The sequence below is a fragment of the Callithrix jacchus genome, chromosome 6, assembly GCF_049354715.1.
Source record: "Callithrix jacchus isolate 240 chromosome 6, calJac240_pri, whole genome shotgun sequence".
NCBI classification, from domain to species: Eukaryota; Metazoa; Chordata; class Mammalia; order Primates; family Cebidae; genus Callithrix; species Callithrix jacchus.
In genome coordinates this window covers 111,617,024-111,830,793 of record NC_133507.1, presented here as the reverse complement: position 1 = coordinate 111,830,793, position 213,770 = coordinate 111,617,024, and the positions used below count along the sequence as shown (strand labels likewise).

Sequence of the window (213,770 nt, the reverse complement as noted above, 5' to 3'; positions counted from 1 at the left end):
TCCTCTAGAGGCTGATCCTTCTTGAACTGCAAGGGTGGGAGTTACTTTCAGCTTTCTGCATTCATTGTTAACCGAGAAGGATGGTAACCAGGGCTGTTGCTTACATAAATAAATCCCATGAGGGAGTCTGCAGTGTGGCCAGCAGGATAAGCAACCAGCCTATAGGGGCTCCACAGTGAGCTCAACCTGCCACTTTAATTTTGTACTTCTCTACAGTGATTTCTTGAAGTCTTCTTAAGTGACTCCCTAAACCCCTAGTCACAGAAGGTATTTCAGCTACCAGTGGCCAAAATACCAACTCGAGCAGCTTTTTGGGAGCAAGGGATTGATTTGCCTCAGTTTCCTAGTTCCCACATCTATTCTGTGTGAGTCTCTTGACTCTGTTTTCTTCTATTCATGCTGGGAACCACCCTCAGGCTAGGAGCGTGTCTATGCCTTGCAATGTCCAGAGGAAGAAAAGCCACTCCATCCATCCATCCATCCATCCACCCACCCACCTACCCATCCACTCACCTATCCATCCATCTACCCACCCATCCACTCACCTTTTCATCCATCCATCCATCCATTCATCCACCCATCCACTCACCTATCCATCCATCCACCCACCCACCCATCAATTCACCTATCTATCCATCCATCCATCCATCCATCCATCCACCCACCCACCCACCCACACATCCACTCACCTATCCATCCATCTGTCTGTTCGTCCATCTGTCCATCCATCCATCCATCCATCCATGCATTCACCCACCACCCATGCATTCAGCCACTCACCCATCCACTCACCTATACATCCATCTACCCACCCACCCACCCACCCATCCACTCACCTATTCATTCATCCATCCATCCATTTAGCCACCCTCCCACCCATCCACTCACCTATCCATCCATCCATCTGTCCATCTGTCCGTCCATCTGTCCATCCGTCCACCCATCCATCTATCCATCCAATGTTTATTGTGTGCCTACTGTGCACCTGAGATGGTTCCAGGTGTCAAGGTTAAGTCAGTGAGCAAAGTAAGTGCAGATGCCTTTCTCATGAAGCCTGGATTGTGGCAGGAGAGGTCAATGAGTCTGTCTATTATGTATAGACAGATTGTGTAGTGAGTCTGTCTATTATGATATACTAGAAAGTGATTAGGTACTGCCAAGAAAAAGAAGGTGCAAGATCCAATGCAGTAATCAAGGTAGGCCTGGTTGGAAAGTCATCTGGAGGATTAGCTCCTAGACAGAGAAAGCAGCAGGGCAGAGACCCAGAGGGAACAGCAAAGGGGTTGTGAGGCTGCCACGAATCTCTCTCTCTCTCTCTCTCTCTCTCTCTCTCTCTCTCTCTCTCTCTCTCTCTCCCTCTGTGTGTGTGTGTGTAGGGGGTATTGTTGGCAGGAGATGCTGGGAGAGGTAATGGTCTAGCCTCAGCTTGCCTGGAACCAAGGCTGGACATCGTCAAGTGAGAAGAGGTCCTCTCAGCTGTGGGGCTCTGTGGCTCCTCCATCCCATGCTTCTCTGTTTTTTTCTCTGTCTGTTTCTTTCTTTGTCTCTGTCTGCATCTCTCTTTTTCTCTCTCTGTCTTCACCTTTCTTGTAGTGTAGGCAAACTTTAACCTCTACCCTTTTAGGATTTTTCAGCTGGGCTTGAGAATTAAACTGGCATAAGAGAGATCCATAGGAGAAAAGCATGCAAATTTCTTCAATACACATTTTACATGGCATAGAAGCCCTCATAAGGAAATGAAGATGTGCAGACACAGTTAGAGGTGTTGGAGTCAGACAGAGAGTGGTAAGTTATGAAAACGTGAGCAGCCGAAGGCTTGGGCTGGGGTAGATCACTGGTGGAGAACTGGCTGGGAGGATGAGGGTTAGTCTAGCAAGCTTTGCTTCTGCAGATTGCCCTCAGCCTCAAATACCTATCCCTGAAGATAAGAATGAAGCTATACTTCTGGTGTGACATTTTCACACAGGAATTTTATCTCTTGCTTTTAAGAAACTGAAAGAAGGCCAGAGTGATGCTCTTGCACCTGCTGTTTTTCAAGTATTTTTGGCACTGGTGAACCGAGTTCTTTCCCCACTTTTTATCCATTACACAGAAAGACCCTCCAGTTGGAAAAGGCAATCAGGCTTTATTCTCTGGTCAGGGCATGGAGAAGGTGTGCACTTGTGCTCAATGCACCTTCTGGAAGGTGTGGGGTTTTTATGGACTGGGTGTGAGGTGGCAGAGGAATGGTAGCATGTGTAGGGTGGGACTCCAGATATGTAGTCGCAATTCGTAAATGTGTATCTTCCTACAACTCATGTATACTCAGTGGTTGAGATACTGTTTTAGGGGAGAACATTTTAGCATACAACTTTACCATAGTGATATGGCAATGATGTGAAGGCAACCAGGGGTCACCGGTTCCAGCGTGCGTGAGTTACAGGGGTTCTTATCTTCCTTCAATACATCTGGCCCAGGTTGAAGAAGCTCTGGGGCCATTCTGGCCATTTGGTTTCTTTAAGTAGCTGTGCCTGTAAATAATGTAAAGAAAACAGTAAGAAAAATGACTTTGCTATTATTTCATCAGGGCTGTCCTGGTATCACCTTTAACTCAAAATCGTCAATATGCTGGGGTGACATATTTTGGGGTGGTGTGTTCTTTTTTTCTTTTTTTGAGACAGGGTCTTTCTCTGTTTCCCAGGCTGGAGTGCAGTGGTGTGATCATGGCTCACTGCAGCCTCAACCTCCTGGGATCAAGCTGTCCTCCTGCCTCAGCCTCCCAAGTAGCTGGGACTGCAGGCACACACCACCACGCCTGGCTAATTTGTGATGGCACGTCCTTAACTCTTTCACTCTCTTTGCTTTTCCATCTCTCTGCTACTGTCTCTCTGCCACTCTGTTCTCTGTCTCTTTGTGTCTCTCTTCTGTCACTTGGTCTCTGTCTCTGTCTCTTAGTCTCTTCCCATCTCTTTCTCTCTTATCCATCTCTCTCAGTCTCTCTCTGTCTCTCAGCCCCTCTGTCTCTGTCTCTCTGTCTCTCAGTCTCTCTGTCTCTCAGTCTCTGTCTCTCTGTCTCTCAGTCTCTGTTTCTCAGTCTCTATCTTGGTCTCTCAGTCTCTCTGTCTCTCAGTCTCTCAGTCTTTCTGTCTCTCAGTCTCTTTCTGTCTCTCAATCTCTTTCTGTCTCTCAGTCTCTCAGTCTCTTTCTGTCTCTCTGTCTCTCTCTGTCTCTCAGTCTCTCAGTCTCTTTCTGTCTCTCAGTCTCTCAGCCTCCCTGTCTCTCAGTCTCTCTCTCTGCATGCATCCCTCCCAACCTCTCTTTTGCTCTCTATCTGTCTCTGGCTTTCTCTGCTCCTCCACACATATGGGGACACATGGCTGCCCAGCCCGGACACAACTCACATCCTAGGATGTGTTTAGCAGAAGTAGAATAGAGCGCTCAAGCTGGGTAGACTGATGTTTGGCAGTGAGAAAAACTTGGGAAATATGTGCTTGGATTTAGACCCCAGTCTAGCACTTACCAGCTGTACAGCCTTGCACATGCTACCTACTAATAACTTCTCTGGCCAAGTGGTGAGAGCAAGAGCACTTACCCTGAAGAGGTTTTGTGATGATTAAAGCAGAACCTGCAGTGGTGAGTACTCTGATAATGTTCACAAATCTCATTCATCACCTTCTTGTCATTGTTGTTGCCATCTCCAAATTCCAATGTCGGTTTCTGAGAGTCAGAGTCTGAGTGGCCCAGGTGATGCTGGGCTGCACGTTTGGTATATTTGCTGGAATTGGCTGAGCAAAAGCCAGCACTGGAGAGCCACCATGGCCCACCAATGAGCATAGGTGTGGAGTGGGGATGCAGGTGGGCCTCTCGAAAGGCAGGGATGGGTTGAGCAGCTACCCAAAGATGTCTCTGAGATCCAGGGTTGCCAATCATGCCAGTTTACCTGGGACCGAGGGGTTTCCCTGGAAATGAGACGTTCAGTGCCAAAATAAAGAAGATCCTGGGAAACTGGGAAGGTTGGTCACTCTATAAATCAACACTGAATTAGATGACTTCCAGATGGGGTCAGTGTGCTTGGCAAAAAGTGTTGGTTAAAGTTCCCTTTTGAAATTCTTGGAGGAGGGTGAAAGGTGGATGAGATCGTTTTGCAAGTCTTCTGCAATATGTCCTAGGTTGCTTCCATCTAGAAAGGTTTGGATCCACCACCTGTCTTCTCTACCACTCCCAAGCCCTGACCTTGCCAGCTGCTGGCATTGGTTAGCTTTTCCAATACACTTGTAACTGGCAAAAGGGTCCAGCTGCTTACCACTTGTAAAAAGGAGCCAATGTAACAAGAGTGAGGTGAGATAAAAAGAGAGTGAGTTTTATTATCCATACTAGCAAGAAGGGAAGCGAGGGAAATTCTTTCCAAAAATGTTCCCTCTTCAGTTTGTGGAGGGAATATGCTGGTTTTAAGGAGAGGTTTGAAATGAGAGGCGGGGCGGGGGAGCTAGGAGGTGCCAGGTAGTGTGATCCACTTCCATGGCTCATCTTCAATTGTTTTATCTGGTGAAGGGGCTGGTATCATCGTGGCTGGAGGTGTCTGGTCCATATCAGGATCTGGCCCCTGAAGCTTCTATGGGAATATACGAGCAGATAAGTGAGTATGGTATATGTTTAACAATCGTCTAGGTAAATAAATGTGCATAAGACAGAGGAGCAGAGAATAGGGAAAAAAGAGGAGTGGAGGTTCACAGCGCATTCCCAGGCTGTATTTCAAGATGAAAGGTAAGGCATATGCAGTTTGTCTCAAAGTTATATCTTGAGACTGGGGGAGAGGTGGAGGAAAGGGAAAAGGAAAAGTTTTAAAACATGGTTTGAGGCTCAGCTGCATAGTTACACTTGCAATGTGTTAGCTGTCTCCCAATGCCAGCGCCATAACGAAGAAGGTCTTTCCCACCTCCTAAAACCTCTCCTTCCACCGACCTGCCACAGCACATGAAACTCAATTATTTTCTTCTTTGGTTTAACGCACTCAAGGCTGAATTAAGATTCAAGTGTTTTATGGAAGGCAGAGTGCATTAAGCTGTTATGGCTCATTAGGGTCTTAGCCTGGATGACTTCATTGAATTAGTCAGTCCCTGAGCAGTACACAGTCTGGGGCACAGAAGACTGACGCTTGGAAGAGAGAGGGGAAAACTGCGGCAAGAGGCTGACCCAGCCAGAAGAGCAGGGCCCTAGTAGTGCCAAGGCAGAGTGGGTGGGGCAGCCCAGTGCAGAGAAGGCAGGGGAGGAGGTAAGTACTGCCTTCCCAAGTCAGCTGTCCAGTCTGTGTTCAACTGGAAGTGCTTGCTTCTTCTCTACCCAGGGGAAACTGGTTGAGAACTTGGACAACTTTTCAAAGAGTTAGGAAGAAAAGGTTGGGGCTGAGAATGGCCTGGATCTGGAAACTGGTGTGGAACTTCCCGAATACATCTCTGAGAAAAACTGGCTTCCAGGAGTTGCTTCTTTTCTGGGCCTTGGTTTTTTTTTTTTTTTTTTCTTTTTGTATCCATATATGGTGGGCAGAGATACTGGGACATGAAGAGGGGATTTATGTGATACATTCGCTCATTCACCCACTCCCTTACTTGGCCACTGATGGAGCTATTTTTAAGCAAGATGACACTTTAAAAATAAGCTTAAAAGACTGACCAGGAAAAAAGGAGAGATGACTCAAATTACTAAAATCAGAAATGAAAGCGGGGATATTAATACCCATTCTACAGAAAAAAAGGATTGTAAGAGAGTACTATAAGCAATTGTATGCCAACAAATTGGATAATCTAGATGAAATGAACAAATTTCTAGAAACATAAAACCTCAAGACTGAATTACAAAGGAATAAAAAATCTGAAAGGACCTATAACTAGTAAGAACATTGAATCAGTAATCAAATATCTCCTGATAAAGAAAAGTTGTGGATCTGATGGCTTCACTATCCAGAATTGAATAATGTCTATCATTCTCAAACTTTCTCAACAAATTGAAGAGGAAGGAACACTGTCTAACTCATTTTGTGAGGCCAGCATTGCCTAGGTACAAAAGTCAGACAAAGCTATAAACATTGATGTAAAAACCCCTAATAAAATACTAGAAAACTGAATTCAGCAGCATATTAAAAAGATTATACATTATGACCAAATGTGAGTCATACCCAGAATGTAAGGATGGTTCAACCTGTGAAAACTGATCAATGTCAAACACCACGTTAATGCAGTGAAGGAAAAGAAATGACATGATCATCTCAGTCGATGGTGAAGCAGCATTTAACAGAATTAAACACTTACAATAAAAAGAAGCGACACGCTAGGAATAGAAGGAAACCATCTCAACATAAGAAAAGCTGAGTAAGAAAACTGCAGCAAGAGGCAACATGCTCAGTGGTAAAAGATTGAAACTTTTCTTCTAAGATAAGGAACAAGAAAAGAATGCCCACGTTGCCACTTCTTTTTAACATGTTATTGGAAGTGCTAGCTAAGCAATTAGGCAAGACAGAAATAAAAGGCATCCAAATTGGAAAGAAAGAAGTACAGTAGTCTCTGTTCACAGATGATCTGGTCATATATCTAGAAAGCCCTAAAGTTCCACTAAACACTGTGAGAAGTAACAAGTGAATTCAGCAAAGTAGCAGGATACAAAATTAACAAGCAAAAATCAACTGCATTTCTGTATACTCACAATGAACAATCTGAAAAGGAAATTAAGAAAAAAATCTTATATGCAGTATTATCAAAAGCATAAAATACTTAGGAATTAACTTATCCAAGGATGTGAAAGACTTGTACAATGAAAACTATAAAACATTGCTGGAAGAAATTAAAGAAGACAAAAATAAATAGAAAGGCATCCCATGTTTATGGATTGGAAGACTTAATATTGTTAAGATGTTAATACTATTCAAAGTGTTCTACAAATTCAGTGCAATCTCCATAAAAGTGTCAACAAACTTTTTTGCTGAAATAGAAAAATATATTCTGAAATTCATATGGAATCTCAAGAAAAATTAAATATCCAAAACTATCTTGAAAAAGAAGCAGAACATAGGAGGACTCACACTTCTTGATTTCAAAACTTACTAAAAGCTACAGTAACCAAAACTGTAGTACTGAATAAATATAGGGCTAGATCAATGAAACAGAATAGAGAGGTCAGGAATAAATCCTTGCATAAATGGTCAAATTAGTTTTTACAAGGGTGCCAAAACTGTTGAATAGGTAGTAGACAATCTTTTCAACAAATGGTGCTGGGAATACTGGATATCCACATGCAAAAGAATGGAGTTGGACCCTTATCTAACCCCATATACAAAAATTAACTCAAAATAGATCAAAGAGCTAAATGAAAGAGTTATAAATATGAAACTCTCAGGAGAAAGCAGAGCAAAATCTTCATGAAATTGGATTTAGCAATCATTTCTTGGATATAACACTAAATACATAGGCAATAAAAATAGACAAATTAGATCTCATAAAGTTTTGAAAATTTGTGCATCAAAACACACAGGCCACAGACTAAAAAGTCAATAAGTAGAATGATAGAAAATATTTACAAATCATGTATCTAATAAGGGATTAATATTTCAGATATGTAGAAGCCTCCTAAAATGTCACAAGAACCTGAAAAATAAACCCAGTTCAAAATGCACAAAGGATTTTGTTATGAAAGAACTGAATCTTGGCTGACACAGTGGCTCACACCTGTAATGTCAGCACTTTGGGAGGCTGAGGTGGGTAGATCCCTGAGGTCGGGAGTTCAAGACCAGCCTCACCAACATGGAGAAACACCATCTATACTAAAAATACAAAATTAGCTGGGCATGGTGGCACATGCCTGTAATCCCAGCTACTTGGGAAGCTGAGGCAGGAGAATCCTTGAATCCGGGAGGCAGAGGTTGTGGTGAGCCGAGGTCATGCCACTGTACTCCAGTCTGGGCAACAAGATTGAGACTCCATCTAAAAAACAAAAAACAAAAGCAAAAAACAAAAAACTGAATCTTCTGGCACTGTGGTCTTGGACTTCCCAGAATTGTGGGAAATAAATTTTTGTTTTTTTCTCATAAGGCACCCAGTCTATGATATTTTTGTTACAGTAGCCCAGCAACTAAGACATACTTGAACACACATTTTTCCAAGGAAGATATACAAATGGCCAATAAACACATGAAAAGATGCTAAACATCACCGATTATTAGAGAAATGCAAGTTAAAACCTCAAGAAGGTACCTCCTCACACCCAGTATGATGGCTTCTGTCTGTCTGTTTGTCTGTCTATCTATCTATCTAATCTATGTATGTATGTATAGATCTATCTGTCTGTCTATCTAGCTATCTGTCATTTCACACCAGACAATAACAAGTGTTAGAGAAATGTGGAGAAATTGGAACTGTTGTGCATTACAGGTGGAAATATAAATGGGGCAGCTGTCATGGAAAACAGGATGGCAACTCCTCAAAACACTAAAAATAGAGTTACCATATGATCCAGCAATTCTACTTCTGGGCAGATAGCCAAAATAATTGAAAGCAGGGTCTTGAAGAGAAATTGTACGCCCACATTCATAGCAGCGTTATTGACAGTAGCCAAAAGGTGAAAGCAACCACTGAACTGTATATTTAAAAATGACTAAGGTACATTTTGTATTATGTGAATTTTGCCATAATTAAAAATATTAGAAACAAAGAAGAATAACCTGAGATTCGTTATTCAGATTGTTTGAGGATGTGCCTTAGGCATTCTATAACCACAGGTGTGTAAGTCTCAGCTTTCCACACGAGGTAAGACTCAGTGGTGTATCACTTCTTTCTTCCCCTTTTCCTTTCCCTTCCTCCTCTTTGTCCTTCTCTGATCTCTTTTTTCTTAAAAATGCACAGCTAACTATGATTAACCCAGAACTTTATGTAATACAGCCGTGGGTCAGAGAATACTTATTTTCAACCCATGTGTCACGACTTTGGTTTGGGAAACAAGACATGGTGTCTATGGTGAGAAAATGATTACTATCGATTTACAGGCATTACCAGAGCGAAGTTGCCATAAAAAGTTACCTGGGATGCTCCAGACGAGAGAACTGGGGGTGACCGAGCTTTCCAGTTAGTTGAAGGCCTAGTTCTTCTCATTATTAAGATAGACATAAAAAATATAAAAATGTTTTTCAAATAGAAATAAAAGTAATTTATGCTTTTTGGATGCTATTGTAAATGATCTTGTACTTTTAATTTTATTTTCAAATTTACTTGTTGCTCCTGTATAGAAAGAAAATTACATATGTTGATTCAAAAACTTGTACAAAATGTTTATAGTCGTAGCTTTATTCAGAATAACTTCAAACTAGAAACAACTCAAATGTCCATCAACAGGTGACTGGACACTGGGGAATATTCCTGCAATAAAATGGTACTTAGCAATAAAAAGCTACTGGTACCGGCTACAACATGGGTGAATCTCAAAATATGCTGTGTGAAAAAAAGGTCAGACAAAAAACGTACATGCTTTGTGATTCCATTTATATACATCTTTAGAAAACGATACCTCTGTAGTGACAGGCAGACAGTGGTAGTCCAAGGATAGGGGAAGTATGGAAGAGAGGGGCAGGAAGAAATTTCAGAGGTGATGGATATGTTCACAATCTTGACTATAGTTTCCGTTTTTTTTTGTTTGTTTTTCAGAGATGGAGTCTTGCTCTATTGCCCAGGCTAAAGTGCTGTGGCGGGATCTCAGGTCACTGCAACCTCTGCCTCACGGGTTCAAGCAATTCTCCTGCCTCAGCCTCCTGAGTAGCTGGGATTACAGGTGCACACCACCACATCTGGCTGATTTTTGTATTTTTAGTAGAGATGGGGTTTCACCATGTTAGCCAGGCTGGTCTGGAACTCCTGACCTCGTGATCCATCCACCTTGGCCTCCCAAAGTACTAGGATTACAGGCATGAGCCACCACTCGCAGCCCATACGTTTGGTTTTACAGGCATACACACATGTCAAAACTTACTAAGTTGCATAATTTATATGTGTGCAGTTTATTATATGTCAATTATATCCCCCAAAAGCTGTTAAAGAATGAACCATCCAGAAAAAGCAAAGAAAAAAGGGTTTTCTTAGTTGACCTTGTATCCTGCAACTTTGGTAAATTTAGTTATTAGTCCTTATGCTTTTTTATAGGCTTTTGGAGATTTTCTCTGTGCACAGTTATATCTTCTGTGAAAAAGGCAGTTTTCTTTCTTTCCAGTCTTTATGACCTTTACTAATTTGTCCCTGCCTGTTGGGCTGGGAAGTGTCTCCATTACTGTGCAGAAATGAAATGGTAGGTGGACACCCTTGCCTTGCTCTTGATCTGAGGGGAAAGCATTCAGTCTTTCACCAGTAAGTGGCATGTTAACCATATACATTTGTAGGTGCCCTTATAAGACTGAGGAAGTTCATTCCTACTCCAGTTAAAAAAAATCACACATGGTTGTATTTTGTCAAATGCTTTCTCTGGATAATTGATAAAATCGTTTGATTTTCTCATCTTTTGTGTTAATGTGTTGATAAAATTTTGGATGTTGATTGCATTGATGTGGTGATAAGTTTTTGAATGTTAAGCCAAATGTATATTCCTGGGATTAACTCCACTTGGTCATGGTTTTTAAAGTATGTTGGTGGGTTTTGGGGGCTTTTTGAAATGAGTTGGAAAGACTTTCTTTCTCCTCTGTTTGCCGAAATAGTTTGTGTAAGATTTTATAGAATTCATTGGGAAAACCATCCCGGCCTGGAGTTTTGTTTTTGGGAAGGTTTGAAATTATGTCATTAAAAAATAGGCAGATGAAAGACTTTTCAGATTTTCTTTTTCATGTGGTGATTTCTGTCTTTCAGGGACTTTTCCATTTAATCAAAGTTGTAAAAGTCATTGGGATGGAGTTTGTCATAGTATTTCTTTATTATTTTTTCTATTTTCACTGAGCAAACCTCAGTCTTCTTGCCCAGCACAGTAAAGGCCGACAGCCACATCAGGATTTTGCAGGGAGAGAAAGCAGGGTGTTTATTTGCAGAGGGTAGCAAGCAAGAAAAATCGGGCAGCTCACACTTAAGATCTGACCTCCCTGTTAACTTACAAGCAAGGGTCTTTAAAGGAAAACAAAAGTTATAGGCAAAATAGTAAGTCAATATATGGAGGTTTGGCCTAAAAAGGGAGGATATCTGGAAGGCAGGGGGTGGGGGCCTACAGGACATAGCTAGATTAAGGGATTCTTTTATTTTCAATTGGTCAAGGAAGCAAAACTTTGTCTAAAACTTGAAGTCCACAGAAAGGAATATGGAGCTCTGGCCTGTGGACAAGACCCTCTCCAGGCCTCTCAGGAAGAAATTTAAAACAAAGAATGGTGATCAGTGCCCCCTTATGTTAGGTCTAAGTTCCAGCGGATGGCATTTTCCAGTTGGTGGGGGTCTGGGTTTTTGAAAAACAGACCAGGGACACATGTTAAGATATCCTCTTTAGTTTCCATAGGAGCCAAACGGTGACTCCAACTTCCTTGGCTGTTGTTTTAAGCTGTTATCTTGTTGCTCACCAGGTTGCTCCTTGACTTCTCCAGGTCAGGTAGGTGTCTGGAATTTCCCTTGAAGGGATTCAAGATTTTCCTTTTTTTGTATGCTTGGAGAGTGGGAGGGGAGGCCCAGCAGGTCATGAGGAGGGGTCCCTGCTCCACCGCATGATGTCTGTAGCATCTGCAGTGCTGTGGACTCTTCCATCCCTGATGTTGGTACTTTGTGTTTTCTCTGCTCTGTCTTGCTTAGTCTAGCTAGAAGTTTACTGATTTTTTTAACCTTTCCAAAGAACCCACTTTTGGTTTCATTTATTTTCTCTGTTGGCTGTTTATTTTCTGTTTCTATTGATTTCACTTTTATATTTGCAATTTTCTTTTGTCTATTTATTTTGGTTTTATTTGCACTTCTTTTTTACCTTTTTAAGGCAAAATCATAGGTGATTAATTTTAAATCTTTTTTTCTAGGATAACTACAGGTTTAGCTGTATTGTATAAATATTGATATTTTGTATTTTATTAACATTTGATCTATTTATTTAGAGATTTTCCAAAATTACAAAAAGTATTCTAATTAAATTCCTTTTCGGTCAGAGAACATGTTTTGTGTGATTTCAGTCTTTTGGAATCTCTTCTGCCATACTGTCTGTTTTGGTGAAAGTTCTACATACACTTGAAAATGCGGGGGATTGGTTGTAGCGTTCTATAAAGTCAAACAGGCCATCACTTCTCAACCAGGGGTGATCTTCTTTCACAAGGAAACGTTTGGTAACGTCTAGTGACACATCGTACTATGCACGGGACAGCCCCCACAACAAAAAATTTCCCAGCCCCAAGTGCCAGTGGTGCCAAGGTTGATAAACTCTGGGTTAAGTTGGTTAAAGTGTTGTTTATATAGTTTATATGGTTACTGACATTTTGTTGAGTAGCTCAATCAATTATTGAGAATAATGTTAAAATTTATAACTATGGGCCGGGTGTAGTGGCTCATGTCTATAATCCCAGCATTTTGGGAGGCCGAGGTGGGTGGATCACTTGAGGTCAGGAGTTTGATACCAACCTTGCCAACATGGTGAAAACCTCTCTCTACTAAAAATACAAAAATTAGCTGGAAATTGCTTGAACTCGGGAGGCGGAGGTTGCAGTGAGCTGAGATCATGCCACTGCGCTCCAGCATGGGCAACAGAGAGAGATTCTGTCTCAAAAAAAAAAAAAAAAAATTACAACTATGATTGTGGATTTGTCTATTTCTCCACTTATTCCGTCAGTTTTTGTGTCATTTACCTGATGCTCTGTTATTAGGTACAGACACTTTAAAGACTGTTATATTTACTTAATGAATTGACTCTCTTATTATTAGAGATGTCCTATATTAGTCTGCTGGGCAGATGTAACAATGTACTACAGACAGGGTGGCTTAGACAACAGGAATTAATTTTTTCACAGTTCTGGAGGCTGGAAGTCAGAGATCAATATGTCAGCAGTTTGGTTTCTCCGGAGGTCCCTCTCCTGGGCCTGCAGATGGCTGTCTTTTCACTGTGTCCTCAAATGGCCATCCCTCTGTGTGTGTCTGTGCCCTAATCTCCTCTTCTTAAGAGGACACCAGTCATCAGGCATTAGGGCCCAACCACATGACCCCCTCTGAACTTAATTATCTCTGTAAAGACGAGTCTCTAAATGCGGGCACATTCTGAGGTACTGGGATTAGGACTTCAGCATACGGATTTTCAGGGACACAGTTCAGACTATGCCATATCCCTTTTTAATCTCAGATACTGCTCCTTTACTCAGTGGGAAAGATAGTAAAACAAACTACATGACCACGTAAGTATTCGATAAATAAGGTGCTGATGGGCCGTGACAAAATTAAATCCAGGTGAAGAGATGCAAAATCCAGGCTGGAAGACGTTGTTTAAAGGGGAGGTCAGGGAAGGGAGCTCCTGAGCAGACAAAGCCAGGCTAGGTCTGCTTCTAGCCTATCAGGCTGGGCAGAGGTCCCATTGTCTTAATATGCGTGGTTTATGGCATCCTCATGTATGCTAGACAGAGGCCATCCCTTAGCTTTCTCAGGTAACCTGGGCTTGGCTATGTTGTTGCCTTGCTTTTCCATATGAATGTTAGGTTTAGTTTGTCAAAGTCCGTGATTAACTCATTAATTTAACTGAGGGAAAACTTTCTTTTTTTTGTAGACATTCCACATAGATTTTATTTTTTAAAAATTCCATGCAGACAAGAGGAAAGTAGAAATAGTCATCCGCCCTAATAAAAAATTATACATATTTATGTCTTTTAGAAAACAAGGTCGTCCATTTAAATATTATTAACAGGGCAAGAAAACCATTAAGGAAAAAAAGTGATTAGAATTTAATACATTATAGGAGTTAAAAGTTATTTTCATCGGCCGTAGTGATAATTTCTGAAGTTTAGGGATCTTTCAATATTCCTTTGTAACAAATAAGAAGTAAGGATATTTAATGATAGTTTCCTGCACCTGGAGAAAAAGGGGCAAAACTTTCTTCTTATTTTGTTGAGCTTTATTTCTCCAGCATTTTATAAGGGCCTATCATTCTAAGACTGAATGCTAGAACTCTTTTAGCACCAGAGAAAGGAAAGGAAAAAAGGCCAGAAGCTTACAACTTGTACAATGAAAAAGAAGTGGGGAACAGTGTGATAATTAAGTAAGTGACATAATATTTTGCATCCATAATCATTTGGGATTTGGGTTGGAACTGCCATCCAGAACTGATAGACTGATTTGGAGGAGAATTGCCATCTTTATGATACCGAGTCATCTCATACGTGAATGTGTTTTAGTTTTCCATTTATTTAAGTTTTCTTTCTGTTTTTATAAAGTTAATTTTTTAACCTGTAAAGGCCTTGTACATATGTTGTTACCTTTCCTCCCAGTACCTGTTTGTTTTGTTGTCATTGTAAAGTCTGTCTCTTATAGAATTTAATCTTCTGGTTGGCTATTGCTGTTGGATGGGCGTGAGTAGCAACTTGCTGAGCTCACTCATTAGTGCCTCTATTATTTCTGTAGATCTGAAATATCTGCAAAAACATCTGCAAGTAGTGGTTTTTGTTTGTTTGTTTGTTTGTTTTTTTCTTGCTCTTTCGCCAGGCACCAGGCTGGAGTGCAGTTTTGCTCTTGTTGCCCAGGCTGGAATGCAATGGCGCGATCTTGGCTCACTGCAACCTCCGCCTCCTGGGCTCAAGCAATTCTCCTGCCTCAGCCTCCCAAGTAGCTGGGATTACAGGTGTGTGCCACCATGCCTGGCTAATTTTGTATTTTTAGTAGAGACAGAGTTTCACTGTGTTGGTCAGGCCGGTCTCGAGCTGCTGACCTCAGGTGATCCTCTCGCCTCTGCTTCCCAAAGTGCAGGGGATTACAAGCCGGTAACATAGTTGTTTACTATCATTATCAATTATTAGGTATAGCACATAATTATATGTGCTATTCTTTTCTATGACTGGCAGCGCAGCAGGTTTATTTCCACCATTATCACCACAAACACCTGAGTAACACAATTTGCTGTGACTTTACAATGGGTATGCAGTCCACTACGTGACAGGAGTTTTCAGCTCCATTATAATCTTATGGGGCCACTGTTGTATGGGCAGTCTGTTGACTGAAACACGCAGAGTGCACGACTGTGGAGTCTTGCAAATGGAATCATGTTGAGATGAGGTCATACTGGATTAGCACGGGCCCTAACCCAATGGCGGATGTCCTTATAAAAAAACTGAAATTTGGATGTAGAGACAGGAAAGAAGGTCATATCACGTCAGAGGCAGAACTGGAGTGACACATCTGCCTTCTTTTTTTTTTTAAAAGACGGGGTTTCACCATGTTGGTCAGGCAGGTCTTGAACTCACAACCTCGGGTGATCCGCCCACCTTGGTCTGCAAAGTGCTTGGATTACAGGCGTGAGCCACCATGCCTGGCCAGGGAAATGCAAATCAGAACCACAATGTGATACCCACATTCGCAGCTGCCTTTTAAGGAATGCCAAGCGTTGCTGGCAACCATCAGCAGCTGGAAGAGGCAAAAAAGGATCCTTTCCTTGAGGCTTTGGAGAAAGCATGGCCCTGGTGTCACCTTGATTTCAGATTTTTGGCTTCCAAAACCAAACTGTGGAAATACACACACACACACACACACACACACACACACAAAAAGGCAGTATCTTGCTCTGTTACCTACATTGGCCTTGAACTCCTGGCATCAAGCGATCCTCCTGCCTTGGCCTCCCAAAGTGCTGGGATTACAGGCATGAAGCACTGTGCCTGGCCAATGCTGTGCTTTCTTAATTGTCACCTACTATGATTAATTTTATGTCAAATTGGCTGGGCCATGGTGCTCAAACATTTGGTTATTTTTCTAGACGCTTCTGTGAAAGCGTTTTTAAAGATGTGATGAACATGTAAATGGGTGGTCTTTGAGTAATGCAAATTACCTTTCCTAATGTGGGTGGGCCTTATCCAATCAGTTAAAGGACTTACTAGAACAAAGACTGACTTCCAGGAAAGAAATTCTGTCAGCAGATTGCCGTTGGACTCAGCTGCAACTCTTCCTTGAGTATCCAGCCTGCCAGCTCTAGATTTTGTTGAGCAAGTTACCAAGCTTCCACAATAAACCTCTCTCTGCATGGACACATTCTGTTGGAGAACCTTGAGTAATACAATATCATTTTGTAATCTTTCAACAGCCATAGAGCAAGTCAATTCACCTTTTTATTTTGAAAAAAGTGCAGTGGTTTGAGTTCTTCACATTTTTTATTTAGATCTTCATTTTTTTTCAACAATGCTCTGTGGTTTTCTTTCCTTTTTTTTTTTTTTTTTGAGATGGAGTTTCACTCTTGTTACCCAGGCTGGAGTGCAATGGCATGATCTCTGCTCACCGCAACCTTCACCTCCTGGGTTCAGGCAATTCTCCTGCCTCAGCCTCCTGGGTAGCTGGGATTACAGGCACGCACCACCATGCCCAGCTAATTTTTTGTATTTTTAGTAGAGACGGGATTTCACCATGTTGACCAGGATGGTCTCGATTTCTTGACCTCATGATCCACCCGCCTCAGCCTCCCAAACGGGAGTATGAGGAGGGAACGCCGTCCTCACACTCCTCCCCATTATGCTGAGAATACTCCTTTGTAAAGTGCTCCAGCCCCTTCTTCACCACATGCAGGAACGCAGCGTTGCTGAGCTTCAAGCGCTGCCTCGTCGATAGCACCTCCATTTTCTTCTTCTGCGCCTCGGTGGCCCTGCGCTTCTCCTCCAGCTGCATGTGCAGCTGCACTAGCTCGGACGCCAGGAGGCTGGCGGGGTCCCTGCCATGCGGGCCAGGGCTCTGTTCCCTCTTCTGCCTCCACGTAGTCAAAGGGGAGCTGCTGGTGCTAGACTTGGTTTCGCAGCTGTGGAGTCTCTGGAGCTTCCTCTCTGCAAAGCTGGTCATCTTCACGCTCCCACTTGCCACGGAGATGCTGCTCATCTGAGAGGCTGTGCTCAGGCAGGGGCTTGAACAGCCACTGGCGTCATCTTTGTCCTTGTGTTCCTTCACCTTCATGTCCTCCTGCAGTTTGGCCGACTCTTCCTCTCCGATGTATTTGCTGAGAACCACAGGATGGGCCTCACCCATGAAATCGTGCTTTGCCTCCTCTAGGACCACCACATCCGAGTCAGAATCCTGCCTGAGGAGAGTCCACGGCTCTGAATCATGGGAGTTGGGGCCTTTTGAACAACTAACATATAACCTTCCCTCGGAGTCCTCATCGGCCCTGCCTACGTGAAGGAAGAAGCCATCTGTGGATGGTCCCTGGGGGAAGCGATCGAATCTGCTGAGGGCCAGCTGGGATTACAGGCGTGAGTCACCGCGCCTGGCCCGCTTTGTGGTTTTCAATGGTAGAGGTCTTGCACATCTTTCCTCCCTCCTTAAAAACAGCCACTCTCAAGGTCTGTTGTGGTCTTAGGACTCCACAGTGAGCTCCCTGAGAATATAAAGACTAACTTTTTCCCTCTGCATTCCTAGTACCCAACACATGGTTAACCCAGCTAATACTTGGGTAACAAATATTTCTTGCGTTATTTAATACATTTTATTATTCATACAGAGGGTGACTTTTTTCAGTGGTCTGCCAAAAGATTAATAATGCAGCAGTGAATCATCAAACATGTCCTGAACACTCACTGCAGGAAAGGATGCACACTGAACACATCGTCTTATTTTGTTATGTAACTCTTCCCAGCATGGGCACCGGCCCCAGCTGAGAGTGTCTCTGGGTTCCCAGAATTGGGCATTGCGTTCCTGGCATTAGGTTCATCCTCTGATGCAGTTTGCACACAGTAGCTCCCTGTCTCTGCCGCTTCTCCTGTGGCTCAGTGACTCTCCCCAGAGGAGAACTACTTCAGATAGGAGGTGCCCTTCCCAAGCTGTATCTCAGACTTCCTGTGTCTTAGGACCACATGGATTCCAGGTTCCCCGCCAACCCAGGCCTGCCCACCACACCCCATCACTTCCCTCTGGCCTCCCTCTTGTTCTCTCTGCATAAAACAAAATTTGCATCTTGATGGAAATGAATAATTAGAACCTCCAGCGTGAATAATTCTAGGCAAATTAATTTTCATGTCAATCAGGGAAAATTAATTGGCTTCATGATGTTTCATATTTTCCAGGAGGGGCTCCCCAGCTGCTGCCCCCACCTCTTCTCAGTCTTGGGCTCATCTTTGCCAGCACTTTGGAGAAGATTGCTTGTTAATTTTATTGTTTGTTTGTTTTTCAATGGCTTCTGCAGGCAACAATGCTAAATTCCTTGCAGCTAAATGACCTATTTAACAAGCAAGATAAAAACATCAGTTAGAGCCATTTCTGGCTAACTAAGATCCACCTGGTCCTTTATAGCTCAATTGCTTTTTTAACTTTTTTATTTAGTATTGTGGAATATAAGCACATACAGAGAAGTGTATGAAAGATCTAAATACACAACCTAGTGAAACAGAAATGTCTGCTCCTGTTCTGTGGCTTATTCTTTCTCACTCTTAGTGATTTTTTTGATGTAACAGATTCTGAATTTTAATATAGGACAATATATCAGTCTTTTCCTTTATGCCCTGATAAAAAAATATTTAAAAATAAAGTGTTTATCTTGCACTTTGTGATAAAACTGTAGTTCATTCTCATTTTTTTTTCCAAAATAGAAAAGTACACACTCACGCACATACGTACAAGAGTTTAAAAGTGGTTGCAGCTATCATGATAGGTTGCTCTTAATCATTTCATGAGTGATAACAATACCATTGTCACACCTAAGAAAATGAGCAAATGTCTAATATTGTCAAATATCCGGCACTTACTCACATTTCCCTAATTATCCCCAACTTGTATTTGATATATGTAGGAGGATCAGTTTGCCTCTTCTTAAGTTTCATATAAATGGAATTTACTGTATATGTTATTTTGTGTTTGCTTTCACTCATCATTATAACTGAGCAATTTACTCACATTATTATGTGTGTGTAGTTCATTTTTGTTCATTGCTATGTTATTCCATTGTATGAATATACCATAAATTATATATCCCATCTACTGTTTCTTTCTTTCTTTTTTTTTTTGAGATAGAGATTTGCTCTGTTGCCCAGGCTGGAGTGCAGTTGTTTCTGGATCAAACTGAGGGTCGGGCTAGTATTTCTTGAGGCTCAATAACAAGGTGCACATGAATGGGGAGGAAGAGAGTTTTTATTTCTGCAACCAGTTACAGGGAGAAGGCCTGGAAATTACTGCCCGACCAACTCAAAATTACAGCTTTCCAGAGCTTACACACCTTTTAAGCTATATATCTACATGTTAAGTGTGCATTCATCTAAAGATGTAAGTAATTAACCTCTTTTAATCTATAACTAAGGTCTGATTCCTGAAGACCTTCCTCTGGAGCTTCAGTAAGTACACTTAATCTAAATGGGTCCAGGTGCTGGGGTGATTACCCTTACCTTGTCTCCTGCTAAATCACAGAGGTGTGGGGAGCTCCTTCAGACCCTCAATAAACTTGTTTGTGGAGGTCTGGGGAGTTTCTTCAGACCCACAATAAAACTTGTTTAATCCTAGATGGGTTCTGCTAAGAATTTCTTTATTATTTTGTTATCCTTTAAGGCCCAGGAAAGGCCTAGGCAAAACTCTTGATGGGCTTTTGTTTTATAAAGGCACTGGCATTTGATATTTAGCTTAACCACTCAGTCAGTACGGAAACCATTGTGACAGAGGCCTGCATTAGTGAGACCTGGCCTGCCACAATCCCAACTGTCAATTTGTGCATGCTTTCTATCATGCTTGTATATTTATTTAGCATGAGAATTGTAGGGAGATGGGGCATCGTAATCTTTCTGGCTACTTCCTGCCAAGATGGGAGTCATCGTTATGGGGCACTGAAATGCAGCACTGGGGTGGGAGAGGTCTATTTGTTCCTAGTAACATTCTGTTTTGGGAGCTTAGAGGAGGCGCCTGCTGAAACACAATAGTATGCAACAGCAACACATATTAATAGGTTGCTGCTGGTTTTCTTCTGAAGTTTAAGTTGTCTAGTCTTCCGTTCACAGGGCTTTAGGAATGCAGTTTAGGTTTCAGTAATTTTCAATTAGGAAAAATGAGGAAAAGAAGAAGAAAAAGAAAAAAATTGAAAACATTCTTCTGGAGGCTTGTAGGCAGCAAAATCAGAATTTAATCCAAACTGTAGAAAATAATAAAAACTGAAAAACACTAAGCAAGACTAGAATTTAACAACAGGTGTTCTGTGGCTTTTGAAACATAATTGTTCTCTCTCCAGTTTCTCATTTTTATTAAAAGACGAATTATGGTAGGACCAATTTGCTTTATTATGTTTGACCAGATTAGAAAGAGCAGCAAGAATAATTATTTGTTACATAGGCCTTTTAAATTGGCTTTGTTGCAACTTTGTTCCATAGCAGAAATCTGAGATAAGACCTTTTTAAAACCTAGCTCAACTATAGATTTATACCATCAAATATCTATGAGTTGGGTGAATTATTCTCCTCTTGAGGTTTCAAGATAAGTTGGGATGCCTTGGGCTATCAGAAAGTGGTATTCTTTACTTACTACAGATCAGAAATCCTGTATGGGAACTGTGTACACAGAATAGGGGGGCAATTTCCCATGGGCTTTACAAGTCAAGGTTGATTCCTTAAAGGAAAGCATACCATTGCAGTCAAAGCCTTGGTAAAATAACCAGATTTTGTGTCCTGTTACAAAAGAAGACAGATTCTTATTGCACTTATGCAAATAACTATATTGCCATAAAATAAGAACACTCACAAATAGTTTCCAAATTCCAGACAAATCAGGGAGAGAGAAACAAATATGCTACAAATTTTGTTCATGGGGCTATACTAAATTGTTAAAAGCTGTCAATAGCTCAAAGAAATGTTTCCTGGACTCTGAAAAGCAAAACAAAGGATTAGCAATATTTTAAGCAAAATGTTAAAAAGATCACTCCATTTTCCTATTAGGGAGTTCAATTCATGCAGTTAATTTTTGTCCTGCTTGATATTAATGAACATGGACAAAAGTCATAAACAGATTTTTCACCAAGCAGATACACACATGGCAAACAAGCATCTGTAAAGATGTTCAACATGCATTAACAAACACACTGAATGTTTTTCTTCTATTCTGAATGTTTTCCCTCTATTCTGATGTTACAATCCCCAAAGTTATCAGAAGCCTACATTCAAGAGCACACCTGTTAGAGCTATATAGTTGATTATAAAACCACCTTCTAAAGAGGACTAAAACAAGACATACAATTACTTATAGATGATGAAAGTTTTAGGGTAGCCATAGTTAAAGATACAACTGACAAGGATATCTGTTACCTCTGTGGCATGCAATAATTTAATGTAGTAATTATTACTGATAACATATGCTAAGATATATAAGAATTATAGGAGTCTTCCATGATTTTGGAACACATACCAATAACCTATTTATACAAATATAACCCAAAGAAGGCCAAACACCATTTCATATTTGATAATGCTTCCTGTATAATTTTTATACCAAATAAGCCAAATTTCACCTTTACATTAGTAAAGACATATTTACCCAATTTTAATGTTTGATCATAAGGTAAGATTTGTATAGACCTTTTATAACCCTAAACTAGTTTTGTTAAAGAGCAGGTTAGTGCTCTAAGAGAAATCCATTGAGTTTTTATTTTAATAATTTATAGGAAAACTGAATGATACCCCTTTAATTTTAGCCAATATGTTTAAACACAGAATTTACCTTATAATCAACCTTCCACAACTTTCTTAAACTTTCATATTTATTTTATCCAACTTACAACAATCCTTTAACCTTTTAATCTAGGCAAAAATCCACATTCTCATGCCTGCTGATAATCTTTTTGCAGAAAGTATATTTAACTTTCCTTACACACCTTGCATATAAAACTGTTTCTTCAATAGTCTCAAATACATGTTACACCATTAACTATTAGCAATCTTTACTTTTGGTAAAAACCTTTGTAAATTTGGGATTTTAATTATGGACTAGGTGTGGAGCCTAGGACTTAGACAGAAGTGCAGATAAGGTCTGACATATTCCGGCATTTAACTCCATGTGTCCCAGGCCTTACTTAGCTGTAAAGCAGGCAAGTTGTACAGCTAGAGTCATAAAGCATTTAGGGAACCTAATTACCTTTAAATTGTAAAATATTTCTTGCATAAATTCCTTTTTGTAAATTCTTTCATAACTTACACAGACAAGCTATAACATGCCTTAACTTTCTGACTTGTCCTAAACATTCTCTTTTTCAACAACCAGTTATTTTACCTTAGGAAAATAATTTACCATACAAGATCCTTTTTTATATAAAATCTTTTTTTCTTTAATACCTTTTGCATAGCTAGAGGCCTGGCTAACTTCATATGTCCCCAGGCATATGGAATGTCCCCAGGCCTTATCTAGAATTTAACACTCCAAAATAAATGGAACAATTTTTAAGTCAAAGAAGCAGTTTATGACCTACAGTATTTAGTAAACCTATTATTTAACCTGCATAATTTAGACCAAATGTTTACATTTTTGAAGATATTTTTATTTTACCAATAATCTTTATGCTCTCTTTATTTTTGTAACTTTCTTTAGATCTCTCTTATTTCCTGGTTTATTTTAGCTTGTTTTATATATAACCTGTAAATAATCTTTGAATTAGACAAAAATTATTTGCCCTTGAAAAATGACACATTTCTTAGAAAGAATATTTTCCTATAATATATTTTTATTGGAAATTATCCAAATAATGAAATATTTGTTGCTTAATTTAATATAACTTTAGATTCTAAATTATGTTTGTTTTTGAGTATTTATTCCATTACATTTATCTACTAATTTATTAGAACTGTAATAGTCATCATTTAAAGTTATGAAACAACCACTGCAAAATTATAGCTGAGAGAGTGAAAATGATCTGTCCTAACTGATTCTATCTTGCTTCTAACCTCCAATCTGTTCTTGTTCATTAACTTAGTTTATAGTTTAGCTTTGAAACAAAGTTGATAACAGTCCTTTCCCAGAACAAACTTCCTTCATGTCTGTGGACTAGACTGCTTAAGGCCACAAGATTAGAAGTTTGGATATTTTACTAAATAATTCAAGATGTAGCTACCTTCATTAAACCCAATGTTTTGTTTATTAAAAATTACACAAGCAAAGATCATTCTGTTTGGGCTGAGTTATAGTTTTGTAGCCTCTGTGCCAAATTTTGATAACTTAAGTACTTGGCAGAGAGAAGTATGAAATTGGTCAATCAATAAATACAGACAAAATATATGTTGGCAGCTCTTAAGACAGTTCTAATATGACTTCACCAATAATTTTTAAAGCTAGCTTATTTATTAAAGATTTTACTTGTTACATAAACTTGAAAAAGCTTTTGACCAGTTTTTCCTTTTTTCTGTTATTTAAGTGCTTTTATTTTTTTGAGCTAATTAATTAGAACTCTTTTACATATTTTCAGCAGTAAAACATGGTGTACACAAGACATAAATATGCAGACACATCAGGCATACCAACAGAAGTACATTTTATAGACTCTTAAGACCTCCTTTTTCCTATCTTAGACTTGTAAACTCTTAACAACCTGGTTTATTACTCTGGAAGTTGTCAGCTAAATATTCCTAAATCTGCATATGAGGGAAACAACTCTTAGGTGACACAGAGAAAAGGCCAGGGTGGTGCTAGAGGAAGATTAATGATAAACACCAGATCAAACATAAAATTATAGAAATTTATCATAGGACTGTATGAGGAGAATAACTTTATTTTTAATTATTTATTTTTTTGAGATGGAGTTTCTCTCTTGTTGCCCAGGCTGGAGTGCAATGGCACGACCTCAGCTCACCGCAACCTCTGCCTCCTGGGTTCAAGCAATTCTCCTTGCCTCAGCCTCCTGAGTAGCTGGGACTACAGGTGAGTACCACCATGCCCAGCTAATTTTTGTATTTTTAGTAGAGACGGGGCTGCACCATGTTGATCAGGATGGTCTTGATCTCTTGACCTCATGATCCACCCGCCTCAGCCCCCCAAATATTAACTTTATTTAGCTATTGACTACGTATCTTTTAACTGGATCTTTGAGCTCAGAGCAAAGCCCATACTGAATCCTGGGTTTTCAGAAAGGGAGAATTATTATGAGGCTAGACCATGTGATGCATTTACAGGGCACTTAATTTTTTTTTTCCAAACAAAGACATTTCTAAGTGTCTAAATTACATCTTTTCTTAAAACCCCCAGAGTAGCTTCTGTTGTAATAGCTATTAATAAAGAAAATGGAGCTCAGTCAACTGAGACAAAAAAACTTCTGCTTAAAAAGACAAGGTCCTAGGTCGGGCTTGGAGTCCCATGTCTGTAATCCCAGATGTGAGATTCATTATTCATTCATTCACTTTGGGAGGCTGAGGTAAGTGGATCACCTGAGAAGTTCCAGATCAGCCTGGCCAACATGGTGAAACCCCGTCTCTACTAAAAATACAAAAATTAGCTGGGCATGGTGGCAGGTGCCTGTAATCCTGGCTACTTGGGAGGATAAGGCAGGAGAATTGCTTGAACTCAGGAGGCAGAGGTTGAAAAAAGACAAGGTCCTAGGAGAGAAATGAACAAAAACAAAAACAAAACATGAAACATGGAGGCCTTTTAAATACAAACATGACACATGCACACATTCATATACACATCTTAGATGTTACTTTCCATAAAGCTGACTTTTAACCATTGAACTCCTAAAATAAATACTTTTCCTTCCCAGAGATCTGTCAGCAGGAATGAACCCAACACCTCCCATTTTCAAGTTTACACGGTATCAAAAGAAGTAAGACAGATATACAAGTGAAGACAAATTTTGGACAACACAAGGGGAAGTGCAGTCAGGCAAACAGACTGAAAACCAACCCCAAACCTGATCTCAACCAATACGCCAAGCAGGTGTATGAGCAGGCCTTATCACTTCCCTTGGTGGTACCAGACAAACGGCTCAACAAGCCCAGACAGGAGGAAGATCCAGTGAAGTCACCCTTTGAGCATGCCCGCTCCTGATCCCAGTTCTTCTCCAATAGTGAAAAAGACGTGCAGTTTTGTGCAGATGCTGAGATCCTCCTGAAGACTCTCTCGTGGCAAGCCACTGGCTGCTGAATGCAGCACTGTCCCTGTCTCTCCTTGCTGGTGCGCCAAATTTTGTTCCTGCACCAAACTGAAGGACAGGCCGCTATTTCTCATGACCCAATAGCGACATGCAGATGAACTGGGGAGGAAGAGACTTTTATTTCCACAACTGGTTACAGGGAAAAGGCTTGAAAATTATTGCCAGATCAACTCAAAATCACAGATTTCCAGAACGTACATACCTTCTGAGCTCTATGTCTATGTGTTAAGAGTGCTTCATCTGAAGACCTCAGTGATTAACGTCTTTGAATCTACAACTAAGGTCTGAGTTGTTTGTTACGTGGGTGTACATGTGCCTGCTCTGGAGCCTGAGTAAATTTACTTAATCTAAATGGGCCCAGGTGCTGGAGTGATTCCCCTTATCTTGTCTCCTGCTAAATCTCAGAGGTCTGGGGAGTTCCTTCAGACACTCCATAAACTTGTTTGTGGAGGCCTGGGGAGTTTCTTCAAACTTAGAGTAAAACTTGTTTAATCCTAGATGGCTTTTGTTAAGAATTCCTTTATTATTTTGTTATAATTTAAGGTTTAGACAAAACTCTTGATGGGCTTTTGTTACATTCCAGTCTTTGTGGTGGCTCACGCCTGTAATCCCAGCACTTTGGGAAGCTGAGGCAGGTGGATCACGAGGTCAAGAGATTGAGACCATCCTGGTCAACATGGTGAAACCCTGTCTGTACTAAAAATACAAAAAATTAGCTGGGCATGGTGGCGCGTGCCTGTAATCCCAGCTACTCAGGAGGCTGAGGCAGGAGAATTGCCTGAACCCAGGAGGCGAAGGTTGTGGTAAGCCGAGATCGCGCCATTGCACTCCAGCCTGGGTAACAAGAGCAAAACTCCGTCTCAAAAAAAAAAAAAAAAAAAAAAAGAACGCTGTCTTAATTTATTATGCTGTAAGTTCTGGGATACATGTGCAGAATGTGCATGTTTGTTACGTAGGTAAACATGTGCTGTAGTGGTTTGCTGCACCCATCAACCCATCATCTAGGTTTTCAGCCCCGCATGCATTAGGTATTTGTCCTGATGCTCTCCCTCCCCTTCCCCCACTGCCCGACAAGCCCTGGTGTGTCTCCCTGTGTCCATGTGTTCTGATTGTTAAACGCCCACTTATGAGTGAGAACATGTGGTGTTTATCTGTTTCTGGAGCACTGGCTTTTAATACTTAACCACTCAATAGGTACTGAAACAGTTATGGAGGCTTGCGTTAGTGAGACCTGGCCTGCCACACAGTGGCATGATCTTCGCTCACTGCAACCTCTGCCTCCCGGTTCAAGCAATCCTTGCGCCTCAGCCTCCTGAGATTACAGGCATGCACCACCATATCTGGCTAATTTTTTTTTTTTTTTGCATTTTTAGTAGAGATGGGATTTCACCATGTTGGCCAGGCTGGTCTCAAATTCCTGGCTGCAAGTAATCTGCCTACTTGAGGTCCTCCCAAAATACTGGATTACAGGCATGAGCCACCGCACCTGGCCCCATCTGCTGTTGGTGGTATTACTAAACTGAACTTGGGTCCATTTGCCTGGTACAGCAAGCCAAACATTGACACTGAGATTTGCAGAGAGAGAAAGATATTTATTGTAGGGTGCCAAGCAAAGAGAGTTGGGAAGCTAAAGCTTAAGACCTGAGCTTCCAGAAGACTTACATGGAAGGGTTTTTAAAGGCAGGGAGAGGGAGGTTACAGGCAAAGTCATAAGTCAACACATGGAGGCTATACATTGGTTTGGCCCCAAAAGGCAAGCTATCTTGAAGTGAGGGCTTACGGGTCAGAGGTGGATTCAGAGATTCTTTATGCAGTTGGTTAAGGAAGTGAAGCTTTGTCTGAAATTTGAGGTCAGCAGAAAGACATGTTAAAGTTTGGTCTGTGAGAATGATTCTCCCCAGACTTCTCTGGAGGAAATTTAGAACAAAGACTTGTGGTCGTGTTAGAGCCAGCAGATAGCCAGACATGAGCAGGAGAGGAGAACCCCTGAGAAAAGGGAAGCCTGGAACATCTCCCACCCCAGGGACCACCTGAAACAGGAATGATAGTTACAAGCAGAGAGGAGGGGAAATACCTATACAGGAAGGCACATTCATTAAGATGCCCAGTAATCATTCACGCTGCAGTTAATGTGTCAGAATGTAGCTAGGTGCATGCTAAGGGGAAGAAGCAGAGAAGCCAATTCTTAAGAGATGACACAGGTACAGTAAGCATAGATCTGACCACTCTCTAGCCTTCCTGGGGTGGTGGTAATGAGCAATGCAGCCATCAAATAGGATCTGTATCCAACACCGGACCCAAATACGTGCACCAGCTAAGAGTGAGAGGGTCCCGCAAGCCTGGGGTGGGAACTTAGGCAGGGAAAGGAGGAGACTTAAGGCAAAAGTAGGAAAACTAGACAAGGAAAAACAGCAGAGACTTAAGGCAGAGGCAGGAACTTCAGAAAAGTCTGGCAGCATAAAAACCCAGTGCAGAACTCTCAAGCTGCTGCTGGCTCACTCCCCTTAGCGGCCCACTCTGCCTCATCTTTGCAGAGTGTACTTCCCCTTAAATAACTGTCTGCTCTCTCGTTTCCTGCAGTAAATCAGTCACTTGGCAGAGCGCTTTCTCCAAGTAAGACAAAACCGAGGATTCCTGCACTTCCTGGTAACAGTTGGAGTTCAGTCCTTCGTTTCCCCTTATCTGAGAGTGGTTGGCATTTTCCATCTGGTGGGGGTCTGGGTTTCTGAAAAAACAACTCAGAGACATATGTCAAGATGTTATCTTTAGTTTCTATAGGGAACCACACACCTTGTAACTCCAGCTCACTTGAGTAGACACTGTTTAAGCTGTGATTACCTGCTTGCTTCTCAGGTTGTTCATTCACTTCTCAAGCCTAGATAGGTACCTGAAATTTCCCTGGAAGGGATTCAAGAATTTTATTTTATTCCCATGCTTTGGGAGCCTGGAAGGCCTCTAAAAGGGGTTCTTTCTCTGTCCCAGTGGAAAATTGGCTTGTCTCCCATTTATGAATAAAATTTCTATGCAGGATCATTTTTTTTTTTGAGACGGAGTCTCGCAATGTCACCCAGGCTGGAGTGCATGGCCTGATCTTGGCTCACTGCAGACTCTGCCTCCCGAGTTCAAGTGATACTTTTGCCTCAGCTGGGACTACAGTTGGGACTACAGGCACCTACCACCGCACTCACACACCACCATGCTCGGCTAATTTTTGTATTTTTAGTAGAGACGGGTTTCACTGTGTTGGCCAGGCTGGTCTCGAACTCCTGACCTCAGGTGATCCGCCTGCCTCGGCCTCCCAAAATGCTGGGATTATCACCGCGCCTGGCCTGAAGGGTCTTTTACATTACCACTGGTGAACAAACTCTGAAGCGGAATTGCTGGGTCATAAGGTATAAGGGATTATCTTAATTTATATTCCCACCAGCAGTGTATAACAGCTTCAGTGATGCCATGTTTTTGCTAAAATTTGATATTGTCAGTTCCTTTAATTTCACCTTGACTGGGGGTATAGTGGGATGTTGTGATTTACATTTTTCTTAGGAAGAATGATGTTGGCCACATTTTCATGTACTCATTGGCCATCTAGATATCCTTTTTTATAACGCATACATCTTTTGCTATTTTTTTTCCCCATGGATTGACTGTTTTTAAAATTAATCAGGTTGTAGGAGTTCTTTATATATTCTGGGTACAAGTCTCATGCTAGATTTATGTAATGTAAATGTCTTCTATTCTGTGGCTTATCTCTGAAGGAGATAAAAATATGACACTCTGGAATACTGACTATTTTGAATTAAGGGCACTTGAAAGCAGGAGGTGCATGATCACTCTGACCTTCCTTCTGTCTCTGAAGAGCAGGAGATAAAATTCCCATGTGAAAGGCATTCTGCCTATACCAGAAGGACAGCATCAGTCTTATATTTGGGGACAGGACGTTGAGACTGAGGGAAAGCTGCAGAAACAAACCTTGCTAGACTAACCCTCATCTTCCCAGGCAGTTCTCCACCGATTAACTCCCTTTGTTCAAACCTTTGCCTGCTCACATTTTCATAACTTACCACCCTTGGTCTAATTCAATACATAAGCACTCACCTCTAACTGCATTTTGGGTCTCTGTTTCTGGTGAAGGCTCCTGTGCAATGTAAGGTTTGTATTAAGTGACTTTGTATGCTTTATTCTGTTGATCTGTCTTATGTCAATTTAATTATCAGGCCCAGCTGAAAAACTCTAGAAGGGTAGAAGTAAAAGCTTGCCTTTTTTTCTTAACATCTTTGTATTGTTTTAGTGAAGCCGTTGGTAAACAGAAGTTCTCAATTTTAGTAAAGTCTAAATTCATTTTAATTTTTGTGTGTGTGTTCCATTTAAGAAATCTTTGCCTAGCCTAAGTTTATAAAAATATTCTCCTGAATTTTGCTCTAGAAACTATAGTGTTTCACCTTTTATGTTTATGATCTATCACAAATTCATTTTTGTAAGAGAGGGGTCAAGGTTTTATTTTTTCCCATATGAGTATATAGTTTTCCAGCATAATTTCTTGAAAAGATCACTCTTTCCCCCCACACTGAATTGTAGTAGCATGTTTCTCACAAATGAAATGACTGTATATATGTGGGTCTTTTTTATGGGATTAAAAAACATTCTGTTCCACTGGTCTCTGTCTCTATTCTTATATGAGTACTACCCTGATTTTATTACTACGATTTTAGAGCAAGCCCTGAAATCTTACAGTGTATATTTTTCACCCTTTTCTTCTACTTCAAAATTGTTAATTGAAGGTCTTTGCATTTCCAGATGAATTTTTGAATCGCATACCAATTTACACTCATGCACACACACCTAACAGATGGGACTTTGATTGAGATTGGCTTGTGTCTATCAATTGTTTGCAGAGAACTGATCTTTTAACAACATTGAGTCCTCCCCACCCATGGACATGGTGCAGTTGGTCTGTTTGTTAAGGTCATCTTTATTTTTCCTAACAATGCTTTGCGGTGTTTGGTGTTAGAGGACTGGACCTCTTCCACTGTATTTATTCAGTAAGTATGCTGGTAGACCTGCCCTGGGGAGAGAAGCCCCAGACTTTAGCATTTGTTGAGTTCTCTGGTGGAAAAAGACCCAATGTGGTTGATTTCAAGCTAACGATGTGCTCTTCATAAACACGCAGTTGAAGAGAGGTGCAGGACCCCCAACATGGCCCTTGAGCTTTCCTGCTCCCCTGCTGTACACATCCTGTACCTGCCCTGGGCTGTAAAGATGACGAATTTTACTCCTGTGATTAGGCTGACCTGTGGCATAGCTGACCTTAAGATAAGGATATTATCTGAGTGGGCCTCACCAAATCACATGAACCCCTTAAAAGCAGGAAGTCTTCTCTGACTGGTTGCAGAAAGGGAAATAAGAGAGATTCAAAGCACGAGAAGCATTTCACTTCGGGGAGGTTCTCTGCTTCTGCGATGGCAGGGCCGCATGGCGGGGACGGAGTGTGCCCTCTAGGAGGCGACAGCGGTCCCCGACCCACAACTAGCGAGGGCATGGGACCTTGTCCCACAGCAGCAAGTAGGTGACTTGTGCCAGAAACCAGTGAGTGTGGAAGGTGACCCTGAGCTCCAGATAGAACTACAGCCCCAGTGAGACCCAAGCAGAGAATCCAGCCATTCCCTGCCTGGACCTTCACCTGCAGAAACTGTGAGTAGTACATTACTGTTTGAAGCCACCAAGCTTCTGGTAACTGGCATGTAGTGATAGCAAACTAGTACACATTTTGGTACTGAGAGGGTGGGGCTGCTGTAACAAGCACCTAAAGTGTGGGTGTGGGAGGGAGCTCCCGGTTCCAGGAAGGTAGAGTAACCCTGTTTCTCCCTTGTCCTGTCCCTTATAACTAAAAATCCCTGGACATAAAACAAATGGCCACAGAGGTCTCAGAAAGGTGGAAAGAGGAAGGCAGGCCTTGAGACTTCAGGGCACGAGATGGACCCAGCGGGGAGCCCTGGCTTCCCTCCTGCCTCCCACACATCTTTGCAGTGTACTGCCGAGCCACCAACAGGCTCAGACCAACCAGCTGCAGGAAACGCCTCCTGGACAAAGGGCTGGGAAACAGGGGGGCCTGAGAACAGAATCTTTCTTGGCAATACCTTTCCTACTCCAGCCAAACACCAGTGAAAACAGCCCTCCACGTTGCACTGGTGCTGATCGGTGGAACCAGTGATGCTGCAGCTCCCCTGCCAGGGAGGTGTGAAAAGGGCCCTGGGCAAGCTGAGCTCCACCTCCACCCACTGCCAATGGAGCTGATGGGCATCAGAATATGCTACCCAAAAACAAGCCATTTGGGCATTGAGATTCTGTTGAGCTTATGGCAACTGAGAAACACAGAGGCAGGAAAAGCTCTCTACCCTTCACCCGCTCAATTTCTGCCTAAAGGCAGGGCATAAATTTCCCTTTGTGGTGGTATCTCCCTCCCCACTTCCATACCAGGAGGACAAAGCAACCTTATCACTGGACACAGCAGGCGGACATGGGTTGGGTCTGCACATACAAACCGCACTAACACAATCCTTATCTGCCCCAGCTTCCTCCAGGTATTTACCTTCGCTGCCCCTAGAAACCCAAATCCTTTTTCCTTCCTCTTGTCACTTCTCTGAAGATTTATTTCCCTTTGTTAGAATGGTTTTCTAAGCCCCAAATTCTAACCATCTCATTGAGTTACTTAAACTTAGCACCCCAACGTGCATGTGTTGCAAGCATAAATAAACTGTTTTCTTTTTATTCTGTTGATTTTTAAAAATCAGTTTGATTTGCAAGCTCTAGCCACTGAATCCAAGTAAGCAGAGAAAGAGTTTTCTCTTCCCTTCCAAAACTTTACGAGGTAGTGAGAATGTGATTAGTCTCCACCCTCACCTGGCACCAAGGAGGTGGAAAAGTGCGTGGGGAACAGGGCTAGCTGGAGCTCAGCTTTACCGTCTTTTCCCTGGTTTCAGCAGGCTCACCTCAGCTCCAGACTCTACCTTGCAGCGGCAAAGCAGTGTGAGTCCTTCCCCTCTCTTTTCTCTGGTGGCAGTGGGGCCCCACAGGGAGTTGGCTGATCTCACATCAGCCCTCAGAAGCGATGAGCATGTACAAGTTGGTGCCCCAGGGAAGTGTTCATGGATATAGAGGGAGGAGTTAAACTTTCACCTCACTCGCCCACAAGGGTCAGTGTGAGTCACAGCCCCACTTCTGTGGGGCTGCTGTGAGTGAGTTCGGTGTGAAGCTGATGATACGTGCCCGTCCTTGCACTATGCCTCAACAGTAGGACTTAAAAATGGGAAGGCTAGACAGGATCCAGAGTCTCACGATATAATGTCCCTTACGTCCAGATTACAATGGACACAAGAAAACTACAGCAGGAATGAGAAAAAGCAATCAACAGATGACGGTACTGAGAAAGATCAGGTGTTGGAGCCTCTGGCATGGATTTTACAGTGGTCATCATAAAGAGGCTTCAACAAACAACTGTGAATTCTCTGGAAACAAATGAAAAAGTAGAAAATCTCAGCAATGTAAAAGAAGTTATAAAGAGAAGCAAAATGGAAATAATAGAACTAAAAAATATGCTAACTGACATAAAAAACCTTACTGGATAGGCTCAAGAGTAGAGTAAAAAACACAGAAGACAGAATCAGAATACTAGAGGAAATAGAAGATTTGAGCAATAAATACTATAAAACCAACTAGATCTGACAGATATCGATAGAACTGACCTATAGTAGGGACCACATTGCTGTTTTTGTTTTTTTGACAGTCTTGCTCTGTTATCTAGGCTGGAGTGCAGTGGCGTGATCTCAGCTTACTGCAACCTCCACCTGCAGGGTTCAAATGATTCTCCTGCTTCAGCTTCCCAAGTAGCTTGGACTACAGGCATGCACCACCATGCCTGACTGATTTTTGTATTTTTGGTAGAGATAGGGTTTGTTATGTTGGCCAGGCTAGTCTTGAACTCCTGACCTCAGGTAATCTGCCTGCCTCAGTCTCCAAAAGTGCTAGGCATGAGTCATGATAATTGGCCTGTTTTTTTCTCTTTTTGGGATGGAGTCTTGCTCTGTTGCCCTGGCTGGAGTGCAGTGGCATCATGATCTTGGCTCACCACAACCTCTGCCTCCTGAGTTCAAGCGATTCTCCTGCCTCAATGTCCCAAGTAGCTGGGTCTACAGGCCCTTGCCACCATGCTCGGATAACATTAGTATTTTTAGTAGAGACTGGGTTTCACCATGTTGGCCAGGCTGGTCTCTCAAATTCCTGACTTCAAGTGATCTGCCCTCCTTGGCCTCCTAAAGTGTTGGGGTTATAGGAGTGACCCACTGCTCCTGGTCATGTTTTTTTCACACCCATGGAAGATTCATCAATGTAGATCATATCCTGGGCCATAGAACAAACCTCAACGATTTAAAGTAATTGAAATAATGTGGATTATGTTTTTTGACCATAATGGAATCAACCTACAGATGGATAGAAAAAGACAACAGAAAAATCTCTAAACACTTGGAAATCAGAATCATTCCTCTAAATAATACATAAGTCAAAGAATAATTCTCATAGAAATAAAAAATACAAAAAAACTAGATTTAACTGAAAATACAACATATCAAAATATGTGGAACACAGCTGAGAGGAAAATTTATAGCACTAAATGTTTACATAAGAATAGAGGAACAGTCTCAAATCAATAATCCAAATATCTACCTCCTAGAAAAAGAAGAGCAAAATAGGCCGGGCGAGGTGGCTCAAGCTGTAATCCCAGCACTTTTGGAGCCGAGGCGGGTGGATCACGAGGTCAAGAGATTGAGACCATCCTGGTCAACATGATGAAACCCCATCTCTATTAAAAATACAAAAAATTAGCTGGGCATGGTGGCGCGTGCCTGTAGTCCCAGCTACTCAGGAGGCTGAGGCAGGAGAATTGCTTGAACCCAGGAGGTGGAGGGTGCGGTGAGCCGAGATCGCGCCATTGCACTCCAGCCTGGGTAACAAGAGTGAAACTCCGTCTCAAAAAAAAAAAAAAAAAAAGAAAAAGAAGAGCAAAATAAATGTAAAGTATGCAGAAGAAATAATAAAGATAAGGGCAGAAAACCCGCCAGGAAATCAATAGAGAACATCAATGAAACAAAAAGCTGGATCTTTGGGAAAAAGATGTATATTTTTTTAGACAGCCTTGCTCTGTCACCCAGGCTGAAGTGTAGTGGTGTGATCTCAGGTCACTGCAACCTCCACCTCCTGGGCTCAAGTGATTCTCATGCCTTAGCCTCTCGAACAGCTGGGATTACAGGGGCGTGCCACCACGCCTGGCTTTTTTTTTTTTTTTTTTGAGACGGAGTTTCGCTCTTGTTACCCAGGCTAGAGTGCAATAGCGCGATCTTGGCTCACTGCAACCTCTGCCTCCTGGGTCCAGGCAATTCTCCTGCCTCAGCCTCCCGAGTAGCTGGGATTACAGGCACGCACCACCATGCCCAGCTAATTTTTTGTATCTTTAGTAGAGACGGGGTTTCACCATGTTGACCAGGATGGTCTCGATCTCTTGACCTCATGATCCACCCGCCTCGGCCTCCCAAAGTGCTGGGATTACAGGTGTGAGCCACTGCGCCCAACAGAAAAACATTAATAAAACAATAAAGCTTTAGCAAGACTGATGAAGATAAAGAGAGAAGATCACCAATATCAGAAATGAAATGGAATATCACCACAGAGCTTTGGCTCCTGTTCAGTGACCAGCCAGAGAAAACTCTTTGCTTTTAATGAGCTTGTGTGGTAAGGTCAGGTCCACCCAGGTCATCTCCCTATCTAAGGCGAAAGATACTATATTCAGTAACCTAAGCATAGGAGTAAAATTCGTCTTCCTTACAGTCCATGGGTTATGCAAGATATGTGAATAGGGAGAGGTTAATCTTGAGGATTATTTCCAGTCCTGCCCAGCACAGTGCATCCTCTGGCCTCCAAGTATTTACATCTTTCCCAAATGCCAAAATACATTCACTTTCTTCCAAGGTTAACAAGGTTCTCATTCCACTAGAGCATGAATTCAAAGTCCAAAGTTTCATATAAATCCCATCAGGCCAAAAATCCAAAATCTCATCAGGTAAAATATCAAAGTCAGACAGGCTATGATGGCTCATACCTGTAATTCAAGCACTTCGTGTGACTGAAGTAGGAGGATCACTTGAGGCCAGGAGTTTGACACCAGCCTAGGCAACATAGCAAGATCCACACTCTACAACTAATTTAAAAATAAGCTGAGTGTGGTAGCACATGTCTGTAGTTATCACTGCTTGGGAGGCTGAGGCAGGAGGATCACTTGAGGCCAGGAGTTCAAGAGCAGTCTGACTAACACACGGAAACTTCATCTTTACAAAAGAATTAAAATAATTAGTTGGGCGTGGAGGCACCTGCATGTTTGTGGTCCCAGCTACTTAAGAAAGTGATTGCTTGAGCCTAGGAGGTCAAGGCTGCAGTCACATGGTTGGAGCACTGCATTCAGCCTGAATGACAGAGCAAGAACTTGTCTCAAAAAAAAAAAAAAAATCGAAATCAAGTATTGATGTGGCTTATGAGTGTAATTCATATAGAATATCACCACAGAGCTTTGGCCCACAAAGCCAGAGAACACTCTTTGCTTTTAATGAGCTTGTGCAGTAAGGTCAGGTCCACCCAGGTCATCGCCTCGTCTAAGGCAAAAAGTACCATATTCAGTGACCTAACCTTGGGAGTAAAATTCGTCTTCTTTACAGTCCATAGGTTATGCAAGGTATGTATATAGGTGCAACTCCTGGGTACAATTCCGCTCCATCTTGGACCTGTGACACTAGAGACACAATTACTTCCCCCCAAACTCTCATCCTACAATTGTGAAATAGGTATAGGATAATAGTTATAAGCATTCTATCTCAAAAATGGAAGAAATGGAAGGATAAAAAGTGATCACCAGTCCAAAGCGGTTTGGAAATCCAGAAAGGTAAATGGTAGCCAGAGATCCTTGATCAGGTTTCACTGCCTGGGAATTGGCCTGTGTGGCTCTTTGCTCCACCCTTGGAGGCAGCCTTCCTGCTTCATGGAAGGCAGCATGGCTTTGCAGCATGTTCTGTTTCCATTAGCAACAGCCACACTGCCAGATCATTTCCCAGATTATTTCAAGCTATGCCCTTCTCTCTCTTTGACTTCTTCCTCAGTCAGATTTGCTGCAGAGCAAACCTAGGAGGCTGGAAAGCTTCCTAGAAGCCCTCAGCTTTGACTGAGAAACTACTCACACCCTTAAGCCCTGGACTGTTTGTGCCTGAACACTCTGACTTTTTTTTTTTTTTTTTAATCTTTCCAAGCTTTCAGCAGAGTGTTGTCCAGTCACACATGGAGGCTTTTCTCTAAGCAAACTTTCAGCAGCTCTTTATGACATTTAACATCTTTTGCCATCTGGAGAAGATGACGGTTTTCAAAGCCATCCCACCCTGGTTCCTTTTGTTTAGCTGTTCTCCCCTCAATCTCTCTCTCTCTCTTCTTTCATTTAACTACAAGCAGCAAGGAGGAACCAGGGAGTACCTTCAGCACTTTGTTTTGAAATCTCCTTGGCCACGTAAACAAGTTTGTCACAAGTACTGCTTTCCACTGGGGGACACAATTTTGTTAAGATTTCTTTCACCACTTAACAAGGATATATCTTCCTCCAATAACATGCTCCTTACTTACTTTTGAGCTTACTTAATTTTGAGCAGAAATCCCAGATTTCTGTTAGCAGTCTACTCACAGAGATGTAGTTGTTTTCTTTCTTTTTTTGAGATGGAGTTTTGCTCTTGTTTCCCAGGCTGGAGTGCAATGGCATGATCTCGGCTCACTGCAACCTCCACCTCCTGGGTTCAGGCAATTCTCCTGCCTCAGCCTCCTGAGTAGCTGGGATTACAGGCACGCACCACCATGCCCAGCTAATTTTTTTTAGAGACGGGGTTTCACCATGTTGACCAGGATGGTCTCGATCTCTTGACCTCGTGATCCACCTGCCTTGGCCTCCCAAAGTGCTGGAATTATAGGCATGAGCCACCGCACCCAGCCAGAGATGTAGTTATTTTCTAAGGCAGTTTAGGATTTCTCTACTGTGCCCCTTATGTCTTCTGAGCACTTACTATCAGCTTCTTTAATGTCCATATTTCTACCAGTTTGATCAGAGCAATTAAGGGTTTTTTTCCCTATCTTGTCTTTCAGAATTCTGTCAGCTTTTACCAACTGCCCAATTCCAATCCCAATTCAGTATTTCATTTTAAACTTTTTCTTTAGAGATTATTGAAAATTCACATGCAAAAAATATTACAGAGATTCTGTGTGTCTTTATCCAGTTTCCCTCAGTGGTTCTCTCTTACAAAATATCACAGCCCGATATTTACATGATGTAGTCAAGATTATCGGCCAAAGTTTTGATGAAGATTTATTGGAAGCCAAATGTGAGGACTGACCTGGGCAGATACACCAAAAAAATTGAATGTGTTCCAGAGTCTGTTCTAAGTTGGAAGGTTACTATGGGAAACTTTAGGAGAAGGGAGGGGTCTCTTCTTATTAGAGCTGTCCTCTTCACTGAAGAGTACAATACAGAGGTTACAGTCATTGGCTGCAGATGACAAGGCACCAGCTAAAAGGTTCTACATGGAAGACAATTAGCAAACTTTATGATTTATGGTTCTTGTACTCACTTATAAGTGGGAGCTAGACATTGGGTTCACATGGACATAAAAAGGGGAACAATAGACACTGGGAATACCAGAGGGGAGAGGGAGGGAAGGGTTGAAAAAAATCTATCAGCCAGGTGAGGTGGCTCACATCTGTGATCCCAGCACTTTGGGAGGCCAAGGTGGGTGGATCACTTGAGGTCAGGAGTTCGAGAACAGCCTGGTCAACATGGTGAAAGCCCATCTCTACTAAAAATACTAAAAATTAGCCAGGCATGGTGGTGCATGCCTGTAATCCCAGTTACTTGGGTAGCTGAGGCATGAGAATTGCCTGAATCTGGCAGGCAGAGTTTGCAGTGAGCTGAGGTTGCACCACTGCATTACAGCCTGGGCAACAGAAGGAGAGTCTGTCTTAAACAAAATTTAAAAAAAAAGAAAAATAAAAGAAATATATAAAAAACTACCTATTGGGAGATGAGACTTATTTCTACTTCAAACATCAGCATCACACAATATACCAATGTAACAAACCTGCACATCCACCCATAGATTCTAAAATACAAGTTGAAAAAATAGTTTCAGAAACAAATCAGTCTCTTTTTCAATGTCAGAAGGTCACGTATTAATCAGTATATCAACAGTTTGAGGAACTCATGGTAAGGTTTGAGAGACTCAAGATTCTTTACTCAGGGATAGGATGTAAGCTGTGAATCATCAGACTTCTTCAGGTGGTTACTTTGGAAGCTGGGCCAAAACAGCCTGTAGGTTACCAAGATGCATAGCAGTTCCACCAGCAAAACAATCCCATGCTGCCTTTCTAGATCCACATCCAGCTCCCTCTTCCCTGGTCCCTGGCAACTGCTAGTCTGTTCTCAATTTCTATAATTTTGCTCAAGAATATTACAGAAATGGAACCATGCAGTGTGTAGCACTTTGAGATAGGCTCTTTTTCACTTGGCATAATTCCTGAACATTTGTCCAAGCTGTCGAGTGCATCAGTTGTGTAGAGAGCCAGAGTAGCCCACCCCCTCTGGGGGAATCAGCAGCAAGCCTGATTTGAACTTTGAGTGAAGTCCAGAGAAGTGAAACCATAATAGGAGAATGTGTATGTCTTGGAGAAAAGCAGAACCACCTGGAGAAATAAACAGCTTTTGCTGACCTTGCTGCAAGATAGTTGTTAGCTGAAGTATGAGAATTATAACCACAGGCTGTTCTAAGTGACAGCACCCTCTCTCTGCTATGTGCTTTGTGAACATATCAAATAAAGTACTCTGAAACAGGTCGGGGCCAGAGAAACTGACATCCTCACTTTCCTGGACCACCCAGCCCAGCTTTCTCTATGTTTGTGTTCGTGTGTTTCTTTATCCCCCACCATGCCCTCTTAGGCCTTTGAACCCTTGTGCAGCATGTGCCAGAAGTTGTTCAGTCTTTTTCAATGCTGAACAGTGTTCCATGGTATGGAGGCATCTCAGTTTGTTTAATCATTCACCACTTGAAGGACATATGGGTTGTCTCCAGGTTTTGGCTTAGCTGCTATGAATATTCGTGCATAGATTCTGTGTGAATGTAAGTTTTTATTTCTTTGATATAAATAGCCAAGAGTGCAATTGCCGGGTTGAATGGTAGTTACGTTTTTTTCTAAGACACTGCTGAACTGTTTTCTAGGGTGTCTGTCCCCTTTTTCATTTCCATATGCAGTATGTGAGTGATTCAGTTTCTTTGTATCCTCGCCAGCATTTGGTGTTGTGACTACTTTTTATTTTAGCTGTTCTGATAGGTGTGTAGTGGTATCACACTGCAGTTATAATTTGTGTTTGTTACTGCATGTTGAGCATCTTTACAGATGCTTTTTTGCCATGTGTGTATCTGCTTGGTGAAAAATTCATTCATGACCTCTGTCCATTTTCTTTCCTTTTTTTTTTGCAGTATTTAACAGCATTTAGCCACAAATATTCCAATGTGAAGCCTATAAAGTTGAAAAAAAATTACTATACCAGTCATTTTCAAAATAAAACAAGTGTAGAAGATAATACGCTGATTATTTAATGGAAGGCAGCTTCTTTAAATCCACTGGATATGTATTACAAGTATGTACCATGATTAAAATTGATTCGATTTTTTCAGATCACACAAAAACAAAAAATCAAAAATCTAGATGTTGTTTGCATAGATCTCTCTTTAGCTAACTAGATTTTCTTTCTTTTTTTTTTTTTTTAATTGAGTAGAGGTAAGGAACTAGGATGTTGAAAAGTAAAAAAAGGAGAGAAGGAGAGGAAGAAAAAGAGGGAGAGAGAACAGGAATATTGCTTCATTCTAAAAATGGGTATTAATAATGGCCGATCAATATTTTGTGTATTTAAAATAGAGAACTCTATAAATATTTATTGAGTTTACTTATTCCGGATCCGAGTTGAAGTCCTGGATATCCTTATTAATTTTCTGTCTTGCTGAGTCTAAATCTCGTTATGGGTCTTATGTATCTGGGTATTAAGATCTCTTATTGTTGCATTGATCCTTTTACCACTGTATCTTTGTTGCTTTGAAATCTATTTTATCAAATGTGAGAATTGCAACTCCTGCTTTTTGTTTATTTATTTATTTTTGCTCTCCATTTGGTTGGTAAATTTTTCTCTAACCCTTTGTTTTGAGTCTTTGTGTATCTTTGGATATACCATTAGGTTTTGGCTGTATCTTTTGATTGGGGGATTTAGTCGATTTAAATTTAGGGTTACTGCCATTTGATGTTAACTGGCTATTTTATCCATTCATTGATGTAAATTCTTCTTTATGTTGATGCTCTTTACTTTTTGGTATATTTTTAGAAAGGCTCATACTGGTTGTTCCTTTCTATGTATAATTTTCTAAATGGATTGTTAGTTTGCTATTGAGTTTTGAAAATTCTTTATGTATTTTACATACTAGTGCTTTGCCAGATATGTGGTTTGCAAATATTTTCTCCTTTATTTAAATCTAACAGAATCTTTCACAGAGCAAAAGTTTTAAATTTTGGTGACATCCATTTCTCTTTTTTCTCTTTTTGGCATCAGGCATAAGAACCAGAATGCTTATAACTGTTATCCTATAGCTGTTCCACAATTGTATGAAAGAAGCATTTTGGGCAGATAACCATTTCTAACGTCACAGATCCGAGGATGCAGAGAAAGTGTGCCCGAGTCTATACCTAATGGATTGCAATTAGGAAGCTCATCCATACCTGGTTCAGGTATTTTATAGGATGATGTTTATATGAGATCTTGGACTTTGAATTGATGCTTTAATGGGATGAGACCCTTGCCAACATTGGAGTAGGTGAATGTGTTTTTGAATTTGGGAGAGATGTAAATATTTGGGGCCAGAAGATGGACTGTGCTGAGCAAGACTGGGAAATTTTCCCCAAGATTAACTTCTTCCTTGAGAGGTAAACGCCTCTTCAAGGTGTTTACACATCTCGCATAACCCCCAAAACTGTAAAGATGATGAATTTTATGCCCATAATTGTGTTACTGACTATGGTATGTATGGCCTTAGATTGGGAAATGACCTGGGTGATTCTGACCTCATCACATAAGCTCTTTAGGAGCAGAGAGTTTTCTCTGGCTGGTCACTAAACAGGAGGGAAAAGATTAAAAGCACAGATGACACATGCACACGAATATTCATTGCAGCACTGTTTACAATAGCAAAGACCTGGAACCAATCCAAATGCCCATCGATGATAGAGTGGACTGGGAAAATGTGGCACATATACACCATGGAATATTATGCAGCAATCAAAAATGATGAGTTCATGTCCTTTGTAGGGACATGGATGAATCTGGAGAACATCATTCTCAGCAAACTGACACAAGAACAGAAAATGAAATACCACATAGTCTCACTCATAGGCGAGTGATGAACAATGAGAACACATGGACACAGGGAAGGGAGCACTACACACTGGGGTCTATTGGGGGAATAGGGGAGGGACAGTGGTGGGGGAACTGGGAAGGGATAGCATGGGGAGAAATGCAAAGGGGAGGAAGGCAGCAAAACACACTGCCACGTGTGTACCTATGCAACTATCTTGCATGTTCTGCACATGTACCCCAAAACCTAATATGCAATAAAAAAATAAAAAATAAAAGCACAGATGAATTTGATGCACAATAAATTATTTGCTGCCGGAGGGGCCCTGTGATGGGAACTCAGGGACCCTCGAGGAGCTGAGAGTGGCTCCTGAATGTGGCCTGCAAGGAATTGGAGACTTCAGTCCTACCACTGCAAGAAACCGATTTCTGCCAACGATATAATGAGGTTGACAGTGGATTTTCCTCCAAGGCTTCCAGACGCAAACTCAACCAACACCTTGAAGGCAGACTTGTGATACTCTGAGCAGAGAACCCAGCTACATCCTGCTGGCCTTCTGCCCTAGAGAATGTTAGATAAATAGGGGTTGTTTTAAGCCGCAATGTACATGGTGTTACGCTGCAATAGAAAATCAACACAGGTATGATCAGTTGGCTCTCATGAACTGGCGTGAGCTGACTCCAGCGTGGCGTGGATGACTTCCTTTATATTTGATATTTTTTGATTCTGTTATAAATGGTGTTATCTCTTCATGCATTTCAAGTGTCTGTTGCCAGTAAAAATACAATCTATTTTTATATATCGAGTACGTGTCCTGTGTTCCTGCAAAATTCAACTATTAGTTTTTCTTTCCCCATGGTATTGTTAGCACATATGCTCACACCACTTGTAAATAAAGAGTGTTATCTTTCCTTTCCCGACTTTATGCCTTTGACTTCTTTCTTAGCCTGGGTAAGACCTCCAGTATGATGTAGAACAGCAGCAGTGAGAGTGGCCATCTGTGTGTTCTTCCTGACAGCAGGGGCGAAAATGGTCATTTTGTCACCTTTAAGAGCGATATAAACTGTACTCTATCAGATTCAGGAAGTTCCCTTTCATTCTAAGTTTGCTGAGGGTTTTATTATAAACAGGTCTCAAAATGTATTGACATGCGTCTTTTCAGCACCTCTTGAAATACTCACATGGTTTTTCTCCTTCATTCCATTAATGTGAGGAATCCTATCAGTCGATTTTTGCATGTTAAACTAGCCTCAGTGACTAGCGTGGCGTTCCTTTTTTTTTTTTTTTTATATCTCTGGAAGGCTTTATTTCTTCTTCTTTTTTTTTTTGAGGCGGAGTTTCGCTCTTGTTACCCAGGCTGGAGTGCAATGGCGCGATCTTGGCTCACCGCAACCTCCGCCTCCTGGGTTCAGGCAATTCTCCTGCCTCAGCCTCCCAAGTAGCTGGGATTACAGGCACGCGCCACCATGCCCAGCTAATTTTTTGTATTTTTAGTAGAGACGGGGTTTCACCATGTTGACCAGGATGGTCTCGATCTCTTGACCTCGTGATCCACCCGCCTCGGCCTCCCAAAGTGCTGGGATCACAGGCGTGAGCCACCGCACCCAGCCTGCTTTATTTCTTCTTTAAATGTCTGCTACAGATTTCTGGGCCAGCCGTCTTGGCCTGATGCTTTGCTTGTGGGACAGTTTTTGGTTAATGTATAGTTTTAATTTTTAAAATCATTATAAAAATATTCAGATTTTCTATTTTCTTTGTCACTTTTTTTTTCTAGAAATTTGTTCAATTTTTACAGTTCTAAAACAAACTAACTTACATTTCACGGTCCCAAGCCCCTTCCCATCCTGCACGGTCCCACTATTTCCTGGAACTTAGGAGGTGGGAAGATATTGGCTTACGCTGTCCCTCCAACCTGGGCCTCATTCCTCATAGCGTCTAGCCTAGGGATGGGGTTAAAATAAATACTCAATATTTTTGTTCTCCACTCATGCTGGAATTTCTCTTTTTTTTTTTTTTTTTTTCTGTAGATAACCTTATAAATAGTTTGGAGTTTTGTTTTCTCCTAAGGCAAAAGGATGCTACTCGAAGGTCACTCAGCACCCATAAGGGATGTTGATATGAACGATTTCCAAACCTTTTAGCAAGAACTTCCTCGCTATTGAGTAGGCAGTTCATGTCCCTGTGCCAGCACGCTGCATGGGACAGGGTGCTAGTTAGTTTGCCTTCCTATGGCAAAGGATCCACACATGGCAGAAAGCCACTCTCAGCTGCTTCAGGCACTGGCTTGCTGGACTGGCAAGTGTACTCTCTTCAGATGCCTTTGCCACTATTTGATGACTCAGAGGTTCAGCACACAGTAGTGTGTTTAGAAGAGGAGCTATGTAGTGATGGAGACAGGAGGCACTTGGAGGGGACCCAGTTCAGTGCAGAGCTTGGTGGGTTTTGGCGTTAATGAAGAAAGCCCTTCCTTCCAATGAACTACCAGGACTTCAAGGGACCCTAAAGATAGCATAGTAACTCTCTTATTAAACAGATGGAGAGGCGGCTGCTCAGCAAGGTGGCATGATTTATCCTTGTTCATGTGGTGACTGAGGGTGGGCTGAGACCAGTAGCTCTGACTTCCTCAGCCAAGGCCAATGTCTTTCTGTGGGCGGGCACCTCCCTACTTCACTTCCCACCTTAGTTTTCATCTTTCTCGATCTACCCAAATCTCTAGGCTTAGGGAGTGCACTCCTTAATCTTTTCACAGCACACCTCCTTTTTCTGTGCCCTTACTTTTTTATAAACTCCTCCCCAAGGAAAGAGCCTGAGGGATGGGCCAGACATTCTCAATCAAGCCACTGGTAGGGGAAGTAGATTTGGAGGTTTTCTTGGGGCCACATTACCTACTTAACTCTATACATGATGGGGAATATATATGAAGCCACTTTGTCCCCTTGGAAAGGAAGGAGACAGTCTTGGAACAGTGTTATTTAGCAAATGCTTATTGAGACCCTACCTAGGCTAAGTGTAGAGATTCTACAGTGAACATACCAGACAAGGAGGGTCTTGCCCTCAAGGAGCTTACATTTTAGTGGGGAGAAGTGCAGCAAGAGAACAAATAAAGAAACAAGATATTACTGGCGCCGATGAGTCCCTAGAAACAAAGACATAAAGTGACTCAATAGGGAGTACCTGGGTGGGTGTTTGGGGTCTAGCCATGGAAGACTTGTCTAACGGGCTCCAGCTAGTCTGAGCCTACAAGGTGTGGAAGATTAGGGGGAGGACAGTCTTTGTGGGAGGACAGCAAGTCACAAGTACCCAGCATGGCAAGGAATTGGATGTCATGGGCTCTCGAGATTCTACCAGTGCAGCCAGAGAGAACCATGACTAAGGTAGAATGCGGCATAGGGTGGGGCTTAAGCAAGGGCAGGTACCAGATGTTACAGGGCCTCATGGACCACCAGAGGGGAACTGGATTTTATTCCAAGGGAATAGAAAGATTTTAATATTTTTTTCAAAGATTACTTTGGTGAATGGAGACACCACATGTGGCCAAGGCCGCCAGTTACTCCCCCGTATCTGTTTCTCCTTACACAGTGATGGAGTTCATAGTTCATCACACCGCCACCCAGCGGAAGATGACACAGACATTCTGAGTCTCCCCTGTAGTGGGTGTGGCCATGCAACAAAGTTCCAGCCAATGGGATGTGACTTGAAATGACACCTGCACTTTCTGGCCACGCCCATCAAGGGAAGTGCATCTTGTTCTTCCCTTGTCCTGGTGCCTGGCTTGAGGTGGGCCTGATGGTGGGGGCTGTGATTGAGATTCAGCCACATGTTGAGGATGGCAAACCATGGTAGACGGAAGCTGGGCCACTGATGAGGGAAGCTTCCTCATCAGCCCTGACTCCCTGGATGTTTTCATGGGTGAGAAAAAACTTCAATCTTGTTTAGTCTTTATGAAATTGAGTCTTGATTACAGTGAGCACCAGGATCCTAACACACATTCCTGATTACAGTGGGAGGGGGGTCCAGGCTGCTGTAGAGGCCATGGGAGTGGAGACTGCCCCCCTCTCCAGCATCCAAAACTATTGCCATTTCCACCATGGCGGCCACTGCCAGCATTGTTCCCAGCAGCTCATGGCCTGCAACGTGGCAGCATATTTCATGAAAAAATTAATAAATCACCACCATTATTCCTGTTTCTGATGTAACCAGTCTAGTGACTCTCAAATTGGTGGGACATTACTTTAACAAAAGGCCCTATTTCCCCAGTGAGTGCCTTACCTGGGCTCTGAACATCCTCCCCTTCCCATCCCTTGAGAGTATCATGGACAATTTCTGTTACGATGTGATGTGGTCTTTTCTGTTTTGGTGCAAACCCATCTGATTTAAAACCCCACTCTCATGTAAATGAAATATCCTCCCCTCCCTTCTCCCAAGTGTAATCTCAGCCCATGATTTCTTGAAGGGGAGGAGGCATAGTCTTATACCCCTTTCCTCCCCTCTGGAAGTCCTATCCACCCCGACATTGAGAGTGAGGAAGGAGTGGGGTGACACAGGCTTTAAAATTTTTACTTAACCAGCTGCTGTTGCAGTCGCCTCTTGAGTGCCTGTCACTGCATTAATGGGCACAGATGCCCTGTATGGCAGACATCACACCCTGGCTCTCTACAGGATGCACAAGTGTCCCACACTGAGGGACTATGGGCTCTCTGGGGGACCCGGCAGGGCCACCCCACATCTCAGGGCAGGTGTCCAATGGGAGAATGGGATGCAGCCTTTCTTGTTTCAGGACATTGAGGCCATCCCCCTACCGCCTTCCAATATGGCTTTGGGTGAGGAAGCCAGGAAGGAGCAACCTATCACTTACCAGCCCTCTGCTTACACAGACCGGTGGGTGCTCATCCATCAGAGCAGGGCTCAGAGGCCTGTTCTCCCACCCCCTACTGGTCTCTGGGGAGTGCCTGCCCTGAAATACTGGTAACCCTGTTTTGAATAGGGATAACTTAGTGATTCTTTTCTTCAGCTTTGGGTGTCGTTGCCATTTCTGTGAAACAGGGAAAGAATTTTTCAGCTGTGTCACTATCACTGTAGTTAACCTCATAGTCATTGACAATACTGGCCACATCATCATCAAGGTGGCCATTGCCACCATCCCTGCCACCATTCCTGCCACACTTGCTATGACCACGGCCCCGTAATCATTGTGGTCATAGTAAGTGTGGCAGGAATGGGTGGCACAAATATCTCTGCTACAGACCCCATTGCCAGCTCGCACATCATTGTGATCAGTATCTGCAGGAGTTGGGTGGAACTAATCACTCTGACGGAAGGACCACAAAACGTTGAATGACTCAGACACAAGAAAAGTCGATTTCTCACTTATGTAATTGTCTAAAGCAAGTGTTCTTAGTTGCAGGAAACATTCCATCACACACAATTTAGAATTTAGTCCCTACCATCACCTAGGGCCTCCTGTTGTCTGCATCTAGCCAAAGGGAAGGGAAAGAAGCTGTGGGTGGGGACACCTGCTTCTTAAGAGCTGTGGGCTGGCTCACTTTCCGTGGGTTAGAGCACAGCCCTACAGAATTTAATTACCTAAATATCTTTGGTTGCAAGCCTCCATGCATGGGAGTCTGGGCCATGGAGCGGAGCTGTAAAGTGAACCAGGCTCTTGGTCAGGAAGTAGCCATCTCCACCAGGACCCCTTCTCAAGCAAATCAGTACATCTGCTCTGCTCCGAGCCTGTGCTACACCATCTGTGTCATGCAGTGACAAGAGACTCTGCGATTTCTGTGATCAAAGGCCTTGTTAGCCAGGTAAACAGCAGTACAAACCCATATGCTGGGTTTGGTTATTATTTTTATTATTTTGGGTTGTTGTATTGCAGTAGTCCACAGTATGCTGAGGTGGCTGAGGGGAGTCTTTGGAGGATGGGTAGAATTTCTTTGATTGGTGGAAAAGTGAAGTTTGGGGTGGGGAGGGTGCTTATGCAGAGGAACAGCCAGGGCACTGGTCTGAGTGGTGGAGCCTGAGTGGGTGAGCACTGGAGATGCAAGGATAAGCTCTGAGCCACGGGGTGGAGGTGGAACGACAAAGGCCTCCATCTCTACAGCTTTTCAGACCTCTTTAAATTTACTTATCTAAAGTTCATTGGTTGCAAGCAACAGAAACCTACTCTATCCAAATGAAGCAACCAAATGAAAAAATAAAAGTCACTCCCCTCCCACCTTTCCAGGTCCCCACATCTGTTGGAAGGCTGATGGAGTGTTCCACAGGAAGGCAGGAGGGCCAAGTCCTAGGCATCAGTGGCCGGTGCCGGGGTCCATTGCTGCAATGACTCCCAGCTTCCTCATCCGCCCTTTCAAAAGTCCTGATTACAAGAACAGAAAACCAAAAACTGCATGTTCTCATTTATAACTGGGTGTTGAACAATGAGAACACATGGACACAGGGAGGGGAACAGCACACACTGGGGCCTGTTGGAGGGAGTGCGCTAGTGGAGGGATAGCAGGGGGTTGGGGGATTGGGGAGGGATACCATTAGGAGAAATACCTAATGTAGGTGACAGGGGGATGGATGCAGTAAACCACCATGGCATGTGTGTACCTATGTAACAATCCTGCAAGATCTGCACATGTATCCCAGAACTTAAAGTGTAATAAAAAAATAAAAATAAAAATAAAATCCTGTTTAAGTGAGGGAGGCTTGCTTTGTCCTGCTTGCTTCTGGCATCTTCTGGATCAATCGTGGCTGCTGGGGAGCTGCCCATTGCAGGCGGTGCCCCCCACCCTGCCCTCAGAAGTGTGCCCTACAACAGATGTGGCCTAGGCGGCATCAGAGCAGCCACAAGAACACCTGCTTTGAGAGTCCTGTGCTGAAGCCACAGCTGGCTGACAGGGTGGGCGAGGTGCCAGCTTCAGAGCTGCTATTCTTTCGTCTGTAGAACGCCCATCCGAAAACCGTAACCCCCCGAGAGGATGCATGGCAAGAACGTGTGTGGAGGGGCCAGGCTTGGCTCAGCCTGTTCCCCCACCTTGCAGCCCCCTGTGTGTTTCCCCAGCTCAGGCGCTCCCCGTGGCTGCAGAGACTGGGAGGCAGGTGACCTGGGGGAGTGGTGGAGGCTCAGGGCAATCTCAGCTAAGACCCCTCCTCAAACCACCCCTCAAGCCTCCCCCAAGAGACATCCCTGCCTTGGCCTGGCTCAGGCCCTGCAACATGAACTGGGGGGCCGTGGGTGGGGGGTGCTGGCCGAGTGGGGTATGCAGGGCGCGCTGGGGGTGCTGGCCGTGTCTATCTCTGACAACATCGGTGCTGTGAGCTGTGATGGGGCTGGAAATGGAATTTTCAATTAAGAGTCTCCATGCATCCTGGCTCGCATTACACTCGAATTACATTTCAGTCTGATGCGGCACCTACCTGCGTGAATAGGGCAGGGCAGGGCTGGTGGGGGCAACTCCCCCTCTTCTTGATGTGAGGTCTCCTCTTGCCTCCCCTCGAGCAGTCCCGGGTAACCACCCCTTGGCCTCTTTGGGGACCCTCTGCTGGGTGGGCCTAGCTGCTCTCTAAGGGTTATGGGGTGGTATGTAGACACAGGGATGCTGCCCCGGGCCCTTCACTGGAATTGAATTCAAATGCCTTCTGCTGGCAGAGCCCTCATGCTGTGTGGGATGCTCCCTACCAGGCCGTCCAGTCTAACAGAAAAGTTAGCAGAAAGGAAGGCAGAGGTGTGGGTGTGGCCTCCCAGCCTCGGCTGCCCACAGGGAGGTCCTAATCTCTCAGAATTTCAGCTAAAATTGGGCTCTGTGAAACCAGCTAAAAGGGGCCAGGAAGGGCTGGCCACCGTGCCTGGGGAGCCTGCAGAGGAGACACTAATGTTTGCAGTCTTAAAAAAACACGCCTTTCATTGTTTTGCTGCCTAAAAACGCATTAGTGACCAGAGAGAGTAGGCCGCCTTCCATTCCCAGCAGGTGGGGCAGCCTTGGGGTATTAGGCCAGAGCTTGTTCCCTTAGAGTGACTTCAGGAGGCCTGGGGCAGGGCTGACCACAGTGGCCCTGGGCACTTGTGAAGGGACACCTGGGCTCCTGCTCTGGAGGCCCTGCCTCTCCTTCCCTGAAGCTGCTGGCCTGTTGCCGTCAGGGTAGACAGAGCAGAACCGTTTTCTTGAAGGCTGGGGTTTGTTTCCTTCCTTTCTTCCTTCCTTCCTTCCTTCCTTCCTTCCTTCCTTCCTTCCTTCCTTCCTTCCTTCCTTCCTTCCTTCCTTCCTTCCCACCCTCCCTCTCTCCCTCCCTCCCTCCTTCCTTCCTTTTTTCTTTTCTTTTCTTTCTTCTTTTTTTCTTTCTTTCCTTCCTTCTTTCTTTCTTTCCTTCCTTCCTTCTTTCTTTCTTCTTTCTTTTTCTTTCTTCCTTTCTTCCTTCCTTTCTCTCTCTCTCTCTCGCTCTCTCTCTCTCTCTCTTCTTTGTCTTGGGCTCTTTCTTGCTTGTGTAATTTTACTGATCATTCACTAACTAAGGACGTTATGTAAAAGATGTACATGGTTGAACCATTCAATGACGAAAATTTTTCCATATACTTAATCATAGAGGGCAGGATTTAAATCCTGAATCTCGGGCGCCTTTGAAACTCTGCTTGTTGGCCTACTGCTCAATGTGAATGAAACCAAACTGCTTTCCGTAATCTCTTTTCTTGGGCTTTTTCCAATTGCATATCTGACTCAAAAGAACATAACTAACTTTTTTTTAACTCTGTAATTGTTATGTATGTAAAACTGCTCTAAATACATTAAATCTTTAAGGAGTCTTGGGGAAAACTTTTTTTCTATTGTTTTTATGCATGATTTCCTTACATTTTTGACCAAGGCAATTTTGTCTTCATTTGTTCTCCCTACATTTGTTGAAGTTTATAGTATTCAAAGCACTCTTTGTGTCATTGAAAACACTAAGGGTTTGGTCTGGGCCCCATTGCTTGCCAGAGATGAGTATCTTTAGGGAAGGAGGCTTTTTATTTGGGAATACTAGCCGAGAGAACAGGAATTCAGTTTCAAACCCATCTCCTTGACCAACTACTATTGGGATTTTTTAATAGTAGGGAAAGTGGGAATATAGGACTGAGGAGGGTAAGGAAGCAATCATAATGGATGACGGGTGCATGTGATGCTTCAGTCCCTTGCCTGAGGGATGGCTTCCAGGAAGGAAGTCAAATAAGACGTTCTTTTCTTTTTTCTTTTCATTTTTTCTTTTTTTTGAGAAGGAGTCTTGCTCTGTCACGAGGGTGGAGTGCAGTGGTGCGATCTCAGCTCACTGCAACCTCTGCCTCCCAAGTTCACGAAATTCTCCTGCCTCAGCCTCTGGAGTAGCTGGGACTGCAGGTGTGCACCATCATGCCCAGCTAATTTTTGTATTTTTAGTAGAGACAGTATTTTACCATGCTGGCCAAGATGGTCTCGATCTCTTGACCTCGTGATACACCCACCTCAGCCTCCCAAAGTGCTGGGATTCTTATAACTAAGTTTCAAGCTGTAAGACCAAGGAGGGTCAATTTCTATGTTTATTCAAAAAAACCCATACATATCAGGCCCATGGGACCATTGGGCCAGTTTCATTTTCAGCAGGAAGCTGTTTTCTCGAGGAGGCATTCATGGCCATGCACAGCCGGGCTCCCTTCCCCTCCACCCTCCTCCCACTTCAGCAGCAAGTCCTCTTACCTCCTGAGGCCAGGGCTGTGGAGGTTGCAGAGGGCTCCTGCACCCTCCTGCGGTCTGGCTGCCTGGGATCTGGGCTTGGCCCTGCTGTCCAATGTGTTGTGTGATTGTAGACAGGCTCCCTTCCCTCCCAGACTCTTGACCTTTCCACCTCAGAAGGAGGGGTGTTGGGGGTCTGGACAGGTCCTGAGTCTTGAACCACCTTGTGCATGTGAAAGCTATGGACTCTGCCCCCCAAAATCCCCACTGTGCCTCATTTCATTTGGGTTTCAGGGTTCACAGACTCTGAAATCATCCAATTAAACCTGTGACTAGATGGGATGGTCTTCAAGGTGTGTGGCTCTGAGGTTCTGTATGTGTGTGTGTGTGTGTGTGTGTGTGTGTGTGTGTGTGTTTTAGTGTGTTTATGCTGAGACTGGTGCTTGAGCTTCTGAAAACTGAGAGCAGAGAACACACATATCTATTCCTTAGGACTGTGAAGAAACCCGCCCCCTACTTCTCACCTCCAACCCCAGCACTGGGGTGATAGACACTTCCTGTGGACAGGGGATCAGGTCCTTAGGCCCTTTGCTGCTGGGCCTTGTTGGCTGCTGGCCTGATGATGGGTGAGTCGTCAAGGTGTCCTCCTTGTGGCATGAGGTCCAGCCGTTCCCCAGGTGAATCCTCTCTTCCCTGGTGGGGGTTCCCAGGGAGTTGGATGCTGAACCAGCATTCCACATATCACCCCCTTCCTCTCCTGGGTCTGGTCAAGGGTGACTGAACACCAAGACCTGTCAAGTAGAGCAAAGTGTCTGTGTCCCCTGGGACTTTCTGCCAACAGCTGCTCTGGAAGATTGAGACTCTTCCTTCTGGACCTTGGGACCCACCTGGCCCTGTCCTGACCTCCCAGGGAGCACTGGCAGGACCCATGGCTGAAGCTGCCTGCAGGTCGCTGCGGGGCTCTGCCTCTTGGCAAGGGTGACCCATCCAGCAAGGTGAGAATGAGTAGGCGCTTGTTGGGAGAGGCCTTTGTCTCCTTTCCCTAATATCACTTGGAAGCCACTGCAGAGTCCTCACTGCTGTCCTGAGTTGGGGTCAGGGAGAGTGGCTGGGGCACTCTTCGGCTTACAGGGTAACTCGTGCTGGTGCTTATCTGGGAGGGTCAGCTGTGCACCACACAGCCTCCCTTAGGGGAAGAACTGCTTGAGCCTTGCCCAGTAGGGGAAGGAAAAGATGAAAGACAGAGAAACAGTATCAATACTCAGGCTTTCAAGTTGTGACTCTGTAACCTATCAGCGGCTGACTTCAATGGGGCCAGTGCCCTTTTTGAGTCTTAGTTTCTTTATTTGTAAAGTAGGAAGATAATCATGCCTCCCTCCCAGGACTGCTGTGGGAATCAGTGTCTGTAAGGGAGTACCACGTGGTTACTGCTGTCAGTGTTCACTATTACTAACCTGGTGGGAAAGGCAAGGGGCTTAGGAGTGGGACTTTCGATCTCCAGCCAGCCGTTGGTACAGGGAGTGGGGAGGGTAGGTAGGTTCACATCTCTGCATTTTCTAGTCAATAGAGGAAGAGGTAAAAGAGTACTTTTTACAATGTCCAGTGAGAGGTGAAAGGAGGGAGTGAAACAGATACTGTACACCCATGTTCATAGTGCATTATTCACAACAGTCAAAGGTGGAAGCAGCGCAGGTGTCCACCGACAGATGAATGTATAAACAAAACGCAGCATGTATCTGCAGCGAGTATGAACCTTGAGGACATTATGTTGAGTGAAAGAAACCAGTCACAAAATACTGTACGATTGCACTTAGATGGGGTCCTCAGAAACGGCAAATTCATACAGATGGAAGGTAGAATGGTGGGTGCCAGGGACTTGGAGGAAGCGGGGAGGGGGAGTTAGTGTTTTGTGGGTGTAGAGTTTCAGTTTGGAAAGAGGCAAAGAGTTTTGGAGAGACGGTGGCAGGTGGGGATGTTTGCTTAATGCCACTTCAACGCTGTGAGAGTGGCAAACTTCTTGTTATGCACATTTTACTACATGCACAAATCCAGACGTTCTACCTGGTCAGCATTCCCTGTGGGCGGAGGGGAGGGGCTGGCTGACCCCTTAGGCTCCAGACCCTCACTCCTGTTCCGGGACTGTCCTCATCTGGCCCTGCAAGGCCCAGTGCTGATGAGGGAAAGGCCGCTCTCTGCTGGCCGAGCTCCTGGGCAGGTATATCTAAGGCATCCCCTCCAGTGCCAACCCTGCTTCCAGCTGCTCTCCAGAAGCCCCTCATTTATTAGGAAAGTGCTTCCTGCTGTCCTCTCCAACCCCGCTGGCAGCCCGGTTGAGCACCAGGAGCTGGCACTCTCGTTGGCCCCGGCAGCCAGGGCTGGTACAGCCGCAGGCCCAGCCTCACAGCCCGGCTCTCCTGGCAGCGGGGGGCCTCTGGGGCCAGGGGCCAGCTCCGGGTCCAGGAATAGGGTGGGCAGGTGGCGCGGGGGCGCGGGCTTGGCAGGCAGCGCTCTGCAGTGCTCCCTCTGCTCCGCCAGGGGGAGATAGAGCCCCGCGTTTGGCTCTGCGACCTGCGCGGCAGTAGCGAGCAAGCTGTCGGGAAGCGAGCTCTGGGCCTGACCAGATTCCCCCAGCCCCCATCCCGTCCCTACAGGGCTCCCAGGCCCGGACCTGCGCTGTGCGTGGCCCTCGCCAAAGCTGTCGTTCGGGCTATTAATATTTGCTATGAAACAAAGACACCCCAAATTCAGTGGCTTAAAACAACCCTTTTAATCTCGCACATTTCTGAGTCCTTCTGACCCACGTGGTGTCTACTGGGGCTGCTGCTTCTGCGGCTCGGCAGGCTGGCAGGCACCGCACGGGGCTGGCCCTCCACGGGCTGGCCTCCCAGCCAGCAGAGACCTCCTTTTTCTTTGTTTTTGGGAAGTGTACCTGGTCCTCAGGTCTTCTGCAGCTCACAGGGATTGACATGATCCTTCCCCAGGATTTTTCTGCTGTAGGCAGTGGAAAGACTGTCTCTTCCCATGGGGTCGCCTTCCGGGAAGATTGTGACTCCAGGCTGCCAGCAGAATGGCTCACCGGGGGATGGGTGAGTCCTGGATTCGGTTGTGTGGGATGCCATCAACCCCACTCCCGCCCCATCCTTCTCAGTTATATGCGTGAGCACATCCCGTTATGATGGAACAAGTCAGTGTGGGGTTTCTGTCACTCGCAGTCAAGAGTCCTGACCAGAACGGGAGTCATTCATTATAACAAACAGCAACCTAATCAACTAATTCATGTGTAAAAGTTTTTTTTTTTTTTTTTATCATGTAGGGAATTCTTTTGGCATTGAGGAGCAGGATGTACAACTTGACGTTGTGAGAAATAGGGAGCCTGGGGGGAGTTCCTCAGGCTCTCGTTCCTCCTCTGTCCTTTGGGAGTCTGGGGGTGTTCCTCAGGCCCTCTTTCCTCCTCTGTTCTTTGCGGTCTCAGTATCACCTCTGCATCCCTCTGGGTTTCTGCTGCATGCTTCTGTTTCCCGCTCTAGAGTGGCTGCTTTGTGGCTTGCTGGATGCTCTGGTGCCTAAGCTCATCTGTGGCTGAGACAGCCTTGGTGCCCACGATGGTCTTGATGCTCAAGGTCTGCATCTCAGCCACACCTGCACTGTCTCCTGGTGTGGTGCGCTAATTACAAGGACTCGGGAGGAAAGCAAAAACACATGTCTAGTCCTGGGCTGATCATCTGTGGACAGAGGCATGAGGTCATTTGTATAGTCATGGTTTCATAAACCTCCTCTTCAGCAAAGGCCATGGGTGAAGCATTTTCTTTTAGTGGGTATAGTAGGGAGGCAGCTATGGCATGCCTGGTGTAGAGTGGCTGACACTGGATGTCCCAGATTTCCCTATGGTCAGAAGTCCCATAGCCTCCAGTGGTCTGAATCATTCTGCCATGCTTCCTCATGCTGTGAGGGAGACCCTTACCATCCAGTTCCTGTCTCGCACTTTTGTTCTAATGACTGGAATCCCCCCTGCATGCCACTCTTCCACACTTCCACCACCATGACTGTGTGGATTCTCTTCAGCAAGTGCCACGTTCTGTGGCTCTGCCCTCCTGCTTCTCTCTCTGACCCAGCACTGCTTCTCTCTTTGACAGCCAGAAAGATCCAGTTCAGTTGTCCACTTCCCATGATAACTTTTCTTGATTCCAAAACTTTCCTCTCTCTGCTCCTCAGTCTCTCCTTGCTCCCTCTGGTAGAGTATTCATTACACTGAATTATAATAACCTTTTTCATTTGTCTGTCTTCCACACTAGGCCGTAATTTAGCATGATGTAATGGGAAGACTTTGGCATAAAAAATCCTGAGTTCAAATTATCGCTCAATTATACTACACATTAGCTATATGTCTCTGATGACTGATTCAACCTTTTTGAGTGTTAATTCCACCTTTTTGAGTGTTAATTCCTAATTTGCAAAATGCAGACAATAATGGTACCCACCTCATAGGTCTATTGTGAATATTGAATGAGATGAATATATAAAGTGAGTTGCCTTGTGCCTTTATTGAGGGCAGGGACAATGCTTAACTCATCTTTGGTTCTTCAGTGTCAAGCACAGGAACTCTCATATAGGAGACTTTGTACAACTTTGCAGAATGAATGAATGAATGTTTAATCTGAAGAATAAAGAAGCTCCAAGGATGGACTGTTGGATACTGGGATACAAGGGAATGCTTTGAGGCATATACTAAAAGAGATTGGGAGGTCTCTGTTAGTGAGAATTAATGATGCATAAGACACCTCATCTCCTAACCTTTCCTAGGTCCATGGAGGTCTAAGGTTGCCAGCAATGATCACAAAGAAGTTGATAGGATCAGACTTATCTGTATTAGTTGTCTTTTGCTGCATAACGATAGTACCACAAACTTCATAGTTTAAAATATCACCCATTTATTATCTCATAGTTTTTATGGGTTAGGATTCTGTGCACTCTTTAACTGGATCTCTGCAAGACTGCAATCAAGGTTTTGGCTATGACTGGGGTCTCTTCAGTTCCCTGAAAGCTGTTGGACTGAGAGCCCTAGTTATGCATTGGCTGTGGTCAGAGATTATCCTCTGGTTTCCTGCTACATGGCCCTCCCCATAGGCAGCTTATAACATCACAATTTCCTTCTTCCAAGTCAGCAGGGGAAAGGGAGAGACTGCAGTAGAACAGGTGCTGCTATCTTATGTCATATACCCATATTCAGAAATCAGGTACACATATGCATGTAAGCCCCATCACCTTTGGCATATTTTATGTGGTTAGAAGCAGGTAATGGATCCTTCCCACACACAAGGGGAGGAGACCACACAAAAGCATAAACATCAGGAGTCAGAAAAAACAGAGACCATCTTAGAATCAGTCTATCACATCATCTCACATTAAACAACTATAAAATTGAACAAAATATTTGAAGCAACTATTTTTGGACACAGAACAGGACAGCATTGGACTGGATGCCCTGAGAAGAGCACAGGAGGTGAGCTCCACATTTACCCTGATTTTCTGTATGGGGAAGTTTTAAGGCATAGCTTAGGAAAATAGAGCTTAAGTAGAAGGTGGTCCTATTAAGCAGAGGAAATAGAAATTGAAATTTGGGGCTGCCAGTGGCTGGAATTTTAGGGGTAGGGTGCAAAAGAAAAGGGAATCTTAGAAAAGAAGACCTAGAAATCCCTAAGAGCTTGGCTAAATCCCAATTTGCTCATATTTAGCAAAAGACTGAGAAGTCAATAACAGCTGCTGGGGGACTGTGGCAGATTGAATTTTGTAGAGATGGTCAAACAATATCTGTTATCCCACATGCTTTTTAAAAATATGACTTTGGCATGCTCCCATCAAGAAGTGGAGTCTGTTTCTCTCCTATTGAGGCTTGATAGACAGTGACTGCTTTGTAGAGCAAAGACAAGTAAACTCAGCCCTGCATAAATTTCTGATCCACAGAAGCTGAGAGTATAATAAAATGGTTTTTGAAGTTGCTAAGTTTTGGGAGTAATTTGTTACACAACAGTAACCAGAAGATGAAATTAGAGCTGAGCAGAGTTTTCCAAAGTTGCAAAGTGCTGGGGAGATATTGGAGTTCTGACCCCAGCTGAGCCACCTTTTTGAACATACTGGACATTTAATATGAGCTCCAGAAAGACAACATCTAAGGTATAAAGATAACATCCCTGGAGGAAAACACTGTAATATCAAGAATAAACCTGAGATAGACCTTCCCTGCCAGTAACTTGACTACCTAGCAGAACAGAACTTAGCACTATTTGGAGGTAGATAACCCAGAATTTCTACAAATATCATTGATAATGTCCAGCATACAATAAAAAATAACCAAACACACACACACAAAACAGGAAAATGTGACTGATTATAATGAGAATGAAGTTGTAGAAGTAGACTCACAGGTGACCCCAAGATTGAAATTAAAAATAAGAATCACTTTAGTGAGTAATTTAAAAAAATTATAGAAAAGGTGGAAAAAATGGATAAATGGAAAGAAACTTTTATTTAAAAAATGGAAACAAAAATTCTAAAACTGAAAATTATCCTTGAAATTAAGAATTTATTGAGTTTACTTAATATTATACTGGATAGTTGAAGAAAGGATTAGTGAATTAAAAGACTGATCAATAGAAATTATACAAACTGAAGAATAAAAAGAAAAGAGAAAGTAAAAACCAAATATAACAGCTATCACATACAGAGTGCCTAAGCTGATTAATGTCAAGCCATCTAACATATGAACAACTGGAGCCTCAGAAATAGGAAAGAGAAAAATATTTGAAAATATAATAATCAAAAATTTCCAGTATTGATGTAGAATATCAACTACAAATCCCAGAAACTCAGCAAATATCAAGCAGAAAAAATATTTAAACATGACATAGTCAAACTGCTGAAAAACAAAGGTAAAGACAAAATCTTAAAAGCAATTGGGCTATGCGTGTGTAATAATACATCCAGGGTAATAAGAAGAATGAGGGTTGACATCCCATTAGGAAAAATGGAATAAGAACACAATGAAATGACATTTTTAAAAATGTTAAAATAAAACAGAAAGCCAGTGAAAATGTCCTCCCAAACTAGGCATCATACTACCTAACTTCAAACTATACTACAAGCCTACAGTAACCAAAACAGCATGGTACTGGTGCCAAAACAGATACATAGACCAATGGAACAGAACATAGGCCTCAGAAATAACACCATGCATCTACAACCATCTGATCTTTGACAAACATGACAAAAACAAGGAATGGGGAAAGGATTCCCTATTTAATAAATGGCATTGGGGAAAACTGGCTAGCCATATAAAGAAAATTGAAGCTAGACCCCTTCCTTATACTTTATACAAAAATTAACTCAAGATGGATTAAAGACTTAAATGTGAGACCTAAAACTGTAAAAACCTTAGAAGAAAACCTAGGCAGTATTATTCAGGACACAGTCATGGGCAAAGACTAAAACACCAAAAGCAATGGCAAAAAAAGCCAAAATTGACAAATGGGATCTAATTAAACTAAAGAACTTCTGCACAGCAAAGGAAACTATTATCAGAGTGAACAGGCAACCTATGGATGGGAGAAATTTTTTTGCAATCTACCCATCTGATAAAGGGCTAATATCCAGAATCTACAAAGAACTTAAACAAATTTATGAGAAAAAACAAATTTATGAGAAAAACAAAATGACCCCATCAAAAAGTTGGCAAAGGATATGAACAGACAGTTCTCAAAAGAAGACATTTATGCAGCCAACAAACATATGCAAAGAAGCTAATCATCACCTGTCATTAGAGAAGTGCAAATCAAAACCACAATGAGATACCATCTCACACCAGTTAGAATGGCAATCATTAAAAAGTCAGGAAACAACAGATGCTGGAGAGAATGTGGAGAAATAGAAATGCTTTTACACTGTTGGTGGAAGTGTAAATTAGTTCAACCAATGTGGAAGACTGTGTGATGATTCCTTAAGGATCTAAAACTAGAAATATCATTTGACCCAGCAATCCTATTACTGGATATATATCCATAGGTATATAGGTATATATATCATTCTATATAAGACACATGCACAGGTATGTTTATTGTGGCACTGTTCACAATAGCAAAGACTTGGAACCAACCCAAATGCCCATGAATGATAGACTGGATAAGGAAAATGTGGCACATATACACCATGGAAAGCTATGCAGCCATAAAAAAAGATGAGTTAATGTCCTTTGCAGGGACATGGATGAAGCTGGAAACATCATTCTCAGCAAACTAATGCAGGAACAGAAACCCAAATACTGCGTGTTCTTACACATAAGAGGGAGTTGAACAAAGAGAACACATGGACACAGGGAGGGGAACATCACACACTGGGGCCTGTTGGGGCCTAGGGGAGGGATAGCATTAGGAAAAATACCTAATGTAGATCATGGGTTGATAGGTGCAGCAAACCACCATGGCATATGTATACCTATGTAACAAATCTGCATGTTCTGCACATGTACCCCAAAACTTAAAGTATAATAATTTAAAAAAAAAGAAAATATTTTCCAAATATTAAGGGAGAAAAAGAAAGACATTTTAAAGAAAAGGTTAGAACAACTTGTGGCTCTCAGAATTGTTACACAAATGCCAAAAACGTTCCTTAGGCTAAATGTGAAGTATTCCAGTTTAACTGGAAAAAAAAAAAAAAAATAGCACTGGAAATTGTAATATGTGGATAAATACAAAAGGACATTACAAGTTTTTTTTCTTAAAAAACTATTGATTATTTAAAACAACAAAAAATATGCAATGAAATTAATAATATATGTAGAAGTAAAATATATGGCAACCAAAGCACAAAGGGAATAACGGGGATGATTGAAATTATGCTGTTATAAAGTGTTCATATTTGATAAGCATGCTGCAATAGTGCTCTGAGTCAGCTTGTGATAAACTGCGGATGCCTACTGTAATCCCTGGAGAAGCAATTTAAATTACAAAGAGTTACAATTAGAAAAGCACAGTGGCTCACACCTGTAATCCCAGCACTTTGGGAGGCCAAGGTGGGGGGATCACTTGAGGTCAGGAGTTTGAGACCAGCCTGGCCAACATGGTGAAACCCCAGCTTTACTAAAAACACAAAAATTAGCCAGGCATGGTGGTACATGCTTGTAATTCCAGCTACTGGGGAGGTTGAGGCAGGAGAATCACTTGAACCTCAAAAGCGGAGGTTTCAGTGAGCCGAGATTGTGCCACTGCGCTCCAGGCTGGGCAACCAGAGTGACACTGCATCTCAAACAAAGAAACAAAAAACAAACAAAGTAGATAAAATGAGAGATATAAAACTATTTGGTTAATCCAAAAGAAAATAGGAAAAAAGGACAGAGAAACAAAGTGCCAAAGAGCAGATAGAATAGAAAATAAAAGCAAGATAACCATAAAAGTAATTACATTCAGTAAAAATGAGCTATAAACTTGCATGAATTATCTATTGGTGAAACACAAATTAGCCTAAAACATAGAGGCTTAAAATAACAAACCTTTTTATTTCAGTTTTAGTAGGTTAGGAATTTGAAACAGGCCTAGCTGGGTTGTTCTGGCTCAGGATTCATTAAGAAACGCCAGTCAGGATGTCAGCAGAAGCTATAGAGAACTGGGGCTTGATGGGACCTGGAGGATCTGTCCCTAGATGGTTCACTCACATGGACAGTGTCAGGAGACCTCTGCCTCTCAAGCCTCTCTCCAACGGTTGCTTAAATGTTTTTATGACATGGCATCTAACTGCCCAGATGGAGCAGTCCAATGGACACAGGAGAGAGCCACAGTGCCTTTCAGGATCTAGTCTCTGAATTCATAGACCATCACTTAAGCTTTATTTTGTATCTTGGAAGGGAGTCACTAAGTCTAGCCTGCACTTAAGGGAAGAAAATGGGGTTCCATCTATTGAAGGGAGTGATATAAAAAAAAATGTGGGTGGGCAGGGCCAAGATGACCAACTAGAAGCAGAGGTGATCGGAGTTTCCCATCAAAAAGAACTTTAATTATCATGTGAATCCTGCACCAGCAACCAAGGTATCAAGATTCTCTCATCAGAACTGACTAGGCAGCTGACATGATCCATGGAGAGGAAGGAAGAGCAGTGTGGGACAGTGGCCTATCTTAGAGCCAAACGGGGCAGAGGAGCACTGATTCCCTAGCCAAGGGAGGTAGTGAGTGAGCATGCTACCCAGCTGGGGAAACTGTGCTTTTTCCATGGAACTGTGCAACCCATGGATCGGAAGATCCCACTCCCGAACCCATGCCACCGGAGCCCAGAGTCCCAACCCCAGGGCCAGGCAGATTCTCAACAGTCTTTCAGGTAGAATCTGTTTAAGCCTGTCAAGCTCCTCGGGGGAGGGGAGACCAGAACCACAGCTGCGGCTGCCTGCTGTCTGAGCCATTTGAACTCCTTGGGGGAGGGACAGCAGCCAAAAATGGATCTCATAACTGCCTAATACGCTGAACTCCCTGGGCAGGGGAAAGGCGGCATCCACCTCTATAGCTCCAGGCCACACTTTCCCCCTGCTAGAGCCAGGGAGGTTGGATAGCTTGATCCCAAGAGGTGTCCCCCCTCAGCCCAACACATTGGCTGTGGCACACTGTGGCCAGAGCACCTCTTTAGGCCTGTCCCTGAGCCATCCTTTCTCAATGGGTGGGGCCTCCCTGCAGGAACTTCAGCAACTCCACCCCAAGGCTCAGGAACAGAACCCTGATCTCCCTGGGACTGAGCCCCTAGGAGGAGGGGTGGCCACAGTCCCTGCAGACCAGCAGACTTACCCTCTCCAGATGGTAGTTCTGAGGAACTTGGACAGCCCAGACAAATGGGTTTTCCCCCAGCAAAATACACCTACTCCACCAAGCAACAGTCAAAGTGCTTCTTTAAATGAGTTCTGTTCCCCATACCACCCAACTGGGTAACACCTTCCCAACAGGGGTTGTCAGACACCTTAAACTGGAGCAATCCTACTGGCATCAGGTTGGTGCCCCTCAAGGTCAGAGATCCCAGAAAAAGGAGAAAGCACCCATCTTTGCTGTTCTCCAGCCTCCCTGTGGGACATCTCCAGGTGCAAACTGGATGAATAGGGCCTGAAGTGAACCCCCAGCACACTGCAGCAGCCCTACAGAAGAGGGACTTGGCCACGGAAATAAAGACAAACAAATAGAAGGCAACAACTTCATCAACAGCAAAAAAGTCCCCACCAAACCCCATCCAAGGTCAGCAGCTTCAAAGATTGAAACTAGACAAACTCATGAAGATGAGAAAGAAGCAATGAAAAAACACTGAGAAATGAAAAGGCCGGAGTGCCTCTTCTCCCCGAATGGTGGCAATGTCTCTCCAGCAAGAGCACAGAACTGAACCGAGGAAAAGATGGACAAACTGACAGAAGTAGGCTTCAAAAAGTAAGTAATTTAAAAACTCTGCTGAGCTAAAGGAGCATGTTCTGACTCAATTGAAAGAAGCTAAGAACCTTGGAAAAAGGTTAGAGGAGCTGCTGACTAGAATATCCAGTTTAGAGAGGAACATAAATGACCAGATGGAGCTGAAAAACACAGCATGAAAACTTTGTAAAGTATAAATAAGTATCAATACCTGAATTGACCAAGTGGAAGAAAGGATATGAGTTTGAAGACCACCTTGCTGAAATAAGGCATGCAGGCAAGATTAGAGAAATAAAAAAGTGAAAAGGAATGAACAAAACTTCCAAAAAATATGGGACTATGTATGGCTGAACCTACAATTGATTGGAGTACCTGAAGGAGACAGGGAGAATGGAAACAAATTGAAAAACACACTTCAGGAAATTATTCAGGAGAACTTCTCCAATTTAGCAAGACTGGCCAACATGCAAATTCAGTAAATGCAGAGAACACCACTGAGATCCTTCATGAGAAAATCAATCCCAAGATACATAATCATCAGATTCTCCAAGGTTGAAATGAAGAAAAAAATGTTAAGGGCAGCCAGAGAGAAAGTCCAGGTCACTTACAAAGGGAAGCTTATCAGACTATCAACAGACCTCTCAGCAGAAACCCTACAAACCAGAAGAGATTGGGGGCCAATATTCAACATCATTGAAGAAAATTATATTCAACACAGAATTTTATATCCAGCCAAACTAAATTTTATAAGTGAAGGAGAAATAAAATTCTTTCCAGACAACCAAATGCTGAGGGATTTTATCACCACCAGGTGTGTTGTGCAACAGCTCCTGAAGAGAACACTAAAAATGGAAAGGAAAAACCAGTACCAGCCACTGCAGAAACATACCAAGTTTTTACAACCAATGATGCTATGAAGAAATGGCATCAACCATTGTGCAAAATAACCAGATAGAATCATGATGACAGGATAAAATTCATACATAACAATACATAACAATAGGGTAAATGGGCTAAATTGGAGTATTTACCCTAAGTGTAAATGGGCTAAATACCCCAATTAAAAGACTCAGACTGGCTAGTTGGATAATGAGTCAAGACTCGTAGGTGTGCTGTATTCAGGAGACCCATTTCATGTGCAAGGACACATATAGGCTCAAAATAAAGGGATGGAGAAAAATTTGAAACAAACAAATGAAAAGCGAAAACAACCCCCCCAAAAAACCCAAAATGGGTTGCAATTCTAATCTCTGATAAAACAGACTTTAAGTCAACAAAAATCAGAAAAGACAAAAAAGGGCATTACATAATGGTAAAGGGAACAAATTAACAAGAAGAGCTAACTATTCTAAATAGATATTCACCCAATACAGGAGCATCCAGATTCATAAAACAAGTTCTTAGAGACCTACAAAGAGACTTGGACTGCCACACAATAATAATCGGAGACTTTAACACCCCATTGTCAATATTAGACAGATCAATGAGACAGAAAATTAACAAGGATATTCAGTGCTTGAACTCAGTTCTGGATCAACTGGACCTAATAGACAATAACAGAACTCTCCACCCCAAATCAATAGAATATACATTCTTCTCAGTGCCATATGGCACTTATTCTAAAATTGACCACATAATTGGAAGTAAAACACTCCTCAGCAAATGCAAAAGAACTGAAATCATAATGAATGTCTCTCAGACCACAGTGTGATCAAATTAGAATTCAGGATTAAGAAACTCACTCAAAACCACAAAATCACATGGAAGTTGAACAACTTGCTCCTGAATGACTCCTGGGAAAATAATGAAATTAAGGCAAAAATCAAGAAATTCTTTGAAAGCAATGAGAACAAAGAGACAATGTACCAGAATCTCTGGGACACCAGTGCTAAGAGGAAAATTTGTAGCACGAAATGCCCACCTCAGAAAGCTAGAAAGACCTCAAATTGACACCCTAACATCACAATTAAAATAACTAGAAAGGCAAGAGCATACTAATCCAAAAGCTAGCAGAAGACAAGAAATAACTAAGATCAGAGCAGAATTGAAGGAGAGACAACTAAAACTCCTCCAAAAATTAATGAATCCAGGAGCTGATTTTTGAAAAAAATTAACAAACTACATAGACCACTAATCAGATTATTAAAGAAGAAAAGAGGGAAGAATCAAATAGATGCAATAAAAAATGATAAAGGGGATATCACCACTGACCCTACAGAAATACAAACTACCATCAGAGAATACTATCAACGCCTCTATACAAATAAACTAGAAAATCTAGAAGAAATGGATAAATTCCTGGACACATACACCCTCCAAAGACTAAACCAGGAAGAAGTCAAATCTCTGAACAGACTAATAAGTTCGGAGATTGAAGCAGTAAATTAATAGCCTACAAACTAATAAAAAGCCCAGGACCAGATAGATTCATAGCCAAATTCTACCAGAGGTACAAAGAGGAGCTGGTACCATTTATTCTGAAATTATTCCAAACAATTGAAAAGGAGGAATTCATCCCTAACTTATTTTATAAAGCCAGAATCATTCTGATACCAAAATCTGACAGAGACATAACAACAAAAAAGAAAACTTTAGTTCAATATCCCTGATGAACATCAATGTGAAAATCCTCAATGAAATACTGGCAAACTGAGTCCAGCCAGCACATCAAAAACTTATCCACCATGATCAAGTTGGCTTCATTCCTGGGATGCAAGGCTGGTTCAACATATGCAAATCAATAAATGTAATCAATCACAAAAACGGAGCCAAAGAGAAAAACCAGATGATTATCTCAATAGATGCAAAAAACGCCTTTGATAAAATTCAACATCCCTTCATGTTAAAAACTTTCAATAGAGCTTCCAATTATGGCTTCCAGCGGGGTCCCGGTGAGTGCTGCCGGCTCGGCTAATGAAACCCCCGAAATACCAGACAACGTGGGAGATTGGCTTTGGCGGGTCTACCACTTTGCCACTGATAGGAATGACTTCCAGAGGAACTTGATCCTCAATTTGGGACTCTTTGCTGCGGGAGTTTGGCTGGCCAGGAACTTGAGTGACATTGACCTCATGGCACCTCAGCCAGGGGTGTAGCCAAGTAGACAAATGGAATCCTGTGCTAAACCTGAACCTTCCAAAATACAACCTACAATCTGTGACCATCATAAGATGCGCCCTGATGGCAGCTGAAGTTTGATTCAGATGGGCACTTTCCTTTTCCTTATCCCTGCATAGTTTCCTTTTGTTCCTTGAGTCCACGCAGAATTCCATTCTCTGGTCAGTAGACAGGTTTAAGCTAAAGTAATGCCTCTGTTCTGTAAAGTTCTGTACAAAGTTCCTAAGCTCCAGGGGGTGATCTTTGTTCTTTTCCTGAGAAATAACAATGCTGTTTTAACAAACATTTGAAATAAATATCGCACACAAAGAAAAAAAAAAAAGACTTTCAATAAAGTAGAACATATCCCAAAATATTAAGAGCTATTTATGACAAACCAAGAGCCAATATATATTAAATGGGCAAAAGCTGGAAGCATTCCCTTTGAAAACTGATACAAGGATGCTCTCTCTCACCACTCATATTCAACATAGTATTGGAAGTTTTGGCCAGGGCAATCAGGCAAGAATATAGGGTATTCCTATATGAATACCCTAAATAATGGGTATTCATATAGGAAAAGAGGAAGTAAAATTGTCTGTGTTTGCAAATGACATGATTCTATGTTTAGAAAATCCCATCATCTCAGCCTAAAATTTCCTTAAGCTGATAAGCAACTTCAACAAAGTCTCAGGATACCAAATCAATGCACAAAAATTACAAGTATCTTTTACACCAGAAATAGCAAGCAGACAGCCAAATCATGAATGAACTCCCATTCACAATTGCTACAAGGAGAATAAGATACCTAGAAATACAGCTAACAAGGGATGTGAAGAACCTCTTCAAGGAAAACTACAAACCACTGCTTAAGGAAACAAGAGAGGACACAAACAATGGAAAAAATTTTCTTGTCTCATGGATAGGAAGAATTAATAGCATGAAAATGGCCATAATACTCAAAATAATTTATACATTCAATGCTATTCCCATAAAATTAGCATTGACATTCTTTACAGAATTAGAGAAAACTAATTTAAATTTCATATGGAATCAAAGTTCTAGGCAAAAACAAAGCTGGAGGCATCATGCTACGTGACTTCAAAGTATACTACAAGGCTACAGTAACCAAAACAGCATGGTACTGGCATCAAAACAGACTTATAGACCAATAAAACAGAAGATACTTCAGAAATAACAACACACATTTACAACCATCTGATCTTTGACAAACCTGACAAAAAAAAGCAATGAGGAAAGGATCTCCCATTCAATAAATGGTGCTAGGAAAACTGGCTAGCCATATGCAGAATACTGAAACTGGATCCTTTTCTTACATGTTATACAAAAATTAACTCAAGATGGATTAAAGACTTAAATATAAAACCCAAAACCATAAATACCCTAGAGGAAAATCTGGGCAATATCATTCAGGACATAGGCATGGGCAAAGACTTCATGATGAAATCACCAAAAACAATTGCAACAAATGCCAAAATTTACAAACGGGATCCAATTAAGTGAAAAGAGCTTCTGCACAGCAAAAGAAACTGTTACCAGAGTGAATAGGCAACCTACATGATGTGAGAAATTTCTGCAATCTACTCATATGACAAAGGTCTAATATCTAGAATTTACAAGAAACTTAAACAAATTTACAAGAAAAAAACAAACAACCCATTAAAAAGTGAGCAAAGGCTGTGAATGGACACTTCTCAAAGAAGAAATTTACATGGCCAACAAACATGATAAAAAGCTTAACATCACTAATAATTACAGAAATGCAAATCAAAACCACAATGAGATACCATCTCAAACCAGTCAGAATGGTGATTATTAGAAAGGAAGCAATAGATGCTGGTGAGGCTGTGGAGAAATAGGTACACTTTTACACTGTTGGTGGGAATGTGAATTAGTTCAACCATTGTGGAACACAGTATGGTGATTCCTCAAGGATCTAGAATCAGGAATATCATTTGATCCAGCAATCCCATTACTGGGTATCTACCCAGAGGAATATAAATCATTGTACTATAAAGATACATGCACATGTATGTTTAATGCAGCACAATTTACAATAGCAAAGACTTGGAACCAACCCAAATGCCCATCAATGACAGACTGGATAAAGAAAATGCAGTAAATATACACCATGGAGTATTATGCAACCATAAAAGGAAAGAAGATCATGTGCTTTGCAGAAACATGTATGAAGCTGAAAGCCATCATCCTCAGCAAACTAGCACAGGAACACAAAACCAAACACCATACATTCTCATTCATAAGTAGGAACAATGGGAACACATGGACACAGGGAGGAGAATAACACACACCAGGATCTGTTGGGGTGGGAGGCAAGGGAGGGAACTTAGAGGTCAATAGGTGCAGCAAACCACCATGGCACTTGTATACCTATGTAACAAACCTGCATGTTCTGCACATGTATTCCAGAACTTAAAATTTAAAAAAATGCTAAAAAAGGAGTTTTTAAAAATTTTTAAATTGTGGTAAAATATACATAAGACTTACCATTTTAACACTTTTAAAATGTGCCATTCAGTGGCCTTAGTGACTTCCCACTGTGTAACAATCACCACTATTCATTTCCAGAACTTTTTCATAGTTCCAAACAGAAGTTCTGTACCCATTGAAAAATAACTTTGCATTCTTCCTTCTACAATCCTCTGGTAACCTTTGTTCTACTTTCTGTCTCTATGAATTTGCCTATTCTGGGTACATCATACACCATTTGTCATTTTGCATCTGACAAACACTTAGTATTTTCAAGGCTTAGCCATATTATAGACTATATTAGATTTGACTTCTTTTTAAGGTTGAAGAATATTTCATTATATGTATATATCACATTTTCATTCATTCATCCATCACTGGACACTTGGTTCTTTCTACATTTTAGCTCCTGTGAGTAATGCTGCTATGAACATTAATGTACAAGTACCTGTTTGAGTGGTTGCTTCCAAATTTTTGAGGGTGTGCACTTAGAAGTGAACTTGTTATATTATATGGTAATCAGCAGTGACACAAGCATTCTAAGTTTGCCAAGTCATTGCCAGTCCTTGTTATTCTCTATTTTATTTTTTGTTTGCTTTTGAGACAGGGTCTGACTGTGTTGCCCAGACTGGAGAGCAGTGGCATGATCTCAGCTCATCACAACCTCCATTGCCCAAGCTCAAGTGATTCTCCTGCCTCAGCCTCTGGAGTAGATGGGATTACAGGTGCATGCCACTACTGCCCAGCTGTTTTATACTTTTAGTAGAGATGAGGTTTCACCATGTTGGCCAGGTTGGTCTCTGCCTCCTAATCTCAAATGATCCACCCTCCTCTGCCTCCCAAAGTGCTGGGATTATAGGCGTGAGGCACCATGCCAAGCTTGTTTGTTTGTTTTGATAGCAGTCATTCTAATGAGCATGAAGGGGTATCCCACTGTGGTTTTGATTTGAATTTACCTAATGACTAGTGATGCTGGGCATATTTTCTTGTGCTTATTGGTCATTTACATAGCTTCTTTGGAGAAATGTTCATTTAAAGTCCTTTGTCCATTTTGAATTTTTTTATTGAGTTGTAAGAGCTTAAAAAATATTGTAGATAGTAATCTCATCAGATATACAATTTGAAAATTTTATCTTCGTTACTTTGTCTAGCTTGAGTTTTTATTTTTTATCATTAAATAGTGTTTAGTATCGTCAAATGCTTTTTCTACAGCAATCGAGATTATTGTGTGGTTTTTATCTTTTATTATACAACTGTGGTGTATTACACTGATGAATTTTCATATGTTAAATCTTTTCGTTCCAGGGATAAATCCTACTTGGTCATAATATATAATCCTTTTAATATACTGCAGAAGTGTGTTTGCTAGTATTTCATTGAGAAGTTTTGCATTAATATTTATAAGAGATATTGGTCTACAATTTTCTTAAAGACCTCAATCATGTCGGGGTCACCACCTGAGACCTTGATCACGTTGGGATCACCACCTGAGATGTCAGTCAACACCTGTGGAGGTCTGTCCTGCAGACCCTGACTCAACGACTGATGAATAAATGCACTCTCACACCTAACTACATGCTGTCTTCAAGAGATCTACTTTAAATCAAAAAATTAGCTAACTTGTTTTTCCTTTCGGTTCCTCACACTTGACTATTTTAGTTGCCTCTCTTCAAGTTTGCTGATTCATTCTTCCGTCTGTTTCAATCTGCTGTTGAACCTGTCTAGTAAAGTTATTTCAGTTTTTGTACTTTTCAGCTCCAATATTTTTCTTTCCTTTTTCATAACTTTTATGCCTTTATTTATATTCTCATTTGTTCATATATTGTTTTTCTGATTCCCTTTAGTTCTTTGTGGTTTTGTTTGGCTCTTTGGGCATACATAGCACAGTTAGTTGCTTTAAAGTCTTTGTGTAGTAATTCTGATGTCTGGGTTTGTTGATAGATGGTTTCTGTTATTTACTTTGTTTCTTTGAACAAGCCATATTTTCTTTTTTTATTCCTATGCATTGTGACTTTTTATTGAATATTGAGTATTTGACTATTATACTGTGGTAACTCCGAAAAACAGATTTTCTTCTTTTCCCAACATTTGCTCTTTTTTTTTCTGATTGTCAAAGGCTATAGTAGTCTTTTTTGAGAACTTTTCAAACAATTTTTGTAAAGCCCTTGCCATGTGTGATCACTCTGTTATTTTAGCTTGGTTTAGTTAATGTTTTCACAGAGAGTTTTTGAATGTGTGGAGCTGAAACAACCAAACAATAGCCCTCCTCACAAAAGAAGCCTAAAATAGTGAAAAACTCCTCTTCTAGTCTTTGCAGATGGGTTTTGTGCTGGGGCACTCCTTTGCTACTTAGATAGGCTTGCTCTGAGTCTAGGATTCAGCCTGAAGTGAAAACTTAATGTCATCTCAGATCTTTTCTGAGCACATCTTGTTGGACCATGTGTGAACTAATAAATTCTTCCATATATGTGGCTACTTTTGCATATCCTAATTTCCCAGAAAGCCTCACCCCAGCTTCTCCTCTTGGCCTTAGATGGTCTGTTCTCTGTCTCCACTTGAAATCTTTTGCCTAAAGCATCTGTTGACTTGTCGTTCCCCTATAGCTTTACAAACTACAAGGGGAAAAGTGCCCACTGCTCTTTCTTCCTGCATTCTGAGTTATGCCATACAGAAATGAGCACCCTACATCAGTCCTCTAGGTATTTCCTAGCCAGGTTACAACAGATGTACATAATAATTTGCAAATAGAGTTTGCTCTGTTCTTTCTAGTTTGAGGGAAAGAAGTAGAGACTTGACTTCTGACACTCACGACCAAGGCTGCTGCCACACTGGAATAGGATGGAAAGAGGGTGAGTAAAAACCACCACAAAACTTTTCTATCATTTTTCACGTGGCTTTTTTTTTTTGATTAGATGTTTTCTTAGGAGCTGTAACCTTTGATAATTCTCCAGAGCTTATGCGAAGTTGGCTCATACAGTTTTTGGGCGTGTTTCTGTGGAAAAATGAGAGCTTGGAGTCTCCTCATTGGTCATTTTACTGACATCCTGCCTGTGGACATATTTTAAAACAAAGTGCTATTATGAAAAACAGACTGTTGAAATAGGAAGAAACTGCATACTATTTATTAGACACACTTCAAATATAACAGAACTACTGCTAAAAGCAAAACCATGGAAAACACATACCATGTAAACAGGAAGCACAAGAGAGCTGGTGTGGTTGTATTAATCTCAAAGTAGATTAATAATAAAAAACATTCCCAAAGGTAAGGAGGGGTATCTTAAATGGTAAAAGGGCCGATTCTTCAAGATGACAAATAATCCAAAAAGTTTGGACACAATATTATGTCTTCAAAGTACACACAAAGCAAGCTGGGATCCATGGTGCATGCCTGTAGTCCCAGTGACTCAGGAGGCTGAGATGGGAGGATTCCTTGAGTCCAGGAGTTTGAGGCCAGCCTGAGAAGCAAGACATCATCTGTATTAGTCTGTTTTCATACTGCTGATAAGACACAGTAGAGAGCGGGCAATTTACAAAAGAAAGAGGTTTAATTGGATGTACAGCTCCATATAGCTGGGGAAGCCTCGGAATCATGGCAGAAGGCAAGGAGGAGCAAGTCCTGTCTTACGTGGATGGCAGCAGGCAAAGAGAGAATGAGGAAAATGCAAAAGCAGAAACCCCTGATAAAACCATCAGATCTCATGAGACTTACTCACCACCATGAGAACAGTTTTGGGGAAACTGCCTTCATCATTCAATTATCTTCCACTGGGTCCCTTCCACAACATGTGGGAATTATGGGAGCACAATTCAAGATGAAACTTAGGGTGGGAACACAGAGCCAAACCATATCAATATCTACTAAGAAAAGTACACAAAAAGCAAAAATTGGCAGAAGTACAGGAAGAAAGAGGCAAATCCACAATCATAATGGAAGTCACACACACCCTTCTCTCATAACTGATAAAACATACAGAAAAAAAGCAATAGGGATATATAGGATCTGAATGACATGATTAACAAATGTAACCTAATTAGCATGTATGAAACAGTTCATCAAACAGCTGCATAATAAATGTCAAGAACAGTAAAGGTTTTTGATTTTGCCCTACTTGCATGCTAATTAATTAGGCTCCCACTTTCATGGTTGCTGGAGAAGGCCTGAGAATCCTGTGTCAGAGACCAAAAAAACTTGTTCCAGCACAGCAAGTGTACTGAGCTTCACGTTTGCCTTGGTTCCTTTTATTCCCTGACCAACTCTCAAAGGGGTGATGTAGTATGGCCGAGGTGGATGCCAGACAAGCAGTGAATTTGCATTGCAGCCGAGGAACCTTGAGTCCAGGAAGCCTCAGGCTTTTATCACAGGGTGAAAGCAAATCTACTCAACTTTCACCCCAGAGGGAGTCATTATCTTTATTACAGTGGCCAGCAAATTAACCTGCCCTCTATTCCAAGTGAATACATTATCTCCATCTTTAGGCTGTTTGCTATGTAAATATCTCTGAAAAAATAAAAAGGCTATTAGTGTCTCTGCTTATAAGATGTACAGAAACATGAGAACCCATAGAAACTTGTCTCTGTAAATAAGAATTCTGTGTAAATGCACATGGAATACTTACCAAGATAGACTATGGCCTGAGCCATATTAAAAACAATAACATTTTAATAAGATCTAAAGGATTGAAATGATACAGAGTATGTTCTCTGACCATGATGATATGGAACCCCTTCTCCCCCCAAAAATAGAAAGCTGGAAGATTACAAAGTATTTGGAAATTAAGCAACGTATTTTTAAAGAAGCTATGGATCTAAGAAGAAATCATATGGGAGTTAGAGAATATTTTGAACCAAGCAAAAATGTAAACACAATGTGTCAACATTTGTGGGATATAGAGGGGTGCATTTATTGCTCTAAGTGAATCTATTAAAATGGAAAATAGTTTTAAACTAAATGATCTAAGCTTTCATCTCAATAGGTTATAAACCAGAAGAAATAATAAAACAGAGAGAGGTAGATGAAAATAATTAACAGCAGAAATCAATGGAAAACAAATCAACAACAGATAAAATTAACAGAGCCAAAGCTGTTTCTTTAAATACATTAGTAAAATTGATAAATTCTATCAAGTAAAAAGCAGCTCCAAATTTAGAAAAGAGGAAACTTTACCTGAAAAGATTATTTCAAGAGGGGAAAAGGGACTATTGCAATAAGGAAAATGCTCTCACTGTGAGACCTGTAAGGGTCTCAAAGGTTAAGCAGAAAATGACTTTTCTTTTATAGGGAAGAGTAAACAAACCTGGAAAGAACTCAGTTTGTGAGAACTGGAAGAACAGGATTACAGGTTGGAGGGGAGATGATCAGACAATATGTTAGAGGATGTTTTATCTGAGGTCAGCCTACTCTTGAGAAAGGTCATTAAGGAAGGGTTGTATGTTGTATGTTGACTCATGCTAGAGGTGAGTTAGAATGCTGAGACCTGGCAGAAAGAGAGAATCCTAACTATTAACAAGCATTTCATTCTGATTGAGCAGTGGGGACCAAATAGTTTAATAATTTATGGGGCAAAGAGTGAGAATTTGGAGTGTCTGTGTTTGGCCTCATTACAGACTAAGAAAGTGGCATCTGTTAGTCATATGGGGCAAGTTATACAGGGAGGGGTGTTTATTTGTAGTAAGTCTTTTTCTGGAAGACAAAAAAGTAAGGGGATTTCTTAATGATTGCTGTTTTCCACAGCACAGGGTTCTGGTGAAATGTACCATTGTCAATTTCTATGAATACTGACCAAAAAAAAAAAAAAAAAGATATTACTACAGATCCAACAGCCTTTTAGGGATATTATCATATCAACTATTATTATGAACAACTTCATGCTAATAATTTGGCAATTTAAAGAAAATGAACAGGTTTCTTGAAAAATACAATTTCCTAAACAAGAAGAAATGGAAAATCTGAATAATGCAAAAAAATGTTTAAAAAACCAAGGCCACAATGAAAAACTTTTCTAAGTTTTAAAAGTCCAGGTCCAGAGGATTTTATTGATGAATTCTCCCTAATATTGTAGGCAGAAAAAAATAACCTATTGATTACAAATTTTTCCCACAGAGAACAGATAAGAGGAAATATTTCTCAGTTTATTTTATGAGAGCAACGTAAGCCTGATATCAAAGTCTGACAAGGTTATTGCAATAAATAAATAATTAACTAATGAATAAAAATGCAAAAATTCTAACAAAATACTAGCAAGCCAAATCAACCAATATTTAAAAAGGATACTACCTCATGACCAGCTGCATTTTATTTCAAAAAGTAAAGTTGATTCAACATTTCTAAATCAACTTGTTTCACTTCACTAGCAAGACAGAAAATCAAACGTAATTTAGAAAAATGTTTTAATGAAAGTCAACACCTATTTATGATAAATCTCAGCTATGACTAGAAAGAAACTTTCAGAAATTAATAAAAGGTATCTATGTCATATCTATAGCTAATATAATCCTTAATCATAAAACATTGAATGTTTTCCCCTTAAGTTAGAAGAAGTGCAAGGCCAGGGCTTATAAGCTTTATTCAATATCATACTGTAGGTCCTAGACAGTGTAACAAGGCAAGAAAAAAATTAAAATAAAATGCATATAGTTAGAAAGGGAAAAGATAAAACAGCTTTTTTTTTTAAAAAAATAGATGACAACAGAAACCAGTTATATTTTTATATATAAGCAACAAACAATTGAAAAATAAAATGAAAAATATCATTTATAATAGTGTTAAAAATACTAGACACCTACAAAAAATTAGTAAGAGATATGCAAGATCTCTTTAGTGAAAATTATAAGCTATTACCGAAAACTTGATCTAGAGAGTTATATGTTTAATCATAAGACTCAATACTATTAAGATTGTAGTTCTTTGGAAATAGATATGTAGATTAAATGCAGTATCAATAAAAATCCTAGCAGACTTTTACAAATTGAAATTGACAAGCTAATTCTAGAATAGCCAAGACAACTTTGAAGAAGCTTGAACTAAGTTGGAGTACTTAAACTGTTTGATTCTTAGACTTATTATGAAGCTTCAGAAATTAGGTGGTGTGGTCCTGAGAGCTGAGATCAATGCAATGGAATAGAGTCAAGAAATAGACCCACATGTACACAGTAAACTGATTTTCAACAGTCACCAAAGCAAGAAAATATTTTTCTTTAAATTTATTTTAAATTTTTAATGTTTATTAATGTATGTATTTTTAGAGACAGGGTCTTGCTTTGTTTCCCAGCCTGAAGTGCAGTTGCATGATCATTGCTCATTGCAGCCTCAGACTCTCAGGCTCACGTGATCTTTCACCACTACTTTTCAAAGTGCTGGGATTATAGGTGTGGGCCACTATGTCTAGCCAGGATTTGTTTTCAATAAACAGTGATGAACAATTGGAGAGAACAAAATGAGCCTTAACCCATTTCTCAAACTATGCACAAAAATTAATTTAAAATGAATAGAAACCTAAATGTGACAGGTAAAGTGTCTAGAACAAAAGACAGAAAATATATTCATGAACTCATGGAAATCAAATACTTGTTAAACAGAACACAAGGGCATTAGTTACAAAAGAAAAATTGATAAATTGAATTTGATGAAATTCAGAACCAAAATATGACACCTTGGCATGTAAGCAAACTGCAGAAGTGGGAAAGTCACCCTTTGACCTTCCCCATCCTTTTCCCCTGAAGCAGGTCATAGAACCTCATGTGAAATGTTCACTTTCTATATCTGGAGGAAAGAAGCATCCTTATCACAGGGAAGAGTCTGAGCAATCAGGCCTTCTATGTTCCACTAGTTTATTACCATTAGACTGTACCCTCTTCATCTAATCATACTTCTTTATCCTATTCACATCTTTAACCTAGCATAAAAAATACACGTTTACTTTTTTTTTTTATTATTCATTTCTGGAGACTTCTGTGTCATTTAAAACGTACATGCTTTTCATCTGTTAATATGTGTTAGATATAAAGAGTTCTTCTTCAAAGGGAAACTCAGGGTCCTTGCTCTTTGTTCCCTGCTTTCAAGGCCAGACTTCTTTACTCTCTGTATCCCCTGCCCTGGTAAACACACTTTCTGCCAGTCCTTATCTATAGGGATCACATTCCACATCTGCTACCTACTCTATAGATTACCCTTCCAGTCACAATGGCTCCTTCCCCCGAAACTTCACTCTCTGCAGGTATAACTGCATTACTGCACTTTTCAAGTTAGCCAACTGGGTTCAGCTTACATTATGCAGTCTAACTCCAGCCAATGGAGACAGGACACAGTAGCAGGGACGAGCTGCATTAGAAATAAAAACTCCTTCCCTCTTTTGTTTGGGGTGCTTTCACCATTGTTCCATTGTGAGCAGCACCCTTTCTGCAGAAAGTAAATTGCCTTGCTGAAGATCCTTTGTCTCAGTGCTGATTCTTCTTTGCGGCACCAAGCATTTGTTCCAAACAATTTGCCTTTTGTTATGGGGCCTCAGCCATCAACCTAGTAATGGGAGAGAAAAAAGGATTTCTTTTCACCTAAAAAATTCATAAAAATTAATAATGTCTGTCCATCAAAATACACCACTAAAGAAGTGAAAAGGCAAACTGTAGAATTGGAGAAAATGTTTGTAAATGTATTCTGACAAAGGACTCACATAAAAATATCTACGATAAATGCCTATAAATAAGAAAAAAGAAATAACCCAGTTTATACAATAGGGAGAAGTCTTCACTGGGCACTTCACAAAAGAAGATATTAAAATGACTAATAAGTATGTGAATAGGTGCTCATTCTCATTAGTCATGGGAAATGCAAACAAAACAAAATAAAACAAAATCCCAAACCAAACTAATGCACAATGAGAAACAACCATGCATCCACTTTTCTGGCTAAAATAAGAATGTCAAATAGCTGGAAATGTCACACATTGCTGGTGGGGATGTAAAAATGGCACAAGGGCTTTGGAAAATTATTTGGCTATTTTTGATAACGTTAGCAAACCGAACTTGGGTTCACAGCAAAACCAAAAACTGACATCGAGATTTGCTATGAGAGAAAGCGAGGCATTTATTGCATGATGCCAAGCAAGCACTGGGCAGCTAATGCTTAAGGCTCAGACTCCCCAGCAGCTTGCAAACGAGGGCTTTCAAAGGCAGAGGTACATGGCAAGAAAGCAGAAGTTACAAACAAAATTGTAAATCAGTACATGGAGGTTATACATTGGTTAGGCCCAAAAAGGTGGGATATCTTGAAGTGGGAGCTTACAGGTTGTAGGTAGATTCAGAGATTCTCTGATTTGCAATTGGTTAAATAAACGAGGCATTTTCTAAAAACTGGGATCAGAAAAAAGGAATGTTAAATTGTGACCTGTGGGGATGACCCTCTCCAGGACCCTCATGAAGGAATATTTATTTATTATTTTTTCTTTCTTTCTTTTTTTTTTTGAGAAGTTTAACTCTTGTTGCCCAGGCTGGAGTGCAACGGCACAATCTTGGCTCACCACAACCTCCGTCTCCTAGGTTCAAGTGATTCTCCTGCCTCAGCCTCCTGAGTAGCTAGGATTACAGGCACTGTAATCAAGCCTGTAATCCCAGCACTTTGGGAGGCCGAGGCAGGTGGATCATGAGTTCAAGAGATTGAGAACATCCTGGTCAACATGGTGAAACCCTGTCTCTACTAAAAATACAAAAATTAGCTGGGCATGGTGGTGTGTGCGTGTAATCACAGCTACTCAGGAAGCTGAGGCAGGAGAATTGCCTGAACCCAGGAGGCGGAGGTTGCGGTGAGCTGAGATTGTGCCATTGCACTCCAGCTTGGGTAACGAGAGTGAAACTCCATCTCAAAAAAAAAAAAAAAAAAATCCCAAAGTGCTGGGATTATACCACCACACTTGGCTAATTTTGTATTTTTAGTAGAGATAGGGTTTTTCCATGTTGGTCGGGCTGGTCTCAAACTCCCGACCTCAGGTGATCTGCCTGCCTCGGCCTCCCAAAGTGCTGGGATTATGGGCATGAGCCACTGCGCCTGGCCTTATTATTTTTTTAAGACAAGGTTTGGCTCTATCATTCTGGTTGAAGTGTCATGGCACAATCTTGGCTCACTGCCACCTCTGCTTACAAGACTCAAGCCATCCTCCCACCTCAGCCTCCTAAGTAGCTGGGACTAGCGGCACCCACCACCATGCCTGGCTAATTTTTGTATTTTTAATAGAGACTAGGTTTCATCATGTTGGTCAGGCTGGTCTTAAACTCTTGACCTCAGGTGATCCACCCACCTAAGCTTCCCAAAGTGCTGGGATTATAGGTGTGATTTATTGTGCCTGACTGAGATAGGGTTTTGCCATAATGGCTCAAACTCAAGTGATCTGCCTGCGTCAGCCTCCCAAAGTGCTGGGATTACAGGCAAGAGCCACTGCATCTGACCAGGAAGAAATCTAGAACAAAGAACTGTCATCAGAGTTCAGTCCCTAGTTCCTGCTTTTCTGAGGTATGCATGAGAGTGGTCAGCATTTTCCATCTCATGGTGGCCCATGTTTCTGAAAAACAACTAGGGGACATGTTTCAAGAGGTCATCTAAATTTCTTTCTTTTTTTTTTTAATTGCATTTTAGGTTTTGGGGTACATGTGCAGAACATGCAAGATAGTTGCATAGGTACACACGTGGCAGTGTGATTTGCTGTCTTCCTCCCCTTCACCCACATCTGGCATTTCTCCCCATGCTATCATGTAAATTTCTATAGGAACCAAACATCTTGTGTCTCTAACTTCCTTGGTGATTGTTTTAAGCTATTGTTACTGTCTTGCTTCCCAGTTTGCTCATTTACTTCTCAAGACCAACTAGGTGTTTGGAATTTCTTTTGAAAAGACTCAAGATTATCCTTCATTTCCATGCTTGGAGATGACCCTGTAGGCCCTTAAGCTGGGTCTTAGGGGTCCTTGCTCCATCTCAATAATGTTGAATATATATCTACCCTATGATCCAATGTTTCAATATTAGATATATCCCTAGGAGAAATGAGTGACTATGTCCACAAAAAGACATGTACAAGGACTTCCATAGTGGCTCTTCACTATAGCCCCAAACTGGAAACAATCCATATTTCTACCAGTAGGTGGTATAAACTGTTATCTTCCTACAATGGAACACTACTCGTTGATAGAAAGGAACTGACGATACATGCAATCATGGATATGTCTCAGAAACACTTTGTTGAGAGAAAGCAGTCAGACATGGAGGACAGCACACTGTATGATCCCTCTGAATTTTGAAAAATTGGAGCCACAATTGCTTGAAAGAGGCTGGGAGGGTGACTGAAGGGGACTTTGTGTGGCCATGGAAATGCTCTAACTGCATTTGTGTGATGTTCATATGAGTGTGTGAAATTGTCAAAATTTCTCGAGCTGAGCACTTAAGATTTGTGTCCTTACAGTAATGTATGTCAGTTATACCTCAATAAAGAACAATTAGCAGAAAAGCCCCAGTGGGAAAAATCCCACTAGCTTATGCTTGTGAGGAAGATGACCTTAAGACAACACCAGTGGAGGCTGCAGCAGGCAGGGATGGGTCCCTGCCCAGTCTCTGCAGGAATTCAGGAGTATTCTGAGGAAACCAGCCCAGGAAGCAGCATCTTCTACTAACCCAAAGCGGGGGAGCCAGGGGCACAGAGAGTGCTGTTTGTTGGCTAGAAAGCCAGAAGGGGGCCTTTTGAGCATAGGCATTGCCAGCACTGCAATGTCTAATTTTAGCCACCTGATTATTTAAAAAATCAACTTGCCACCAAAAAAATCTAAGCCACCCACCACCCTCCTCAAACTACAAAGCACCGTACAGCACTGGGATGTGCTCACCTTGCTGAGTTGCTGAATCCATTCTGTTAATCCTGCACCTGTACAAAGCAGGGCCACGTGCATCGCCTCTTCACACTGCTTAAGGATCCTCGGAGGGTACAGTGAGATCAAGGAGGGAAAGGCCAAGACTGAAAGCATGCATGCCTGGCAGGGGGACCATGGGTTGGCTGGTGACAGCTCAGCTGACAATGGCTGAAAGCAATATAGTGTTCTCAGGGGTGTAAAGCAGGAGTAGCATCTATGTCACAGGCCAGGACAAAGTCTCAGATGTGGAATGTCAGGGTCGAAGACCTTTGCATGCAATGGTCTCATTTTATAGGTGGGGACATTGAGATATAGTTGGGGGAGGGGGTTCCTGGTGGCTAGAAGCAGTGGCTAAGTGGAGACACAGGCCAGCTCCATCAGGAGGGGACTTTGTCCTTCTTGGATGTGGGGCTTGAAGGGTGGTATGCACAGGGAATGAGGGGTCTTGACCAGACGATGGATGGGCCCACAAACATGGGGGCTGGATCTGTCCACAAAGTGAGCTTCCTGGCAAGCTGGCTGGGACTGGAGAGGGATAGGAGCAGACAGGAAAGGCGGTGATTCTGGAGGGGTGGCCTTGAACAGCAGCCATGGACAAGGGGCATCTGGGAGGAGCTGTGGGATGGGAAATCAGGGCAGAATGGCCTGGGCATTGGGCAGTGGGCTTTAGATACCTTTACCGTTGCAGAAAATGACAGGAAAGGATCTGAACACTTCAGCACTGGCCTGAATATGCAGATGAGCTTGCCTAGGTAAGCAGATGATGTATTTAAAAGACAAACATGAAGTTAGAGCACCTGTCTCAGGATGCCCATTTAATCCTCTCACTAACCACAGGTGGTAAATATTACCCTATTAATTCGATTTTTCTAGTGAGGAAACTAAGGCACAGGGAGGTCAGATAACTTATCCCAGTCACAAATCCAGAAATTGGCTGAGCCAGAGCTGGAACCCCAGGCAGTCTGGCTCCAGAGAATGTGCTGTTAGCCACTTTGCTGCCCTGACACAGATCTCCACTTATATAACTTAAACATCAGCATTTAAATACCATGTTTAAACATTAAATCTGCATAGAGAAACCTATGAAAAGATGGTCATTTGGAGATTTCAGGCAATTCTTACTTTACCCCATAACTTTCCTGTTCTGTTTGGGTTTTTCTCTTTAGAGTGAGAATGTGCTATGTATACAATTGGAGAAAAGAAACCCCAATAAAGCTAAAATAAAAAATAAGAGGAACCACTCTTGTTCAGTTTTTCACACTCGGGAATGCTCAGCTGCTCTCCCCTGTGGACATCAGGTCCTGACCATGGCAGCTAGGCAGATATCCCCACAGGGGCCCCTGAGACTTTGGCTAATTCAGGACTTTAAGCATACAATCGCCAAGAGATGCACTGAGCATAAGCAGTACAGCTTCCTGCACAGTGAACTTAGGCACAGGCGTATATTACACACTATGCGCCCTGCCCAGTCACACTCTCTGCTGACTTTGAACCCTTCCTCCCTTTGATAGGAACAGGGGGCATTCCCTGTTAGTGAGACTGTGGGAATATGCCTATGCCTGGTTTTTATTTCCTTTCTTCTCCCTTAGGCCAGTGTGGCTGAGTTATAGCCCCCAGTGATGCTTTTGTGTGTTGAGCCTGTGGACCTCGACTTTTATGGTGACTGTTCCTGCTCCCTGTGATCAGGTGGTTTCCCATATAGGGTGGCAGTTATCATATCAGAGTTACATACAGCAGGGCTTCAGAGGGAGTAGATGAGGAGTTGGGGGATATGGAGAATTGGGGCAGGGGTGACCCAACTTGGGTGGTAGTTAACCTGGGTGGATAGTTAACCTGGGTAGGTAGTTAACATGCAAGGTGATGGAATCCAGGTTCGAATGATGAGGAAGAGGAGGCTTCGGGGATGATGTGGGATGTACAATAGGAAAGGGGTTGACTCAGGCAGGGTTGTGTGGAATTGGAGGTGTCTGTGGGCAGAGACAGCCCAGCAGCCATGTGATACGCAGGTGTGGGGAGTCTGGGCTGCACACACACCTGGGAATTGTCAGTCAGTAGGTGGTGATTGACACCAGGTGGGCAGATGAGTGCTCAGGCTGAAGTAGCTCATGTGGAGGAGCTGTGTTTATCCTAACCCTCAGAGAGGGATAATTCTGGGAATCAGACACTGGTGCCTTGGACTGGGATGAGATGAATCCATCCTGTTAATCTGCATCAATCTGGCAGAAAGAAAAAGCAAGAGAGTGAAGAAGAGGACCCTGTTTTAGGCAGCTTGTCATGGATGTGACCCACATCACCTGTGTCTCATGCCATTGGTCATATTGACTTAGAAATCATGAAATGTGTATATTTGGAAAGGGAAACTTTCTAAAAAGGGTGCAACCTGCAGGCTGGGAAGTGGATCCTCAGGCAGAGGCCGAAGACAGGCACTTTGAGGAAGGAAGGAGGACAAAGAGTTTTGCTAAATAAGGTTGGCTAAATATACCTATGTAACAGGTTATAGGTAGATTATGAATATTCATGACAGAGGGCCCTGCACAGGCATGATAAGCAAACATACATGTTGCATACATCCCATGTTCACCTTGGGGTAGAGACTTAACATTGAGATGCAGTAAAATTAGGCACTATATGCCAAAGGTAAAACTTAAGACCCAGGGGCATTTAGTGCATAGCCTTTGTAAACTGGCCAGAACCAGTCTGTGGCCAGGGTCATAGGAATGCTTTGTGACACATAGGAATGCAATGTGATCAGCCATCACATTGAAAGGCAAAGAGGGAGGGGACCCTGGTGAGAGGGGGTTGATTGAAGCATCAGGGGTTGATTGAAATTGGAATCCACAGAGGAGTATTCTGTTTTTAGTTTTTCAGGGCTGGTTTCTGTTTAATTTTTAGGGAAAAAATGGTCTGGTATTGGTTACTGAGGAAGGTGGAGTACTGAGGCATGACTAACCTCCTGTCTCTTCATGGCTATGGCTGGGAAACTTAGTTTTTAATATTTCACTAGGGCCTCCTTGGCCAGAAGGTCCATTCAGTCTGTCAAGGGCTTAGGATTTTGTTTTTGTTTCAAAATGGGAATGAGTGGCAGCCTCATCGAAATCTGTGGAGCCTGGGTTTTGCAGTCCTGCTGGGACCCTTGCCCTCCAGTCTCTGGAAGGGAAGCATGAATGTCTGGTGGGCAGCCAGCCCCTACTGCCCCAGACACCGGAGGCTTCCGGTGGTGTGACTGCATTGGCACCTTGGTAGGAGGTGTGGAAACTGTCTCTTTCCCACATTCTCTCTTTCTTGCTCTGCCCCCACATCTGCACCTCCAACTTCCTCACTTTGCTTTTCAGATCTGATGCCCTGGGAAGGGAAAGCATTAACGCCTTCCTTGTTACTAACCAGTTTGATCAATTAATTACATACAAGGTGCCTAATGTGTGGCAGGTAGTACTGTGTTTATTGAGACTGAAGTAAAAACTGAGAATTTTACATTCTTAAATGTTAAAAATCAATCCTCCTAATGGTCCTATTTGATGGACATTATTTTCCCTTCTCCCACCTTTCTGCCCTGAAGACCCTAAAGTGACAGATGTTCAGCTGGATACTCAGAGGGAAAGAGTGTCCCCCAGAGACACAAAAAAAAGCACCAGGACACACAGGCCAGGCCGAGGTCCCCTCAGTGTTTTACCATTAGATGACACCACATTGTTCAGTCACGTTTCCCCACGGCCATCCCTTCTTTCATTGGGCTTAGCATTAAAACACACAGGTTTTGCTGTTTCTTTGAGTTTTCATTTCCTTATGAAGGCTCCTATGTCATGCAAAGTTTCTTAAATAAATTTGTATACTCTTCTCCTGTTGATCTGTCTTCATCAGTTTTATTTTTGGGCCTAGCCAGGAACCCTAAGAAGGTTGAGAAAATCTTCCTGCCCTACAGGAGACAGGGAAAGGTGAATAGGCAGAGAGCATGGAGGATTTTTAGTGCAGTGAACTATGCCATATGATGCTATAATGGTGGATACATGCCATTATGCATTTGTCCAAACCCGCAGAATATGAATCACCCAGACTGAATCTCATGCAAACTATGGTCTTTGGATGATAACTGTAAGCAGACAGGGAGGGTCTCCAGGGACTGTAGGAATTTAACCAGCTTCAGCAATCAGCTTATTTTATAGCCTTATAGTCTGGTTTTCCCCAAACAGTGTGTGGAATGCAGTCACCTAGTCAGTTGAAACCAGCTCCTGACAGACCTCAACAACTTGTAAATGGACCTGAGTGCGCTTTCCTCATGACGATGCTAAAGTCTCCATGCCAGGAGTAGCTTTAGCTTCATGATCATAAAGTGTGACCCATGAGCTAGTGTGATGACTCACTGTGTCTGCACCACTGGGACCCCTCCTCTACATTCAGCTATGCACCCTCTCCCCCTCCATCACTGCATAAGACCCTCCTGTCCCTTTTTCTCAGGGAGACACTGCTTTGGAGAATCCTCCCAGTGCTCTCCTTATTTGTGCCAGGTAATAAAACTATTGATCAAAACCTGTGTTGTCATATGGAGTCATCTGTTACCTGCCAGGCAAACTGTTACTGAGACACTGAGGGTTTGGTCTAGGTCTTGCTGTTCACTGCACAGAAAGCCAATCACCAAGACAAGTACTGCCAGGGAAGAAGGCTTTAATCAGGTGCTGCAGTCAAGGAGGATGGGAGCTCAGTTTCAAATCCATCTCTCTAACAGGTTAAAATTGGAGTGCTTATTTAGCCAGGAATTAGGAGGGGTAAGGAAGTAATCATGACGGATAAGGGGGCTGACGTTTTATTGTCTGGATGTGGAAATCTGATGAGTTTCAGTTCCTTGCCTGAGGGTCGGTTTTTTGAGAAAGAAACTCAGATGAGACAAATTATAAGTTTCAAGCCCTGGGGTGTGTGGGTTTGTCAATTTATATGTTTATTTAAAGAAAACCCAAAAGTATTAGTTTGGTAGGACAATTGGGCTGGTTTCAGAATGAACCCCTTTTTTTCTGGGTAACATAATGACATGTCAACATAGGCTCATCAATTGTAGCAATGTACCATTGTGGAGAGAGATGCTGATAGTGGAGAGGCTGTGCATACGTGGCACAGGGGGTGTATGGGAACTCTGTGCTTTGTGCTCAGTTTTGTTATGAGCCTGAAACTAATCTAAAAATAAAGTCTAATAAAAAAATCCAGTTCAATTCTTTCTGAACTTATACAACTTACTAGAATCCAGAAAATACCCAGGTATAACTTTGAGAAATGTGGAATGCTCCCTAAAGGCTCCTTTGATTTCTCTTTGAAATGCTAAAATATGATGTAAGCCTCCCGGCTGTGGAACTCACAGCTATTCAATTCCTTCCACAGGTGATAAAAAGCATCCAGCCTAGAGCACAGATGTGTGAAAAGAGATTAGGCAGTGTGTGAAAACACTTCCCATCAGCCATTTGACAACTTTTTTGAAATGCTAATGTCAGCCCTCCAGAGCTGTTATCTTGGAATTCACACCTATTCTTCTACATCCAGGTAAATAAAGCAACTCCTGGTGAACACGAAAGTGTGAAGCCAAACTGAGGCAAACTGTGAAAATCCTGGACTTAACTTGTCCCAAGGGAACAAAGAAAAGTGCAATTATCTTCCTTCTTCATCCAATATCATTTATTTTTGTGAAAATTTTGAGCTTGCATGGCTGTGCAAGAGATAACCACCATTAATTGAGCATCTGCTACAAGCCAGGGATGATGTCAGTGCTATTTTACATTCAATTCTCTCCACAACTGTGTATTTTAAGTGTTATTAGTTCTGTTTTCCAATGTGAAAACCACATTGACATAGATTAAATAATTGTCTCAAAGATATTGAAGGAGTGAAACATATGCCATCCCCAAATATGCCAGACTGGTGTATTGATTATTGCAAGTGGAAATATTCAATATGTAGTTTTAGAAAAGGCTAGCTGACCTGTCTTCTGCATGCAGCAAATCATTAAGATTCCTCTGGGAAAGGTGCCCTCACAGTACTAGTGTGAGAAAATAGCCCTTATCACTAGAGACTAGGAATTGGGGCTACAACAGACCTGAATAAACATACTTAACAAGGTGTGAACCCAAAATATCTGAGATACGGCTCAAACAATTTAGAAAGTTTATTTTGCCAACATTAAGGATATGCCCATGCACAGCCTCAGGTGACATGTGCTCAAGGTGGCACAGCTTGGTTTTATACATTTTGGGGAGACATGAGACATCAGTCAGTATGTGCAAGATGTACATTGGCATGGCACAGAAAGGCAGGACAACTCGAGGCTGGGGAGGGGACTTCCAGGTCATAGGTAGGTAAGGGACAAATGGTTGCATTCTTTTGAGTCTCTGATTAGCCTTTCATTGAGTACATAATTTACATAAGTCACTTATGACTTAGTCTTGCTTAGACTAGGGCAGAAGAAGCAGTGGGATATGCATTTGTCTTATGTCAGCAGTGGGATGACTTTGAGTCTTGTCTGTCTTTTGTCCACAAGAGATTTTTTTGGGCTAATTGTGAGGGAGGCATGTAGCTTTTAAAAAAATTTTTTTGTAGCTACCTTGTTTAGGAGTAGAATGGGAGGCAGGTTTGCTTACCCAGTACCTAGCTTAACTTTTGCCTTTGGCCTATAGTGATTTTGGGGTCCTGTGATTTATTTTTCTTTCACAAAGGTAACCCTTATGTTACTTCAGTTTTACCACCCCCCAATCTCCAAATGAGTCCCCTGGAAATTTATGGCACTAACTGGATCCCCTTTGTCCTGTAATTTGTTCTCAAATTTATGGTTCTTTGACTAAAAGTATAAAAGCATCTCCCTTTGGCCACTTCCTTGGACTGCACCCTCTTGTGAAGATCCCCATTTACATGTAAAACCAATAAAATTGGTGTGCTTTTTTCTTGTTAATCTGCTTGGTGTCAATTTGGTTTCCAGATCCAGCCCAAGAGCCACTAAGAGCTAAAGGAGAGTTGGAGGGGATCTCTGGACCCTCTACAGCACATAGTGGGAAAGTAGTGAAGTGGAGGTGCTGACATAAAAAAAGCTGAACATTGATTGACTAGAATCTCAGAGATGTAGAGTATTCATCAGGGTAATAATGATAGGGATAGTAGGCAGGAAAATTCTAGGCAGAAGAGGGCAGGTCTCTGGCAAGGGCCCTGCCTTCAAGCCTGGAACCGCAGCCTAAAGTGAGAACTAACATCTCTTTTTCCTCCTTGAATGCTGTCTTTTCCAAAACCACTTGTGGCCTGCCCACCCCCTGTCCCGCACCCATAAAAACCCATGCTCAACTGGCAGATAGATGGAGGAGAAGTTCATTCCTGCCAACACTCAAAAGTGAGTGCCCCGGCTCCTGCACCCACTCACCTGCGTGCTCTCCGTTCCACGAGGGGTGAAGCACAGCGGGTCTGAGTGACCGAAGTTCACTCCTGCTGGCACTGAAGTGGCAGGCTAGTTCCAATGCCCCTGCACTCCATTTCCTGCCCCATAGGGGCCAGGGAAATATCCTGCTTCAGTAATGGTAGCTGTTGCAACAACGAATCCCCAAATCTCAATGGCTTAAGACACAAAATAATATTAATGGCTCAGGTTTGATGTGGTTGGCACTGGTTGGAAGGCAATCTGCTCCATGGAGCCTCTCAAAGATCACGTTCCTCTCTCTTGTGGTGCTATCATCCTCAGCATGTGTGACCATCTGTTACTGCAGAAGGAATGTGAACGGAATGGAGATTTTTATAGGCCAGGCCTAGAGGTGGTGTATACCACTTCTGCCCTCATTCTCTTAACCTTAACTCAGTCACCTGGTCCTAGACTAAGTCCCAGGGGGCTGAGAAATGTAGTTAGATATGTGTGTTCAGGAAGAAAATGGGAGGGTTTTGGGAAGACAAATATTGTTGTCATTTCTTTTTCATTTTGTATGCTCAATGGAACACTGTATCTCGCTCACAGTAGGCACCTAATATGCATTTTCACACTCAATAAATGAATGAATGAGTGCATGAATGAATAATGGCTCAATTCCATAGTAACAGCAATCAAGTCATAAGCAAACTAGAAAATCAAAGCTGGGTTCACTATGGCCATTAAAATCAATGTTGATCTATTTAAAGCAGAGTAAAAGTGAATCATAGTATGTTAGTCAGTACAAGATATACCGATACTGTTGCTAACAGAAATTCCTTCATAGAGGTGAGGTAAAGATAAAGTCAGTTAATAAGTGTAAAAGTGTGGGAACATATGGTAAGTTACATATGTTAGTTGTTACTATGACTAGCTGATGGGTCCCCAGGTGGTCTTCAGTGAGACATCCTCTCCAATGGCTCTTGTTTGTTCTTTCTGCCCTTCTTAACCGCATTCTGGAGTTTTCAGTAATGACTGTTATTGTTCTCACTGGAGGGGAGGTGCTTCCTTAAACATCTGGGAGGTTCTGAAACAGTTATAGTACTTATATTAATACAACGACTCAGAAAGAGGTCCTGGCTTTTTAATTGGCATTTGGCAAATTCGCAAGAGCAGGAGAGGCTCATTGACATGCTTATCAATGTCATTGTTGGAATCCATTAAATGATGATAAATTTTACCAACAATAGGGCAGCTGGTTACTTTTCTTTTAAACCCCTTGCTTCTCTAGGCTTTTGTCCAGCCCTTAACATGGGATGCTGGCTCTTGCTTACCAGTGCCTCCATTTGGCAGATTATTCTCTCTGGAGGCTTGATGTTGTCCAGCCAAGGGAAAGAGGCATGAGTTTAGGAGTCTGAGGGAAAGGGGTTGAGCTTCAATTAGCTTTCCCATGAAGATTCTTATGATGAGCACGAAAAGGAGAGTCAGAGATACAGAAATAGAGAAAAAGTTTGGGAGAACCAAATTTCATATAGGAGGCCACATTCAAAATGGGAATGATAGAACATTTCAGTTGAGGGCATGTGATGACTGGGTTTAGTGCATTCAGCACTACCCGCCTGTCTTCTCTGCTTAAGCATGGACTCCAGGCTGGAATTATAGGAGGTGAATCTAAAGGCTACATGGCTGTTTAGAGAGACCACTGATGACCTTATCAAGGAGTTTGTACTTGACTTTATGGGCAGTGAGAGCCACGAAGGTGTTTGAGTTGTAGAGTGAAGGAGTAAAGCCTTGCCTTGAGAAGTGCAATCCAGCAGCTGAAAAACCTGTATGTGAAGAGGGAACAGTCAAAGATGAGCCACTTGGGCATGAGAGAGTGGCATTGATCCAGCGAGAGACAATGAGAGGCTTTGCTGTTGATGCAGTGGGTGGAACGAGGCTGGGAAGCCACAGTGCAGACCCAGGACCAGCTCATTCTCTACAGCAACCCCCACCCCAAAGTCTCAGTGTAGGGCAGTAGTTTCCACACATGAGTGTGCACCTGAGTCATCTGGAGGGCTTGTTAAACCCAGATTTCTGAGTCTCACCCCCAAATTTACTGATTCAGAAGTCTGTGGTGGGGACCAAAAAATTTGCATTTATAACAAGTTCCCAAGTGAGGCTGATGTTGTTGGTCTGGGGATACATTTTGAGAACCACAGGATCTGAGAACCACTGGGCAATGGATCAGCTTTGCTGAAGACCTAAGACACTTGCAAACCTCTCTCAGTCTCACAGAGATGCTATGCCAAGTCTCGTATGCATGCATGCGTATTTGTGCACAGACATGCACACTTGAGTGTGTACACTTGAGTGCTGGGCAGTGGGCTTGGACAGTTACTTGGCCTGAAGTGCCACAGCAATGCTCTGTTACTCGGGGTCTCTCAGGCTTTTCAATGTCAGAATCCCTCTAGAATGCAACTGACCTGTCTTTGGATTTGCTGAGAGCCAGTAGGTAGCACAACCTTTGGGAAGGGGACATGGCCAGGTGCTGTAGAGAGGGTGACAGCCAGTGGGAGAGAGCTGAGGAGGAAAGCTGAGGGACTGGCTGGCTGCAGCCCTGCTGTGTAAGGTTGAATTTTCAAATCTAGAGTCATCTGTTTTCTGTAACCACAACAGCATTAACAAGGGGGGCTACTATGTCTTGTTATGCATATTTTCTTCACTGAAGTCTCAGACAGACAGCAAGGTAAGTTTTATCTCCTGCACTTTATGGATGAAAAACTGAAGGTCGGAGAAGTTAAATCCTGTATTAACCTGCATTTCCCCTTCACCCTGTGCAATTTCCCTCCCACTTTTCACCCCCACCTGCAGGGGTCTAGGCACAGAAGATGGTTAAGATGACCAACCAGAACTATGACATCAGCGCTTAGCCCTCGGTGGAGGGAAGCAAAGGGCAAGAGGAATCCATGTAAAGTCACTTGTCAGAGTAACCAAGGTACTTGTCAGTGTCACCCCGGGTTAGTGTGAGGATTGGAGCCCTGCAGCTCAGAGCCGGGAGCTGACATTGGGTCCCCCGCCATGCCGTCTGTACCACTTGGCTGTCTTTTTTGGGTCAGCACCACCTTTATCTCAATGGAGGAACCATCCTCCCATTTCACTGAGGCAGGGGCTCCGTTGATGTCCTGCACATCTCTCAGTAAAAAATGTTTCTTGGGTTCTTTTTAATCTGCCTTTCTAGAAACTGTTGTTATTTCCCATGGTCCTGTCCTCTTGAAATGAACATGGAGATGCATTGCCCTGAGCATCTCTCAGGGAGGACTTACTGTCCTTGTTGCTGTGAGTGATGTTGGCATAAAGCTTTCAGTGTCTACAGGGATTTCCTCAGCTGCAGAGTCCCTTTGCCTAGGGTGGTGCAGGGCCCATGCCTGATCAACCCAATGTAGTCAGAATAGCTGGGCCTTAATACCCTGCCTCCATCAGGAGTTGACTGCTCCCTTCAGCTCTGAGTCCCTCATAGTGTTGACCTGAACGGCTGCCCAGCTTCTTCCCTGCTCACTCCTGCTTCATCCCCTCTCTTCCATGGGTGTGGATTCCAAAGGCAATTCCCTCATAAACATCCTGCTCCTTAGACTCTATTTCTGAGTCTGCCTCCTGGAAAACCCAGCCTTTTGTGTGGATCCATTGCTCATCCTCCCCCACTTCTTTATTTAACTCCTGATTCCTCTGGAAAGCCTGGGCACAAGGGCGCTCTTGCCTCTTGCCGTCTGTCTTCCCTTCTCTGACGACATTTCACTTCTATTTTAGTTTTTCTGCTACAGGCAAAAAAAAAAAGTGCTGGCCGGTCTCTTGGGTGGTTTTTGAGAGATAGCACATCTTTATCTTTTCACTTCTAGGGCATTATTCTACAGATTTTTTCACACGTGGGTGAGATGACATCTGAGTGCCATAATTAACCAAAACATTGTCAGTAACAGCAAAACACAGGACACACACCAGCGATTCACCAATAGAGAAGTGGCTTCGTAAATTATGGCAGTGATACATCCCCTCAATGCACCGCTATGAAGAGTGAGAATGCTAACTGCTTAATTGGAAACACTCTTCAAGATAATATCATTACATGAAAGAGATCAAGGTGCAGAGCTGTGTGTAGCTCACTGGCCTTTGCATGAGGGTTGTGTGAGTCTGTGCTTGCACAGCGGGAGAAGCATCCTGGTCAATTGTGTGTTGGGGTGCTGGGTGGCCAAGGGTAGTGGTGAGAAAGAAGACTTTGTCTTCCCTTTTGATATTTCAAATTTTTGAAATATGAGGATTATATTAACTTTTTTGAGAAATAAATAGAATCCCACCATAATAAGCTATACAGGCAAGTAAATGTTTTGAGAAAGGTGAGGCTGAAGGCTGTGGTTGCCTGAGCTGCTGGGAAGGCTGTTGGCTGTGTGTCTGGTGGATGGTGGATGCCTGAGCCTGACTCAGTGGAGCTTTCGGGGAGAATGATGACAATGGTTGGGGGTGGGTGAGGGCCTAGACCAGGGGCTGTGGGAGCTAGCTCAGTGTGGAGCAAGGCATGGTCAGTTGCACCTGCCTCCTTCAGAGAAATGCCCTGAGCTCTGCGGCTTTGCAGCTGCTGTGGCAGCTTGGCTAGCAGCAGTTGTGTCTGGCCAGGGCACCTCTGGTGAAGCCATCCTCTTACCAGCAGCCCCAGCCACTCCATGGCTCTTGCTGTATTGCCGGGAAAGCAGAGTGTCGCCGTTTGTTCTGAGTGAGCCATGTAGGGGTGGGGAGGGAGGAGGCCCAGCATTGTGAAACTGGACATCATGATGCTAGTGCTGTGAGACAGTGTTCACACACTTCGTGCTGATGGCTGCCAGATCTGCATTTGCAGCCTGAAACACTCTTTCCCTAGCTTTGCAAGGGGACATGCAGCTGTGTCTAGGACCCGTTTGTGCTGATGCCTCGCAGAAGCCACAATGTCTACATGCCTTAAACTCAACTCATCATCCTCCTGCTTCACTCCACCACACCTGCTCTTCAACTCAACTTGCCTTTCTTGTGAAGGCCAGATATCAACTCTCATTATTTACTCTTCCTTTTTTCTCACCTCTCTGTTTTCTGAACTGTGAATCAGACTGTGTGGCACCTCTGCCTCAAACTCTTCTGAAGCTGTCATACCATGGGACAAATCCCATGTACCTTAGCATACTGTTTATGCCTCTGTGACCAGCCCTCACCTGCCCCTTCTCGCCTTCAACACCTGCCCCTTCTTGCCGTTGCCTGCACAGTGGACAACCTTATCTGCAGTTTCACTTTCTGAGGCCTCCGTTACTCGCAGTCAACCTTGGTTGATTATTTGTATTAATGTAAGATGTTGAAAGGAGAGAGTAATAGAGACTAGATTCACATAACTTTTATTATAATATATTCTTATAATTTTCTATTTTACAGTGAGTTATTTCCTATTTTATTGTTAATCTGTTACTATGCATAATTTATAAATCAAACTTTATCATAGGATGTGTGTATAGAAAACAACATAATATGTACAATTTGGTTCTACCCGCAGTGTCCACTGGGAATCTTGGAATATGTCCCCTATGGATAAGGGGGTACTCCTATGATCCCTCTGCTTGAGGTCTCAGCCGCCCCAACCTATAAGTCTTATTCACTTTTAAAAACTCAGCTCAGGGACCACACTGGTCAGTCCTTCCGTGGTCTGCAGTCCGGAGTGAGTGCCCCGTCCACATCTCCCCCATGCTCCTCCACCATGAGATTCTGCACAGCACTGACCACTCTGTAGATCTTGGTTGGTCTCTATCACCTCCTGGGGTCCCTGGAGGGCATAGCCCATGGTCAGCTTAGCTGTATTGCATAGGCCAACACTGCTGGACACCAGATGGGTCTCAACAGATGTTAAATCAATAAAGTGAAGAAACCCAATCCCCCCATGCTACAGAGGATGAGACTAAGACCTGCAGCTCCATGATCATCGGCCGCCCTGCTAGCTGATGAGAAGCCCAGGCTAGACTCACCTTCCTGGGCTCAGGCCCAGGGCTTTCAGCATGGCCTTTCCCCTGCTGTCTCGGCATTCAAGGGAGTGGAAATACCCAGTCAAAGTATGTTACCTGGGATTTTATTTTATTTTTCCCTCCTTTCTTTCTTTCTTTTTTTTTTTTGAGAGAAGGAAAGAAAAAGGAGTGAATGAGAGGAAGAAAGAGGAAGAAAAAGAGGGAGAGAGAACGGAAATGTTGCTTTATTCTAAAAAATGGATATTAATAATGGTCAATCAATATTTCATTTAAACCTATGAGTAGGTGTGATGTGGTATTGACAAGAATGTATATTTTGTGTATTTGAAGTGGAGAGCTCTATAAATATTTATTAAGTTTACTTGTTCTGGATCTGAGTTCAAGTCCTGGATATCCTTATTAATTATCTGTCTCGTTGAGTCTAAGTCTCTTTATAGGTCTTATATATTTGAGTGTTAGGATTGTTAGCTGTTGCATTGATCCTTTTACCACTAAATCTTTGTTGCTTTAAAATCTATTTTATCAGATGCGAGAATTGCAACTCCTGCTTTTTATTTATTTATTTATTTATTTTTGCTCTCCATTTGGTTGGTAAATCTTTCTCCATCCCTTTGTTTTGAGTCTTCGTGTATCCTTGCATGTGAAATGGGTCTGGATGTAGCATACTGTTGGGTTTTGGCTGTATCTTTTGATTGGGGGATTTAGTCAATTTAAATTTAGGATTACTGCCATTTGATGTTAACTGGCTGTTTTATCCATTCGTTGATGAAAATTCTTCTTTATGTTGATGCTCTTTACTTTTTGGTATATTTTTAGAAAGGCTAATACTGGTTGTTTCTTTCTATGTATAATGCTTCTTTTCCCCCCTTTCAAGTGGCTCTTCCTCAGTTTACCAATATTCTACTGCTATAAATTTAAGGAAGAAGAATGAAAGTGAGTTTGAATTTACTGTGGTCCTTACCTTGAGAGAGTTTCCTTTTAACTTCATGTTAAAAATAACAAGCCTCCAGTGTGGAGACCTAGAATCCCATTTCCTGGTCAAATAGCTCCTGTAGTATTTCTCGGACTGATTTAACAACTCATTAAGGATTTATTACAGCTGGCCTCCTCCCACACACCTCTCTAATACTGACAGGACTGGCCACAGGAGAAAGAAAGTGAGAAATTGTCTAAAAATAAAGAAAACCTGCAAACCTATCCATAAGAAAGCTGCAGTCTTCCCTTTGGGCTTTGGTGGGGACAGATGGGGAGAGGAGGCTGAGGCTTCTGCAGTGCTGTAGCAGGGGCAGAGACCCTCACATGTCCTTTCCCAAAGCCATCTGGCTGCTCCACTTGGCTCCAAGCACGACTTCTGGGGTCACAGCCCTGGCCAGCCAGAAAAGGGGCCATTTTTGATGTGCTGTCATGACTCCCCTGGCTGCTCCATCTCATCAGCTGGGGGGAATCCATGCGTGGGTGGTCGGGTCCACACAGGCAAACCAGCCTGGGGAAGATGTTAGGATAGGGGTTCTGTATTGGCCAGCTCAGGCTTCCATAAAAAAATACCACAAAGTGCGTAGCTAATGCAACATACATTATTTTCTCACAGTCTGGAGTCTGAGAGTCCAAGATCAGGGTGCTGGCTGGGTGGGTTCTGGTGAGGGCTCTCTTCTTGGCTATGGATGGCTACCTTCTCACTGTGTCCTCCCATGGCCTTTCCGTGACGTGTGAGTGGGAAGAGAGCTACACGTAGCTCCTCCTCCTCCTCCTCCTCCTCCTCCTCCTCCTCCTCCTCCTCCTCCTCCTCCTTTCTCTCCTCCTCCTCCTCCTCCTCCTTCTCCTACTTCTTCTTCTGAAGTCTTGCACTATCACCCAGGCATGATCTTGGCTCACTGCAATCTCTGCCTCCTGGGTTTAAGCAGTTATCCTGCCTCAGCCTCCCGAGTAGCTGGGACTACAGGCATGCGCCACCATGCCCAGCTAATTTTTTTGCATTTTTAGTAGACACGGGGTTTCATCATATTGGCCAGGATGGTTTCTGTCTCCTGACATCATGATCCTCCTGCCTTGGCCTCCCAAAGTGCTGGGATTACAGGCATGAGCCACTGCACCGGCCCCTCTTCTTCTTCTTAAACTGTTACTAATCCCATTAAATTAGGATCTCACCCCTATGCCCCCATTCAACTGTAATTTCCTCTTAAAAGCCCTATTTCTAAATGATAGTCTTGATGATGATGGACTGCCTATATCACAGTGGTCCCATAAGACTGCAAAAGAGTTGAAAAATCCCTATAGCTTAGTGACACCACAGCCATCATAATGTTGTAGCACAATGCATGACTCGTGTATTTGTGGTGATACTAATGTGAACAAACCTACTGCATTGCCACTGGTATAAAAGAATAGCACATACAATTATGTACAATACATAATACTTGATAATAAACAACTATGCTACTAGTTTATGTGTTTACTATGCTCTATCTTTAATCTCTATTTGTAAAGATTGTTTACTGTGAAACATCCTCAGGCAGGTCCTTTGAAAGGTATTCCAGAAGAAGTCATTGTTTTCCAAAGAGGTGACAGCTCCGTGTATGTTATTGCCTCTGAAGACCTTCCAGTGGGACAAGATGTCGAGGTGGAAGACAATGATGGTGATGATCCTAACCCTGTGTTGGCCTAGGCTAATGGGTGTGTGTCTTTGTTTTTAATTAAAAAGTTTAAAAAGAAAATAATTTTAAAAATAGAGAAAAGCTTATAGAATCTGGATATAAAGAAAAAAAATTTGTACCACAGCTAGTGTTTGTGTTTTAAGCTCAGTGTTATTACAAAAGAGGTAAAAAGTAAAAAATAAACCTCAAGATGGCTGACCAGAGACATTTTGTACTCACTTCCACAAAGAAGAACCCCAGTAGTGAGCAGATAATCACCTTCCAAAAGATCAACCAAGAGAGAACACTGGCATTCAACAGAGAAGTGACAAGAAACATCCAAAGGAAGGAAAGAGAGGGAAGCAAGGCAGCCTGCCTGGCTAGGATTACCTGGGATCCTGGAGAGACTCCCCAGTGCAAGGAAAGGGTTACTGAGAGGCCTCAGTGGTCCACAGTCCCACCATGGACTCCTGCAATCCTAGCCATGGTAGAGCCACTTGACCTTTACCGGAGCTGAAGCTAACACAGCTGCCTGGAGGCAGTGAGATGACATTGCTCCAGAGAGGAGCAATGGGTCCTTACATGGGTTCCACACTGCTCTCTCCCTCCCTGCACAGTCCTAAGCAGCTACAGTAAGGTACCACTTTGAGATCCTAACCCCCAGAAGACTGCATCCTGCTCAGCCATGTCTGCATCTTCATATCCCTGGAGCCCCAGTGATGTTCCCCACCTGCAGCTACCACTGTAACTGGCTGCTGCTCCTGGGGCAAAAGCATGGGCCACTGGCTGTAACTCTGCTGCTTCCACCATCACAGCCACTATGTACTTTCATATGCACATAGCGCCCCTAACCCACAGCCGTCATTGCTGCACTGTGGTGGCTGAGGTTCAAGCCAAACGTGGGCTGGTGCCACCTGCACTGAAACATAAGCCATAAGTATGTGTTCTCCAACCACCTGGCTACAGCTGCTACCACCGAAAGTAACCACATTTTCCCTAGGAGCAAGGCTAAAGTGAAGCCACTGCCACCCTCAAACCAAATATTCCACTGTGGGCCTGGGAAACACCCTGCCCCAGCCTAACACAGCTACTGTCTGTAGGTATCATTGTGGGGCCTGAGGACAAGCTTGCCTGCAATCCCCCATGCCAGAGCATGCTGTCTAGGGGCCTGGAGATCTTCCAGAACAGTCTACAGCCATTGGCATCCTGAGGCTGAGCCCACTCACTGTGCCACTAGCACACAGTTGGCACTAACCTGCACACACCACCTGCAGGTCTGGAGACCGGTCCACCCAGCCCATCACAGAAACTGCCAACACTAGTATGCATGACACAGGGCCCAGAGGGCTGTTCTACCACTGCTACTGCCATCACCCACACGATTCCTGCTTCTCAGGGGCTTGAGAACTCACACATCCATCTGCTGCCATTCTTTGTATTTGAGCAAGCCACCTGGATGCCAAAGAATTGGCCTGTTTGAACCAGTGATACCTGTGCTAATGCATGCTGCTCTGGACCCCAAAGACAGGCATGCTCAGCCCACCACTGACACTACTGCCGAAAGATTGGCCCACCTGGCATCCCAGTCCCCATGAAAACTTCACCATATTCTTCACTGATAACTGGACCCTAAGCCATTGAGGAGATCACAGGCACCACTGATGCTGTTTACAGCTAAACAAATCATACGGAGGCTATACTACTGGATGCACTAAGAGTCAAAGCCAAAGTGCCCCACCCAACTAACACCATAGATACATCTTCAGGAAAATGCATTCCCCATGAGAGAAAACTTAAAAGATTGGAAGAAAGTGACTACTATGCCAGATGCACAGATATCAATGTAAGGACACAGGAATCACAAAAAAGCAAGAAAATTTAATGCTCACAAAGGAACACAATCCCCCAGCAATAGATTACAATCAAAGTAAATTTATGAAATCCCAGAAAAAGAAATCAAAATACTGATTTTAAAGAAGTTCAGTAAGATATAAGAGAATACTGAAAAACAGTAAAAAGAAATCAGAAAAACAATTCAGAATATTAATGAGAAATTTACCAAAAAGATATATCATGAAAAAGAACCAAACAAATTTTGGAACTAAAGAATTAATTGAGTGAAACATAAAATATGTCTAAAAGGTTCAGCAATAGACTAGATCAGGCAGAAAAAGAATTCCAGAACTTGAAGACAGGCCTTTTGAAATAATCCAGTCAGAAAAACAACAAAGAAAAAAAGAATAAGAAGAATGAGCAAAGCCTACTTATGATATATGGTATACCATAAAGTGACCAAATATTCAAATTCTTGAAGTTCCAGAAGATGAAGAGAAAATAAAAGAGTTAGACAACCTATTTAACAAAATATTAGATGTAAATTTCTGAAGTTTAGCAAGAGATTTAGATATCCAGATACAGGACACTCAGAAAATGCCAAACAGATGAAATGCAAAAAGATCTCCATGGCACATTATAATTAAACTGTCAAAAGTCAAAGATGAAGAGGGAATTCTAAAAACAGCAGGAGAAAAACCTCTAGTCACTTATAAAGGAACCCCATCAGACTAACAGCAGTTTTCTCAGCAGAGACCTTACAGGCCAGGAGAGAATGAGATGATATATTTAAAGTGCTGAAAGAAAAATAGTGTCAACCGCAAGAACAGAAAATGAAATACCACATATTCTCACTCATAGGCGGGTGATGAAAAATGAGAACACATGGACACAGGGAGGGGAGTACTAAACACTGGGGTCTATTGGGGGGAAAAGGGGAGGGACAGTTGGGGGGGAGCTGGGGAGGGATAGCCTGGGGAGAAATGCCAAATGTGGGTGAAGGGGAGGAAGGAAGCAAAACACTGCCATGTGTGTACCTATGCAACTGTCTTGCATGTTCTGCGCATGTACCCCAAAACCTAAAATGCAATAAAAAAAATAATGTCAACCAAAGATATTATTTCAAGCAAAGTCATCCATCATAAATGAAGGAGAAATGAAATCTTTCTCAGACAAGCAAAAGCTGAGAGAATTTGTTACCACCAGACTGACCCTACAAAAATGTTCAATGAAGTCTTACACCAGAAGCAAAATAATAATATCTACCATAATAAAAACTCATGAAAATAATTTCACTGGTAGAGGAAACACACAAACAAGGAAAAGAAAATACTCAAATTTACCACTACAGAAAACAGCCAAACCATAATGATAAACAATGAAACAGAAAGAAAGAAACAAAGGATATACAAAACTACCAATGATCAGTTACCAAATGATAGAAATAAGCTCCCACATATTAATAATAACCTTGAATATAAATGGATTAAACTTTCCCCTTAAAAGATATAGATTGGCTGAATAGGTAAATAACATGGCCCAACTATTTCTTACAAGAAACTCATCTTTCTTAAAAAGACACATATAAACTGAAAGTAAAGGAATGAAAAAAGAGAGTCCATAAAAATGAAAACAAAAAGTGAGTAGAAGTACACATACTTACATCAGATAAAACAGAGTTCAAGTCAGAAATGGCAAAAAAGATAAAGGTTATTATATAATGATAAATGAACTATTCAGCAAGAGGATATAATATTCTGAACATACATGCACCTACTCTAGGGAACCCAGATGTATAAAGCAAATATTATTAAATTTAAAGGGAGAGGCCAAGTGTAGTGACTCATGGCTGTAATCCCAGCACTTTGGGAGGCCGAGGCATGTGGATCACTTGAGGTCAGGAGTTTGAAACCAGTTTGGCTAGCATGGTGAAACTCCATCTCTACACAAATACAAAAATTAGTTGAGTGTGGTGGCATGTGCCTACAGTCCCAGCTTTTTGGGAGGCTGAGGCAGGAAGATTGCTTGAGCCTGGCAGGTGGAGTTTGCAGTGAGCTGAGATTGCAGCACTTCACTCTAGCCTGGGTGACAGAGAGACTCTGTTAAAAAAAAAAAAAGTGAGAGATATACTTTAAAACTATAGTAGCTGGGGACTTCAACAGCTCACTCTCAGCATTAGACAGATAATCTAGACAGAAAATGAACAAAAAAATTCTGGATTTAAAGTGCACATTAGACTAAATGGACCTAAGAGACATTTACAGAACATTTCTTCTAATAGCTGTAGAATACATATTCTTCTCATCAACACAGGAACATCTTCAGGTTAGTGCATATGTTAGAACACAAAACAAATCTAAACAAATTAAAAAAAAATCATATCGAGTATCTTCTGAGATCACAGTAGAACAAAATCAGTAATCAGTACCAAGAAGGACTCTGGAAACTGTACAAATGGAAATTAAACATGAAAATTATGCCCCTGTATGACCATTGACACAAGAAATGAATTAAGAAGGAAATTTAAAAATTACTAGAAACAAATGGAAATCAAGCACAACTCACCAAAACTTATGGATACACGAAAGCAATGTGAAGAGGGAAGTTTATAGTAACAAATGCCTACATCAAAAAAGTAGAAATATTTAAAATAAACAATCTAATGATGAACCTCAAGGATTTAGAAAAGCACAAACACACCCAAGTCAAAATTGATAGAAGGAAAGCAATAATAAAGATTATAGCAGAACTAAACAAAATAGAAACTAAGAAGAAATTTCAGGGACCAATAAAACAAAATAGAAAGTAAGAAGAAATTTCAGGGATCAATAAAACAAAATAGAAAGTAAGAAGAAATTTCAGGGCTCAATAAAACAAAATAGAAAGTAAGAAGAAATTTCAGGGATCAATAAAACAAAAAATTGGATTTCGAAAAGTAAACAAAATTGAGGAACCATTTACTAGATAAACCAAGAGAAAAAAAGAGAAGACTGAAATACAAAATCAGAAATAAAAAAGGAGACACTACAATTGATACCAGAGAAATACAATAATTATTAGAGATTATTATGAAGAACTAAACATGAACAAATTAGAAAACCTAGAAGAAATGGATAAATTCCTGGATACACACTATATTGAATCAGGAAGAAACAGAAAACCTGAACAGACAAATAACAAGTAGTAAGATTGAAGCAGTAATTAAAAAATCTCCCAACAAACAGATTCCAGGACTAGATAGTTTCACTGCTGAATTCTACCAAACATTCAAAGAAAATTAATATTAATTCTCTTCAAATTATTCCAAAAAATTGAAGAGTAAGGAATTACCCCTAACTCATTCTACAAAGCCAGCATTATCCTGATAGCAAAACCAAAGACACAATGTATTAGTCCATTCTCATACTACTATGAAGAAGTACCCAAGACTGGGCAATTTATAAAGGAAAAAGGTTAAATTGACTCACAGTTTCACATTGCTGGGGAGGCCTCAGGAAACTTATAGTCATGGTGGAAGGCAAAGGAGAAGCAGACACCTTCACAGGGGGGCAGGGAAGAGTGAGTGCAAGCAGGGGAAATGCCAGGTGCTTAGAAAAGCATCAGATCTTGTGAGACTCACCCACTATTACAAGAACAACATAGTAGAAACTGCCCTCATGATCAAATTACCTCCACCTGGTCCTGCCCTTGACACTTGGGGGTTATGGAGATTACAATTCAAGATGAGGTTTTGGATGGCGACACAGCCAACCCATATCATTCTGCCCCTGACTCCTCCAAAATCTCATGTCCTCACATTTCAAAACACATTCATGCCTTTCTAATAGTCTCCCAAAGTCTTAACTAATACCAGCATCAACCCAAAAGTCCAAGTTCAAGGTCTCATCTGAGACAAGGCAAGTACCTTCTGCCTATGAGCCTGTAAAATCAAAAGCAAGTTAGATACTTCCTAGATAAAATGGAGGAGCAGGCATTGGGTAAATACCCCTGTTCCAAATGGAAGAAATTGGCTAAAAAAAGGGGCTAAAGGCTTCACACCCAAGTCTGAAATCCAATAGGGTAGTCATTAAACCTTAAAGCTCCAAAATGATCTCCTTTAACTATGTCTCACATCCAGGTCATGCTGATGGGCTCCCACAACCTTAGGCACCTCCACCCCTGAGGCTTGCAGGGTATCCCCCACTCCTGCCTGCTTTCACAGTCTGACATTGAGTGTCTGTGGCTTTTCCAGGTATGTGGTGCAAACTGTCAGTGGATCTACCAGTCTGGGGTCTGGAGGAAGGTGGCCCTCTTCTCACAGCTCAACTAGGTAGTGCCCCAGTGGAGACTCTGTATGTGGGCTCTGACACCATGTTTCCCTTCCACACTGCCCAAGCAGAGGTTCTCCATGAGGGCTCTGCCCCAAAGCAAACTTCTGTCTGGACATCCAGGTGTTTTCATACATCCTCTGAAATCTAGGAAGAGGTTCCCAAACCTCAATTCTTGACTTTTTGCACTTACAGGCTCAACACGCCTGTAAGCCACCAAGGCTTGGGACTTACACCCTCTGAAGCAAAGGGCCAAGCTGTACTTTTAGCCATAACTGGAGCTGGAGTAGCTGGGACACAGGGCACCATGTCCTGAGGCTGCACAGAGCAGGGGGTTCCTGGGTGTGGCCCATGAAACCATTTTTCCCTCCTAAGCCTTGGAGTCTGTGATGGGAGGGGCTGCCATGAAAGTCTCTGACATGCCCTGGAGACATTTTCCCCATTGTCTTCCTGATTAACATTCCGCTCCCCATTACTTATGCAAATATCTGCAGCCAGCTTGAATTTCTCCTGAGAAAATGGGTTTTTCCTTTCTAGTTCATCATCAGGCTGCAAGTTTTCCAAATTTTTACTCTAAATGATTTCTCTCAAGTTCAAAGTTCCACAGATCTCTAGGGTGGGGACAAAAATGCCACCAGTGTTGTTGTTAAAGTGTAACAAGAATCACTTTTGTTCCAGTTCCCAAGAAATTCCTTGTCTCCATCGGAGACCACCTCAACCTGGACTTCATTTTCTATATCACTATCAACATTTTAGACACAACCATTCAACAAGTCTCTAGGAAGATCCAAACTTCCCCACATCTTCCTGTTTTCTTTTGACCCTCCAAACTGTTCCAACCTCTGCCTGTTTCTTAGTTCCAAAGTTGTTTTCACATTTTTGGGTATCTTCACATCAGCATCCCACTCCCGGTACCAATTTACTGTATTAGTCTATTGTTACACTGCTATGAAGAAGTACCCAAGACTGAGCAACTTATAAAGAAAAGAGGTTTAATTGACTCACAGTTGCACATTGCTGGGGAAGCCTCAGGAAACTTACAATCATGGTGGAAGTCAAAAGAGAAGCAGGCATCTTCTTCACAGGTGGCAGAATGAACTGGGTGCAATGGGGGAAATGCCAGATGCTTATAAAACCATCAGATTTCATGAGAATCACTCACTATCACAAGACTGGTATGAAGGAAGCTGTCCCCATGATCCAGTTATCTCCACCTGCCCTTGACACATGGGGATTATGGGGATTACAATTCAAGATGAGGTTTTGGGTGGGGCACAGCCAAAGCATATCACACAACAAAAAAGACAACTACAAGCCAAGATTCCTATTGAACATAGATGCAAAAATCCTCAACAAAATGCTAGCAAACCAAATTCAACAGCACGTTAAAAAAATACATCATCATTCCAAGGATGCAAGGATGGTTGGACATGTACAAATCAATAAACCTGATACATTGCATCAACAGAATAAAGAATAAAACCATATGATTATCTAACAGATGCAGAAAAAATTGGTAAAATTTTGAGTACAATTAAAAAAAAATGTTTGTGCCAGGCACAAAAAGACAAATGTTGCATGGTCTCATTTATATGTGGGAGTCAAAAAATTTGATCTCATGGAAGTAGAGAATAGATTGATAGTTATCAGAGGCCACAAAGGGTGTGTGGGAGGGGATAATGAAGGTTGGTTAATGGGTACACTGATACAGTTATATAGAAGAGATATGTTCTAATATTCAACAGCAGAGTAGCCGACTATAGTTAGCAATAATTTATTGTATATTTTAAGGTGTCTAGGAGAGAGGACTTGAAATGCTCCCAACAGACAGAAATAATAAGTATTCAAGGTGATGGACACTCCACGTACCCTGACTTGATCATTACATTTTATTCACATAAATATGTAAAGTTATGTGTATCAAGAAGAAACTTAAAAACAATTAAAAAGCCTGCAAAGTAAAAAATTTACAGTAAGCTAAGGTAAATTTATTATTGAAGAAAGAAAAAATACTTAAAAAGTAAATTCAGTGTAGCATAAGTGTGCAGTATTTCCAAAGTCTCTTGTAGTGTGAAGTAATGTCCTAGGCCTTCACATCACTCACCACTCACTCACTGACTCACCCACAGCAATTTCCCGTCCTGCAAGCTCCATTCATGGTAAGCAGTCTGTACAGGTGGATCATTTTTTATCTTTAATATTTTTACTATACTTTCGACATGCCTGTTTAGATATGTTTGCATACACAAATACATTATGTTACCATTGCCTACAGTATTCAGTACAGCAACCTGCTGTACAGGTTTTTAGCCAAGGAGCATATAGCTTATGTGTGGAGTAGGCTGCCCTATCTAGGTTTGTGTACATACACTCTATAATGCTTGTGCAATGACAAAATCTGCGAACAACATATTTCTCAGAGCATATCCCTGTTAAGAGATGCATCAGTGCATAGCCACATTGGGAGTAAGGGCTTCAATATATAAATTTTAGGGGGGCAAAACTCAATTCCTGAAAGCTCCCTCCTTGGAGGGCTTGGGGATGTTGACTGGGAAGGACACAGGGAGCTCACAGAGGTGTTGGGAATACTCTGTATCTGGCTATGTGGGTGCTTGTAGTATGACTGCATACCATATAAATAACTGAACATTTAGGCTCTTCCCTCTATGTACATTATACCTTCAGAAAACAAAACTACTTGAGAAAAAGGTTTAGAGTTACATTTCAAATACAAATGGGACATTATCAGTATGTCATGCAGACTTTTGAAGATCTCTGAGTGTTGACAAAACAAACATCTTTGACATCTTTGTTGACAAGCAGACATCTTTGCTGGCACTGAGATGTCTCATTATTGACAAAATGTAGTTCCTTGGTAATAATCATTGATTGTTTAGTGATCAGAAAGCAATATATTCAGCATTTTACATGTTAGCATGTTATTTTAATTGTATTAATGGATTAGGTTTATGTAGGAAATTGGGTTTGATGTTGACATGGACCAAATAATTTTTCCCATTTAAATATTCTATTTACTTCACAGGTTCCTTGTAAGAACCAGAGAGGGATAATGCACGTAAAGAACCCAGTCCTGTGCTGGTCCATGGCAAGTGCTGAATTAATAACAATGTTAATTACAACAGAAGCCCACGTGTATGATGTCAGGCCCAGAGGATGATGTGGAGGAGCAAGATGAAAAAGTGAGTAGGGCAAGACACGGGTAGGGGCCTAGTTATCAGGGCAAAGGCCTGAGACAAGGACTGGCTGGAAGTGAGGTTAACCCTGAATTCCCTCTTGTTTCTTGAGACAGATCTTGGGAATTGGGGTCAGGACTGGGTCATAATCAGGGCCCTAGATGCCAGGTCTGGGGGAAACTGGGGTGTGGGACCAGTTGTGGGGCCTGGCAGCACCCAGCTTGTCTCATACAGGCTGAAGGGACCTCAACCAGCAAGGGTCAGCTCTGAACTGGATCAGAACGACCTTCTGGCTGGGGCTCAACCAGTCACTTATTTCTTTCTTCTTTTTTAGTTGGGTGCATTATTGGATGCCCAGTGAGAGCAAGACACCATTCTTGCAATTATCACTGGGGGTGTATTAAGAGGACAAGACTATTTACTCCCAGTTTTGAAAGAAGTATTAACATTTCTTTCCAAAAATTGTGGATGTCTTAATTTTTCTTTTAATTTTGTTCATTAAAAGAAAATGTATTTTATTGGTCTATTTTGGGGTTTTGTTGGTGGTGCATATAGGCAAGTAGTCTCACTTCCTGGTGAATTCTTCTTTTCATTATGCAATAAACCTCTGTATTTCATTTAAGAATGTGTTCTGTGGGGAGAAATGCCAGATATAGGGGACGGGGGGATGGAGGCAGCAAATCACCTTGCCACGTATGCACCTATGCAACAATCCTGCATGATCTGCACATGTACCCCAGAACCTAAAGTACTATTAAAAAGAAAAGAATGTGTTCTGCCTTAAAGTCTATTTTATATAATATTAGCATACCTGTGTCCAACTTTTGGTCTTATTGTCTTCTTGAAATATTTTATCATTCATTTATATTCAACATTTGGTCATTATATTTTAATATATAATTGTGTTTTATTTTGTTTTTAACAAAATTGGATGTTTTCTATCTTTTAATTAGCTAGTATAGCAAATTTACACCTGTTGTGATTAAAGATACATTTTGGTATTTTTCACAATCATATTTTCACTTTATTATAGCTTTGCTTCTTTCCTTTCTTTGCTACAAACTGATTTGAGTTTTCATTTATTGATTACTTGTGATTTTTTTCCTACTTATTTAACAAAATCTAAGGTTGATGGTTTTTCTATCTTCCTCTCACAAAAGACATCTTTTATCTTAGTTTTTATTCATTATTTTAGTTTTGCCTTTTTGAAACTTCCTATTAGTTTAGTTATTTTGCGAATCTTAACAGTCAGTATTTACCAGCTCATTTGCTTATTACACTTTACTGTTAAGTCAGTCACTTTTCTTCTGAAAGTCATCCTATTGTCATTTTTTTCCATCAATATGTTGTATTAGTCAAGTCCGTGTCTTCTTATGGCTATAACAGATTACCTAAGACTGGGTAACTTACTAACAATTGAAATTTATTTCTCACACCTCTGAAGGCTGGAAGTCCAAGAACAAGGTGCCAGCAGGTTCAGTTGTCTGGTGAGGACTGTTCTATGCTTCCAAGATGGTGCTTTATTGCAGCATCTTTAGAGGAGCAAATGATGTGGCCTCACCTGTTAGAAGAGAAGGAAAGGACAAAAAGGAGTAAATTCCCTCTATCAAGCCCTTTTATAAGGGCACCTAATCCCATTCATCAAAACAGAGTCCTCATGGCTCAATTACCTCCCAAAGGCCACATCTCCCAATACTCCAGCATTGGGGATTAAGTTTCAACATAAATTTTGGAGTAGACAGAAACATTCAAACCATAGGATGTCAGTATTTGATGTCTGAAAATGTCTTTATTTTGTCCTCACTCATAAATGCTAGTTTATCTAGTTCAAAGGTATTTCCCCCAAGTCTCCATTGCCTTCCAGCCTTGATAGTACAGATTGGGAATTTTTCTAATTGTTATGCTTTGGAGGTAAATTAGTCTTTTCTTTATGGTGGTTTTAGAATTTTTTTCTTTGCTTTTGGTGTCTTCCATTTTCACCATGATGTATCTGGTATAGACATATTTTATTAACCCTCTCAGGACTCACTGCTATTTCAGTCTGAGATTGAACTCAGTCTGAGGATTCATGACTTGAATCAATTCTGAAAGACTCTCAGTCATTATTATTGTTTTTTTTACACATGGCTTTTCCTCCTGTGGCATAATAAAGAAAAATAGCTAGTTTTTGCCCCATCACAGAGCTTCAAAAACCATTGGAATTTCCAGCATCATAGGAGTTGTTTGTTATACTAATTAGGTGACTCATGGCAGCCCTGAGATAGCATCAGGGTGGAGGCTGGTCAGTAGAAAGGCCAGTCATGTGATTACTGGATTGAAAATTTGGGCAAGCCCAACCTCTGACCTCTGGGTAGTGGTGTAGGGCTAGAGATTGAACTCAGTGACACAGCTATCATACCTACATAATGATAGCCCAATACAATCTCTGGACATGAGGCTCAGTGGAGCTTCCTGGTTGGTGAATGCATTGATGTGCTGGGGATGATGCAGTTGGATTCCATCAGAAGAGGGCACCAAAGCTCTGTCCTGCACCTCTCCCCACCACCCTTGCTCTATGTGCCTCTCCATTTGGCTGTCCCTGATCTGTATTCTTGATAAGAAAACAGTAACTGTGAACTATAGGGCTTTCAGTCAGTTCTATCAGTTGTTCTAATGAATGATCAAACCTGAAGGGGTTGTGGGACCCTCTGGATTTATCAGTCAGTCAGAAGTGTGAGTGGCCTCTGAGACTGGATGTGAGATCAGTTTTGTGAAGGGCTGAGCCCTTTAACTTGTGAGATCTGATGCTCCCTCTAGGTGGCTAGTGTCAGAATGTATTCCAGTCACCTACTAGGAGTGAAAACAAAACATTTTGGAAATTGTAGCCAGCCAGGAAGAAGTGCAGGTGGCTTGAGGACATCTGAAACTTGTGGCTGATGTCTTAAGGGGGGCAGTTCTGTGAAGGACTATGCCCTTGATATGAGGGGGCTGCACTAACTCCAGATTTCTAGTGTCAGAATTGAATTAGATTGTAGGACGCCCAGTTGGTATCAGAAAATTGGTGTCAAAATATAACTCCATTGCCTAGGTTGCATTTTTCTGGAGTTCCTATTAGAGATATATGTATTAAATCTTCTTTTTTATCTTTTGTGATCCAGCTTCTCTTTTATATTTTTCTTCTCATTATCTCTCTGTACTGGATTCTGGCTAATTTCCTCAGCCCTATTTTCCGGTTAACCAGCTCTCTTTTGAGCTGTGCCTAATACGCTATTTTATTCAGCCACCGAGTTTTTAATTTTAGTGACTACATATTTAATTTCTAGAAGTTTTAAGGGATTCAATCTTCCCTTTTCTTCTTATGTTTTATGGTCCTTTTATCTGTTAATCCTTTTAAATACAATTATTTCACTATAAACTTCCGATCTTGCTAGTATCTCAAGTTCTAGTGCATGCAAGTTTATCCCATATGCTAATTCTTGCTCATGCTGATTAAAACAGTGATTGGCACCTCAGTTTCTGAGGTTCTCCCTCCATGCCCCACCACGGGACTCCCATCCAAGCTGGCTTATGGAAGTGCTTGGCATCGAGTGCTTTGTGTTTTCTTCTCCTAGGTATCTCTGATCCTGAACCATTTTAGTTAATTTATTGGTCAAGTGATTCCTGTGCCAAGCAAGTGGTATAAATTTGAACACCAAGTTCATGTGAGATATAGGGCTAGGATTTTGGTACCTCATAAGGGAGTTCCTCCAACATCTGCCTCCAGAGACCAAACAGAGAAAAGTTTTATTTTTATCTTCTTGGGTCAGTGGGTAGATTCCTGTCTCCCCTCGTTTCTGCCCATTTCTATTTTATTGAAGGTATAGCCCTCGAAGTGTGCTGGCTTTAAGTAGGTGACTCTGTTCTACCTTCTTGCCTTTGGAACCCAAGGACTATTCTTCTGACTCAGTGAGGGCATTAAAACCCAAGCCCTCAGACTTTTATTTTCCTTATTGAAAGCATATGACTCTTTAAACCCATGTGATCATCTGGCTTTTAAATCATACTTTTAGTTGAGCTGCGTGAGTAGAACTGACTGCTTTGAATACTTGCTGCACAGCTGTTATCTGGGGATTTCTTTTCCTTGCTTTCTTGGTAGGTTCATTTTTTTAAGAAAATTGTGAATTACTGCTCTATGAATTGCCCATTTTTTTTTCTGTAGTACTCCCTCAAGCAATTTTTTTCCCAGAAAGGGTATATGGGAGAAAACCTTTTTGAGATTTCCTCTCTTAAAACCTCTTCAATTCCCCTTACGTTTGATTGATAGTTTGACTGGGTATGGAATTGCAGGTCAAATTGCTCCATTCTTCGTGGCCTGGACTCAACCTCTGATTCCTCCATTGAAGGATGAGATAATTAAGGGGACTGATAGACCAATGTGTGTGATGAGGCTGGCAGAGGTCCTGGCTGGCAGATGTCTGGCTTAGGTCTATCGAGTCACAGGGCAAATGACTTAGTGTGTCAGTGACTTATTGAGGCTGTCCTCTAAGAAGAAACCCAGAGGAAAGTCAGGGAAGCAGGATATGGTGGGGAACACTAAACAATGATGTGGCTCCAGCCTCAGCCTGATCCTACGGGAACTCTGCAGTGCGAGTGCCAATACTGAGCTGTCCCATTTTAAAGTGAAGGGGCCCAGGTTGTGTACCTCTTATCAATCAGCCAACAGCCCGCTCCCAGGAAGGAAGGTGTAACTTCTCAGGGGAGGGCAGTCCTCTGGGCAGTGCAGCTATGAGTCTAATCATCACAGCAGCTGGGGGTGGGGGCTCTGCAATCGACATCTGGGTGGGTGCCAACAGTGTTATTTCAACATTTAACAAATGATTGTGACTTTTCCTCTTCTCTCCCTAGCTGTGCCTCGTTTGATGATATATGCCATTGTGAACAGTAGAGAATAGGTGATGCCTGTTCTGGACAAATGGGCCTCATGTTGGTCAACCGCAGAAGAGACTGCAAATTCCTGTTTTGGATGTTACTGGGAGTGCCAGAAGAATATGACATGCGTGTGTCACATTCAGGAGCCTGTGGGCTCTAGGTTGGAGTGTTGAGACCATTCCCATCTGATGATGCACTGGATGAGCGGTAGGCACAGTGAAAAGCAGAGTGAGAATAGGGAGGTAAAGTAGGGGAGACGTAGGGACCAGAGTAGAGGTTGAGTCCAGGTGAAGAAAGACCTTAAGCTGTGAGCAACAGGGCATTGCTGATGAAGCCAGCCAGAAGGAAAAGATGCCTGCCCCCAAACCATTAGAGAAAATGGTGGCCAGAATATTGACCAACTACTAGATGTTCCTACAGGAGTCAAGAGATCAGTGAGGACTTTTGGGGACTGTGAGGTCTTCTGGGGACATTGGGATCTGAGCCAATCTCTCGGGGATGAAGAGGACTTGGGTTGGGGAAGGCATTCTAGTCAGAGGGAACAGTGCAGGCAAAGGCAGGAGTGGGGGCTGAGCTCAGCATCCTCAGAGCATCACAAGGAGCTGCTCTGTTGGGCAGTAAGTGCCATCTTGCTGTTGAGGAGGTGGCTCCAGGGTGCAGTGGAGCCCTCACGTGGGTCTGAATCCTGCCATTATGTCCCCAGCAGAGTACCGCATGTGTTGGAAAGGGCAAAATTGTTTTTTTCATATGTAAGCTAAAAAAGTGGATAATTCCATGGGGCCATGGGAATACCCGAAAGGGACAGGAACACCCCAAGGCCTGGGAGCTGGGGAGCTTTGGTTCTTTGTGCTGCCAGGATGTGGGAGTTCAGAGACCAGTCAAGGGGAGCAGCAAGATCACCATTCCTGGAGGGGTCCTACAGTTTTCCCTCCTCAGGAGAAGATGACACTCACTGGGGGAAGTCTAGGTGTATAGTGTGGGTGGGAGTAAAGTTGGCCAGCTGCAGAGGAGGTCCCAATTTCTGGTAAGTGGCCTGTCTTTGGATTTGTATTCCGAGGTGGCTTGCTCTGTGGCTCCATTCCCATTGCTGCATGAACATGTCCACGCTTTCTGTTACTGGCTGAGCTGTGTCCCTTGTATTCATCTGTGGAAGCAGTAAGTGCCATCTTACTGTTCTAGCCCACAGGACCACAGAATGTGACTGTATTTGGACATATGACCTTTCAAGACGGGATTAAGGGAAAATGTGGTCATATTTTCCCACATTTGAGAGCTCCCCTTTTCTGGGCTCCCTCAGGCCCCTTGCCTCCCTTCTCAGAGCAGTGACTGGCCCTGGGGCAGGGTCTCTTGGTCACTATCCCATCAGCTGGCATGTGTGCTCCCTGGTAGGGGCTGACTTCTCTACCTCTGTGTAGCACAGTTCTGGCCCAGCGCTTGGTGAGTGCATCCTGCATTGGCTCAGATGTGTTGATGGCTTCTCTGGGCATCGGAGCCTTTCCTGGCTGCCTGCCACACCCTTGCGTGTGCTGTGCCTTCTGCTGCTTCTAGACTGACTCCCGCTCATCTCTGCAGGGCCCGCATTGGCATCACCTGCTCAGAAGCCTCCCCTATTGGGCTGGAGTTCCACTCCCCTCTGTGTCCCCCACAGCTCACTGGCCCCTCTGTTTTTGGCACTGCATGTCATGACTCTTTCTGCCATGCCAGGAACTTCCTCATCTTTGTGGCATCACCTGTTGTTCACTGCACTGAATGAGCTGCCCTGGAAAAGGGGTAAAATCAGGAAAGAACTGGCCAGTCTGTAACCAGAACTGAAAGGAAATTAGAGAGTCCAGAAATTCTTGGGTTTTCTGGGTTAGGAAATCAAACTATTTTTGGTCTTTAGCCTCTCCCAGAGCAAGAGCAAGACACAGCCTTGTTAAGACTTCTAAAAGTATGAAGGTGGCACTTTATAGAGTCCCTTACCGGAAACAGAAGGGCTCCTAGCAAGACAGAAGGCATGGTCTCACTGAGCCCCATGCTGCCCAAGTGCCGGAATGCAGTCTAGACAGCAGGGTGGGTCTTGTGAGTAAGCTGCAGCATGCTTGTTGGCATATGGAGGGAGCCACCATCAAACACATGGAAAACCCAAGTGTCTGAGAGAGTTCTGTTGGCAAAAGTACTGCCAGCCTAAAAGAGATGCTGATGGTTCAAGATGTGAATCAATCTCTAGGTTCTTGATTTGCTCCAGGCAGCGGAAAACTGAGAAAGCTGCTCAGGGCTGTAGAAGTACATGTTCCCCAGTGCCCTCATTGCAAGGGATGGGGGAGGATGATGGAGAAGGAAGGAGCCTTCTTGGAGTGGACCCAGGAGTTGTGGAGAGTGATGGCAGGAACTCTGTCCACAGGGAGCAGACCCAGGGCCTGATCAGAGGGTAGTCCCTGCCCTTAGGGCCGGGGGCCTGGCAGTATTTTCCCAGGAGTATTTTGAATTTCTCTGGACAGTTGTAGTTCTTGGTATCTGGATAAAGAGGAGTTGTGGACTTGCTATATTTGCAAGACCCTGCACCTCAAGGCGACTCTGTGATGGGGTGAGACTTCTGGAGCATCTTGGGAAAAGCATGTGTGTTTAGCATGTGCACAGGAAATGACAGGACAAACTGCGGGAATTTAGATTACTATTCAGCAAACATTGGCTTCTTGTCTCTCCTACTAGAGACAATATATTCCCCCACTCCATGGATATATGCTGACTTTGGTCACAGGACTCCCATTGACCAATGAAATGTTGGCAGTTCACGGATGAGAAAGGCTTGAAATGTGCTTGTGGTGTTTGATTTGTCTTCTTGCTATCTTCACTTCACATGGTCTTTCCCTTGGGTCACCGTCATTCCTTTCCTAAATCAGATTTGAGACCAAGCCACAGGGAGAAGTAAACCCCAGCTAGACCCACACTGAGCCAAGCTCATCTTCAGTGGTGATGAGATCAGCGCCCTCACCCAACTAACTAGCATCTGTGAATGACAATGCATGAGTGATGATGTTTTGAGTGACAGAGTCTGGAGTGGCTGGTTATGAAGCAATAGCTGACTAATACACCTTCCTTCCAGGGAGAATAGGTGGTAACCAAAGAAATCACAGCCAGACCTGTTTTCTGGGAGCAGCAACTGAAGAGGCTCACAAAACAGGCTGTAGTGGAAGCAGACAGAGCTGTGGCCCTTGATCCTTGAGCAAGAGTCCTTCTCTCAGTTTTCACTTGGCCTCCCTAGGCTCCAGTCTGAGTCCCTGCAAGCTGTTCTGAGAATAATGAAAAAAGGAGGATGATGGGGCCATGGGTTCGCATAAATACCCTAACAGGATCATTTTCTTTAAGTTAAGATGGAATGTGTCTTGTTCTTTTCAATTACAGGAATAATAAACATTCTCTTCTCTTGATCAATTTTCCTAACCACAGGCAATTCCATTAACTCTAAAATGCCTAACATGGACTCGATGTACTGTCCCCATCACGTTGCCATCAAAGCTGCCAACCGACAGTTATAGTCAGTGTTAGTTTTGAGCTACAGAAGGGAGATTTGATTTATCAAAAAATCCCGCACCCATGTGACAGATTTATGGGACCTCAGCAAATGTTTTTTTAATGAAATTATAATTTTAAATACTCCTCTGAAAATGGTGCCATTAAATCTTATGTCAGCCCATGTATTTAAACAAAATTCAAGTAGGCTTATTGTCTTCTCTTTCCCTTGATAATTAATCAGACGAAAGTTGATCTTTAAAATGGAGTTAGCAGTTGCCTTGAAAAATACAAATTCTTGATTCTTTTTCCTAATCTGTCTGTCCCCATCTGCCTGCAGCCTCTGACTGGGTCTTTAGGGGGTCAACGCTGCCACTATTGGATGAAGTCTGACTGGGTCTTTGGGGGGTCAGTGGTGAGTTTGCTCAGATAAACGTAGTGTAAGTGGGACTTGTTACATTGTCTGATCACACTGCAGTGTGCATAGTTCTCCCATGTCTCCCTTACCAGCCTGTGAACTCTCCTGGGGTAGGAAGGAGATCATGTTTGTGTTTGTGCCCCTAGTGCCTCTGAGGGTGTTCTACACAGATGGGTGCTCCATTGTTGATTAGGACTGAATGGCAGAGGTTAATCTCCCAAGGCCTTTGGGGAATAAAAGCCCCTGATGCATGAGTCAATCACATATGCTCAAATTCAAGCACAATTGCTATTGGCGCCCATTTACCATAATCAAGGATGAGCGCTGGAGTCAAGAATGTGCATGGCAAGTCAGGGGAAGGAAGATGGCAGTGGAGGCCCTGCTCAGGAATGTGGGCTCTTTCTTGCTGTTACCTTGTGTCCAAGCCTGACTGGTGAAGACATGAGTGGGATGCCCTGTTGTCAGGGCTGCAGCATCAGGTGGGGATGGACAGCCAGGACATGCTCTTTCTACACCCTGTGCCCCCACACCACGACCGGCTTGTTCATGTCTTCCCCTTTCACTGCCAGGAACAAGCAGCATGAAGGCCAGAGGCTCTTCATCTCCATTTTGAGCTACAAAAACACCCAGCCAGGCTCTGAAACTCCAACTCAGGGGGTCTCAACTCAAGTTAGTCCAGAAGCCATTTATGATTCTCTCAACTCACTGATCTAGTCCTTCCCTGGATCCTCACAGAACTCAAATTAGGTCTTGGTGAGACGCTGATTATAAAGTCACCCAGTGCTTGCTTATATCTCTACACTTTCTTCTTACTGAATTAGATTGTGGCAACAGTTTCTGGTCTCCTTCCTGCATGTTCTGTCAGTTGTCTGTAAAGTGGGGTGTTTGGGCTTTGAAGTGGGACAAGCCCATGCTCACCCCATAGCTCTGTCACCTGCCTGGATTTCCAGATCTGATAAGTTCCTGAGAGCTGAGCCCTATGAAAAGGCCCTAAGTAGGGTGGTGGATGGAGAATCCCTAGGTCTGGGGCTGCCGAGACATGGTCAGTCACTGCTAGAGGCTCAGGGCATGAGGTGTGATGCAGGCGTGGTGACCTGGCTCATGGTGAAGCTGGAGTGCTTCATGGTGAAGCGGGGGCTGCAGCACCTTGCTGCTCTCACCTGGAGACTAAAGTCCCATGGGAGCCAGCCCACCACCACAGCTTTTTCTCAGGTGTGTCTTTGGGAGTAAACCGGAAGGGTGAGGGTGGTGTGGGGTAAGGAAGCAAAAGACCCCTGAACCTTGAATGAGTCTAGCTCATTCTTCTCCAGTGCTTAATGCTCATGTGTGGCTGGGTGCTGCTCTGCTGCCGACTTCTCAGAGTGCCAGTGAGTCTTCTAGCAGCTGAGTCTGATCAACACGATGGGCATCCTCTCCTTTCCCTGCCACCTACAACAGAAGGAGATGGTGCCACATCTAAGAATTTAGTTGGGCCCCTCCGAGTTGGGATTTCAGAGCCTGGCTGGGGTTTTTGTGGCTCAAAGTGGACCTGAAGAACCTCTGGCCTTCATGCTGCTTGTTCCTGGGGGAGATGGTGTGGTTTGGAGATGGGGAAGGCAGGTTTAAATAGAATTGACTGAAGGCCATTGGTTTGCACTGAGCTCCTGCCCTAGGCCCCACAGATGGGACCAAACCAGAATCAAGTCACTTGTGTTAGGTGCCGTGTCATAAAACTGAACTTGAAAATGGGCCAGTTTTCTTTTTAAAAGTAGGAAAAATTCATCACAACCAATCAGAAGGGGCCTGGTGTTCCTGAGCTGCAGGCAAAATAAGGAAGTCCCTCTCTTTTAACCCTATTAGGAATGTCACTTTGAAACCACCCAACTGTCTTGTTCTCTGTGTCTGCTTCCTCTTCCCTTTTTGTCTATAAAGCCTACCTGCTCTGCTCAGCTCAGTGGAGCACCCATTTCATATGTAGGATGCTGCCTGATTCATGAATTGCTAATAAAAGCCAGTTAGATCATTAAACTCATTTTGCTGAAATTTTGTCTTTTAACAGTGGGGAGAAGGAACAAAAAGAAAGAAACAGCCTTGCACAATCATCAAATATACTAACTCCTGAGTAGAGCAGCTTTGTGCATTTTGGGAAAGTTGGGAAAATGATTTTTGTCTTCTTATAGTTTTATGTAAGGAGTACAAACTCAAGGGCCATTAGCACCCTTGGTCATGCCTGGTCATTTCTAAGCTGTGTGGGCTGTGAGGTGTGCAGCTCTTTTGCTTCTGCCTAGACACTTTCTGTCATGGGCAGATACTGTGGGAGATCCACTCACAGGCCCCTCTGCTGCAACCCAGCACAGACCCAGGGGTCCTGCAACCTCAGGGGCAGAGCACAACCCAGGTTACACAGGGGCAAGGCAGGGCCCACCCCCGACCCTGCGCACCCACTCCCAGGGGACTTGAGCTGGTGCAACCAGAATATTTGCAAGGCCCTCAAAATGCCCCCTCCTACGTGACGATCCACTGGCTTCCTGCTGCCTGTTCTCTCTGATCTGAAGCCACTGCTGGGATTCAGCTTTGGAGACTACATTAGACCTTCAGGCCTTCAGATTTTCTCATCAACAGCCACAACTTGGCCATGGCTTTGAGGGGCTTACATTTCCTTTTTCAGAGTGGAGTTGCAAAGTTCCCAACCAGACAGTGTTACTGCTTAACTCTCTCCTGCACATTTATGTTCATTTAAAAATGAGGAGAAAAAGGGCCCTTGATTTCTCCTCTCCACCCACCCGTGGCCAGGGGCTGCATTCTGACATGCAGTCACAGCTTTGCAGACAACAGCAGCTGGTTGCCATGGGCACAGATTCCAGGGAATGCTGGGAAAGCCATTTGAGTACTGCCTCTTCACCTCCTTTTCCTCCCTCTGCCCATGGTGAACTCTGGGTGTGTCTTACTTGGGTGTGCATTGTTTCCATGCCGTCCAAATGGCTTTGCTTCCTTTTTATGTATCCCAAAATGATGGGATGTCCTGTTTTGGAAAGCTGAGCACTAAGCTCAAGCCTAAGAAGAGGGCAGCACTGCCACTGTTGGATGAAGTCTTCCAGGGGTAGAGAAGCTGGGTGGAGTCTCGGGGTGAAGTCTCTGGGTTGCAGTCCAGCTTTAGCTTCCCTGAACATTTACAAGAGTCCTTGAGAAGAACAAGATCTGGTTGGGCTGCAGCCTGTACCTCTAATGCAGTTTGGATGTTTGTACTCTTTAAATCTGATGTTGAAATGTGATCCCTGATGTTGGAGGTGGGAGGCGTTTGGGTTATGGGGTCGGTTCCTTCATGAATGGCTTAGTGCCAACCTCATGGTCATGAGTTACCCACAGATCTGATTGTTTAAGAGTCTGGTGCCTCACTCTTCTCTCTCAGTCCTGCTCTTGCCGTGTGACATGTCTGCTGCTCCTTTGCCTTCCACATGAATGGAAGCAGCCTGGGATGCTCACCAGATGCAGATGCTGACACCATGCTTCTTGTAAAGCCTGCCGAACTGTAAGCCAAATAAACCTCTTTTTAAAATAAGTTACCCTGCCTGAGGTATTCCTTTTTTTTTTTTTTTGAGATGGAGGTTTGCTCTGCCAACAGGCTGGAGTGCAGTGGCCTGATCTCAGCTCACTGCAACCTCCACCTCCTGGGTTCAAGCTGTTCTTCTGCCTCAGACTCCTGAGTAGCTGGGATTACAGGTGCCTGCCACCCCACCCAGCTAAATTTTGCATTTTTAGTAGAGATGGGGTTTCATCGTGTCAGCCAGGCTGGTTTCGAACTACTGACCTCATGATCCACCTACCTCAACCTCCCAAAGTGCTGGGATTACAGGCGTGAGCCACTGCCATACAGCCAGACAATGGACATCTGGCAGAAATAGGGTCAGAAGGAGCCTGCTTTTCCACATTGCCTCCTTCTCGGCTCACCACATGCCACTTCCAGGAGCTCCACCTCTGGGCAATGTGTCAGAGCAGAAGATGCTTCTGTGGGCTGAGACAGTGCTCTGGGCTGATCCCAGCAGCAGGCATGGAGGAAAGGGGAAAACTTCACCAGCACATGGAACAGACCAGGCAAATACACACAGCAACCTAGGCCTGAGTCACCCAGGCCCTTTGTCTGGAGGTTGAAGAAACCCCGCAGTGTGCATCTTGGTGGTAGCAGCCCTTCAGTCACTGCTCTGGCATGAAGATATGGAGGTACTCTGTATCTGCCACTTCATTTATCCTGGGGTCTTTAATTACTTCTCTCCTGTTGGAGAGCTCTTCCACCTTTTCTTGGCTTCCTTTTTTCCCCCCCGCTCATTCATTCTAATTTAGTGGAACACGTTCTCTAGCTTTTTACCTTTTGAGAAAGGGTCCACTAAATGTATATTTTTTTGAAAACTGCACATCTGACAATGATTTTTCCTCACTCGACACTCAGATGTATAGTTTGGCTGAATATAGATTTCTAGGCTGAAAGAGATTTTCTTTCAGAATTTTGAAGGCAACCCTTTACTGTTTTCTTCCTGTGTTACAGTAAGAAGGCCAAAGCCATTTTGACATATGATTCTTTGTTTGGGCTGTTTTTTTGTTTGGGTATTTGTTGACTTTTTCTTTGAATCAGGTGATCTGAAACTCCACAAAAAGGGGACATGGTAGAGTATGCTTTCATCCATTGTGTTGGGCTAATGGGTAGGCCCTTTTAATGTAGCAGTTTATGAACTTCATTTCTGGGATAGTTTCCTGATTAATTTCATCGATTATTTCCTTCCTTAGATTTTCTTTTCTCTTTCTTTCTGGAGTTCCCGTTATTTACATGTTGGATGTCCATTAATGTGCTATTTTATTTTCTGTTTCCCAATGCTTGTTTTTGTACTCTACTTTCTTGAATCCACTTGGTGGATTGGTTGGTTTGCAGTGGAAAGGCACACTTACAGGTGAGTGTGAGATTGCTTGCAGTCTCTAGGAGTTAGCTAGCCTTGGGATGGGCAGGCCTTCTAAGGTTAGCAAGGTCCCAGATGTCAAAGCATCAGAATCTTGTTTTTAAATATTTCTATTAAATTTTTCATTTCTGCTATCATACTTTTAATTTTCCAAGAACCCTATTTTGTTTTCTGAATGTTCCTCTTTAAAGCATCCTGTTCTTGTTTCATAGATGCAGCATTTTTCCTTATCTACGTCTGTTGAGATATTAGGTACAGTCTTTTTTATTTGTACAGTTTTTGTTATCCTGAATGGTCATCTGTTTATGATAAAAAGTGGGAGTTTAAACAGGTGACAGAAGTCTGAGGGCCTGGGTGAGTCTTGTCAACTTGGAGCTTCACTGTAGTACTCATTGGGGAGCCATTGATGGAGAGTACATTTAGGTCTTTCTTTTTGGGCTTTGTAGAGTCCACAGAGAACAGTCCTTCAGTTCCTGTACAGAGGGCTGTTTTAAAATATGGATTGGAGGCCAGGTTCTGTGGCTTGTGCCTATAATCCCAGCACTTTGAGCGGCCGAGGTGGGTGGATCACCTGAGGTTAGAAGTCCAAGACCAGCCTGGTCAACGTGACAAAACCCTGTCTTTACTAAAAAGAAAAAAACCAAAATCAGCCAGGAGTAATGGTGCATGCCTGTAATCCCAGCTACTCAGGAGGCTGAGGCAGGAGAATCCCTTGAACCTGGGAGGCAGATGTTGCAGTGAATGGAGATTGCACCACTGTACTCCAGCCTGGCCAACAAGAGTGAAATTCCATCTCAAAAAAAAAAAAAAAAATGGATTGCATTATTTTCAGGTGTGGTGAGGCCAACAGATCAGGAGATGTGTACCATTGAGGAACTAGTTTGTTATACTCACAATTGCCAAGAGAAGGGGCTTGGCACACCATGGAGACCACCTGGGGAAGCACCGGGGTTGGTCAGGAGGCAGAGGAAGTGGAGGATACCACACCTGGCAGACAGTACATCCAGATGCAGGGTGCCAACAAGCAGCAGTGCCTTGCCCAGCAGTGGGTGCCATCTGTGGATCCAGTTAGTGAGCCTAGAACAGCCTAAGGCATATTATCTCCATGTGGCATCAAGCCACATGTTCACTGTGCTAGTTGCTTTAAAGGTACCTGATTTGTTTTGATCAGGGATAGACACACAGGCATGGAAATGACTGTCATGATGGAAGAAGTTTTTTATACTCATAGTTTCCTGGAAACAGACGGCAGGACGTGCCCTACAGAGCCGCATGGGGAAGCAGCAGAGTGGGTCAGGAGGCAGAGGGAGTGAGGGGAAACTGTGGGCGAGGGCCTTTTTTGTGGTTTCTGTGGGAAGGAATGGGCGAGACAGTGTAAGTAGGTTTAGCAATGGGTAGTTTGAATGACCTCAAGTGACGTCTGCTGAAAAGGGGCTGAGCCCACGTCTGGTCCCTGGTGCTGAGAATATCACAGTAGGTGGGTAGTGATCTGGAGTGTGAGAGCTCCATAAATAAGGTGGTTGGAATTGTAGACTCTGGATTGGTTGGTTTGCAATGGAAAGGCACACTTACAGGTGAGTGTGAGATTGCTTGCAGTCTCTAGGAGTTAGCTAGCCCTGGGAGGGCAGGCCTTCTAAGGTCAGCAAGGTCCCTGGATGTCAAAGCATCAGAATACAGAAAATAAAAAGAGATGGTTAATGCAAGGGTCAGAGTCTCACTGCTGACATTCTGGATACAGAGGGCCAGAGGCCTCTACGTTAATCGTGCCACAGTCATACAATCACCCTGACAGCTGTTCTGGTTCCAATATTCACGCTCTTGCCAGTGTCTGGCACCCCCACTGCAAGCTTCTCCAGAAGGGGAGGAGGGGCAGTTTCTAGGGGCAAGAAGTGGGGAAGGGGCTTCTTATGCACTCCCCCAGCCCTTTCCTTTAGCCTGTCCCCATCTGCCCACAGTGCAGAAGACCCTGGCACTGCCAGCCCATGAGACATTTGAGCAGTGGTGGATGAGGTTGGGAGCATAGGCAACCACAGGGAGGAGAATTTTATCAGTGCTACCGTTTAAAATTGCCCATGTGTGGTGGTAAGAGCCACAGACTGACTGGTTGTCGGTTTCATTCTCGCTTTACTTTTTCTGTACATAGTGCATGCTCTTACCACTTGCAGCAGACGCCTATGGCTTCTGCGGCTGTCCCTGCCCCTCCCCTGCGGCATGCCACTGGCCTTCAGGATTCTGTAGCATCACTTGGGATGGGTCTCCTTTTCCTCTGTTGCTGGCTTCAGATCTGTCTTGGGTCTGCCAATTTAGTCACCTCCAGCTACTGAAATTTAATTGCTGCTGTCTTCTCTCCTGTTCTCCCATCTCTGTGGGTTTATGATTTTAACAAATCCTTTAATATAGTTTTAATGGAATTTCAGGAGGGAGAAAAATTAGATAAATGCATTCAATCCTCCATCAGAAACCAGGAGACTCTTTAGAAATTATTTTCATAAACATCCTCACATCCCTAATTCTTCTCTGGAGCATTCTGGATCCACAGAACCTAAGCCAGAAGGAGCCCAGCACATGAAGATTTTTAAGTGACAGCAATTGAAACCACCTATCCATCCATTGACTCCTGTGGACTTGCTCACTAGGCCCTTTGTGTGAAGAGGTGGTTTGCGTGGTGAAAGGGGCTTCCAGGACCACAGGTTCATGTGCCGGAGTATTGCACAGCTCAGAAAGGGTGGGTGGTCTTCAGGGGTCCCGCCACATTCATCCTCCCCACCCTTATCCCCTATTTCCATTTTCTACCATCAGCCATTTAAGGCATACCCGGATCATATTGTTCCCCTGCTTAAAACCCTGCAGGGCCTTTTCTCACTCAGAAGATGCAGCTTTCTGACACAAACCGCGTAGTTCTGCCTGATCTGGGCTGTGGTTCCTTCCCCTCCTCCTCTCCTGCTCCTCACTCTGCACCTCCCATGGGCTACCCTGGCTTGAAGGGCCCATCTCTGCTCCTCCTCTTGCCTGACCTCCCACTTTCTGGTCTCAGATTGTGTCAGATCCAAATAAAGCCTTGCCTCAGCGCCCCTCTGTCCTGGCCCTGCCTCCCCAGGAGTTACTGCCTGCTCTACATCAGGCCAAGGCTGGTCTGTGTGGTTTTACCTCAGCTGACATCTGCCCACGTGGGAGGGAAGGCAGTGTCCCGACTGTAAACATTTCCTTATAGTGTAAGAGGGAAGCCAACAAGAATCCCCAGGTAAAAGATTGACTAAAGGGATCTGAGAATGGGCCCAGAAATATGGAGCCTGAAACTTTGGGGAGGACTCGTCAAACAGTGCAGGTGCAGCCCTGAGAGGGTGGCATTGTGAAGTGACTCGCACAGGTAGACAGTCCTGGGTGAGAAACCTAAGCTCTCTCACTTCTTAGTTCTGTGCTCATGTCATTTAAATGTCGTAAGTCTCAGTATCTTCACCCATAAATTGGAGATAAAAAGAGCAACCCTTTCACAGGCTATTGTGGCAGGGATTTGATTCCGTGATGGCATTGGTGAGGGCTCTCTGGCTGTTCCTGGCACAAAGAAACTCAGTACACTTGGAATCCTTGCCCTCTGGAGGTTCCAGGAAGGTGCCGAGCTGTGGCCTGACCCAGATGGTGTAAAATGCTGAAAAGAACTGATGATGGAGGTGGAGTACAAAGAGGGCGCACTGGATAGTCCAGAGTAAGTGTGCTGGGAATGAGGGGAGGGTTTTAGTCCCCAGGACTGGTAAGGGTTTCTAGAGGAGATGGGCTAAGACAGTCCCTGGTGATGTGAACCAGGTGGGCACTGTCAGGATGCTGCTCTTGGGTTCAGCACCAGGGTGGGGAGTCAGTGATGGGTCTCCACAGCATGTCACAACTGCTCCCCAGGGACTCCTAGCAGCTCCTGGCTCACCTCCTTTGGCAAGAGACTCTGTGGGCTCTGTCTCTGGGTGTCTGTTGGTGTCAGCTTCTACCTGGCATTTGACAGAGGTGGTGCTCCTATGCCCCACTCCAAACTCCAAAGAGAAGTGAAAGCCTTCTGAATTCCCCAAGGCAGAGAAAAATGCAGAGCTTTCACTGCAAGCAAATGGGAAGATTTGCTTTCTCTGTTTCTTTCTCTGTTTAAAAGTTTCATCAATTGATGGGAGCCTACTCAGTTTTTACCGGTTAACACCACAGCATGGGAACAGCCTTTCTTCTAGCAGGATGAGCCTTCTGTTTTCATTTCTCGTTAACTTGTCTTATTTCTGCTAAGATTCGATTCCTGAGAATTGCCTCTGTCTCTGTCACCTCCCTGCACGCAGTGGTTTCAGCAGGAAGTCAGGATACAAGCAGGAAAGCTTGGTACAAGGTCTTTGGACCTTTGCTGAATCTCTCTGGATTTTGGTCTGAGATGCGGCATCTATGAAGCTGTGCACTCTGGGGGTGTGCAGGCCAGCACACATCACCCGCACACACCCACGCTTTACAGGGGGCCAGCTGGTGGGGGCGCACTGCGTTCTGACATCTGACTCAGAGGAAGAGAACCTTCATGGGGTGTTATGCTGAGACTGGGGATGGTCTCTGTAGTGCATCTGGCACAGGGCCTGGTATTGAAGGTGCTCGACAGAATGACTAAAAAGGAGAAACAGAAAAACTAATTTCAAAGAGCAATACATACACTCAAGTGGAATTTTCCATTGCAGACCAGGCTGTGACCTAGGGGCACAGTGGGGTAGGGCCAGCTAGCACCCCTTTGGTTGATAAAAGTGGGCACCCACAGAGGCAATGCACTGCAGCTACTGGGGTAGGGGAGAGGAAAGACTTCATCTGAATTCTCAGGTTCCAAATGCCATGGAAGTCTAGAATGCTCTTTGGAAAAAAGAAGTATCTGAGTAAGCAACATTCTCCCTGGCCCCCAATTTCTTCCTCTGCAAAAAGAGGATTGTAGTGTATGCTCCAGGTTGTTATAGTTGAATGAGATACAGTGACAAGTAGCTGAGAAACTAGAAAGCATCTAGGAAGATGCCTCCTTCTTGCCTGGAAGAGTCTCTGGCTGTATGTGATGGAGCCAAGACACACATGAAGAGTGAGAGGTTTGGTGTGACCCCAGGTAGAAGGGAGGGGCCATGAGGCATGTGTGAACAAAGCCTGGGAGATTTAGCCAAGGCTGGAGAGAGCTGGGAGGAAGAGAGGGTGGAGTGGGACAGGGCTCTGGAAGGCAGCCCTGCTAGGAGGCTGGGGACCCTTGTTCAGGCTGTTCCAGACTGGTCAGGCTGGGAGGTACACGATAAATGATCATTTGCTAACAAACTCTCCCACTCATCAGCAGGAATGTTGGTAGCCTCTGCTCACTGAGGGAGGCTATCCTGTAATGCATGTCCCAGAAGTGCATGTGCACGAGTGTACACACACACACACACACACACACACACACACACACACACACAAAACAGCTGCACCCTATGCCATTGTGGCTTTAATTTGCATTTTCCAAATGGCTAATGATGTTGAATATCTTTTCACATGCTTATTTGCCATGTGTACATCCTCTTCTGTAAAATATATCTTCCTATCTTCTGTTCATTTTCTAAGTAGATTTTTTTAACTTTGGCTATTGCATTTTGAGAGTTATTTTTATATTTTAGATATTAGTCTTTTGTCAGATATGTGCTTTGCAAATATCTTCTCCCAGTCTATAGCTTATCTTTTAACTGTCTTAAAAGGACCTTTCTCAGGGCAAAAATTTTCAGTTTTGATGAAGTCTAATTTATCAATTTTTCCTTTCACAAACTATGCTTTTGGTATCATATCTAAGAGTTCCTTTCCTAATCCTAGATTCCGAGGATTTTCTTGTGTTTTATTCTAAAAGTTTTATAGCTCTATGTTTTATAGTCAAGTCCATTATCCATTTTTTTTAAACCATGTGTGAAACTTACATTGAGGCTTGCATTTGCTATGGGTGCCCAGCTGCTCCAGCCCCATTTGTTGAACAGGAATCTTAAATATTTTTGAAAGCACTAATCAGTCATTTTAATACTAATATCTGATAACTCACCTGTGGTCACTTGTAGGTTTTTTTCTATTGCCTGTTTTTTCTCTTGATCCTGTTAATATGTGTTTTTTGAGGGGGTATACCTGTTAATGTGTTTGGATACTGGACATTACAAATCAAACATCATAGTGGCTATAGATAATATTTTCCTTCAGAAAGTGTTTACCCTATCCTCCATCAGTGAATGTGGAATAGTAGACGTTTTTATTTTTGTCAGCGGCTGAATGCTTTGAAACTTAGTTTCATGTTTTGGAGGGACTGGTTTGCCTCCTGTGCACATGCCCACTTTCAGAGTCTAGCTTTCTCAACCGATATCACGGAGTATTTACCAAGGCTTATCTTCCTATGTGGGCCAAAAACTCCAATTTTTATTTCCCCAGCATCCAACTCTCTAATCAATTGCATTTCAGATACTTTCTGCTTGGTTTCTTTGTCTTTAGCCCTGTGCTGCATATGGGTGTTTTGGAGGGTGGGGAAGAAATAGATGCAGTATGTTTGTTTGACTTTTCTGCACCTCCATACTTTCAGGTCTCTGAATCCTTCACGTTCTATTTCTACATACTCAGACTCTAAGTATTGTCTTCTCTGTCCCATGATGTTGCTGAAAGCTCTCCCAAACTTTGAGATCATCTTCAGCCCAGCCTCTGCAGCCTCCCCACTGCTGCTGAAGCTCACACATGCAGAGGGCCACCTGTCGCAGAACACAGGGCTCACCCAGGGCACCCCTTCTCTCCAGGACCTGAATGCTTAGGGCCTGCTTTTTCTCATGCCTTAAAACAGCCTTTTTGTTTTGTTTTGTTCTTTGACGTAAATTATTTCCTGTTGCCTTTGCCTGTACTGTTAGTCTGCTGTAGGTTGCTCTGTTGTAGTTGAAAGAAGTCCTCCAGAGTCTGTGTTTTAACCAAGGTTTGCCTGACTCTGAATTCCTTGATCTTTGTTCTAGCAAAGCTCACTATACAGTTTTCATGAAAATGCACTTATAAATAAGAAAACTCTTTGATAAAAGATGCATGCACAAAGACAAACACAACTCATGCTTCACATACACTGTACCCAGGGTCTTCTATTTTTACTGCACGCATCAGGAAACAGCCACTCTGGATACTTTTGAGGTAATGGTCTAGGTCCTAATTAAAATACAAAAAGAAAACCACCATCACCACCTGGGGGGCCTGGCATCTTCTGTGTCCTGAATGACACAGCCCCCCAGGCATGCAGAAAGAACCACAGCCCCCTGGAGCTATGCCACCTGCCTGGGGCTCTGACCTATTCTTGCAGAATGGCTGCACCTCCATCCCCGCTGTATGGCGGTGTCCTTGGAGTTCTTTACACCTTACATCTGTGGACTCTAATAAAGCAGGAAGGGTGGAAGGGGTGTCTTAGCAGAGCCATGTCTATTCACACCCACCCACCCACTTGGCATCTCTGTCTCAGGACTCCCAGCGTTCCATGCCTCCCTGCTTCCCAGGGAGTCTCTGTGGGTTCTTCTGTCTGGCTCCCTTGGGATCTTACCTCTCACCACATGCTCACTTGTGTCACCTGCTCCAGCCAAAGCACAATCCCTGGAGATTCCTGAAACTCGCAAGGTCTCTCAGACCTCTGCTCCTTGGCAATGCCAATCAAAACAGCCTTCTCTTCCTTCCTGCCCTTTGGGCTGTCACACAGGTATAACACACCACCTCAGGGAAGCCTTCCTGGATTCCCGAGCTGGATGAGAGGGAGGTGCCTGTGGCTGGGGACCCACCCCTGCCCTCAGCCATGGCAGTCTCTGCCTGACTGCCATTTACGCTCTGTTTATGTCTAGGCCTCTGGCAGTCCTTGCCTCTCTTCCAGGAAGCAGTCCTTACCGTGGGGTGGTGCTGCTGAAGTCAGCCTGAGTCTAAGCTTTCCAGGCTGAGCCATTAGCTCCAGGAAGCAAACACCTAAGGAGACACACAGTCTCATTTTAAAAGTTGGACTGGGAACACTGGCAGGGCTTCAGTGGACTGAAGGAGAAAAGGGAGTGAGGACTTTGGATTTTCATCCATGGCATGGCCAAATACTGGACAGCAAATATGAGCTGGGCAGGTTCCTGGGTCAGGACACACCAGCCTGGCTAAAGCACCACACCCCCATCTCCTTGTGCTTGGATGGGGAAACTGAGATACAGAGGGGAGTGCCCAGGCCACCCCTGCCCTCATCTCAGGTATTGGAATTAGGTGAGTCCTGGATGAGACCATAAAGCCACCATTTTGGGACAAGGACAGGATGATTCTGGAGAGGACAGGGAGGTCAAGGGGATGGAACCTTGCACTCAGGGTAACTTGGGGAGAGATCTCATCTGAGCACTGGCAGGAGATAGACAGCACAGTCAACTAGGCTATGAGGATGGGTTTTAATGAAGAGACTCTTCATAAAGGTGTGGGTGTAGGCAAACCACGAGATGGTGAAGTCTCCTAGGCCTCAGAACTTCAGGGCCCCAGGACCCAGGACGGAGGGTATTAGGGGAAGGGGTCAGTGGAACCAGAGATGAGTGAGTTTCTTGACAGCAGCTGCGGCTTCTGTTTACTTCTGGAAGACAGAGGACTGCCCTGTTCCTGCTGAGGGAGAAGAAGCTGGGTGTTTCTACCCTGACTTCCCACTTCCCTGGCCTCCTCCCAGTCCCTCTGACCTCCTCCTGGGAGTCTCCGCTGGCCAAACCCAACTTGGAGCAGAAGGCAAGACAGCTACATCAATGGCCCTTGTGGGTCAGGGCAGGGCAGCGGGGGTGGAGGCGGGGTGTGCAGGGGACAGAGACAGCTGGGGGGAATTGCACTCTGCAGTGAGGGCAGGAGGCCTGGAGCTTTGCTATTTCTGTGTCCTGGGCCCCTGGCCCCACTGTGTCTGCACACAGGCAGGCTGATGTGTGGCCCTCCTGAGAGTCCTGGCCTTCCATCCCACTCTGCTCTGCACGCCAAACCCCAGGAGGTCAGCGCTGGGGTTCCAGGCCCTGCTACTCCCAGGGCGCACTCTGCTTTTCCCTCCTGGGGAACCCTAGAATCAGGTCGGGGTCTCCTTTCTCAGTACCTTTACTGCCTTTTTCTTCCTGTGCCAGTAAAAGGAACATCTGGGCCAAGAAACAGGGTGGAGTCAGTGAGGGAATAGGTGTGTCTTCTCTGGGCATGCTGGGGCTTGGAGAGGTCACTCAGGTGGAGTCAGTGAGGGAATAGGTGTGTCTTCTCTGGGGATGCTGGGGCTCAGAGAGGTCACTCACCCACTTCCAGCTATGGCCAGGAGCAGAGCACTGCTGAGACTCACAGCCCACCTGGAGGTCCGCCGGTTCCTGGCTGGGGTGTGAAGCAGGGAGCCAGGTGTTTGGAGACCAGGCAGGGCTACCTCAGCTCACAGAGAAGGCTACCATTGTTTCATTCTTTGTTCACCCATCATTTGTTTGCAAACACTGAATACTGTAGTGTGCCCGGCACTTAGACAAGCAAACCATCGTGGTGTGGGGTTCAAGGGAAATAGGACAGGACATGGGAGGGAAAGTGAGAGCGAGGATGGCCGAGAAGCCTCTGGGGTAGGAGGTGATCAGGGAAGACGTCTTAGGAAACGGGAGTCTGAGCTGGACGTGGAAACACAAATGGGCCGGACAAGGTGGTGTTCACTGACCTGGGCAGAAGGCGGGATCATTGCAGGAGAGAAAGTCTTGCAGTCGGCACAGCTGGTGACCTTCACTGTGGACTGTATGTCTATGGGAGAGGAGGGCCAGGAGCTGGGGGTGCCAGGTGCCCTTCATCCCTCCCCCAGGCCCAGTCCCCAGGCATACTCACCACAGGACTCATTGCAGGCTGCCGGGGAGGGTGAGAAGGTAGAGAAACTGAGGTGCTGAGGAGGCAGACAGAGCCAAGGGGGTCTGGGGTACATGTAGGAGATGAAGCTGGGAAGGTGTTCACGGGCAGGGGTGGGGCTCCTGGGAAGGGTTGAGGGGGCTGCAGAGTGAACTCTGTGTGCCTTGGGTCTTGGGAGGGTTTGAGAGCTGGGCTGTGTGTAGGGACCGTCCCCACCCCTTACCCTTCTCCTTCAGCCCATCAGATATCTTATTCAGCCTCTCAGAAAAGAGATTCTTGTGCATGTGAATCTCTTCCAGAAGTACTGTTTTATCTGGGTAGAGCAGGAGGGAAGGACTGTTCAATGTTACAACTTGCTTTCAGACCCTTGTTTCTAAACGGAAGTTCCAAAGAACACACAGAGACAGACTGCATTCATCCCCCACATTCACAAGACCTCCGCCCATGGCCACATGGGCCTCTGAGAATGCCTTGGAGGATGCAACTTTGTCAACCCAAGCTCTGGGGCCCTGGGGCTCTTGGCTTCCTCACCATCTCGTAATTGCTTAATGGCTTGGTATACTTTAGTGAAGAATTTGGCTGTTTCTTCTTCCAAATGGTCACAATCTGAAGATGAAATACAGGTTGAAGGGAAGTCAAGGGAGTAAGATTTCAGGTCAGGTAAAGGGGCCAGATCCAATCCCTGATCTCCTGGCTGTGCCTCACCAAGGTACCAAGGTTTGAGCAAATTATTATCCTCTAGAAATAGGGAGTGAATGCTTTGAGAAAGTTCTGTGGGTGGCCCCGGGCTACCCCAGAGAATCTGCAGGTCGTAATCTATCCAGGCAGACAGTTCTGGCCAGCAGTGGAGGCAGTTCTTCCCTTCGATGGCAGGCAGCAGACAGATGATCAGGAGAGGCAGCATCTTCTGGGGTCCTTCTACTGTGCCCCAGTGCCCTGCCTGGCAGTTCCAGGTGGAACACTGGTGTTCTGTCCCCCTGGTAACCACATTCTCTTGGGAGAACAAAGTGCATTCTGTAGGGCAAGGCAAGGGTCAGCTGTGGTGTCATGATGTGAATCCCAGCTTTGGCATCGGACCCAAGTGGGAGCCTTGGTACATAGTTCCTCCTCTCAACTTAAAGTCACATGCTCAGCAGGGAAGGTCCTCATGAGGATCAGAGGAAAGGCTGCACTGCCTGGTGGTGGGTGCTCAGCCATCTTGACTGTGTTCATTTGGCAGAAAAGAGCAGCACAGCGAGAAGGTTAGTTGAGTGAAGAGAATCAGAATCTCTTCACATTTTTCCACAAAGAAGTGGTCAACTTCTTTCCATTAAAGGAGAAGTTAATGGAAAATACATGTTTTCATGGCCTATATAAACTGGCAGCAGACCTGTGTTTGGTCAAGCCAGAGGGGCTCAGCACCTAACACCACAGTGCAGGCATAGAGTATAGACAAGTTCCAGCCCGCAGTGCATGGAAGTGCAAAGAGAGAAGCCACCTTCAGGGCAGTGGTTCTTTTGTACAATGTGCCCTGAAAAAAAAAGAAAACTCCTACTCTTCTGTAATAAAGAAAGCCCGTGGGATTCCTATCACTCCTGAGCTGGCAATGCTTCCATGCCATGCTTCTGAGTGCCCTGGGCTGGATCACGAGAAGCTAAGAACACCACACATTTAAGGAATGCTTCTAACATGACCAAGAGACAAAAACCATAGCAAGAATTCAAAACAAAGGCAAACAAAAACTGCAGGAAAAAGGAAGAGTACAGAGTTATGACAATCAAATTAAACTTAGAACCCAATTACAATTAAATTCAAAATATTGTTTTTCCCAGAAAAGAAGAAGCTGCTATGTAAAAGGAAGACTTATCAGAGACTAAAATTATGAGAGTACAAATTAAAAAATTCCATAGGAGTGTTGGGAGATCATTTCAGAAATCTTCCAGAGAGAAGTACAAAAAGAGATGGGAAAGAGGAAATGAAAGATAATAAAATTAGGTAATCAATCCATGAGATCCAACATTCAGCTAATACAAGTTCCAGAAAGAAAATGGAGTCGAGAAAATTATTTATAATAGAAGTTGTGTAGGAAGTACATACAGGAAGAAATTCTATTGTGTATGGAGAGGGGTGTGGCATTGAAGTTTGCTAGATTAAATAGTTGGGCTGGGCACAGTGGCTCATGCATGTAATCCCAGAACTTTGGGAGGCTGAGGCAGGTGGATCACTTGAGGTCAGAATTTCAAGACCAGCCTGGCCAACACGGTGAAACCCCATCTCTACTAAAAATACAAAAAATCAGCCCGGTGTGGTGGTGCCTGCCTGTAATTCCAGCTACGAGGGAGGCTGAGGCAGGAGAACTCCTTGAAGCTGGAGGGGGCGGAGGTTGCAGTGAGCTGGGATTGCACCACTGCACTCCAGCCTGGGTGATGGGGTGAGACTCTGTCTCAAAAACAAAAAATAGTTGAATTAATAAATTCAGGCTGTGCTAGTCAGGTGGGCTGCGATGAGAGGGTGATTCCAGGTTCTGCAGAGATGTTTCTGTATCCCTGGTTTTGTATGGAATCATGGGTGAGGTCAGGAATAAGCCTGTTTTTTGTTTTTTTCTCTACTCAGTCAGTATCTCTGTAAAAGCAAGGCCTGGAGGTGTCCCAAAACACAACTTCCATGTCCTCAGGATGCATCACCCTCTAGGCACATTGATGTTTATTACATGAGAAAGCTCATGCAAGACTTGGTGTGCAGAATTTTTACTGGAGTCTCATTATGTAGGTGTGATTGACTGAATCACTGGCCATGTGCCCTGTCTCTCCCTGGAGGTTGGGCTGATATTCCCTGGCTCAAAGCCCTAACCCTCTTATCACATGGCTAGTCCTTCCTAACCATACATTGTCATGTTAACAGAATGACTCAGGATAGCCGGCTCTCCTGGCTCCCCCGGCTGTCAGAGTCCAGGTGGTCCTCAGAAGCTGTCCTTCTGATATCATGAGCACAGCTCATGTGGTTGGCCCAGGATGTCTGCTCCTCTCTCTGTGGTACTGGACCCACCTGCCACTCCCCACATGCCACGTTCCCAGCTTTTCCCCTGTTCGGTGAAATCGCTCCTATCCTGAGTCATGCTGTTAACATAATAAGGTATGGTTAGGTAGGCTCTCATAAGCCCACCGTGAATAACAGACCCTTCTATTGCTCAGGAAATTTCTGAAGATTTAGAGGTCCTCTCCTAGGAACCAGGAACAAGGGATAGCCAGATTCTTAGCCATACAACAATAGCACATAAATTCCTGATTACCCATTAACATTTGGGCATGAGTTCATCCAGATCTAGGCTTTGTAATGCTTCTGTGGTCTCCTGAAATTTTATGGAAGGATTTCAAGTCCCAGGCACAAACTTTTGCTTTGCCCATGCTGAGTCGTGGCGATATTAGAATAGAGGCAATTAGAAATCCAGGGACAAGTGGAACACGACAAGGGCATCTATCTTAGCAAATTAACTCACTTGGTTGGTAAGCTCATCTTACAGGTCACTGACCTGCAAATTCTGTCCAGTTATTACAGGAACCTTGTTGTAAAGAACAGCATTTGATACATCCAAGATACTGGCATCTGTTGGTCCATGCCTTTATGAGGGGTTGGATTTAGTTGTTTGATTTTTTAATGGAAAAATTACAAAAAGTTCATCATCTGATAACCTATCATAAATGAAATATTCATTTCATTTTCTTTCTGGTTAAAACTTGTGTCTTGAAATTCTTTGTTGTATCTACTTAGAATGATCAATGGGGATGCCTGGCGGGAATCTCTCTTGCAGAATTTGTCGGTAGAGAACATTAAAATTGCATGAAGCCGGTCATGTAATTTTAATGACCATCAAAAGGATTTTGACTAGAATTGGGGGTAATTTAAAGTGAGATGATGCTTCTGGGAAAGGTTGAAACCTAGGGTGTTCAAGAAGGCAAGTTTCTGGATCTATAGGGCACTCCCCCATCTCCCCCTGCTGCCGGGAAGAGGCATTCTCTCTGTACTGAGTGGTTCTGGCCAGCATCTGCAAAGCAAAGAGTGCCTGGCTGTCTCCTTCGGGTCTTAGAGAGTCATGTAGGGCTAGTGCTGGCCGTGGCCTTGCGCAGGACTCAGTGCCTCCCATCCACTGCTCCAGGGAGAAGTGGCTGAGGCCCTGAGGGTAACAGATGAGGCTTCACATTCAGGCTTTGTGCCTTCTAGACCAGTGCCTGCCACCCCACTCCTACTCCCCTTTCTCTTGAGTTCTTTCCATCTTCCTGCCACTGAGCTCAGCTCTCCGTCCGTGAAGCCAATAATGACAGCAATGCATTATGAAGGGCATGCTGTGTGCCAGGTACAGGGCTCAAGTACAGACCCCTCTGATACCACCATCACTCATCACTGGAAAGCTGCGTGCTAGTAGGCCAGTGTGCCAGGGCAGGGGGCTGGATCAGCTGCAAGGGAAGGCCTGGAGGGTCGCTGACTAAGCTTCAAAGGAGTTTCTTGGCGTCAGTAGAAAATACAAAGTCCCAGGCGATAGTGCTCGGGTTTCTCCCTGTTGGGAGTGGCACAGCCATGTGGCTGGGACCTCGGGTGCACGTCTGTGCCATATACTCATGGGTGAATCTGCTCGTAGCTCATGGGTGAATCTGCTCGTAGCTAAGGGCGAGCCAGCATAGATCACAAGAGCTGACTGCTATTGGCATTTGCATCTGGGAAATAGTGGATTCCTTTGGGGCCAGAGCATATGGCAAAGTATTTAGCTTTGAAGGCTGTGGCAGGTGGGGCTGCTGTGGGCCAGGCCCTAGTGGAGACTCCTCTGGTGCCCAAGGAGAGGCCTTATGATAGAAGACAATCCCACACTCACAGCTGCTGGGCAAGTTTCCCAGCCTCCCCAGGTGTCCCGCCTAGCATGTGGCCTTTCCCACATGGTTGTGAAATGCCATTTATTGTGCGCCTGCTGCCTGCCAAAGGCCATGCCAGGAGCTCCGCAGAGATGATGGAATGTAGAGCCTCTGGCCACCCCTGGGAGGTGATGCTGGCTCTCACAGGGCCTGCTAGGAAGATAACAAGTGGACAGTAATGAATGGGACACACCCAGCACATGGTCTAGCTGTGAGTAGATGCTCAGCAAGGGTCAGTTGTTGTTAGGTTTGGATTGTTGGCTCTGCAACCAGTCAGCGGAGAGTGCACAGGGTCCTGCCCTCTCTTCCTTCCTGATGAGGGGCTGTGCTATACGATGCTGCTGCTTGCCAGGTCCTGCTCCTTGCCTTCCTGATCAGTTCCCTCCTCCCTGCTCTTTATCCTCCCTATCCTCGACTGTATCACAGGATTCAGCACAGCTGTGGGATGCATTTTCCGATTGAAGGCTCCCTGCAAAGTGTTGAGGAAGGTGGTCAGTGCAGTCTTGGGCGTCTGCTCTCAGCTCCACCGGTCTCCATGTCTCCTCGCACTCCTCACCAGACTCTGCTCCTGGAACCTTCTCACACCATCTGAGCCATGGCTGCTTTTTGGGAAAAAAATCTGCCCTTCATCACTTACATCTCAGTACGTACAAGCACGTGTCTTTTCTGCTGGGGGCATGTGACTTCTTTGCTGTGGCTGGGCCTTGCCCTGGAGCCTGCTGTGTGCCAGGTGCTCTGCCCACAGTCATATTTAGTCTTCACAGTAAGTGTATCAGTCAGGGTAGGCAAGGGCAGGCTCTGCAAATTTCAATGACCTAAAACAACAAGGACTTCTTTGTCCTTTATGTTACTTATCCGTGTGGGTTGGCAGAGGTCTGTGGTCATCCAAGCCTCTCAAAGGCCTGGCAGATGGCATAGACCCTCCTTTCGGTATTAGGGGCCACCCTGCCAGGGGGCAAGGTGAGTGTAGGAGAGTCTTGCATGGGTCTTTAAAGGCTCTGACCAGCAAGTGGACAATGTCCCCTTCACACACAGTCATGCACAGATCTAATTGTATTGGCCTCTCTCACCCTCAAAGATGGCACCTTATGATGTGGCCTGGTGCGGAGCTCCAGCGGAGGACCTGCCCTGAAGAGAAGTGGCAATGTCTGGTGACCAGTGTGGAAAACTCCCAACCCAGCCTGTGAGGAAAAGTCTGCAGTCCCATGTGACCCGGGGGGATGGGAGTAGCTCCTGCAGGCAAACAAGGGTCAAATAGCAGAAGGAACCCAGATCCCGGACCTGAAGATCCACGCTCTGGGTGAAGAGTTTCATTTCCTCAGCTTGTTAATCTTTATTAGAAAAGTCATTTGGAGGATTTTAAAAGAGCTTTGAACTCACACAAAACTCAGCCTACAAAATTGTCATGTCCTCAGGGAACCCAAAGAAGAAACATTTGGGAGCAGTTGATGACATGGGTCCCTGCCCTCTCCCCTGCTGTCCCTCCCAGAGAACTCTGTGGCTTGAGAGGGGGCAGCAGAGATCGAAACAGCAGGGGGCCTGGGGGCTCCATTTAGAGGCCTGTTGCATGCTGAGCTCATGCCAGTATGGAGTACTATCCTCACTTTACATGTGAGGACAAGGCAGGGCTCAGGTTAAAGCAATTGCCAGGGCCACACAGCTGGGAACCTCAGGGTGAGGTGATTGGAACCCCATCCTGACCCTGTTCCCTGCATTGCCCCCTAAAGCCCTTTAAGATAACCCCCTCACTCCCAGTGCCCCTGACCCAGGAGAGCTTGCCTAAGCAGGTCATTCTGGGTAGGAAGATCTGGGGGTATTTACGGACCTAGGAGCCTCTCAAGAGGCTCTCAGTGCCCGGCAAGAACTGCTGGCTGTGTCTGACATTTCCCAGTGCAGGAATAAGACTGCCTGCCTGTGGCTTGGTGAGCCCAAGGGAGGCAGAGAAGGCAGAGGCCAGAAACAAAGGGAAGACTCTCAGGTGCTGGGAGTGCTGTGGGTCCTGGTCCAGAGGAAGCAGGTGCAGGGTGGTGTCACAGGGTCTATGGGCTGTGTGAGTCCTCGGAGCTTGGAGCATGGACCTTCAGGCCCCACTCCAGGCTGGAGCAGCCGTTCCCGAAAGCTCCTTCTATAGCAGGGAAACCCCATCACTCCAAACAGGCCCTGAGGAACGAAACATCTGCGCTTAATTTTTCCTTTCTGTTTCCCTCTCCCCTGGCATTTGGCTGAAGTCTCCAGGACCAGATATGCTTTGTAGGGGAAAGAGCTAAATCCTCACAGCAAGGCCCTCTTCCCTGTCGACTCCCACCCTGCTCAGCACCTTGGAGAGCCTGGAAGGGCTGGAAATGGACAGGGTTAAGCTGTGTAGATATCGTGGCCGTCGGTCTTCCCAGTAGCCATGTGTGGCAGGCATGTCTATCTCCATTTCAAAGATGGAGAAACTGAGGCCTAGGGAGATTAGAGTGGTTTTCTCCAGGCTGCCTGGTTAGTAACAGGTGAGCAAGGCACTGCCCCAGGTGTCTGACCTCAAGGCCAGTGCTGTCTGCACAGCCACTGCAGAGAGACGAGGGAGGGCCCAAAGGTGGAGTTGTGGGGGCCGTGTGGGGTGCAGTGCCGCATGCTGCCCAGCTCCTGGGTGGTCCTCCTGCTGCTGTGGGGAGAGTGTGAACCACTGGGGAACCAGGGCTCTGTCAAGAAGGGGTGGAGGGGACTTTTGAGCTGCATTTTGGGGGACGTGGGGTTGGCCTTCGAGTGGAGACGGGCAGCCCCAAGTTGACAGAGTGGAGACAGCTGCTGCAGAGGAGAGGTGGATTCCCAAGTCTTGAGGGAACAGAGTTTTCTGACAGGTTGACTTGGATCACTCATGTTTGTAAGGAGTGGCTTTCTGACACCTGGAGACTGCATCTGCCGCAGTGTGGGCCCCAGGCTCATGGGGATTCAGGGAGAGTCTCAGCACAGCCCCTAATCAGCCACGTGGCCTTGGGCAAGTCACTTACCCTCTAGGGATAATAACAGAGTTGTAGTCGGACTTATTTAAAACAGGTGGTGGAAAGTGCTGAGCCCACGCCAGCAGGTAGGAAGCATGATTGCCGGTGATGAGCACTGTTATTACTGCAGTGGGGTGGGGGTAGGGAGCAGCTTGACATGGGAGCTCATCCAGCAGTGATGGGATGGTCTGGCTGGTGCTACAGGGGGTAACTGCACTGGGAGAAGGTAGAAACTGATCACAGTTAAGTCCTCTCTTCTCGTTTTTGATAATGCTTTTGAGGAGCTGGGTGAGGCCTGGGCAGGTTACATGGCCCCCTGGGACCTCAGTTTCTTCCTTTGTAAGCTTTCCGCTCTTGCCAGGGTGATAGGATGGCAATTCAATCCAACAAGGGTCCTGTTGGTGACTGAGCACTGTGTCTCAGAGGGAGAAGGAAGAATGGCTTTGTACTGCAGAGGCACGGGGTTAGGATGGCTTTCCTAGGGCATGGAGGTTCTGCAGATTCCTTGGGCTCTGATCTCAGCCCCTCCACTGGTGTTGGTCTAGGGCCCTTGGCTTGAGAGCCTCATCTTCCCTGCACTGGGCTCTGGTGCTCACTGAAGCAGAGTGCACAAAACTCCCGGTAAAGGCCTAGTAATGTGGCTCGGAATTGGGTCCTCCAGGGTTATTAGAGCCATCCGTCTTAATTATACTGAAAATCACTTATGCGTTTTCCATGATAACACTGCATTAGCAATTTCCCAGCTCTGAGCCATCTCCTGGCAGGGCTGTCACTCTCAGGGTGGAGTGTTTTCTGCAAGTCACAGTCACATTTCTTTGTTCTCCCTCCCTTGGTGGGACGATGGGCTGGGTATGACAGAATCCTTTCCTTGTGGGCCATAGATGCAGGGTCAGGCCCTGGGGAGACTGAACCCTCCTGAGTGCGGGGTGGGCACTGCCTGGATTCTTCACACCGAGCATGTGATTCAACCCTTTGCATAACCCTGGGAGGTCCATGTGCTTATTGCCATTTACAGACAAGAAAACAGAGGCTCAGAGAAGCTAAGAACGTGTCCAAAGCAACTCCCTCAGAAATGAGGCTTCAGGAAGAAAAACTCTTCTGCTTTCCTTTGATGTGTTCGAAGATGCCCCCTCCACCTCCACCCTTCAATCCCACCGCTGCAGTTTCCATTCTGGCTTTGCCAGGAAGATGTGAGAAGAAATGCTTTCCTCAGGCCAGGTGCCGTGGCTCATGCGGATAATCCCAGCACTTTGGGAGGTTGAGACGAGTGGATCACCTGAGGTCAGGAGTTTGAGAGCAGCCTGGCAAGCATGGTGAAACCCTGTCACCACCAAAAATACAAAAATTAGCTGGGCGTGGTGGTGGGCACCTGTAATCCCAGCTACTTGGGAGGCTGAGGCAGGAGAACCTGGGAGAAAAAGCAAAACTCTGTCTCAAAAAAAAGAGGAAATGCTTTCCTCATTTGATGTATCCTCCCCACAGAGCCCCCAGAAAACATGCACACAGCACACACACGTACACACACACCCTCTCTCTCTCTCTGTCCCCACCTCCGACAACTCCCTCCTTTGTCTAATACAGTGTCTTGGTTTCTCTAGAGGGTCAACGGGGAGGGCTAAGGGTGGGTTCCTCACTCGCTACTCACATGGAGGTGACCCTGAAAGTGACAGAAAATTGGACCATGTGCTGACCAAGAAGAAAATGAACTTGGTGCTGGCCTCAGGAGGCAGGAGCCAGGGCAGACCTGGGAGTAGACCCGGAGAGCGCATGTCTGTGGGTGCCCCAGTCTGAGGGCTCTGGCCTGAGGGGCTCCTCCTATGGGTCTTGAGACTACTGGGAACATAGAAAGCAGAAGCCAAGAGACAAATATTGGGAGGGAGAAAAAACAAGACAGACGTCGTGTATGCCAACCACATGGCATTTTGCCTCAGGGGAAATGAGTGAAGCCTCTGAGCTTTGAAGGGCTTGGGCAGGGAAAAGAGGGGGAAGCGGGGAGGGCCAGCAGGCCCTGAGCGGGGAGGTGTGGATGGGGAGGGAGGGACAGGGAGATGGAAATTGGGTGGAGCCTCTGCCTGCCCTGGGATCAGCAGGTGGTTTGGAGGAGGCGATTCTTGTGGGTGAGGAAGTGGGTGGAGGGGGCAAGAGAGGAAAGTCTGGCAGGGATCAGATACGATTCACTGCCAGTGACAGGGTCACCCAGAGGAGGCTGCAGGAAGGCAGGGGCAGAGCCCTGTCTCTCCTGGACAGGAGCAGGTGCATGGGGAGCGGAGGCCCAGTCGGCGGGTGCAGGCGAGGGGGCGCTATGGGGCAGCACCACCTGGCAGGCCACGACCACCTGACCACCTGGCGGAAACGGTGTGTTTGGGGCTCTGGTTGATGGGCCCGACCGGACTAGGGGGTTTGAAGGGTCGGCATCTTTTGCCTGGTCAGTCCTGTGGGGCCGGGCCATGCTGGGCACAGAGCCTTTTATTGCAGCGGGGCTGGGGCCAGACTGGATGCCTGCTGCTGGAGGGCACTTAGCTTCTCCGGACATGGCCTGGCTTCTGGGTTCAGCCGCGGGGAGCCCTGAGTTGCAAGGCCGTAGAAGCACTTTCCAGCACAGATCTTCAGGGGCTGCCCTGTGGGTTGACCCTGACGTCCCCACTTCCCTTTGCATCCCAGACACCCTGGGCCAGGGGGTGCAGAGTTCAGGGCCTGCAGAGCATGTCTCCCCATGAAGCCATCCTTGGGTGAGTACCAGGAAAGCGGGCTGATGAATGGGCTTCCACTCTGAGGTCCTGACAGCTGCCTTCCCTGCTGACTCAGCTCAGGAAAGTTGCCGTGGCAGCAGAAACTTAGCTAAGAGCAGGAAAATAAGGCACGAGGCCCCAGTGCAGTCTGTGGTGAAGGAGTGAGGTTTGACAGAGGCCCTGAACCCTGGAGGACTTGGGAGGGGCCTGGAACCCCCATCCTGGTCCACCCCAGCCTGGGAGGGAGCAGCAGCAGCACAAGTCCGTGCCTGGATGGAGGCTTTATTTGCCCAGTGCCCCCCCAGGCATCTGGCTGCCAAACCACGTCACCTTTGGGAGCTGAGATGTAGGTTTCCTGGTTCCCATGTGAGGAATCTGAGGCCCGGGGGAAATCATAACACACATCCAGCAGGGTAGGATGGACCGGCTGGGCCTGGCGTGGGGCCCACCTGTGCACTTTGCACCCACTGCCTCCTCAGCCCTCACATCTCCCCTCTTCAGCCTCCCCAACATGTGGAGGCTGGGGGTGTGCCCAGAGGCTTCCCAGAGAGATGGTCAGGGCTCTGCAGAGAAACAGAATCAGTAGGATATATATCCTACTGATATATGTGTATATATACACACATATGATATTCTATCTATCTATCTGTCTACCTACCTACCTACCTAACCTACCTACCTATCTCTGGAGAGAGAGAGGAGAGGAGAGGAGAGGAGAGGAGAGGAGAGGAGAGGAGAGGAGAGGAGAGGAGAGGAGAGGAGAGGAGAGGAGAGGAGAGAGAGCAGAGGAGAGAGAGCAGAGGAGACAGGTTGACAAGTTCAACTTCTGCAGAGCTGATATCCTAACTTGAAGGCCATCAGGCAGGAGGAATTCCCCCTTGCTCCACTTAGAGTCAGGTCAAACTTTTCTCCCATTCAGGCCTTCCATGGATAGGATGAGGCCCAACCACTTATCGAAAGGAATCTGTTTTACTCAGCCTACTGATTTGATGTTTATCCACAGACACATCTAGAATAATGTCTGAACAACTATCTGGGCATCCTGTGGCTTGGTTGAGTTGACACATAAAATAGGCAGAGCTGCTGCAGCTGCCTGGACATGAGCTCCACCTCTGATCCTGTTGTTTCATCTGTAAAGGGGATGTCGTAAACCTGTGTGAGGCTAACACGTTGACACCTCCTATGAGCCATAATGTGTGTGGTCCATGGTGGCTCTGTCGGACTCACCCTGGGCAGTGTCCATCAGCCCTCCCAGAAGGGACCCACACATAGTGTTATCACTGCTTTTAAGTTCTCACTAACTGTTCCTTGGCCAGAATGACTGCAGCTGATGTCTACAGGACTGAAGATGATAAGCTGAGATGACACCTGCTCCCAGGGGCCACAGAGCCACGATCTGTAGATCTGTGAGGTCACCAGGACCTCTAGGGTCAGACAGTTCCACAGAGGCTGATTTTATCAGAGGGTAGAGGACCTAGGGAGAGTTACGTGCAGGGCTCAAAGCACATCACATTTGCTTCCCAGAGAGGGCTTGGGTGCTTCCCTTTTCTTTATGGTAATGGGTCCAAGTCTGGGCTCAATGTGTAGCCCACAGGTCTCTGTACTGGTCAAGGAGGTGACACCAGCGGTCTGTTGGTCCCACACCTCCTGCCCTGATGTGTCCCAGAACCAAATCTGGTGTGAGAATGCCAGACCTGTCCTTATGTCTGTGAAAGATTTAAAGTGTTTTGAAACCAACTATGTAGAGCTTCCAGAGGGGAATAGATGGCATATTGACACAGAAACAGCTAACTGGGACCAGCTGCACCCTTCACTCACCATCACCTGCGCCATCAAGAGGAATGACATTGTAGGGAACAAGGTGAGGGCCATGGGAGCTCTGAACCTGGAAATGTGCTGGTCACCACCATTCTGGACAAGAGCCTGCTTGTTCCCCCGCACCTGCAGAAATCAGCTTCCCTGTTGACTGGGGCACAAATCTGTAATAGCCACATACCTGCCCTCGGGGTACAGTCTTACTGGGAGCCCTAGACCTGCCCATAGGAGGCCATTCTAGACACAGCCATGAACACAGAGCAGAGTTCCGACTACAGGCCACCAGAGACCAGCTTCCCGCACAGCTCTAGGCCTCAGCAAGCCAGAGTCACCCTGAGCTATATTTACTTGCCTCCAACATGGTCCCTGCCCTATCTATGCATCTTGCATTTTCTCTAAGTATCCGACATCCAAAACAGGGCTGGGCATAGTGTAGGCAGGCAGGAATGTTTAGTGTGTGAATGGATGAATGGATGGATGGAGAGGTGGGTTGATGGGTGGGAGATGAATGGGTGGGTGGGGCCAAAGGGGTGCAATGTCAGTGTGGGTGGAGGAAGCTTTATGGAGTGTTTTCTCTACTGCAGAGCAGAGGCTATCTCTCCTCTAGGGCTTGTGTGGCACTGGGGGCCCCTTTGTTCTCTATCTTTGAAAGGCCAAGGTCAGGCAGGCACCTGATTATGTGGGAGGTAGGAGATGCTTGAATCCCTTTTGTACTGTGGTGCTCGATTTACCTACACATAAAATGAGAGCCCACACCCGACCCTTGTTGCCATGGCAGGGACGGGGCAGGACAGAGTGTGGGGTCCCAGGGATCTGCTGCTGAGAGCTTCACAGTCAGTGGAGAAAGCTAGAGATGACCCAGGGAATAAACTCACAGAGACAATGCATCTTGGTCTCTGGCTTCAGGCTGGGATATGTATGAGGTCTGGGAAGGTGAGCAGCATGCTAGGGCGTGGGGCTCCCAGGCCTGGTCTTCCTCCCTCTGAAGACTTTCAGGCTGTCCACCTTCTGTGTTGAGAGAGGCCTCCCCTGGGATTTAAGAGCCTTGTGAACTCCCCTCTATGGGGGGGGAGGTGTCATAGGCAAATCTGCCTTAACCTGGAGCTCTTCCTCAGATACAGGTACCGATGCAAGCCTTCACTGTGCTATGTGCCCCTGTTGATCAGCCAGGGCCTGCTTCGTGGTGACTCAGCACGTCTTGCCCTCGAGTCTCTCTGGCAGATGCAGAGCACGTGTGCTACTCTGGCGTTTGTCTAAACTATTGCTGGATGCCCAGCATAGGTGAGCACCAAAGAGGTGTTCTTGGGTTCAGGAGGCCCAAGAGGGGAGTCATTCAATCACTCAGGGCTCCTGGTAGAGGTTTTCTGTGTTAGATGCTGAGCTGACTAGTTAAAAGAAAAAAAGGCACAGGTAGGCTTGGTCCTTCTACCTCTCTCTCCCCCACTGTCAGGGATGTGGGTTGTGCCTGGGTGAGAAGGGGACAAGGCTGAATCGAGTGAGTTACAGAATGGCTGCAGAGGGAAGATACCATCTGCCCGAGCCATGGGCCAGATGTGGAATCTTGGGGCATGTCAGAAAGGAGAGAAGCTTTGTGGCCAGACACACCTGGCTTGCAGCCTCCCTCTCAATGCCGTGCAGTGTGACCTTGGGGGCATCACTTAACCTCTATGGGCATTAGTGTCCTCATCTTCAAAAACGAAAATGGCAACATCTATCTAGGATATTTCTTTCCAGGATTGATGAGATTATATAGAAAAAATGTCTAGCACCTGGTGGGTTCCCAGAAAAATTAGCTCCTATCATTCTTTCCATGCAAATAGTTCCCGGGTGAGCAAGACGTCTATTTCCCAGCCTCTCCCATGTTGCAGAACACACAGAATGTGGCACCGTTTGTCTGGCACAGGGGTATGTGGGGACAGGAGGTGTCAGGAGGCTTTGTTGGTTGCAGATGCCCCTCCTGTTGCCCACTGGAACCCATTCCTGGCCGACCTGGGCTCCCTCTGGGGCAACTCTGAGCTGAAGACCTTTGCTGGGAGTCTACATGGAGCTGAACTGCTCTCTGCCTGCTGGATGCTGACCCATGTCTTCACGCAGGCTGGTTCCAGACAGGATCCTTGAGGATGCAGCGGGGCTCCTTCTTCCTGCTGTGACCTCCTGCCGCCTGCACACATGAGGGGCACGGAGGAGGCAGTTGATTTTGCTGATCGTGTCATCAGTGCCTCCTCTGAGCCAGGCGGCCTGCAGGGCAGTTTACCTGCATCGTCATCATAAATCCTCGAAATCATGAAAGAGAGAGAGGCACAGGGAGATTAGTTTCCCACAGTCAACAGCTGCGACGGGCCAGATCTGGATTTTAAGAAAGTTTGAATTTTTAAAATTGTGATAAAATTCACGTTACAAAATTTACTTTAAGTCTTTAAAATGTACAGCTCAGCGGCATTAAATTCACGTCATTGTGCAAACATCGCCACCATCCATCCCCAGAACTCTTCATTTTCCCAAACTGAAGCTCTGTCCCCATTCGACTTCCCATTCCCCTCCCTCCAGTCCCTGGTGACTCCAGTTCTATTCTTCTCTCTATGGATTTGACTATTCTAGGCGTTTTGTTTAAGTGGAATCATACAGTATTTTTCCCTCTATGATTAGCTTAGCATGATGTCGTCGAGATTCATCCATGTGGCAGCATGTGCCAGGATTTTCTTCTTTTCTAAGGTGGAGCAACACCCTTTTGTACATGATACCGTATTTTGTTAACCTGCTCATCTCTTGATGGACGCTTGGGCGGCTTTCCTTTTGGCTGTTGTGAATAATGCTGCTATGAACATGGTGTGCAAATATCAGTTCAAGATCTTGCTTTCAGTTCTTCTGGGTAGATACCCAGAGGTGGGATTTCTGGGTCATATGGTAATTCTATGTTTAACTTTTGGAGGAAGCTCCCTGCTGTTTTCCACAGCAGATGTGCCATTTTGCATTCCTACCCCAGTGCACAAGGATTCCAATTTCTCCACATTCTCAGCCCTTGTTATTTTCTGTTTTTGCTTGTTTTCTTTTTATTTATTTATTTATTTTTTATAATAGCCATGTGAATGCAAATGTCTCCATTGCCGTGAGGATTGGAGAGGTCGGGAGTGGAAGCACTCTGAACACAGCAGCTGGGAGGCAGCTCTTCCATGTCTCATCTTTGAAGCATCAGTTGTGTCTTGCCTGCCCCTCTTCCACTTCTCCCACCCTTGCATGCCAGGACAGACCACTGAATGCTCCCACTGTCCCCTGTCTCCTCTCGGCTGCCCCTGGACAGTGGCCAGCTGTCTTTGCCTAGATGAACCTGACCATGTTGCTGACCAGCTTGAGGGCCTGAGCATGCTCCTTGCCACCTAAAGGACAAGACCCTTAAAAGCCCCCAAGTTTCACCACTGCGGTGAGTTTCATGTGAGTGGTGGCATAGTCAGGACCTGGCCTTGCCACTTCCCCCATCTCCTGAGCCACACTCTGTGCTGGGTACTTGGCTTCCAGCCAGTACACCCATCAGGCCCAGGAGGCTGCCCCTACCCTCCTTGTGCATTTGCTATTCCTATGCCTGAAGTGTCCAGAGCCCCACCTTTCATCTGGGGAGTACCCACTTCATTCATTGAGACTTTGCCCAGCCTGCTGCTCCTATATGGGCTGACCTTGCTCCCAAGTACCCCCCACAGCCACAGCTCATGGTGCTGTGGTAGAGTCCCCCCCACCCCACACTGCATGGCCCCTGGATGGAGGGGACTTGCATGTGGGCACACACTATGCCCTTAAAATGCTGAAGAGATGCAAGCGGAAAAGAATGAAGAGAGAGCTGACAAGAGTGCCAGAGCGGTGGCATTGTGGAATTGTATATGCTTCTATTATTACTGTATGGATGAGGAAGACTTCTACAACTTTCATGAAGTTCCTGAGAAAATAAAAGGAAAGTGTCCCCCTGGTGGTTTCTCCTCCATAAAAGAGTCAAGTACATTTGTATGATCACGTGTGTGCTTCCCTACTGTGTATTTGCTTAGTGCGGGGACATGCCTCACTCATCTCTGTATTCTGCAGCCCAGCACAGAGTGAAGAATTTGCTGATGTTGAGCACAGGTCTTCCTGGCGGTGGGGGAGATGGAAGCAGTAAAGTGTGTGTGTGTATTTGTGTGCATTACTAAAGGAGAGTGTGATGGGGTTGGAAGGGCATAGATGTGCATGTGTGTGTGGTTGCAGGCATTTGTGTGTGCATATGCATGGAAGTGGGAGGGCATGTGTATGGGAGGATTGTGGGATTATGTATCTGTTTATGTGTGTGTGGTTGTAGGGGCCTGTGTGTGCATGCATGTATAGTTGTAGGAGTGTGTGTGTCTATGCATGTGGTTGGAGTGTGTGTGCATGTGTGCATGGTTGTAGGTTGTGTGTGTTTGTGTGTGTGATTGTAGGTGCCTGTGTGTGTATGTGTGTGTGGCTGGAGTGTGTATCTCTGTGTGTGTGGCTGTAGGTGTGTGTGTGCATAGTTGTAGGGGCATATGTGCGTGGTTATAGGAGTGTGCATGTGTGTAGTTGTAGGTGCATGTATGTGTGTGGTTGTAGGTGCCTGTATGTGCATGTGTGCATGGCTGTAGGGGTGTATGTCTGTGTGTGCCTGGCTGTAGGAGTGTGTGTGATTATAGGAGTGTGTCTGTGTGTGGTTGTAGGTGACTGTGTGATATGTGCATGGTTGTAGGGGCATGTGTGTGCATGTGCGTGGTTGTGTGTGTGTGTGTGTGTGGTTGTAGGTGTAGGGGTGTGTGTATGTGTGTGGTTGTAGGTACCTATGTGTGTGTGTGCATGGCTATAGAAGCATATGTGTGTATGTGTGCCAGGTTGTAGGAGTGTGTGTATCTGTGTGTGGTTGGAGGGGTGTATGTGTCTGTGTGTGTGGTTGGAGGGGCACGTGTGCCTGTTTGGGGAATTTGTAGGAGTATGCATTGCATGTGTGTGGCCAGGTTGTGCTGTATTAATAAACAACCACTTATCTCAGTGGCTTTACACAAGAATTTAGTGCTCCTTACAGAAGACTGGCAGGGGCTCCACTCTTACTGCCACTCAGGAACAGAGGCTGATGAAGGTCCCATCTCACATGAGCTCTTCCATCACCAAGATGAGTGGAAAGAAATGTGCTAAGTTGTGCACTTTCTCTTGACACTTCTGCCCAGGAGTGACACACATTGTTTTGGCTCATGTTTTATTGCTCAGAACAAGTCACGTGGGGAGACCTGGCAGACTTGTGAACAGTTCTGTGGACAGCCACAGGGGCCATGAGCCACTGCAGACCAGCTGGAAGGGCCATGGTTCCTTTCAGTACAAAACTGCCTTAGCAAGGTGCTGGGGGAAGTTGCTGGCTCTGGCTGCTTCTAGCTGCCATGTACTGGAAGCTGGCTAGAAGTTTGGATACCCTTGGAGGCACTCAGATTAAGTAAAATTCCAATTTGAAAAATACAAGTTGTTTCTGGAAGTTCTAAAAGGAGAGGGTCCATTTCGCACTTTAGTCCTGGGACGTGTCTAGCCAGCAGGTGTGGGGCTAATGATAGAAGGCCTGGGCTCTGGGGCCGGGGAGTCCACGGTACTCACTGTGACTGCTCAGCTGCTTTCTGGCTGTGGTCTTGGGAGGCTTCACTGCTGCACTTTGTTCACCCATCTGTAAACCGGGGCTGGTGATCATGGCACCATTTGAGCAGCTGTGGAGACTGATAGAGATCATGCCTGGGGGGCACGTGGCCCCAGGCCTGGCCTGGAGTGGATGCTCGGCATCTGCTCATCATCCCTGGGGTTGACCTCATGGTGCTGTAACCAGCTCTGCTCTGTCCCTTGCTGGCTGTGTGAGCATGGACGGGTTGCTAAATGCCTCCTTTGGTTCTGAATTTCTCATTTGAAAAATGGAGATAATGGCATCTCCATTAAGTGCTGTAATAAGCTTATGAGGCCCATACTGAGCCACCACCCGGTGCCTAGGGAGGGCGGGAGGTACACGGGGAGCACAGGCAGGGTGGCACTGTGTGGCCACCCTGGGGACGTGACCTGGCACACCTCACATGTGTGCAGAAGGCTGCCCAAAAGTGATTCTACTCTTTTCCTTAATTGGGACAGTGCTTTTCCTTCCTTTCATTCAAAATAAAAAATCTCTGTGGGACATGAAATCCTAAGAGCCGGCCGTGGCGGGTGGTGGCTCTGTGGATGGGCCCACCTCTCAGTGCCCCTCCTGTGTGATGCGAGAGCTGGAAAGACTGAATGGGCAGGGACTGTTCACCATGGAGACATCGTTTTCTCCATCCCATCGACACAGAACTAAAGTGTTCACGACGAAGAGGGTGGGGAGAGGGCCATTAACTCCAGAGTGCCGGGAAGCCAGGATGGGCGCCTTCATTAGAAAGTTCAAAATTGCATTTTATTTCCATTTTGATGAGATTTTTATGAGTTAGAAGAGATGAAGTCGAATCCCATGAGTGTAATAGACCCAGAAAGATCACAGATATAGGATTGAATCCAACGAACCATGAGGAGTTTAGTAAATTAATTAAATTTGAGAAAATAATGATTTCTTTTTTTTGCTACTGGATTAAAATTTCTAAAACGTCTAAAAAAGGCAATTCATGGGACGTAACAATGACACCAGCACTCCCTCAAACTCTTTCTTGTGTTTGTTTTATGAAGCTGCATTGGTGGGAGAATGTTCTTGGTGAGGGTGATGAGAGGCTGGGTGGAGGAAGCGCCTCCGAAATGCTCCTACTCGGTTTTGTCCCAAACCTAAGTTCTGGAACCCACAGATGCTGGGTCACGGCTCTGTCTACCAGTGAGGATTAGGTGCGCAAAGCAGGTTTACTGTGCATGGGTTACCACTTCAGCCCGTGGACTCTGGCTGCAATTATGCTGCTTGCTCAAGTCTGGTGAAATGGAACACTCATATAGTTGCATGAAACAACTTCATTAGTCACAGATAGGGAGCAATGGGTGATAGATGCCTAGTATTCATGACAAGGGTCGCCTAAAGTTCAGGAAGCTGCTCAAGGTGGATGGGCTTTTGTCTGCACGTGCCCACTTGCACCACAGCTGAGGGACTCTGGAGAGCAACCTGCCCTGGGATTTATAGCCCAAGGGCCCCATGACACTCTGGTCTAAGCACTGAAGGACATCCTGTTGTGGGAGGGACTGGCACAGAGCTGGGGCTGGTCTGGGCCGTTCCTCCTTACTCAGGATGTTGCATTCCCAGCATGTTCTACAGTTTCTTGAGAACTGCAAGTGAGAAAGTAGAAGAGAACTGGATTGACCCAAGGCCACCCACGGAACTGTCCTGCAAGAGGCAAGGTCAGAAGAGTTTTGAATTGGGGTTGTTGTACTTGTTATACAAGCAAAGCTGACCAGTCACCCCAACGGGATGCAAAAGAAGCCCAGGCTTACAGAGGAGAAGTTTGGAACAGGAAAAAAGATGGTTCAGGAAGCAGCTCCCATCTGACTGGAATCCCACTGTAATCTCTGCACTTTACCTCCTCAGTGCATTTTAGCCTCAAGAGGAGGTAGTGGTAATAAGTAGGGGGTTTTCATATTGAATAAATACTTCATTTATGCTAGAAACTCTTCATATATGATCTCATTTAATTAAGTTGGCAACCAAACTGTGACCTAACTATTGCTATATTACAGACAACAAAAAATGTACAACTATATTGATGTGTTTCCTTGTAAACTCAAGACCACAATTCCCAAGTGAATTCTTCGTTCTGCCCAGCAATCATGTGGTTGGCAAACAGGTTGTAAAGAGCCAAGTGGTAAATATTTCAGGCTTTATCAGCCACCTGTCTCTCCTGCTCTCACTCAGCACTGCTGCCATGGGCACTACAGAAATGAAGAAGTGTGGGTATGTTTCAATAAAGCTTTATGTATGGAAACTGAAATTTAGATTTCATGTAATTCTCAGATGCCAAAAAAATATTATTCTTCTTTGATTTTTTTTTCTCTTAAACATTACAAAATGTGAAATACTTTCTTAGCTCCTGAGCCATATATAAACCAGGCAGCAACAGGATTTGACCTGAGGGCCATGGTTGGCAGACTCTGGCTGCAGGCCAGCCCTCTCCCAGATCCTATAGGACTCTTCCATCCTTTCTTCCACCATCTCCTCCTTCAACTTCATGCTCAGTTGAAAACCTTGCTTCCCACTTCACTTCGAAAAGAAAAACAATCCATTTGTAGCAAAACTTCCTGAAACACTTGTATGTGTACATTGATTCCAAAGCTGCCTCCATCACTTTCTCATTTTAAAATATTCATTATTTTTGGCCAGGCATGGTGGCTCATGCCTTTAATCCCAGTACTTTGGGAGGCCGAGGCAGATGGATTGTGAGGTCAAGAAGTCTAGACCATCCTGGCCAACATGGTGAAACCCTGTCTCTACTAAAAATACAAAAAAATTAGCCAGGTGTAGTGACATGTGCCTGTGGCCCCTGCTACTCTGGAGGCTGAGTTGGAAGAATCACTTGAACCCAGGAGGTGGAGGTTGCAGTGTGCTGAGATTGCGCCACTGCACTCCAGCCTGGAGACAGAGCAAGACTCCATCTCAAAACAAATAAACAAGCAAGCAAGCAAGCAAACAAACAAACAAACAAAAGTTTGTTATTTTTACATAGAGGGAAGTAAACAGATTTCAGTGTACAGTTCAATGGTTTGGACAAATATGTATTCCCACAAACAGTATATATATTCCCATGATCCCAAATCAAGTTATAAAATATTTTCATTATCCCAAAAAGTTACCTTTCAATCCTTTTTCAGCCAAGGTAGTCATTGTTTTGATTTCCATTACAATAGATTAATTTTTCCTGCTCTTGAACCTCCTATTTATAGAATATATCTGGTTTCTTTAGTTTAAACAATGTTTTTGATATTTGATCCACCCAAGTATCAGTGGTTCACCCTATTAGTTTTTCTGGGGACACCCTTGTTTAAATATATTATAATTTGTTTAATCCATTATCCTGCTTATATATATACTTTTCCAGCTCTGGGCTATTATGAATAAAGCTGTTACAAACATTCTTATATGTTTTCTTGTGGGTCTACACTTTAATGTCCCTTGGTTATATTCCTATGTAGGGTAGGTGTATGTTTAATTTCAACAGAAGTTGCTGATCACCTTCCTACAGTGTTTTAAGCCTTTTCACCCTCCTGCCACTAACACATGAGAATTTCAGTTGCTCCACATCGTCATTGGCACTTGCTATTGTGAATGTTTAATTTTAGCCCTTTGTGCAGGTGTGAATGACATTACTGCATTTCCCAGGTGATGATGTTAAGCACCTATTCATGCACCTTCTGGCCATTTCTGTGTTTTCTTTTTCTCCTTTAAAATAACTGGGTTGTTTGTCTTTTCCTCATTGACTTGTAAGAGTTCTTTACACATTTTGGATATCATTTTTTGGTCTGATATATGTGGTTCAATAATTATATCACAGACAGATCTGTGGCTTTTCTTCTCTTTTTAAAATAATAGTATATTTTTATGAGCAAAATATTTTAATTTTGATGAACTGTAATTTATTTATTTTTAATTTTACAGCTAATGCTTTCTGACCTGTGTAATAAATCTTAAGATTGTAAAAATATCTTCCAATTTTCCCTTCTAGAATATTTTTAGGTTAACTTTTATATTTAAGGCTATGATCCATTTTGAATGAAGTTGTGCGAATGGTGCAAGGTGATAGCCAGAGTTAATTTTTTCCATGTGCTACACAGTTATTTCAGCACCATATGTTTAAAAGACTGTTCTTTCCTCACTGATTTTGTGCCTTTGCCAAAAACCCCTTAGACATATGGGTGTGGATCAATTTCTGGACTTTATTTTCTGTTACTTTGATGTCTTTTTCTATCTTTGAGCTAATAGAACATGACCTTTATAACTGTAGCTCCATATCAAGTTTTTAAATCAGGTACCATAAGTCCTCCAAGTTTCTTCTCTTTCTAGATTGCTTTGGCTATTCTAGGTCCTTTGCATTTCTGTACAAATTTTAGAATCAGTTTGGCAGTTTCTATAATAAATCTTGCTGGGGTTTTGACTGGTGATTTTATTGAATCTATAGATCAATTTGGATTAGAACGGGTACCTATTACAATAGTCTTCCAATCCTTGGGTACAGGATATCTTTTCATTTGTTCAGGTCTTTAATTTCTTTTAGCAATGTTATATATATTTTTGGTATAAAGGTCTTGCACATTTTTTGGTTAAATTTTTTTCAACATATTTACTTTTCTGAATGCTATTGCAAATTGTATTCGTCCATTTTTGTTTTTTAGAATACCTGAAAGTAGTAATTCATAAAGAAAAGAAATTTATATCTATAGTTACAAAGGCTGAGAAGTCCAAAGTTGAGAGAGTGCCTCTAGAAAGACCATTTATGCTAATGAGGACTCTCTGAAGAGTTCCAATATCACATGGTGAGGAGGCTGAGGTGCTACCAGGCTCCTTGGGTCTCTCCTCCTCTTCTTGTAAAGCCACCAGTTGCCCTCCCATGATAACCAAACAATCCACTAACCCATTAATCCATGAATGAATTGATGCATTAATAAGAGCAAAGCCCTCATGATCAAATCACCCCTTAAAGGCTCATCCCTCAATACTACTACATTGGGGATTAATTTCAACATGAATTTCAGAGGGGACAAATATTCAAATCATAGCAAAAATGATATGTTTTTTGATAAAAAATTTATTTTCCATTTGTTGCTAGTGTTTAAAAATAATACAGATTATTTTATTTTGACTTTTAACTCTCCAATATTGTTAAATTCACTAATTATTCTAGAAATTTGTAGGTTTCTTCAGATTTTTCTACAATCATGTTATCTGCAAATAAAGATGGCCTTACTTTCTTTCTTTGTCTTGTCTTAGAGGACTACTAAAACCTTCAGTACTGTATTGTATAAACTTGATAGGAATGGATATCTTTGCCTGCTTCCCAGTCTCAGAGGATGAATGCTGAATATTTCATCCTTATATATATTGTCAGCTATGCATTTTTCATAGATATAATTTTTCAGATTGAGGAAATGTTCTTCTATCTTTTGCTTGCTGAGAATTTTAATTTATGAATAACTACTAAGTTTTATAAAATGCTTTCTCTTAATCTATTGAGACTATCACATGGTTTTACCTATTTATTGTGTTAATATGTTGACTTATATTGATATAATTTTAAAAAAATTTTAATTTTTGTGGATATATAGTAGATGCATATATTTATGGGATACATGAGATGTTTAGATATAGGTATGTGATGTGTAATAATCACATCATGAAGAGTAGGGTATCCATCCCCTCAAGCATTTAGTCTTTGTGTTACAAACCATCAAATTATACTCTTTTAGTTATTTTAAAGTGTACAATTAAGTTATTACTGACTATGGTCACCCTGTTGTGCTATCAAATATCAGGTCTTATTCATTCTTTCTATTTTCTTCTTGTACTCAACATTCATTAATTTTTGATGTTAAGCAAACCTTGCATTCCTATGATATACCCCATTAGGTCATGATATGCTTATTTTTCATCTTTTTCTGGATTCAATTTGCTATATTTTATTAACAATTTTTTTGCATCTCTATTTATATTAATTTGCATATTTTTTCCTTGTACTATCGTCGAAGTTTTGTACCAGGGTTGTTAATTCCATAAAATGAGAGTATTTCCTTTTTTGTTCTCTGATAGAGTTTCTGTAAGACTGATTTTGTTCTTTTTTTGTAGATTGGTAGAATTCATTAATAAAGCCATTTGAGCCTGGAGGCTTGTTTGTTTGCTTTGGGTGGGTTTTTATGGGGTTATTTTTAAAGTGAGACTATTTTAATTTATGGCTTCTATTTAAAAAATAGAAAGCTCTTCAGATTCTTATTTCTTCTTGTGACAGTTTTGGGAAGCTGCATTTTTAAAGGAACTGTTCCATCATCTAAGTTAATAAATTTCTTGACATAAAGTTGTTCCTAACATTTTATTATTATCTTCTTAATGTCTGCAGACTCTTTCTATTTCATTTCATTCTTGATATTGGTAATTTCTATCTTTTTTTTTTTTGTTTTTTGGATCATTCTTGTTATTTTATTAATCTTTTAAAGTAATTAATTGTTTGCTTTGCTGATTTTCTTTATGGCTAGTGTATTTTTTTTTTTTTTTTTTGAGACCGAGTCTTGCTGTTGTCCAGGCTGGAATGCGGTGGTGCAATCTCGGCCCACTGCAACCTCTTTCCCTCAAGTTCAAGCAATTCTTCTGCTTCAGCTTCCTGAATAACTGGGATTACGGGCATGTGTCACCACACCTGGCTAATTTTTGTATTTTTAGTAGAGATAGGGTTTTGTCATGTTGGCCAGGTTGGTCTCCAACTCATGACCTCAAGTGATCCAACTGCCTTGGCCTCCCAAAGGGCTGGGATTACAGGCATGAGCCCCCTGCCTGGCCTTCCAGTCATTTTTTAAACTCTCTAATATTCATTATTTCTTTATTTCTCTGTTTGCTTTGGAGTTGTTCTGTTTTTCTTTTGCTTGGCTCTGAGGTGGAAGCTTAGTCTGCTGATTTAAAACTTTCTTGTTTCCTTATATGTAAAATTAAACCTATAAATTTCCTGGTAAGCAGTGCTTTAGCTGTTTTCCACACATTTTGATTTGTTGTGTTTTTCAGATAAAAACAGTTAATGATTTCCTTTTGAATTTTTCTTTGCCCTGATATTTGGATTTTTTTTTACAAGCTAAATTTTTAAATAATTGCTTATTTATTTTTAAAATTTAATTACAGAGTATGTGAAAGCATCCTTTGTAAGATTTCAATTTTTTGAGGCATGTTTTATGCACCAGCATATAGTTTATTTTGGTTAATGTTCCATGTGCACTTAAAAGAAATGTGCATTTTGTGTTCTACATGAATCAATTTGGCCAAATTGGTTAATTTTGTTGTTTCATTCATTAATACTGTACTAATTTTTAAAAATCTGCCTTTTTAAAGCAATTATGGAGTGTTAAGATCTTCAGCTCTATCTGTGAATTTGTCTATTTCTCCTGTTTAATCTGTTAACTTTTGCTTCATATATTTTAAAGCCTTATCATCAGACACAACCAAATTAGGACTCTCATATGCTCCTGATTGATTAATCCTTTCATTGTTGTGAGACATTCCTCTGAATCCCTGCCACTCTTGAGGTCTACCATAGCTATTATCATTTTAGTGGCACAAGCTTTCTCGTTATTGGTTTCTACAAACTAGATTTCTCTAACCTTTTCTTTTGACTTATGTTGTTGACTAGATTTGAACTCTGTCTTTTGTAAACAGCATAGAATTATGGATTTTTAAAAAAATCCAGTTTAACAATTTCTGTCTTTTATGTGCTTAATTTCCATTTGAGACAATTATTGAAATTGTTGGATTTAAGACTATGGTCTTGCTTTTGTTTTATATTTGTTCATTCGTGTTTATTCTTTTGCTCCTTTATTCCTGCCTTCGTTTGGAGTAATCAAGCATTTAAAGAAATTAAAAAAACATTTTCATCCTATTTTCTCTATTGGTTATTTAGTTATGCTTGTCTGTGTTACTAGTATTATTTTTGCTACTTTAAGCAAAAATATCATCATCTACCATAAGTTATTATATTGCTTAGTGTATAAAGTAATTTTCCCTTCCTCCAGCTTTTCTGGCTATGACTGCCTTATGTTTTTACTTCTACATATGTTATACATTCTATATCTTTATTATGCATTTTAATTACTTTTGCTATAAACAGATTAATTTTTAGAAATCAATTAAGAACAATATTCTTCTATCTTTACAGTCATATCTAGAATTTCTGATGCTTTTTATTTCTTCTTGCATGTCTTGGTTGCCATCTGGCATAGTTTCTGTTCAGTCTGATGGACTTCCTTTAACACTTTTTTGTAGTGCTTGTCTGCTGGCAATACATTTTCTCATCTTTTATATTTGCCTGAAAAATGTTTTTGTGTTTTTTTTAGCTTTGATTTTTTTAAAGTGTTTTTCACCTGACATAGAATTCTGAGTTTGCTTTTTTCCCCTTTTGGCACTTAGAGAGTGTATGCTTGTCTTCTCAGTTCCTTTTATTATTATTTTTTTCTGCTTGGAATGTGGTTGTTTCTGTAGATATAAATTGTCCTTTGTCTCTGAAAAACTTAAAGATTTTTCTTTAGTTTTTATTTTCAGCACTTTGCCTATGACATGTTAGGAGTGGTCTTTGTATTTATGCTGCCTGGAACTTTGGGATTTCTGGATTTAGATATTTCATCAATTTTTAGAAAAATTTTTGGTAATTTCTTCTTAAATATTTATTCCACCCTCTTCCTCTTTCTTTGATATTGCTCCATATGTACTAGACACACAAAAAAATCTCTTTCTGTATTTTACCTTAATTTCTGTCAATATGCCTTAAATCCACTGATTCATTTTCTTTGTGTTAAGTCTGATGCTAAACTCATCTAATAAATTTTTCATTTATGTATTGTGTTTTTCAGTTCTAGAATTTTGATTTGGTTTTCTTTTTGTTGTTTAAATTCCTCTTTTGAAATCCTTCATATGTTTGTTCACACATTCTGTTTATTTTTTCCCTCTTAACTCTTTAACATATTTACAATAGTTAATATATTTATAATAGTTCATCTATTTACAATAGTTACATTGTCTTCTAATTCCAAAACTTGGATGATCAACATTATTCATGTTTTTCTTTTCAATTGTAGATACATTTTAATGCTTATTTGAATAACTGGTGTTTTTTACATTGTATGATGGATATTGTGAATATTTTGCAAATGCTCTAGCTTACATTCCCTATCTCTAGAGGTTGTTGAACTTTACAAGGTGTGTATATGTATATGCAGCAGTTGAATGACTGTTGGATTAACTTGGTCTCATATTGTTTCCTCCTTTTCTCTCCAAAACTCTTAATGCCAGAGGGTCCCAGTTCTCCTTTCTTCTGTGCCCTATTTGTGCTTTCCTCCTGGGTAAGTACATTTAGTTTCATAAATTTAATTTACATATGTTGATGATGGCATATGTAGAGAATTTTATAAGTCAGCCTCAACTTCTCTCTTGAAGTCTGTTTTTGTCTCGATTAAACAACTGCATACATCACATCTCTTCTTGGATGTTTCATAGACATCTCAAACTAAACATGTCTAAAATTGTCTAATGTGAATCCCCAAGACCATGGGGAAAATGTCTTCAGGCCATGCGAAAGACCTTCACAGCAGCCCTTCCCTCACAAATCTGGAGGTCCATGAGGAAAAAGTGGTTTTGTGGGCCAGGCCCAGAGACCTTATGCTGTGTGCAGCCTAGGGACTTGGTGCCCCATTTCCCAGTGACTCAAGCTGTGGCTGAAAGGGGCCAAAGTACAGCTTGGGCTGTAGCTTCAGAGGGTAGAAGCACTAAGCCTTGGCAGCTTCCACACGGTGTTGAGTGCACAGAAGTCAAGAACTGAGGTTTGGGAACCTTCATCTAGATTTCAGAAGATGTATGAAATTGCCAGAAGATGTATGAAAATGCCTGGATGCCCAGGCAAAAGTTTGCTGCCGGGAAGGGGCCCTCATGGAGAACCTCTGCTAGGGCAGTGTGGGAGGGAAATGTGGGGTTGGATCCCCCACATAGAGTCCCTACTAGGGCACTGCCTAGTGAAACTGTGAGAAGAGGGTCATCATCCTCCAGACTCAATAATTGTTGATCCACTGGCACTTGCACCATGCACCCGAAAAAGCTGCAGACACTCAATGCCAGCCTGTGAAAGTAGCCAGGTGGGAGGCTGTATCCTGCAAATCCACAGGGTCAGAGCTGTTCAAGACCATGGGAACCCACTTTTAACATTAGCATGACCTGAATGTGAGACCTGGAGTCAAGGGAGACCATTTTGGAGCTTTAAAATTTGACTGACCTGCTGGATTTTGAAATTGCATGGGCCCTGTAACCTCTTTGTTTTGGCCAATTTCTTCCATATTGAACAGCTGTATCTACCCATTACCTGTACCCCCATTGTATATAGAAATAAGTAGCTTGCTTTTGATTTTACAGGCTCATAGGTGGAAGGGGCTTGCCTTGTCTCAGATGAGACTTTGGACTATGGACTTTTGGGTTAATGCTGAAATGAGTTAAGACTTTGGGGGATAGTTGGGAAGCCATGTTTGGTTTTGAAATGTGAGGACATGAGATTCGACAGGGCTGCGGGTAGAATGGTATGGTTTTGCTGTGTGCCCACCCAAATCTCAACTTGAATTGTATGTCCTAGAATTCCCATGTGTTTTGGGAGGGACCCAGGAAGGTAATTGAATCATGGGGGCTGGTTTTCCTATGCTACTCTCTTCTCACGAGATCTGATGGGTTGATCAGAGGTTTCTGCTTTTGCTTCTTCCTCACTTTACTCCCTCTTTTTTTAAAAGGCTAGTCAAGTGAAGCAGTGGGGGTGGAGAAGGAACAAAGAAATCTGTAACTGGTTGTGATCAATTAGTTGTAAACACCACTGCACTTGGACCAGCCAGGTTCCTCATTTTTCTCTTCCCACCACCTTGTAACAAGTGTCTTTCACCTCCTGCCATGATTCTGAGGCCTCCCCAGACATGTGGAACTGTAAGTCCAATTAATCTTCTTTTTTTTTTTCTTTCCAGTTTTGGGTATGTCTTTATCAGCAGCATGAAAATGAACTAATACACAGTCCAGCTATGCTAGTGGCCTGGCAGCTGGGCTGGATGAATTAAAATGTTTCTTTTTAACTTGAGCTTGTGTGAAGCGACCTGAGAGGAAGAGGCGTTTTTGTCCATTTGTGTCTCTGGAGTCATTTCTGTGGTAGCTGGGACGGGGGTTGGTGAATGAGGACACTCAACAGGAATCCTGCAGTATGGAAAACCGGTCAAGCTTTGCCGTCAGACAGGGTAGAGTTAGGGACTGTCCACACTTTTTAGTAGTTGTGTAATCTTGGGCATGCAATATCAACTCTCTAAGCCTGTTTCCTCATCTGTAAAATGGATACGATGAAGCCTCCCTTGTAGGATTGTTAACTGCCTGACACATAGTCCACACTCCTAGCTCCATGGAGAGGAGTCAGAGGCAGCAGAGACTGGAAAACAGTCCCTTTCCTTTTCTTTAGCTTCAGGCATTTCTTGGCTTCTCAAGGAGCTCCCCCTAGCGGACTGGATGATCCTATGCAAGGGCAATCCTCGGACCTTTGCTGTGAGGAGGGTCAGCCTGCTGCTTTTATAGGCCATATATTTTTTAGGGGTTCTGACCTCATTGGGAACATCTCCAAACAGGCTAACCTTTCCTTCTGCCATTTCATCCACAATCCTTAATTTTTATTAGGAAATATATTTCAAGCATATAAATAAATATATAGTAATATCTGCACACGTGATTTGAGCAGTAACAATAACTCCTTGAACACCTATGTACCCACCCCACAGCTTGAGCAATAGAACATTACCAGTGACCAGTAACTCTGATGTCTCCAGAGTATATCTTTCTCAATTGCAATCACTCTCTTGAATTGAGCTTATCAATCCTTTACTTTTTAAGGTAGTTTTTGTATTTTTAGAGTTTTATTACACAGGAATGTCTCTCTAATGGTTATGATGTTTAGTTTTCCAGGTTTTTGAGCTTTATCTGAAATGGAATGATTTTGTACCCATTCCCTTTGGACTGTTTTTTCCCCTTGTATGCTACATTTGTGAAATCTGTCTCTATTTGATATAGCATTCTGTTCATTTATCCTCCTATTGATGGATGTTTGGGTGATTCCTGTCTTTGTATTCTGTGAGCAATGCTGCCTTTTCTGCATGTGTGATGGCAAACCTATGCACAAGTTCCTGCTGATTCCCATTTGGTATCTAGAAAAAGGATGCCTGGGCCACTCAGCATGTGCATGTTCAAGTCACAGGACAGTCACAAATCATCTTCCATGGTGCTTTCCCTGATTACATGTCCATAAGCAATAAGCTCTCATCATTCCATATTTCCATCAACTTTTGTGTTGTCAGACTTCATTTCTGCCAATCTCAAAGGTGTTGAATAAATCCTATTGTGGTTTCCATATTCTTCCTTTACAGGAAACTTCAAGGACTAATGTAAAGGCTGACTCCAGCTGGGGACATGTGACTCCAAGTCCCAGACATGAGAGGCTTGTCTGCCTCTGCCCTTCCTAACTGGACAGCAGCTAGCACTGGCTGATGGGGCAGAGGCTAGAAACATAATCTGATTGGCCTTGTCTCTTTGAATTTGGAGATTTGTACTCCCCACCCTGCATCTTTTCCCAACCTGCTCTCAACTGTTGATTAATTTGCCATAAAGCCCTGGAGTGGCACAGCCGAGTGAAGGGTGAGAAATAGGGTTGGTTTGTGGCTGGTGACTGGCAGGCCATCCATCATTCTAAGGGGAAATTGCTCTTTTAAGGAGAAGTAGTGAATTGTTTCTGGCCCCAGCATAAGTCAGGCAGCCATGTGGAACACTGACAGTGCTCATAGCCCTGGGCTGGGTCTCTGATAGGTCATTTGTTGCTGCTGAAAGTGTCACACTTTGCAGATTTGCTATGGATACACAGTTTGACGAGTGGGAAAAAGAAGTCACAGTGACTTGATCTCAGCCTCCTAATAGAGATGTTCCAGGGCCTCCCTCCTGCCCACCGATTCTCATCTGGGTCTGTTCAGTGGCATGCTGGGCCCCTTTCTTCTTTAAGATGGCCAATAGCTGTTCATGCTTTTATTCTTTGTTTCATTAACACAGTGGCTCCCAGTTGGGTGATTTTGCCCTGCAGGAGACATTTGACAATGTTTGGAGATGTTATTGGTTGTCACAGCTGGAAGGTACTACTGGCCTTTAGTGAGTTGAGGCTAGGGATGCTGTTCAACATCCTACAACGCACAGGACAGCCCTGGGAACAAAGAACCATCCAGCTAAGGTTGTCCACAGTAAGGAGGCTGGGAAAACCTGCATTAATTTACCGGAGGTTCAACAAACATTTATCAACTACCAGGGATGTGTCAGGAACTACTCAGGCACAGAGGACACTCTGTGTTCAGCCCCAGTTTTTGGGATCTTTCATTCTCAGTGCCCCCTTGGCTACCTGGACCCAGGAGGTTTCATTCCTACATTGTCTCCTCTGCCAAATGGGAAAGCACTTGCTTTTCAGACCCCTTTCTTGGCCATTTCCTAACCTAATCAATACAATCCTTCAATGAGCCCAAATCTGAGAGGTGACAAAGAATCTACGAGCCATGGCCCAGGTACCATGGACTGACCTCACAGAGAGTGGTACTGTGGCCATGCGTGATGGGTAGTAGGGTGTAGATACCAAAAGCAGGAGTCTGGGGTGGATGGAATGGGATCTAGTCCTGGCCAGCCCTTGCCTTCTCTGTGAGAATGCCTCAGGCCCTTGCTTCCTCAACTATAAAATGCAGACAGTAAGAACACAGAAGATCCGGGCTTGTTATGAAGGTTACATGCACTGGTCCAAGTGAACAGGTCGTCTTAGTGTCCAAAAGAAGGTTCTATCTTGTGAGTGGTTGGAAATGTGTGGACTGAGTGTTTGGAAGCATTCTGGCCTCATTCCTTGTGAGGCTGCCTGCTTCCCCCTTAGAATGTTGCCCTTTCCACCTTCCTTTATTTCCTCTCAGTGAGTTTCAATACAAAACAATGATATAGCAGAGGCCCAAGCACTGCTCACTTATTTCCCTTTGGCTCTGGGCCCCTCAGTAACGGCATATACATGGGGGGTCATTCTGGAGCCTGGGGCAAAAGGAAAAATTGGGAATTAGAATATCATCTTGCTGGGTGCGGTGGCTCACACCTGTAATCCCAGCACTTTGGGAGGCCAAGGTGGATGGATCACGATGTCAGGAGATAGAGACCATCCTGGCCATCATGGTGAAACCCTGTCTACTAAAACCACAAAAATTAGCTGGGTGTGGTGGCATGCACCTGTAGTCCCAGCTACTTGGGAGGCTGAGGCAGGAGAATTGCTTGAACCTGGGAGGCGAAGTTTGCAGCGAGCCAAGATCACGCCACTGCACTCCAGCCTTGTGCCTGGTGACAAGCGAGACTCTGTCTCAAAAATAAAAGGAAAAGAAAAAAAAAGAATATTATCTTCACATTTTGATATTTTATTTATTGTGATTTTTTGCATTAATTTAGATTTTAAAAATATTTTTATTTATAATTTATTTATAAATATAAAATTCTAACTTACTCAATATTTACTTATAAAAAAATATATAATATAATATAAACACAATACATATTATTTTCCTTGATTACTGAGTTTTTTGGTGCCCTTTTACATTTTGTACCCAAATAAAGTACTTCACTCGCCTCGACCTAGCACCTCATGGAGGTGGCAGCCCTGTTCTGTTCACCCCATGAAGAGGTTGGGGGAGGAGGTATCGGATCACCCCACTCTTGGCACTACCAGAGCAATGAACGGATTTCTTCTGCTAGGGATTTTGGCATATGATGGCTAATTTTAGCTGTCAGCTAGACTGGGTTAATGGATACACAGATAGCTGGTAGAGCATGACTTCTGGGTAGGCCTGTGAAGTGTTTCTGGAAGAGACTAGCATTTGAGTCACTAGACTGAGAAAGGAAGGTTCACTCTCACCCAATATAGGTGGCACCATTCAAATTATTGAAGACCCATACAGAGCAAAAACAGGAAAGGTGAATTCCCTCTCTCTTCTGGAGCTGGGACACCCTTCTCCTGCTTATAGGAACTCCAGGTTCTCCAGCATTCAGACTCCTGATTTGCACCAGTGGCCTTCAGGTTCTCAGCCCTTTGGCCTCAGATGAGAGTTCCACCATCAGGTCTCCTGGTTCCCAGGCCTTCAGACTTGGAATGAGCCAGTCTACCAGCTTCCCTGGTTCCCCAGCTAGCAGGCAGCAGGTCACGGGACATCTCAGCCTGTGTAGTTGTGTGAGCTAATTCCTATAGTAAATCCCCTCTCATTTTTCTATTATCTATCTCATTGGTTCTGTCTCTCTGGAAAACCCTGACTAATAAGACATATTCCTGGGCCAACTTTATCCAGCTAAGCCTGGCTTCCTCTCTCAAAGTTCCCCATGACTGTGAGTAATCAGCTCTCTTTCCAATGACAGTTGTGTCCAGGCAGTGGACAATAAAACCCACAGTTTATAACAACCAGTCATTTACTGTCTCCATGGATTGGCTAGCTCTGGGAAGGGCAGCCTCTCAGAGTTACTAAGGGCCCAGATGTCAAATCATTAGAATCAAAAGACAGCTGAGTTCAAGGAGCCTGTCTTCTTGGGCATACCTGCCCAGAGCAGGTCTCAGTAAGTAGGTGAAACCAGGTCTAAACTGGGAGCTGGAGAGAGGAAGAGTCCTGTCTTTTTGGTTGTGCTCACTTGAATTCTAGCTCCTGGAGTGCTTTCTCTAAGATAGACCTTGGGACTGGGGGACTGAGCTAGTACTATCCACAGATGCTCCCTGTTCTTATGAAGATTTGGTAGATTTTCTTGAATAAATGCTTCTCTATTTTGGTATGCCACCAGAACAATTTCCAGAGACTTTAAATGACTGTTTTTACAACTTTCTGTAGGTGAATGGTGTTTGTTAGGGAGAATGTCTGCTGCGGTCCTCACTCCCCTGTCCCAGAGGTCAGTCTCCTGCAGTTCATCCTAATACAAGGTATGGTTCATTTTTATTGTGACTTTGTTCTGGAAAACCTTCATGATCTCTAAAGTTTGCTATTCCATCAATGAATATTGATTTATCTCCCACTGTAATGGTTATGATGCAGTTTGGGCAGATACACAAAATATATAAAATATAAATCAGTGCCCTAATCAGATAGAACTCGATTTCTCTATCCTGTGGATGTCCAGCAGGTGGCAAGGGCGGCAGTGGACTCAGACTCCTCTCTTTTGTGCTGATGTGTTCAACGTGCAGCTTCTGTCGCATAGTCCAAGGGAACGGATCCAGTCCTGCATAAGTTCACATTCTGGGTAGCTGCAGAGGAGGCAGGGGAAGGGAAGGGCATCTCTTTCTCTTCAAAGACATGTCCTGAAACTTGCATACGTTGCATCGACCAGAACTTGGTTATCTGGTCACAGCCAACTGCAAAGCGACCTGGGGTCCAGCTGAAATCCAGGTGTTCTGTTGTTAAGGGAAAAGGGGGCTGTGGACATTGACTCGCTGGCTGTCAATGTCAATGTGTGCCTGGCATTGTGAGCTGCTGGGTATACTTGCAGAAGCAAAATCAGATGAGCCCTTTCGTGGAGCACCAATGAGAACTTCCCATTTTAGACATGACCCCAGGAGCTGCATATCACTGGAAGGGGGCCTGGTCAGAGCCTCGTATCCAGGAGTGGGCATTCACAGAGCTATGGTTTTGGGAGGTATTTGGACAAATTCATCTTCTTCCAGAAATCTCCTTATGACCACATTAGCCATAGCAGAAGCGGAGAGACTCATCCAAGCTCACAGTGCACATTTGTCTTGATTCAGAGAAATTGGGGGAAGAAGCAAGCTTTTATTAAGTATCTCCCCTGTCCCAGCTCCAGGCTGCTTGCTGTGCACATGTCATCTCTCCTCATCCCACTCCCAACTCCCCTTCACACACACAGAGTGAAAAGCAGGTACCATTGTCCTTCCTACACAGGGGAAAACCCTGTTCTTCAGAGAGGCTAACAACGTGCACAGAGATGAGGAAGGAACGTGGTGTGGGCAATTGGATGACCTTGGCTGCAAGTGTCCCTTGGTCCCTCATGGCGTGGGGCAGTCTGGAGGCTCAGCTGGAGCAGCACCCCTCAACCCTGTTCAGAAAGCTGCACCCTCAGGCAGCAGGGTGGCAGAAGACAGCTGTGCCCAGGCACCCCAGGCGGTCGGCAATGTGCACGCGGAGTGTGTGTGTGAGTGGGGCTGGAGAGAGGCGAGGCCATCGGCCTTCACCATGAGCAATCCCTGACAGCCTTTTTAGTGATCTGGATACATAGCCTGCTAATTAAATTCAGAGCGGATATGAAATTGGGAGGGAGCTAAACACCAGTGAGAATAACAGAAAGAATTCAGTAGAATCTCAGCGTTATGAGAATGGGCTGAAAACAATGAAGTGAAATTCAAGCTACAAAACAAATTAGATGAGAGATTTTGAAGGTTCCAGGGGTGACAGAAGGGGGAGAACATCCTGCCCGAGTTTCGATGTGTGCCCACAAATCTCTGCCAAGCAGAGATGCAGGTCGGCATCCTGGGCAGGAAGGACAGACAGTACTTTGGCCCCAGTGTGCTCTGGGGCAAGCTGCCTGCTTGGGGGTGGGCACTTGGAGATCCCAGCAACCATGCTGGGCCTGGAAAGATGAAACAGGTAGAAAGCATGGGAGGGAGAAAATCTCACATATTATTCAGGCATGGAAGATGCCAGGTGAGGAGATCCAAGGCAATAAAAATGTATGCAGTTCCCAGCAACCCCAAGCCATCTTTCTGCCCATGTAGTGGTGAGGAGGGGGGCAGTGAGGACAGCTCTCCACAGGGTCATTAATCTCTCTGTGCCTCAGTTTCTTCATCTGTCCCACAGGCTTTTCTCTGGGACAGGAGGGAGGGGGACCTCTCCACGACAGGAGCTTAGGAAGGGCTGAACCATCAGAGCTAGAGGAAAGCAGGGAGAAAGGTCCTTAAGGTGGGCAGACGAGGTAGCTCCACTTCTTTTCTGTTTGGGCTGGAGGAAGGGAGGCGGGTTACCCTTGTCTGGCTTCTCTGGCAACAGACCCTCAAAGATTGGATTCTTCTGGAGGTGATTCCAGGTCACACCAGTAGTAAGTGGGAGGGGAGACCTGGAAGGGCAGAACACCTTGCTTGTAAAGCAGATTAGTGTTGTGGATACTTGGTTCACACCCACTGGGGAACTTTGGGGCCAGTGAAGAATGCACACCTCACAAGGACCCTACCCAAGGGTGAGGGAGCTGGGTATGTGCACACTGCACCCTGTCATCAGTTGGGGGTTGCTTTCTAGGGGGATTCATTCCCCAGCGCCTCTGTGCTCCAGCAGCCAGAGAACGGCCCTAGGCAGAGAAATTCGAAGACTGTCCAGGGAGCCCTGAGGTGACAAGGGGCAGAGTGGAGGAGGGGCCACAAGGGGCAGAGTGGAGGATGGGCCACTGATAGACCCTGCAGCACTGAGGTGAGGGGAGGGAGGGATGAGAGCAACAGCCTGGCCAGGTGACAGGTGACAGGGACTCTGATATCCCATTCAGCCAGGAAGCAATGAGAGAGTCTATTTGCAGGGAATCCAGACCCTGTGAGTAATTACTTGTGTGTCAGCTTCATGGAAACATTGAACTATTAGAAATAACTGCCAAGGGCAGGAGTACATTCAGGGGCCCAGCCATGCTGAGGCATTCTAGCTGCCCTGGGAAGCAGTGGTTAGGAGTGCAAACCTCAGATATCTAAGCTCCTTCTGGCATTCGCAGCCTGTGTGCCTTGATTTAATCCCTTCACTTGTAGATGCCTCTGTTTCCCAATCTGCAAAATGGAGATAATATTTGTCTGCACCTCCAGAACAAAGGGCCAGTCCATGCTTCACTTGTAAGACGTCAGAAATTTGAGAGAGGCATGGGCCTCCCGTCTTCCAGATGGAGACAAGGCCACAGGACTCTCATGGGATGGGCCACCTGTTGGTGGGGGACAGCTTCAGGATGCCCCAGCTTGGCCTGACTTTGTCTTCTGCCAGGTGGACTCTGTGTGCCCAGTGCATGGAATTGCCCAGGGGTGGCATCTGCTTTACTCGAGATCCACCCTCTCAGAGACTCCCTAAGAGAGGATGTCCAGGCTTCTCTTGACCCTGTCAGGGCCCACGTCCCAGACTCCTCTCTGGGTGGGTTTCCACCTGTCTGGGTTCAGCAACCACCACAGCCCTTAACTCTTCCTCCTGTAACCCCTGAGATTCACTGACATGAAGCCTGAGAACTACTGAGATCTAACTCTGCCTCCCAAGGAGCATAGACACCTGGTGGCATGTGCCCTCAATGTGTCCCGCCATCATGATAAGCTTCAGTGAGTATTCTGCCTTCAGAAATCCCCAAAGGAGAAACTTGCACTGGCTTCGACGTCCATATTCAGCCCCCAAGCTTTGGGGGAACATCTCAAATCCTCCCCCAAGTGTCTCCCTACAAGCCTCTTTTTTCTGGGCTCACTCTCAGGGAACCTGCAGCTTCTAGTGTACCCAGCCTCAAGCCAGGCAGGGTGCCAGGCTTCCTCCCTGGGGGTGTCCCCTGTCTGGGAGGGGTACTCGTGGAATCTTTCACTCTTCAGCTTTAGCGGGGAGGGGCAGTGGCTGGGTGCACAATGTCCCCATGTGACACTTCTGTTTACCTCCATTTCTACAGCGGTGCTTTACTTCCTTATTCCCTCCCTCCAGGCACCTCCTCACCTGGACTGAGATGGGGCAGCTGTTAGCTGTGGAGGGGCCAGCCCACAAAAGTGACCCATGACTGGTTGTGTGGGCTGGCCTCTGCATTCAGTCAGGATAGGGCATGGGAGTGGCCTGAAGGCCCCGGGGCCTTAAGTGACTAAACAGGGGCAGGTGTGAGATGAATTGTTTTAATAAAGTCGGGGAGGAGGGAAATGCTCCCTATTGAAACATCCCCATTCTGTGGGAAGGGTTGGTGGGGAAGTAGGTCAGGTGTTGGTCCCTGAATGCCAAGAAGCCAACTCTTATGGAAATTACTTGCCTTGAAAGTTGGGTTATGCTTGCACAGCTGGGTGCCTGGGGGATTCCTGAGCTATCTACCCTGGCTTCCACCCGCCCTCAAGCACCAGTGAGTGTCCAAGGCTGGACTGTTTTTAGCCGCCTGTGAGCTGGTCACATGCTGAACAGGAGTTGGAAGGTGAGCACTGCCACGTGTCCTAGAGCTACAGAGACCTGAGCTGTCCCCCGCAAGGTCTAGGCCAGGCGTGGAGGGCCCAGGCCTCGGAAAGAGGGTGGACACGATATTTCCATGCAAACAGTGTTCCAGAGAGAGTCTTCTAGAAGGCAGACCCTCCGCATCACTGACCTAAGCACAGTTGATCATCATCCCCTGCCGAAAACCTTCAGGCACTCCACCCCCTGGCCTGGCTGAGGAGAGTCTCCAGACCTGGTTGTTCGCACTCATGGCACATACTGCCTCTTATTCCCACCAAACCCAACCACCTGCAGCTTCCCAAACCCTCCAGCTTCCTCCTGAGCCCAGACTGCAATACCCTTCTCTCAGGTCTGGCTGGAACATACTGACTTCTACCTTAAAAGTTCTATTTTCTGAGTGTTTCACCCCTTAGGATTACAGCTTCACACCTTGAAAGGATTTGCTTAAATGTTAGTCTCCATTATTGGGCTGTGACTCATTGAGGCCGGCACACGGTAGGTGCTCAAAATGTAAGATGGATGGACCCGTGCCATGCTCATCTATCGGGCAAGCGTAATGGTCTGGTCGGGGAAACTCATGAGGAGCTCCTGGAAAACAGACTCTCTCTTTCAAATGCTAGAGCTGCTCACTGCCGCGGGATGAAGTTCTGGTCTCAGCAGAGCTCCTGGCTGACTGCTTCTGTGTAGGGAAGGTAGGGAGGTGATCTGACAGCCTTAATGCAGGCTTGAAGGATATGGGGGCTGACCATGAGGTGGCAATAGCACCACAAGTTTAAATCTTTCTTTGAGCGATTTGCATGTCCCTCACAGCAAGAGGTCATCTAGAGGCAATGGTATGAAGGTTACCATCTGGAGGAGGAGGAGGAGGAGGAGGAGGGAGGGGGACGAGGAGGAGGAGGAGGAGGAGGAGGAGGAGGAGGAGGAGGAGGAGGAGGAGAAGAAGGGAACCCCTGGGGGAGAGGCGGCTTGGTGAGGGGGTCATGTGTCTAGATAAGGTTGCTCAGCAGCTTTCCAGATCAGAGAGCTCCAAAGGGCAGCAATAGCTTGGGGTCTTAACAGCTCTTGAGTTGATCTTATCTGTGGCTGCAGATGCTGGTGCAGTTCTGTCAAGTGTGCAAAGCAAGCAGGCTAGAAACAGCTGAGAATCTATTTATTTGAGCTATGTTTAAAACAATTCAATGTGTAAACATTTGAATGTGGTTCCAGCAGGCTTTTGAACTAATGGGTCCAGCTTGCTGTGGAGAAGTATCTAACCTAGACACAAAAGAGGGGACAAGACACAAAAGTGCTGTGGACTGTTTATGCCACAGACTTCTCTGTTGGCTGAATTGATACAGCCGAAGGAATTCCTACGTGTATTTGAACACCTGTAGGATTTTAGGACACTTCGACACATATTTACTGAGTTTCCACTATGTGCATGGTACAAAGAAATGCAAAAAATGATTAAGAAACAACGTGTGTCCTCGATTATTGCACAACTTGGTGGAAGGAACAGACCACAAATAGCTGATCACAACCACATGTGATGCATGACGTCTACAGGGCACACTGGTGGCTCAGGGAGGGAGGAAATGAGCAGTACTTGGCAGCATGGGCACCATACACAAGATAGTGCAGAACTCAGAGTGAATGTGCTCAGATACAGCAGGTTCACCTGACAGGGGCCAGTTAGCCTCAGTGGGTTTTGGGGCCAACCAAAGAGCTCACCGTGCAGAGGTGGGGCCCAGAACTTGGAACCTGCTGATGTCTGCACAGCTGTGTAGCATCTGCAAACTGTTTTACCTCCATAAGCCTCAGCGTTCACTTCTGTCCAATTGGGGTAAAAGTCTCCACCTCTTCTGCATATTGTCTAAATGTTGGTGTCTCCCAGGCTCAGGCTCTGGCCTTCCTCTATGTACAGTCTTTCCCAAGGTAAAGTCTGGTGTCAAAGCTTTAAATATCACAGTGGTGCTGATGGTTCTAAATTTTTTATCTTCAGCCCTGAGCCCCTGGCCTTTCCCTAGAACTCTAGACTTGTACTTCCAATTCCATTTAGGTTTATAATTTCTTACCTGAAATTCTGTGCACCAGATATGTTTTAGAGCTTAGAATTTTTAAATTGTAGGAACTTAATACCTCCAGCAGGATATGTTAGAACATCCTGTAATAAAAAATATTGACATTTCTGCAGTGAAATGTGTGGATATTCACTCTAAGTGGGATTACAAAAATCTGTATATAGCCTCTGTATTTGTTTTTGCATTGCTATAAAGAACTACTTGAGACTGGGTAATTCATAGAGAAAAGAGGCTTAGCTGACTCACAGTTCAACAGGCTGTACAGAAAGCATGGCTGAGGAGGCCTTAGGAAACTTCCAATGATGGAGGAAGGCAAAAGGGAAGCCAGCACGTCTTACACTGTGGGAGCAGGAGGAAGAGAGAGTGAAGGAGAAGGTGCTACACATTTTTAAACAACCGGATCTCATGGGAATTCAGTCACTATCATGAAATCAACAAGGGGAGACTCCACCCCCATGATCAGATCACCTCCCACCAGGTTGCTCCTCCAACATTAAGGATTATAACTTGACATGAAATTTGGGTTGGGGACATGGTGACCCACACATAGTAGGTGCTAAACAAATATTTGTTGAAGAAAACAGTGAATGAATAAATCTGCCATTAAGGGGGAATGCTATGAAACCCTATATATGAATGAGTCAGAACCCAGGCCTTGGCCTGGACAGAGCTGGGTTTGAATTGAGCTCTGGCCATGTGACCCTGGAAAGCTACTCAGACTCTGTAAGCTTCTGTCTCCTTATCGGGAAAATAAACTTCATAGGATGGCAGCAAAAAGGAGGCAAAATGTGTGTGAAGCTTATTGCAGCATCTGGCGTGGTATCCATGCTCAATCGAAGCCAACCACTGATACTATTGCAGAGCACAGGGACACTGTGCTGTGAACATGGCCATGCCAGGCATGGCTGGATAAGCCCAGTTCAGTTCCCCCTTTAGTAAGTGAATTGGCTCTGTGAATGACAGGCAGTTGATCTGGGGATGCTGCCATGGGCCTCAACCTGCCTCCTGTCATGAGTTTTGCAAGCCCTGTCTTGGTGAGTAATGAGGAACCGGAGAGCTGAGTGGAGGCTTGAGAAAGGGAAGGGCTGGAGTGGAGGTGGTAGGTTGGTGAGAGAGGTTGAGGGTGGGGCTATTGCCAGCAAAGGTGCAATGTGTGGGATCTGATGTGATGAGGACATCAGCTATGCAGAAAAGTAAGGCTGGGTCCCAGAGCAGTCCCTGGGGTGGCTAGAAGCAGATGCATCCAGAGGAGTACATGTTGACAAACAGCTGAGTGACTTGTGGTGTCCAAGAGGGAGGTCCTGGTGATGAACCAAGCTTCCTCCTGTGGACTGGAGCTGAATCTAGGATCCAGAACTTGGGAGGATGAGATAATTTAGGGGTAAAAAGCAGATATGGTGGCAATGAACAAGTTCTACACAGTGACAGGATTGGGCTGCATGGCAGTTGGCAGAGGGTTCTTCTTCCTGGGGGCCTTTCCTGGCATGGGAGTTGTCAGCTAGTTTAAAGGCCCAAGGCTGGATGGACTGGTGGTGGGAATGGGGTGCATGTGATATGGTTGGGATAGACTCAGGGGATGTGGTAGGTTGAGCTGATAAGGTAGGTTTGGCGACGAAGTGCCAGGGGGAGGTTTGGAAGGTCCCTGCAGCAGGCAGCTCATTGGGTGGTCACATCCATATCAGGGAGTCAGCTGGAGAATTGTGGGGAAAGAGGCCACAGACTCAATGTTTAAAACAGACTTTGATGCCTGTAAGAACTGCAATGCAGGCAAGAATAGAGGATGCTCACCACCTCACACTGAGACCACCACAGCCCTGATTCTTAACACGTGGAAGTCATAGGCTTGGTCATATGTTACCAAATTTCATAGAAGTGATTGGCAGGAGGTGCTGTGGCATATATTTCAAAGAAGTCATGGTACTTGTCCATCAAAACATCAAGACCTATAACAGGGCTGCAGTGTGTGCCTGCGCAGTAGACGGCTGAGTGTCAGCTCTGAGTGTGTGCATTTGGTTGATGTTCCCATCAGCAGCTTTGACAGATGACAAAGGTGTGCTTGGAGACCTGGCAGGCGAGGTCCTTCCTCAGCATCTCATTGGTGGAAAAGAACCCGCATCTGATTGTTCAGGTGTACAGGAGAGACTTAGGCTGAATGATACAGGTGTCCTGAGCTGAGGGCTGTCTCCGAATAGCTCCTTCCACACCCTCCTGACCAAGGAGGGGAAGCCCTTGCATGTGGCCTTGGTGTCCCAGTGCCCTCTTCTATTGGCTCCACACTCAGGAAGACCTCAGCTGCAGCTTCACAGGGAGCCAGGCATGATCTCTGCTGCTTCAGTAAAGCACAAATCACTAAACAAAACACAGCCCCTCCTTGGCGGCTTCCTGTCACTGAGTGTATAAATGAGCAGCCATGCTCCATCCATCCTGGTAGAGCTGAGCACTGTGCTGGCTGCTATTCCCTAATCTTATGATGCTCTCTCTTTTTCTGCATTCCCCACCCTTCTCATCTTCCAGGGCCTCTCCAGGCCTGCTTCCTCATTGTCTCAGCTCTGGAAATTGAGTGGCATCATCCCACAATATTGTCTGTGCTGGTGAACTGGCAGGTGTTCCCAGGCTCACAGTGCTAATCTGGCTACCAATTTCTTAGCTGTCCCATCCTCTGCTCCATTAGGAAGGGTCTGCCTTCCTCAGCCAGATGTTTTGGCTTCTGTGATGCAGAATTATGAGAACAGAGAGAAGATGATTAAAGTCTGGACTCATGGGAAAGGTTGGGAAGAAGGAGCAGGAGGCGATGTGGAAGCTGAGGCCGGGAGGGGAAGAAGGGGATTGGCACAGGGGCTGGAGGGAGGGTGAGAGTAACAGGGAAGCATGTGCTGCATTTGGAGTCTGGTATTCCTCAAGAGTCATAAGTGAAGTTAATCCCCCTTCATTACTTGTGGGTTCTGAACTCTGTTTCTTTAATGGGACCAGGTGGGTTTTTGTGTTCCTAAGGGTTGTCATCCTTTCTGGTTCTATTAGAGTGGGTGAGCTGGGCTTGTCTCCCATCTGGAGTACAGCCACTGTGAAGGCAGGAGTCATGTTGCACCTTGTCCCCTAGTGGGTGACAGAGACCTTTTGAGAGTGCTCTGCAGTGGATAAGGCTGAACAAAGCCTAGTGACATCTAGGACAGACTCCGTGATGCTTCCCATCTCTGTCCTGCAATCCTGGCCCAGCCTGTTTCCATGACCACAGAGCACCAGTGGAAAATGAAACACTGCCTTTAGCCTGGACATTCTCTTCCCATTGCTTACTCTTGGCAATGCCTGGGGGCTGTGCATGATTCCAGAGGTCAGGCTCACTTGCTTTAGAAACTGACTCTGTCACAGATGGTGTGAGGCCAAGAACTAGGAAGATGGTTTTGTCTTTTTCTTGTAGCTGACAGATTCATCCTTTCCTGCTCCTCCTCCTCCTTTGTCTTTCTCTCCTCTACAATATGAAAGGCACCAGGCAGGCACTCAGGAGATGTTCCTGGGGGACCCAGTGGTGGATCAGTCCCAGATCCATCTTTGGGACTCAGAAGGTCAGGAGGATAACCAGCTAGACCTGATTGGGCTGTAGTCAGCTTGGAAACATCGCCTCACCCTCCTTCCACCATGACATGGGCGTCTGATTGCGCCTTCTCTGCCAGAGCTTCCAGGGACCCTGCTGGAGATCACAGGGTCGAGGGCAGCTGTGGCACCTGGCCTGATGCCTTTGCACCTGCTGTCTCTGAGTCTTCTCAAAGGCGGGAATGATAGCACCAACTCTAGAGGGATCAGGGGAGGCCCTGGAGGGATGTGCAAATTGCAGAGCTTGGTCAGCCAGAGGAACTCTGATCAGAAGCCAGTGACTATTGCTAAGGAAAGGAGACAGGAGGAGATAGTTTGGGCTCTTGCCTCCTTAGTGGTTGGAAGTGGGGGAAGGAGAGAACAAGCAAGAAACAGCCTTTGCTTTTGTGAGTCTACGTGGAAGCACAGCAGACAACAGCTGGCTTATGGGCGGGTTTTGCTTAATGAGAAAGCAGTACAGGTGGGGGCTGCATGGTGGCATGCCAGCTGGGTGGGCTTTTTTTATGTCATCTTGAATATTATGCTCCAGATAATATGATCGCTTGCTCAGCATAAATACAATGGTCTCACTGCACTTTTTATTGAGACAAAATTTATATCCTGTGAACTGCATAAATCATAATTTTATAACCCACTGAATTGCGACAAATGCATATACTTCAATCAAGATAAAGAAAAATTTCATCATTCCAGAAAGTTCCTTCATGTCCCCCTTTGAATCAATCATCACCTGTCATAGACAATCACTCTTCTGATGTCTATCATCAGAGATCAGTTTTGCTTGCTCTTGAACTTCATATAAATGGAAGCTTACAATGTATGTTCTTTGGTGTCTAGCTTCTTTCATTGAATAGAATGATGTTGCATCGTGACAATATGACAACTTAAAAAAAATCTCTTCCAGTTGGTAGACGTAACAGTTATTTCCAGTTTTTGAATAGTATGACTAAAGCTTCTATAAACAATCTTTCATAGGTCCTTTTTGTGGACATAGATTTTCTCTTTTCTTTGGCAAATGCCCGGGAGTGGAATTGTGGGATCATAGAGTAGTGGAAGTGTAGAGAAACTTCCAGACGGATTTGCAAAGTGGTTGTCCCGCCATACATTTCCACCTAAAATGTGTGAGAATTCCTGTTGTCCACATTCTCATCAAGCTGCGGTGTTGTCAGTCTGTGCTATGGACTGAATGCATGTATCCCCCTCATTTCACATGTGGAAGCCCAGTAGGATGGCATTTGGAGGTGGTTCTTTTCGGGATAATGAGGTCATGAGAGTGGAGCGCTTGGGAATAGAATTAGTGCCCTTATAAAAAGAAATGTGAAGGCTGGGTGAGGTGGCTCACTCCTGTAATCCCAGCACTTTTGGAGGCTGAGGTGAGGGGTTTGAGGCCAGTCTGGCCAACATGGTGAGAAACCGCCTCTCTACTAAAAATACAAAATTTAGCCAGATGCGGTGGTGCACGCACCTGTAATTCCAGCTACTCTGGAGGCTGAGACAGGAGAATCACTTGAACCAGGGAGGCAGAGGTTGCAGTGTCAGTGAGCTGAGATTGTGTCACTGAATTCCAGCCTGGGCAACAGAGCAAGACTCCATCGAGAGAGAGAGAGAGAGAGAGAGAGAGAGAGAGAGAGAGAGAGAGAGAGAAAGAGAGGTGAGAGATTATCTCTCTGCCATGTGAAGATACAAGAAGTTAGGAAAAAGGCCCTCACCAGACACCCAATTGGTCAGCACCTTGATTTTGGACTTCCAGCTTCCAGAACTGTGAGAAATAAATGTCTAGTGTTTAAACGTTCAGTATATGGTACCTTGTACCTGAAACTGATTAAGGCAGTCTCTTTGAATTTAGTGTTTTAATGAATGTGAAATGGTATTTCATTGTGGTTTTAATTTCAGTTTCCTTGAATACAATGATCTTGAGAAATGTTTATGTGTTTACTGGCCATTTGTTTATCGTCGCCTGCTCACGTCTTTTGACCTTTTAAAAAAATAAGTTGTTTATCTCTTTACTATTGGTCTGTAGGGCTTTAAAAATATATTCTTCTAAATACAAGCCCTGTGTCAAATATATATCTCATGAGTATTTTCCCCAGCCTATCACTTACTTTTTCATTTTCTGAATAGTGCCTTTAAATAAAGAAAATTAAATATTTTTCATTAAGTAGCATGTGATTCCAAACTTGAACATCATAAATCGGAGGAGCTAGTGATTTTTTAAGGCAATTTAAAAACTTGGTTCAGAACTATAAAAAAATTAATTCACACCTAATAATTGTACATATGTATAGGGTACAATAGGATGTTTCAATATGTGCATATATTATGTCATAATCAAATCAGAGTATTTAGTGTATCTATCACCTCAATCATTTATCATTTCTTTGTGATGAGAAGATAGAAAAATCCTCTTTTCTAGCTGTTTTGAGATACACAGCACCTTATCATTGACTGCAGTCACTGTGCTGTGCAGTTGAACACCAGAACATACTCTTCCTTTCCAACTGCAACTTTGCACCCATTGACCATCCTTTCTCCATCCTCCCCTCCCTCTCCTGTCCTCTGGTAACCAAATGTTCTATTTCTATTAATGAGACCAGCTTTTGAAGATTCTACATGTGATATGGTTTGGATTTGTGTGCCTGCCCAAATCTCATGTTGAATTATAATCCCCAGTGTTGGAGGAAGAGCCTTGTGGGAGGTGATTAGATCACAAGGGCAGATTTCCCCTCTGCTGTTCTTGTGATAGTGAGTTCTCACGAGATCCGGTTTTTTAAAAAGTGTGAGGCACCTCCCCTTTGTTCTCTTCCTCCTGCTCCAGCTATGTAAGATGTGCCTGCTTCCCCTTCACCTTCTCCATGACTGTAAGTTTCCTGAGGTCTCCCCAGGCATGCTTCCTGTACAGCCTGAGGAACTGTAAGCCAATTAAATCTCTTTTCTTTAAAAGTTACCCAGTCTCAGGTAGTTCTTTATAGCAATGTAAGAATGGACTAATACAATATGTAAGTGAGATTATGCAGTATTTGTCTTTCTGTGTCTGGCTTATTTCACTTAGCATAATGTCCTCCAGGATCATTCATTTTGTTGCAAACGACAAGATTTCATAATTATTTTTTAAGACTGAATAGTATTCTATTGTGTGTATATACCACATTTTCTTTGTCCATTCATCCATTAATTAATAGATTGGTTGCATATCTCGGCTACTGTGCATTATGCTACAATAAACACGAGAGTGCGATATTTCTTCAACAAACTGATTTTATTTCACTTGTTTTGGATATATATCCAGTAATGAGATTGCTGGATTATATTGTCATTCCATTTAAAAATTTTGAGGAACCTCCATACTGTTTTCATAGTGATTGTACTAGTTTACATTCCCACTAATGGTATGTAATAAGTGATCCCTTTTCTCCACGTTTTCACCAACATTTGTCATCTTTTGTCTTTTTGATAATAGCCATTCTACTTGGAGTAAGATGACATCTCATTGTGGTTTTTATTTGCATTTTCCTGATGATTACTAATGTTGAGCATTTTTTTTGTATAACTGTGGACCATTTGTGTGTCCTCTTTTGATAAACATCTATTATGGTCTTTTGCTCATTTTAAAAGAGGGTGATGAGTTTTTTAGTCGTTGAGTTAATTTTAAAAAATACATTCTGAATATTAACCCCTTGTCAGATGTATACTTTCCAAATATTTCCTCTCATTCTATAGAACTATCTCTTCACCTTGTTGATTGTTTCCTTTCCTGGGCAGAAGGTTTTTCATTTTATGTGATCTCATTTATCTATTTTTGCTTTTGTTGCCTTGTGTTTTTGAGATCTTGTTCAAAAAATCTTTGCCAGTTCAATGTCATGGAGCATTTCCCCTAAGTGTTCTTCTAGTATTTTCATAGCTTTGAGTCTTACATTTAAGACATGATCTCAGCTCACTGCTACTGCAACCTCTGCCCCCAGTTTCATTCTTCCGTACTCAGATATATAATTTTTCCAGTATCACTTATTGAAGAGACTGTCCTTTCCCCTGTGTATGTTCTTGGCACCTTTGTCAAAAATCAGTTGGCTGTTATTTGTATGTATGTACATATGTTTTTTGTATACATGTATGGATTTCTTTCTGGGCTCTAATGCTGTTCCATTGGTCTGTGTGTCTGTTTTTATGCCAATACCATGCTGTTTTGGTTACAATTGCTCTATAGCATATTTTGAAGTCAGGCTACAAGTGATGCCTCCAGCTTTCTTTGATTTCTCTTTCTCAAGATTGCTTTGGCTATTCAAAGTCTTTTGTGGTATCATATAAATTTAGAATTTTATTCCATTTTGGTCATTAGTATTTTCATAGGGATTGCACTGAATCTGTAGATTGCTTTGGGTAGTATGGACATTTTAACATTATTTCTTCCAACCCGTGAGCACAGGATATCTCTCCGTTGATTTGTGCCCTCTTCAATTTGTGTCATCAATACTTTATAGTTTCAGTGTAGAGACCTTTCACCTCCTTGGTTATTTCTAGGTATCTTATATATTTTTTGTAGCTGAAACATTTAAAATTTATGATGAAGTTTTAATTTATCATTTTTTGTCTTTTATGGTTAGAAATTGCACCTTTTTTCAAAAAAAATCTTTGCCTATCCCAAAGCTGGGAAGGTATTTTCCCATATTTTTTTATTAAAGTGTTACAGTTTAAACTATCTCTTTAGATCTGTGATCCATCTAGAACTAATTTGTGTGAGTGTGTGTGGTATGAAGTAGAGTCTGGGATTAATATTTTTCAATGTGTTTATCCAGTTGCAGCACTAATTTTAAAAAAGACTTTTCCATAAGATTTTTTTGACAACTTTGTCAAAAATCGATTCTATCTGTGTGAGTCTATATGCCTGGACTTTTTATTCAGTTCCATTAATATATGTTTATGTAAATACCATACTGTCTTGATTACTGTAACTTTATCGTAAGTCTTGAAATAAGGAGTTGTGGTTCATCCAAGTTTGTTCTTTTGTTTCAGGACTGATTTGGTTACTCTCGGTCCTTTGCATTTCAAAATAAAGTTTAAAATAAAGACGTTGATTTCTGTCAAAGAGCCTATTAAAATTTTGATTTAAATAATTTTTAGTTTATTGACTAATTTGGGGGAATTAACATCATAACAATATTGATACTTCCAAATCATGAACATAGCATATTTTGCCATTTATTTAGGTCTTTAATTTCTCCTAGCAATGCCTTATCGTTTTAAGTATAGAGATCTTGGATGTCCTTTTTTATATTTATTCTCAAGTACTTTATTTTTTAAAATTTCTTCCAAGTGGTATGTTTTTCAAACATTAATTAAATATTGAATAAATTTAATAATAAATTTAATTTATTAATTAATTTTAATTTAACTAATCATATTTAATTGTTTTAAAACAAATTTAAATTGTTTACCATCAATATATACAAATGCAATTAATTTTGATTATTGACATTGTCCCTATGACTTTGCTAAATTAACTTATTCATTTCATTACATTTTTAGATTCTTCAGGATTTCCTTTTAACAATCATGCCATCTGAAAATAGAAACTTCTTACTTCTATTTTTTGTGATCTTTATGCTTTTTAATTTCTTCTTCTTGTCTTACTGCATTGGTTAAGACATCTAGAGCAATATCAAATAGAAATGATAAGAGCAGGCATGCTTATGTAGAAAGCATTTAATATTTCACCCTTAAGTATGATTTTAGATGTAGAATTTTGGTAGATGTTTCTTACAAGATTGGTAACTTTTCCTTAATTTCTAGTTTGTCAAGAGTGTTTTCTTGTTGTTGTTGCTAAGTGTTGAATTTTTATTCAAATGCATTTCCTCTAACTATAGGGGTGATCAGATAGGGCTTCTCATTTATTAAGTGAATGTACTGAATTAATTTTTGAATGTCGAATTGACCTGGCATTCCTTGAATAAACTGTTCTTGAAGAACTTAATGTTATGCATGACTAATATTTTGTTAAGAATTTGGTGTATATGATTATGAGGGAGATGAGTCTTTAATTTTTTTATCATCTGATTTTTCGTTAGGCTTTGGCATCAGAGTTATTTTGACTTGATAAAATGAGTAGACACATGTTCTTCCCTCTTACATTTTCTGAAATATTTTTCTTAATGTTTGAAAAAAGTTATCTGTAAAATTGTTTGTGTCTGTAATTCTTTTTTGGAGTTTTTGGACAACAAATTAAATTTCTTTAATACTATAGGTATAGATATGGTAGCTAATCTCCAAGAGGGCCATCAGTGATACCTACCTGTTGATATTCACAGCCTTGTGTAGTTGTGTAGTCTCCTTCAACATTGTACTAGCGTTTACCTGTGTGACCGATGGCACGCAGCGGATTTGATGATATGCCACTTATGAGTATATTATAAAGGGCTGCAGATTCTAGCTATGTTTCTCTCTTAGGTCATTCACTCTGAGGAAAGCCAGGAGCCATGTTGTGTGAACACCCAGGAAGCTTGTGGAGAGGTCCTTGTGGAAAGAAATAGAGTTTTTGGCTGATGACCAACCAGGAGGTGAAGCTGCCAACAACCCTGGGAGTGAGACTAGAAATGAATTCTCCAGTCCAGTCAAGTCTTGAGATGACTGCAGCCTTGCTTGGCAACTTGACTGTAGCCTTGGGAAAGACGCTGAGACAGAACCGCCCAGTGAGGCTGCTCCTGGGTTCCTTAACCTCAGAAACTTGTGAAACAATAAATGTTTCTTATTTTAAGCTCCTCTTTTTTGGAATAATATTTAATACCTGGAAATAGATAACTCATACCACGGAGCTATTCAGATTTTCTATTTGTGTGTGTGTCAGTTTTGGTAATGTATACTTTTCAAGAAATGTATCTATCTCACCAGAGTTGTCAAATTGATTGGCACAAAATTATTTATACTATTCTGCTAGTTTCCTTTTAATAGCTATTGGCTCTTTACTGATTTGTCTCCTTTTGTTTTTGACATCCATGATTTGTGTTTTCTCTTTATTTGATCAGTCTTTTCTAGACTTTTTGTAATTTTAATTCTTTAAGGTAATAGATTTTGGTTTTATTATTTTCTTTTCTAATTTATCAATTTCTGTTTTTATCTTTATACTTTCTAATTTTCTGTTTACCTTAGTTCTAATTTACTTTTTGAGTTTCTTAGGAAGTTAGATCACTAAAATTATATTTTCTTCTTTTCTAATGCATTTAAAACTCAAAATTTACTTGTAGTCACCACTTTAGCTGCATCCTACAAGAGTTCACTGATTATGTTAATGTGGTTCCTTTGTGTTCTTAAGTGTACTACAGTCTGTTGATTGTTTTAAAGTCTTTGGCTTCTAGGAACATCATATTGATCACATTGGGACCTGTTTCTATTGACTTTTATTTTTCATTCTGGTTTACTTTTTCCTGCTTCCTCTCATGCTTACTAATTTGGGTTAATGCATTACCCCTGCCTCACCCTCCTGAGTAGCTGAGTCCACAGGTACATGCCACCCTGTCCAGCTAATTATTTGTTTAGTTTTATTTTTTAGAGATGAGGTCTCACTATGTTGCTCAGGCTGGTTCCAAATTCTTGGCCTCAAGTGATCCTCCAGCCTCAGCCTCTAGAGTAGCGGGGATTACGAGCCACCATGCCTGGCTACTTTTTCTTTTAAATTATTTTTAGAGACAGAGTTGTGCTATATTGCCCAGGCTGGCCTCAAACTCCTGGATCACTCGAGGGATCTTGTATCCTCAGCTTCTTGAGTAGCTGGGGGAATGCACCACTCACTGCACCCAGCTTAGTAATTTTGATTATATACTGGACATTGTGATGACACATGGACAGATGCCTGAATTATGTTTTCTTCATTGGTCAAATAGTGTACAATGATTTTGACTATCATTGTCTATGATACCATTTCAAAGAAATATAGAAATAGAAAATAGGAATAATATGACTAAGCTAGGCTTTTAAGGAAGACGGTTATGCTCACCACTATACCACCAACACCACTTAGGCAAGGCTTTTGTAAATTGATGTTTAACCTTCGGATGAGAAGGAATGAAAGCACAAAGAGTAGAAAATAAAATCTTCATGAAGGAACAGTGTAAGAGATTGATCCCTGAGTTTGTCATTTTTGGCAGCTGTCCTTTGAAATGTAATTAGTTTATATCTAACTGCTGTATAGAGTGAAAAAATATGCTTAATTATTTAATGTAAATTATGCAACTAACATGTTCTTGGAAATTCACTAAGAAGTGGTGCTGCTCAAACCCACATTTTTATAAGTTCATTTGAAAAGTTACCAAAGCGTGGATGAATGATTGTAACTTTATACTTCGAAGAAGTTTGGAGTCAAAATCTTTAGGACTGTATTATTCAGCAATTATTTTTAAAGTCTAGTTCCTATGTAGTGGGCCAAAAAGTCAATTTGGTGAGCTATGACCAGCATATTAACAAGTGATATAAAATACAATAGACTAAAATAGTGTATAATAGCAAACAACAGGAAATAGTAGATGCACTGCTTATTATACCACTACTTTTTTTTTGAAATGAAGTCTTGTTCTGTCCAGGCTGGAGTGCAGTGGCGCCATTTCAGTTCACTGCAACCTCTGCCTCCTGGGTTCAAGCGACTCTTCTGCCTCAGCCTTCCAAGTATCTGGGGTTACAGGTGCTCGCCGCCACGCCTGGCTAATTTTTGTATTTTTAGTAGAGACAGGGTTTCACCATATTGGCCAGGCTGGTCTCCAACACCTGACCTCAGGTGATCTGCCTGCCTTGGCCTCCCAAAGTGCTGGGATTATAGGCATGAGCCACCTTACCTGGACAGTTAAAATTTTTTGATATTTTGTTTGGTTTTGTATGTGTATGTTTTGAATTATGATCAAAAATGTATTTTTAAAGTTGCATTCATGAAAGTTTGAAAAACATTATACCATGTTGTAGACCTATGGAGTCTTCCATTTCATAGAATGATTAGGAACAAACCAAGATGATAGGGGACTAAAGTATTTTGTAATCCAGAGGTGATCTCCAGAACAAATGGAAGGAATGTGGGGAGAAGAGTGGACATGAGTGATTCATTGTGCGTTTCTTCATTCATCTATTTGCTGATTCATCTGTCAAGCATTTACTGAGTTTTCCCACTGATTAAACATATTGTGTGTCTTTAATAATACAAAAAAAGAAAGAAATGGTTCTTTCTCCCAGGGAGCTCACAGTGCAGTTGTCAGAGATCCAGGTAGACAGAGATTTCTCATAGAGTATGATGAATCCTATACTATGGTAGAGATGTAGCTGCAGAAGTGCCCAACCAATCCTGGATTGGAGGTCCTGGAAGACTTCCAGGAAGAGGTGATGTCTGCACTGGGCCTTAAAGTTTGAATAGGGGTTATCCAGGAAAGAAGATGGGAAAAGTATGCTCTAAAAAGAGGGTGTGGTACAAGTATAGCACAGAAGTGAGGGAAGCAAGGAGTTTTGGGAGCCATGCACACATATGAGTGCAAAAAATGGAGTATTTGAGACTGTAAGGGTGCCTGGAAAACTTATCTATAAGCAGATTGTGTTTTTAAAAGTCACTTATTGGTGGGGAGCAACCTGGAATCAGGTGACTGTTGTAGGGAGTGGTCCTGGGTTGGAGAGAGGGGAAAGCATGCATTTGAAAAAATCTGAGCAAGTATCATTTGAGGATCAGCTGACAACAAGATGAGGACAAAGGTGCATGAGAGCAAGATGTCTTAGATGACCCAAGAGGCTCTGTGCAGGACCTAATGGATGTTGGTACCATTCTCCAAGAGTGGGGATTCGGGAGGAGTAAGAGTTTTGGTGAGGGGTGGGGATGGGCTAAGAAAATGGTGTTCCCATTGTTAACATGTTGCCATGGGTACTGGAGCCCAACCACACTGAGATCAGATGGATTAACAGGGTTGGATTTCAGAGACATGAATTTGGGAATTCACATTACCCAGAAAGGGTTTGAAATGTCATTATGGCCCACCCTGTCCAGAGTCTGGGATTCAGTCAGCTGGAGAAAACGGGGAATCTCATAAATCGTTGCATAAATAAAAGTGTGAATCTTCAGGCTCTTATTTACAGTGGCTTTAGTGTGCTACATTTCTAGGAGAATATATGTTCAGCTTCAAGAGAAGTAAATGAACTTGAATCACATGAGTGGGTTTAAATGCCAACCTGGAATTTAGGAAGCTACTCTGCACCTTCTCTGCTGTCATTATCATCTTCTTCTTCATTAAGAGTATGCCATTTTGTCTCTGTCTTTCAGTATACAGATTAAAATAAGACTGGTTGTGGAGAAAAGAAGAGAGAGACAGTTAAGGGGACAAGAAGTTCATGTTACAAGGACAAGCACGTCTTTCAGTGAGCCTTGCTAAACCATGCATCCTGCTGGAGATCTGGAGAAAGCCAGGTTATGGTGAGCTGAGATCTCTACCTCTTTCCGGACCCACCTCATGACCCAGGGATTGCCAGGTTTTTAGGGGACTCCACCTGGCTGCATGACACCCTGGTCTGCAAGCTGCTTTGGGGCAGGGACCCAGTCTCTCCTGTTTGTTGCTGTATTCCCAGGACTGAGTCTTGTGCCTGGAATAGGCATTCAGGGAGGTGTGGAATGAATGAACAGGTGAATGAATACGAAGAGCAGCAAAAATAACTGAACCCGACACCATAAGTGACTAGGAGTCTGGTTTGAGTCCTGGTCTTAGCTTTCTGATCTTGACATTGAGGGTAATAATGTTGAGTAACAGTTCATTTATAGCTGCCGTGAGGGTTAAATGAGCCAATATCTGTAATGACTTGGCGCAGTGCTTGGGATGCGGTTGACAGTGGTTCAATAACTCAAACCACTGCCATTATTATTTTGCTGTTGTGTGTTCCGACTAAGTCACTACAACATGTTGGTTGACAGATTGCGTGAGCTGCCCATACTTTAACTTCCTCATTTGTAAGATGGTAAAGGCTGGCTCGTCTCCTCTTGGCTGATAAAATGATTAGGAAATGACAGGTCTGGGATGCTGACGTTGAATCTCATTGTCTTACACTCCAGGGAACCTCTCTCTAGGGGAGGCAAGTAACTCAGGGTGAGTGTCAGAGCCAAATGGAAGATGAATGTGAAAATATTCTGGAAGGATGAAGTTGCTAAGTAGAACATAACAGTAACTATAACACAATCCTCATACAGCTTTTGAGCGGCTGCAGAAGCTTTGAAATCTCACAGGCTCGTGTCCTGGCCTCACTTCTCCTGAGCTGCTGCATGAGCTCAGGCTGTCATTTATATTCCCTGGACCTCAGCTGAGATCAGGGGTTGAGGCAAAGTCTCCAGGTGGTCATGAAGGTAAAAGAGAGAATGGCTGTGTGTGAACCCTAAGTACACCCTGTATAGGCATTTGACCTATGGCAGCTGTTTCTGTCTGATAGCATAGCTGAGAAGGGGTGAGACCAGGATAAGGCTACAGGTCTGCTGGCAGCAATTTGAAGTCTCTCCTGCGTTTTAGGAGGAATATGTGTCACCTAGAGGACTCAGAGTGCCCCTGAGCACGTGGAGGTCAATGTCAGGGTGAGGGTGAGGAGGGAGGCGGCTGCAGCCCAGAAATAGCCACCATGCTTTCATCTCAGTGGTGTCCACACACTGTCTTTGAGTTAAGAGAGGCCAGGCCAAAGGTGCCAGTCAGGTGGGACCCTCAAGGACAGTTGTCTTGGATATCCCCATGCCTCCATATCTGACGCAACTCAACTCTGACCCCTAGTCAATTTTGAAGTGTCTAAGGGCAGCCAGTTGTCAGCCAGAGTATTAGGGTGGTGAGGTGAAGAGTTGAGTGGACTTTGAAGCCATTCTTCCTCTCTCATTTGGGTCTGCCACTTGATAGCTGTGTGAGACAGGGTGGGTTATTTGACCTCTCTGTGCCTCAGTGCCCTCATGTATAACATGGGATTAACCATAGAACTACCTCTGGGGTTAAGGTATATCAACTACATGTGACAGGGCAGCAATAGGTAAGTGTTCAGTATTAGGATTGCCCTGGCTGGTGGTGGTGGTGGTGATGGATGTGAAGGTAGTGGTAGCAATGGTACTGGTGGTGATGATACTGTTGGTGGTGTTGATGATGGTGATGGTGGACAATTAGGATGTTAGAATACTAGAAGAATAGCATCCCAGGCCGGGCGCAGTGGCTCACGCCTGTAATCCCAGCATTTTGGGAGGCCGAGGTGGGCAGATCATGATGAGGTCAAGAGATCGAGACCATCCTGACCAACATGGTGAAACCCCATCTCTACTAAAAATACAAAAAAAATTAGCTGGGTGTGGTGGCGTATGCTTGTAGTCTCAGCTACCTGTGAGGCTGAGGCAGGAGAATTGCTTGAACCCAGGAGGTGGAGGTTGCAGTGAGCCAAGATCGTGCCACTGCACTCCAGCCTGGCACCTGTTGACGGAGTGAAACTCTGTCTCAAAAAAAAAAAAAAAAAAAAAAAAAAAAGGAACAGCATCCCAGGCCCTAGGATCCTAGGATCTTTAAGGACACTTTCAGCCCCACCACCCTGCCACAGGCCTGGCACCTGTTCTTCTGCCTGTGCAGTAATGGTGGTCGCTTGAGGTGCCGGCTGATGAATGATAAGCCTGGCCAATTCCAGGGCTTGCCGCCACGCTCTCTTCTCAAAGCTGGCCCAGGTCTCACGTAAGCTCCAAATTCTACTCTCAACTTCAGCTTGACCTGGGCAAGTGTAGGCCAGCCTAGCATAGTTTAGGGCCTGAGGTGATGCCTGATCTGGAAGCTTGGGCTGAGCTGGGGCCCATGCAGAGCTCTGGTGTCAGGTGGTCTTGGTAGCTCAGGGCTGCCCATCTACCCCAGTGGGCTGTGGACTATTCCTGCCCATCTGCTACCTGCTCTAGGATACCTTCTCCTTAGCCTAAGGCTCTTTCCCCCTCTGATTCAATGGTACCAACCATCCGCTTTTTGGAAGCCCAGTCTGATGATCTCATGAACCTCTTTGTGCAGCCCAGAGCCAGCCAAATGCTGCCACCCAGCTGGCTGTCCCTACTGACAGCCTGGAGTGGACATTGCCCCATCTGGTTCTCAACCTGCGGTCTTGAGCCTCTGTTTAGGTGGAACAGCAGAGCTGCCATTTTCGGGGAGGCCGACTCCCAGGCAATGAACTTCCAAGTACAGTGTATAGCCAGGTACATAGCTGTCGCACCAAAGAACAGAGCCCTCATGATGTGATCCAGCCAGGGCCCAAAACACAGGGGTGTGTTAAGCATTTGCTGGACGATGGGATGGGCTGGTGAGGGGTCCTTAGTGGTGCATCTGGCCATGGGCAGGCTGTAACCCTACTCCCCTAGTGTGGCCTAGCATGTGGCAAGAAGATGTATGCCATGTGCTGGTGCCTCACACTTCTCCTGGAGGAGAACCAAGGCGTCTCCTGCTGTCACTCCCATTTCTCAGGTTTCATCACAATCCTGGTGCCTCTGCTAACACCTTCCGACTGACAGCTTGCCACAGGATCCCTTACCCTCACCTCCAGGGTGACAACTTTGGGCACTGTGATTTATTTTTAAAGTTTCTCTCCATATCTCACAGAAGGAGGTCTTGCATGCTCCCTGGGAGCACCCCATTTATCACCCGTTGTGGTGAGGTCCTGCTTAGGAGCTCTCTGCCCTTACCTTCCCAGGGTCAGCCACAGGCTCCAGAGGGAAGATATGCCCACAAGAGGGCCCCAGAACTCAGCACACATCTGCTGCAAGATGGGAGCTGCAGGCAGGAACGTGGAGGCATCAGAGCCAGGACGCATTTAATAAGCAGTGTGACAAGGAATAAAATAACTATTAATAAGGTACTTTGCAGACTTGATTCCAGCCCCATTAAACTTTCCTTTACCTTATTTCACACTCCATTTCCAAAGCACCCTCTTCTCACCCCCCACCTTTAATGGTTCTGGCAAACTTGGGTCCTAATGAAGTCTGGCAGCATAAATTTAAGGCAGTGTCTGGCTGAACTGAACAGAAGCCCGTGCTACGGCAGAATTGTCTAGGTTGCTGGAGACATAAATCCGGCCTCAAGACTGTCCGATGGATTCAGCGAGGCAGGCCAGAGCCGTGACAGCCATGAGTGAGGGCGCCTCAGGCGTTCCCAAAGTCGAAGGTGGCAGGCTGCTGAGTGGGGAGGTCTGCTTGGCCTGAGTGCAGAGACTTTTGTTCATTCATGCATTCATTCATCCCACAAGCACTCACTGGGGCTGTGTCCACTGTGTCGGGAGAGCCTTCTACCTCCGTAGCTTCATTACCCTGCCAGGTGAGCATCACCTCCATTTTACAGACAGGGAGGCTGAATGGGGCTTGTAGGATTTGCTGGCTTGCCCGAGCTCACACAGTAATCCTAAGGCAGGTGTTAGCCAATGAAGGAACAAGAAGACACTGGGCTCCTTTTCTCTCCAAGGCTGTCTTTCCTCTTCTCCAATGGCTTCCCCCACTCGCATGCAGCCCATTGGTTCTATGGGCTGTCTTTGGTTAGCAGGTGATTTGCTCTCTCAGGAGGTCTTTTTCTAGTCCCCTCCCCCATTTCCTGGCCCTGCATTTTGTTTGTCTCACTTGGGTTCATCTGCGGGCAGAGGGTTCAATCAAGGCTGGACCCCCCAGGTTCTGGGCAGGTCCCTGTGGTTGAAACCTGGGCCTCCCTGGTCCCCATCTGGGGCTCAGTGTGTGAGATTTGAGACTGGGCTCCTCTGTGTGGGGCACTAACAGCTTCACTCATGAAATAGCTGAGCAATGCTGGGTCTAGGATGCACGGGTTCAGGCATCAGAGATGGCAAGATGGGCAAGGGGCTGGGAGACAAAATGAAGGAAGGTGGTTGGAAGCAGGTGGAAGAGAGAGTAAGCCTCTGCTTCTCATATGCAGCTCCAGGGCTCCAGGGGCCCTTCCTGGTCAAAGGAAGCCCATTCTCCAGGCTTCTAGGGCTGAACTAACTTTGGACTCAGCTGACGTTGAGACATCAGTCACTTGGAGGCTGGGAGTTTATCATCATTCTCCTTTTTGTCTTGATCACCCATTCTTCTCTTAATTTTGAATTTTCTCTCAGCCTCCCTTCTCCTTTTCTTCATAAAGTGGTGTAGCTGTTTGAGACAAACAGCTTTATCTTATTGATGCTAATGATGATACTATTGCTAGCCTTTGTGTTATTTTTTGCAGTGGTGTTTGTGTTGGTGCAGGTATGGGTGCTGTTAGTGCTGGTGATGAGTGTGCTTATCTGGTGTTGCTGGTGACAGTGGTAGTGATAATGGTGATATTTCTTGGGATGATGATGATATTGTTGGTGGTAATGACACTGGTGGTGTTGCCATTAGGTGGCAATGATGGTTATGGTGGTGGTGATAGTGATGATGGTATTGTTGGTGATCATTACATTGTTGGTGGTCTTGGTGATGATGGTAGTGATAGTGATGATGGTATTGTTGGTGGTGTTGGTGATAATGATGGTTATGATGGTGGTGATGATAGTGATGATGGTATTGTTGGTGGTGTTGGTGATGATGGTATTGTTGGTGATCATTATACTGTTGGTGGTGTTGGTGATAATGATGGTTATAATGGTGGTGACAATAGTGATGATGGTATTGATGGTGATCATTATATTGTTGGTGGTGTTGGTGATAATGATGGTTACAATGATGGTGATGATAGTGATGATGGTATTGGTGGTGTTGGTGATCATGATGGTTATGATGGTGGTGGTCATAGTGATGATGGTATTGTTGGTGATGATTATATTGCTGTTGGTGTCGGTGATAATGATGGTTATGATGGTGGTGATAGTGATGATGGTATTGTTGGTGGTGTTGATGAAAATGATGGCTATGACGGTGGTGGTGATATTGGTGGTGATCACAACATTGCTGGTAGTATTGTTGGTCATGATGGTGTTGGCATTCCTGTTGGTTGTGGTGGTGGTTGTGGTGATGGATACGGAAGTGGTGGTGACAATGGTATTGTTGGTGATGATGATACTGTTGGTGCTGCTGGTGGTAATGGTGGTGATTTTGCTGCTGATGGTTGTGATGGTCATGATGGTTTTGATGATGGTGGTGGTAGTTTTGGTGATGGGTGCTAGGCCTCTGAATCAGGAAGATGTAATAGAAAGAACACAAGCTCTGGAGCTAGACAGACCTGTATACCATTACTGGCTCCAGTAAATTACTTAGTGGCCTGTACATGTGTTTCCCTATCTGTAAAGTGGGGATAATAATTCTCACTTAACATGGTGTCATGAGGATGAAGGAGAGTGTATGTGTCCCACCCACTTTTCCCTGGGGTCCTAGAGCTCCTTCTCCTTTTTCCTAGTCATAGGAGCCTGGACAGTGCCACATGAGAGGTGACATCATCACTGATGACAGGCTCTTGAACTTTGGCCAGATATTTGACAGTCACAGCCCAGTGTGACCTTGGCTATTTAGATTCCCACTAGAGGGTGTGTCAGGATGTGAATCCATGTCTGTTTGAGACCAATGTCCAGTTGTTTCACCACCTATACTCCCGTACAGAGGATGAGCAGCCCAGATATCAGCTGGGGTCTCTTCACTCTTGAGATCAAAATAGAATTGCCTCAATTTCTCAGCCCCATAACCCCTGGTCCTTATAGGCATGGTAGTGCCACAGCCAAATAAGAAAAGCTATTTGGCTTTTTTTTTTTAAGCCTTATAGAAGGCTTCTTCAACATGATAGTGTTTGAGAGCAAAGCAGACCTGACAGAGGTTGACAGAGGAGGCAGGAGTGAACTTTTATCGCCAATCTTCAGACTTACTTAGACATCTTTATCAAAGTCTCAGTGCCCTTCTTCCTGTCCCAGCCCATCTGTGATCTGCAAGGGCTTCTCCAGTTGGCACGCTGTCCTGCAGAACCTAGCCTTACTCTCCTTTCTCCTGCTCTTTCCTTCTCATCTAGCATGTAGGTCTTCCTTCCACCAAACAGAGCTACCAGGGAGCAGGCTCTTAAAGTTTCTATCCTCAACTCATCAGGGCCCACCCGTGGTGCAGCCCATCCCCCTTTGTACAAAGCAGCCAGGATTGTAAAATATAGATGTTTCCCATGCTATTCATACTCAGACAGGGGCCTGAGCTGGAACCTCTCTCTAAGAAGACATGAGTTCTGCCCAGCCCTGGCTTGTCTCAGTCCCTTCTCTCCAGGTCAGCCTACCACCCCAGGCCTCACTGAGCCAGGAGTTCTTGGGATGAGCTCTGCCAGGCCTCTTCCCCACTCTGAAGAGTTCTGTCCTTAGGGAGTGAGTAGGAGGCAGGGCTGGAATGGCCTGGGATAAAGGTTGTTAGTGCCAAGGACCTGGGTAATGGACAGTCCCATGGCCCTCCCCCTACCAGCACCCCGCCTGCCTGTCATTCTCACGTCTGAGGCTCTCATTAGGGAGATGTGAGAGGGTCTTGCCCTGTCCCTCCAAAGAGCTGTGTGCCAGAGGAAGGGCCTCAGGAGCACAGAAGCACATTCTTCCCCTCATCTGCTCCCTGCTGAGTCATCCGCTCAGGGTCACTGTTTCTGGAACCAAGTGGTAAATAGAAGCTACCAGCTCTCCTTACTTTGCCTCTGTAGAGATCTCAGATATCTCTCTGTCTCCCAGGTCTGAGGGTCCTTTGTGCAGAAGATGCAATGGTGACAGTGTTAATGTTTATGCCTACTATTTAATTATCATCTGCTCTGTATTATTTCATTTAATCCTCGCAACAACTTGGGAAGAGAGGTCTTAGGAGCAGCACTTTACAGGTGGGGAAACTGAGGCCCAGGGAGGTTCAGGGAGTTGCCTTAGTCTTACAGTGAATAAGCAGTAAAAACAGGTTTCCAAACCAGCCCTCTCCAGGTCTGGAGCCCTGCTGGCCCTTCACTCCCATGACCTCAGCAGCCTGAGCTCTGCACATCTGCTCTGCCAAGTTCACACACCAGAGGGGGCATTATTGCTTAAAGCAATCTGATTTTTACTGACTCCTTTAGGATTTTCTGGATTAAAAACAAAATTAAAACAATGCACCAAACATTTCACTTTTTTCTAAATTAGAAAGTCCAACCTGGGAATGTTTGGGATTTTTCACCTGAGGGTTTAAGGAAAGAGACTAACATTTACCAAGAGCTTCTACTGTGCCTGCCACTTTTTGCATGTCATGCTGCGTCATCCTCATGTCAGGCTCAAGTGGGGCTGGCTTTATTATCCTGTCTTCAGATGAGCAGATGGTGGTCCAGGAAGGTGTGGTCAGCGTGGGGTGGGGTTCAATTGAGCTGCTATGATTCCAGAGCCTGTGTGTTCCTTTCTCTCTGTTGTGCTGCTCCCAGAGGCATCCATGTCTCTTCCAGCTTTGTATGGTGGAAGTAGGAGCTTCTGTGTCTTAGGGTTGCCGTGAGGATGTGTGACTCACATTAGTGCTTGCGTGGGTTTTATGCATAGTCAGAGCTCAAAAATGGCAGCCATTATTATTCTCAGGAAGGAGAAAGTTGGCTCACTTTTCTCCAGGTCACCTAGTGGGGCTGTCTCCAAGCCCATTGTTCTTTTCTCTGTTTTTCATTCTTCGGTGTTTTCCTTTGCCTCTTTGCAAAAAGGTGAAATGACAGGTGCTACCTGACTTTTGTGGCCTCTTGCATCAGGGCTCAGGACTCAGTACCGAGACCAGGACCCTGGTTCAGTAGCCAAGTGGTCTTGTTGTCCTTGCCCTGCTTCTTGTCTTTGTGTCCCCTCCTCTGGTCCAGTCACCTGGTCACCTGGTGGAGTAAGGCAGGAAACAAAGCTGGCTCTGTTAACCAGGCTCACTTTACATCGACTTGAGCAGCGGCTGCTATATCTGTGTTGCATTATTAGAGAACATCATGTGTTCCAATTATCTAGTGTTGTATAAGAAAGTATCCTAAGTTAGTACCTTAAAACTACTCATTGTATTATGCTCATTATCTGAGGGTCAGGAATTTAGATAGGGCTCAATGGAATGACTCTTCTACTCCATGCAGCATTGACTGGTGGTTCTAAAAAGGCTTTAGGCAGCTAGAGGTTCTAAAAACGCTTCACTCATGCCTGGAAGGGGAAAAGAATGGAGAAGAGAGTGGCTAGGCTCAGTAGGGTCCCACTTCCTCTCTATGAAGTTGAGTTTCTCCAGGTGGTCTTTCTAGCAGACTAGCAGGACTTCTTACACAGCAACTCAGGGCTCCAAAAGCAGGTGTGCCCAGAGATGAGATGTGGAGGTTGCTAGTCTGAAAGTCCAGGCCTGGTAACTGGCGTAGCATTACTTCTGACACGTTTAATTGATGAAAGCAGACACAGAGCCTGCCCAGATTCAAGGAGAGGGAATAAATATTGCATCTCTCCACCAAAGGAGTGTCAAAGAATTTGTGAGCATCATTTATTTACCACAAGACTGAAAAATATGTTAGACCCTCATATCCCTCCCAGGGTCTTGCTTCTCTTGCACACGTCCCTGGCTCATGACAGAGGCCACTCTTCTTGCACTTGGTGAGAGGTGTTTTCTTTAGTAAGAGTCTAAGGAATACAATAATCAAACCTCTCTCATGTCAACTCACAGCTCAGAAATCTGTTTTCAGTTAGTGGAGGATGAGGAGCACAGGCAAATAAATATCTCATCACAATTATTGGGAAGCTGCCATTGATTTTTTGGATTCAACTGCAAAAAAAAATAAGGACAATTCAATCTCAATCAACTCAATGTGAAAGGTGCTTAGCTATGTTTTGGACTGATATTTCCAGTTGCTTCTTAATAATCCCTTTGGAGTCAGTCATTCTTAATACTTGGAAGTATTTAAGTCTTCCGAGATTTCTGTTACTTTATTCCAATTCCATCATTTTGCCACTCTCATAGAAAAAGTCTAAATTACTATTTCATTCCATTTTAAACCATCCCATCCAAATCATCACACTCCACCCGTGTTTTCCCAGCCAACTCAGTTCAACACATCTTGTTCCATCCACTTCACAACATCTTTTCCGAAACTTTTCTAATATTATCCATCCAATCCTACATTAGTCTATTCTTGATTCATTTCAAAGTGTTGATTCCCCTCATGCTATTCATTAGACCTAGTTCACCATTCTAAATATCCCTTCTTGGTGTCTGCATGGTAGAAATACAAGAAAAGCCCACCGTATCTCGTCAAGTGAAAGCCACCTAGGTGTGACCAGCCCCTCGACTACCATGCACTGGAGAGGCTGGAGCTAACCATAAGACCCAGGCTCTGGTGTGGGTGCTTCCACCAGAGGCGAGAGCTACTGGGGTGTCCTCAGATGCAAAGGACAGTAATTAATGCATGCTATTATTCCTTTGATTACTATTTCTGCACTTTAAAAAGAACTTTAATCTTTTATTAAGAACAATTTTAAACATACCAAGAATAGAGAGATGAGTAATCCTTATGTACTCATTACACAGAACAAATCTCATTTCATCCGTTCCATTCTTGAGAATTTTAATTGAAATTCCATGTTACATTATTTCAGCAATAACTGCTTGCATATGTAAGTCTAGCCTATACTTTCAGCATAGCCCTAACACCAAAATAAACCTACCAAATAAACAATTACTCTTTAATATCAGAATGTGTTCAGATTTCTCTGATTGTCTCAAAAGTGTCTTTTTATAGTGGCTGGTTTCTTGTTACATTTGGCTGATCTGTCTCTTATGCCTCTTTAAATCTCCCCTGCTCCTTTTCATGTCTTTTTGTTTGTTTAAGAAACTTGGTCATTAGTGCTGCAGGATTTCAATATTTGGGATTGGCTGCTTGCTTCATCGTGGTGTTTTTCAAGATGTTATGCCCACTTCTATATTTGTTGCAAACGTACAAATTCTTATACATATTTTGCTACAATGTACGCATTTAAACTTTTTTTATTGTAGTAAATATACAGAACAGAGAATTTACCATTTTAAAGTATATAATTCAGTGGCATTAAGTACATTTGCATTGTCGGGCAGCCATCACTGCCTTTTAGTTCCATAACTTTTTCATCACTCGAAACGGAAATCCCATACCTATTAAGCAGTCACCCGTTTCCTCCTTGCCCCAGCCCCTGGCAGGCATGAATCTGCTTTCTGTCTGTAGATTTGCCTATTCTGGATATTTTATATAAATAAAATTACATGGGGTGGCATTTTGTGTCTGACTGTTCTTTTTTTAATATGTTTTTAATTTTGGATTTACAAAAAAGTTGTGAAGATAGAAAGTTCCCATACACCCATATTTAGTTATGGATGTTTTTAAGGTCATGGATTTTGTATATTTAAAGTGTTCTAATCCATTACAGATCTTATTCTTTTTGATGCTTGAATTGCCTCAACTTGGCTAGTGGGAGCCTCCTCAAGTTGGCTTCTGGGCTTCTGTGTCTGTTTTGATTTATGAACCTGAAGAAGACTAATCCCTTTAGGGTGGCACCTAGAAGCCAGCTACCAGGAAGTGTGCATGTGTGATGCTGGATGAGGAAGGAGAGTGGAGGGGAGGGAGGTAAAGAGCTTAGAGTAGTAAGAAAAAAATAGGATGCTGAACAGGTGCAGTGGCTTATGCCTATAATCCCAGCCCTTTGGGAGGCTGAGGCAGGCAGATCACTTGAGGTTGGGAATTCAAGACCAGCCTGACCATCATGGAGAAACCCCGTCTCTGCTAAAATTATAAAATTAGCCTGGTGTTGTGGTGCATGCCTGTAATAGTGGGGCTGAGGCAGAAGAATCTCTTGATCCTGGGAAGCGGAGGTTGTGGTGAGCCAAGATCGCGCCATTGCACTCCAGCCTGGGCAACAAGAGGGAAACTCCATCTCAATTAAAAAAAGATAGAAAGAAAAAAAGAAAGAAATAATAAAATGCCAATTCGATTTCTAGGGAAAAACGGCATTTTGTACAATATGCTCTGGAGTTTTGAACACTGCCCGCTGGGCAGTTGCCGCTGGGCTGGAGATTCTGTCTCTATTAGCAAACCCAAGCTGGCCTCCTTCCTTTAGGTCTGTAGGGAGCCAGACCTGCTGGGCTCACTTGCCCAGCCCATTGATAATTAAGCAGGCCCACTGCTGTCTCTCCCCAGAGCTCATCAGCCACAGGCTCTGGGGGGATGATTAGCAAGGGCTGCAGAGCTCCAGGATGCCTCTCCTCAGCTGAGAAGAGCTGCCGCAGTCCCTCCCCATCCAGCATCCGGGATGGCATGAGAGGAGTTGGCAGATGCCCTGGGTTTGCCTGCCCAGCACCACTCTGCTGTGTGTGTGCAGGAAAGCGGCCAGAGAAGGAGGACATGCACAGCAGAGAGGCGGCTGTTCACTGACGTGCTTTGTGTTGCAAATTTGCAGTGGTTTCCTCCTTTGATCCTCCCAACAGTAACTGTTAAGAGCTCCGTGTGGCCAAAGATTCTTGTATGCTTTGGGCATAAGAGGTGAGAATGAGTCCCCATCCTCAAGGAGTTTTCTAGGGAAGCATTGGGTAGCACTGTCAGGCCATCCAGGAGAAACTGATAAAAGCACAAGACCAGACAGCCTGCCATGAGGGCTGAGTTGTGCAGTGCCAAGTTCCTGTAGCATTTGCAGTAGCAGGTTGGGGCGGCATGGAGTGGGCAGCATCACCATCATCAGCAACACCACTAGCGAAACTCTCTGTTAGGCTGTGATGTATGCCCATGCTGGGCTGGCTGGGCGGGGGAATGCCTCTCTGCCCTGGGTGTGCGCATGTGGTTTCTGGCCTTTACAGAGAACAATCAGTAATGATGCCAGAGGAGATGCAAGCCAGGAGGAGCTCTGAGTTAAAGAGAGGCTGGAGGCTTACCAGGCAGGGGAGCAGAGAGTTGTGATGGTGGATGAGGCTCTGGGGCCTCATGGTCCTAGTGTGCGCTATGGGCAGGCCTCAATATCCTCGCTGGCAGATGGAAACTGCCACCTTCTTCTTCTGGGTTACTGTGAGAATGCAATGAGAGTGTACTGGGACCTGGCTCAGGGCAGTTGCTCAATAAGGCTGGTTGGCATGAGCGAAGGTCTCATTGTATATGCTCAAAAAGGAAGATGGGGAAGCCTGACAACTTCCTACAAGAGGAGCATCTTGGATAATCACTTGGGGTGGAGTAGCCAGGAATACCATGACAAGAGAGATGCACAGTGAGTTTAAGCATGAAGCTCAACCCCTGTGAGGCCACAGAGGAAGAGGAGAAAGTTCTGCCCCTACACCATGGTGACCTCCAGACCCACGCTGTGTGCTCTGCTCCTCTGGGTTCCATTTCACAGGTGCTGTACGTCCATGTATTTCAGGGAACTTGCAGATCCTGGACCCCAGTTGCTGCTGATAAAACCAAAAGGAAGAAAAACCTTTAGTTGGCCTTTTCTTGACAGGCCACAGCCCTCTCAGCACCTGAGGCTGATGCACTGATGATCCGGCAGACTTGTCTGTGAAGAAGGTCTGGGCAGGAGAACCAAGGCTTTGCCTTTAGTGGCTGTCCTGTCTGTCTGGTGAAGCAGGATACAGCCATGTGAAGATAATGATGGTGTATAATTAGGTGTACATAATTATCGTGTTCTAGCATGCTCTTGTAACACATCATGTATGATGGTGTGTAATTAGGTGTTGCTATGTGGTAGTAAAAGAGGGCTTCTTAGAAGGACACCTGAGCCTCATCTCGTTGAACAGGGGGAGTTTGAATGGAGAGAATGGAGAGGAGAGGAATTCCAGGGGAGTGACAGGAAAATGCACTGGACTTGGAATCAGGAGATTTGGTTTTGGCTCAGTCACTCATTGGCTATATTCTTTGCTCAAATCACTTCATTTCTTTGAACCTTAGTTTCTTTATCTGTCTGATGGCTATGATAATACACAGGGTTGTATCACAGGGTTATCATCAGGATTAAATGAGACTGCATTGATCCATAAAGCACCCCAGCCAATACCTGGGACACAGAAAGCACCCAGAAAATGCTGACGCTTTGGGAAAGAATGGGTATGGGACTAGCAGGCCTGAACTCAGGGCCCATGGGCAGGGACCATGAATGGGCTACTGAAACTATCTTTAAATCTTTGTATATTAGTCTGTTTTGCATTTTTATAATGTAATACCCAAGGCTGGGTAATTCATAAGAAAAGAGGTTTATTTGGCTCACGATTTTGCAGGCCTCACCAGAAGCCAAGCATGCTACTGGCGCCTGCTCAGCTTCTGATTAGGTTCATGGAACTTTTACTTATAGCAGAAAGCAGGGGGAGCCAGTATGTCACATGATGAAAGAAAGAGCAAGGGAAAAGGAAGGAGGTGCCAGGCTCCTTTAAACAAGTAGCTCTTACATAACTAACAGAGTGAGAACTCACTCATCACTGTGAGGAGGGCACCAAGCCATTCATGAGAGATCCGCTCCTATGATCCATCCCTGCCAGGCCCCACCTCCAACACTGGAGGTCACATTTCAGTGGGAGAGCTGGAGGAGATACATCCAAACTGTATCAGTTTGTGTATTTGTTCTTTTCACTTTTTCTGGAGTGAGTGTTTCGTGGATTTACCAGAATCCCCCCAAAATAAGGAGCCATTCACACAGAGCTTCAGACATCTGTCTCTGATGATCTCTGAGACCAGATCCAGAAAGTGATCTTTCCAGTTAGTTTATTTCACTAAGAATATTGTCACATGGCATTCTGAACATCTTCCCTTTGCTCCCCAGATGCATTCTCCACTGAGCTCCACCCTACTCTGAGTCCTAGGAAGCAGACATGCATGCACTATGTCACCCAGCCCCTCTTGCTTCTCTACCCTGACACCAAAGTCAGATAAAGACATCAGATGAGATGAAAGTTACAGACCAATATACACTATTAATATAGATTAAAAAGCATCAGTAAAAATAGCAAAGTGAACCTAACAGCATATTAAAAGGATTATACTCCATGCATAGGTGGGATTTATCCCAGGAATGCAAGGGTGGTTCAACATAAGAAAACAATCTGTGTAATACAGCATATGGATAGAAGAAAGGAAAAAAATGCAAGATAATCTCAGTTGATACAGAAAAGTAATCTGAGAAAAATCCAATATCCTTTCACTATAAAAACACTCAGAAAACTGGGAAGAGAACTTGTTAATATTTTAAATGACATGTATTGAAAACTCACAGATAACATCATACACAATGGTGAAAGACTAAACACTTTCTCCATAAGAGCAGAAACAAGACAAGGATGCCCACTTTTACCACTGCTATTCGGCATTGTACTAGAAGTTCTAGCCAGATAATTAGGCAAGAAAAAGAAACAAAAGACATGCAAGTTGGGAATGAAGAAGTAAAACTCTTTTTAATTACAGATAACATGGTTATATACGTAGAAAATACCTAAGTATTTAGGCACAAGCTCAACCCAAAAGGATCAGTTGTTTCCATCCACCAGCAATAAACAATGCAAAACGGAATTGAGAAAACAATTTCATAAAAAATAGCATCTAAAAGAATAAAATAGAAATAAATTCAACCAAAGAAGTGAAAGACTTGTACACTAAAAATTGTAAAACATTCCTTAAATAAAGGAGATCTAAATAAATGGAAAGACATTCCATGTTCAGAAAGACAATATTGTTAAAATGTCAGTACTCTTAAAAGAAATCTACAAATTCAATGCAAGCTCTATCAAAATGTAAAGACTTTGTTGTTACAGAAATGAAAAAAGCCACTCCTCAAATTCATATATAATTGCATGGGACCCTGCATAGCCAAAACAAACTTGAAAAAAAAGAGCAAAGTTACAGATTTCAAAATTTATTACAAAACTACAGTAACCAAAACAATGTGGTACTTGCATAAAAATAGGCATAATAGTCTAGATGTGGTGGCTCACGCCTGTAATCCCAGCACTTTGGAAGACTAAGGCAGGTGGACCACCTGAGGTTAGGAGTTTGAGACCAACCTGTCCAACATGGCGAAATCCCATCTCTATTAAAAGAATGAGTCAGTCATGGTGGCAGGCACCTGTAATTCCTTCAGCCTGGGTGACAGAGCAAGATTCCATCTCAAAAAAAAAAAAAAAAGAAAAAAAAAGAGACATACTAGGCTAGTGGAATAGAACTTAGAGCCCAGAAATAAACTCATATATCTATGGGCAATTGAATTTTGATAAGATTGGCAGTCTCATCAATGAGAACAGAATAGTTTCTTAAACAAATAGTATTGGTATAATTAGATTTCAAAATGCAAAATAATGAAGTTGGACTTCTATTTTCATATGCAAATATACTCCACCATGTAGAAAAAACAACAAAAAAAATATATTAGTGACCTAAGACTAAGTGCTAAAGCCTTCAAAAGAAAATATAGCGATAGAGCTTCATGACTGTGTAATTGGCAAGGAATTCTTAGATAGAACACCAAAAGTATGAGTGATAGAAATAAGGTGGATAAATTAGTTTTCATCAAAATTAAAAACTTTTGTTCACCAAAGGGATATTATCAAGAGAGTAAAATGACAAACTACACGATGAAAGAGAATATTTTCACATCATATATCTGATAAGCTTTTTTAAGGAAAAAATTATTTATGACACTCTTCAAGGAGGAATGCAGACTTTATTCAAGGGCACGATGGAGGTAAGTGCAGGGAGCCCTGCCATGGGGTCTTGCAGTGGGAGAGAGAGACTGGACTCAATTCTGACTCCAGCAAAGGACACCCTGCTCCTTGGTTATAAAGACAATTTATAACCAAGGAGCAGGGGGGAGGCCAGTGGATAGAAAATGATTGAGAGGAAATACCAAGTATAAGGGCTTCTGGTTAAACTGATGTAGCAGGATTTTTTTTCTCAAACTACATTCTACAAGGACAGAGAGGGAGTGCAAGGTCAGGCTTAGTCAGAAAGGACTTAGGAACCTGACTAATGTTTTGGCCAAAGGAGAGAATTTTTGTCAGGGTTTACTATTCAGAATTTATAAAGAGCGCTGACAACAACAATACCAACAACCATATACATATTTTTTAATTCAAAAAAATGTGTAAGGAATTTTGATAGTTCTCCAAAGAAGATAAATGAATGACCAATAAACACACACAAAAAAGATGCTCGGCATCATTAGTCATTAAGAAATTGCATATCAAACCTTTTCTCACCCACTAGGATGGCTACAATGTAAAAAAAATGAAAATAACAAGTGCTAGTGAATACATGGAGAAATTGGAGCCCTTGCTTGTTGATGGTAGGAACGTAAAATGGTGAAGCCTCTGTGGATATTTGGTGGTTCCTCAAAAGCTAAACATAGAATTGCTCTATGACTCAGCGATTCTGCCCCAAGATATATTCCCCAAAGAAATAAAAACAGAAAACACAGAACCTTTCACCCCAAATTTTTCTCCTTCTCTCCTTTTCCTTCCCCTCCCCTCCCCTTCCCTCCCCTCCCCTCCCCATCCCTCCTCTCCCTTCCCCTCCCCTCCCCTCCCCTCTCCTCCTCTCCTCTCCCCTGTTTTTTTTTTTTTTTAGATGGAGTTTTGCTCTTGTTGCCCAGGCTGGAGTGCAGTGGTGTGATCTCAGCTCACTGCAACCTCCACCTCTTGTGTTCAAGCAATTTTCCTGCCTCAGCCTCTTAAGAAATTGGGATTACAGGCATGCACCACCACCCCCTGCTAATTTTGTATTTTTAGTAGAGACTGGGTTTCTCTATGTTGGGCAGGCTGGTCTCGAACTCCTGACCTCAGCTGATCTGCCCACCTCAAGCTCCCAAAATGTTGGGATTATAGGCATGAGCCACCACTCCCAGCCTATACCCCAGTTTTCATTGCATTACTACTCTGAATAGGCAAAAAGGGTGGAAATGACCCAAGTGTCCATCAACAGATGAATGTATAAGCTAAGTAGGTTATCTACTTAGAATATTATTTATTCATAAAAGGGAATAAAGGATACATGTTACAATACAGATGAACCTTGAAAACATGCTAAGCAAATAAGTCAGATGCATAAGGACACATATTATAAGATGACTCGACTTATATGAAATATCTTGAATAGATAAATTCATGGGAACAGAAAGTAGATTAGAGGTTAACAGAGGGAGAATGGAGAGTTATTACTTCACGGTTAAAAAGTTTCTTTTGGGGGGTAATAAAAAGTTTTAGAAATATAGGCTGGGCATGGTGGATCTCACCTGTAATCCCAGCACTTTGAGAGGCCTACGCAGGTGGGTCACTTGAGGTCAGGAGTTAGAGACCAGCCTGGCCAACATGGTGAAACCCCATCTTTATTAGAAACACAAAAATTATCCAGGGATGGTAGTACGTACCTGTAATCCCAGCTACTCAGGAGGCTGAAACAGGAGAATTGCTTGAACCAGGGAGGCAGAGGTTGCAGTGAGCCAAGATCATGCCTCTGCACTCCAGCTTGGATGATGGAGTGAGACTCCGTCTCAAAAAAATACATACATACATACACACACACACACACACACACACACACACACACACATATATAAATGTTAATGTTAACACTGCACATGTAATTAATGCCACCAAATTGTACAACTAACAATGTTCAAAATGTTAAATATCACATTATATGTATGTTGCCACAATTAGTAACATTTAAACAGTTAAAAAAAATTTCTGTCTTGAGTGCTGCTGGCTGATTCTCCAGCATACAGTCCATCACTCCTTCCCAGAACATTTTCTGTCTGGTTCAGGAACGTAACCCTCCTGAGTGTATTCTGTAAAGAGTACATAGGGCTGGACCCACGTAAAGAGCCGTCCAATTACAATTGTCCGATCCCTTGCCTGTGACTGGCCTAAAAAGCCAGGCTACAGTCAATCAATGCACAGGATTTGCTGTGGTCTGTTATTGGTCTAGGAGTTGGTCACAAATCCTAAGTAGCCCAGTGAGACTAAAAGGAAAAATATTTGTTGCTGAAGATTCATGTCTTCTCCTCTTTCCTGCTGATGAACACTGGAAGGGGTACATTTCCTGACTGAATGGTTCCTAATGGATACACACCCAGGGGTGGGGGCAGGTAGTGCAATGAAGAGAGTTCCTTCTCTTCCTCTGCCGCCCACTATCTGTTGAAAAAGCAACCCAGGCATCCCTGGATTTGACATATGTGTTTCTTCATACGCTGTACTGTGCCTAAGCCAGGGGAAGGCTTAACTTGAGGCTTGTCTCAGGGAGCCCCCTCTTGACCTCCATCCCTGAGACTAGGACCTGTTATCTCCCCACTGCTGCGGAAGGCAGGCACCTCCTACCTGGAGCCTGGGGGATTTTTTGCAGCATAGCTTCAAGCCAGCGTCCCTGCCAAGTAAGTCACAGGTGCCTTCTGACTTTGGGGAAATCACCTGCTCATTTTTTATGACATTAAAGAACAAAATGCAGAAAGAGAAAACAGTGGGTACCAGCTCTGTTGTTCTGATAACCTCGTTTCCTAAGTACCACAATATAGGCCTCTGTTGAGGTTCCTGCTATGTGATTGAATCTTAGTGACTTGTTCCCCAGTGGGTTCCTTTAGCAGGAGACGCAGGCAGGGGGTCGGTCTGGGTGTGCTAATCTGCACATTTGTTTGTTTCTTCCTTTGTTCTATATTCTTGGTGGAGGAAATGGCAGGGGGGCTCACACCTTTTCTGTCTGTCTCAGCACTTCTTAGTCCATTGATGTTCTAGTGAGTGATGGAACTGCCCTTCTTTGTTCTTGCCCTTATATCAAGCCGCTTCCCAGAGGAAAGGATGTATTAGCCAATAAGTGATGCAGGGACAACTGGGTAATCACACACAAAAAAATTAGAACTAGAACCACAATTTCACTCTACGTCAAAATAAATTCCAGATGGTTAAGAGTGTTAAAATGGAAAAAATAAAACCATGAAATTACACGGAGAAACTATGCTGATTCACTTGAACACTCGGCAAAATGGACAGAGTTTTTGAAGGTTAGAAAATGTTGTAATTGAGGGAAGAAGAAATAGAAAACTCTAACATTCCAATAGACACTAAGTAAATAAAAAAGATGGTCTAATCTTTCTCCTCCACCAAAAAAGACCCGATTCCAGATAATCTGTGAGTTCTACTAAATTATCAATAGACATTCCTTACCTTGTTCTAGTTATTCCAGGAAGCAGAAAAAAATACCAAGTTGCCCAGCTCGTAGTTTCACCACTATTCCAAAACTGTGCAAGAATAGAACAAGGAAATAGTAGGCTCTTTTCAGCGTTTAGAATAGAGATAAAAATAATAACTAAATGCAACAAGCATTGCAAGTTTGTTTAACATGCTCAAAGAAGGGTTATCTCAAGAGGACAGGGATGTTCACCAGTAAACGATCTCAATAATATTATATCAACATGTGCAGAATGAAATGGATAAACTTCAATGCATCGATGAGTAATGTGCTTAACAGAAACATGTACAAATCCTAAGTGTAGAGGTTAATTAGTTCTCATAAGCTGGAAGCATGCAGGCACCCATCCCCCATCACCCTAACTGTAACCCTGTGCCCTCTCTAGTCACCAACCCTCATCCTTAACAAGGGCAGCCACTAACTTGATTGCAAATCAGCAGAGCAAAGGTATGTTATTCAATAAGTGGTATTGGGACAATTGAGTAGTCATGTGAAAACAAAATGAAGTTGGCATCATAGATTGGTTTAGTCTTCACTTTGTATAAACAGAGTCATACCCTATGCCCCCTCTGTGCCTGGCTTCTTCCTTGCAACAGTGCATGCATCAGAGTCATCCACATTGTTGGCAGTTTACTTTGTCCATTCTTATTGCAGGGTAGTATTCCATTCTGTGAGGACAAGGCCTTTCACAAACCCATCTGCACAATTTGATGAACATGTGGGTTGTTTTCAGTGTGGGACTATTAAGGATAACGCTGCTATGAATATTTCTGTACATGTTTGTTGGTAAGCTTACATATGCTTTCTGCTGTGTGCACCTAGGAGTGGAACTGTGATTGTAGGGGACACATATATTTGGCTTTTATACACGCTGCCAAGCAGTTTTCTAAAGTGACTGTCCTAAGTCATAAATAAGGGTGTGAAGCAGACCTGGAGAAGGGCATTCACACACACAGGATTTATTAAGGGTGTGCCTTCAGGAAATGGGTAAGGTAGTGGATAAGCAGGACAGACCAAGGGAAGAATCTAAGTAACGGTGTGATTTAAGGCAGAGTCCCATGGAGGAGAGCATTGCAAATTTCACAAGAGAACTTGAGAATGTAAATTATGCCTCTGAATTGTCCAGCTGAGGCAACGTTGCTGGGCTATCATACCCCTTCCCCTGCCAGTCACTGGTGGAGGGCTGCACACTAGAGAATGTATTCTTGTGCATTGCTGGTTTCCTGCTCCTGTGTCCAAAACAGTCTAAATTGCATAAGGCCCATCCTTTGAAAATGAGTTGCTCGTGTGGGAAGCTGGGGTAAGAGCACCGTGGAGACAGGGAGAGGCTTGCTGTGGAAAAGGGGTTGAGGGTTCTGGGTAAGAAATACTGTGGATGGATTGCTTTTGTCCCTCACAATTCATATATTGAAACCCCACCTTCCAAAGTGATGATATTAAGTAAGAGGTGGGATCTTTGGGAGGTAATAAAATTAGATGAAGTCATGAGGGTGGAGTCCCTTGAATGCAATTAGTGCCCTTCTACGAGTCCCTAGAGTGTTTGCCTCCTCTCTCTGCCATGAGAGGACGTAGCAAAAAGACCTCCTAGGTACCAGGAAGCAGGTCCTCAACAGGTACCACCTTAGTCTTGGGCTTCTAGCCTCCAAGACTGTAAGAAATAAATGTGTGTTGTTTAAGTCACTCAGTTGTGGTATTTTGTTACAGCAGTCAGAGCTGACAAAGAAAGAACTGACTGTGTGTGCCCAGTGGTTGTGCCAATTCACACCCCAGCAGCCATTGTTCCCTTCCCTATCTACACTTGATGTATCAGTCAGTCTTTTTCAATGTGGCCATTCTGGGGGTTCAACACCATTTAGCTATGCAAAACATTTCAACAAAGTAGGATTAGAAAGGGACTTCCTTAGCTTAATGGAACTTACAAACCAGAAACCTAAAGCAAACATCATATTCAATGCAGAAATTTTTGATGCATTACTTTTAGAATTAAGAAAAAATTAAATATGACCTCTTTCATTGCCAGATTTTACATGCTTTTAAAGGTTCTGGAAAATAGACAAGAAAAGGTACCAAGATTCTAACATTTAGAAAGAGGAGGTACAACTCTATTTAGAGATGATTTTCTAACACAGATATCACAGAAAATACTTGAATGTAGTAAGCACAGTCATTGGACTTGCTAGATACCAGGTTAATTTACAAAAATCAATAGTATTTATCCACAAGATCAATAACCATCTTCAAATACAATAGAAAAATAAGAGGTACACCATGGTTATAAACACTATAAAGTACATAGAAATTAACAGAGGTTACACAAAATATTAATGGAGATAATTTGTAATGCTTAAAGGACATAAAATATTTGAGTAAATACTCATGATTTAATAAGTTAACTTCATAAAGATGTTAATATTCTCTCTATTAATCTGTTGATCCGGTACAATCCCAATATAAATTCTAGGATGATAGCCTAAGGATTCCAACAGAATTATGTTTAAATTTAAAGGGAAGAATAAACATTTATAAATAGTTAAAATGGCCAGGCACGGTGGCTCACGCCTGTAATCTCAGCACTTTGGGAGGCTGAGGTGGGCAGATCATGAGGTCAAGAGATTGAGACCATCCTGGCCAACATGGTGAAACCCCATCTGTACTAAAATACAAAAAAAAAAAAAAGAAGTTAGCCGTGAGTGGTGGTGAGTGCCTGTAGTCCCAGCTACTCTGAAGGCTGAGGCAGAGGAATCACTGAAACCTGGGAGGCAGAGGTTGCAGTGAGCCGAGATTGCGCCACTGCACTCCAGCCTGGTGACAGAGTAAGATTCCGTCTCAAAAACAAACAAACAAACAAACAAACAAACAAACAAACAAACAAACAAACAGTTAAGATGCTATTGAGAAAGAAGAGCCAGGAGGGAGGACTTGCTCTACCATATACGAAGAAGCACTGCAGTGTTATGGTGGCACCTGTACAAAAACAGGCAAACAGACCCGTGGAACAGAGTAGAAATGGCTCAGGAGGCCAGGCGAGGTGGCTCACACCTGCAGGGAGGCTGAGGTGGGTGGATCACCTGAGGTCAGGAGTTCCAGACCAACCTGGCCAACATGGTGAAACCCCATCTCTAGTAAAAATACAAAAATTAGCTGAGTGTGGTGGCATGTTCCTGAAATCTCAGCTACTTGGGAGGCTGAGGCAGGAGAATTGCTTGAACATGGGAGGCAGAGGTTGCAGTGAGCCAAGATCACGCCATTGCACTCTAGCCTGGATGACAGAGTGAGACTCAGTTCCGAGAAAAAAAAAAGCAATGGCTAAGGAGCAGACCCATGCCTACATGATACTTGATGAAAGATACATATACATCAGCAAGCAGATAGGATAGGGGAAACTGGCTACTTGCTTTGTCCCATATGCAAATGGGAATTCAGTTGCATTAAAAACCTAAAAGAGAAAAGTAACACTATGAAGCTAACAGAAGAAATAACAGGAGAATAAGGATGACTAATGGGGTAGGAAACAAAATCCTAAAAATGAACAATCTGTTCACAGTCAATGATATACAAATGCCTCCTAAACTTAAAAAAAGACTTTCGATTTCACTCATGTTGAAAGAAAATCAAATTAAAATGCCTACTTTTTTTTTCTTACCTAACAGATTGGCAAAAACCCCAAAGTTCAATAAGGGTTAAGTTGCAGGCAACAGAATCCATCTAGCTGGGTTAAGCACAGGTATTTCTAATCCAGGGTGCTTACAGCTTGGGCTAGGCCTAGTGGCTCACGCCTGTAATCCTAGCACTTGGGAGACTGCAGTGGAAGGATCACTTGAACCCAGGAGTTCAAGACCAGCCTGGGCAACATAGCGATGCCTGATATCTACAAAAAATTAAAAAATTAGCTAGGTGTGGTAGTGCAAACCTATAGGGGGCTAAGGTGGGAAGATTGCTTGAGCCAGGGAAGTCAGAGCCATAGTGAGCTGTGACTCTGATATGGAAGGGATGGGAAGGGAATTGCATGGTCCCTTTAACTGATATGGAAGTAGGGAAGGGAAGTGCTGGGTAGGGTAGGGTATGGTCCCAGGCTACGGCTCCACTCCCAGGGACCTGGGTGAGAACAGACATTTTTGTTTTCCTGCCCAAATATTGCATTTCCCAAGACCTCTGCTGGACTGCCATGCCTCCATCCTGTGTCTATAAAAGCCCAAGACCCTAGCAAAGCAGAGACAGAAGCAGCTGGACTTTGAGAGGAACACATCAGCGGAGGAACACATGGACAGCAGAGCAAGCGGCTGGGCGGGATGTGGGGAGTGACGTGCACTGGCATAGGAGCACACCGGCAAGTGTGCTGCACTGAATGGTGCAGAGTTTGGCTGGGGAGGTTGGAGGAGAGCCTGACTCCAGGGGAAGCCTTCCCACTCCACACCCTTCTGGCATCCCCCGTCTACTACTTCCACTCAGTAAAACCTTGCACTCATTCTCCAAGTCCACATGTGATCCGATTTTTCTGGTACACAAAGGCAGTAACCCCAGGATACAGAAAGCCCTCTTGTCCTTGCCATAAGGCAGGGGTCTAATTGAGCTGGTTAACAGAAGCTGCCTATAGATGGTAAGACTGAAAGAGCACTCTGTAACACAAGCCTATTAGGGCTTCAGCTGTAAACATTCACCCCTGCCGTGGGATCTGGTATCAGAGCCCCACAGCCTGCCATCTGTATGCTCCCCTGGAGGTCTGAGCAGCCAGCGGGACATTGAAGAACCAAGCCACACCCCCATTACACGCCATGCAACAGGGACAAGGGAAGTTTTCCCATTTCAGTTGTGCCACTACACTTCATTATGGGCAACAGATCGAGATCCTGCCTCAACAAAACAAAACCCAAAAACCAGAATAGTTGATAGGGCCATAGGAGAAGCGTCTTATCAGTTTCCCAGGAAAAATGTTCAGCCCCTAGAATCACTGTGCTGAGATGAAGAAGCCTGTGGCTATCACTGCAAAACAACATGGAAACCTGCCAGTTTCCTTTCCTGTTGTTGAATCAGGAAACCACTGAGTGAATTAGAAGCTGCCACTGCAGCGACTGGCTTTAGCACTCCAGGCAGTCTCTCTGACTGGCTTTGCCTCTCTTCTCATGGGATTCAGGTCTAAACCAAAGTCTGTGGCAGGGTGTCTGATTGGTGGAACTTAAACGGTGTCTGGAGCCCTTGCTGTGAGGGTGTCTGGATGGTGCTGATTTTGATTTTCTGGCCTTGGTGAACTACAAGGGAGTGGAGTGGAGGCTGAACCAGCCAGACGATGGGCCTACCATTGTGGTGGGCAGACAGCAGGCCTCTGCACCACTGGCAAACTGCACCGGTGCTGGTTTGCATGTCAGTGGTTGGCCCTGGGGCTGGATATTTGTGAAAGGGTGAGTGTGTGTGTCTTTTGATCACTGTTACAAATGTAGTGCTTTGTCTTTCTTTGCATATAAATGCATTTGTGGAAATCTGCTAAAACGCCCTTCCCTTCACTAGAGACCTTGTACTTGCTTCTGAGCCTGGAGAGATATAAAGGCAATTTTATGATCACAAAAATAGCCAAGCTTCACAGTGGCATACTCCTTATACCTACTATCCTGTCTTTATGGACAGAAAATGGCAAAGGTGAAGACAGCCCTGGCTTGAGGGTCAAGAGTCCTGACCTCTAGTCCAGGTCCTGTGGTATTTCCCCGAGGGCAAGGACTAACTTTCCCTTCCAGGCCTCCACGAGGCTACTGTTTTCCCTACATTTCAGAGACATACAGTCTTGTAGTAGGCAGACTTATAGGGATGTTGAAAATAGATGCTTGGTGCCGCAAAGAAAAATTAGCACTGAGACAAAGGATCTTTCAGCAACGCAATGTTTACTTCCTGGGCTGCAGGAAGGTACTCTCACTAGCCATCTTGCCTCAAGAGGGTAATGAATAAAGGAACACCGTCTAATTTATTCCTTATGCATTTGGGGGTCATCCTTACTGCTGTGTCTGATCTCTGTTGGCTCACAATCTAAACTAAAACCCAATCGGCCAACAACTTAAAACTTTTCTAAACAGGTAAAAGCAATGGAGACTTGGGACGTGCCTGTGAGCATGTCCAGGATAGAGATCTTGGTTAAAGTACAAGGACATAGATTGTACTATGTGCCTGTAAGCATGGCAGGTCTAACAGCTACACAGGATAAGGCTTAACAAAGAGCAACTAGCACACTTATTCTTTAACAAGAAAGGTAACTTTAAAAAGGAAATTTTCTACTTCCCACAGGGAACTACATTAAATGAAATGCAAAAGCAGAATTGCTCTGGTAGCGTTGAGGGGAGCCAGGTACGTGGAGGGGAGCCCTGCCTTCTGCCTCTTTTCGCTTCTGTGGCTCACTGGAAGCAGCTCTGTAGAGCACGGCTTGCAGATCACAGGACCAGCATCTTTCCAAGGTGCCTTTCAGCCTTAGGTGACTTGCACTGAGAATCCAAAGGCCAACTCCTTCAGAGGCAGGAAACGACCACTAGCCAAATACGCCAAATAGTCTCCCACAGGCGGTGGGAAGGAATTTGCTGTAAGCCCTTGGGCACAGAAACTGTCATTTTGTTTTATTTCTCTACATTGAACTAAGCCAGGCTGTTTGAGCTGTGTCTCCTCAGTCATCACTGGAGCTCCCTGCTCCTGCGTAGGAGCTCTTATGAGCATCCCAGACTTGCGGAGGCCAGGACCTGGACCAGGCAGCTCTCTCAGCAGCCTCCACAGTTAACACTGTGCTTTGTTTCCGGCATCCAGAGCTTAGAGGTGCCCCAGTGTGGGGGTCCTGGGCCTCAGTCCACTGCTGCCTCAGGGCTGCATTTCTCAGGGTCCTGGCTCTCTGGAGAGACCACAGCCAAATACAGCATGGGTCTGCCTCTTGTGGAAACTCCCAAACTCCTGGGCGAACACTATCCTGCACTATCAATTGTCCGTTTCCACCCCTTTTACTTCTCCTCCCCCACCTCAGCTTGACTACCTGGTTTAACAGGCCTGGATTTCCCAAATAAGGCAGGAAACTTTGGGGTGCCTGGACAGTCAGTTTGAGATCCTTAAATTTAAAAGCCTTTCATAACCCTTAAGGGGAGAGAGGAGACCTTGGAATCTCAGGACTTATTTTATAAGGGAGAAAGGAAGGGGGATGCAGGGGACAGTGGGGAGATCCAGGATTTTCACTTTCATTCTTCACAATAGTTCACAGGCCAAAAGCTCACTAAACTATACTTCTGCCTCTGCTTTTTCTTAAAATTACAAAATGTAGTTTAAAGAATAAAATAAAAATCACTGTTAATTTTGCCCTCTGAAAAAATATCCTACTTGTAAATTTTGATGTGTTTGCTTCCAATTTTTTTCAGTCATTAAGGTCATACTTTATGTCATCTCCTTTGCAAACTTCCTCTGTATTTAAAGTATATCTTATGCAATTTTTACATTTTAAAGTTCCTCTTTCACGATTTAGCAAATGTTCATTGAGTTCTTAACCATGTAGGCGCTGGGGTTCCATGAAGAGCAATGGCCCTTGCTGTCCTTATAGAGGCCTACAGTCTCTTTGCGGGTCCTGGGGAGAGTCCGGTGGAGGGTGGGGGGCTGGGAGTCAGTGGTATGCAGGTGGGTGTGAGATTCTGAAGCTGGAGCCAGTGCCTCCCCTGAACTGAATGCAAAACTTTGTAAGAAAGTTTTACAAAGAATAGAAAGTGCCGATATTTCAAAGGACCTTGGAAAGGTAAAACCACTTAGTGATGTGATAGTGAAGCTGTGAGCAGGGATACGATGGCCCAGGGAGAAGGAAGGGGGACATACTGGGGACGGGTTGTGGAAAAAGCAGCGAAGAAGCAATGGAGAAGGACAGGTAGAAAAGGTAGGAGGAAGACCATGGCTGCACCTCAGCCAGTACCAAAAGGGAACCAAGGAAGTGAAGGAATGAAAGGATCTCCAAAAATTCAAACTAAACAGAGGGCAAAAATGTGCTTCAATTCCACCTGTTAGTTATGCAAAGAGCATATTTCCCCTCTGGGCATCCTCTGGGCCTTGCAGCTCTGCCTAGATACCAATACTAATTGTCCAAAGACCAGCTAATTCAGTTTCTCACTGGACTTGAGTAAGAAAGGACAGTGAAAACTCACAGTTTCCATTCCGATCATATACCCAGAGCGTACTTTTCCAGGACCTATGATCTGTAGCAGGCGCCTGTCAAGATGGATGTATGTTTTCCCATGATATTTTCGTGGCTTTCCAGGAACAGTGCTCCTATAACCATGGGCTGCATTTTTAGTCTGGAATTTGTTTTAAATAGTAGGACCTAGTGTTCCTTCTGCTCTTTAGTGTCCCATTAAGTAGCTCTCTATTTGCCATACAGATAGTCAATGTACAGTCTAATTTTTCTTTCGAGTTTTATGATACTTTTAGGTCACCTTGGGTCAACCTGGGCCTAGAACTGAGCTCTAGCAGGTCCTCAAGACCTGATGGCATTTTTTTTTTGAACAGGTTGATAATGCCTGGATTTAAAATGAGCCTTGGGAAAAGATGTACAATAAATACTTAATTCAAGTTGGGACCCAGGCATCAAATGTACTAACTGGGACAATGAAATATTTAAATGCCATGCTGCCAAGTTGCTGGTGTGTACGGATGACATACTTACTCATGTCTGTTTTAAGAAAGGCCCCAAACACTTCAAAGTGACCATTTATCTGAACCTAGAAGAGTGCAGACAGTTGAACAAAACCTTTTCAGGCTTCTGGAACTGTCTTTAAAGATGTGTTGAAGTGCTGAAGCTCATAATATTGTTTTAGGGGTGACGGCAGGACTGACAGAGAGGGAAATTCGTGTATGACAGGGAAATCTTGAAATAGTCACGTGGCTCAAATCATTAGTGCTGGAGCTTTGAACTGGTTCAAGATTAGCTTTAATTATTAACCTTCTTTAATATTTCAGAATGTCTGTAATAAAAGAGACATGGTGCATTTAATTTATAGTTATACAGTCAGAGATTGTTCGACCTGAAATGGATGTAGATTATCTTGGGCGACTGTAGACTCTCAGGCTTTTATCTTCTCCAGCACACCCCAGAGAGGCCACACCGTTTCTCCTGGTGCTCTCAAATGCAATGATTCTTTGCTTGAAGAGTTAGGGTGAGAAATGGGGAAGGGATTGCATAAGAGAAACAAAGTCTCCAGCATTGTGTTTAGTTTGAAAAATGCCTCTTTTAAGGGGTCCTAAATTTTAAAGATCATTCAGGATAAACTCATCTGGTATTATATTTATTCACGCTTCTTAGTACATGAACAAGCAAGAGGGCAATGGCGCCTGTGTTGATATCTTCATCATTAATCCTTTCTCCGAATTCCAAACTTATAGTGTACATCTCACAGGCATCTCAGAATTTTTGGCACATTTTATTCTTCCCACTCACTGAATTTACTCCTCTCCGAGTCATCACCAGCACAGGAGGGGACACCACAGTCCATGTCAAAGACCGGAAGGGTAGTGGTTTATATCATGTGAAATATCTGGTAACAGCACCAATTGTGATAGTTTGAAAGACAGACAATTCCTCAACGAATTCCAGTTTAAAGAGAAGAGCTCACAAAACAGAGCTACAGTCGTGTGTGTTAGCTGCATGGCTAAAAATAAAAGAAAATAGGAAATTGAGAAATCTGGAACTTGTACATCAGAATGCAGCAACTGCTTTCCAATTTCAAACAGTAAAAATTAATATTGAGAAATACTTAAGCAAGAAAGGCCAGTTAAAACCCAGACTTGCGATGAGTACCAAGACAAGAGCTTGTTCATCGCACTTACTACTGAAAAGTTCTGAATGGATTTAGATGAAAACCAATAAACCATTTTCAAAATGGGAGAAAAGGCGGAGGGGTCTGGGTAGCTGAAATTAAGGGGAGGGGTGGAGAAAGAGAAAGAAACAGGGAGGGAGAGAGAAGGGGGAGGCATTTTTCAAGAACTCTGGTGTGACAATGTTGCAAGGAGCTGGTTAGTATTAAATAGGTAAGAAGCTGCCTAGAGTTTTAGGTTTCTGAGAGAGATGTGTTGCCAAAGACGCCAAAAGTCTGGGCCAACATAGTTTGTAACTGAGACTTAAAATGATCTTTGGACCCTAACGTTCTACAGGAGGGAGGCAGGATGAAATGTTCAGCCTGAAAAATGCCCTCTTCAGATGCAGCCAAGGAGAAAAGCAGAAGGCCTGGAAGCCCCAGCTGGAGCCAACTAGCACCTAACTCAGGAACATGCCCCTCCTGGGTGGGGGGTCCTGGGAAGGTGACCCAATGGGATTTCAGATTCCAGCAGACCATCGCATGGGGCCTTGCGTCTTCGTTTCTCCCTGAGATTGCGTATTCTGGTTATTCCTGATCCTCCCTATGTGGGAGCGAGGGGAAGGAAGACAGCTTTGATGGGGGCCGTGAGTGTCCGGGGCAGAGCAGCCTGACGGGACTCGGGCATAAACGGTCTGTGCAGCTGCCTGGCATGGAGACCCCTGCAGGAGCCCGTGCCTTGAGTCTGGTGTCCCATCTAACAGGGCTCTAAGGCA

The 213,770-nt window shown here is 43.8% G+C and overlaps 1 protein-coding gene, 4 long non-coding RNA genes and 2 pseudogenes across 8 annotated transcripts; 4 read left to right on the top strand and 3 right to left on the bottom strand.

The window, feature by feature from the left end:
- Nucleotides 1–16,331: 16,331 nt before the first annotated feature.
- On the bottom strand, nucleotides 16,332–19,081 carry LOC144576685 (calmodulin-regulated spectrin-associated protein 1 pseudogene; annotated as a pseudogene). The gene has a single exon (XR_013519010.1). The product of XR_013519010.1 is annotated as a calmodulin-regulated spectrin-associated protein 1 pseudogene (transcript).
- Nucleotides 19,082–47,330: 28,249 nt separating this feature from the next.
- On the top strand, nucleotides 47,331–48,421 carry LOC144576814 (uncharacterized). The gene is made up of 2 exons (XR_013519367.1): nucleotides 47,331–47,539; nucleotides 47,959–48,421. It is a non-coding gene; the product is annotated as an uncharacterized LOC144576814 (long non-coding RNA).
- Nucleotides 48,422–54,219: 5,798 nt separating this feature from the next.
- Nucleotides 54,220–145,587, top strand: LOC118154629 (uncharacterized). Of its 3 annotated transcripts, none has more exons than XR_013519365.1 (6): nucleotides 54,220–54,486; nucleotides 71,194–71,273; nucleotides 105,486–105,642; nucleotides 134,511–134,727; nucleotides 135,163–142,893; nucleotides 143,561–145,587. It is a non-coding gene; the product is annotated as an uncharacterized LOC118154629 (long non-coding RNA). The 3 variants fall into 3 exon arrangements; XR_008482204.2 differs by adding an exon at nucleotides 110,500–110,730 and having other exon boundaries at nucleotides 135,163–145,587; XR_008482206.2 differs by having other exon boundaries at nucleotides 135,163–145,587.
- On the top strand, nucleotides 65,678–66,230 carry LOC108592340 (mitochondrial import receptor subunit TOM6 homolog pseudogene; annotated as a pseudogene).
- On the bottom strand, nucleotides 71,525–88,006 carry LOC144576813 (uncharacterized). The gene is made up of 2 exons (XR_013519366.1): nucleotides 87,692–88,006; nucleotides 71,525–76,939 (listed from the first exon to the last, which is right to left on the bottom strand). It is a non-coding gene; the product is annotated as an uncharacterized LOC144576813 (long non-coding RNA).
- TEX51 (testis expressed 51) lies at nucleotides 111,230–130,134 on the bottom strand. Its single transcript, XM_054257735.2, is given in 16 exon segments — nucleotides 111,230–115,861; nucleotides 117,361–117,939; nucleotides 120,253–123,975; nucleotides 126,442–126,522; nucleotides 126,662–126,743; nucleotides 126,908–127,049; nucleotides 127,243–127,317; nucleotides 127,899–127,974; nucleotides 128,441–128,480; nucleotides 128,628–128,700; nucleotides 129,026–129,061; nucleotides 129,064–129,105; nucleotides 129,187–129,204; nucleotides 129,428–129,517; nucleotides 129,736–129,810; nucleotides 129,910–130,134. Coding segments are annotated over 11 exon segments (759 nt in total). The 5' UTR covers nucleotides 130,109–130,134; the 3' UTR covers nucleotides 111,230–115,861; nucleotides 117,361–117,939; nucleotides 120,253–123,975; nucleotides 126,442–126,522; nucleotides 126,662–126,743; nucleotides 126,908–127,014.
- Nucleotides 145,588–159,543: 13,956 nt separating the features above from the next.
- LOC118154796 (uncharacterized) lies at nucleotides 159,544–180,077 on the top strand. Its single transcript, XR_004745060.2, has 3 exons — nucleotides 159,544–159,976; nucleotides 163,207–163,295; nucleotides 179,592–180,077. It is a non-coding gene; the product is annotated as an uncharacterized LOC118154796 (long non-coding RNA).
- The last annotated feature ends 33,693 nt before the right edge of the window (nucleotides 180,078–213,770 follow it).